This window comes from Budorcas taxicolor, chromosome 16 (genome assembly GCF_023091745.1).
Source record: "Budorcas taxicolor isolate Tak-1 chromosome 16, Takin1.1, whole genome shotgun sequence".
Taxonomy (NCBI): domain Eukaryota; kingdom Metazoa; phylum Chordata; class Mammalia; order Artiodactyla; family Bovidae; genus Budorcas; species Budorcas taxicolor.
In genome coordinates, this window is record NC_068925.1 from 47596818 (window position 1) to 47870948 (window position 274131).

At 52.2% G+C, this 274131-nt stretch overlaps 11 protein-coding genes and 1 pseudogene across 13 annotated transcripts; 7 read left to right on the plus strand and 5 right to left on the minus strand.

Moving 5' to 3' along the window:
• Positions 1 to 10160: 10160 nt before the first annotated feature.
• DNAJC11 (DnaJ heat shock protein family (Hsp40) member C11) lies at positions 10161 to 79506 on the plus strand. The gene is made up of 16 exons (XM_052653774.1): positions 10161 to 10292; positions 35638 to 35767; positions 38541 to 38614; positions 47593 to 47694; positions 63488 to 63616; positions 64553 to 64675; positions 65549 to 65622; positions 68642 to 68831; positions 69291 to 69376; positions 69704 to 69820; positions 74919 to 75074; positions 76157 to 76226; positions 76719 to 76776; positions 76906 to 77048; positions 77711 to 77840; positions 78230 to 79506. The coding sequence occupies exons 1-16, from the start codon at positions 10221 to 10223 to the stop codon at positions 78253 to 78255; spliced, it is 1680 nt and encodes a 559-aa protein (XP_052509734.1). The 5' UTR covers positions 10161 to 10220; the 3' UTR covers positions 78256 to 79506.
• A 309-nt stretch (positions 79507 to 79815) lies between these two features.
• THAP3 (THAP domain containing 3) lies at positions 79816 to 85829 on the minus strand. The gene is made up of 5 exons (XM_052653828.1): positions 85711 to 85829; positions 83099 to 83291; positions 81234 to 81296; positions 80776 to 80880; positions 79816 to 80553 (listed from the first exon to the last, which is right to left on the minus strand). The coding sequence occupies exons 1-5, from the start codon at positions 85782 to 85784 to the stop codon at positions 80269 to 80271; spliced, it is 720 nt and encodes a 239-aa protein (XP_052509788.1). The 5' UTR covers positions 85785 to 85829; the 3' UTR covers positions 79816 to 80268.
• Positions 85830 to 86723: 894 nt separating this feature from the next.
• Positions 86724 to 95027, minus strand: PHF13 (PHD finger protein 13). The gene is made up of 4 exons (XM_052653740.1): positions 94668 to 95027; positions 91954 to 92055; positions 89818 to 90352; positions 86724 to 89295 (listed from the first exon to the last, which is right to left on the minus strand). Exons 1-4 carry the CDS (start codon positions 94704 to 94706, stop codon positions 89069 to 89071), a joined length of 903 nt encoding a protein of 300 aa, XP_052509700.1. The 5' UTR covers positions 94707 to 95027; the 3' UTR covers positions 86724 to 89068.
• A 7289-nt stretch (positions 95028 to 102316) lies between these two features.
• KLHL21 (kelch like family member 21) lies at positions 102317 to 115537 on the plus strand. 2 transcript variants are annotated; one of them, XM_052653856.1, is made up of 5 exons: positions 102317 to 103407; positions 105831 to 106236; positions 110457 to 110529; positions 112027 to 112353; positions 112815 to 115537. In XM_052653856.1, the coding sequence occupies exons 1-4, from the start codon at positions 102387 to 102389 to the stop codon at positions 112318 to 112320; spliced, it is 1794 nt and encodes a 597-aa protein (XP_052509816.1). In that variant the 5' UTR covers positions 102317 to 102386; the 3' UTR covers positions 112321 to 112353; positions 112815 to 115537. The 2 variants fall into 2 exon arrangements, with proteins under 2 accessions (XP_052509816.1, XP_052509815.1); XM_052653855.1 differs by having other exon boundaries at positions 112027 to 115537.
• A 1788-nt stretch (positions 115538 to 117325) lies between these two features.
• Positions 117326 to 124842, minus strand: ZBTB48 (zinc finger and BTB domain containing 48). Of its 2 annotated transcripts, none has more exons than XM_052653854.1 (10): positions 124153 to 124842; positions 123227 to 123468; positions 120311 to 120422; positions 119634 to 119726; positions 119229 to 119315; positions 118904 to 119058; positions 118373 to 118509; positions 118136 to 118300; positions 117768 to 117856; positions 117326 to 117676 (listed from the first exon to the last, which is right to left on the minus strand). In XM_052653854.1, the coding sequence occupies exons 1-10, from the start codon at positions 124840 to 124842 to the stop codon at positions 117380 to 117382; spliced, it is 2067 nt and encodes a 688-aa protein (XP_052509814.1). In that variant the 3' UTR covers positions 117326 to 117379. The 2 variants fall into 2 exon arrangements, with proteins under 2 accessions (XP_052509814.1, XP_052509813.1); XM_052653853.1 differs by having other exon boundaries at positions 120311 to 120425.
• A 1154-nt stretch (positions 124843 to 125996) lies between these two features.
• TAS1R1 (taste 1 receptor member 1) lies at positions 125997 to 133975 on the minus strand. The gene is made up of 6 exons (XM_052654248.1): positions 133785 to 133975; positions 131919 to 132225; positions 129433 to 130194; positions 128752 to 128964; positions 128319 to 128439; positions 125997 to 126928 (listed from the first exon to the last, which is right to left on the minus strand). Exons 1-6 carry the CDS (start codon positions 133973 to 133975, stop codon positions 125997 to 125999), a joined length of 2526 nt encoding a protein of 841 aa, XP_052510208.1.
• Positions 133976 to 134937: 962 nt separating this feature from the next.
• On the plus strand, positions 134938 to 152729 carry NOL9 (nucleolar protein 9). The gene is made up of 12 exons (XM_052653728.1): positions 134938 to 135309; positions 136333 to 136552; positions 137058 to 137185; positions 139587 to 139722; positions 139845 to 139941; positions 140488 to 140585; positions 145335 to 145496; positions 145675 to 145972; positions 146330 to 146441; positions 148018 to 148195; positions 149012 to 149145; positions 149719 to 152729. Exons 1-12 carry the CDS (start codon positions 134938 to 134940, stop codon positions 149866 to 149868), a joined length of 2085 nt encoding a protein of 694 aa, XP_052509688.1. The 3' UTR covers positions 149869 to 152729.
• LOC128061909 (uncharacterized) lies at positions 138125 to 138217 on the plus strand (annotated as a pseudogene).
• Positions 152730 to 154200: 1471 nt separating the features above from the next.
• Positions 154201 to 204400, plus strand: PLEKHG5 (pleckstrin homology and RhoGEF domain containing G5). The gene is made up of 21 exons (XM_052653812.1): positions 154201 to 154267; positions 174932 to 175008; positions 193314 to 193443; positions 194901 to 195003; positions 195379 to 195439; positions 195766 to 195857; positions 196253 to 196389; positions 196656 to 196801; positions 197370 to 197588; positions 197668 to 197856; positions 198173 to 198268; positions 198984 to 199034; positions 199429 to 199578; positions 199939 to 200049; positions 200198 to 200347; positions 200435 to 200572; positions 200737 to 200856; positions 201806 to 201938; positions 202069 to 202184; positions 202276 to 202460; positions 202889 to 204400. Exons 1-21 carry the CDS (start codon positions 154201 to 154203, stop codon positions 203661 to 203663), a joined length of 3246 nt encoding a protein of 1081 aa, XP_052509772.1. The 3' UTR covers positions 203664 to 204400.
• Positions 204401 to 205128: 728 nt separating this feature from the next.
• On the plus strand, positions 205129 to 209334 carry TNFRSF25 (TNF receptor superfamily member 25). The gene is made up of 10 exons (XM_052653995.1): positions 205129 to 205179; positions 205754 to 205871; positions 206065 to 206199; positions 206618 to 206785; positions 206875 to 206953; positions 207689 to 207744; positions 207843 to 207950; positions 208156 to 208193; positions 208656 to 208836; positions 209012 to 209334. Exons 1-10 carry the CDS (start codon positions 205129 to 205131, stop codon positions 209332 to 209334), a joined length of 1257 nt encoding a protein of 418 aa, XP_052509955.1.
• Positions 209335 to 210535: 1201 nt separating this feature from the next.
• Positions 210536 to 243353, minus strand: ESPN (espin). Its single transcript, XM_052654029.1, has 14 exons — positions 243060 to 243353; positions 239380 to 239573; positions 227589 to 227775; positions 227284 to 227466; positions 226993 to 227124; positions 223799 to 224000; positions 222610 to 222881; positions 219834 to 219989; positions 219551 to 219743; positions 216982 to 217127; positions 216635 to 216898; positions 211933 to 212012; positions 211829 to 211840; positions 210536 to 210683 (listed from the first exon to the last, which is right to left on the minus strand). The coding sequence occupies exons 1-14, from the start codon at positions 243351 to 243353 to the stop codon at positions 210536 to 210538; spliced, it is 2463 nt and encodes an 820-aa protein (XP_052509989.1).
• A 6272-nt stretch (positions 243354 to 249625) lies between these two features.
• On the plus strand, positions 249626 to 250826 carry HES2 (hes family bHLH transcription factor 2). Its single transcript, XM_052654015.1, has 4 exons — positions 249626 to 249751; positions 249837 to 249932; positions 250209 to 250308; positions 250388 to 250826. The coding sequence occupies exons 1-4, from the start codon at positions 249707 to 249709 to the stop codon at positions 250642 to 250644; spliced, it is 498 nt and encodes a 165-aa protein (XP_052509975.1). The 5' UTR covers positions 249626 to 249706; the 3' UTR covers positions 250645 to 250826.
• Positions 250827 to 274131: the final 23305 nt, after the last annotated feature.

A 274131-nucleotide genomic window follows, 5' to 3' on the forward strand; every position in this document is an offset into this window, starting at 1 on the left:
GAGAGATATGGAAGCTAAGGGAGAGGAAAAATCAACCATTCAAGGACAGAAACGTCGCAATAAAGAAGGTGAGCAACACTGAAATACTAGCCAGAGTCCAGAGAGTAGGCAATTCAATACAGTCCATTCGGATTTGGGTTCAAGAAGCCACAGGAATCTCTGAGTCAAGAATCTTAAGGAAATGACGGGGATGAGAGCCTGCTTGCATAAATGAAAGAATGAGCAGAAAAGGAAGTAGAAGGTGTCCTCTCCACAGGAAGACCTAACAAAGACCTCCATCCCCAAAACAGAACTTGGTTACTCCCCTCCCAAGCCTGCCTCTTCCCTAATCTTCCTCAGCTCCATACACGGCTTTACTACCCAATAACCCAAGCCAAAATGTAGGCATAACAGGAAGCTCAGCTGGGAGCTTTGTGACGGCCTAGAGGGGTTGAATGGGAGTGGGTGAGAGGGAGGCTTAAGGAGGGAAGGGATATATGTATACAAATAGCTGATTAACTTTGTTGCACAGCAGAAACTAACACATCATAAAACAATTATACCCCAAATTTTAAAAATGCAGGCATAACACCTGTTCCTCTCTTTCCTCTTCATGCCCCAGACCCAACCTATCAGCAGTTCCTGCTGAAAGCAGCCCAAGGTGCATTCTATGCCTGGCCATCCCATTACTTAGTCTAAGTCCAAGGCCACCACCCTTTCTTCCCAGGAACACTGCAAGAAATTTTAACAGGGTAGGGGGGAGGGGGTGTTCCATTCCAGGAACCTCTAACCTGGTCTAACTCTCCTGATCTTTAGCGGGGGGAAAGCCAGACCATGTCTCTTTTGGGCTTCCCAGGTAGCACAAGTGGTTAAGAATCTGCCTGCCGATGCATGACATGCAAGAGTTGCAGGTTCCATCCTGGGTTTGGGAAGATCCCCTGGAGAAGGAAATGGCAAACCACTCCAGTATTCTTGCCTGGAGAATCCCCTGGACAGAGGAAGCTGGCGGGCTATAGTCCATGGGGTTGCAAAGAGTTGGACATGACTGAAGCAACTGAGCACACACACAATACTCACATCCCTTCCTGCTTAAAATTTTTCAGTGCTTGCCATTGTGGTCAGAATAAAAATTAATTTCTTGACCACCATCCTCCCCTCCATGAGCCCCTCCTCCACTAACAACCTCTCCATCTCTTCCAACTGCCCTCCCCTACCTGCACCAGCTTCATGCTTGCTGGCTCTGTCTCTGTCCCTGGAGCACACCAGACTTGTTCTTGTGTCCAAGACTTTGCACTAAAAGTTTCTTCCTTTAGGCTTTGCAAAGCAGGATCTTCCCTGTCATTCAGTTCAAATTTACATTCCTAGATAGATCTTTCATAACCAACCCAGCTCACGTGATCAACATGTGAGATATTACATTATCACATCAGTGTGATGTGATATTACTTAGCATCTGAAGTTACCTTGTGTCATCTCCCCTTCCCCACTCACTGGAGTGTTAATTCCACTAGAACAAATCGTTTCCCTCTTGCAAATTGCTGAAAGATCAGAGCCCATTTCTGGATATTGCCTCAAATTTAAAGATAAGCTGAATAGAACTGTGGGGTAATGTGTAGGGTGTTATAAGAGGTGAGTATAATAAGACAGATTTTATTTTCTTGGGCTCCAAAATCACTGTGGATGGTGACTGCAGTCATGAAATTAGAAGACAGCTGTTCCTTGGAAACCTATGACAAACATTGTTGCTGTTGTTCAGTCACTCAGTCATGTCCAACACTGCAACATGCCCGGCTTCCCTGCCCTTCACTATCCCTGGAATTTGCTCACTCATGTCCATTGAATCGATGATGCCATTCAACTGTCTCATCCTCTGTTGCCCCCTTCTCCTCTTGCTCTCAATCTTTCCCAACATCAGGGTTTTTTCCAATGAGTCAGCTCTTCGCGTCAGGTGGCCAAAGTATTGAAGCTTCAACTTCAGCATCAATCCTTCCAACGAATATTCAGGGTTGATTTCCTTTAGGATTTACTTGCTGTCCCTTGTTGTCCAAGGGACTCTCAAACATAGACATAGACAGCATATTCAAAAGCAAAGATGTCATTTTGCCAACAAAAGTCCATGTAGTCAAAGCTAATCTTTTTCCAGTAGTCATGTATGGATGTGAGTGTTGGACCATAAAGAAGGCTGAAGAATTGATGCCTTTGAATTGTGGTGCTGGAGAAGACTCTTGAGAGTCCTTTGGACAGCAAGGAGACCAAAACAGCCAATCCTGAAGAGAACCAACACTTTCTTTTTTTTGGAAGGACTGATGCTAAAGCTGAAGCTCCAATACTTTGGCCACCTGATGCAAAGGCCCGACTCACTGAAAAAGACCCTGATGCTGGGAAAGATTGAAGGCAGGAGGAGAAAAGAGTACCTGAAGATGAGATTGTTGGACAGCACCCCTGACTCAATGGACATGAATCTGAGCAAACTCCAGGAGACAGTGAAGGACAGGGAAGTCTGGCCTGCTGCAGTCCATGGGGTCACAGAGTCAGACAGGACTTAGCAACTGAGCGACATGAACAGTAGGACTGCCAAGCAACACTGGTGGCCAGTTAAAGTCAGATAATGACACCAAACAGGACCCTGTGGGGCTCGTGGGCATGGAGAGCCTTTCTGTTCAGCCGCCAGGACCTTCCCTGAGTTCCAAAGGTCTGATTCCAACAGTTGCTAACCAGAGAAGAGAAGGGATGCGCAGTCAAGGGAGGAATAGCCAAGAAATGGTAGTCTATCCAGCCTGGGGGTGGGGTCCTGGTTCCACCTCAAGGGATACACTTAACAATATCTTTAAGCTCTTTACAGAACTAAAATTCATTTCAGAGAACACCAGATTAACAGAACCAGAGAAACTCATCAAGAGACCACCTCTAACCAAATTAAAGGAATGCAGGCTCTGCACACACCCTAATCTTCTCAGCAACCTTACCTTGAATCATTGCTATAAAACTCCTCACCCAACGCCCCTGGGTCAGGACACACAAGTTTTCAGGGCAGGAGCCTGCTCTGTCTCCATTTGCCTGGCAAAGCAATAAGGCTACTATTTCTTTTTTGTTGTTGTTCAGTCGCTAAGTCATGTCTGACTCTTTGTGACCCCATGGACTGCAGCATGCCAAGCTTCCTTGTCTTTCACCATCTTCCAGAGTTTGCTCAAACTTATGTCCATTGAGTCGGTGATAACATCCAACCATCTCGCCCTCTGTTGGCCCCTTCTCCTGCCTTCAGTCTTTCCCAGCATCAGGGTCTTTTCCAGTGAGTCAGCTCTTCCCATCAGGTAGCCACAGTACTGGAGCTTCAGCTTTAGCATCAATCCTCACAATGAATGTACAGAGTTTATTTCCTTTAGGACTGACTGGTTTGATCTCCTTGCAGTCTAAGGGACTCTCAAGAGTCTTCTCCAGTACCTCAGTTCGAAAACACCAATTCTTTTGTGCTCAGCCTTCTTTACAGTCCAGGTCTCACATTGGTACATGATTACTAGAAAAATCACAGCTTTGACTACACAGACCTTTGTTGGCTTTCCTACTTTTTTTTCCCTACTTTTTCACTTCACCCAAAACTATCTCTGAGATTTGATTTGGCACCAGTGCATAGAGGCCAAAATTTTAGCATCAGTAAGCACCAACTTTATATCTTCCAGGACTTTCCTGGACCACTCTCAATAGCCTGGGAGGTGGGCAGAGAGGTAGATAAGAGAGACAAACTGAACTGGGAATGGATGTGGTGGACAGGGTCAAAGGCCAAAAGATAATGATATCACTAAGTGAGAGCGGAAGTTGCTCAGTCATGTCCAACTCTTTGCAACCCCACGGACTGTACAGTCCATGGAATTCTCCAGGCTAGAATACTGGAGTGGGTCGCCTTTCCCTTCTCCAGGGGATCTTCCCAACCCAAGGATCGAACTCAGGTCTCCTGCATTGGAGGCAGATTCTTTACCAGCTGAGCCACAAGGGAAGCCCAAGAATATTGGAGTGGGTAGCCTATCCCTTCTCCAGGAGATCTTCCCTACCCAGGAGTCCAATCAGGGTCTCCCACATTGCAGGCGGATTCTTTACCAACTGAGCTCTCAGGGAAGCCATGATATCACTAAGCAGCTGAGAAAACAGATTGGAATGGAACCCTAGCTGGGAACTGATGGATTAGGACAGATGAACACATAGGCACTGAGGACCTGAAGAAGCAAACAGCAGGGAAAACCAGTAAGTTCCCCCAGGCACAACAAATGGATAACACTGTAGACAGAACACCGAGTTCCCAAGACAGACGCTCTGAACCGGAGACTTTGAAGATGCCTGTGCATGCATGCTAAGTTGTTTTAGTCATGTCCGACTCTTTGAGACCCTATGGGCTGTAGCCCACCAGGCTCCTCTGTCCATAGGATTCTCTGGCAAGAATACTGGAGTGTGCTCATGCCCTCCTCCAGGGGATCTTCCTGGCCCAGGGATTGAACCTTCATCTCTTATGTCTACCTGCACTGGCAGGTGGGTTCTTTACCACTAAGGCCACCTGGGAAGCCCTGAAGATGCATACTTTAAAATATATATATATATATATATATATATATATATATATATATATTTTAAATGTTATTACTTATCTGGCTGTGCTTGGTCTTAGCTGCAGCATGCAGCATATTTAGTTGCAGCATGCAAACATTTTGTTAGTGGCATGTGGATTCTAGTTCCCTGACCAGGGATCGAACCCCCGATCCCCGAAGTGGAAGTTGGAGTCTTAGCCCTTGGACCACCAGTGAAGTTCCTGGAGATGCATACTTTGATGGGATGGTGAGGCCTAAAACTGCAGAGTCCCAAGGCCTCCTATCTGTCTGCACCCCCTGCCACCCCCACCAAGGCTGCCTCTGGGGTCAGGCTCTGCAGCCACTCAGCCACTATCTCATTCAAGCAGGTATGGCTTTTCCTCTGCCTGACTCAACCCTCCTACAATTATCATCTTGGCTAAAGAGGAAAATGACAAGTCACTTAAATGCTAAGGGGAAAGATAACATCAAGAAAATTTAATTCTTGAGTGCCCGCAGATTCTCCCTTCTTTTCCCCAGCTAAGGATTTTTTTTTCCTCCTTAACTCCTCTTAAGGAGGTTATCAGAGCTCACGAGGGGAAACGGAAAGCTGACTATGAATGGCTGGCAAGCAAGCAACAATATCCCCATCCAGGCTCAGTGACAAGAGAATAACCGAAAAAGTATAGGTGACTTTTCCTTCTGAATTATAGAGATGGGGGTGTGGATTCAGGCTGTTCACCTCATCTCTCCAGAGCATCTCAGGGAAAGGGTGCAACCAAGTGGGGCCCTGTGGGGCCCCTGGGCTGGGAGGCCTTTTAGGTCCCCTGTTTCTTGTAGGCAAGATTCCAGCTTCCATGACCTTCCTTGAATCCCAAAGGGCAGATTCAAACAGCTGCTGATCAAGAGAGGCGTACATGCTTAGTCATTCAGTCATGCCTGACTCTTTGCCACCCCATGGACTGTAGCCTGCCAGGCTCCTCTGCCCATGGGATTCTCTGGGCAAGAATACTGGAGTCGGTTACCATTTCCATCTCCAGGGGATCTTCCTGACCCAGGAATTGAACTCGTATCTCTTGTGCCTCCTAGTTTGGCCACCTGATGTGAAGACCCAACTCACTGGAAAAGCCCCTGATGCTGGGAAAGATTGAGGGCAGGAGGAGAAGGCAGTGACCCAGAGGATGAGATGGCTGGATGGCATCATCAACTCAATGGACATGAATCTGAGCAAACTCTGAGAGATGGTGAAGGACAGAGAAGCCTGGTGTGCTGCAGTCTGTGGGGTCTCAAACAGTCACGACTTAGCGACTGAACAACAACATGGCACTCGGGTTCTTTACCACTAGTGCCACCTAGGAAGCCCAATAGGGAGAGGAGCAGCCAAGAAATTGCTGGAGGCAGGATTAAAGGGACCAGAGAAGCTCATCAAGATTAGGAGACCCACCACCTGAGACCCTGCACACACCCTAATCTTGTTAGCAATCTCCCCCTAAACTCCTCACCAAACTCTCCTGGGTTGAGACACATCATTTTCCAGAGCAAGAATCTGCTGTGTCTCTCTTTGCCTGGCAAAGCGATAAAGCTATTCTTTTCCACTTCATCCAAAACTCTGAGATCTGATTTGGCCCCAGTGTACAGGGAGGCTGTACTCTTGGAGAAGGCAATGGCAACCCACTCCAGTACTCTTGCCTGGAAAATTCCATGGGCAGAGGAGCCTGGTAGGCTGCAGTCCATGAGGTCGCGAAGAGTTGGACACGACTGAATGACTTCACTTTACAGGGATGTTGAGCTTTTAGCATCAAGGGAAGGATTGTAGTGTTTCTAGCTGAGGTTGCCAGAATAAGTGAAATGTGAATTTCAGACAAACAATAAATTGTGTTTAGTATACAGGCTTTCCTGGTGGCTCAACAGTAAAAATCCGCCTGTACTGCAGGAGACTCAGGAGTCATGGGTTCAATCCCTGGGTCAGAAAGATTCCCTGGAGGAGGGTATGACAAACCACTTCAGTGTTCTTGCCAGGAAAATCCCATGGACAGAGGAACCTGGCAGGCTACAGTCCTCAGGGTCGCAATTTGTTTAGTATATGTGTATGGCCGGTGCAATACCACTGACAAGTATTCATTGTTTACCTGAAATTCAGATTTAATGAGCATCCTATATTTAACCTCACAATCCTAATCCTACATGCTAGACACAAGGCCTGGGGTCAAGTCTTTAAATAAAGGAAACTTCATGGATGGCTCAGAGAAGCCAGAGGATCTGGGGTCACTCTGAAGATGATGATGGTAGAGGTGAGTATCCTTGTGGTTACAGTTAAGATGAGAGAATACAGTAACAGTCATGAAAACTCACAACTCAGGTTGGGATTTGAATCCAGCCCAAACTCAGATTTGGGACTTGAACCCACTGTCTTTTTATTAAAATCACATACCTGCTGTAAGGACTTAATGAAGCTCAGGCTCTTTATGTCTCCATGCAGAAGGAATTCAACAAGAGGCAAAGTGATAGGTAAGAAGTGGATTTATCTAGAGAGAGATATGTTCCAGAGACAGAATGCAGTCTGTCTCAAAAGGCAAGAGTGACCCTGGGAGAAACACACTCTACAGTCAGAGCGTGGGCCACTCTCAGAAGGTGGGAGACCCCAAAATATGCAGTAGTTAGTTTTTAATAGGCTGGCTTCCCAGGTGGCTCAGTGGTAGAGAATCCACCTGCCAATGCAGGTGGATGTGGTTCAATTCCTGGGTCAGGAAGATCCCTGGGGAGGGCACAGCAACTCACTCCAGTGTTCTTACCTGGAGAATCCCACGGACAGAGGAGCCTGGCAGGCTACAGAGGGGGTTGCACAGAGTCAGACACGACTTAGTCACTGATGAGTGAGAGGATTATTCCAACTATTTGGGGGAAGGGGCAGGGATTTCCAGGAATTGAGCCACCACCTGGGTCAGGAAGATCCTCTACAGAAGGGAATGGCTACCCACTCTAGTATTCTCAACTGGAAAAGTCCATGGACAGGGGAGCCTGGTGAGCTACAGTGCATGGGGTCACAAAAAGTCTGACACGACCGAGCAACCCACACTGTTCCATCTGTCACGGCACCTGTGGGTGTGTCACTTAGCTAATGAATTACAATGAGCATAGAATGAGACTCAAGTTCCACTGGAGGGTGACTCTTCCACCATCTTGGATATAATCAGTTCTGACCAGATCTTGGTATATCCCCAACAGCAATCATTCTTTTAAAGGTTGTGTGACCTGCCCTGGTGGTTCAGTGGTTAAGATTTCACCTTCCAATTCAGGGGTTGAGGGTTCAATCTCTGATGGGGGCACTAAGATCCCACATGCCTTGGAGCCAGGAAACCAAACATAAAACAAACAGAAGCAATATTCTAACAAATTCAAGAAAGACTTTTAAAAAATTAAAAAATAAAGGTTATGCCCTCTCCTCTTCCCCATTTCAATTTTATATACATATATAATAATACACACACATAGTTATATAGTTATAAGACTATATTACATAAGTATTGACATATTACGCTTTGCAACTAAGTGACAAATTGCTTTGTGACTTTACCCAATCAAAGGAAAACTAAAGTGCAAGGCAGTGAGTTAATGTGACTGAGTTCTGTCACTTGCTCTGGCATGAGTAGTTTGTTGGATGTGTGTGTTAACTTATAAATTTGTACATCTTTCAGTTTTCATTATTTTGCCCATCAGAGATTATGGTTTTTGGAGGAGAGGAACGAGAGAGCCAATCTCCAAAGTCAATATATTCTTGAGCCCGTAGTGTATCTAAGTTTATTTCTTACTTGTCACAATCACTTTCCAAGTAACCAAGTAACACAAAATACCATGGACCCAAGAGAGGACGAAAGCACAGAGCATCCCTGAGTCACTATTTATTTTGTTTGAGTGGTGATAAAAATCAGGTCATTCTCAATCATAGCAACACTGACCTGGGCGTTCTGAGACATATGCTGTGTTCCGTTTCTGTAATTCCTAGAGGCAGTGTTTTCCAAAGCAGAGGAAAGATGGCAAAGAGCTCCTCTACCCAACTGAGCATTATAGCCCAATTAATGTCTACAAACGGGAGGAAAAAAAGGAATATCACAACATTCTAGTTTTCCCCCCAGCCTCTCGATAAGACATTCTTAAAAACCAGCAAATGTCAGCGTGCAGTTTAGCCCTAATCACTGCTCTGCAACGGAGAAAAAAGGAAAGATCATAACAAAAAAATTTCTGGACTAGCTGATGGAATATGAGTGTGTGTGAAAGAAAGCTATTGTGAGGAAACCTCACACAGCTAAAGAAATAGGTCTTAATTTACAACTCGGGCTGACAGTTTGTTCCAGACTGACTCAACACTCCAGAATAACCGGTCTCAGCACACCTAAGTGACTCATGCCAAGAGAGCCTTAAGAGGGCTGGGCAACTTGCAAGGGACTGTACACAAGCCCAGATGATGCACATATGGTCAAAAATTAGGAAGAGAAAGAAATCAATTTCTCAAATCCACAGACAGGTTTTTGGGGCTTCCCAGGAGACTGGCTTAGGAAGGGCAGCAAGGATGATTCTAAATCAATGGTTAGTTAGGGAGCAAACATTATTGAGAATTAGCGAAGAATTGGTACAAGTCGGCATGAACCAAACAGGTGACAAGACCATGGGCACTCTTGTCCACTTTCTCTTGATAACTGGATCGTTTATAAGACATTTAAATTATTTAAATGATTGAAAAGGCATCTTGAACAACGCACCATGCCACAGGCACAAGGTTGAAATCAATTCGACTCCAATGCTAAATCATAAGGTAGAAATTTACAAGAGAACAGCTCCAGGGTGGGGTCGGTAGATATATACGCCTGCCAGAAACAATTATAGTGGAAACCCAATGGCTATGAGGGGGACCTGGGTTCGATCCCTGGGTTGGGAAGATCCCCTGGAGAAGGGAAAGGTTACCCGCTCCAGTATTCTGGCCTGGAGAATTCCATGGACTATATAGTCCCCCGGGTGGCAGAGAGTCGGACACGACTGAGCGACTTTCACTTTCACAATGGCCATAGCCTCGTCATTTAAGCAGCAGAAAAATTGCCCGATGCCCCAAATATACGACAATAATAAATGAAAATGAGGAGGCCTGTCTCCTGGGCAGGGTTGTCAAGAGAAAAGTGAAAGACCACTGGAGGAACACATGCCATTCTGGAAGCTTCCTGTGCAAAGACAAATCAGTATGTGGGGCCTCCCGTAACCTCCCGTCGGAGGGGTACCGGGGTGAGAGTGGAGGTGGGGAGCTGGCCACGTAGCCCAGGTGAGGATCCGGATGTGCCCCGCACTGGATGCCTGCGGGGGAGACAGAGGGTGTCGCAAAGGTCTGTCTCCTCGGCGTCCAGATGTGACGACCCCCGGGAGTGAGCGCAAACTCGCTTTTTCTAGCCAAGGCACAGCCCCAGGGTGCCCGGGCTCGGCTTTCGGTCCCAGGACAACACGTGGAGGGACTGGGCCCGCCCTCGGCCGCGCCGGGGCGCAGGGCGCAGGCGCGCTCCTTCCGGGCTACGCGGAGGCGGTGCGACTCCAGAGCGCCAGGGGCCGCTGTGGGGCAGCTGCGCCCGCTCGCGCTATCTGGGCCGCGGACGGTCGGTCCCTCTTGTGCACGGCTTTGCCGGTTTGGCGGGGTGAAAGGTTGCGAAGATGGCGACGGCCTTGAGCGAGGAGGAGCTGGACAATGAAGACTATTACTCGTTGCTGAACGTGCGCAGGGAGGTGAGGCCTGCGGCGGGCCGCCGTCCGGACCGAGGCCGGGCCGGGTCGTTCAGGCGGGGCCAGGCTGGCAGCGACCGCCCCTTTCCCTCCTCGGGCGGCCGGACCCTGGCGGGGAGGCCGCGTGACCCCGGCTGACGTGCGCGATCGCTGGCCGGCCAGACTGTCCCCACCGCCCTGACCCTTGCGCCGGGGGTATCCTATCTGGCCTCTCCCCCAGCTCTCCGCGGCCGGTGCGCCGCGTGCACTGTGTCCCGGCAAAGCCAGAGGGCCCCGCACCCCCAGAGGGAAACAGGGTCCCGAGGTGAAGGTGGAGTGGGTAATCCAAGTTCTCCAGGACCAGTTGTCACTCTCGGCTCACACACCCGCCTAGGCCGAGGGGCTGTGTCATCGTCCCGCAGCCGGCAGGATGGGAAACGGAGTCCCAGGCGCCAAGGTCAAAGCCACCAGAGAACCTCCCCAGGGGTCTGTCCGGTCCCCAAGTCTTCCACGGGGACATCCCGCCTCTGAAGTGAGTCCAGGCTCAGAGGCACGTGTCCTGTGTCCTCCTTCTTCCTGAGCGGCTTCCAGAAATTGAAGAAAGAGTCTCCTGGACAAATAGCCTCCATTCGGAGGCCCAGGTTAGGAATAAACTCAGGAATAAGCGAGGAAGAGTTAACGCCGCCACTTGCATCCGCGTTTCCAGACGCCAAGTGCTTATCCCTCATTTCCTCACCGATTGAAAGATAACACTAGACAGCTTCACCTGGTGTCTTGGACATAGTGGGGGCCCAATTAAATTTCCTTTCTTGTTGACAAGTACATTTGAGGTCTGCGTGAAGGGCAGAGAGGCTTCCAAGGTCAGGTCATATTCATGAAGTGAACTCTCTCTCTAAACTGCTAGGTAGGGTCTTCTTCCCACCCCTGCCATAGGATCTCTGATTCTGGATCAGATTTTCCAGTGATCAGAACTAGCCTCATTTGGCTGTCCTTGGCAAAACTGGTCAGGCTGTTATGTCAGTGAGCTCAGGTCTGCCTGATGTTAATAATAGCTAATGTTCTGTGAGTGCTCACTTTGTGCAGGGCCACAGTGCTGAATGGACACTTTGTTTTATGTTATTACACTTAATTACTGTATTAGCCTTTAAGGTAGGTATTCAGAGAGTTCTTGATTGATCCCTGAGGAAACGGAAGCATAGAGAGATAAAGTAACTTGCCCAAAGCCTCACCACTAGAAATTGCAAGAGCCTAGATTCAGCCCTGGGCAGTCTGACTCTGAAGCCCCAGTTCTTGATCTCTGTGCTGTACTGCCTAGCTTACCACTCCTCAGACTCCAGAGCTGCTGGACTCTTTGGGCACTCCACATGGAAATTCCTTAAATGTGTTAGTCACTATTTACTGTGGAAACATCCAGTGAAATATTTTGGTGAATTTCAGATCTTGTTAGGCTGCAGTAGGGCCACCTAGAGATTCTTGGAACGAGTCATTGGTGAGGCTTCTTTGGCCTCTATTTCTTTCCCTTTGAATGGAGCTGTCTGGCTCGTTATTCTTTTTCTCCAGTTCTCAGAAGTAAAGTGGTAAATGAAACCAGCTTTTCTGAAATCAGCCTTTCTTACCACTCATTTATAGTTCGCCTGGGGAAAGATACTAATACCTGTTCACTGAATCTTGCATGCCAAGTCACTTCGGTCGTGTCCAACCCTTTGCAACCCTGTGAGCCATAGCCCGCCAGACTCCTCTATCCATGGGATTCTCCAGGCAAGAATACTGGAGTAGGTTGCCATACCCTCCTCCAGGGGCTCTTCCCCACCCAGAGATCAAACCCACCTCTCCTACATCTGCATTGGCAGGTGGTTCTTTACTACTAGTGCCACCTGGAAAGCCCCTGGAATCTTAGGTGGCTGCAAATGATCAAAAGGTCTAGTGTAGTAAGCTTGGCTGAAGTCCTAGGTAAACATTTGTCAGAGGTATACCTTGAAATTGCCAGAATGTTGGGACTTGTTGTTATTAGACTGATGGGTGAAAGTCAAAGAAGTATTTCTTTAAAAATTTCACTTCTCCGGAACAGTGAAGGCACCTCCCACATTTCTGGCTGTAGGTGAAAGTCCTGTGGAACAAGTCCTCTGGCTTAAGTCATTTAGTGTTGCTGCTGCTAACAAACTCAGTATAGAACACCATCCTCTGTGGTGTGATTTTCCAGGGTTCCATTAGGAAAGAAGCTCAGAAAGTGATCTCTGAACTTGATTTTAACTAAGATTTTTTTGTGAAATTAGAAATCATCCTGAAATTGAAAGACCATGATTTAGCTGAAGAATTAGAGAAGAAAATAGAAGTAATCTTTATCTTACATATGTGGTCAAAAGAAGGTAATAACCCCATTGATGTTTCAGGTCTACAGCTTGATGGCATTGAAGTGTAACTAGGAGGCAAGGTCCTCTTCCCACCAGCACCCCAGAGCACTTTCAGAAGTCTCATGTTCAGGAGGTTCGTGACTTTCTGCCAAGAATCTCAGATGGAAGCAAGCTGAACCCAAACCAGGGAACTCTAATTAATAAAGTTTTAAATGTATAAGCTTGATACATGATGATAACAAATGGAGTAATACAGAAGTATCAGAAATCTGCTTAAGAATCTCCCTTGCCATGTTTTAAACTTTAAAATGTCCCCTCTTTAAATTGTATCCCAGAGAGTGAAGCAGGCAGCTAGATAAAGCTTTGATCTTTAATAATTCCCTTTCTCTAGTGTTCCTACATTGTCTATCTGCAGAGTGGAGCAGTTATCTGCCTGCCACACATTGAGGGGAGGGAATAATTTATCATTAGGCATATTGAAACTGGATTGGCATCTCTGGTTTACATAGCCAGATGCACCAGCGGGGGCCCAAACTCTGACCTGAGATTTCTGAGATGATTTTCCAAAATTTATTTGGAGAAAGGATTCCTGAAGAATTAGTGAAATTTTCTTGATGTACATGCTTTTTATCGACATTATAATTGACACATTTTAAACCTAATTTATTCCTAAATAATTGAGTTTAACTCCTACTTTAACCAGTGTTGTAGTTGAAAGAGTTTCATTTTTGCGCATAACAGTCAGAAATGTTTATAACCTGTTGTAAGATCTCTGGTCCCAATCAGTTTTAGCCTTAAAGGAGCCAATCACCTTTTCAAGTTGTAGATACTTTTGTAAAAAAAAAACAGTCATTAAATAAAAAATAAACTCAAGTAGAAATGTCTTTTCTTGTAGCCCACATATGGAGGTCAGTGTTCTGGGATCTTCATCCTTCCAAATAGCCATGAAACTAGAAGTGCAAAGTCATCACCTAAATAGAAAGTTTTCCCAAAGTCCCTGCATGTTCATTCCTTCCCTGGTATAGGGCATCTCATCGTCTCCACAGTTTTTGGTTGTCTGGGTTACTCTGGCTGCACGTTACAGTCACAGAGTTGGGGCTGAAAAATCTGAGTTTGGATTGCAGACGAAAAGGCTAGAGCAAAAGAGAAAGGTCTACCCGTCACAGCCAAGATTGACCTTGGGGGACAGTCACCCAACCCCCAGCCAGGGTGGCAGGGTCATCTGCAGAAATTGAATGTAAAAGGGTGGTAAGCCAGTGCGCACATAGGTACCTAAAGCCCTAAGGTACTTATCTAACCTGGTGGGCAGGTGATTAGTCTTAATGAGGGATGTGAAGGTGATTCTACGAAGGTTTCCTTTAATGAGTTTTCTATTTGCTGTCTTAGGTTCAAAGTCTGATAGTCACACCAGTGAACCCGCTTGTGCTGAGCAAGTAGAGAGAGCCTTGGTTGTCCAGAAACCTGACTTAGCCCAGTGGACACATTCCTAAGGCTGCCTGTCAGTGAAGAGGAGCATAGTCCTTAAGAGCAGGGCTCTCAGGCCACTCAGGCCCCCAAGGGTGACCTTGAACACGTCATTCAACCTCAGAGTCTCCTTTACTGATGTGCAGCCAAACCATCCTGTGTTCGAATCCCAGTTTTACCCCCGGGAGGTATGTGCCTCTAGGCAGCTAGTAGTTGAACCTTTTTGCTCTCTGTTTTTTAGGGAGCTTTTCTTGAAATATAGGCTAACAGATAAAAATGTATTAATATGAAGTACTTGGTCTGAGCCAGGATGTTGTATATTGGAGCATGAGGCCATGTATAAAGTACCTGACGCATAAGTAGGTATTTGATTAATAATGTTTATTGTTGCTCCTTCCTGGATTTTTATAAACATGAGGTTTTGCTTGTTTTAAAAAGACATACATGTACATAGAAGGCTTTGGTCTGTCTCATCCAGGCTCAGTTTACTGTTGTAGTAATTTAAAAAAAACATGGTGCCAAGCATAATTTAAGATTCTGTGCTAAGCATTAGGTTCTAAATTCCCAGTGCTTTCTTCTTTCTGTTCAAATTACCAAGTTTTTTCTCTTCAGAAGAGTTATCTGAACTCTTCCCACAGGGCCATGCATTTGACTAGGGTGGCGGGACGAGTGGTCCCCAGCAGCTGGGCTAAGCTTGGGAGTGGGCTGCAGAGCCAGGGGGTGATCTAAAGAGATGGCCCTGGGTTAGAAGCAGAGTGGGACACGCAGATCAAGTTGTTGTGAGCGGTCATCTTTGAAGGGGCCAGGCAGAGAGGGCAGGGCCTGGCAGAGGTTCTGCTCCAGCGACAGGATGACAGCACCGGCGGTCAGGATGGTGACTGGTGGAGCTCTTAGGCGTCTTCCTGAGGGTGAGGAGGGGGCCGTTAGGGTACCCCTCAAGTTCTAGTGTCACCTCGTACTGTGATTAGCAAACACCACGAGGCTGAATTTTGAAATTGTTTTCTTTAATGAACCTTAAGCTAGTTACTACCTTTCTGCTTTGGGCATTTCAAACAATTGGGTCTTGAAATTTTAATGCTCTAGTTCTACATTATTGACCAAACTACCTCTCTTTTTTCTTTCGTTTTTTTCTTAAAGGGAATTCAGTTGAAAGCTTTTCTGTTTGCTGTGAGTTCTGTAAAACAATGGAGAGGAAACTAAGGGACACACAAGCCACATGTTTTGCTTGGCTACAGAATTTTAGTGTTTACTTTCGTTTTAATTTCACTCGTGTATATTATTTACACCCTACCATGTTCAAAGAGAGGATTTAAGATAGCTAACAGAGATGAGAAGACAAAATAGCAGAAATGTTTAAAAGGGGGCACCCTCCCCCCCAAAAAAAGAAAGACCACTGGGAATGTTACTGCTTTCGTGGCCCCTGGGTTGAATGGATCACATTCCTTTGCAGAAGCTCTTGTGGTCTGATGGCTGCGGCCTGCTTGGCCCCTGGGCTTTTGGAACCACTTCTGCCTGCAGTGAGTGCACAGTGTTCCCACCCGGGTTTGCTGCGGCAGAACATTCCTCAGTAGTAAAATGTCAACAGACATCAAACTATAAGAATCACGTGGGCATCGAGTGGGCAGGATGTAGCAGATGGGCACGGACCACAGGCAGTATAAGGTCAGGCGTGTAGGGGAAAAGAAGCTGAACCCTTGATGCAAGAGAGGATCTGAACTGTGAGTTTTGACCCAGGAAGGAACTTGAGCTCATTGCCCTCAGATGATGGCCTTTTTATTTGCTCTTGTGTCTCAAAGGCACCAAGTAAACATACAGATATAACCAGGAAGAGAAATGAAGACAGAGTTGTACAGTGGTAGGAAAGTCTCTCCTGAGCCCTTGGAGTGATCTTTAATCAAGAACCAGAATTTCTGCTCCTTTGGCCCGGCTCTCATGTGCTGTTGTCAGGAAGGGATTTGTCCTGGAGGATGGGATCCCCCTCAGCCCCACAAACCTTAAAGATGAGAAGAGGCCCTGCCTTCCCCGCCCCCCACCCCTTGCCCCCAGTATTTAGAGTTCCTGTTCTTACCAATTCCCTCGTCCTGTTTTTGAAGTTACAATGCCATCTTGGGGGTAAATTTTAAGTGTTTTTCCTTCTGTGTTAAGGAGAACCTATGTAAGTTTTCTAAGGTTATTCCTAATTGTTGAAACTTGGAATTGTTTGATCAACCTCCTGCCTTTCTGATGATTTGATTTTTTCTCTCTGAAGCCCACCTTCTCAAAATGAAAGGTCCTAAATAAAGTGGTGGCAGGAAGCTGACTTCGAAAATCATGAGAAATAGAATGTGTGCGTCTGACCTCCATACTCAGCAAAGGTGGGCTTTAGGGAGGGACAGTTAGGATCACTCACCTTGTACCTGGCATGTGAGGCACCTGTGAGTGTATTGAAGATGATTTGAAAAGGCCAAAGGTGAAGATGGAGTTTCAGAAGAGGTCCGTGGCTTAAAGAACAAAGCCTTTGAAGTCTAGTCCAAGTTTGACTTTGTAGCCACCTGGGCTAAGTTCCTTAACCTCTCTGAACCTGTATCTTCATCAATAAAATCCAGAGGATAATTTTACTGTCATAGTGCTGTTGGGAGAATTAATCGAGAATGCATGTAAGTACTTAGCATAGTAATGGGCACATTATTATGTAAAGTAAATGCCAGTATATTTTTATTAGTATCATGAGCATAAAAGTTAATAAGGAGTGCTCTCGCTGATTTGTAGGAGTTCTTCACAGAATTCGGATGAGTCCTTTGACAGGTTCGTATAATAAATGTCCTTCTTGTAAATGTCCGTCTACCAAAGTTTGGTTTGAGCCAGGCTACACACGAGTTCTAATTTCTGGCCAGGTTTTGGGTCAGGGATACATAATCAGGTAAATTTCTCCATCTCAGACACGTCACTTAGTTAGCCTTTTAGATATTCACTGTTTTTATCTGAAATATGGGGGTTCTGATGCCAGTCTCCAGGCATTTTATGAGTATTTGAATGTTAAAGGAGGAAATACTGGTGCTGGTACTTTGTTAGCTTTGCTCTGACTGCACCTCTGCCTTCTGGCCATTACGATTACATGTCTGTATCACCTGCCGCCTCTGTCCGGCTGCCTCCCAATTTCATGCTCCCCTGTGCATCCCAGTGAAAAGCCTCGGATGCTCTTTGATTTTTCTTCTCCGAGTAGTATTGAGTCCCTTCTCAATACTTTGACTCCCTCATTTCTATTTTCTTCAGGTCTCTCTGTTTTCACCTTTTGTCAGTTTCCGTCAAGCTGTTGGAGTTAATATTAACACACAGTACTGATCACGTTTCTCTAGCCAGAAATCTTTTGTCATGTCCTACTTTTTATTGGATAAAGGTCAAATTCTTGGCTCTGTTTTTAAAGCCCCTTACAAGCTAGATGTTGTCTATATTTTCTGCCCACTCTGTGCTGATGTTCTGTTTTCTTCCACTGCAAAGCAGGCTCCATGTGGGGTCAGGCACCGTGGTTGCCTGGCTCGCCACTGGGTCCCTAGCACTGTGTGGGCACATGACACATACCTGCCAGATGTTTGCCAAGTGAATGAGCAGGCGGGGGATGTCCGCGTTAATTTCTTGCCTACTTCCTGCCTTTTTTGCCTTAATGAGGCCAGTCTGTCAGTGTTCTGCCTCACCTGTTTCCTTGGGGCGCTTTTTTCCCCTGAAATGCCCCAGCCTGTTGTCAATACTGAAACAAACTCAGTCTACCTTTTGCATTATTTCAACCCTACTGGCTCCATGAAGTTTTCTTTCCATTCTGACAGCCCTGAACTTAGGTTTTGTTTTTTTTTTTATGTGGACCATTTTTAAAGTCTTTATTGAATTTGTTACAATATCGTTTCTATTTTAATGTGTTTTTGGGTGAAGCATGTGGGATCTTAGCTCACTGACCAGAGGTCAAACCTGCACCCCCTGCGTTGGAAGGCGAAGTCTTAACCACTGGACAATCAGGGAAGTCCCATGTCTTCATTATTGTTTAGTTAAATCCGTGTGTGGGGAGTTTTAGGGATTGGACACACACACTTAGTTTATAATCTCTTTGAGGGCAGGAATGATGTACTTCTTCTGTATCTCTTGTGGTACTTAGAGCAGAGTTGACATGCAGTTAACATGGTGGTTTGAAATGACAAAATATTTGCTAATGCCATACTCACCTTGTCCAGGTGCATTTTACTTTGTGGGATACCTGTATTGAGGAACATGTTGCAGTTTTGGTGACAGGTCATCCTAGAGGAATGTATTGGAAGCATTTGACAATTTTCAGTTTGGTAAATCTAAACTTTCCCTTAGAAAAATTGCTTAAAGTCAGGGAACAAAGGATTACAGCAAATTCATAGCTGGGGCCCTGGTTTAAGCCAAGACCTGTGGAGACACAGTTCAAGACTGGATGCTGTGTGAGAAGGGGAGGGAATGCCTTTCCCCGCAGGGCTTGTCCTTTTTCATCCGGCAGATATTGATCATCTTTCTCTTACGTTTCTTTATTGTGATGAGAAAAGGTTATGTATTTATCATCTTTTGTACTAGCACCAGTAATGGTATTTGTAGAAAGCTTCAAATGGATTAGATTTATTTTTGTACAGTTCTTTTTCCTTTTGTCAGTTAAACAGAGCTGAATTTTTACCATAGGCATTGGTTAGTTTCTCTTGAAATCCTGTTGTATTTTAAATGCTAGGATGGTCTGTATCACACTTGAGGGTGAGTCCACCTGCTTAGCAGTGTTCCGTCACTCAGTTGTGTTTGACTTTACTCTCAAAGCTCCTCTGTCCATAGGGTTTTTCCAGGCAGGAATACTGGAGTGGGCTGCCATGTTCTCCTCCAGGGGATCTTCACGACCCAGGGATCAAACCCACGCCTTCTGTGTCTCCTGCATTGACAGGCGGGTTCTTTAGCACTGAGCCACCTGGGAAGCCCCACATACATTGTCAGGGTCTATTATTGTTTGTGGATGAACCCCCATGTGCAGGAACTTATTTCCAGAGCCTCCAAAGATGTCCCTGTAAGTAAACGAAGAGTAGAAGACTGTGCTGAGCAGGGGAAGTGGCATCAGCAGAGGGTAGGGCCATGTGGGGGCAGTTTTCTGGTGTTCTGAAGCTGCAGACCATGCGGGAACCTTTACACAAGCTAGTCTCTTAGTGTGACCAGTATCTGCTCGACGACACCACGTACTCTAGCGCCCTTTCTCCTCGTGACGCGGCTCTCGCTCAGCACAAAGTACCCATGCTGTCTTGCTGTTAATTAGCTCTGAAATCTGCCTTTTCCTTTAAATTCTGTGAGCACCAAGTATCGTAAAAAAATTACAGCCTTTTATTAGCTGATGCAGTTTATTTCGATCGGATTGTCGTGGAGCATATGGGCAGTCATGAATCTCCAATTGCGGTAATTAGGCAGACTTCCCACAATCCAAAAGAACATAGTTTGTGGAGGTTTTGTTGCTGAGATACAGTAATATAGATATAGCCTGGAAGTTTGAGCTTGAAATTTATAGGCTTCAGCAATAAAAAGCCTGGTAGCTTTACTTTTTAAAATTTGTACTTATTTATTTATGGATCTTCGTTGCTGTGCAGGCTTTCTCTAGTTGTTACAAGCGGGAGGTTACTCTCTAGTTGTGGCGTACAGGCTTCTCATTGCAGTGGTTTCTCTTGTTGAGCACGGGCTCTAGAATGCACAGGCTCAGTAGTTGTGGCTCACAGGCTTAGTCACTCTGAGGCATGTGGAACCTTCCTGGACCAGGGATTGAACCTGTGTCGCCTGCATTGGCAGGCATATTCTTAACCACTGGACCACCAGGGAAGTCCAGCTTTACTTTTCTTAAAGTGAAGGTCTGAGGTATCACTAAGTTGTTGCTTGTATACTCTATCGGGTCTTCAAAGTATGGAATGAAATATCATTGTGCTAGTTAGATGTGCTGTACACCAAACATTATTGGCTCTTAACTAGGGAGGGGCTGCACTTCCTGGTCCCCTGGTGGTTGAGTGTGGTCACATGACCAGCTCTAGCCAATGGCGTGAGTGGAAGTGATGCATGTGCTGCTCAGGCTGGGGCACTTAAAGGGCAGGTGAGTGGGCGTCTTATGCTCTTCCCTCTGCCTCCATGATGGGCGGTGGTTCCAAAGGGTCTGTTTTGTCTACCTGGGACCTGAGGACATTGCCAAGCAGAGAACTAGCTGGCCTGAGATGGGCATGTAGTGTGAGGGGGAAATAAGCTTTTGGAATCTGGGGGTTCTTTGTCACTGCAGTGTCACCAACTCAGCAGATCTCAAGCTTTTTAATGTCAGGGCCTGTTTGCATTCTTAAATTATTGAGGGCCCCAAAGAGCTTTTGTTTATGTGGGTTATAGCTATCAATATTTATGAGAAAAACTTATGGATTTCAAAATAACTATGTATTGGACAATAATGAGTTTGCAGGCAGAACGAAAGATAGTACACTGAGAATCAATTGAGGTAATCTCTGAAAACTCTTGTGTTTATAGCATAAAGCTACCACCTTACAAGCTTCTAGAAAACAAAGTATACAAGTACCCATTTCACTAACCATCAGAGCAGTAGTGTCATCACACCTTATGTTACCTCAGGAAAATCCCACTGTGCTTATTGAGAGAGAAGGAGAAGGGGGCAACAGAGGATGAGACAGTTGGATGGCATCACTGATTCAATGGAGTTGAACTTAGCCAACTCCGGGAGATGGTGAGGGACAGGGGAACCTGGTGCGCTGCAGTCCATGGGGTCACAAAAAGTCAGATACGACTTGGCGACTGAATAACAATGCTTATGAGAGGATGAGGAAAAGGCAGATAACACCTGAGGATTATTATGAAAATAGTTTTGACCTGTCGACCCCCTGAAAGGGCCTCAGGAACTCCCAGGGGCCCCACACCATTCTTAAGAACCATTGACGTAGCCCGTCCAATGGATAGCCATACTGATGTCCCCACATGCTGTAGCTGACTCTGCTAATTGAAGATAGGAAATAAAAGCAGAGTGAGTGTATACTCTTTGACTGTGTGCTGTCACTTTGAATGCAGAGATGGTCTCCATCACTAGAAATTAAATAAAGTGAAAATGGAGCAGTGTCTTCCGTGCCTTAATTATCTAAGGGAAGCAAATACAATGAAATTGTTATCAGGAGACTTTTCTAAGCACAATACCACAGCAGAAATCAGAAAAGAGAGCATGGATAGGTTTGATTTTACAAAAATGAGAAACATCTCTAAAACCTTTAAAAAATTATAACCACATATAAAGACTTAAAAAGGAGTCTATATTTGATACAAAATCACATTTCCAACATATATAAGGAACTCCTGGCTTTAAAAGGGGGAAAAAGAATGAATACCCCAATAGGGAAACAATACAAAGGAAACAAGTAGAAGAAATCTGAGATGCAAATAAATGATTGGAAAAATTTTCACCCTCACTTGTAAATTAACAAATGCAGATTAAAACAAGGCTGTTTTTTGTTTGTTTGTTGTTTTGCTTTTTCTCTACCAGATTGGCAAAGTTTTTTTTTTCCTTTTTAATGATAGTATTCAGCTCTGACTGATGAAAATCTGTTAGCCCACCCGGCCGGAAGACAGGAGAATTATTCCCTGGAGAAACTGAGCCAGAAAGGCTCTGGAGCTTAGACATAGACAGTAGAGGGTGAGAGTGGCTCCCTAACAAAAGCAGGGAGACATAAATGTTTGCACCCTGCATGGTGAGGCTTCTGGCTTTTCCCCCCTTATTCCTGGGCTCTTCCCTGAAGGAACTAGCCTATAAAGAGAAAAGACTGCCAAATCAAACTTCTAGGTTCCCTCCCAGCCATTTCAGAAAGAACCTCATCAGATGACAAGACCTGTTCACACATACAGAGATTCCAAATAGCCTATTAATGTCTTACTATGAAGTGTAAATCAAGTGTCAGAGAACATCAGATGTTTGAGGGAAGCCTCCAGAGGAATTCTGAGAGATCATGCTGACAGCAAGGAGAAACTAGAAGGAAGCAGACAATGCAAGGAGTTTGGGAACTAGATTGCCTTCAGATAGTTAAGATACTGCATGTAAGAAATAACAGTAAGGTGATTCATTGAAAAGAAATACTACATAAAAAAAGAAGGAGTTCTTGGAACTTAGATAACAGAAATAAAAACCTGAAAGTTAAAGATGAGGAAATATCCACAAAAGTAAATTTTAAAAATTAGAAGACCAAATTTTTTAGGTACTAAATAAAGTAAAATGAAGGGGAAGGCATTATTAAACAATTAATATGAGAAAATTTTCTCAAAAGATGTGAGAATACAGGTAAAAAGGGCCAGTCAGATAACTAGCATAGTGGACTGGGGAGTAAAAGAACCCCATACTAAGGGAAATCATAGGTTAAAAAGGGTCCTAACAGTTTCCAAACCAGGTTGCAAAGGATTGGATTGTTTCCAACTTTTTAACTTGTAAGATACACATAAAATTTTGTGCAAATTTTTTCTTAGTCATTTTAAAGTATACAGTTCTGCAGTGTTAAATGGTTACATATTGTTATGTACCTGCCACCATTTACATCTCATACACTCTTCATTTTGCAGAACTCAAACTCTATCCCTGTTAAACAGTGACTCCTTACCTCCCCTTCCACCAGCCTCTGGCTGCCACCATTCTGCTGTATGTCTATGATTTTGACTACTTCTAGGTACCTTACATAAGTAAATGTGTACAATATTTCTCTTTCTGTGACTCGTTTATTTCACTTAGCATAATGTTCTCAAGGTTCATCCTTATTACAGCACATGTCAGGATTTCCTGCCTTTTTAAGACTGAATAATATCCATTGTCTTTATATGCCACATTTTGCTTATCGATTTATCTGTTGATGAGCATTGGGCTGCTTCCATGTTTTCAGTTCAGTTCAGTTCAGTTCAGTCGCTCAGTCGTGTCCAACTCTTTGCAACCCCATGAATCACAGCACACCAGGCCTCCCTGTCCATCACCAACTCCCGGAGTTCACTCAGACTCACATCCATCGAGTCCGTGATGCCATCCAGCCATCTCATCCTCTGTCGTCCCCTTCTCCTGACCCCAATCCCTCCCAGCATCAGAGTCTTTTCCAATGAGTCAGCTCTTCCCATGAGGTGGCCAAAGTACTGGAGCTTCACCCTTAGCATTATTCCTTCCAAAGAAATCCTAGGGTTGATCTCCTTCAGAATGGACTGGTTGGATCTCCTTGCAGTCCAAGGGACTCTCAAGAGTCTTCTCCAACACCACAGTTCAAAAGCATCAATTCTTCGGCGTTCAGCCTTCTTCACAGTCCAACTCTCACATCCATACATGACTACTGGAAAAACCATAGCCTTGACTAGACGGACTTTAGTCGGCAAAGTAATGTCTCTGCTTTTGAATATGCTATCTAGGTTGGTCATAACTTTTATTCCAAGGAGTAAGTGTCTTTTAATTTCATGGCTGCACTCCATGTTTTAGCTGTTGTGAATAATGCTGCTCTGAATATAAGTGTACAAATATCTGTTCAAAACCCTGCTTTTGGTTCTTTTGGGTATTTACCCAGAAGTGGAATTTCTGGATTGCATGGTAAATCTGTTTTTAATTTTTTTGAGGAACTGCCATACTATTTCCCATAAAAGCTCTACCATTTTACATTCCCCCTAGCAGTGCACATGGGTTCCAGTTTCTCTGCGTCTTTGCCAACACTTATTTTTTTCCTGTTATTGTTTTGTTTTGAATAATAGCCAGCCTAATGGGTTGGAGTGATGTCTCATTGTGGCTTTGACTTGTTTTTCCCTAGTGGTTAGTGATATTGAGCATCTTTTCGTATGCTTTTAGCCATTAATATATCTTCTTTGATGTATTAAGTCCTTTGACATATTTGAATCAGATTGTTTTTGTTGAGTTTTAGGAATTCTTTATATATGCTAGTTATTAATCTCTCATCATATATACTATCTACAATTATTTTCTCCGATTCTTCAGATTGTTTTTCTGCTTTCTTGATGGTATTCTTTGATTCACGAAAGTTCATAATTTTGATGAAGTCCAATTTATCTCTCTTTGCTTTCTTTTGTTGCCTGTATATTTGATGTTACATCTGAGAAATTGTCACCAAATCCAATGTCTTGAAGCTTTTGGTCTGTTTTCTTCTAAGAGTTTTAAAGTTTCAGCTCTTACGTTTAAATCTTTAATCAAGTTTGAGTGGATTAGCCGAAATTGTAGGATACAAAGTCAACATACAAAAACCAGTTGCATTAATTTTTGTATATGGTGTTAGGTAATGGTCTTCACTCTTTTCATGTGGATATTCGGTTATCCTGGTACCATTTGTTGACAAGCCTACCCCTTCCCGGTTGAGTAGTCTTGGCACACTTGTCAAAAATAATTTGATTCCTTGAGGGTTTACTTCTGGGCTCTCTGTTCTATTCTGTTGGTCTATATATCTAAGTTTTGTTTGTTTGTTTGTTTTTTATGCTATTGTAAATGGACCTGTTTTCTACAAAAACAAGACCAGGAGCTGACTGTGGCTCAGATCATGAACTCCTTATTACCAAATTCAGACTCAAATTGAAGAAAGTAGGAAAAACCGCTAGACCATTCAGGTATGACCTAAATCAAATCCCTTATGGTTATACAGTGGAAGTGAGAAATAGATTTAAGGGCCTAGATCTGATAGATAGAGTGCCTGATGAACTATGGAATGAAGTTCGTGACATTGTACAGGAGACAGGGATCAAGACCATCCCCATGGAAAAGAAATGCAAAAAAGCAAAATGGCTGTCTGGGGAGGCCTTACAAATAGCTATGAAAAGAAGAGAGGCAAAAAGCAAAGGAGAAAAGGAAAGATACAAGCATCTGAATGCAGAGTTCCAAAGAATAGCAAGAAGAGATAAGAAAGCCTTCTTCAGCGATCAATGAAAAGAAATAGAGGAAAACAACGAATGGGAAAGACATTTGTTGAAGAGAGATCTCTTCAAGAAAATTAGAGATACCAAGGGAACATTTCATGCAAAGATGGGCTCAATAAAGGACAGAAATGGTATGGACCTAACAGAAGCAGAAGATATTAAGAAGAGGTGGCAAGAATACACAGAAGAACTGTACAAAAAAAGATCTTCACAACCCAGATAATCATGATGATGTGATCACTATCTAGAGCCAGACATCCTGGAATGTGAAGTCAAGTGGGCCTTAGAAAGCATCACTATGAACAAAGCTAGTGGAGGTGATGGAATTCCAGTTGAGCTATTTCAAATCCTGAAAGATGATGCTGTGAAAGTGCTGCACTCAATATGCCAACAAATTTGGAAAACTCAGCAGTGGCCGCAGGACTGGAAAAGGTCAGTTTTCATTCCAGTCCCAAAGAAAGGCAACGCCAAAGAGTGCTCAAACTACCGCACAATTGCACACATCTCACATGCTAGTAAAGTAGTGCTCAAAATTCTCCAAGCCAGGCTTCAGCAATACGTGAACCGTGAACTTCCTGATGTTCAAGCTGGTTTTAGAAAAGGCAGAGGACCCAGAGATCAAATTGCCAACATCCGCTGGATCATGGAAAAAGCAAGAGAGTTCCAGAAAAACATCTATTTCTGCTTTCTTGACTATGCCAAAGCCTTTGACTGTGTGGATCACAATAAACTGTGGACAGTTCTGAAAGAGATGGGAATACCAGAGCACCTAACCTGCCTCTTGAGAAATCTGTATGCAGGCCAGGAAGCAACAGTTAGAACTGGACATGGAACAACAGACTGGTTCCATATAGGAAAAGGTGTACGTCAAGACTGTATATTGTCACCTTGCTTATTTAACTTATATGCAGAGTACATCATGAGAAGCGCTGGACTGGAAGAAACACAAGCTGGAATCAAGATTGCCGGGAGAAATATCAATAACCTCAGATATGCAGATGACACCACCCTTATGGCAGAAAGTGAAGAGGAGCTAAAGAGCCTCTTGATGAAAGTGAAAGAGGAGAGTGAAAAAGTTGGCTTAAAGTTCAACATTCAGAAAATGAAGATCATGGCATCTGGTCCCATCACTTCATGGGAAATAGATGGGGAAACAGTAGAAACAGTGTCAGACTTTATTTTTGGGGGCTCCAGAATCACTGCAGATGGTGACTGCAGCCATGAAATTAAAAGACACTTACTCCTTGGAAGAAAAGTTATGACCAACCTAGATAGCATATTCAAAAGCAGAGACATTACTTTGCCGACTAAGGTCTGGCTAGTCAAGGCTATGGTTGCTCCTGTGGTCATGTATGGGTGTGAGAGTTGGACTGTGAAGAAGGCTGAGCACTGAAGAATTGATGCTTTTGAACTGTGGTGTTGGAGAAGACTCTTGAGAGTCCCTTGGACTGCAAGGAGATCCAACCAGTCCATTCTGAAGGAGATCAACCCTGGGATTTCTTGGAGGGAATGAAGCTGAAGCTGAAACTCCAGTACTTTGGCCACCTCATGCGAAGAGTTGACTCATTGGAAAAGACTCTGATGCTGGGAGGGATTGGGGGCAGTAGGAGAAAGGGACGACCGAGGATGAGATGGCTGGATGGCATCATGGACTCGATGGACATGAGTCTGAGTGAACTCCGGGAGATGGTGATGAACTGGGAGTCCTGGTGTGCTGCGATTCATGGGGTCGCAAAGAGTCGGACAAGACTGAGCGACTGAACTGAACTGAACTTTCAGATGGTTTATTGTTCATGTATAGAAATGCAGCTAATTTTTATGTGTTGGCTTTGTAGCTTGCAATTTTGCTGAACTCATTTGTTAGTTCTAACAAGGTTTTTGTGTATGTGGAATTTTTATAGAGTTTTCTATATATGATTATATCATCTGTAAACAAATAATTTTACTTCTTCCTTTACAATTTGGATATTTTTTATTTCTTTTTCTTACCTAATTGCTCTGGCTAGGACGTACAGTAATACTGTGTTGAATAGAAGTGGTAAGAACAGACATTTTTCCCTTGTTCCTGAACTCAGGGGAAACACTTTCAGTCTTTCACCATTGAATATGATGTTAGCTTTGAGTTTTCTTCCTCAGTTTGTAAAAGCCTCTTTATGGCTTTTGGTTTCTTTTAGTTTCCTTCTGTTGCTAGTTTGCTGAGTGTTTTTATCACGAGAGGGTATTGAGTTTTGTCAGTGCTTGCTTTTTCTGCATCTATTGAGATGATCGTATGGGGTTTCTTTGAATATGGTGTATTGTGTTGATCAGTTTTCATACATGGAACTGTCATTTCATTCTAAGAATTAATCCTGCTTGGTTGTAATGTTTATCCTTTTAATATGCTGCTGAACTCTCCTGGTACACTGTTGAGGATTTTTACATCACTGTTCATAAAGGATTCTGGTCTGTAGGTTTTTTTTCTTTTTTGTGGGGTCTTTGTTTGGCTTTGGCATCAGGGTAATAGTGGCCTCATAGGATGAGTTTGGAAGTGTCCCCTCCTCTTCAATATTTTGGAATAGTTGAAGATTGCTATTAGGTCTTTAAATGTCTGGAAGAATTCACCAGTGAGTCCATCAGGTCCAGGGCACTTCTTTGTCAAGAGGTTTTGGTTACTAATTCAGTCTCCTTGGCTTCCTTTGTGGCTCAGCTGGTAAAGAACCTGCCTGCAATGTGGGGGATCTGGGTTCAGTCCCTTTGTTGGGAAGATCCCCTGGAGAAGGGAAAGGCTACCCACTCCAGTATTCTGGCCTGGAGAATTCCATGAATATGACTGAGCGACTTTCACTTTGAATCTCTTTATTAGTTATGGGTCCATGCAGATTTTCTCCTTCATCATGATTTGATCTTGGTAGGGTTTGTATTTCTAGTAATTTGTCCATTTCATCTGTTTTCATTTTTTTTGGTGTACAGTTATTCATAGTGCTCTTTTATGAACTATTTTCTATTTCTATAGAATGAATAGTAATAGCTCCACTTTCATTTCATAGTCTTTGGAGTCTTCTTTTTTGCCTTCAGTCTAGCCAAAGGTTTGTTGATTTTTGTAATCTTTCTGAATAACCAACTTTTATTTTATTTCTGTTGCATATCCGTTCTTTATTTCATTTATCTCTGCTCTAATCTTTATGATTTCCTTCTGCCATTTTTGATTGTAGCTTTTCTTTTTCTCTCATTTTTTCCTTTTATTTTTTAAATTTATTTTTATTGGAGTATAGTTGTTTTTGTTGTTTGTTGTTGAGTTATGTCTGACTCCTTTGCAACCCCACGGAGCGTAGCCTGCCAGGCTCCTCTGTCAATGGATTTTCCAGGCAAGAATATAGGAGTGGGTTAACATTCCTCCTCCTTACCCAGAGACGGAACCCACATCTGCTGCAAGTCTCCTGCATTGCAGGCAGATTCTTCACCGCTAAGCCACCAGGGAAGCCCATAGTTGATTTACAGTGCTGTATCCGTTTCTGCTGTACAGCAAAGTGGATCAGTCATACATACACACATATTCACCCTTTTCTTAGATTCTGTTCCCATATAGGTCATTACAGAGTATTGAATAGAGTTCCCTGTGCTCTACAGTAGGTTCTTTTTAGCTATCTATTTTACATATAGAAGTGTGTATGTTAATGGTAGAAAGTGAAGAGGAACTAAAGAGCCTCTTGATGAGGGTGAAAGGAGAATAAAAAAGCTGACTTGAAATTCCACATTCAAAAAACGAAGATCATGGTGTCTGATTCATGGCAAATAGAAGGGGGAAATCCCAGGGACGGTGGAGCCTGATGGGCTGCCGTCTGTGGGGTCACACAGAGTCGGACACGACTGAAGCGACTTAGCAGCAGCAGCAGAAATAATTTAGGAGAAGGCAGTGGCACCCCACTCCAGTACTCTTGCCTGGAAAATCCCATGGACGGAGGAGCCTGGTGGGCTGCAGTCCATGGGGTCGCTAAGAGTCTGAGATGACTGAATGACTTTACTTTCACTTTTCACTTTCATGCATTGGAGAAGGAAATGGCAACCCACTCCAGTGTTTTTGCCTGGAGAATCCCAGGGACGGGGGAGCCTGGTGGCTACCATCTATGGGGTCGCACAGAGTCAGACCCAACTGAAGCGACTTAGCAGCAGCAGCAGCAGAAGGGGGAAAAGTGGAAGCAGTGACAAATTTTATTTTCTCAGGCTCCAAAATTACTGTGAATGCCAACTGCAGTCATGAAATTAAACGAAACTTGTTCCTTGGAAGGAAAACTATGATAAACTTAGACAGCATATTAAAAAGCAGAACATCACTTTGCCGATGAAGGTCCATATAGTCAAAGCTATGGTTTTTCCAGTAGTCATGTATGGATGTGAAAGTTGGACCATAAAGAAGGCTGACTGCTGAAGAATTGATGCCTTCAAACTGGTGTTGGAGGAGACTCCCTTGGACAGCAGGGAGATCAAACCTTCAATCCTGAAGAAAACCAACTCTGAATATTCACTGAAAGGACTGATGCTGAAACTGAAGTTTATAGTTATTCTATCTTTTTGCTGCACTGAACCTTTTATTATGATTGGATGTCTTTCTTTGTGTCTTTATAACCTTTTCTGATTTCATGTCTGTATTGTCTGGTATTAATAATAGCCTTGCTCTCTTTTGGTTACTACAGTGGTTGCAAGGAATGTCTCTTTCCATCCTTCAACTCTCTACCTGTTTGTTTTGGATCTCAGTTGAGTCTCTCACTGGTAGTATACAGGTGGTCATGTGTTTTTATCTGTTCTGCTGGTCTTTGTCTTTGATTAGAGAATTTAATCTATTGATGTTTAAAGTAGTTACTTATAAGAAGGAATATTTTTGCTATTTGTTTTCTGTGCACTGTTTTTTTTGTTTTGTTTTGTCTCTTGTCCCACATTATTATCTTTTGTGTTAAACAGATTTTTTGTAGTGAAATGTTTTAATTCACCTCTCATATCCTTTCATGTATATGCTATAACTGTTTCCTTTGTGGTCACATTTAACTCCTTAGATTACATTTAACATCCTAAAGTTATAATACTCTAATTTGAACTTACTCCAGTTTAACTTGAATAACGTACCAAAACTTTTAGTTTGCAACTCTGTCCTACCTCTTTCAGTTATTGATGTCATAAAATTACATTTTTACATATTGTGTGTCTAAAAAATAAACGATTATTTTTTAGAATGCATTAGTCTCTTAAATTATGTAGAAACAAAACATGAAGTTATAAGCTGGAGTTACAATAAGATTACCTTTTAGAGTAATCTTTTTTTTTAATGTGTTAGTGTCTGAAATCATTGAGAAAACATGATATGGAGTTACAAGTCATTTTTATAATAATACTAGCTTTTATAATTGCCCATTTATTTCCTTTTCTGAGATCTTAATTTCTTCACGTGGCTTTGAGTTACTGTCTGGTGTCCTTTCATTTCACCAAGCAGGTCCAGTATCTCACAGTAAAGGTCAAGGTTCATTTTTCCACATGTGAATATTCCTTTCTTCTGTCATCATTTATTGAAAAACTATCTTTTCTGCTTTGCACACCTGACCACATATATGGGGGTCTGTTTGTGGACTCACTTCTGGTCCACTGATTTGTGTATATCTGTTCTTTTACTGGTAGCATGCTGCCTTGATTACCAGAGCAGTCTTAAAGTCCAGTATTGTGCGTCCTCCAGTTCTTCCTCAAAGTTACTTTGGTTAGTAAAACAACTGGAAAGTAAAATTTCTTCTTGCTCCATATTGTTTTTCCATATAAATTTTAGAACTGTCTTGTCCGTTTCTACCCAAAAAAAAAGCCTACTGGAATTCTGATTGGATTGCATTGAATCTGTAGGCTGCTTGGGGAAGTTTGACATCTGAATGATGCTGAATCTTCTGATACATGAAGGTAGCTTATCACGCCGTTATTTTTGGTCTTCTATCATTTCTGTCAGCGGTGCATTGTAGCTTTCAATGTATGGGTCTTGTAGTTGTTCAGTTCATCCCTAAGTAGTTCATGTTTGTCAGTGATACCAAGTTTCAGTTTTTATTATATAGAAATAAATTGATGTTTATTGATCCTGTATCCCATGACCTTGCTAAAATCACTTAGTAGGTTTTCTAATAGACTTTTTATGATTTTCTACATAGACGACATCTGCGTAAACAGAGACATTTTAACTTTTTACTATGTTTGTCTTGAATTTCTTTTTTGTGCTTTATTGCATTTTTGTATTGTACAGCATCTAATCCAACAGTTTTAACAGACCACTAAACTCTACAGGTCTCTAGGGATCTTTTCACTATGAATTTTATGATATATAAAGATGGAATTTATATTAGATTTACTTTCCATTAAAATTATAACTAGATGATTGAGATGATGAAACTTTTCAGACTTACATCATGATACATCACTTAATTTTATATACAATTTTAGGAATAAGTACATAATTTGAGGTATCATTTTTAATGTTATCACATATTTTGAAATGATATCAGCATTTTTATTTTATTCATTTTTTTGGTCATGCCAAGTGGCATGTATGATGTTAGTTCTCCAGTTAGAGGTTGAACCCATGCCCCCTGCATTGGAAGCACAGAGTCTTAACCACTGGACCGCCAGGGATGTCCTGATATGATATCAGTATTTTTATGATAGTGAAAGAGTTTATCATTTATGAAATATCGAACCAGTGACCTTAGCTATTCAGTTATGATAAAAGGCTCAATCTAACCTTTTATTGAATGTGATATTTATTAAAAATGAAACTTCTTGTTTCTATTACTTAATCAATAGCACGTTAAGCCATTTATTAATATGACTAAAGAAGGTATTGCAAACTAGGTACTCTACGCCCTTGTCTTCTAGTTTACTTTTTACAGCCAGGAAATAGCAGTCTAACCTAAAGTCAGTCAAATCTATCTAATCCTGCACTTGTAATTTTTATGAGATGGCTGGAAAGAACAATTAAAATTTGCAAAAAGAGACTAATTCATTGTGGCTCCTCAGGAAGGAACAAGCCCCTTTTACATCATCAGATAAGTAAACCTATCTGGAGAAGACATTGAATTTGCCACTGGTTAGCTGTTCTTTATTTGCTTAAAACATTGAAGCTTGGTGCAAGTGGCATCTTGGTAAGTGTGGCAAGGGATGTGTTGTATAATTAATTGACATAAGTATAGAAAGAGGCCTACGGTGGGAAAAAGAAAGGGGAACCGTAGAGATGGGAGCATTGAGGCCCCTGTCTTCCATGGAGTCTTGTTTTGTTTTGGGCCACACTGCAGGCAGGGCATGCAGGATCTTAGTTCCTTGACCAGGGATCAAACCCAAGCCCCCTGCAGTAGAAGCCCAGAGTCTTATCCACCGGCCCACCAGGGAAGTCCCTGGAGTCTTGTGTTCTTATTGAAATAGAACATCTGCATAGAAGAGTCCACATCATGGACATGCAGCTCAGTAAATTTTCACAAACATGGGCCTCTTCATGAATGAATGCTCCTGTCATCTTCCCACAAGGGCTGTAATTAGCCCAGTTTCCATATTCCTGCTGCCCAAAGGGTATCAAAGCTGAATTGTGGCATTAATGACAGCTATAGTGATTAAATTCCTCTCACGTGCAAGGCACTGTTAAGAGCTTGTACACATACTATTTACTCCTCAAAATAAGTGTGAGAGAGGAACTGTTGTCTACAGTGTGGAGAAAAGGTTTTAGAAGAGCTATAGAGAATAGGTTGTTGCCGTGTACCATAAGAAGCACTGTGGTCACTGTCTTATTTTATTCCCACACCATCCCTGAGCATGGTTGTCATCTGCTCTAGCAGGTGAGAAAGCCAAGGGTCAGAAAGCTCATTTGCCTGAAGCCTCTGTTCTTAAGGGCTTCCCTGGTGGCTCAGTGGTAAAGAATCTACCTGCTAATGTAGGAGACGCAAGTTCAGTCTCTGGGTTGGGAAGATCCCCTGGAGAAGGAAATGGCTACTCACTCCAGTATTCTTGCCTAGAGAATCCCATGGGCAAAGGAGCCTGGCGAGTACAGTCCATGGGATTGCAAGAGTCAGACTTGACTTAGCGACTCAACAACAACAACAGAAGCACTCATTACTCCTGGAATTGGAAGATATTGAAAAACGGTGGAAATTACAGAAAAATGCAGTTTGGCGTCTTCTCTTGTGACCCTGATGCCTTGATCCGTCACACCCCTGTGACTGCTTTCCTGTGTCCGGGGCCCAGAGCTCCCGTCCTTCCTCAGCATCCTCACTGTGGACCTGGTCCGATCCTCCACCTGGAGGGCTGGCTTTTCAGGCCCCTCTGGCATGTTGTCAGTGACCCAGAATTTGCTTCTGTTGCCAAAATGGTGGAGTTGCCTCCCAAAATAAAATGTTCTTTACTTGACAAATCACCTGGACAGCCTAGAAGTCCATCGACAGATGAGTGGGTAAAGAAGATGTGATAGATGTATACAATGGATTATTACTCAGCCATGGAAAGAAACAAAATTAAGTCATTTGTAGAGATGTGGATGAGCTTAAGAGACTCGTACAGAGCGAACTAAGAAAGAGGGAAAAAAATGTCATATGTTACTGCATATATATGGAATCTAGGAGAAATGGTACTGATGAACCTATTTGTAGAGCAGGAATAGAGATGCAGACAGAGAATAGACTTGTGGAAAGGGAGGAGGGGAGGAGAGGATGGTACAAATTGGGAGAGAAGCACTGACGTATATATACAATAGATAACTAGCAGGAAGCTGCTGTATAGCACTGGGAGCTTACCTCGATGATGGCTGAGAGGGGTGGGATGGGGTGTAGGTGGGAGGGAGGCTCAAGAGGAAGGGGACATATGTATATATGTATGAATATGGGAGCTGGACCATAAAGAAGGCTAAGCGATAAAGAATTGATGCTTTCAAATTGTGATACTGGAGAAAATTCTGGAGAGTCCCTTGGACTGCAAGGAGATCAGACCAGTCAATCCTAAAGGAAATCAACCCTAATATTCTTTGGAAGGACTGGTGCTGAAGCTGAAGCTCCAATGTTTTGGCCACCTGATGCGAAGAGCCATCTCACTGGAAAAGACGCTGATGCTGGGAAAGATTGAGGGCAGGAAGAGAAGAAGGGGAGCAGAGGATGAGATGGTTAGATAGCATCACCGACTGAGTGGTTGTGAATATGAGCAAACTTTGGGAGATAGAGAAGGATGAGGAAAACTGGCCTGCTGCAGTACGTGGGGTTGAAGAGAGTCCAGCAAGACATAGCAACTAAAGAACAACATAGCTGATTCATGTTGCTGTATAGCAGAAACTGACACAACATTGTAATGCAATTATATTCCAATTAAAAACAAATCTGACAAAGCTGCACATTTGGTATCACCTCTGATAGACTAAAAAGTTCCCTGAGGTTGATATAAAATCAGACATTGTACTTTCCCAGAGCACACCTGAGGGCCCAGCCAGAGAGGTGGTGCGCGAGATGGTGTGGTGTTTGTAGAGCCTCCAATGAAGACTCTTTCTGAGAAGTTCTTGGTGGCTCTGAGTCAGGCAGAGTACGAAGTGGATTTCTGTCTGCCCTCCTCCTTCCTCCCTTCTGCGTTGTTAAAACACCCAGAGCCCGCTTGTGCTGTGTGTCATCTGTGCTCTTCTAATGGCACCTTCTCCCCTCAAACTGATTACTTGTAAGATTGGAGAGGGACTTCCCTGGCGGTCCAGTGGCTGAGACTCTGTGCTCCCAGTGCAGGGGAAAGGAAAGTATTAGTCACTCAGTCGTGTCCAACTCTTTGTGATCCCATGCCAGGCTCCTCTGTCCATGGAATTCTCCAGGCAAGACTACTGGAGTGGGTAGCCATTCCCTTCTCCAGGGGATCTTCTTGACCCAGGAATTGAACCCAGGTCACAGGGCAGGGGGCCCAGGTTCAATTCCTGGTCAGGGAACTAGGTCCCACATGCCACCACAAAGATCAGAGTTCCCAGTGCTACAACTAGAGACCTGGGGCAGCCAACAAATAAATAAAAAGGAGTTGGAGAGTTGTATGTGTTCAGCCTTTGGGTGCTGTGGGTGGGGAGGCTTGTTTTTACTACAGGTAGTGAAGCATTTTTGCCTGCCTTGTGTGCCTCCTTTTAGAATTAGCGGTTGAATAGAAATGCGTTGATTTGACAATTTTATGTCTTTGATTTTTTAAGGATGAATATTCACTGAGTTTCCTTTGTCTGAAGACCGAGTAAATGCATGGCATTTCTTTCTTATGGTTTATAGCTCTTCTCCCCTTCTGAACAGTCTCTGTTGAGAGTACCTTGGCACGATCGACTTTGAATGACTTGGGTTAAAGAGCAAGCAGGTCTCTGTGACGATTCTTATTTCTGCTCAGAGCACAGAGAACCAGGGTGGAGACACATGCTTTCATTCTCTCTGATAGCGGCATTTCCCAGCAAAACACAGTTGCTTTCAATGTACATAGTTGATTGCTTTATTAACTGGGAAAAAGAGGCCTTATTGAAGTAATAAAGCATAACTTCATTATATCCTGCATGTAGACAGCAGACATGTTGGAACGTGGCTGATAGCTTCCCATTTCAAGGCTGATTCTGATCACGATAATATTTAAGTCACATTGATTGTCTTCTAATTGGATTTTTCTTCCTGCAGGCCTCTTGCGAAGAGCTGAAAGCGGCCTACCGGCGACTGTGTATGCTTTACCACCCCGACAAGCACAGAGACCCAGAGCTCAAATCGCAGGCCGAACGACTGTTTAACCTCGTTCACCAGGCTTATGAAGGTCAGTGTGGGGCTTGGCTCTGTAGAAGCACCAGTGTAGAAACAACAGTGTCTTGTAGCAGACACTCGATTTTTAAGAGGCTTGATTTGTAGAGGATAGAAAAAGAGAGTCCTTCGAGGTGCATAAAAGAAGCAGTTAGTTTAGTGCTTTTTACTGACAGGGTCCTTTGAAAGAGTAGTATTTTGCTTTGGAAATCAATATGTGTCCAGTAAATAGAAAATGAGACCACAGGTGAAGTAATAGTCCCGGATCTGAATTGCAGGGGGATACTCCAGTTTTAAATTGTTTCCTCGTTTTCTTCTAAAGGGAACTCTTAAACGTGAAAGGCTGATCTCTACAGACAAGCTTACTTTGTTCTCTCTTTTCTTTTGAGAAAATACAAAGAACATTTTTTCCATCTGAAAGTGGTTTTCTTGGTTCTGTAGCATTTAGTTAAGGCAAGGTTCTAACAAAAGGAAGAAAATGATGTTAAAAAGCATAATAGGAAATAGAATCAAGTAATTCAGATTTTTATACTTACCTCATATATTTCAGAAAGAAAATTTCATAATATATTTGCTTGTGAAATAGTAAAATCACTCATAGGTACAGTTTCTGTTTGAGAGGATGAGACAGTTCTAGTAGATTGTGGTGATGGTTATACAACATAGTGAATATATTTAACACCAGTGAATTGTGCACTTATACATGGTTTAAATGATCAGTTTTATGTTGTGTATATTATAACCACAATTTTTTAAATTAAAGTTAAAAAAATGTGATCTCACTCTTAGGATATATGCCAAGTAAAGTAAGTTATTCATTCCAGGGCCACTTGGTGATTTGCTCCTTAGTTAAACAGATCAAAAATTAGATTTTCTTTATGAAATTCAGATTTCTCATTGTGGACATAAAAGCACTTTGCTGTATTTCACTATAGGTTTACCAGAATGTTAGATGTTAATGACCAATAAAACTGAGACTGTGGCACACCGGTGTGTATAATCAGCCTGTGTCTTCACCAGATGTAACTGTTTTGGCTATTTGTCTGGTCTGAATATAGCTTGTTCCTTTTCTTGTGTTTGGTTGTTTGAATTACCCTCATAGCTGGACTGTGTTGCTTTGGAGATTTGGGGAGGAGTTAGCAGAAAAGCCTACCAGTGCTCGTGAACATGTTTAGCAGCAGGCCTGGCCCCAGTATTTGGCCTGAAGGGAGACTGAGGTGGTAAATAAATAATTCCTTCTTAAATCCTAGAGATCAGCTCAAGAAGTTTGGTTCCCAGGTTTTACAATGGTCAGCATTTCTTTCTTCCCTGTTAGATTTGAATGTGGATAGAGTCATTTACACGGGCTTCCCTCATAGCTCAGTTGGTAAATCATCTGCCTGCAATGCAGGAGACCCGGGTTTGATTCCTAGGTCACGAAGATCCCCTGGAGAAGGAAAAGGCAACCCAATCCAGTATTCTTGCCTGGAGAATCCCATGGACAGAGGAGCCTGGCAGGCTATGGTCCATGGGGTCACATGAGTCGGATGTGACTAAACCAACCAAGAGACATTTACAGGGTTTCCCTGGTAGCTCAGCTGGTAAAAAATCTGCTGCAATATAGGAGACCCCAGTTCGATTCCTGGGTTCGAAAGTTCCCCTGGAGAAGGGATAGGCTACCCACTCTAGTATTTTCGGGCTTCCCTGGTGGCTCAGACAATAAAGAATCCACTTGCAATGCAGGAGACCTGGCTTCAGTCCCTGGGTTGGGAAGATTCCCTGGAGGAGGGCATGGCAACCCATTTCAGTATTCTTGCCTGGAGAATCCCTAAGGACAGAGGAGCCTGGCAGGTTACAGTCCATAGGGTCACAAAGAGTTGGACACGACTGAGTGACTAAGCATAGCACAGCACAGTGTCATTTACATCATTTTTTAATTAGACCTAAAAATATATGGGAATTCTCAGGGGCCAGTGTAGGGGAGAGTGGGGAGATTCAAAGGTCTTGAACAGAAGTTGGCCCAGTAGAAATAGCTATACGGATGTTCAGTCAGTTAGCTACTGCCCTTTCAATTTTTTTAATGTAATATTTTAAAATGTTTGTTTATTTAATTTTTTCGCCACACCATGTAGCATGCAGGATCTTAGTTCTCCAACCAGGTATCAAACTTGGGCCCCCTGCAGTAGAAGCGTGGAGTCCTAACCACTGGACTGCCAGTAAAGTCCGTCTCATTCTTATTGAACAATCTTTTTCTGATGCACTTCAGGTGACATGGCTGACACCATATTAACAGGTGTTTGTGCTTTTTTAAATGATTTATAAATAAAGAAGAGAGGTGAAAAAAAAAAAAAAAAGACCTTACATAGTTGGTTGTAGGAGTTAGTGAAATTCTATAGGGTAAATAAGAAGACAGATTTTTCCAGTCAGAGCCTGTCCTTAGGTTTACATTAGGCTTTATTAGAAACTGGAATTTGCTGTCTCAAGCCAAGATACTCTACAGATTGTGACAGAAACTTAAGACAGTCTTTTAAAAACAACTGTCCTTTAGTGATATAGAGTCAGCACCCCTCACAAAGTAGCTTGGACGTGAAAAATGAGACATTTCCCACCTGGAGCCGCCTTTAAACACGTTCTTAGTTGGATCTGGAAGGCAAGTAGAAGGAAAGACACACCAGGAATGGCGGAGTCTCTGGGAAGATTGTGGTTGGAAGGAGAAGGACAAAGGGAGATGGGCTTGCCTGCTGCTGGTGTGGTCAGCACTAAGCGGAGGATTCGGTGCTTTGTAAACATGCTGGGTTTTTCATTTGCAGTGCTCAGTGACCCGCAGACCAGGGCGATCTACGACATCTATGGCAAGAGGGGACTGGAGATGGAAGGCTGGGAGGTAAGAGAGGTTCTGTGCCCTGTGTCCCAGGAAGGGACGCCTCAGCAACTACCGAATGATACCCCCAAAACCCCGCAACTTGCTGTGGGCCTGTGAGAATGTCTGACGATGTCAGAGTCCCCTTCTCACCTTATATTTTAGTTAAAGGGACTGAATTTTACACTTGGCTTTGCCACTTTATAGCTCTGTGAACTTGGGACCATTAGTCATCGAACTTGTCCTCTGTTTCCTAACCCGTCAGGGTTGAACTAGTCCAGTAAGTTTTAACCCCAGGGAGGGAACAGGCTGGTCGGGGTGATGGTCAGAGGGTGTCTGCAAGGGTACAGTTCTGTCTACACGTACACGTCCTTCGACACACACACTTCCTTCCACCCTCCAGGGTCCTGAGTGCCTCTCTCCAACCAAGGTCATAACTGCATGTAGGAATTATTTGGTAATATTAAGAGCTGTACATATGAACAAAACGGAAGCAGAGAAAAGTTGAGAGCTGCTGGATTACATTCTCTGTAATGATCCTTCCAGCTCTAATGAGCTGTACTGTTAGGATGTTATAGAAAGTAAAACAAAATAGATAGCAGTGTCTATGTAGTAGATAACCTGGGCCACCATGCCTTGTGAGAGCAGTCAGTGAAGTCCAGAAGTTTCCGTGTGAGGACACGAGTTCAGTCCCTACTCCAGGAAGACCCCACATGCTGCTGGGCAGCTAAGCCCATGGGCCACAACCACCAAGCCTGTGCACCTGAAGTCCGTGCTCCAGCGAGGAACCCATGCGCTGCCACTGGAGAGTGGCCCCGCCCACCACAGCCAGAGAAAGCCCGTGCGCCGCAGTGAAGGCCCATAGCAGCCTAAAAAAGAAGGTTCCGTCTTCTGTCACTCTGCCCCTGAGCAGTCTTAGAGCCTTGGGCCGGCCGCTTGATTGCTTCACGCTTCCAGGTTACTATCTGAAAAAGAATGATAGGCAGATCAAGTAGAGAAATTAATCTGAAAGCTGTAAAACTCTGTATTGCCTATAAGAACATGTAGGTGTCATTACTTAATTTCATTATAGGAACTTGGTTCTGATGCCCAAGAAATTCTGGCAGATGTTAACGTTAACTGTCGTTGAGTTACTTCTTCACTGATGTGTAACCTCTCCCTTGAAGTTCTTTTTTTGTTTGTTTGTTTGTTTGTTGAAGTTCTTTTGATCTCAAACCTGTATGCCTGTCTCTTCTAATTCTGATATGAAAACCTTCTAAAGACCTTTGCATACAGATGGGAAGAGAAGCGAAACAGGGTTTCTCCACTGCCTAACAGTGGTAGCCTACAGGCCATTTTCTACGTGCAGCTATGTTTTGGTTGTCCGCACAATGAACTGTAGTTGCTGACTTTAAAGTTTGGGAAGCTTTACATAGAAATATCTTATCTTCTCTGGAATAATCAGAAGATCTGACAACACTGTTTCTTAATTCCCCTCCAAGGCAACAGCCGATCCAGATATGAGGAGCCCTTGCTGTTTGGACTGGACTGTACCATCCAGTTTACCCCAGTCCCCACTACTCCGTATCGTGTCTAGCTCTTGACCCATCCACAGTCCCAAAGAGCTCCCAGTGAGCATTTGGTTTCTGGCTTTTGGCTCGGTGGAAGTAGCAGTGCATCGTGTCACATTAGTTCATGGTAGCAAAGTGTTAGATCTAATAGCTTACAATTTTTTCATCAAAAAAGGAAAATAGAATCCTGTTGTATTTACTGAATTTCTCCTCACACTTCATGCCCCAGTTTAAAGCTCCCTTGGGTTTTGAAGACGTGGGTTGGTTACAGTTTTTCACGGCAGCAGTTGGGGCCACTGAAAAGCCTCAGGCCTCAGGTGCGCATCCCTTCCTCAGAGTCTAGGCTTTTCATTGTCCCCAGTTAGTGGAGCAGCAGGGTGACTTCTCAGCAAAACATCATGGTTTCCTATTACAAGACCAAAGCATCTCCCCGTTAGAGACAAAGAAGCACCACATGCACTGCAGGGATTGTAAGAGCATATAGGCTGAGACTTTCCCAGTGGTCCAGTGGTTAGGACGCCACACTCCCAATGCAGGGGGCCCAGGTTCAATACCTGCTCAGGGAACTAGAGCCCACATGCTGCAATTAAGAGTTCAAATGCTGCAGCTAAGACCTGGTGCAGCCAAATAAATAAATAGTTTAAAAAAATAATATTAAAAATGTAGACGTATGTAAGGTGGTAACTGGATAAGCTTTTATGTTCTCATTTTTCAGTAGACTACTTTAAGGGAATCAAGTTCTCATCCATCAGAATTGGCTTTTTTTGCACTGATATTAATACTAAGCCTTCCCTGGGACTTCCCTGGTGATCCAGTGGTTAGGATTTTGCACTTCCAATGCAGGGGGCCCGGATTCAATCCCTACTCAGGGAACTAAGGTCCCTCATGCCATGTGGCACGGCCAAAAATAAAAATAAATACTAAGCCTTCCCTGACAATAGAAGGAAAAGACAGGAAGTTACCTCGCCTGATACATATTTACAAGAGATGTATCGGTGCCTAATGTAATAGGAAGATTGACCCCACTATTCATACTGTGAAGAAGAAGTCTCACTGAACTCAAGAGTAGTTCACAGAGCTGGCGTCACCACTCCCTCGAGGAATTCTGCAGGTGGTGGTTTGTTCAGTGCAGGGGTTCTCTCTTTTCAGTCACAGCTTCCACCTCACAGAGGAAGCTATGTTCCCCCCAGGGTGCTGTTGGTGTTTTTAGACTATTGAACTTTTTACTTGCCGACCAGTATCCATTTGCCACACATCTGTTAGTCTAAACTCACTGGTGGTCAGGAGGGTGGAGGGCACTGCTAAAGCCCCTAATGTCTAGGGCACTTTTAATCCAAAGATGTCAGAGTAGCCACCGACATGCTGGTCACTCCTGTCCCAGCAGTGGTATCATTCCCTTTCTGCCGGTGGAGGCTGGGGGTGAAATTGAGCTTTTATAGGTTGCATCAAATATTGGCTCTGTTTTCAGGCATTAGATAGGTTTGGGTCTTTTCTGTCTCTCTCTCTCTTTTTGTCTTTAACTTTTAAGAAAGTGGATCATCCTCTGGCAGCATTCCAAAAGAATAAGATGCCGCCATTCACAGCTCATAACACCAGCCACCTGAGTCCCTAAAGTTGCAGTGTTTGTGCAGATACCCGTGTTGAAAATGAAATTGGCTGCTTCTCTCAAATGGCAGAAATCCAGCTCTGAGCTGTGGAAGTGCAGTGGAAACCGTACAACCCGGAGGGTGCTTACAGACCAGCTGACATTACATTTAGAGGAGCAGCCTTGGGCCTGGATCATCCATGCTTTGGTTTTTATCTGCAGTCCTTTCCATTCATCCATATCTCACTTTTCCCTACCTATTTGACATCATCCTTACAGTGTCTAAGAAGGTTATCCTGGGGAATTGCCTCATGGTCCAGTGGCTGCGACTGAGCTCCCCATTCAGGGGCCGGGTTCAATCCCTGGTCTGGGAACTAGATCCCACCTGCCTCAGCTAAAGATCCCACATGCCTCAATGAAGATCGAAGATCTCGCTTGTCACAACAAAGACCCAGCACAGCCAAATAAATACATAGCCGTCTTTTTAAAAAGAGACAATCAGCCTGTATTACGAGGTACAATATGGTCAAGATCATGAAAAAGAAGACAGAAACTCCCACAGATCAGAGGAGACTAACGAGACGTGTGATTAAATGCAATCCTGGACCCTGAATTGGATCCTAGGACGTAACTGTGATGTTAGTGGAAAGACTTGTGAAATCCCAGAAATCTGGGTTCAGTTAATAGCCTTATACTAATGTTGGCATCCTGGACTTGACAGGTGTTTGTTCCTGGTTATGTAAGATGTTCACATTTGAAGGAGGCTGGGTAGATGAGAGCTTTCTGTACCATCTTCATAGCTTCTCTAGATTTATGTCAATGTATGGCAAAACCAATACAGTATTGTAAAGTAAAATAAGGTAAAAATAAAAATTTAAGGTTCTAAATAATTTTCTAAAATTATTCCAGAGTGAAAAGTTGTCTAACCAGAATCATAGAACAGACAGCACCTTGTGTGATTTTAATGCCCCAGGTGGCACTAGTGGTAAAGAACCCACCTGCCAATGCAAGAGATGTAAGAAACCTGAGTTCTATCCCTGGATCAGGAAGATCTCCTGGAGAAGGGAATGGCAACCTATTCCAGTATTCTTGCCAGGAAAGTCCCATGGACAGAGGAGCCTGGTGGGCTACAGTCCCTGGGGTGGCAAACAGTCGAACATGACTGAAGTGACCTAGCATGCACACACTGTAGTTTAGAAGCATTTATAGGAGGCAGCTGAAGCTTAGTGAAGTGACTCACCTGAGTTCTCCAGAAGGTTCAGGTGGTGTCGGAAAGCCAGGGTCCTTGTCCTCCTCTCACTGCACCACCTGCTTCTACTGGTCTCTGCATCCCCTCGTCTGCAGGATAAGTCATCCGACTAGCACAGGGTAGACCTAGCTGATAGGTGATCAGGGTGGACTCTGCAGGTGTACAGACTCGTGGGCTGCATGTGATACACTTCACTGATGAAAAACACTGAAAATATCTTTCCAACTGTACTTTACAATTTAACGCACTTTTGGATGCTATGTTCTGGGCGCGTGTATCTAAGGGTTACCCAAGGGAAGAAAAAGTGACTTGCAGCTGGCTTAGGCATCTTCCACTCTCCACCATGATGTTCTCTGTGTAGAGAAGGATGTAAACAGTAAAGGGCAGGGGCGTCCCTAGTGGCTCAGTGGTAAAGAATTTCCCTGCCAATGCAGAAGACACAGGTTGGATCCCTGGTCCAAGAAGGCCCCACATGCCATGGAGCCACTGAGGCTGTGTGCCGCAACTGCTGAGACTGTGCCCTAGAGCCCGTGTGCTCCGCAACAAGAGAAGCCACCGCAATGAGGAGCGAGAAGCACCCGTGCACCACCGCTGCAGGGTAACCACTGCTCTCTGCAACACGAAGACCCAATCAAAAATAAAATAAGTAAACAAATGGTTTTTGTGAAAAATAGTAAAGGGCCCCATGGGAGTCAGAATGAGATGCCCAGCCAAGGTATTTATAGCTCTAGAGTGGCCAGCCAGCTTGACTCTGCAGTTAGCTCTGATTAGGTACGAACTGTTTGCAAAACTTCTGTCAAATAGACTAGAAACAGAGTGACTTAACACCTTTGGAATATTTGCCTCTTCATTCTGTCACACAGTGTGGCAGAGAAAGTCATTTGCAAAAGTCACACAGCTGGAATTGTTGAAAATAAATCTTGTTCTGCTCTGGGCCCCATGGAGGGAGCACCCTATCAGTCCAAGATGGGGTGACTCTGGGGAAGTGAAAGAAAGTGCCATAAATAGATGTGCGTGGGCACTTCCTGGCAGTCCTGTGGCTAAGACTCCATACTTTACCTGGGGCCCAGGTTCAGTCTGTGATCCAGGAACTAAGATTACACAAGCCAAGGGGCTTGGACAAAACAAAGAAAAGATGGGCAAGGCTGAGTGTTTTTAAGCACTAGAGTTGTGAGCAAGCTGCATCAGTTCAATATCACCGAGGACGTTTTTGTGAGGTCACCAAGCAATCGTTGCTGTGCCATTTGGACTTTCAGTTCCTAGATTATTTTAATAGTGTTTTTATTTTAAAACCCCCTTTAAAAGAAACACTTGCCCCTTTTTGGTAATGAACAATTTATATGGGAGAGGAGAAAATGTTTTCATTATTTTTTTCTGCTTACTTGCTGAAAGCAGTAGTGAACAGATTTCTCAATTTTGGGGGGATAGGCCAGCTCCTGTATTTATTTTTCTGGATTGCCAAATAATAAAATCAGGTTGCACAAAGGCTGTTTTTAATGTATAATTAAAATTATACATTAACTTTAATGTATATATTTTAATTTTAATGTATATATTAATTATACATGTACATATAATTATGTGTGTGCATATATTATCTATGTACATATATACATGTGTATGTAATTTTAATATATATATTCATACATATGTGTAGGTTTTTAGGAAGATACATAAAAAATTGTTAGCCTGTGAGAAGGAGGAGTATGGGGAGGGACTGTACCTTTTTACTTCATATTTTTCTGTACCATTTTGATTTTTTGCTATAAGCAGGCATTTTTTGAATGATTTTTGAAACTTGTGATTTCCAAGATAGCTTTCTTTCACATCACCTGCCTTTGTAGGTGTTCTCTGAGCAGCCCCTCCAGTCTCCCCTGTGTTTCTCCCACTACCACAGGGTCAGGACTGTTTGACCTTTTCCTCCAGTGACCTTGGTGGTGTCTATCCTGCTCCCACTCTCAGTGTCCCTCATGGACTTGTAGCTTTTGGGGCCCTTGGGGAATCACTTGGTGCAGGTTCCTGTTTCACAGGCGTGGTACCCAAGACTCATGTGGCCCTTCCCAACCTGTTTGAAATCTCAGAGACTGTCTTGCTTTTGGATGAGCTGTACAGTAGGGAAAACCACTAGACCATTAGGGTATGACCTAAATCAAATTCCTTATGATTATACGGTGAAATAGATTCAAGGGATTAGATCTGATAGACAGTGCCTGAAAAACTATAGACGGAGGTTCATGACATTGTACAGGAGGCAGGGATCAAGACCATCACCAAGAAAAAGAAATGCAAAAAGGCAAAATGGTTGTCTGAGGAGGCCTTACAAATAGCTGTGAAAAGAAGAGAAGTGAAAGCAAAGGAGAAAAGAAAAGATATATTCATGCAGAGTTCCAAAGAATAGCAAGGAGAGATAAGAAAGCCTTCCTCAGTCAATGCAAAGAAATAGAGGAAGACAATAGAATGGGAAAGACTAGAGAGCTCTTCAAGAAAATTAGAGATACCAAGAGAACATTTCATGCAAAGATGAGCACAATAAAGGACAGAAACAGTATGGACCTAACAGAAGCAGAAGATATTAAGAAGAGGTGGCAAGAATACACAGAAGAACTATACAAAAATGATCTTCACAACCCAGATAATCATGATGGTGTGATCACTCACCTAGAGCCAGACATCCTGGAATGTGAAGTCAAGTGGTCCTTAGGCAGCATCACTACAAACAAAACTAGTGGAGGTGATGGAATTCCAGTTGAGCTATTTCAAATCCTAAAAGATGATGTTGTGAAAGTGCTGCACTCAATATGCCAGCACATTTGGAAAACTCAGCAGTAGCCACAGGACTGGAAAAGGTCAGTTTTCATTCCAATCCCAAAGAAAGGCAGTGCCAAAGAATGCTCAAACTACTGCATAATTGCACCTATCTCACAGGCTAACAAAGTAATGCTCAAAATTCTCCAAGCCAGCCTTCAACAGTATGTAAACCGTGAACTTCCTGATGTTCAAGCTGGATTTAGAAAAGGCAGAGGAAACAGAAATCAAATTGCCAACATCTATTGGATCATCAAAAAATCAAGAGATCTGTTCCAGAAAAACATCTATTTCTGCTTTCTTGACTATGCCAAAGCCTTTGAGTGTGTGTATTACAACAAACTGTGGAAAATTCTTAAAGAGATGGAAATACTAGACCACCTGACCTGCCTCCTGAGAAATCTGTATGGAGGTCAGGAAGCAACAGTTAGAACTGGACGTGGAACAACAAACAGACTGGTCCAAATTGGGAAAGGAGTACGTCAAGGCTGTATGTTGTCACCCTGCTTATTTAACTTATATGCAGAGTACATCATGAGAAACGCTGGGCTGGGTGAAGCACAAGCTGGAATCAAGATTGCCAGGAGAAATATCAGTAACCTCAGATAGGCAGATGACACCACCCTTATGTCAGAAAGTGAAGAAGAACTAAAGAGCCTCTTGATGAAAGTGAAAGAGGAGAGTAAAAAAAAGTTGGCTTAAAGCTCAACATTAAGAAAACTATGATCACGGCATCTGGTCCCATCACTTCATGGCAGATAGATGGGGAAGCAATGGAAACAGTGACAGACTTTATTTGGGGGGGGCTCCAAAATCACAGCAGATGGTGGCTGGAGCCATAAAACTCAAAGACGCTTGCTCCTTGGAAGAAAAGTTATCACCAACCTAGACAGCATATTAAAAAGTAGAGACATTACTTTGCCAACAATCTTGTCAAGGCTACTGTTTTTTCAGTAGTCGTGTGGATGTGAGAGTTGGACCAAGAAAGCTGAGGGCCGAAGAATTGATGCTATTGAACTGTGGTGTTGGAGAAGACTCTTGAGAGTCATGTGGATAGCAAGGAGATCCAACCAGTCCATCCTAAAGGAAATCAGTCCTGAATATTCATTGGAAGGACTGATGCTGAAGCTGAAACTCCAATACTTTGGCCACCTGATGCTAGGAAAGATTGAAGGTAGGAAGAGGAGGGGACGACAGAGGATGAGATGGTTGGATGGCATCAACTCAATGGACATGAGTTTGAGTAAACTCCAGGAGTTGGTGATGGACAGGGAGGCCTGGCGTGCTACAGTCCATGGGGTCGCAAAGAGTCGAACACGACTAAGCAACTGAGCTGAACTAAACTGAAGAAAGGCTGAGGTGGGATGCCTTGCCTGCTTGCAGGCCTGACATCCTTGTGTGTCCTCAAGGGCTGCCGATCGGTGCCTGAGTATTGTTTATACTCCGACAATATATAGCCAATATCTCTTTTAGTCTGCATTATGGTGAGCTCACTGGAAAATTTAAACTGTGACACTTGAGGTGACATTTTCTTAGTAAGATTCCTGCAGCCTTGGAGACAAGTGACAAAAAAAAAACCACTTCAGTCTCTGCAGCGCTGAGGGAGAGCACGGACTGGGGACTGAGCAGGTGTGAAGGTGAACCTGGCTTTACTGGGGGCCACACAGTTGGACAGGAAGGTCCCCTGGTCTCACTGAGGGCGCTCATGGTCCCGGGGGAGAGGAGCGCCAGGACACAGTTAACACTCGGCTCTATTGTGTCTTCCTCACCATCTGGGTCCTCAGCTGACTTCTCCTCTCACTTCTGCCCAAAGGTTGTGGAAAGGAGGAGAACGCCAGCTGAGATCAGAGAAGAGTTTGAGCGGCTGCAGCGCGAGAGAGAGGAGAGGCGACTGCAGCAGCGCACCAACCCCAAGGTCAGTGGCTGGTTCTGGGGGGAGCAGCGGTCTGACGTGGTCAGTGCTGTGTGCTTTTATAGTGAGGCCGTGAGAATTGGGAGGAACCGAGTGTCACTTATCAGGTCTCAGAGTGGCACCTGCCTGGAGCTCCACTAGCAGGCCTGCTGGCGATGCCTGGAGAGAAGGCAAAACAGGAGACATCCCGAGTACGGGCACAGGCCAGCTGGTGAAGACCCATCCTTATAATCATGCTGCCCGAGCCCTTGACTGTAAGAATCAGCCAGAGGCCCGTGTCAAGAGAGGACAGCCGCCTGCCCGCACACTGAGGCCCAGGGCTCCTTGCAAACCAGTTAGGATACGGAGGGCCAGAGAGCCCAGACCATGGGGCATTTCCAAACCGCAGTAAGTGGGGGCTGTGTGTGCAACACCCAGGGCAGCAGCGCCATGAACACCAGGTAACAGGCTGTTTGTGTAGCCATAGGGTGACCTCTTTTACCCATCAGTCAGGTCCCCGATGGAGGCTGAGTCATATAACCCAGGGACACGCCTGAGTCTGAGAGTTACTTTTCAGTCCAGTTATGGTCTCTCTTTCCTGTGATTCATTGGGGAGGCAGATTTTTCTGCGTGTGTACCTCGGTCCCATGACACACAGGATAACTCGGTCAGTTCACGGTGCCAGTGGTACTGAATGACTGACTGCACTTGGCTGAGGGTTCCTGCTCCACAGTGTTTAATAATAAGAGAACTTGGTAGGCGGGCTCTGTCAGTGCGGCCAGAACAGCCCGGCAGGCAGCCTGAAGATCTTCTAAAGGAAAAGAACAAATGCTGGCTTGCACGAGGGAAGCTTGATGTTAGGAGTTTCTGATCACATGCACTGTACAAAATGGACTTTTCTAAGACCCTACATCATTTAAAGGCCCACATATTCAGAAAACTCCCATCTCTACAAATCCTGTTACATTGCAGGGTGTATTCGTAAATGCCAGGGCCTCTACTTCCCAACCCTTCAGAGAGTGACAGCTTCAATAGAACAGTTACTTTGGGTCAGCCAAGACAGAGACTTGAAACACTGGCTGCACCAAGTCAGGGGCTGTAAGATGTTGAGACAGTTGAAAATCTCTGAGGTGCTCTGAACCATGCTGACAGGTTCTCTTCTTGAGGGTCCAGCCAGCACACCAGGGGGGGTCTGGGTAAATATCCGTGTTGGCAGGTGGAGATCAGGGTTGGGGAGTGGGGAGGGGTGCCTGGCATGAGCGGGCCGTTCCTATGGGGTCTTTGCTGTGCTGGCTGAAGTTCTGCTGCTTTTGGAGCAGTGAGGGGGAAAGAGTGTCACAGCAACCCACGCCTCTGTGTCCTGGGATGAGATGGTCCATCTGGGTGTGCGCGATGATCGTTTGTTGTGCTTCTATGGAGATGTGTCTCCAGGCCATATTTATGTGGAATGAGGAAGCACAGCTGTGACCATTCCACACGGGTATGCGAGATGTTGTACGATTCCCAATACTTCACTACTTCTATAAAGTGCTGCCGGATAAATAAAGATATTTCCTAACCAGAAGTACTGAGTGATAACCAGATGTTGGCTCTGCAGCATTTTGAAGAGAGGTTTCGAGCTGGATCTTTTATTTCATTTCCAAATGTTTTTCTTTGCAAGATGAGCAGTGAGGTTTAGCATGTCCTCATCCTAAAATGAGAGGGGTGATCTCTTTTGAGACGACCAGGAGGAGGACCCTTCTGATGACCAGGGAGGGCTTGCACTGGTCTGTCACCCGGATCCCACAGGGGACCGTGGCTTGTAGAGGAAGGGAGGGGCAGACTGGATTATGTTCGTAGTACTGCCTCTGAAACTGGGGTGGGTATTTCTCCATTTTCACAACAAGAGTTCACTGGGGAGGAATTTTCCAGTTGGAGTATGTACCAAGAACAGGCAAATAGATCAAGTGGGAAAAACTCGTAGGTTGGAAATACCACCTCTGACGCAGTGATGTGGGATGCAGAGCTCACCCTTTGACCTCTGTGCAGGTTTCTAGTTTGTAAAATAAGGATGCTTATCCTAACCACCATGCCAAGTTGTTAAATGATTGAAGAAATATGACATAGATGCTCTGTAAGTGCAAAGTGGTATGCATACCGAGGTTAGGTTAAGAACTTGCTTCAGTGTCTCAATCAGCACCGCTTGGAAAGCATTCGCCTCATTCAGGTGATCCATTGCCCCCAGTAGCTGGGTTTGTTGGGAGGAAATCTGTCAGTTGGGTTCTGGAAATGGCCCTCTACAGATACCACCCCCCTGCTCCCTTGGCTGAAGTGCAGTGCCTTCCATGTGGCCAGCCACCTGTGAGTCCTGCCTTGTGTGTGGGTGCTGCGGGGTGGGAAGGAGGGAGTGGGTGCTAGCTCCATTCAGCAGGTGCCTCCTTCCCTCTGGCCCTGTCGCCAGTGGGACCCAAGCTAGCGCACAGGCTCCACGTATGCCAGGGCAGCCTGGGGAGCCTCGCACTTGCCATCGGGGCTCTGGATTCGGACTCCACCCCCAGTTCTGGGCCCTGGGCCCAGGCACTTCTCCAGCTTTAGCTCCGTTTCTCCCTGTGTGAAATGAGAGGTTTGCCATGAGGCCCAGAGCATAGGGTCACATCCTCAGACCCCAAAATCCTTAGCTTCGTCACCTGATTCCTGTCTTTCAGGCTATGTGCGGTCAAATTCCTCTATCTGCATTTCCTGCTGGAAAATGCCAAGCTTAGGTTGTTGGGTCCCAGGGTCTCCAGGGCACTCCATGTTGAGGAGGGGAGGGGATTTACAATCAGACAGATGGTGAGGTTCGTCTGCATCCTTGAGGGCTGAGTGTGACTGGGGTCTGAGGGGACTACCCTGGCCTTCCTTTCTCCATCCTTAAGATCATACGATAGGCTTGTTCTCTGCCATGTTCACGTCATCTTGATTACTGTCATCCCTTTCTTTTGCTAATACCCGTAAATCTTCTCTCTCTGGACAGCAGCCAGTTCTGGGAGTCAGACTTTTCGCTGCCTTTTTAATGAACTTGTCCAGACCTCATAAGAAGCAAGACGTTAAGTCAAAGATTGTTTAGTGGGCTTCATTGTCTGACTTTGAGAGTATCATTTCCTTTCTTTTGGACCCTGTTACGTAAGAGTTTCGTGGAGATTGTTTCTGGGTTCCCTGGACCATTTGTTCTCCTTTCACTGTTACAGAGGTCGACATAAACTCCATGGTAATTTTATGTCTTCCTGATTTTAGAAGGGCCATCTTATCGGTGTGGTTTTCTATAATAGCTGAAAATCACAATTCAACTTTATCAGGAAAACAAAATGTAAAATAATGTGTCAAGGAAGACATGTAAGCCCAAAGTAGTTTCATCAAGTTTTTTTTTTAAGATGTGTTTTGGTTGCCATGCCTAATGATCATAGCCCTTGGAATGAGTCCATGGTTATAGCTTCAGTCTGTTCCATGGAAGTGACTCTGATGTCGTAAACCGAATTGACTTGGCTGACAGGATAATCATGCAGAAGAAAAGCTGTTTGAACCCATATGTTTGCTGTGCTCAGTGGCAGAAAGGGGCAATTTACCGTATGCAGAAATGGGCTGCTGTTGAAAGTGAACAAACTGGGATGGTGTCACCAAAGGAGAAGGGACCAGGTCGAAAAAGTGCTGTGATATTAAGTGGATCTTTGGTGGAGAGGCAAGGTGGCCAACTGGAGGGGTGTATAGAAAGCTCTTTTACGTGGGTCATAGCTGCATCTGCATCCTGCCAGCGAGATAGCTGATAAACCAAGTGTCAGGATTAAAGGCTACAGGGTGGGGTAGTGGGGCAGCATTGCAGTTGGGACCGAGTTTCCTTAGAAGCCCTGGTGAGTTGAGTTAAAAACTTAAAAAGCCAGCTTAAAACTCAGCATTCAGAAAACAGTGATCACCGAATCCGGTCTCATCACTTCATGGAAAATCAGTCAGTTCAGTTGCTCAGTTGTGTCCAACTCTTTGCGACCCCGTGGACTGCAGTGCACCAGGCTTCCCTGCCCATCACCAACTCCTGGAGCTTTCTCAGATTCATGTCCATCGACTCGGTGATGCCATCCAACCATTTCATCCTCTGCATATACATGTCCCCTTCTCTTCCTGCCTTCAGTCTTTCCCAGCATCAGGGTCTTTTCCAGTGAGTCAGTTCTTCACATCAAGTAGCCCAAGTATTGGAGTTTCAGCTTCAGCATCAGTCCTTCCAATGAATATTCAGGACTGATTTCTTTTAGGATGGACTGGCTGGATCTCCTTGCAGTCCAAGGGATGCTCAAGAGTCTTCTCCAACACCACAGTTCAAAAGCATCAATTCTTCAGTGCTCAGCTTTCTTTATAGTCCAACTCTCACATCCACACATGACTACTGGAAAAACCATAACTTTGACTAGATGGACCTTTGTCAGAAAAGTAATGCTTTTGCTTTTTGATATGCTGTCTAGGATGGTCATAGCTTTTCTTCCAAGGAGCAAGCATCTTTTAATTTCATGGCTGCAGTCACCATCTGCCGTGATTTTGGAGCCCAAGAAAATAAAGTCTGTCACTATTTCCATTGTTTCCCCATCTATTTACCAGGAAGTGATGGGACCAGATGCCATGATCTTCATTTTTTTAATGTTGAGATTTAAGCCACCTTTTCACTCTCCTCTTTCACCTTGATCAAGAGGTTCTTTAGTTCTTCACTTTCTGCCATAAGGGTGGTGTCATCTGCGTATCTGAAGTTATTGATATTTCTTCTGGCAATCTTGATTCCAGCTTATGCTTCATCCAGCCCAGCATTTTGCATGATGTACTCTGCATGTAAGTTAAATAAGCAGAATGGCAATATACAGCCTTGACATACTCCTTTCCCAATTGGGAACCAGTCCATTGTTCCATGTCCAGTTCTAACTGTTGCTTCTTGACCTGCATATACACTTCTCAGGAGGCCGATAAGGTGGCCCAGTCATGGAAAATAGATAGGGAGAAAATGGAAACAGTGGCAGAGTTTATTTTCTTGGGCTCCAAAATCACTGTGGACAGGGACTACAGCCATTAAATTAAAAGATGTTTGCTCCTTGGAAGAAAAGCTATGACCATCCTAGACAGCATATCAAAAAGCAAAAGCATTACTTTTCTGACAAAGGTCCATCTAGTCAAAGCTGTGGTTTTTCCAGTAGTTATGTACGGATGTGAGAGTTGGACCATAAAGGAGGCTGAGCACCGATGCTTTTGAACTGTGGTGCTGGAGAAGACTCTTGAGAGTCCTTTGGACTGCAAGGAGATCAAACCAGTCAGTCTTAAAGCAAATCAACCCTGAATATTCATTGAGAGAACTGATGCTGATGCTGAAGCTCCAGTACTTTGGCCACCTGATGCGAAGAACCAACACGCTGGAAAAGACCCTGATGATGGGAAAGGTTGAGGGCAAGAGGAGAAGGGGATGATAGAGGATGAAACAGTTGGATGGCATCATCAATTTAATGGACATGAGTTTTATAGGATACTAAAAGAGGAACTCCCCAGGTCAGTACTGGGGAGATCATTGGAGAAATAACTCCAGAAAGAATGAAGGGATGGAGCCAAAGCAAAAACAATACCCAGCTGTGGATGTGACTGGTGATAGAAGCAAGATCCAGTGCTGTAAAGAGCAGTATTGCATAGGAACCTGGAATGTCAGGTCCATGAATCAAGGCAAATTGGAAGTGGTCAAACAAGAGATGGCAAGAGTGAACGTCGACATTCTAGCAATCAGCAAACTAAAATGGACTGGAATGGGTGAATTTAACTCAAATGACCATTATATCTACTACTGCGAGCAGGAATCCCTTAGAAGAAATGGAGTAGCCATTATGGTCAACAAAAGAGTCTGAAATGCAGTACTTGGATGCAATCTCAAAAACGACAGAATGATCTCTGTTCGTTTCCAAGGCAAACCATTCAATATCACAGTAATCCAAGTCTATGCCCTAACCAGTAACGCTGAAAAAGCTGAAGTTGAGCAGTGCTATGAAGACCTACAAGACCTTTTAGAATTAACCCCCCAAAAAGATGTCCTTTTCATTATAGGGGACTGGAATGCAAAAGTAGGAAATTAAGAAACACCTGGAGAAACAGGCAAATTTGGCCTTGGAATGCAGAATGAAGCTGGGCAAAGACTAATAGAGTTTTGCCAAGAAAATGCACTGGTCATAGCAAACACCCTCTTCCAACAACACAAGAGAAGACTCTACACATGGACATCACCAGATGGTCAACACCGAAAACAGATTGATTATATTCTTTGCAGCCAAAGATGGAGAGGCTCTATACAGTCAACAAAAACAAGACCAGGAGCTGACTGTGGCTCAGATCATGAACTCCTTATTGCCAAATGCAGACTTAAATTGAAGAAAGTAGGGAAAACCACTAGACCATTCAAGTATGACCTAAATCAAATCCCTTATGATTATACAGTGGAAGTGAGAAATAGATTTAAGGGCCTAGATCTGATAGATTGAGTGCCTGATGAACTATGGAATGAAGTTCGTGACATTGTACAGGAGACAGGGATCAAGACCATCCCCATGGAAAAGAAATGCAAAAATGCAAAATGGCTGTCTGGGGAGGCCTTACAAATAGCTGTGAAAAGAAGAGAAGCGAAAAGCAAAGGGGAAAAGGAATGATATAAGCATCTGAATGCACAGTTCCAAAGAATAGCAAGAAGAGATAAGAAAGCCTTCTTCAGCGATCAATGCAAAGAAATAGAGGAAAACAACAGAATGGGAAAGACTAGAGATCTCTTCAAGAAAATTAGAGATACCAAGGGAACATATCATGCAAAGATAGGCACAATAAAGGACAGAAATGGTATGGACCTGACAGAAGCAGAAGATAATAGGAAGAGGTGGCAAGAATACACGGAAGGACTGTACAAAAAAGATCTTCTCGACCCAGATAATCACAATGGTGTGATCACTCATCTAGAGCCAGACATCCTGGAATGTGAAGTCAAGTGGGCCTTAGAAAGCATCACTATGAACAAACCTAGTGGAGGTGATGGAATTCCAGTTGAGCTATTTCAAATCCTGAAAGATGATGCCATGAAAGTGCTGCACTCAATATGCCAGCAAATTTGGAAAACTCATCAGTGGCCGCAGGACTGGACAAGTCAGTTTTCATTCCAATCCCAAAGAAAGGCAATGCAAAAGAGTGCTCAAACTACTGCACAATTGTACTCATCTCACATGCAGTAAAGTAATGCTCAAAATTCTCCAAGCCAGGTTTCAGCAATACGTGAACCGTGAACTTCCTGATGTTCAAGCTGGTTTTAGAAAAGGCAGAGGACCCAGAGATCAAATTGCCAACATCCGCTGGATCATGGAAAAAGCAAGAGAGTTCCAGAAAAACATCTATTTCTGCTTTCTTGACTATGCCAAAGCCTTTGACTGTGTGGATCACAATAAACTGTGGAAAATTCTGAAAGAGATGGGAATACCAGACCACCTGACCTGCCTCTTGAGAAATCTGTATGCAGGTCAGGAAGCAACAGTTAGAGCTGGACATAGAACAACAGACTGGTTTCAAATAGGAAAAGGAGTGTGTCAAGGCTGTATATTGTCACCCTGCTTATTTATCTTATATGCAGAGTACATCATGAGAAACGCTGGACTGGAAGAAACACAAGCTGGAATCAAGATTGCTGGGAGAAATATCAATAACCTCAGATATGCAGATAATACCACCCGTATGGCAGAAAGTGAAGAGGAACTAAAAAGCCTCTTGATGAAAGAGGAGAGTGAAAAAGTTGGCTTAAAGCTCAACATTCAGAAAACAAAGATCATGGCATCTGGTCCCATCACTTCATGGGAAATAGATGGGGAAACAGTGTCAGACTTTATTTTCTGGGGCTCCAAAATCACTGCAGAAGGTGATTGCAGCCATGAAATTAAAAGATGCTTTCTCCTTGGAAGAAAAGTTATGACCAACCTAGATAGCATATTCAGAAGCAGAGACATTACGTTGCCAACTAAGGTCCGTCTAGTCAAGGCTATGGTTTTTCCAGTGGTCGTGTATGGATGTGAGAATTGGACTCTGAAGAAGGCTGAGCACTGAAGAATTGATGCTTTTGAACTGTGGTGTTGGAGAAGACTCTTGAGAGTCCCTTTGACTGCAAGGAGATCCAACCAATCCATTCTGAAGGAGATCAGCCCTGGGATTTCTTTGGAAGGAATGATGCTAAAGCTGAAACTCCAGCACTTTGGCCACCTCATGTGAAGAGTTGACTCATTGGAAAAGACTCTGATGCTGTGAGGGATTGGGGGCAGGAGGAGAAGGGGACGACAGAGGAAGAGATGGCTGGATGGCATCACTGACTTCGATGGACGTGAGTCTGAGTGAACTCCGGGAGTTGGTGATGGACAGGGAGGCCTGGCGTGCTGTGATTCTTGGGGTCGCAAAGAGTCGGACACAACTGAGCGGCTGAACTGAACTGAACTGAAGAGATGGTGAAGGACAGAGAAGCCTGGCATGCTGTAGTCCATGAGGTCGCAAAGAGCAGGACAGAACTGGGCAACTGAACAACATCAATGAAACTAGTCAGTTAACTGATGTACATCACAATGTGTTTGCCTATTAAAAATTCAGATTATCAGGCTGCTACCTTGGAATCTGTTTTTACAAGTCCCCACCCCAGGAATTCAGATGGGTGGCTGAATATGAGGAGAATACAGAAGAATGCAGTAGTCTACAGATGAAAGAATAAAAAGGTATATTTTTTACAGTGTTTCGTTAATGGTCAAAGAACAAAGGGTGGGGATTGACTTAAGGATGGATATTTGGTCATTCAGGAGGATGGTGATCCAGTGGGGTTGTAATTTACAGATTGGAATAAGTATATACAAGTAGCAGTCAGCTACTTCCCTTTGTGTTTAGCTCATTAAGTCTTTGAATCTTAGCAGTTTGTGAATTTTATTTAGTAGCTCAAAACTTGAGAAACTAAGTAAATCAGATTCTTTTGACAACCTGTGTACTCTTATGACTGTGATCTGATTGAAAATAGTATGGAGCCATGGGGTGTGCTCCCCATGGAGTCTGTCCCCATGGCCTCTGGTTGAGGCCAGGGTGGGGGGCATGGAGTGACTGTCCCACTCTCTATATTGAAACTTTCAGCCTCAGAAAAGTCACAGAGTTCTCAGTTGAACATCTGCAGCTGCTGAGTGTCTTGCAGCAGTTTTTCAGTAGTGTTGTCATTGCATGGAAAGGTGTGTACGAGACTTGTCACTGTCATTGTCCTTTGATGCTCTGACAGCAGAGTTAGGTACCCTTGGACAAAGGTCAGCACACAGTGGTGGCCTACTACCTCTTTCTGTCCAGCTCAGGAGCTAAGAAGAGTTACTTGTTTCAATGGCTTTTAGGAAATCAAAAGAATAATATTTTTTCATACAATAAAATAATATGAAACTCAAGCTTCAGTGTCCATAAATACAGTTTTATTGTTATATAGCAAAGCTTGTTCACTTACACATTCCCTTTGGCTGTTTTGCACTATGGCATCAGAGCAGAGCATCTGCCCACAAAACCTTAAGCACTGATACCCGGCTGTTTATGGAAAAGTGTGTGACTACCCTGCTGTAGGAAAATAAGGTGAAATGTGCTCATGGCAGGGAGAAAACAAAATACTTTAAAAGTTTTGTGTTTCATACTTAATAGCAAAGATTATTTGAAAGTATTTTCCTTTGTAAACTTTTCATTTGATAAAATCTGATTTAGTACCAATTTAATAATAAAAGGATATAAACTTGCATATATTGAGTTAGTGGTTGGAAGAAGTCTAACCTAAATCTGCCTCTCATTCCTAAGTCATGTCTTCCCACTGTATGAAAAGCATATTATGTTGGAAGTGAAAATGAATTATAAGTTGCAGCCAAACCCTGTTTGACTTGTAGGGAAGTATAATTCTGGTGCTGTGACCAGTCAGTTTTCAGAAGGTCGTTTTCCTGGAAACAGAAGAAGAGCAGAAAGCATCAGGACCACTCTCTGAAGTGAGGACGTGTCCTTGCAGCCTCACAGTGACCTGATCAGTCCCTGTCTGGGGCGGCCCCTCAGACATGGCTGGCACCTGAGCCTCAGGTTCTCCTCACTTCTCCACTCCTCTGGGTCATTTTTTTTCTTTTTTGGGGGGAAGGGGCGGTCATTTTTCATAAACTTGTCAGCACCAAAGGCTGTCGAATCACAGAAGTGACTGCTCATTGGAGTTTTTTACTATTTGGGCGTTATTTAAAGAAACAACAAAATAGTTGAGAGAAAGTGATGCCTTGAGCACTGTTTTTAAACTTCTAGAGTCTGCTCTCAGAGAAGGCAATGGCACCCCACTCCAGTACTCTTGCCTGGAAAATCCCATGGATGGAGGAGCCTGGAAGGCTGCAGTCCATGGGGTCACCATAGGGTCGGACACGACTGAGCGACTTCACTTTCACTTTTCACTTTCATGCATTGGAGAAGGAAATGGCAACCCACTCCAGTGTTCTTGCCTGGAGAATCCCAGGGACAGGGGAGCCTGGTGGGCTGCTGTCTATGGGGTCACACAGAGTCGGACACAACTGAAGTGACAGCAGCAGCAGCAGCAGCAAAGTCTGCTCTATCCTCTGGTGAGTCAGTTGATTGTCAATATGGAGTTAACACAGATGTTTATCATTTCAGAGGTTTTCTTTGGGAAAGGAAAGAAAACCGTCTTTAATGTTATTCTGGAAGTTTTAGCCAATACAAACAGACAAATAGTAAAAGAGATATAAATATTGAAAGGATTTTCATTATTTGCATATGGTGTGATTGCCTGTCTTTATTTACTTATTTGGCTGCATGATGTGACATGTGGGATCTTAGTTCCCCAAGCAGGATTAAACCCATGCTCCCTGCTTTGGGAGTATGGAGTCTCAATCAGTGGACCCCCAGGAAGTCCCTGATTGCCTTTCTTTAAAGAACCAACTGAGGGACTTCCCTGGTAGTCCAGTGCTTAAGACTCCCAAGTTTGGGACTTCCCTGGTGGTCAAGTGGTTAAGACTCTGTGCTTCCAACGTAGGGGATGCGGGTTCAATCCCTGGTCAGGGAACTAAGATCCTACATGCCACGCAGCAAGGCCAAAAATAAAAAATAAAATAAAAATAATTAAAAAAAAAAAAAAAAAAGACTCCCAAGTTCCCAATGCCAGGCACCCAGGTTTGATTCCTGGTCAGGGAACTAAGATCCCACGTGCTGGAACTAAGGGTTTGTGTACCACAACTAAGACCTGGTGCAGCCAAGTAAATAACTATTTTAGAAAGAAAGAGAGGCTTCCCTGGTGGGTCAGATGGTAAAAAAAGAAAAATCTGCCTGCAATGTGGGAGACCCAGGTTCGATCCCTGGGTCAGGAAGATCCCCTGTAGAAGGGAATGGCTACCCACTGCAGTGTTCTTGCCCAGAGAATCCCATGGACAGAGGAACCTGAAAGGCTACAGTTCATGGGGTTGCAAAGAGTTGGACATGACTGAGCAACTAACACTTTCCCCTTTCACTTAGAATAAGAGAACAAACTGAAAACTCAGGAGTTGAATGAATTGGCCAGTGAGGAAACCCACATATGTAAATCAGTGGCTCATGAATCAGTGGTTCATGATCTTGCTTCCCTCCTGGCCCCAGCACAGAGCCCGAGGAGCCGGCGGGTCAGGCCAGGTGGCTCTGCTCTGCGCTCTGGTGGTTCACGTCCTTCATGGTCAGCCAGCGTCCTCACAGTGACCTGTAGGCGGGGCAACTATGCCATTCATCATCCAAACTGGGACATTTTTGAGAGTGAAAGGGATGTTTACAAGAAAGTAGCAGAAGCAGACTCATTATTCTTGGCACACATTCACATACTTTAAGTTCTCTCTCTGGTATTTTGTGTTCTGGTTACGTATTGCTGCATGACAAACCACTCCAGAATTCAGTGGCTTGTGAGAACGATTTGATCTCCTCTCACACCCGTGGGTTAATGGGACTCAGCCCGATGGTGTTTGCTTGGAGTGTGCTCGTGTGCTCACAGCCGATGGCAGCTGTATCCTGTTGAAGAAGAGGCACACGGGTGCCCCTCATAACTGCAGCTGGGGTGGCTGAGGGTGGCCTGCCATTTTTTACATACAGCCTCTCCCTGCTCTAGGTCAGGCTTCCTCCCAGTCCAGCAGCCCAGCAGTTGCAAGGTACTTGGGTTGTTACAGGGTAGCTAACTCCCCCTCAAAAGCACATCCCCAGATGAAGCTGCAGGGTCCCTTGTGACCTGGCCTTGGAGTCTGCACCATCCCGTCCACAGCATCCTCTTGGACGAAGGCAAGTTCTGGGTCCATGCAGGTCAAGAAGGGACTCTGAAGCCTGGTGTTCCCGAATGTGGGATTCTCAAGGCCACACTGTGTGTCACCGCTGTTTTTCTGAAGAATGTCTTCTCAGTGTCTTTTTTGTTTTCCTTCATAACATTGCTGACCATATTCATACAAGGAGCAAATTTATTTAGTAGATTTTGACATTTTTGGCATATTTGATTCTTCTCTGTATACTGTAATATTCTTTTTTAGTTATTTCACTTAGCATCTTTTTAAAAATTGTATAATTGATTTATAGTATTAGTTTCAAGTGTACAACATAATGACTCAAAATCTTCATAGATTGTGCTCCATTTATATTCAAGAATAATACCCTCTAGGTCCATACATGCTGCAAGTGACAAGCCTTTGTCCTTTTTTATGACTGAGTATATTCCATTGTATGTATATATACCACGTGCTCTCCATCTGTTCCTCTGTCAGTGGACACTTTAGGTTGCTTCCTTGTCTTTTGTAAATAATGCTGCTGTGATATAACTTAGGGGTACATACATCTTTTCAAATCAGTGTTTTCATTTTCTTTGGCTCTATACCCAGGAATGGGATTGCCGGATCATATGATAGCTCTGTTTTTGTTTTTTAAGGAGCCTTTCCACTGTGGCTATACTGGTTTACATTCCCACCAACGGTGTGGTAGGGTTCCCTTTTCTCTGCATCCTCACCATAATTTGTTACTGTGGTCTGTAAACTGTAGTATTCTTAATTGAGAAAATACTCTCAATTTTAAATTTCTTTGTTCCAGAACATGTAAATATTTTTCACAGGTATTGTCTTTTTGCCTCCATTCAGAATACTTTTTTTTTTGACAAATTTCTGAAATAAATTGTTTATGATCTTTTGAATGCTTCAAGTTGAGATGCCATAAAACTGTAGGCAAACCTTGTTAATTTCATCCCATTCCAGGAAAGAATATAAATTTAATTGAAAATGACAGCTCCACCAGATGATTCCTACCCAAAATTGAGATATTCCAAAATGCCATTCTATAATTTCAAAATGCAATAAACAGAGTTCTTATTTGTTCAGTTTTTCCTTCCTTGAGAGATCAGTTTCACAGTATTCTTAGTTACACAGTTTTCAATGATTGCAGTTTCTTAAATATTTTAAAGTTGCATGATTTAAGGGTTTTTCAAAAGCAGTCCTACAAAGGTTCACACTTTCCTAATACACAGATTTAACACATGCTGCAGTTCTTCTATTCAGAATAGGCTTCACAAGAAATGATCTTGTTACTCTGAATACACAAAAGTGTTTGTGTATTTTGACAACTTTAGCTTTATTTTCCATAGGCAGAATGTCACAGCTCATTTTAACAAAATTATGCATCGTGTACACTATAATTCTAAGACTATTTCTGCTCCATGGGTTTCTTGATTTAATTAAAACCCTTTACCAGGAGGCTGTACCTTCACCAAAATTGGTATTTGAGTATCACCACAAAAGCACACCATTTTACATTCAGTGTGGAGCTTGTTGACTGAGTGTAGTGACATTGACAGTAATGTCAGGTGTTCTACCTTCAGCGAATCAAAGTCATTTTTCATTTGAAATGTCTGGTTGACACTGATATAAAACTGGTGCATTAGCAGTTGTGAGCTTCTGCTGATACCAACTTACAAACAGCTATTGCTGTATCTTTCATGTGTGCCTTATGAACCTTAGCATGGAAAAGAGAGTGAAATTAACATAGAGGAACTACCTTTTGATCTAAATGAAAAGTCATTTTTCCACAGCTGTATGTAAATACCCCTGCTGCTGGCAGCCTCACTTTTGGCCGTACTTTTTAAAGAACAACTCACTATTGAAGATGCTGGTGTTTCTAAGGCAGATCTGAGGCTTTTAATTTTCATATGGCTGGAAATTGGCACTGTGGATGGTCAGTGTTGAGAAACAGTTTTTAGGGACTTCCCTGGTAACACAGTGGATAAGAATCTGCCAGCCAGTGTAGGGGACACAGGTTTGATTCCTGTTGGTGATGAAAATGGGCTTCCCTGGTAGCTCAGCTGGTAAAGAATCCACGTGCAGTGCAGGAGACCTGGGTTCAATCTCTGGGTTGGGAAGATCCCCTGGAGAAGGGAGAGGCTACCCACTCCAGTATTCTGGCCTGGAGAATTCCATGGACTATATAGTGATGGTGATGAAAATACTGTTGGTGATAACATCACTTTTTAAAAAACATCTAGGGTGATTGCTGAGCCAACCAAAACATCATGAACTGTGTTATGCCAGATAAATCCCACCTGTGACGTTTCCCATGACCACCCAGGCTCGGCAGCCTCCAGCCCCTCCTCTGCTACCTCCCTCCCACCACACTCCTCACAGGCAGATGGATACTCACTGTCACCTCCTGCGTTTCCCTCACACATTTTCATTCACAAGTCCCCTTCCCCAGGAGAAAAACACATTTCTCCTAAGCTTCTTTTAGGGTGATAGAAGTGTTCTGTATAGTGATTTTGGAGATGGTTTCACAAGTGTACACACCTGTCAAAACTGATGAAATTGCACACTTCAAACAGGAGCAATTTATATTATATGTAAATTAAACCTCAATAAAGTTTTTTTCATGCACTGCAGAGAATTTAATGAAAATGTGTATGGAGTCATGTCTTTATATGTTGGACTAAGGTAGCTGCCCATTTGAGGGACTTCCTGGTGGTCCAGTAGTTAAGAATCTACCCTGCAGTGCTGGGGACATGGGTTGGAGCTCTGGTCAGGGAACTAAGATCCCACATGCTATAGGGCAAGTAAGCCCACACACCACAATTAAAGAGCCTGCACGCTGCAACAGAGATGCTTTGTGCCACAACTAAGACCTGACAGAGCCAAATAAAGTACTTTTTTTTTAGTATCTAATTTGAAAAGTCTTATGACAGTAAAAGAAAATAATAAATATTGATTTCCTGAGTAAAGAGCATTTTTATCAGTCAGCAAAATTTTAGCTTGTTTGCTGAGAGAATAAGGGGTTCTGTTTCTCATAACTTGAGGCAGAATAATTTTTAAATCTCCCATTTGATATAATTTGGTTTGCACTTCTCTGTCTTTGAAAGTATTTTTTTATGTTTTAAAGAAATTTAAGGTACTTTGTGACATATCAGTGTTTAGAATTGAATATTAAGAGTGTTTCTCCCATGTAGCTAGTTTCTGGTTGTTTTCTGCATTTGTGGGTTAAATCCATAGATAAGCAATAGAGAGCCATGAGCAGGGCAGTTTAATTTCATTTCCCACCACTTGTCCTCGGTAAGTCACTCGCCCACTTCACGCCTGATTTTCTGACTCTAGAAGACGTTGGTGCTTGGCCGCTGTTTTTGTGAGCTGTGACATTCATGCTCTGTGGGCCAGTGGAGTCGTGAGTGCCCAGTGAATCCCGCGGCTGCTGGAGTGTGTAGTATTGTCTTTCTTCCCACAAATCCCAGGCCTGATGCTGACGGCTTGTTTTTCTGCCACAGGGGACCATCAGCGTTGGCATCGACGCCACTGACCTTTTTGATCGCTATGAGGAGGATTACGAGGATGTGTCTGGAAGTGGCTTTCCACAGATTGAAATTAACAAGATGCACATATCACAGTCTATTGAGGTAAAGCATACAGACACATCCCCCAGTGCAGGGGGGCTTGGGGGGTGGAGGGGCTTGGGTTAATGAGGTGCAGCACAACGCACAGCTGGAATGAAAGTCTGCTCAGGGTTTTCTCATCTTTATTCATGAAAGGATGCAGTTAGCCACTTGAAAAAAGAATAGTTCCCGTCACAACCTTGTTTATCCTGCTTTCCTGACCCACATGTTAGCAGCATGAGTACGGGGTTGTGGGGTAGGGTGGCACTTAGCTTCAGGGTCTCGGGGCTCTCCAGCAGGTGGTGGAGAGCCACCACCATGCTCATGGTCTAAGGAGAAGTGGGAGCCAAAGTCATGATTTCAGGAGCAAAACCAGATCTCTGGGAAATTCCAGGAATGGGTCTTAGTTTGAAGGCACATGCTCCTGTGTGCTGAGCCCTGGGGTCACTGAAGTGTCATCTCTCTGGCCGACGTTGGGACATGGCAGTGTTGGGCCATCTGCTGACGGTTACAGCAGGTGTCTGCCCCTTCAGCTTATCCACTTCTGCTCAAGTGCATCAGCCTGGAACATGAAGTCCCAACTCAGGGAAACTCTCCCCCTCCTGCGGCTTCCCATCAGTCAATGCGTCCGCAGGCAGGACTGGGGAGTCCTGGACGTCCCCATGGGTGATGTCACCATGGAGCCTGATGCTGAGGGGACACTGGAAACCAGCATCTAGCCCTACATTGCTCCTGGTTTTTTGGAATTTGCACGTTCAAGCTTTTGCAAAACCTGACCGTGGTGGCCAGGTGCCATTCAATGGCACAATGGGAGAGGGGTGCGGCAGGCCCACATCCTGCCCGCTCGAGCTGCAGACACACCTGTGCTGGCCTCACACTTAGGGCGCATTGGGCAGACTGCTGTCCTCAGCACTTCCGGTTACTTCGATTACTGTATTACTGGCTGATATCATTTCCTAGGCACCCCTGACAGCTTCAGACACAGCCATCCTCTCTGGAAGCCTCTCAACCCAGAATGGGAATGGAGGAGGTTCCATTAACTTCGCGCTCAGACGAGTCACTTCTGCAAAGGGCTGGGGAGAGGTGAGCATGCCAGCGAGGGGTCGGGTTGTCATCCACCAAGCCCACCCTCAGAATGACCTCAGTGGCCACATCAGGTGTAACAGAGTGCAGCTGTCAAGCTTGTATCAACTGACAGTCACCACTGGAAACCTGTGTCTCACATCTGAGGGGCGCTCTGAGCCTGCCGGGCAGCTCACAGTCAGGACAGAGCAACAGGATGTCCCTGGAGCTTCCAGAAATCTGGAAACTCAGCGTCTCTGTCCCTTAAACAAGCCTGCAGGCCCTTCCCTTCTCCTGCATGATTCGGAAGGTGGGTCACCTCCATCTCAGTGCGCTGGTTCGCTGCTCGGCAGTCATTAAACAGCCAGTTCTGCCAAGCAAATTGAGCCGTATCAAATTAACATTGAGGAGTTGCCTTGAAAGTCACCCAGACTAGTAATGAGGCAGCCAGGATCGGCTGGACTTCACGGCTGTGAGAGCAGAGCCGCTGGTGGGTTTCACGTCAGACCCCTGAGAGCCATCTCCAGTCACCTGTGAGACCTGCAGACGGTGAGGCAGAGCAGATGGACCCTCACAGGAGCCAGCACTGCGCGCGCAGGGCCGAACCCGCCAGCAGAGGGTGGTGTGTGGGCGGCTCCAGCTAGGGCAACGGGGACCAGGGGCCCGTGGCGCTGTCTGGGGAGGGGCTCCTTGAGGAGACTCACCTCATTGAAACCTGCCTCCTTTGGGTCTGTGCACACAGTCCTCTCCCTTTGTCAAAGATTAGAATGAGATACTAAGAATCTTCCCGCCCCTGCTTTTACAGGTGGCTTTGAATTAAATGAAGAAATTAGACCTTGGTTACTGCTGTGAGGTAAAACACTATTAATTCTTCTTCTTTTTTTTTTTGAACAGTTAGAATTTGGAGCTGGGGATCTGCAGGGGCCTTTATTTGGCCTGAAGCTGTTCCGTAATCTCACACCAAGATGGTAAGTATATCGAGATAAATGCCCTTTGGTGGTCTTTGTGGATTTAGACCAGAGCCTGTGTTTTTTTCTTGTCAGGTCATCTGGAGTTACCTTCTCTGACCTGCACAGTCACTGCGGGCAGACCCTGCCACGCTGGCACGGGGTCCAGGCGGTGTGCTTGGTGCAGAGAGCACTGGATTGGGCAGTGGGGTGGGAGGGGTCTGCCCTTGTCCCAGCCCGGGGCCAGGCCCTCCATGGTCCTCAGGTTCCTGCTCTGTGGGGAAAGGCCCCTGTCTGGTCACGTGGGCTGTGAGGCCCATGATGTGAGGCACTGGAGGCAGTGCACGCTCACAGGGAAGTGGGTCCTGTTCTGAGTCTTTATCCACTAGTGGGTCATTTCTTTGTTGCAGAGAACAGTTTCAGGTTTGGAATGGGGCTTTACCAAGCAGTGAGGCAGTGAGTGAGGCGGCCTGTCAATCTGTCTCTCTGGTAGCTTTGTGTTAGGCCAGAATATTAAACTGCCCCCACCCCAGCTTCATCTTTGCTTTTGCAGTGATGTTGCACCCCTAGGACTGTCCCTTATAGGACACACGTGTTCTTATTCCCCATTAGGGGTACCTGTGTGAGCTCAGGTAGAAGAACTGGGTGGAGGATAAACAGCTCGTTCATCTGGCTACTGAAACGCAGCTGAAGGAGTCCTGGAAAGGAGCACATGTCTGAAAAGAAAAGCAGGGCTTCCCTGGTGGCCCAGAGTTTGGGAATCTGACCACCAGTGCAGGGGACGGGTTCAATCCCTGGTCCAGGAAGATCCCACGTGCCACGGAGCAACTGAGCTCACAAGCCACACCTGCTGACGCCCGTGCTGTAGAGCCTGTGCTCCACAATAAGAGGAGCCACCGCAGTGAGAAGCCCGCACACCACAACCAGAGAGTGTGCCAAGCCGCCTCAGTCACGTCCAGCTCTTTGCAACACTGTGGGCTGTAGCCCACCAGACTCTTCTGTCCATGGGATTCCCTAGGCAAGAATACTGGAGTAGGTTACCATGCCCTCCTCCAGGGGATCTTCCCAACCCAGAGATTGTAGCATCTTTTTAAAAAAAGAAAAAATAGTATTTCATCCCCAGTCAGATGTTCATCTATGAGCCTGCCTTCAGTTCCTGGTAAAGGCAAGTGTGCCATGTGATGCACAGAATGAGTGGTGTCAATCGAGAGGGCATGGCTTCTTAACAGGTGGAGCTGGAAGCTGGTGGAGATGAGCAGAGTCCCTTGCAAAGATGAGCGGGACCTCCAGGCAGAGGGCGTAGGGTGAACCGGATACCATGGCTCGGGGACACCCCCATGGTTTCTCTGGCCTCTGCTCTGGGACTTAGACTTACTGGGTCTTGGATGGATACAGGGATTTAGGCTTTTAACCAGAATTTCCGATGGGTAGTATGTATCCATATCAGCGTTGCCCTAGCCTTGTCTGCTTAGGATTGTCACCACCCATGCTGAAGCTTTTGTCTGGAATTGAATTTCATCATGGTGCCTGGTTTATCAGACTTGGGATCATGAAGATTTATAGAAAGAATACTAGCTAATTAATCCTCTTATCTGCTATTATGGGTGCCTGAGTCCCAGGGTCAAATTATTTCCAAGTCCAAACTGGTGACTGTTGTTGGGTGTGGAATCGGCCCAGAGCCCGGCAGGCAGCCTGTGGGATGTTCTCAGTCTCCCCAGGCAGTGCCTGCCTTATTGCTGTCTCCCCAGAGTTCGTCTCTCTCTAGGACATGCTCCATAAGAACACAAAATCAGATTACTTTGATTAAGCAGAGATCTCTTTCTTTAGGTTTTGATTTTTTTTAATGTTGCTGCATGACATCTCAGGGTGACTTTTATCTGTTCTCTATCTGCTTGCCCCCCGACTCCAGATCCCACTGTGGCCAGAGCGGAATAATGGGGCCTTTGGCTGGTATGGCTGGAGTGTCAGATAAATGAGGGCAGGCTTGGGTTGGGGGCCCTGTGGAGAGCAAGGGGTTGGTTCCTCATTCGTCTGGTCTTGGGAAAAGTTTTGCGTGCACAGGAGCAAATGTCATCAGTTACTACTTGTATTATTATTTTAGTGGCAAAAGCGGGACACAGACACCCAGAGGAGAGTGAAAGTGAAAGTCTTAGTCACTCAGTTGTGTCCAGCTCTTTGCAACCCCATAGACTATAACCTGCCAGGCTCCTCCATCCATGGGATTCTCCAGGCAACAATACTGGAGTAGGTTGCCATTTCCTTCTCCAGGGGATCTTTCTGACCCAGGGATCAAACCCAGGTCTCCTGCATTTCAGGCAGACTCGACTGTCTGAGCCAGTGGGGAAGAGCTTAGGAAGGAGAAAAACTAAACAGGCATCCTTCTAGTGAGGGCTGCTCACTGGAGACCAGCTGTTTGCTCATCTTTAGTAAAGTCCTGTGAATCCCTTTGTTACTGAAATGAAATACCCCTATTTAACCAGAAGGTGGTGCTGACTCCCTTGGAAACGGAACTTCACAGGCCTTACAGAGGACAGTTTCCTAGCTTTTCAAGCAGCTTCAGTCGTGTTGTGTGGCTGTGGGTGCACATCAGCCTCACACGGCAGCTGTGAAAACTACACTGATGCCTGCCTGCTGCCCCCCAGAAAAATGACTCCATTGGTCTGGGGCGGGCTCTGGGTGACAGGCACTTAGACATGGCCTCACGTTAGCACCACTTGGCCAGCTTTTCCATGCCGAGTCTATAAGTCAGCACACCTGGGGTGGGAGCCTGCAGGTGGTTCTAACTTGCAGCAGGATTTGACCTGCTGGTTTAGGAATGCAGATACATGGGTGCCTCTGTGGTTGTGGCTGCGCTTGGAATGGGATGGGGTAGGGGGATAAGTGGACAGAGTCCCCAGATCACCCCCCTGCCCCCTTGTGGGGAGCCAGCTGGGAAGCCGTGGGAGTGATGGTAAGCAGGGGGGGTACTGGCGTAGAGGACACAGCCAAGCCTGGCAGCAAGCCCGGTGTCATCCAGGGCCCTTTCTCTGTGTATCCCCAGCTTTGTGACGACACACTGTGCCCTGCAGTTTTCGTCCCGCGGCATCCGGCCGGGCCTCACCACCGTCCTGGCCCGGAACCTGGACAAGAATACGGTGGGCTACCTGCAGTGGCGCTGGGGCGTCCAGTCAGCCATGAACACCAGCATTGTCCGGGACACCAAGACCAGCCACTTCACCGTGGCCCTGCAGGTGAGGACAGCTCGGGGGATCCTCCTCCAGTCCCTTGCCCCCCACCCCCAAGTCCACTGCCTGCAGGGCCAAAGGCAGGTTCTATCCATCCGCCCTCAGGAGCTGAAACAGGGTTGTGCTCAGGCTCCAGGGAAGCTGTGTTCCACCCATCATAAAGTGAGAGGTCTTTTCCGCCACAGGCCACAGGATCGGGGTCAGGATGCCGTGGTGGCTAGGCAGGAGCTCGAGGTAGCTGCTGCCTTGGGAGAACGCATGCTCGGGTGCAGGAGTTTTTATTTTTCCTGAGAAGTCAGAAGACTGGGTTTTTAAGTGGAATCTCCCAGTTTGTAAAGATCAGCTCCAGGTGGATTTTTACACACCCTGTGGGACAAGGCCCCTGCCCCGGACAGTGCTCAGCCGCCGGCTGGAGCAACCCCCTCAGCTCCGTCTCAGCTGCCTTTTCTCCTTCCACCTCCCCAGCTTGGAATCCCTCACTCCTTCGCACTCATCAGCTATCAGCACAAATTCCAGGATGACGACCAGACCCGCGTGAAGGGGTCCCTGAAGTGAGTGCTGGCCGGGCCAACGCGGGAGTCCACCCGGTCTGTGCCATCAGGCACCTGCTAGGGTTAATGCGCGTTTCCCTTGTGAGACCGTGGGACTTGCTATCCTGCCGTCCCACCCTGAGGAGCTTGGCGTCTAATGTCAGACTCCTCTCCAGTCATTGACCAGGGGTGTCCGTCCTGAACATCCTCCCTGCGAGTGGTGGGAGGGCGAGGGAGTCGGGGATGGGAACCTGGCCTCTGTCCTGGGTGGCGGCTGCCAGTGGTGATGGGGTTGGTGGGGGAGCAGGAGCAGGGGGCCTGGCTGGCTCACTGGTCTGCTCCTTGCAGGGCCGGCTTCTTCGGGACAGTGGTGGAGTACGGAGCAGAGAGGAAGATCTCCAGGCACAGTGTCCTCGGGGCAGCTGTCAGCGTTGGAGTCCCACAGGGTGTTTCCCTCAAAATCAAGTAGGTTGGACTCGGGTCATTCTGGCCAAGAGTTGTCTTGCACCTGGTAACTCATCTGAGCTTCACCTGCATTAAGAAAGAAAGAGCCTTTGCTTAGAATTCCATTAGAGATGCGCTCACTTCTGTCTGGGGTGTGTCAGCAAACGTCGAGTCCAGAAGCCCAACATTCGGTCAGTAAGGCCAAGTCTCTGCTTCAGAAAACTTCCTGTGCCCACCTGCCCCTACTTGCCGCCCCTTGCCTGAAAGGCCTCGCACATTCGCTCACCCACACACTGCACAGTTCACAGTGTGGCATGTACCTCATGGTCCGCAGGGCAAGCAGCATTGGGCTCTCTGCGCCATATCCTCCCACTTCGGTGGCCCAGCTGGTTGCCTCTAAACGGAGGCCTCGCTGTCAGACCCTTGGCTGCTGAGACTCACCCCACGGTGGTCTGCTCCAATCTCCTGGCTTCACCACTGTTGGGCTCTGTGATGCTCACACACTGCTCAGGGTTCCAGCTCCAGCCCGTGCATCCCTCATCCTTCCCCACAGCTCTCCTGGGGGACCTCACAGCGTCACGAATGTCGCACCTCCACTCCCAGGCTCCCCCACCCTCGGTCATGTGCGTCCTTCACAGCCTGCTGGGCCTGGAGTCCGCCCCCTCTCGGCACCTCAAGCTCTGTTTTTCCACCAGTTCTGGCCAGAAAGCCGGGAGTGAGTCTCCCAGCGAGTCTCCCGGTCTCCCAGCTTAACATCCTCTCTCCTCAGAAAGCATATCCTCAGTCTGACCGCTTCTCACAATGTCTGCGGCCACCATCTCCGGTCTGAATTACTGCTCATGTCCTCCTGACCAGTCTCCTCCCTCGGGACGCTGCTCTCCATAGACTTTTATAAATCTAAGCCAGTGTCTCACAGCTTTCTGCATAAGGCCCTCAGGGACTCCCTCAATTCAGGGCAAATTGGCCCCGTCAGAGCCCACAGGATCGAGCCCCTCACTCTCCTCTCTGCCCCCCACCCGACCCTATTCATTCTGGCCTCCAGGCTGCTTCGGGAGCGCACCAAGCCCACTCCTGCTTCTAGGCTTGGCTGGCGCCTGCTGCTCCCCAGTTCCCAGGGAGCCGCACGGCTGATTCCTTCAGTTCCCTCAGGTCTCTGCTGACGTGTCACCTGATTGCCAGAACCATCTCTCGTCACCCTATTAAAACTGGTGGCCCTCACCTTGCCCCGAGCTGTCCACTTCCCCTTTGCCTGTTTCTTATTCTCCGTTGTACCTTCTCCGTCTGACAAGCCATCCGTCCCCTTGCCAGCCCTCATTCAGAGCGCCGTAACTCAGTCCATTTTGTCTGTTCTCTGTGCTTCTGCCACCAAGGACACAGCCAGCACTGAAGAGGGACTCTGTGAGCACATGAGCGAGAAGATGAAGGCCACAGCTCGGCTATGGAGCTGAGATCAAGGCAGCTCCCCATAGCCACAGCTGGCATCAGGCACTTCTCTAACCTGAAACGTGAAGATGCTTGGGATTTAATAAAGAACATGGAGCCGGCAGATTTCTGCATGCCAGTCCCTTCTCCTCCCCCACCTCCCACATCGGGACCTCCAGTGAGGCACCGTCCTCTGTTGTAAATGGCTCCTCCCCGGCAGAGGTCACATTACACAGTCTGAACTGAATTCCTGTCCCAAGGATGCCAGCCTGCCTCTTTGTCCATAGGCTGTATTGTCCGAGTTATATTGGTAAATATAACTGGAAGGCACTTCAGTTCAGCAATAGCAGCTGCTCTTTGCTAACTTATACTGTATTTATTTGACAAATCACACTAATCTTTGAATGTTAAACCAACCTTACATTTCCTGAGGCAAATTCCACTGGATCATGACATGTGATACTTTATATATATTGCTTGATTTGCTGATGTCTTACTAAGAATTTTTGAATCTTTGTTTTTAAGGGATGCCAGTTATAATTGTCTTTTTATTATGTATTTATCAGGTTTTGGACCAAGGTATGCCAGCCTGATAAAATGAGTTAGGAATTATGCCTTCTTCTGTTTTATGAAAGCATTTGTATGAGAATGGTCTTGGTGGTTGTTTTTTCCCCTAGTTTCATAGAGTTTAGCAGTGAAATCAACCAAGCCTGAGTTTTCATTATAGGAAGACTTTTGATAGTGAGTTCAATTTCTTTCATAAATACAGGGCTTCTCCAATTTTCTCGTTCATCCCTTTTTTTCTTCCCTTCCAGCTTTCAGTTCAGTTCAGTCACTCAGTCGTGTCTGACTGTTTGCCACCCCATGAACCGCAGCACGCCAGGCCTCCCTGTCCATCACCAACTTCCGGAGTCCACTCAGACTCATGTCCATCGAGTCGGTGATTTCATCCAACCATCTCATCCTCTGTTGTCCCCTTCTCCTCCTGCCCTCAATCTTTCCCAGCATCAGGGTCTTTTCCAGTGAGTTAGCTCTTCACATCGGGTGGCCAAAGTAGCGTAGTTTCAGCTTCAACATCAGTCATTCCAATGAACACCCAGGACTGATCTTTAGGATGGACTGGTTGGATCTCCTTGAAGGCCAAGGGACTCTCAAGAGTCTTCTCCAACACCACAGTTCAAAAGCATCAATTATTCAGCACTCAGCTTTCTTTATAGTCCAACTCTCACTTCCAGTTTTCCTGAGATAAGTTGACCAAACAGTGCTTTATAAGTTTAAGGTGTATGGCATAATGATTTGACTTACATACATCATGAAATGAGTATCACAGCACATTTAGTGAACATCTACCATTTCATGTAGATACAAAATTAAAGAAATAGAAAAAAAAATTTGTTTTCCCTTGTGACGAGACCGCTCAGGATTTACCTGCTGTGTTTCATCTTGTTTTCTACATGTAAGTGCCATCACAGGTAGGGTGTAGAGGGCATCTCCATCGTTCCTCAAAGGCCCTCGGGCCCCTGTGTGGTCTCCCAGGCGTCAGCAGCCCTGGTGTGCCTTCGCTCCCTATATTTTTGCCTTTTTCCAGGATGCCACATAATTGGAGTCATCCAAGGTGAAGCCTCTGCTTCTTTCAGGAGCATCGTGCATTTGAGATAATCCACACTGTTGCAGGCATCAGCAGTGTGGTCCTCCTTGTTGCTGTTGGGTGCGGCATGGCATAGATGTGCCACGGTTTATGTGTTGTGTAAATACTTCACTTGCTTCCAACTTCAGGAAGTTACAAATTAAGCCAGTACAGACATTCATATTCAAGTTTTGTGTGAACACAAGTTCTCATTTCTCATGGGTAAATACCCTGGTGATCTGAGTCGTGTGGGAGGCTGTGTTTAACTTCACAAGAGAGTCCCAAGCCATTTTCCAAAGCAGCGGTCTCATCTTCCCTTCCCACCAGCAGCTCTGAGATTTCCAGTTCATTTTTTTTTTTTTTTTTTTAATTTCACCTGTTTTAGCAGGTGGTGTAGGTGTGTCCCGTTGTGGTCCTCTTGATTCTCTCTTATCTCCTGTCTGAGATGTTGCTTGGCTTTTCAAGTGCTCATTTGACATCCATTTTATTTTTTTTTTTAAGTGCAGTCTCTATCCGTATCTTTTGTCTGTTTCATTATTGGGTTGTTGGAGTTCTGCTTTTAGTGTTGAGCATTCTTCATCATTTCTGGAGCTGCTTTCGCTCCTGAAGGGTCTTGTCGCTGGGTACAGGGTTCAGGGTTGATGGAGTTTTATCGCGGTGCTCTCTCAGTGTTCTGCTCTCTTCTGGCTCCTCTGTTCCTGACAAGTCATTGGTCTTTTGAACCTTTATACTCTGATGTCTCTTTTGTTTATTTTCCCCCCGGTTACTCAACTTTTTTTACTCTTGTTTCTCAGCACCTGAGTGTAACTACACGTGATTTTGTTCTATGTCTGCTGCTTGGGGTTTGCTAAACTTCTTGCTTCTATAAATTGATGTATTTATTTATGTAGAATTATTAAATTTGCAACTTTTAGGCCATTAATTCGTTAAATGTTAAATATTTAATATACTTCTTCCCAGCTGCAGTGTTGCCCCAGACTCTGAGCTCTGATTCTTCGGTCCAGTAGGAGTGCATATTTCTTTGCAGTTTTAATCATCCTCTCCTCTCTGGGGCCCTAATTACTTCTGTGCTAAACCTCTGGTTTCTGAGGCTCTGCCCATTTGTCTTCAATCCTTTTGCTCTTTGTTCTTCACATTGGATCATTTCTACTAAATTCTCTTACTCTTCTCTCATCTCCAATCTGATGTTAAACCATCAATGAATATGTTATGTCTTTGAGCAGAGTTTAAATAGTTGCTTTAAAATCCTTATCTGCTGGCTCCAGCATCTGAGATCGCTCTTCATTATCTTTTTCTCATTGTATCTGGGTATGTAGCATAGTTGGTATTGTATTAAGTGTTAATTTTTGTTTCCTTTTAGAAAGCTTCCTTTTAAAATTTGGGTGAAGTCTGGCTGCAAACTTGGGCTTACCCATGTAGCAACAGTCAAAACACAGCACCAGGCATCCTTTGGGGATCTCTGGCACACTGAGAACTTGGGGCTTCCCTTTGGGGGGCCCCCCTCTTCCCAGACGCAATAGTTGCCCCAGACTCTGAACTCTAATTCTTCAGTAGGACTACAGATTTCTTTGCAGTTGTGATCATCCATTGTGGTATAGACTGAGAATTGCCTTCAGGCTAAAGGCTGTTTTTTTTAAAAAGTCCAGCAGCTCACCAGTGCCAGTTGGTGCTTCTGCCCTCGGTTGCTGTCTGGTCCCCGAGGGTGTGGGTCACATTGGTCAGGAGTTCACAGTTGATGTCTGTGGGGTGACTGGGCCAGTGGGAGCCACTCAGCCGTCACTGAGAGCTGACAGGATGTCTGGAGGAGTGGCCACCCCTGCCTCCCCGGGCCATGTTTGCTCTGCTTGGGTGAGAGTCTGCTGCTTGCGGTCGGCGGGTATCGAGCCCTTTCTTCTGCCAGACCTAGAGGCCCACTCGGGGGACGACCGTGAGGCGTGCAGACTGGGTTCCGCCTCCCCAGGTCCTGTGTGTCAAGAGGTTCTTTCCTGGGGCTGGGACACCAGCGCCGCACCCCACCGCCTTCCCTGGGAACCTGACTCACGTGGGCACTCGGCTTTGCTCTATTCCCAGGTTAAATAGGGCCAGTCAGACCTACTTCTTCCCCGTCCACCTGACAGACCAGCTGCTGCCCAGTGCCGTGTTCTATGCCACCGTGGGGCCGCTCGTGGTGTACTTCGCGCTGCACCGCCTGGTCATCAGACCCTACCTCAGGGCTCAGAAGGAGAAGTGAGTTCTCAGCACTGGCGGGTACGGGGCCGAACCGCCCTGTGCCCAGCTCCCCATCTGTGACGTGGAGAGGGTAGCAGCCACCCCACAGGGCTGTGAGGGAAACCACCTAAGCTATAGGTGGACAGTGCTCACTGCGGAGTCAGTCACATCAGGTCCTCAGTGAGCATTATAGTTGATATCAGTAGTAGTACTACTACTGTTGGCGACACTTGGGTTAGCTCCCGTCTACCCACATTTCCTACTTTCAGAAAGAATTAGAGTTAGTTTACCAAACTGTTGGGACTGTAAGCCATGACCACAGAAATGAGAAGTCTTCCTTTTTCTCATTCTAACCATTTCTTTGCCTGGCATTGAATTCAAAAAGATCAGGCTCTGAGTTCCTACAAACAAGGCCCATGTTAACTACAGTCTTGGAAGTCATCTAGATGTAATTTATTTTGCAGTTTCTTAGAGATGATCCATTAGCACAGCATTAAACCTAAGAGGAGGTTTAACTTCATTACTTTACAATGATCTCATTTAATAGATCACTGAACTTAGTTGGGGAGAGAGGAGCCCAAGGAAGGCTCTTGGGGCGCCTCCAGCCTCTGATTCATTTAAATTCGGGGTCCTAATTCCCCAGCAGACTGAAGGCTTGGAGCAGAGGATGTGCTGGGCCAAGGCTGCCAGGACACGTGTGTGCTGCCCAGGTCCCCGTGCTTTGCTGGGAGGAAAATACGTGTATTTTATCACAAGGAAGTGTGCCTTGTCCCTGCCAAGGGTGTCCTGTGGTAATGCCTGGTTGGGGGCATCTCCTGAGATTCTCACCCTCTCCCCCTTTCCTGAGATTACTGCTGCGAGGAGTCCTCCTCCCACTGAGGTCGGGGAGAGCCATCTGGGGACCACAGGACAGCTGCGCAGGCCTGGGGCAAACAGACTTGCTTGAACTTGTCTTGGAAATAGTATTTAAAGTTCTAGAACTGGTAACAGTAAGATTTACAGGCTGTTTGCAGGGTGCAGGTCCAGCCTGGGGCACCGTGGCCTCCCGTGCTGGTAACCCCACGTTCCTCACACATGGCTTGTTGTTTTCCTCGCCTCAGGGAACTGGAGAAGCAAAGGGAAAGCACAGCCACCGACATCCTGCAGAAGAAACAAGAGGCAGAAGCTGCCGTAAGTGCTGTGTCACCGGCTCCCTTCCAGGCCTCTGCCCTGTGAGGGTCTGAGCGTGGACCTGCCCATCGTGCAGAGCACAGGCCGCACCCATGTCCCATCCTTTCTCGTCCACATTTCTTAAACCGGGGCTGTGGGGGGCATGCTTCACACCCTGCAGAGTGGTCTTGGGGGGCTTGGGTCTTGGGCTTTTCTTCCCCAACAGCCTCCCTGGTCATCTAGTCTTTACGTTATTGCCTGTGGGATGCAGCGCTGGGAGCGTCTGTCTGTGCCCTGAAGAGTTGACCATTACCTTGCAAAGACATAACCAGGTTTTTTAAAAAGTGGTGGGTGTTGTCCTCTTTCTTCCTGTGATTGAATTGTTTTTCCAAGACTGCAATAGCAGCGATGTCCCGAGAAATGGACAAGCAGGACCGACAGGCACCAGGCACGTGGCCCTGACTCTGATGGAGCCTAGGGAGGCCTTGATAGTAGTGTCCTTGTCCCCTGCAGGTTCGGTTGATGCAGGAATCTGTCCGAAGAATAATCGAGGCCGAAGAGTCCAGAATGGGTGAGTAGGCCTGGCCTCTTTAAAGGACGGGGTGGGTGCTGGGTTCCCGCAGGAAACATGGCTCCTGCAGCCAGGCTGCACGGGGGTTGTCTGCCAAGGCTGCCCTGCCCTGACCAGGCCTGTCCTCAGGGCTCATCATCGTCAACGCCTGGTACGGGAAATTTGTCAATGACAAGAGCAAGAAGAGTGAGAAGGTGAAGGTGATCGACGTGACCGTGCCCCTGCAGTGTCTGGTGAAGGACTCCAAGCTCATCCTCACCGAGGCCTCTAAGGTGGGTGCTCGGGGTAGATGGGAGGGGCATCTGGGGAAGAGGGACCCTCCAAGGGGCCATGTCACTGCAGCGGAACCCAACATGCTGCCGCATTCCCTGTGCGGGGTGCGGCCCAGGACCCAGGTTACAGCCACACTGGAGCGGTTGACTTCAGCCAGCCAGCCAGCCACTCGTCTGTCCATCCATTCGTTTGTCCATCTGTCCTTCCATTTATTGCCACCTGTTTTTTGAGCCCCTACTCTGTGCCAGTTACAGCAGCAAACAAAATATACCTCCCGCCTTTGGGAGCTCACACCCTGTGCCTTGCCTGGTTCCAGAAGGAGGGGTCTGCCTGTAGTACACCGGAGGCTCGGGGGGGCCAAGGTGTGTGCCAGAGGAGAATTAAAGCACAGAGGAGCTCAGGCAGAGCGTCCTGGTCCCTGAATGGGTTCCTGGTCTTGCGTCCTCGGCAGGGCTTCCTTGAAGATGGAGAGTGTTTTAGTGTGGCAGTGGGGCAAGTCTAGGACTAAGTAGGCAGCTTGTTAAAATCCTCTTTGCTGTACTCAGGCTCCCAGGTTTGTGTCCTTCGTGGCCAGTGTCCACGCTGCCCCTCCGGGCAGATACAGATGACAGCGCCACTGGGCTTCAAACATCCATCTCCAGTGAGAATCTGTCTGTTGCAGGCTGGGCTGCCCGGCTTCTATGACCCGTGTGTGGGTGAAGAGAAGAACCTTAAAGTGCTTTACCAGTTCCGCGGGGTCCTACATCAGGTGATGGCGCTCGACAGCGAGGCACTCAGGATACCAAAGCAGTGTGAGTAGCTACCCCTGGCTGTCACTTATCCTTGCCTACAGACGGGCCTGGGGACCTCAGTGGGGGGGCGACAACTGCCTTCCTTCCATCCTTGGCCGGGGAGCCATAGGCTTGGGCATCGTGACCTACACAGACCTGGGAAATGACACCCTGAGGGAGGCGTCAGCCCTTTACCAGGTGGAATTAGTGAGCTCTTGGAAACTACAGCCGGGGTGACTAGGTATGAGGCAGACCCAGCGGCTCCTCTGTGTTCAAGAACACAATGATTTTTGGCAGCTTATCCTGTGCCCAGCTGCAGGCCCAGCCTCTGGCCAGGCCCTGGTTGATCCCCGCTAAGTGCGTGGAAACAGTTGCCTTTAGAAGCACTGATTTTGTCTTTTCTTTTACAGCTCACAGAATTGATACTGATGGATAAACTACTTGAGAACCCAGATTCAAAAGGGGCTGCAAAAGAATTTCCCCAGGAGTCAACAGATTTTGGAAGCAGGGAAAAAAACCCACAATCAGATGTTTATTTTGTATTTGCATAGAAAGTGGTACCGGCTCAATTATGTGAAGGGACACACAGATGCCCCGAGGCAACCCCACCAGGACCGGAACCGCAGCTGGGCCTGAGTCTGTTCCCAAGGATCATGTCCCCGCAGGGAAGGCCTGGCCCCCGGGGCCTCAGGGTCCCTCAGCCCGCTGAGCCACCCATAGCTCTCTGTCTGCCATGAGGTATTTATGAACACCTCGCCCTCATGCCTGTGACCGTGAGCTACCTTTCCTAAAATCCACACTGAACACAGAAAACAAAACGGAAGGAGGGAAGCCATTCCCAGGAGCAGAGTCTCTGGATCAAGTGAGCGCCTGTTGAGTCACCTTCCTGCTGAAATGTGACTGCGTGAATCTGGACAGGATGGTGTGGGTTTATAAATCTGCTTTTTACCTGAGAACGAGTGGCTTTGGGAATTAAGTCTCCTTCATCCCCTCCCAGAACTTCTCAAGTCATTCCACTGGCACCTGGCTTGGGACAGAGGATGTCACTCCGGTCCCATTAGCCACCTGTGTCCTCATGAGAAGCGCGTTGCCTCTGCCCTCCCCCACACAGCTCAGTCCAGGCGGCCCGGAGAGGTCAGAGTGGGTTCCTGCGGGCCCCTCCCTGCTCGCTGCCAGCAGGTGGCACTGCTGCTCCCACACCAGGTCAGTCCGTCTCCTCTGGGCTGCCTGTACCCATTTGGGCGTCTGCTCCCAGGAAGCCTTCACACGCCTCTTTTGCGGATGCAGAATACTTCAGGACCAGGCCCCTCCTGCCCAGCCTGGCTGGTGAACAGTCACCAGAGGAGCAGGCGCCTGGCTGGTGGGGGTTCAGGCAGCCTCCATGCAGCTCCTGTTCAATCAGGCCTTGCTTCTGACATCGGTACCGGAGAAGTCACCCACAACCCCCTTCCTCCAGTGTTTAAAGGTAGTTCAGGTCGTCCAATTCTGTAATATTTATCTCCACTTAAAAGTTCCCTGCAGGAGCTGCTGCTCTGAATGTAAATCGTGCAATAAGTGTCAACTTAGTGGAGTCTGACCTTGGCCACAGCCTGTGCCCCTCCTGGCAGGCCGTCCCTCCTGTTGTTGAACAGGGACTGAACAGGGGACACGCTCTTACCACAATAAACCTTTCCTGAAAGCCGGGGGCAGTGTCTGTATGCGTCTGTGTGTTCATTTTAGGAGCCAGCAGGCAGAGGGACTTGCCTCCTCACAGGCCTTGTCCCACCCTCTGTTCTCAGGGTTCAAACTGAGACCTGACTTGAGGCTGGGGGTATTTTCTCTGCCAGACATTTGCCTGACAATTTTTGAGTCCAGAGTTGAAATCACAGGCTAGGTTGTTTTTGTTTTGTTTCGTTTTAATTAAAGGCAACTTTTTTGGGAAGTCAAAGATGGTCACGCCCTGCTAGCCCCTCGGCAGGAAACAGGAAGTCAGTCTCCTCAGCTGTGACCATGCTCAGAACTCAAACTAGTGCTCACTCACTCTTAAACGAAGGAGGCGGCACGTGGGGTAGGAAGACACTTTATTACGTTGCTCACTCATACTGGCCGTGCAGAGAGGTACTCCTGGGACAGAGCCAGCCATCCAGGTGATGGAGGGGACATCTCGCTGCCTTAGGGTCAGCTAGCGCCCCACCTACCCCTCAAGGACATGGTCTGCCACACTGGCCCGGGGTGGTTCCAAGGACGCTCACCCAGCTTGTGCTAGAGAGGCAGCTGGGCTGTCACCTCCTGAAGGGAGAGCCACGGTGTCCTCTTCAGGGCCCCAGCCTCCTCCCCGCCTGGGGCCACCACACTCCCACCTGAGGTGGTGCTGGCCTGAGGGTCAAAGTGGGACCAAAAGGTCCACAGCCAGAGTCTGGAGACCATGGCCCCTCCTCTCAGAGGCTCAGACAACGGCCCAGCAAGCAGCTCAGCTCTGCTGCCCCAGCGGAGGCCTGGCCTGGAGTCCTGGCCGCCCCGCAAGGCGTGCACGCAGCTGGCTGCACATCCTCCGCATCACCAGCCTCTGGGCCTTCAGGCGCCTGCGGAGCTTTTCGTTCTCCTTCAGAGTCAGGAAGAGTTTTTTTTTAAGGGCGTCTAAGTCCAAAAGGGCATAGCTGTGATCGGACGGCTGTGTGGGGAGGCGCCTCTTCAGCTCTGGGGGGCTAGCTGGCTGACCAGGGACCCCAGAGGCTTCTGGTGTGTGTGGCGGGACCTGAGGACAGAGGTCAGTGAGGGACCAGAGCAGCGGCCAGGGACCTGAGGCCAAGGGGGCTCCCCTGACACCCAGAACTGCTGGGTCGCAGCTGTTCCGGGTAAAGTCTGAGGTCCAGGCTGGTGCTCTGGTTCGAGCACCAGTTTTCTTCATTCTGTTTGAAGCAAATCCCCTCAGACTGAGACCAGTCTCGTGCTGCCTTCACGCCCAGCCTGGCCTCACCTGTGCTCCTGGGCCTCCAACCTCAGGGGGCAGCTGCAGCGCTTCAGCTTCAGTGTCCATCTTCCTCCCCAGGCCACACTCCCCGGACGCCGGCTCAGGGAGGACCTGGAAAGACAGGGCGGAGCTGGCCGTTCACGGATCCTCCCCAGCTGCTACTTATCCTGCCAGGAGTCCCTTCACACTACACGGGGGTTGCCAGGGCACCAGCAGGACAGCCAGCCTCCTACACAGCCTGGGACCAAACCCTTAGAAACGAACAGGAGCCAGACTTGTGACTGGCTGCCACTGCTTGATACTGAACAGGGAGGAGGCATGGACGGCTTTGGCTTCTCCTTCTCTACAAAAACAGAATCCAAACCCCGACTTGTATGGAAAGCATGATGAGCTCCAGTGGGCCAGCCTGGCGGGAAGGCGCAGCAGCTCAGTTCGGACACTCGTGACCAGTAGGGCAGACTCACCTTTCTCTCCCCAGAGGTGGCGTCTCCACTCCGGCCGGTAGGGTCCATGTTCTCCCTCACCAGCTGCAAGAGACGCAGAGCTGCTGTGGACAGGCCCCAGGGTGGGCACAGGAGATCTGCACCAGAGGGTCCATCAGGCCTCACCTACCTCTGTCCCCATGCTCAGCCCAGCCCAGCTCTCCTCTCACCATCCACCAGTGCCCCTCCTTCTCCACAGTCCCCAAACCTTGGGTCAGAGACCCACTGAAGCCAAGCACTAGAGGCAGGACCACAAACGTCTCCCTTAGGGTTAACATGTCATCACTGACAGTGGAGCAGTTTCCTACAAATGCCATGAAAGTCATCACCCTGAACAGGGCGGGTGGAGGGTTCCTGATCCACAATGGGAGTTTCAGGTCAGTGAACTGTAATTTCCAGAGGCCCCTGGTGCCACATCCCTGCGGTCCACAGTACTGTGCTGTGCACTTTATGTGTGTTAAAACAGCAGATCTCAGGGTAAGTGTTCTTACCATGATAAAGTAAAACAAAAGGCCTTCCACATTTAAAAGAAAGAACCAACAGCTCCTCCCTTAAGCAGCTACTTTGTGCCAAGCAATGTTCCTGGACATGGGAATAGAAGCCATGGAGCAGAGCCCAGCCCTCCGGGAGCGTCCCCTGGGCAGATGCTCGGAGCTTCCAGAGAGTCTGAGGAGCAGGGGGGGACGTACGGTGGCAGGGACCTGGACTTGGCGAGGCCGCGTGAGCAGGAGGACGAGGATCGAGGGCAGAGGCCTAATGCCCCCCAGCCTGGAGCTCACGGTCCCCACTGGCTCCCTTCTCCCCACCCTGACACCAGTGTGGGTATCTGCAGGCCTTCTGTCTGCTCTGCCTCTGCTCTGCCTCGCAGGCTCCAGCCCGTGCCCCGCTCCAGCCCTCCCTCTGGGACTCACGGCACAGTAAGGGTTTGTAAAATTCACTATGGCCATCTCAGGGCTCCAGCTCCAACTGTCCTGTTGTATCATCCTGCCCCACAGACAGGTCTGCCTTGGTATCCCATTAGGAAGCCAAATTCCACGTGCACAGGGCCATCTCCTCAGGGAATCAGGGACCCCTCTAGCCCCCAGATCACCTCCTTCTCAACCCAACCGGTCTCCAAAGTTGGCCTGCTCCATCTTCTCATCATGACACCCACTTTTGGCTCAGGCCACCACGACCACCCTCACCTGCAATGCCACAGTGGCCTCTGAACCAGCCTCCAGAGGGCACCTTCCGAAGTCACGTCCCTCCCCACCAGCCTCCCCCCGAAAACCCACCTCCTGTCCAGGACTTCCCTGATTGCCCAGTGGTTAGGGCTCTGCATCTCCACTGCAGGGGGCAAGGGCTCAATACCTGGTTGGGAAACTGAGATCCCTGCATGTCAAGCCCTCCGCTCCTTTGAAGAAAACCACCGCCCATCCAGGCCTGTCACCACCTGGCCCTGCACCCTCCACAGGGCCTGAGCTGCTGCTGCTCCTGAGCACGCCCAGATCCTGCCCCCACCAAGCCTCGCTCCGCTGTCCCTGTCCCCCTCCAGCACTCCACCACCATCGTCCTCCTGTGCCCGGGACAGGAAAGTCCTCACCTCCCTCGAGCCCAAGTGAGGCCCCACAAAGTGAAGTGCAGAAATAAGCTCTTGGCCCCCTCCCCATCAGCTGCTTCCGTAGCACCTATCATGAAGTGACTTGTTTTTCAGGCAGCTTTAAACTGCAGATTTCCTAAAGCTCAGGTCCAGGCGGGGGCCCTGGGCTTTGGACCTAGGGGCCTGACAGTTTTCAGCCTCTGCTGACCGCACAGATGACACCGGTGCCCACCCCACTGCCAGGTGGGGGACCCCCACGGCCATGCACCTGTGGGGGGCCCTGGAATGCGAACACTGTAGGCACTGCGTTGTGCTTGAGGTTCTTGCGGTTCCCAAAGGCGCTGAAGCACTCGGGCCGGAAGTGCTCGGAGCAGATGACTGTGTGCTGCTTGGGCTCGAAGTCGCCCCGGCCGATGTTCAGCACCCATTCCTTCAGCAGCTCCGGGCGGCTGAACGGGAACCTGGGGGCACAGCAAGGAGGCACGAGGGACTGGCGGGGCTAAACATACACCTTCAGGGTCCCAGGGACCTTTGGCATCCTTGCCCGGCATTTTACTGGACAGCCTGGAAAACTCAATAGCCTTGTCCTGTGTTTTAACAGGACACATCCTTCCATGTCGGGAAGCTTCCATCGTGGCTGTTGACAGCACCCTTAGTAGGATACCTGAGACCATGAACGTGTCCAGAGCCTTAGAGAGGTGCTTCCAGAGCCACATCTGCCAGGCAGGCCTCCATTCCTGCTCCTGTGTGGGGAAGCAGGAGGGGAAGTGACCCCACCCTCTTGAAACCTACAATCTAGAGCAAGGAGTCAGCCAGTACACCAGACAGTCACGGACCATGCAAGAATAGAATAGGAAGTGGTTGGGGAAGGCCACCTAGGAGGCGACACTGGAGCAGAGGCTGCAGAAAGTGCGACACAGAACAGCTACACAGAAACAGAAGGAAGAGCAAGTGCAAAGGCCCTAGGGTGTGAAAAGCCAATGAGGCAGGTCTGGCTGACACAGAGCAAGAAGAGGACGCAGGCCACTGTCGGAAGGGGCTTCCTGGAAGCTCAGGCCGAGGTGGAGCTGGAGAGGATGATGAGTGGCAGATCTGGGGTGCATCATGAAAGCCAGGCAGAGAAGTTTGCCTGTGGGCTAAGAAGCAGAGGAAAGACTTTCAAGTGCTAAGATTGTGGGGGAAGGGCAGCTTGGGGCGGCGGGGGCAGGGGCCGTCAGCAGGTTGGTTTTATTAATATACATGAGATGTTAAATTTCAGGTGCCTTTTAGATGTCCACGTGCTGAAGCTGAGTGGCAGGGGGACAAGAGTTGTCTGGAGTTGTCACCATGCAGGTATCCCCATGTAAAAGGGCCATAAGCCTGGGTGAGATGGCTGCCCTGGGGAGCCAGTGTGGACAGGGATGGGGCAGCGGCATGGCCGGCACCCTGAAGTGCTCCAGCATCTGTCTGGAGTTGGAAATAAGCAGAATCTACCCAAGAAGACCGAGAAGGGACACTGTGACAAAGGAAAGGCCGAGAGGTGTCCCAGAAGCCAGGTGGTAGATGGCCTCAAGGGGCCTGTGTCACAGGCTGCAGAGAAGGGCCGCTGGGACTTGACCGAGCTAATTTGGGGCGTGGTGGGGTACAGGCGCTGGAAGACAAGACCCAGCAAAGATGCCCCAAGTCTAGTACCCATGATGGCCAAAAAACAGAGGGGCCCAAATGCCCTTCAATAGTAGAACAAGTTGGTTGGAGTAAATATACTCCTGGATCACTACACAGCAATGAAAAGGATGAACGGCTGCAGCTGCTTCGGGCCACATGAAGGACTCACAAGCACAGTGATGAGCGAAGGACAGGAAAAAGGACAGCGTGTGGCTCCATTTCGTGAGGCTCCAAAAAGGCCAAGGCAGTCCCCTCTGACAGAGGCCTTACCCTTGGGGACTGAGTGAGGGGCTGGAAGAGGGTGCATTTCCGGATCTCCTGGGGGCTTCGATGTTCTAAACTCTTGGCAGTCACACCGGGTGTTCACTTGGTTAAATTGTGTGCTTATAAATTGTGCACTTTTCCGTAGGCGTGTTACATATCAATAGACATACGTTAAAAAAGAAAACGCTTAAAGGAGAAGACGAAGTGTAGATGAACAGAGCGCAGCCTTTTGGAGTCACACTTTGAGCAGGATGGAGGAAGGCGCTGTGGCTGGAACCAGCAAGCAACACTCTACCCATCGATGTGCAAGCGGCCGCGCACTCGGCCGGGTTCCACACCTGAGGTGCGCGGGGCGCGCAGGGACAGACTCCAGAAGTCCTACCATCCTCCTGCGGCTGCAGCAAAGGTCGCGCGTCCCGGCCCCGCGCCCCCACCCGCCTGAAAGTTCTCATTCCTCCACCACGCCTTTCCTTCCCGACTAGAGACCCGGAGAGGTGAGCAGAGCGCGCAGCGCACCGCACACCTAAGGGTGGTTAGCATCGCTCATCTTGCAGCAAATACTGCACACTTAACTACGTCCCAGGCTGCACAGTCCCTGGGCCGCGGAGGGGACGCATGCCAAGTCACCGCAAGGGCGCAGCGCTGAGCGCGCACCAGGCCCGCCACCGCCTCCCCGGACCCAAGAGAGGCTGTGCTCCCGCGGGCAGGTTACTCAGCCCCTCCGACCGTCTCCCTGCGCGCCCAGGCGGCCGAGGTGGTGCCGGGCTTCTTAGACCGGGACCTCGCCACTCCCCGGGGGGCCGCCGCCCCTCCGCAAAGGGCTCGGCCGCAAGTCCTCTGGCCTCCCGGCGGTCAGGCAGCGGCTCGGGTGTCCCCAAGCCTGTCGCGCCAGGCCTGGCGCTTCCGCGGGGGCCGCGGTCATCGGCCTGGGCGAGGCGGGCCCCCGCGCTCCCCGGTGCCCCCGCCCCTCACCGGTGGAAGGTGAGCTGCTTCCTGCGATTGCTGTAGCGGTTGCAGCACTGCCGGGCCGCGCACGACTTCGGCATCTCCAGACGCCAGGCCCGGCTGCCCCAAACAAAGATGGCGGCGGCGGGGCCTGCGGGGCGCGGCAGCGACTCCGGGAGAGGCGGGGTCATGGGACGGGGAGGGGCTGACCGGTGGAGGCGGGGCGTGCAGGCGACAGGCCCTCGATAGAGGGGCGGGGCCAGTAGGAGAGGAGGGGCCTCCGGGAGGGGTGGGGCTTGCAGGGAGGCTGGTGAGTGAAGGCGGGCCTGGCTGTTCCTTAGCCAGCATCCCATGCACGCAGTGCCTGCGACCGCGTCAAAGGGTGCTTCAACGCCCGGCTCAGACCGGACATCCCCGATGCAGGTTTTACCCTAGTTATGCTGAAACGTCACCCTCACCTCTTTGCTCTGAGCCTCCAAAATCCACACCCACCCACCCAGTTCTGGACAACTGGAAACTAAAGGCAGGCTCACCGGCCACCTAAACCAGTATTTTCAAGATTTCAGTAGGTGTTGATTCATAGATTTCAGCTGCTCCAACGTCACAGAAGAAAGTACTAGTTGACCACTAGCTGGTCCCAGATTAGCTAGGCAGGCAGACACAGCTGACAGAACAGGCTCAGCCCCGTGGGACCCCCAAGTGGAAGGACAGAATGAGTACAGGGCAGATTCTAATCCCACCTGCATAAGCTTAAAGATGGCTGCAGCTTTTACCATGCAGGTTAACCACTCACTGGGATTTAAGCTAATGCACAATGTGAAGAAATTGTGAAAGCTATTCATGTCTCTTCATGCTGCGGTTTGTTTCTGGAGAATTTACTAGAAAAGTGTATTAAGGGCTGTGAGAATGTTTCATCCTGCTAAACCAAACTGACTCTTAACTTCCCAAGTCTTCACGTAACCATGATTTAGGGGGCTGGTGATGAAGGGTCAATCCTTCAGCACAGGACACAAACACCTAAAGCTAGACATGAACCTCAAAGTAGCAATATATTTATTTACAAAATATACAGTTTCACAGAAACAGCTTCGCTTTATACACATAAACTTTATAATTACACAGAACAATGTAAACGATGTTAAGTGTCTGGCCTGGCCAAAGCCGACGGGAGGGTCTTGCTTTGGGGATGACAAATTTCCCTCCCTTCTCCATCAGCCACCAACCAGGAACCCGGAGATGGGCCATACCTAATTTGCATAAAGCTGATTGCAGCTGCCCAGCTCAATCTAACAGAAAAACCGTGGTGTCCTGACTTCTTAAGACACCACCCACAGGGATAACTCTGTTATAAGAACAAAAGCAAATGAAGGAAACAGAAATCGAGATGAGTATCAAATGCCTTCCAGAGGCGTCACCAGGAACTGAGTCTTCTAAGAGCAATATGGTAATTGCCAGGACTGGCAGCTCCACCCTAAAATCACACCTATTCTTAAACACACTTGTAAAACTGTGGAGTTTTTTTTAAGAGAGAAACACTTGGAAACTTTGGCTACTGTCATGGTGAAGACACAGGACAGGCAATGTCATGGTGCAGATCTTTGGCAAATTCCTCTCCAACTTTTCCTGGACTTTTGCCCTAGTCAGAGCCAGACAGTTGTCTGGGGAGAAGGTTGTTTCTAAGCCAGCTATTTTTCTCTACAGTAGAACATCTCCCTTGGGGCTCTTCACAATAAAATGGATTTCAAAAACTATTTCTCTCTATTTTTGTGTTAATAGAAACAACAGAATTAAAAATAAAACAAAAAAGGCAGTTGGCTGGTCAAGCATGAAAGATACTAGGACAAAATATAGGCTCTGATCAGCCAATTACAGTTCAACCCTCCTGGTGCTTCAGTGAGAGAACATGGACACAAGTCCGCCTGGTGGCTCTATACATGGGGAACATGTAGAGAAGTCCCCCTGTGGGAAGACTGAGGCTCCATCTTGATGTCAATAAATATGCCTGACTTGGGCACCCTTCCCTCTTCATGCTTCATAAGAAATAATGTTTATGAAGACACACTCATCAATATACAAAAAAAACAATTTTGAGAACGAGTATTTAAACTGCTAGAGTAATGTCAGTTTCGAGGAACACAGACGTCCTCCCTCTCCCTCAAGCCTGAGACCCATCAGTGTCCCGCCACATGGCCCTCCAGTGGAGGCCTGCCGGGCTTCAAACTCCCTGGCCTCTCCAGAGCTGGCCTGCACAGGGGTCGCCTCGGTCCAGGGCCGTACTTTAGATCTAAGGAACTTTGCAAAGTTCAGTGGTACCTTCCTGGAGGCCAGCGTTACCATCTCACTCACTCACCAACTCAAACCAAAAAACTGCTTCAAAGTCCTAACTTTGCCCCGTAGAACCAGCAGGCCAGCCTGTACGAGGGGCATACTAAGAATACCCATAAGGGAGGCCTTCCTCCCCATTTTCCCTCCCCTACCCCCACTATGTGGAGAACACCCTCCCCCAGAGACTGCCTAACCTTTAATGTCGCTGCTAGAACAAAGTGAGGGGGGAGAGACAAGGAGAGAATCCAGGCACCCCCTCACTTGAAAACAGCTTGCTGGGCACCCCCAGGCCCTCCAAAGCCAACTGGAGAGGAAGGGAACCCAGGCAGAAGTCTGCCAATACTTTTGGCTATTTCGTGCAAAAAGACAGGTTTTTTTACATCGTGCAAAACAGGAAACTGAGTTATGAACACGGGCCACCATGACCCCAACCCCCTTTCCACAGAGAAGCAGCTACATAGTGTCCCCTTTAACAAACCGAAGAAAATGTGGGGCTCACTAGCAAGCTCACAACCCCTGGGTGAGGCCAGGGACTCCATCCCCAGGGGAACAGGCATCCCCTAAGGCAGGGGAGAGGGGAATCACTGAGGGAGGAGCGGCTTTGATGGTTGCTGTACAGACACTTATGGTAAAAGACGGACTGGAGAAGTTCACACGTATGGTGGTTCATAAACAGGCCGGGGAAACAACATCTCCTCGCGCCAACACAGCGGAAGCAAGAGTAACAGCCAGCACTTGTTCCGATCGGCGGGAGTTTGTCAACAATGAGAGCAAAAATGCACAACGACCACACACCCTCATGTTCGGCTGGACCAAACCCGCTGCGTTTGGGTGTGCAGTCCACCTCCACTGCAGAGACCACAGCTCCAGCAGCAGCTCTGGCCAACGAGGATTTTATTCAGTCACTGGCTATGTACAGTTTATACCTTGGACAGCTGGTCCTTTCGTGTAGGCACCTGAACGGCAGGGGTCTGCCCGCGCTGGAGCTAAGAGTCCTGTGCTCAACTAAGACCAGGGCCAGCAGGCCCACAGTCCCTTCCAACTCCTCGCCCTCCAGCAGTCAGTCCAGAAACAGCTTCCGGGAGCCCATTCGGGACCGGTTGGAACGGCGGATGTCAAACTTGGAGTCCCGGCACTTTTGGCAGACAAACACTTCCGGAACGTTGGACTTCCGGATCTTTGCACAGGACAGGTGAATCCAAGTGTGGCACTCGTTGCACTCTATCATGGGGCGGCCAGCAAATGGCTTCATGCAGAAGCATGTGACCAGGTCCCAGGAGTCGTCATCTGAAAGCAGAGAACCACGTAAGAGTGGAAAAATCTCTCACAACACCCCCAATCAGAACCCCTCCCATCAGGAAAGCCACCCTCCAAAGGGACAGAGCAGCTGAGCTACAGTGAAACCAATTTCAAGTCTCAGGGTGATACTTCCCGCTCTGAAAGTGCACACGTGCACAAAAAGCATTGAAATGTGTGGTACGAGGAATCCCCACAAGGTGGTTATTCATGAGCTATGTTATTTTCACATTTTGAGGCCTGCTCTGGAATGTTCGCTGTCTTCAGCTGTGATCACCCCTTCCTAAACATCTCGGCATCTGCCTTCTCACACCCTTTCCCCTGAAGGTGGTGGGGTATGCTCCCCTCTCCCCTTCCAAGGAAGGAACCACCGCATTGAGACTCCGCACCTCATGGCAGGCACGTGGGATCTCAGCTCCTCGACCAGGGATTGAACCCACAACCCCTGCAGAGGAAGGGGAAGGTTAGGGTCTTGAAACCCCACTCTTAGCATCCTACCTCTGGGCCACTCACCGGAATCCACCATGATGTCTTCGTCGTTTCCCGTACTGTCTTCGTCCCGGAACACCACCTGCTTGCCCTGCCGGACGATAGTCCGTTTGCCTTCAGTTTTTATTTCTTTGACCTGATCCGGTGACACCGTGGTGCAAGACCCACTGGAAGGAGTATCGGAGTCCCAGCCCGAGCAGGGGTCTCCAGCGGCCTGGGGGATATCCTGCAGAGTGGGGCTCGTGGGGGTTTCTGCATATGGGTCAGCGGCTTCCAGCTGCAGCAAGCCCCCCACGTAGCCCTCCTTCCCAGGCACGTCACTGTCCCTTCGCTTCCTCTTCTTCTTCTTCTTCAGTTTGTCAGTCTTCTTTCTGTCTAGCAGGAAGTTACTAGGCTTGGCTCGCTGCAGGAGGGTGGGCTGCAGGTGGCCAAAGCAGCGGTCAGAGACCGGCAAGGGCACGGTGGACGAGATGTCGGCAAAACTGGCATCCCAACCGTCGCTGTCGATGGTACCAGCAGTGCTGTTGGCGGGGCTGGGACTGCTCCTCAGAGGGACTTCCTGAAAGGACAGAGAAAACACGGCGCTTCTGATTATTTCAACTAGTCTCCAATACCAAGAGCTGGCCCTGAGCAGAGCTTCCCCAGGACCCTGTCCCTCAGCTCTCACCTGTGCTATTCTTTAGGAACACCGTCACTAGGATTTCGTGCGTCCTTCCAGCTACAGCATGAACCCTCAAGGGGGACCTCCAGCCCTGGGTGAACCCTCACCAAGAACTTAGTTGATACTCAATCCACTTCTGTGACAGGAGTGCCAAAGACACACCCTCAAGCTCTTGTCTTTCCTGATTTTACAATCTCCCCCAACTGTCCTCCCAAAGGATGTACATTTTAATTAAGTGAATGTAAATTAATGGTGAGGATGTTCTGATACTTTTCTTTAAAAACTTGGAGGCATCTCAAAATACTCCAAAATCCAACTATGTAATTACTGTGCCCCAAAGCAGTGAGTTCAAGTCTCTGGTCCCTTCAGGTCAATCAAGCAAACTGCTACTGTTTGTTTATGTGCAAACAGTAACAGCATTCATGTAGGCATTATCCACCTAGCTGGCAGTGGAAACAATAACCCAGTGCTGGGATCTGGCCTCCTAAAAATACTGGATTCCTTTCTCTTGAGCCTTGCACAGTATGAACCAGGCCCCTGAAGTTTGAGCACCCTGGCAGCGCTGGTCCACCTGCCCATTTCTCAGCAAGGAAAAAATGCCTTAATGTACATGGGATTCTGGCCACGAGTCCCTGAAGATTCTGTAATGACACCAACCAGGAGGCCACCCACCAGGTAGGGCAGGGTGGACTGGGCCTGACTCTTTGATCTGCTTGAACCCCAGGCTCCACCACCAATGAGCCTGTACCCAGAGTAAGGAGTTCCCTCTCTATGCCCCAGTGTCCTCATCTTTAAAATGGAAGAGAAAAAACAAATAAATACAACAGAAACAAATAGGGAATCCCCAGAAGTCCAATGATTAGAATTCAGCACTTTCACTGCTGGCCCTGGGTTGGATTCCTGCTCATGGAACTAAGATCCTACAAGGCATGTTGCACAGCCAAAATAAATAAACTACTAATGAAAAGGATGTAAGTAAAAGCTCCTACTTCATATCATTATAATGGCCCAAAATAGAGCCTAGCCAGAGTAAGCTCTCGGGGATTCCCTTGTGGCTCAGTTGGTAAAGAATCTGCCTGCAATGCAGGAGACCCCGGTTTGATTCCTGGGTTGGGAAGATCCAATGGAGAAGGGATAGACTACCCTTCTGAATACCCAGTATTCTGGCCTGAAGAATTCCATGGACTGTATAGTCCATAAGGTCGCAAAGAGTCGGACACGACTAAGTGACAGTAATCTCTCAATAAACATTGGACATTAGGAAGATATCACTTAGAGTACCTGTAAGGAAACTTTGAAAGTTTACCGAACCATTTCTAGGCAAGTCTACATTTTCCATCCATTTTAGGAACCACTTCCCAGGCTCGTCTTAAGTCTGTAAGAAAGATTTCTGCCTGACTATTATGGCTCAAGTCCTCCCATTCAATCCCTTACAGACCCACTACCTTGTCAAAAACGCTGGTTTTGCTGCCAGCAAGGTCTCTGAAGTGCTGAATTACCTCCTTTGGATAAGGGATGTAGCCTGCATAGGCCAAGACAAAGGTGCAGAATTTGTTGAAATCCTCCACGGTCCTGCGCCGCTTGTAACTGGGGGAGTACTCCTGTTAACAGCAAGAAAAGGGAGCAAGTTTGGAAGTAGACACTTACAGGTGACATCAAAGAAACAATACTAAACAGGCTGGAGCTTTCATAGTCTGCCACTCAAAACCACACTGCTAGATTTACAAATACTCTAGAAACAAGATAAGGTAAGTTTGGGTCAAGAATTAACAATTTTCAGAAGGCTGAAAGAGGAGGTATGCGATGCTATGCCAAGAATACTGGGAAACTGGTTAGGAGATAAAAGACTGTACAAAAGTCTACTTATTAGTGCTCATGTGGCATTTTCTGACATTATCTATTAAGCTTCTACAGGCCTATTGAGAGCCCTAATAATTAACTTTTTTGCCACAAATTTTCCACTTTGAAGATAAACTGCTGCAGCTGAAGTATTTTAAGTGACTTTAGAAGTGAACTACTTTTCAACCTGCAGAGCTCAGACTTGGAATCCTGGACCTGAATCTCGCCTGACCCCTCCCCAGGCAGGGCTGCAGGAGGACCCCCTCCTCCTACTCAGCTCTCTCCTCCAGAGGAGACACTTCCTGCTGGTCCCTCTGGCTCCTTCAACACCCGGGGACAAAGCACCCCCCAACCCAAAGAACAAACCAGAAACAATCCTGCTATCATTTAGAAAACCTAACTCTGTATATAATTACAGTCACTAAAAGCCGCCTGCAAGGCAGGAGGTTCAATCCCTGGGTGGGGAAGATGCCCTGGAGGAGGAGAAGGCAACCCATTCCAGTATCCTTGCCTGGAAAATCCCCTGACAGAGGAGCCTGGAGGGCTACAGTGCTGCAGGCTTAAGGACTTGGACATGACTTACAGACTGAACAACAAAACTATTTGCATACTCAAGATTAAATACTAGAAATTTTGGCTTGTGTGTCCCATCCCCATTCAATTAAGAATCGCCCTCAACTAGAATTGATTCTCTGCTGAGAAAGAGGAGCTGGGAAGAAAAAGATTATTTGCTACTAAGCAAAACAACTGTGCTTTTCTTCGGTTCATTTGACTAGCGTATTTTACTTGGGTTTTCTTTAAGCACTTTATCACCCACCTCAATCCCATCCTTAGGAGTTCAGCTAACATTTCCAGAGCCGAGGGGCCCACTTCCCACTCGGATGAAAGTAGGGGGAGGAGATGACGGGGTGGGCTCCGGCTTCTGCCCCAGTCCAACCACCCCCGCCCCCTCAGTCCAGCGCGCCCAGAAAACAGCGCGGGCGGCCTGCTGCCCGCAGGTCTCCTTCGAAGGGCTCCACTTCTTTTTATTTTCTCAACTCGGTGCTAGCAAACCGCCTCTGCCCTCAGCCCTCGGCCGCCCAGACTCGGAGAGGCGCGCAGGAAAGCGGCGAGGCAGAGTCCGCGCGGTACCCAGCGCTTCCAGCGCCGGGGAGACCCTGCCCCCACCCGCAGGGAGAACTGACCACCCTCCCTCCGGCTGGGTGGTAGGGCTGCGGCCCTCAAACTCGCGGGGAGAACTTTTATTTCGGCGGGGAATGTGCTGAAGTGGGTCAGTAGCCGGGACTCCGAGTGGATGGCGGCGGTGCCCTCGGGCCCGGGGCGGGGGACCCGCGCCGCTCCTACCGCGCCTGCCGCCCCGGCCCCGCCAACGCCGCCCGTAAGAAAAGCAGATGGCGGTGCGGCCCCCTCCCCGCCCTCCCGCGGAAGCCGCTCCTCGCAGACAAGCGGCCCCGGAAGGTGCGGGGCCCATCCCGCGGGGGAGGGGGCACGAGTAGTCGGGCAGGATTCGGGGTCCGGGACTCGCAGGCCCCGCGAGCCCCCGAGGCGGCAGAGCGGCGGACTAGCCCGCCCGGCGCCGCCTCCCCTCCCCCACCCGCCGGCGGCCGGACCCGCACCCCGGACTCCGCGAGCTTCGGGAGAGGGAGGGGACCGCGGCGGGGGCCCCGGGGGATGTGGGGCGGCCGGGAGAACCGAGGGCCGATCCCCGGAAGGAGGGGGAGCCGAGGCGGGGCGAGCCGAGCTCGGGGGAGGGGGCCCTGGAGGGGGAGGCAAACGCGCTGGGGGTGGGAGCACAGCTCAGGCCCCCGCAGGGGTGGGGACCCCGAAGGACGAGCCTCCCCCACCCTAGCCAGAGGGGGCGGGGGCCGAGCGGGAGTCAGGGGGCGGGGCGCGGGCCACCGGGCCCGGGGGGATTAGAGGAGGAGGCGGGGGCGCGCGGAGCGGAGTCCCTGTCCGAGGGGGGCCGCGAGCCCCTCTGGGAGGGGGTGGGTGATTCCTCCGGAAAGCGGGAGCGCAAGGCGGAGGCGGCTCGGACCGAGTCCCCGGGGGCGGGGAAGGGGAAGCCAGGCCGGCGAGGAGGGGCCGGGGGCGCAGACAGGTCCCCCGGCTACGCAAGGCCGGGGAGAGTGGGCGCGGTGACCACGGGGAAGGGGCGCCGGGAGGACGCGGACGCCCGCGGAAGGGACGCCGAGGATACGGGGGGCGGGGAAGGCCGGGCGCGGGCCCGAGTGGGGGGCGGGGTTGGGCGCCCGGGGGGCGACGAGAGATAGCTGGGGGAGGGGAGAACGGCGCTCGGCCGGCGGGGGTCCGCCTTCGGGAGCACCGGATCGGCCTGAGGGTGGTCAGGGGCTTTCGGGGCGCAGCTCTCACTCACCTCCGGGTGGAAAGCGGCGGCGCAGGAGTCGGAGTCCATGTTCAGGGTGGGGGGCGGCGACCGCGGACTGCAGGGGCCGGGATGCGGACGCCGGGCCACGGGGCCGCTCGGAGTCGGGGGCTCTGGCGGCCGCGCAGGGCGAAGGCGGACCCAGGAGGGGTCGCCCCGACTAGAGATGATGGGGGGGTCGGTGTGTCGCGTCCTGGACACTGTACTCTCGGGCCGGCGGCTCCACAGCCGAGCAGAGTTGTCGATGCAGGTCCTGCGACCAGCGCGACTGGAGAGGCGGGAGAGTCGCTGCGGGGGGCGGCGGCGGCGGCGGCGGCGAGCGGGAACCCGACCGGCTCCCCGACCTGACGCCCAGTTCGGCTCGTGTCTCGGGAGGGAGGGCGGGAGAGCCGCGAGGGCTGCCGGGAAATGTAGTCTGGGAGCGACGGAAAGCACCACGAGGGGGCGGGCGCGAGGCATTGTGGGAGTCATAGTCCTCGGCTCCGCCGCTGAGGCGCACAAAGGCCCTCTCGAGGACTCCAACCCCCGGAGAGCTCCGCGGCGGCTGCTCGGTCTGTGGAGACAGTGGCTCGGGGACCTGAGACCGCCGGAGCGGGGGAGGTGCGGGGACTCGCGCCGGCTCGGCGATGGGGGAGGGGCGGCGCAACCCAGAGCGCCTCGGTCTCCGCGCGGGCGGGGGGGTCAGGGGTCGCCCCCGCGGGTGGGGGCGGGGCTGACGGCCTTGGTCGTGGTGGGCGGCGGCTGCGCCTCCTGTTTCCCTTCTGGGACTTGGGTTCTGTACCCCTTGTGGAACTGGGGTCTCCACAACCGGGCGGGGACGGCGGGCTTTGACGTCGCAGCCGCCCCACGGCTGACTCCCCGCGCCTCGAACCGGGCGAAGCGAACTTGTTTTCACGGCTGTATCTTTCTGGCCGGCTCCGGGGCTCCGGGACCGCCGACCGAGTCTCCCCCGTAGCAAACACTTCGAAGTGTCGGGTTACCAGCGCATTTTAAAAAACTACACTAGTGTTGCCGGTGTTTTAAAAGTGTTTTAAATACGCTTTTTTTTTTCTCCCGTTCGCCTAACCTTCACCTCAGTCCTGTTTTTTTACTTTGCATTGAATTAGTTCCTGAATGTATTCTTCGCAGGATTACAACAGTGGGTGAGGCGAAAACCCGATAGAGATATAGAGATATTTGGCATTGACATTGACTTTGTTTACTGATATTTAATTGAGTTGGCTGTACTTAAATACTGGACCGCGGAGTATTTTACAACTTTATATGTTGAAGGTTGATTGAACACTTAGTTGAAAATTAATTGCTCTGATAAACTTGCCATGAGGAGGCCTCAAGTACTTTAATATTTTTAATAACCATTTGAAAGAGAAAAGTCTATATATGAAATGTAAATAATTCAATAACATTAGGCGGCTTCGAAGACAAACTTAAACAGGAATGACATAAAATTTTAAATTCACGTCAGAAAACTGACTTATCTACATACTAAATCAGAAAGATGATTGGAAGAACCCCTAAAAAATTAGACTATTTCCGTGGTAGTGAATGCTGCATTGATTGTCTATTGGTGTTTGGATGGTTAAGATAATTCTGATGGAAACACTTAGTGGTTAAGAGACTGATTTATCTTATAACTACTTCTCTAAGCCTTTAATACCTTAGCTATAAAATGTTTTACTTGCCTCAATAAATAGTTTACTTTTATCATTGTTGCTACTTTTAAAATATTTCACCAAGATCTTCAAAGATTGGAGAGCTCCCCAGAAGTGATGGTAAACTGAGGTGCTTTACAAAGCTAGTAGGGTAAAAACAGACATCAGATTTAGCCTGTGAAAACATTAACACCTTCTCCCAGAGTCCTCACGTTTAGGTGATTTAGCCAGATTTGCCATGTTATCTGATCTCCGTTGCCAGAGCAAAAGTCCTGAGATTTGCCAGTTTCGCCAAGAGTCATATGCACCAGAACAACTTGTTTTGCCTAAATATGAAAGGCCCAAGAAGGACATTATCCTATTGCTAGTTTAAAGGTATAAATACCAAGAAAATAATTATGAGAGGCAAAGTCCAAATGAATAGGGGAATTTTTTTTAAAAAGATCATTATTCCCTAATAGTGTAACTTTTCACATAATAAACATTAAGCCCCCCCCAATTAAGAAACTGATATAAAGAACTTACAATAATAACGGACTTGCTGACAAAAGAACCTAGAATTCAGGGATCTATATTGGACCACTCAGTCACACTAAGAAAATCCCAAACTTAGATTGTGTCATGTGACAGTGATAACTTGCTTAGGGTAGGTATCCAATAGTTATTTTGTGACTAAGTTCTTAGTATACAAAAGTGGGCTTTCCCTTGTGGCTCAGCACTAACGAATCCACCTGCCAACTCAGAAGATGTATCCTTCCCTGGTCAGAGAAGATCCCCTGGAGAGGAAATGGCAATCTACTCCACTATTCTTGCCTGGGAAATCTCATGGACAGAGGTGCCTAGCAGGCTACAATCCATGAGGTGGAAAAAGAGCTGGACACGATTTAGCAGCTAAGCAACAATACCACCATAAAGTTGACCAGTACACCTGTTATATTCTGCTTGTCTCCCTACCTGCCACTCCAGTGAAATAGAAAACTTCATGGAGGAAGACCTTCTTTATCCCTCCTTCCTTTGATTCCTGTTAGAAATTTAGCTTTTTGAAGAAGATATAGATGTTAATACCTACCATCCCTTGCCTCAAAAAAGGACTATAACACCAATAACTGACCCAAATTCAATAGCATAATATATGTAGCTGCAGGGATAATAAAGTTTCCTCTCTATGACAGGCTTAGGTTTCTTCAACATATTCAAGTTTATTTCTCAGGTATTCTGTACTATTCTTGGGCTCCAGGGGGTAAATCTAGAATTCCATGATTCATGCAAGAGCATCAGCCACAGTAGCCATATCTTTGTTTTCTGCTTAAAAAAAAAAAAGAAAAAACTGCTACTGAATACTAATTCTCAGATGATTATAGTTACTCAGGGAAGAGAGAAAAAAGCCAACATTAGCACAGGTTGTGACAAGTTTTAAAATACTAAGAATACCATGGTTTCCCAGTAAGTAACTTGAGAATGTAGTTATTTTAATTGAGTTACCAAATATAGCCTCACCTTCCTAAATCTCACTCTACACTGCATTCACTTGGGGGAAACTCAGGAATGCTTTTCTGCTGTTTTAACTCAGCCTGAATGTGGTTATACACAAAAGATATATTTTTCCAGGAATTATTTTTTGGTGCTTCATCCTTTCACAGTTTAATAGGATATTTTTATGGGTTCTTAATGGATTTTCCTACCCATAGTTTTCTGCCTTTCTCACTTCCAATTCCAGGAGAGGAAAATAAGTGAAAATTCCTCAAAATTGTGTTTTGAACTTTTAGTACCTTGCCTACTGTATGAATGTGTGTGAATAATTTTTTAATACTTATTTTTATTTGGCTTTTGTTGTTGTTCAGTTACTCAGTTGTGTCCCACTCTTTGCGACCCTATAGACTGTAGCACACCAGGCTTCCCTGTCCTTCACCATCTCCTGGAGCTTGCTCAAACTCTTGTCCATTGAGTCAGTGATGCCATCCACCCATCTCATCCTCTGTGGTCCCCTTCTGCTGTCAATCTTTCCCAGGATCAGGGCCTTTTCTAATGAGTCGGTTCTTCCATCAGGTGTCCAAAGTATTGGAGAGCTTCAGCATCAGTCGTTCTAATGAATATTCAGGATTGATTTCCTTTAGGATTAACTGGTTTGATCTTGCTGTTCAAGGGACTCTCAGGAGTCTTCTCCAACACCACAGCTCAAAAGCATCAAGACTTCGGCATTCAGCCTTCTTTATGACTCAACTCTCACATCCATACATGACTACAGGAAAAACCATAACTTTGACTAGATGGACCTTTGTTGGCAAAGTAATGTCTCTGCTTTTTAATACACTGTCTAGGTTCATCATAGCTTTTCTACCAGGTCTTAGCTGCTGCATGCAGGATCTTCTGTTGCAGCATGTGGACCCTAGTTTCCCAACGAGGGATGGAACCCAGGCCTCCAGCATTAGGAGCACCGAGGTTCAGCCCCTAACCACCAAGGAAGTCCTGGTGTGAATCATTTTAAATTATTAATAAATAATTTCTAAACTGGTCTTGTCAACTTGATAATTTGTCAATAATTTCTAAACTTGTCAACATAATGAGGGAAATTAGATGTGCATAGACGAATCAAATGGATTTCTCATGTTTTGGTTTATACAGATAAAATATAAAGATTAATAGGTAACACTATGTCCCAAACAATTTAAATGTTTTTACTTGTAGCATGTCATTTTCATATAATACTACACTTAATAATTAACAGAATACTGTAATATTCCTTAAAGGAAAAAAATTATATGTAATAAGTACAAACCACACCTTAGGCAGCCCAGAATCAGAAAAAAATCAGAATCTCTAATTGGGAAAAGGTACAATCTCTTTTTTACTTTATAAATGCTACAGTATTTATAAATACTCCTCCTGTCCCCTTCATGGATCACAGCCTTGTCATGGCAAACAGGCTTGTGTAACTCAGTCAGGCTATGAGCCTTCTTGTATGTTCTCAAAGAAAATAAAAAGGAGGTCACAGCAGCTTTTAAAATTATCTCAGTTACCTATTGTCCTGTCTGCCTAAAATCAGAATTCAAATACCAAGTAGTTTTCATTTTTTTAATGAAATGTTAATTTGGTATTTAATGAAATACATACCATTATTTGTTAAATCACATTGAATTACATTATCATAAAGTTACTTAGACCAGTTTCATGATTTTAGAAGGGGTAAACTTTTAAAACATTCATGACTGAAGTTTAGTCTTTAAATACATTTTCCCACAAACTATTGCTTGTTGATTACAGTTAACACCTTCTTCACCAGAAAGTGGTGTTTGTACCACACTAGGGTGCTGGAGAAGGAAATGGCACCCCACTCCAGTACTCTTGCCTGGAAAATCCCAGGAGCCTGGTAGGCTGCAGTCCATGGGTCTCTAGGAGCCGGGCATGACTGAGCCACTTCAGTTTCACTTTTCACTTTCATGCATTGGAGAAAGAAATGGCAACCCACTCCAGTGTTCTTGCCTGGAGGATCCCAGGGACGGGGGAGCCTGGTGGGCTGCTGTCTATGGGGTCCACAGAGTCAGACACAGCAGCAGCAGCAGGGTGTTGGATGATATTTGAGAATTTTAAACCCCCATATTAATACAGTTTGCTGACTGTATGCATCACACTATCATACTGCAGTGAATGAATTTTTCACATTCCCATTTTGAACTCAAGAGATTAATGAGCAAAAGAAAGGAACCAAGTAGCATGCTTGGGTTAGCAGGTTATTCAAAATTCCAAACACAGCTGATAAATCTAAATCTGTTCCTTTCTTTTCTAACTGCATTCCTTCATTGCCTTAGATTTATACACATCTTCAAGTGCTCTCCTGTTAGGTCTAAAATATTAATAATATACTTCTTTTCCTCAAGAACTGAACTTTTTATTTTGAACTTTAAATATTCCTTGAATACCCAGGTTATATATGTTTAATATAGGACAACAGAAAATGCAGGCAAGCAAAAAACAACAAAATAAACCCAGCCACCTAGAGAAAAATGTTACCTTCACAGTTTCTTGGTAGGCATATAAACACATATAACAAATGAGGGTCACACAGGTAATCAGATTGTTTGCTTGACATTATAACGTGAACATCGTTCCATTTTAATAGATAGCAACATCTATTCTTCAAAGTAAACCTGAAACAGTTAATCCCTGTTGTTGGGGATACAAAAAGTAGACTCAGTTCTTAACTACAGAAACATTATTGATGTAAAGATTTGATTTATACCAGGTGGATGGGTTTTGACCTAGAGGGACTGTAGTACTTTTCCCTGCAAACATCCCACTTCCTGGCTACTCAGACTTTCTTGTCACAAAGCCTGAGCAAGTAAGCTTATTGGCCCGGCTCCTGCACCCAGGAATGCTGCCGTTAATAGCTGTGTGAACAGTCCATCTATGGGCAACAGGCAGCCGGCCTGGGTACCTGAATGTTTTCTGACTTAGGGCTGTGCTTCCCATGCTGACATTCAGATCAGATACCTTCTCACGGCAAGATGGTGAGAGATTCAGGAAGAGAAAAGAAGGCCTACAGTTCACTTCTCCGAGATGGAATAAAATCAAGATGTCTTCTCCAAAGGCTGAGTCGAATGAGCTGGAATCAAGAAATGACAGTAGCTCCTGGTGTGGCCTGCCTGCCCCAGGACACACGTGGGCGGAGTGAGGCTTCCATCGGGTGTGTTTGCCAAGCTTACAGGGTGGGGTGGGGGCTACCCAGTAACAGAAACCCAGGTTTCATCTGCAACACAAAAAGCCCAATAAGGGTCTTTTCTAAAAATGAGCAAATGCATCCATTGAACTGAAGAAAAAAATGGCTTCCAAGTGAGGGAATTTTTTCGTCTGGTTTCTTTGAAAGCAAAGTCCTGGTATTGTATCTATCGGAACCAAAGTAAGGAAGATTTCTTTCTTCGTGGTCACCCCACATGTGATGGTGACATTGAAGAGGCACATCTCTGGTTTTTAAAGCAGTCCCATCTGATCTTGAGCTGAGAGCCCGGTTCCCTCTGGGTACCTGGCGCCCCTCAAATGGAAGAGGAAAAACTGTTATTTTTTCCCAGGAATTATATTCTGGTGCTTCAGCTTTTTGTTCAGTTTAATAGTATATTCTAACGAATTCTCAAGGATCTTTCCTACCCTGATTTCTGCCTTTCCTATTTCCATTACCAGGAGAGGAGGGGCTAGAAGGCCAGGGTGACCAAACACAGCCAGGGCAGGCCCCTCCCTTTCAGAAGGGAGCTCGGAGCCTGAAAGGGTCTCTATGACTCAGAATCTAAAACTGCGCCTTGTGTGCTGACGAAAGTTACTGACCGAGTTAGTCAAGTTAGAAACTCCTGCAGGAACACAGCGGAGCAGATTCCTGGCATCTGGCCCCGTGTCCCTCACGGATGCGCCAAGAAAACGTCACCTAAAGACTTTATACTTGTTCTTGCTTTAGTCTTGATTTGCAAAACATATTTCGTCGTTAGAAATCTGTCCCGAGATAGGGTTAACAAGCAACCCTTGGAACTAGTGGAATTCCAAAAAAAAAAAAAGCCATTGTACCGAGTCGCCCTGGAGCAGTTTGGGAAGTCTGGCGCGAAAGGGATGGCTTCGTTCGCCCCCACCGGGTTTTGTTCTGCAGCCGGGCCGAGTGGGTGATGGGCAGGCTCTGGAGACCCCGGATTCCAGTGCACGGCAAGGCCGCCCCCTCCGAAAGGACACTTGTCACCCGGTGTCCCAGCCTCCGGCGTCGGCGGGAGGCCGCAGGAAGCCCCGGAAGGGCGGAGAGAGGGAGCGGGCGCAGGCGGCGGTGACTCAGCCTGGAGCGCGGGGGCGGGAGCGCGCGAGAGGAAGCGAGTCAGCGCGCTCAGCCAGGCGGCGGCGGCGGAGCCAAAGGAGTTAAGTAGGCGGTGTTGGTGACGCCCCGCCCCCGCCCGGCCCGGCCCCCCGGAGGCCGCCGCGCCCGGTCCTATTTATTGCGGCGGCTCCCAGCGCTGAGTGTCTCTCCGCTGGCCCCGGCCGCGGCTTTCCTGAGTACCGCGAGCAGAGGCCCCGCGCCCCTAGTCAAGGCGCCATGGAGCGGCCGGCGCCCCTGGCCGTACTGCCCTTCTCGGACCCGGCGCACGCGCTGAGCCTGCTGCGTGGCCTGAGCCAGCTCCGCGCCGAGCGCAAGTTCCTGGACGTGACCCTGGAGGCGGCGGGCGGACGCGACTTCCCGGCGCACCGCGCTGTGCTGGCAGCCGCCAGCCCCTACTTCCGCGCCATGTTCGCTGGGCAGTTGCGCGAGAGCCGCGCCGAGCGGGTGCGCCTGCACGGCGTGCCGCCCGACATGCTGCAGCTGCTGCTCGACTTCAGCTACACGGGCCGCGTGGCGGTGAGTGGCGACAATGCCGAGCCGCTGCTGCGCGCCGCCGACCTGCTGCAGTTCCCGGCGGTGAAGGAGGCGTGCGGCGCCTTCCTGCAGCAGCAGCTCGACCTGACCAACTGCCTGGACATGCAGGACTTCGCCGAGGCCTTCAGCTGCGCGGGGCTGGCGAGCGCGGCTCAGCGCTTCATCCTGCGCCACGTGGGCGAGCTGGGCGCCGAGCAGCTGGAGCGTCTGCCCCTGGCGCGGCTGCTGCGCTACCTGCGCGACGACGGGCTCTGCGTGCCCAAGGAGGAGGCCGCCTACCAGCTGGCACTGCGCTGGGTGCGCGCCGACCCGCCGCGCCGCGCGGCGCACTGGCCGCAGCTGCTGGAGGCCGTGCGCCTGCCCTTCGTGCGCCGCTTCTACCTGCTGGCGCACGTCGAGGCCGAGCCGCTGGTGGCCCGCTGCCCGCCGTGCCTGCGCCTGCTGCGCGAGGCGCGCGACTTCCAGGCGGCGCGCTACGACCGCCACGACCGCGGGCCCTGCCCTCGGATGCGGCCGCGCCCCTCCACCGGCCTCGCCGAGATCCTCGTGCTCGTGGGCGGATGCGACCAGGACTGCGACGAACTGGTCACCGTCGACTGCTACAACCCGCAGACGGGGCAGTGGCGCTACCTGGCCGAGTTCCCCGACCACCTGGGCGGAGGCTACAGCATCGTGGCGCTGGGCAACGACATCTACGTGACGGGTGAGTGGGCATGAGGGCTGATCAGGAGGACCCTGACCTGCTCAGACCTGAACGGGGAAGCAGGCACTTTCACCTGCAAGAGAACCCAAAGTGCCTGGAACCACAGGCGGCACCTGGGTGCAGGTGAACACTCCCCCTCCCCCCGACTTGCAGGCACAGAAGTTTCTAGGGTTGGATACTTAAGGAAGAACCCCTTTGTGTTAGTGGGACAAGTACCGTCTGTGGCTCTTGCAGGGCCCGTCTGGGCAGCCCCCTCCTTGCCCAGGTGGTATCCCCATTTAGTGGCAAGACACTGGGGCAGCCTCCCTGCATGCTGCTACTAAGGCGCTTCAGTGTCCGACTCTATGCGACCCCATAGATGGCAGCCCACCAGGCTCCACAATCCCTTGGATTCTCCAGGCAAGAACACTGGAGTGGGTTGCCATTTCCTTCTCCAATCCTGCACTATGAGTGCTTCTTTTTTCTCCCTAAGGAATCTGGGGACAGGCCAGGGACTGACATCCTGTGGTACATCCTTTCTACCCCGGTAGAGGGGATTTCTCCCTCCCAGCTGAGCAGCACAGTCCCCTGACTCACTCACTTGGTCACCAGTGACAGCGTTCCATGGGGCTTGTACCTAGGCCCTGCGCTGTGGGTCACGTGGTGTTTAGGCTGCTCCCGGCCCAGCAACTGTAAACAGAGTCACATGCTAAGAGGTTTTCTTCCAATTACTTGGCCCAAACCCCAAAACACTGCCGAGTCATGCTGGGCGGGTCCCAGCCCGCCCCAGTCCTGGGCATCTCCCACATTTTTTATTAAAGATGAATCCCAGTTCAAACATGAGGCTCTCTCCATGCGTGGGTTGAGGAGGGGCGGTCTGTGCGAGGGCTATATAAGGAAAGAACCCGGCCAAGCATATGCTCAGGGCCTACAGGGAGCTGGATTGGGCAGGGAGGCCTCAGCTGGGCCGGAGCAGCGCTGTGTCCAGCCTGGCACGTTAGTTCGGGAGAAAGCCAGCTCTGAGGTACCCGCCCTTCCCTCCAGTGTCCTGGGGGCTCTGAGCTGAGAAGTTGGGCTCAGCCCAGCCTGAGGACAGGCTCGGCTGTGTGGTTGCCACTCCAGGTCCTGCCTGCGGGTGGCTGCCATTCCAGGTCCTGCCTCCCCAGGAATCTGCCAGAATGGGTCAGTTCTCAGTCTGAGGTTGGCCTTGTGTTGTTGGGGAACCAACCCCCTTCAACCCCACCCCACCCCACCCCCGACCACTGAAGTCTGGTCAGTGAACTCCCACAACTGGTCAGACGCGCCCCAACTTTGCACACCCTTCCATAAATGTCTCAGCTAATCCTTTGGGTTTGGACAGGTGGCTGGGTCATTCCCTACAGCTGCCTCTAGGGAATCTCACAGGGGCGAGGAGGCGGCTTCAGCTGCCTTTGACACAGTTCTCCTTTAGAAGGAAGAAGGGAGGCCGGGAGGACTTTACAAGGAGGCTGTCTTCTCCCTCTAAAAGCTCCGGGCTGTGAGCCGGGTAGAATGTCACGGTGGCTCTGCTCTGCCCTGTGGCCCCAGGCTTGGGACAAGGAGGGGAATCCAACCCCCAGGGTTCTTGGGGTCCCTTCACCCTGTGAGAATCCTAATGTCCTAGGTGAGCCTGGTTTAATTTATGGCAATAGCCAGTACCACTGGGCTTTGTTTGCTTTTTAGCCCTTTTTTTGGACATATAGATGGAAAAGTAGACATCATACTTGCACAGCTTGATGACTTTTTCCAAACAAAACAAGTCAGTAGCTTGCATATAAATCAAGAAATAAACCCCAGAAGTTCACTCATAGCATCACCTTCTGTCTTAAGTTTCTTGCTGGCTGAGCGCTTAGGTTTCCTCTTAACTTAGCCTGGCCCAGCCTTGGTTAGGGGATGCCTAGAATTTAATGAAGAAGTCCCCAAACACCCCACCCACATATGCTGTTTTTTTCTCTTTTTTTTGGCCAAGCACAGCATGCAGGATCTTAATTCCCCAACAAGGGATTGAACCTGTGCCCCCTGCGTTGTGAGCTCAGAGTCTTAGCCACTGGACCACCAGGGAAGTCCCTCCCACCCTCATGACTTGTGGCTCCCTGGGAAAATGGACTCCAAGACCTGGTGCTCCCATCCAGTTGAGGTGTCTGAGTGCAGGGATCCAAACTGAGGTTACTGTGTACTCAGAATTGTGGCCTCTGGGCCTCCAGTTGGCCCACAGAGGTGCAGTGGTGTTTTTATGGCATGAAGCTGGACCATCCTCCTGGGCAATGGTCAGCCTATACCTGGCTTGAGCCCCTGGCTTGGGCCTTGGTAAGAGAGGATGTGTGTTTCATCCTTACTCTCTAGGAAGTTCAGGGAGTCACGGGTGGGTGACTCACCCTGAGTCGGTGTGGGCTAATCATCTATCTGCCCATTGTCCTCCCTGGCAGGCGGATCTGATGGCTCCCGGCTCTACGACTGCGTGTGGAGGTACAACTCAAGTGTGAATGAGTGGACGGAGGTGGCGCCCATGCTGAAGGCCCGGGAGTACCACAGCTCCTCCGTGCTGGACGGGCTGTTGTACGTGGTGGCTGCGGACAGCACGGAGCGCTACGACCACACCACCGACTCCTGGGAGGCCCTGCAGCCCATGACCTACCCCATGGACAACTGTTCCACCACTGCCTGCCGGGGCCGGCTCTATGCCATCGGCTCCCTGGCCGGCAAGGAGACCATGGTCATGCAGTGCTACCACCCAGACACAGACCTGTGGTCCCTGGTGGACTGCGGCCAGCTCCCACCCTGGTCCTTTGCCCCCAAGACAGTGACTCTGAACGGACTCATGTACTTCATCAGGTGAGTCCCCAGGGGCCAAGGCCACTGGGTGCTCTTTTTTACTAGCTAAGCACAGCTTCACTGTTCTCCCATTTCACAGATGAGGAAACTGAGGCCACACTGGGCTCTGAGGCTGGATCTTTCTGACCTGGAGCTGTGGTTCTGCCCCTCATTCCTTAGAGTGGTTTCTGTGGCCTCTTGGGACCCAAGTGTGATGGATGGAGCTAGATCTTTGCAGAGAACTTTTTGAGAGTCAAAGATGCTAAATCAACTACGTCTCTTTGGCTAGACTTTGCCTGTGTATCACGCTAAGTTGCTTCAGTTGTGTCTGACTTTTTGCGACCCTGTGGGCTATAGCCCATCAGGCTTCTCTGTCTGTGGGATTCTCCGGACAAAAATACTCGAATAGGTTGCCATTTCATCCTCCAGGGGATCTTCCTGACCCAGGGATCAGACACTTGTCTCCTGCATTGGCAGGCGGGTTCTTTACCATTAGCGGCACCTGGGAAGCTGCTGCTGCTGCTGCTGCTTCAGTCATGTCCGACTCTGTGCAACCCCATAGACGGCAGCCCACCAGGCTCCCCCATACCTGGGATTCTCCAGGCAAGAACACTGGAGTGGGTTGCCATTTCCTTCTCCAATGCATGAAAGTGAAAAGTGAAAGTGAAGTCGCTCAGTTGTGTCCAACTCCTAGCAACCCCATGGACTGCAGCCTACCAGGCTCCTCCGTCCATGGGATTTTCCAGGCAAGAGTACTGGAGTGGGTTGCTATTGTCTTCTCCACCTGGGAAGCTGGGTCCCTCTAAAAACCCTAGTTGGTCTCATGTGGCCTTTACCAAAAGGAGCCACCTATCCTACCTTAGAGGGACTTTGAATCTTAATAAGAGGAGAGCTTTCTGGACACTTGAGTCTTTGGGAGGGGGAGCATGGCCTTGACAGACGGTTTGCTCATCAGCCGACTGGTGCCAGGTGTGAGGGACCAGGTGGATGGATTGACCTCGCCCCCTCTGCAGAAAGCACAACTTCTGGGTTCAGTGCGTCTCTGCAGATTCTGTCTCTTCCCTTCCTGCCCGGCCTGGCCCAGGGGGCTCATGAGTCTTGCTAAAAGAATGCTGTTCTCCCAGGATCCTGCCGCCACCCTGGACCAGGGAGGGGCCTGGTACCAAGCCGACCTGGAGCTGCCTGCAGGAACGATGACCATAGTTAGCCTGTTGGAATCCCCAGTTGGGTCGAGCTCTGGGTTACCTGCTTTAAGGGCATTTTCAAGGCTAGTCCCCCATGGCTGTCTAATAAGATGACACCGCTGTTGTCCCCCTTTCACAGGTGGCAGGGACAGAGGGGTAAGGGACTTGCTCACACCTGCAGGCTTTTATGTATATGTATGCGCTTGCATCAGGTCTTACTTGCTGCACTCAAGATCTTTAGTTGCAGCAATCAGGCATGTGGGATCTAGTTCCCTGACCAGGGACCAAACCTGGGCCCCCTGCATTAGGAGCATGGCATCTTAGCCACTGGAGCACCAGGAAAGGCCCCCTTAGACTCTAAATGGTGGCTCAGGGTTAGAACCAAGAACTTCCAACCCAGGTCCCATGTGCTGTCACCACATCCCAGCCTCCCTGGGCCCAGCTGCGGAGCTGGGCACCCGGTGGGTCAGCATGCATCGTGGGTCTTGATGATTTGTCACAGCCAGATGCCCCCTCCTGATCGGCCAGTGGACATCCAAGGAGCTGGGAGCTTCATACCTGCAGCTCACAGCTTTTGCGTGTGTGTCACATATGCACACACGTACGTGCTTGTGTGTGTTAGTCCCTCAGTTGTATCTGACTCTTTGTGACCTTATGGACTATAGCCCACCAGGCACCTCTGTCCATGAGATTCTTGAAGCGAGAATACTGGAATAGGTAGCCATGCCCTCCTCTAGGGGATCTTCCCAACCCAGGGATCGAACCTGGTTCTCCTGCATTGGGAGGCAGGTTCTTTGCCATCTGAGCCATGAGGGAGCCCTATGTGCTCGTAGGCCTGTGTATCTGCCCTCTCCCTTCCCTGACCTAGAGCCTGCCTGTAGCTTCAGACCCAGAGGGAAGGGGAAGGTGTGAATGACCATCCCTCCCTCCCCATTCCATCTGGGACTTTGAATCGGGAGCCTCCGAGGACAGGGACTGTGTGCTTCTTGGGCCACGCCCCTCTGACCAGCTGAGCCTGCCCTCCCCCAGACCTGAGGCTCGTTCCCAGTCTTCCTGGCAGAACACAGCTGGAACCCAGTGGTGTTGCTTGTCTCATGGTGGCCAGGCCTCCTTGATTCCCAGAAAGGTCAGGTCGGCTCCAAGGAAGTCCCAGAGACCCAGCCGGCTCCCAGCCCTGTTATAAAACATCACATCATCTGACCCTTCGTCCAGCTCTCCTCCCCGAGTCGTGAAAACCTCTTCAAAGTGGGGGTGGGGATGGCTATAAATATACCTTACGAGTGTGCCAGAACCTTCCTCAGAGTGCCAGGAACTTGGCCTCAGCCCCTCATGGCAGTTCCAGGCTGCGTGCCTTTGAGAACACCCTCCTACCCCCACCCCACGGTCCTAGAACAAGATATGCCCAAGGACCAGCGTGTGGGCCTAAGTCCCCAGCACCTTGGTCCTCCTGGTCGGGGTCACTGGTCAGCTGCTAAACCGCCCCACATGCGAACCTTAGGATGCCCCCACCCCAGACCCACTGTTAGCCTTCATACATGGTCACCTAGCCCATGGAGGGCCAGGTAGGCGAGCTTGACTCTGCTTATCACACCCACCCACCCCCACCAGAGTTCCCACCAAACTTGGCAAGAGTGTGAGTGGTCTGAAAAGGCAGCCTGTTTGTCCCGTAAGTGAAGAGTGGGGACCTGGCCTCACCTGAGTATGTGGGTGAGCCCGGGGGCCTAGGTCTTGTGCACTTGAGCGTTCATGCACCCTGTCCACTTTGTTGGGCAGCTCGGCCACATCACCCCTGCTCACAAGGCCCCCTGTGGGGATAGCTCCTGTCTAGAAGAGGCTGTGACAAGGAGGTGTCCCACACTGTCTGTTGCAGCTGCCATTGGCTGTGAGCAGCGACCGGCAGCCCCCTCCCCTTAGCCATGCTCCACTTTGGTCCCAGTTTCACATGGCTCCCGGGCTGGGGTATCCCAACCGCACAGAGGCAGGAGGCAAGAGCCTTGTTCAGCCTGGCGCCTTCTGACTGCAGCTTCTGTGTTCCTGCAGCTGGGGAGGGCAGCCCAGCGGGTTCCCATGTCAATTATCATCATCCCATGGGCCACAACCTAAGAATGGTTTTTACATTCTGAAGTGGTTGGAGGAAAAAACAAAAAAAATCAAAGCGAGAGTCATACTTCCTGATGTGTGAAAGTTATGTGAAATTCAAAGCTGCGTCCATAAATAAGGTTTTATGGGAAGGCAACCAGCCCCTTTGCTTATACGTCTGTGGCTGCATTTGTTCTCAGTGGCAGTGCTGGGGACCTGCCGCAGAGGCTGTCTGCTCCACAAGGCCTGAAGTGTTTACTCTCAGGCCCTTCTGCTAAGCCCTGACCTGTGACCATCATCATCAACGCTACTATTTGGGAGATAGTGTTTTTTGAGGCTGTGCCTTCACATTTGAGTGAAGTCATCATGAGTGAGTCAAACAGGATTGAAGAAACCTGAGCCCAAAGTGGGGTGCAGTGCTGGTGTCCTTGGTCCTGCGATTCTGGTCACCCTGCTGGGCACCTAGGACGTAGCAGTGAACAGGGTGTGATGGGGGCTGGCGGCGGTGGGAGGGCAGTGGCTGAGGAACAGTCCAGGGCACAGGGGGGTGGGCAGTGGGGCAGGAGCCCTGGCCTAGACTGGTCAGCCCTGGAAGGCTGTCCTGAAGAGGAGGCAGAAGTCCAAATCAGAAGAATAAGTGGAGATTGGACAGAAGGGCCATGGTCAGTTTCGGAGCTGAGGCTACCATGTGACCATAGTAGGGGGGTCAGGGTCGGCTGCATTGGTGCTGGGCTGCAGGAAAGGGTTTAAGTGTGATTGTTGGGTGTGTGGAACAAGGGTGGGTTCCAGCCTCAGAGCCGAGGTGTGGGGACCTGAAGTCCACCCCCTGAGCCAGGGGCGGGGTCCCACTGGCCAGTGGGCAGCCAAACAGCATCACAGAAGTCCCCAAAGGAGGTGGGCCTCGAGGACCCTCTAGCTCTCACACCCAGGGGCTTCCTACTCACTCTGACCTGCTTTTCCTCCTCGCCCCCTCCCCAGGGACGACTCCGCCGAAGTGGATGTGTATAACCCCACCAAGAACGAATGGGATAAGATCCCGTCAATGAATCAGGTGAGTTTGCAGACTCACCACCACTGGGAGCTTGGGCTGGTCCTGGTTCCCAACCAGTGTCAGCATAGGTGCTTTGGGGTTCAGTCCAGCTGGCAGGGGTCTATACTGGGCACTTCCCCGGTGTTGTCTCACTGCACAGCGGGCTCCTGCTGTCTTCAACTTGTGTTTGGGGGTCACCGAAACAGAGACCTTAAATAAGATCCCAGAGTCACACAGCTTAGTTCACCCGTTCAGACCAGAGTTCACTGAGTGTCTGCTGTGAGCCAGAGAACAGGCTTGGATTGAGTGTTCCACAGAGGGACTGCAAGTGCCAAGGGCCTGGGCAGGCCATGCCCGATATGTTCATGGAACAAGCCCTCAGCCTGGCATGGCTGGAGCAGAGTGAACACGGGGGCAACAGGGATGAGGTCAGACAAGGAGGTCTCTGGGGATTGACCTTGGGAGTACATTTATTGAGCACCTGCTGTGTACCCACACTTCTGCTCCCTAATGGGGTGTGACTTTCTTTGCTTGTTGAGTTTCACAGTAAGATGGAACCAGGAAGATTTGGTAGCATTTGGCCACATGGGCACTTTCCTTATTCCCAGACACACATCTATACCCACCTCTATCTCTTATTTTCTGTCTTTCTTAATACTGCTCAACCTGGGACTTCCCTGGTGGTCCAGTGGTTAAAACTCTGTGCTTCCACTGCGAGGGGCATGGGTTCAGTTCCTGGTTGGGAAACTAAGATCCTAAATGCTGTGTGGCACAACCTTCCCACAGCAAAAAAAGAATTTTCCAAACCTTCTCTCTTGATAACGCTGCATGACCAGTGTCATGATTTACAATGTCAGAGTTTATTTAACATCTTTACTGTTGCCAGTTCTAACTTTGGTTGTCCCCATAATGAGCTGCCACACATGCGTGCTCAGTTGTGTCCAACTCTTTACAACCCTGTGGACTGTAGGCTGCCAGGCTCCTCTGTCCATGGGATTCTTCAGGCAAGAATACTGGAGTGGGTTGCCATTTCCTTCTCCAGGGGATCTTCCTGACCCAGGGATTGAACTCATGTCTCTTGTATCTCCTGCACTACCAGGCAGGTTCTTTACCACTGCACCACCTGGGAAGCCCATAATGAGCTACACATACTCATTATAGCGATTTTGGGAAAGGTGGGATAGTCCAGTCTTGTGGTTCAGAGCCCAGACTCTGGATCAAGTCCCAGCTCTGCCACTGTCAGCCAAGTGTGGCTCAGTCTTCCCATCTGTAAGATGGGGAGAACGACTGTGCCCCTCTTACGGGGGTGATGCTGCTTGGAGGCCCTTGACCACCACTGGGACCAGCCATGGCATGTGACCCCTGGGCACGGAGCCCCTGTTTCCCAGCTGGGGTATAGGAAGTGCCAAGGCCACCCCTGCCAGGGGCCCCGGGAACCTTCCCCGCAGAGGGGGAGCTGTGGGGGCTCTCCCCTGCCCTGGCTGCCAGCCTCCCCTCACTGCCCACCTTGGCCCACAGGTGCACGTTGGGGGCAGCCTGGCCGTCCTCGGAGGTAAGCTCTACGTCTCTGGGGGCTACGATAACACCTTCGAACTCTCTGACGTGGTGGAGGCCTACGACCCAGAGACTCGGGCGTGGAGCGTGGTGGGCCGGCTCCCAGAGCCCACCTTCTGGCACGGCAGCGTCAGCATCTTCCGCCAGTTCATGCCCCAGACACCCCTGGGTGGGCGCGGCTTTGAGCTAGACGGTGGCAGCAGTGACATGGATGTGGGCCAGCCCCGGCCGCCACAGAACCCCGCTGAGCTGCACTAGCCCTGGCCCGGCCCGGAGAGGGCCTCAGTGCAGGTAACCTGGCACCTCAGGGGGCAGCACCCCCTTCCTTGTGCACAGGCCAGGTGGGGCCCACCGGGCGGAGTGTGGGCTCGGGGGCAGCCGAGCAAGCAAGGCTCAGGATACGATACCTGGGAGCTGCTGTGCGTTCAGGGCCTCCTGGGGCCAGGCCAATGTGCACGCTCCTGCTTCTTGGTCCAGAAAGAGCTGCCTCCCTGTCAGCAGGCCTGCTGGGACCAAGGCTGGTGTGCGTGCCCCAGCTCCTTAGTCCAGGAAGAGCTGCTTCCCTGTCAGCACGTCTCAGGCTCCAGTGAATCCCCCCCGCCCCAGGCCCCCACCTCACAGATGCAGGCACACCCCTCCTGCAGTCACCACCTGTGCCTACTTGCCCGCCTGCCTGCCCCTGCCCTGGGAGAGCAGAACCCCAGCACTTCTGGGTGCAAGCAGAGGGGAGTCTGAGAACAGCCTCTTCGCAGATCCTGCTATCCAGAACATGGAGAATCAGGCCGACGATGGCCCCAGAGAGGTTCCACACTCCATGGTCAGGGCTGGACAGCCAGCAGGCCAGCTCCACAGTGGAGGGGTCTGCCTGCCCAGCTCCTCAACCCTGCTGGGGCCTCACACCAAGACATCTGCTATGGGTGGGCCTCCTGGAAGTAAGCTCAGACCTGGCGACACAGGGCGGGGAGTGGACAGGAGCATGGCCTTGAAGGGGGCCCAGCAGGACCTGCTGGGGGTTGTCTGTCTCCAGTGGACCTGGGCTGGGGCAGGTGCTGGGGTTCCTGTCCAGCCCACCTGCCAGTGTGGCCCCACATGACTTGGGGGCCTCCAGGACCTTCGTCCCAGGCTAGTGTGGGAGAGGACTAAAGGCTGCCAAGTGCGAGGTCGTAGCTTCTCTCCGGGAGGCCCTGGGACTTTGTCACTGAAGCCCTGCCAGGCAAACAGCTGTGGATGCCCTTGCCCAGGCAGCCTGAGCAGAGGAGAGGGTTGTTTCTCAAGGAACCTGGGGTGGGGCAGACTCTGTGGTTGATCACAAGGTTTCAAATGCAGTTGGCCTTTCCTTAAAGGAAGAGAGGGCAGCTAGAAGCAAGGTCTGGGTTTGATCTTTACTCTTCCAGGGCCACTGCTGAAGTTCTCTGCAGGGGGTTGGGGGGCTGGCATGTGCTTTGTGCCCTGCAGAAGCCAGGGCTTCTCTAGGTGGGTGCCTGGAGGAGCCCCTGTGAACCCTGGAGCTGGTGTCCCTGGTTCTGAGGAGTGTGAGTGTTCCGGTGGATGCTGGTCTTGGCCCCTCCAGGTCCCCAAAGTAGCCTTTGCTTGAATTTGTCCTCCTTCCCTTCGAAAGGGGAGGGTGTTTGTTTTCTTCGTTGGGTGGATATTCATCCGTGCTCTCACCAAGGAAAACGTTTTCTCATCGTTACTTCCCAAGTGGCTCTTAACAATCCTTTTATTGGGCAGAAGCTGTGGGGGGGCCTGCCTTCCCCCTGTGAGGACCCTGGGGGAGCCATCGCTGTCAGGTCGATCGTCTTGCTCTGGAAACCCTGCTGGAGCAGCCACAGCCCAGAGCCAGCCCTTCAGATTCCCTTGGGCCCTGCCTCAGGGACCACTCCCAGGCCTCACCCCACCCAGTGTAGCTGGCACAGTGGGAAGGTACGGGGTGGGTAGTTGGCGTTTCCTGCCTTGGGCCTTGGCCAAGATAAGTGCTTGCCCTCTGCTCCTTTGGGGACCCCACCCCCTCCCAGATCACCCCTCCGGGTCTGAGTGTCCTCCCTTGTGAATTGGGGCTGGCCTGCCCCCTCCCCCTAGGGTGGTTGCAGCCCTAGACGCTCCCCCTCCACTGCCCTCACTTCACTCCCCAGGGGTTATTGTGACCTTTCTTCCAGCCCAGGTGCCTGCCTAGTGGGCTAAGCCCACCAAGAGGTGGTCTGGCTCCGTGGAGTGGCCAGCGTGGGTTCCCAGGCAGGCAAGGCTGCCCAGTGTGACTGCTCGTCTCCTGTGCGTGGCAGGGGGACAGCAAAGCTGGGGTGCTTGGGAGCCATGGAGCCCTGATTCTGTCCCAGTCACCAGTTCAGTGCCAGTCTGTGCCCTCCCAGGGGGTGTGACGTCATGCAGAGAGATGTGACACGTGACAGGTCATGGGGGTGGAGCAGGGACTCAGTTTCATGGGAAAGACTCCAGGCGCCCTTTCCAGGGCTGCCTCTGTGGAGGGCCTGGGCAGCCCACGAAGGCAGGATGGGGGTGGAAGGCAGCATGTGCCACGATCACTGGAACTCCCCCTACCACCCCAGGCAGGCGGGGCTGTTCTCTTGTGTCAAGGGTAGGAATCTCCACAGGCAGTGGCTTATGGGGATGCCTTTTGCTGGGGCTGCAGACACTCATGATTTCCTCCTAAATCAGCGTTTGTCACCCGACACGGCGTTCTGGTCAGCGCCGAGGGCCAGAGCCTGGGCCTTTGTCTGGTCTTTGCTGTGTTTTTGGTACTTCACTGTGTGACCAGCCATCCCACTCGCCGGTGGTGACTCAGATGATGGTTTGGGGGTTGGGGGGGCAGTGATGTTCACTTCCTAGAAACTCCCCAGGTCCCCACCCCCAGATCCTGCCTTGGGAAGGGGAGGCACCAGCCTCAGCAACAGCAGGCTCCCACTGGGGGTCCAAGAGTAGGGTCGACCCTTAAGTGAACCCTCCCTGCCTGCCCTCTGTGCTCCGCTGCATCACTGCACACTGACAGGCGGGGCAGGCCTGGGAGGGACTGTCTCTACGTGTTAGGTGTACATGACTTTGAGTCTGTGAGGCAAGTTAAGTTATGAGAGTTCGGTGACTAGTATTTAATGCTGACCTACTGTTATAAAGTATTCTATATTTATACGACTTCAGAGACTCTTCTGGACAAGCACACCCTCCCTCCAGGGTCCGACATCCAGTGCCAGCCCCCCAAGCGTGGGGGGCAGGTTTGCATATTTATTTGTCTGTTCGTTAGGCTTCTGTGTCTGGGATCCTGTTAAGGTTTTAGGATACCTTCAATACGTTAGCTTTTTGAAATAAAAATGTTTCCTATATGTTTGGTGTCATCGCCTCCATCCTGCTGCTGCTGGGTCTTGGAGCTTTACAGGCTGAGGCCAGGCACATGGGGCAAGGGAGCAAAGGAGCACTTGAGGAGCACATTTAATACTCATTAACGCGGCTGCCCCTGTACCCACAGGGAAGGGGGTCGAGGTTGAAGCGCCCAGGACTTGTGCTGGTGGTTTTGGGGGCAAAGCCTTTCAAGCGCTTTCTCGTCTCTGTCATTACAAGGCAGGAAGTAGTGGAAAAAGGAGGCTGAGCCCTGGAGGTGGGAGGAAGGCGGGTGGTGGAAGCCAAGAGCTGTTTCGGCCTCCTGACTCTACTTCAGGGCACTCTGCCCACTGCCTTGTGCCCCCTTCCTGAAAGTGGGGTCCCAAATGGTGGGGAGATCCCTATCTCTGCAGCAGGTAAACCCCGGGCCCTTAAAATAGAAGATCCCCCTAGAAGAGGCTGAGAAGCTTGCAACATTGCTCATGTCTGCAGAGCCCACTGAACCCAAGGAAGCAGTCAGTGCCCAGCCAGGAAGGGGGAATCTTGAGGCCAGGTCCACCTCAGTCCCCAGGCCATCTGCAGTGGCTCATGACCTGGCTGGCAGTCACTGCACTTGATTATCTTTACCTCTTTACCTGGTGGTCAAGGAGTAACAGAAAAGACGGCTGGATGGGTTCTGGTTCTAAAACAGAGTTTCCTTCCTCAAATCTAGGGTGTTCAGCACAGGATGGGGCAGGTGCCTCGGGAATCCTCCAGTGAGGTGGTGAGTGGTGGGTCATGATTGTCACTGCCGCTGACTGCACACACTGCTAAGCTAAACAGTGAGCAGAAGGGCACACTTCGGGTGAGGCAGCTGTGAACGTGTGCAGGTTCCAACACCCCCACTGAGTGGTGGGGTCCACGTTCCCTAGCCTTGAACCTGAGGAATGATGTGTGGTGACTGCCTGGACTGGCACGATGTGACGGGGTGACACTGTGGACAGGCAGCTTTGGCCTGTTGGGACGTGTGCTCTCGGCACTCAGCTACCATGCTCTGGTGGAGCCCAGGCAACCCCTGGAGGGGCACCCGGCCCACAGCCAGGGCCACCTTCTCAGGCACACACAAGTGAGCCGTCTTGAGAGCAGACCTGCCCCCCCAGCCCGTGGGCAATTCTGGGTGGTCTGTTATCCAGTCCTGGGACTGGAACAGCAGGCTCCCTCATTTAATTCTTCTCTATGAAGCATGCACTGTCACTAATTCCATTAAAAATAAGGAAATGAAGCGCTTAGTCACTTGCCCCAGGTCACAGACATCACGAAGGAGCTGGGGAGGAATAGGTGCAGGCAACTGGCCTCCTGAGCCCATGCACTTCTTCCCACGGCTGCAGAACCTGGGTGCTACCCGGGCCTCTGGCCTTCTAGGCCTGGCCTTGCCAGTGGCTCAAGCCAGCCTCCTGGACAAGCTTCTCCCCAGGGAAAGTTCCTGCCCATAGTCTCTCCACCAACCAGGATACAGAGTATGCTTAGCTGCAAGCCTGTCCTCCAGCCCGATCTGCTCAGCTGCATGATCACTGGGTCCCCGTCCTGGCCAGCCACCATCATCAGGACCCTGGCCACCCTGTTTTGACTCCAGAGGCTGAGTGATACATTCCACCCTCACTGGCTGGCGTTGCCGAAGCTATACTATAGGAACGCTACTGCTCCATCTGGTCCAGTTCTAAAACCCAGACAGGAGAAAAATTAGAGAGCCCCGAGCCAGAGGCATAGCCCCAAAGCTACCAACCCACGTTTCACCCATGGGGTCTCCTAACAACCTGGGGAAGCTGCTGGCCAAGATCTGGGGTGCACAGATCAAGCAGTGCCCCACTTCTTCTAGAGGACACGGTGGGAAAGCAGCTCCTCCTGGAGCCCAGGTTCCCGGGGAACAGACCACTGGATGGGCTGGAATGGTCGAGTCCAAAGCCCTGTGGTTTATTGGGGGCTGGGGCCAAGTGGACCGTGCACGGGTCGGGGGCTATGTGTCACAGTCTTCAGGGATGGCGGCCGTAATGATGAGCGAGGGCTCCATGACGCCCGCGCCCGCGAAGCTCTCCTCCGCACACAGTCTCTGGCCAGGGAGCTGGGAGGCCAGGCTGCCATGGGCCAGTGACTCCACGATGACCTCGGCTGAGCCCACCTCCAAGTCGGGGGGTGGCTGGAGCGCCACCACCACCATCTTCTCGTCCTCAATGACCAAGTTCCGGAGCTTGCGCTGCCTGGGATTGTAGTTCTCCACCCGGTCATGGATCTCCATGTGCCTCCGCAGGTGGGCCTAGGGGTTAGGGGGACTCAGGCTAGGTGCAGAGGGAGGAGGGTTCAGGGGCCCAAAGGGGCAGGAGGAGGCAAGCCAGCCCCCGGCGTACCTGCCGGGTGAACTTATAGCCGCATTCGGTGCACTCGAACTTCCTGACCCCCTTGTGTCTCCTCACGTGCACGCGCAGCTGCTCCACAGCTACAGGAGGGAAGGGCCGGGGTTAGAGGAGGGAGGAAGCGGGTGGGCTTAGCCCTGCCAGGTTCTCGGGCGGCACCCTGTAGTCACTACTGCCTGGGGCCCTCGGGAGCCTCCACCCACTCCCTGCTGGCAAGAGGGTGCTGCTGCCAAGGAATGTGTGACAGCCACTGCTGCGCCCGACCTCTCCCGGGGAGCCCCTCCACCTCTGACCGGGGGAAAGGGCCTAGCCCTCTCCGCCCAGGGTAGGGCAGGGCGATGGCCTAACACAGGCCCAGGTACCTTTGAAGGTCTTCCCACAGATCTGGCAGAAGTGGGGCCGGCCCTCCTGGTGGCGGCTGGCCACGTGCCTCAGCAGGGGCCCCTTCTCCGTGAAGCGCTGCTCGCAGAACTCACAGCTGAAGGGCCTCTCGCCGGTGTGGGTGCGGTTGTGCTTGTCCAGGCTGGCTGTGGGGAAAAGGAGAGGGGCTCAGCCGCCAGGCCTCAGCCCCGGGCCGGGGAGGGGCCGGCCTGCCTCACCTTGGGTGCGGAAGGTCTTGCCACAGAGGTGGCACTGGAAGGGCTTCTCGCCCGTGTGTGTGCGCAGGTGCATGTTGAGATTGGCCTTCTGGGTGAAGGCGTGGCTGCAGAACTCACAGACGTATGGCCGCTCATTCCTGTCCAGGCGGGGACACAGGCATCACCAAAAGAAGCCGTCCCCTTGGTGCCCCTGCAGCTGGGAACACACCTGATCCCAGAGCCAAGGAAACAGGCCAGGCTGAGGCCAGCCTGCCTGAGCTGTGAGAACAGACTTAGGCTGCCCGGGGAAGAGAGGGCATGAGCTCCATCCCGGGAGCCACGGGACACCAGGACTCTGCCCAGGGAGGCCCAGAGCCTTGTCCTGCCTGAAATCCCCGCCCCCAGACTGCCTGCCTGGCAAGCTGCCTCATCCCTCAGGTCCTCCCCTCCAGAAAGGCTGCAGGCTTTGGACACAGGTAGGGGCACTCTGGCCCCTGTGAGTGGCAGCAGGGCCAGGCCTAGGGAGGATGGCCCCGGGGAGGACGATCCCACCTGTGCTTGGCCTTGATGTGCATCTGCAAGCCATTCCGGCTCGAAGCCCGGTGCCCGCACTCCTCGCACACAAACAGCTTCTCCCCACGGTGCTTGAATGCCTCATGCAACTGCAGCTCCGTCCGGGACAGGAAGCACTTGGCACAGGTGGGACACTAAGGGACAGAGTGGGCAAGGCCAAAGTGAGGAGCAGAGCCGCCCTGGAGTCCCTGCCCTGGGAAACCGCACAGCCTGCCCACTCTAGACCAGCCGCACCGCCTCCCTGAGCTGGCTCCCGGCATCGCATCGGTCCCGGCCCCCATCCTTGGCGCGGCCTGGCACTTACCGCATGGGGCTTGGGGGCTCCATGCAGCTTGATCATATGACTCTGCAGGTCCTTCTTCTGCATGAACTGCTGGGAGCAGGAAGAGCACTGCAAGACAGGTCACAGTCACCTCTGAAGCCGCCAACGCCACTGGAAGCCGGGTCACCCCAGGGCTACTGGGGCAGGAACCCGGAGGCAGGACCCAGCCTGAGATGCTCAGCCTCGACCAGGTGTGAAGGTCACACCCAGGCGGAGGCTGAGGTTGTCCTCCAGTGACGGAATCCCGCCCAAAGACACAGGAGCACTGGGCAGGTAGGAAGGAGAGGCCCCGACACCATCCCACATGAAGGGCTAGGCAAGGCGGGTGGGGTGGAGATCCTGGGGCCGCCCCTCAGCCTCCAGCCTTGGGGACAGGCCGAGCCTGACCTTGTAGGGCATCTCCCCCGTGTGGGACACCATGTGCACCCGCAGCTCCATCCTCCGGCGGAACGTCTCCTGGCACACAGAGCACGTGAAGACCTGGCAGCATGAGGGGCAGGCGGGGCTGGCGTCACCAGGGGGAGGGCCTCTGCCCGGGCTGCCACTCACTGCTGACAAGGGTCTGCCCAAGGGGGTGGGGGTGCTAGGGTGGGAGAGGGCAACACATAACCTGCTTGCCTGACCGTGACCATCACTGAGTGCTGCAAGCCCAACACGCCAGGCTGGGAGTCAGACCGGGGACAAAGGCTGAATGGCCTCACCTGTGACCCCCACCCTGACTGGTGACCAGCCTCTAGGAAGCAGGGTTTAGCCCACCAGGGGGGTGGGGGGAGGTGGCCAGGTGGCCTTTCTCAGCAGTTACCCCCCTTCTCCAAACCCCAGGAACCCCAGGCAGGCAAACCCAAGATACTTCCTGCAGTGTCCCTTCTGGGCTTGTCCCTTCTGCCCTTGGTACCTGTGTCCCCACTGTCATACCAGGGAGGGGACCAATGACAACCAAGGACCCTGCGGCTCTCGAGTCTACAGTCCTGTCAGGCCAGTCCCCTGGGGGCCCCTCCCAGGTGGAAGAGAGACAGAACCCAGCGTGCACCTGCCCAGCAGGACCCCGGCTGGCCCTCAGGTACCTGTTCTGAGCGGTTCATGCAGTTCCGGGCTTCATGCTCCAGGAGGTTCTCCTTCCGGAAGTAACACTTCCCACATTTGGGACACTCAAAGGGTTTCTCCCCAGTGTGTTTCCTGCTGGGAGAAGCCACGGGGTATGGAGGCTGAGTGGACTCGCCGCCCTGCCTCACACAGGGCCCGCTCTGGCACCTCTGCTGACAGTGCTGAGCTGCCCGCGCTGACACCTGAGGCTCTCCACGTGGCTGGTGAAGCTGTGGGGTGCATCCAGAAACCCTCCTCCCTCCCGGAGACTCTGCAAGGGAGGGGACAGCTCCCTGCTGTAGGGGACACCCCAGAACCAAAGGCCACTGGGAGGCCCAGCTGCAGTGTCTCTCCAAAGGCAGAAATAACCTCTGGGCCCCGACTCCCTGGAGAAACCTCTCAGCCTGCCTGGGACTTCTGTGAGCTTGGCCTTCGAAACTATGGCCACAATCTGACACCTCGCCTGGCCTCTGGGCTACCACCCAGTGCGGCTGCACCATCCCCAGGCCACTGCCTGGGCCTCCTACCTGGTCCTGTGCTCCACGCAGGCCTCCCAACAAGTTTTCACTTTAGGAGTCAGATGGACCCTCGAGGATAACCAAATCTCATCACCTTACTCAACACTTGGAATCTGGCCCCGAGAAAGGCCTGTTGCTGCCCCTTACCTTGCTGCCTCCCTCCCACCCCAGAGCCTCTGTTCCAGCTCCCCTCCAGCCCAGAGCTGCTCCCCAGCCATCTGCAAACTTCCTCACTTCCTCTGAACCTGCTGGGTAGTCTCCTGTCTTTACTATTGCAACCTGACCCGACCCTCAACTCCCCAGGTACTCCTCCCTAGCCCTCCTATCCTTTTCTTTTTTCCCATGGCACTTCTAGCCCTTCAGCACACTGCAGAGTCTCTTATCTGGTCGTTCAGGGTCTCACCGCCCTGCTGGAAGGCAAGCTCCACTTGTTCTGTTCATGAAGGTATCTGAAGCACTTAGCCACCTGGCAGACAACTCACTGAATGAACTAAGTGAACCCTGACCTCAGAGCCCGGAATGGTGTGGGAAGAACACTGACAGCCTGCCACAGGCACTCTTCTCTCATCCCTGCTGATACACTGACTGTCCCCCACCCACAAGACCTCAGCTGGCACCTCAGCTGGCACCCCCTCCTAGTTCTTAGGTCCGTCCAGTGGCCTACAGCAGAAGATGAGGACGGGGCTGGTACCTGCACCCAAGTTTCACACTAGGGAGTGTGCAGGCAGACAGAGGTCACCCCAGGGTGACTGGCCCAAAGGCTCCACTAGCAGCAGCTGCCCCCAGAGCAGGAAGAGCAAGGGGCCTCTGTCCTCAGTTCCAACTCCATTCAGTCACCGGGGGCCTCTGAGAGTGTTGTAGTGAGAAAACATGCATGGCCCAGCCTGGCTTGGCAAGACATCTGTCTGGGGCTGAAGAGGGGCAGGAGGGGAAGGCACATCGCCTAGCTGCCCTCCATGCAGGCCCTAGGAAGAGCAAGGCCACGGGAGCAGTGCCTTCCACAAGGATGCGTGGGATGATGGGAATACTCCAATGCTCCACATCCATGCTGTGGCCTTCGTTCAGCAGCAGGGGCTGCAAGTAGCTACTGAGCACTTGAAATGAAGCTAGCATGACTTAGAAACTAAACTTATTTAATTTTAATTACTTTTAAGTTAAAATAGCTTCCTGTGGAATCTGATTACCTTTGAGAAATGGAGTATCTCCTGCCAGATCAGTAAACAAGGATGTCACAGGCACCAGTCATTGTAGCCCTCCAAGGAGAGCTAGTGAGACCTAAGGGAACTCAGAAGAATACTTGCTATCTGCAGCCATCAAAAGGCAGCCACTTCCTGAGGTGAGCCCCAACGACACTCAAGATGTGGAAAAACACAGCATACTTGTCCCAGATAGCTGAGGTGCATATCCAAGGAGTGAGTTCAGTGAGCCCAGAAGCTTACATTATTCCCATACATAAAAAAGTGCACAATTCCTTAACTTGGGATATCTCGTTTTCTTAAACAATAATCTTTTGATGTTCAGACTATATACCCTTGGTTTCAAAATTTTCTATATAACCTGGCTCCTCCCTTCGCTTCCTCAGAGCAGTTCTCTCAGGGTTACTTGAGATGCTGCTGCCTCCTGGGCTTGAAGTCCTAAAAATTCCCACTGAATAAAACATAACTCTCAACTTTTACGTTGTGATTATTTTTTAAGTCAACACCTTACTGGACACAGCAGCTTTCGACAAAGGGTCCCTAGTGCTCCGCTGACACCTGAGACTTAACCTGTCTGCAGAAACGCAGGCAGCACCCACCCTATAGATGGACATCTTAGCCCCAAGCCCACACTGCCAGGCTTCAGTAACACCTGTGGTCAGGCCTCAGCCACAGCATGGGCCCTCAGGCTGCTCTCTCCTCCTCGGGAGAAGCCTGCTGGAGGTCAAGGTCCACAGTGGGTGGAGCCTGATGTAACAGCTGCTTCAGGCTGCTTCAGTCCTGTTAGACTCTTTGCGACCCCTTGGACTGTGGCCAGCCAGGCTCCTCTGTCCATGGGGTTCTCCAGGCAATAATACTGGAGTGGGTTGCCATGCCCTTCTCCAGGCGATCTTCCATCTCTTACATCTCCTACATTGGCAGGCGGGTCCTTTACCGCTAGCACCAGCTGGGTGTCCCCAGACCTGCTCCCAGCAGAGAGCTCACAGGAGGGGGAGGAAGAAGGAAGCCATCCAATGTCAAAGTCTCACTCCCCAACGGTCAGAGGATACCAATGCCAGGCACTGTGTGGGTCTGAGATGGCACCCCAACCCCCCTACATGGGCCACAAGTGGGGAGCGCAGGCCCCCTCCCCCAACACGGGAACAGCAGATGGGAAAGGAAAATAGAAAAACAGAATGTTTACCTGTTGTGGACTTTTAGGTAATATTTGCTGAGGAACTTTTTATGACATGTGGGGCATTCAACTGGCACCGCTGTACCTTTTCTGTTCTCAGCAGGCTCGGCTGCCAGGGAACCTGCGCTCCGGGCCGGCTCGGCAGCACAGGGCTTTCTGATTACGTTTGCTTTCCTCTTGCTCGGTACAGTCTCAGTTTCAGAATCATAATCGCCATCCCCGTCGTCCTCAACTTGAACCACCACCTCCCACTAGAGCAGAAGAGGCAGCAGGAGGGGGTGAGGTCACCAAACTGAATCAGCAGGGGTTCTGGGGATGGGTCTACAGGGTGGCCAGCTCCATCCGGTTTCATCCCAAGTCCCAACCCAGGCCTATCCCCGGACGCGTCCGTTCCTTCATCAGTGCCTGTTCCCTTCAAGGTCCCAGGGCAGCAGCAACATCCCAATCCCAGGTTTGAGGGCAGGAGCTCTGTGGATAACTGGAAGTCCGCCTGGATTTCACTTCCCTGGGGAAGCACCTAATGCCGCCCACATCTGCCCCAGGAAGCTGCCAACCACAGACACAACTGGCAGGAAGGTCAGCCTGAGGCTGTGGGATGGAGCTGGCTTCCTGCATTTGGAGATATCACATCCGACTCTGCAACCCCATGGACTGTAGCCTGTCAGGCTCCTCTGTTCATGGGATTTCCCAGGCAAGAATACTGGAGTGGGTTGCCATTTCCTTCTCCAGGGGATCTTTCTGATCCAGGGATTGAACCCACATCTCCTGCCTTGACAGACAGATTCTTTACCACTGCGCCACCTGGGAAGCCCTGTATTTGGAGAAAGCCTGTTCTAAACCCACAAAACAGACTGTACCTTTGGGTCCAGATTACCCCTGCAAAGTATCAGTCCCTTCTCCCCATCTCCCCTTCTCCAACACCCTGAGCACAGTACCTCATTAGTCCCGCCCTGCAGCTGGACACCTTCAGCTTCGAAGGGCCTTGGGGGCACTTTGCAATCCTCAGGCTCCTTGTCCCCAGGGGGACAGAGCTTCAGGGCCTGCTTGAGTTTCCCACGGAGAAAGGACGGGCTCTCACTCTGAGCAGGGAGGCCAAGCCGGGGCCTCTGGGGGCTGAGACTACTGCTGACCTCCGGATCCCCGGGGATTTGACCCAGAGTCCTTGAAACTTCCTCCTTCTCCACACCCGCAGACTCCTTGAGGTGGCTGTTCACATCCCGGGGGGCAGGTTTCCCGAGCCCATTCTGGCCACTTGCTGGCTGTCCCACTGAGGCTTTGGGCTTGAAGCTCTGGCACAACTCCACAGCCTCTGGCACTCGCAACTCCCTGGCTGCCAGGAGCACCTGATCCCGGTTCCCCGAGGTGAGGGCGAGGTGGCCGGTGTAGAAAAAGTCCAGCAGGAGGCCAAAGATCTCGGCAAAGCCCGCAGGGAGGACGACACTGCCCCCTGAGCCATCCCCGTAGAGGCTCTGGAAGAAGTGGCTGCAGCAGGCAAGAACACTCCAGTGTGCCTTGAACACCAGTCCCCCCACATCCAGGGTGGCATCGCAGTACTGGCCCCGCTCCCGCTGCTTGTTGAGCTCCTGCAGAACCCTCACGCTGTGCTGGACGAATGAGCCGTCCATGGTCCCTCTGAAGGGAAGAAACACGGCAGTGACACTGACCAGTCCAACCCAGAGGCAGCAAGAGAAAGCCCCTGGAGCTGAGGCCAGGGTAAAGGGAGACAGATTCTATTCATTCACGTTTATTACAACCAGGACGTAGATCAAGGTTAGAAGGTGCAAGCTGAGGCAGGAAGGGACTGAGAGCCTCCCTGGGGGCGGGGTCCAAGCAAACAGGCCATATCGGGGGTGGGCAGAGAGTGTGGGTGACGGGGGTGCGGGAGGACTAGGTGGGGACACAGTCGCGAAAGGGTGCTGGTGGGAGGAAATCAAAAGTTTGGGAAAAGAGGCGCTGAATCAGGGCGAACTTATCACCCTGGCACAGCGAGAGGACCGGAGGCAGGGGAGGACAGTGGCTGCAGACAGGTGAGAGGAACCCACGCCGCGCCCACACGTCTCGAGCAGCCGGGCGGAAGGCGGCCGCGGTCACACTCCATCAGCAGTCTCGGCGGCCCACAGCGCCCCCTCCCTCGTCCCTTGCCCCTCAACCTCCTCACCCTGGCCCATGCTCCCTACGTCTACCCCTCCAACCCCGAGCCAGATAGCCCATACAACCTCACTGACCAACTGCCCCGGCCGTACGTGCCCGGCGAAAGTGCAGAGACGCCGCCGTCGCCGCCGCCGGACGTGACGTCAGGGCGCGCCGGCCGGGGCGGGACGCCTCGGGGGCGCAGGCCTTTACCTCCGAATCCAGCCCCTGAAGGCGGTACCACATAGATAGCAGCCAATGGGATGGAGAGAGAGGCAGGACCAGTCCAGTTCCCCCCGCCCCTCGGCATTGGGCCCGCCTCCCTGGGTTGCCTAGCAACGCCAAGCGGGCCTTTCGGTCTCTGCCCGGCTGAGAGTCCGGAGGTTCCGCCTGCGGTTAGCCGGCCGCACAGCACCCCGAGGCTTGAAGAGGCAGCGCTCTACCGCCGCCCTAGAGAGGAAGCGCTACGAAGATGCACATTTCACTTTTTTATTGGCAGCCGGCGCAGCCCGGACTGAGCCCTCCCGTGGGCTTACACTTCGCACGCCAAGGCTGAGGAGCCTCCCGGACACCCCAGGTCCTGGACGCCCCCGTTCCACCTTCGCCCCTGAGTCCGCCCCGCCAGGCTTGACCATGCCCGATCCAGTGGTCAGGTGGAACCACAGCGCCTGGTGTAGTCCTGGATGGAGGCCTGGAAGTGCTCGGTGCTGTTGAGGTCTGGGCGGCACAGAATCACGTAGCACTTGGGGAGGAAATAACCACTGAAGCCGCCACTCAAGCTGCTCAGCATCGCCAGTGCGTTGACCGCGGGCAGATACTTGCCCTGATAGACAGTGGCCATGGTGAAGAAGGCGATCCAGGACACGAAGTTGAGGAGCAGGCTGAAGGTGACACATTTGGCCTCATTGTAGTTCTCTGGCAGGTCCTTGCCTAGGTAGCTGCAGGCAAAGGCGCTGACCGAGAGGAGGCCATTGTAGGTAACAGCCAGCATGAAGCCCAGTGAGTTAGCCTCTGTGCAGCCAAGCACCACCAGTTGAGGGAAGTGCTTGTATTCCCTGGTTGGCAGCGGGGTCCACACTGCAAGCCAAATTAGGCAGATAAGCAGCTGGATGGTTGAGCTGATCATCACAAACAGGCCAGCACCATTGTTCTGGACCCATGCACGGAAGAAGGTGGGTAACCTGGCAGAAAACTTAAAGATGAAGACAAGTTGGAAGGAGCGGACCGTCAGGCAGGACAGGAAGATGGCAAAACCGAGGGAAAAGAGGCCTTGGCGCAGTAAGCACGTGGGCAGTGTGGGCTCCCCAAAGAAGCCATAGAGGCCCCAAGTCCCCCCTGCCAGGGAGCCCAGCATGAGGAAGCACAGTCGGCCCCCAGCTGACCTCACCACGGGGGTGTCTAGGTGCCAGGCAAACAGGCCAGCAGTCCCAGCCACCACCAGCAGTAGCAGCGTATTAGCTGCCACCAGTACCAAAGAGACTGGCTCATGCCACGTCAAAAACACCACAGTGCGTGGGAAGCAAGTCTGGCTTCTCTCAGGTGCCCACTCTTCTTTCCCACAAGGCCGGCATCTATAGGGGTCTGGAAGAGAAGGTGGAGAGGGTTCCTGAGAGCCAGGTGAGGACAGCAGGAAAGGGAGGCTGTACAACCCTTGCATTGGAAAAGCCCCTGATTCTGGAAAGGATTGAGGGCAGGAGGAAAGGGGGGCAACAGAAGGTGAGATGATTGGATGCCATCATCGACTCAATGGACATGGTGGTGGTAGATTATTCGCTAAGTCGTGTCCAGCTCTTGCAACCTCCATCAGCAGTCACGGCAGTCTGACCCTTCCGCCCAGCTGCAAGGGTGATCTGCAGCCTGCCAGGCTTCTTGAATCCATGAGTTTGACTAACTCCGAAAGACAGAGGAAGGCATGGACAGGGAAGCTTGGCGTGCTACAGTCCACAGGGTCACGAAGAGTCAGACACGACTTAGTGACTGCACAACAACAACCCTGCAAGGTGCTGGTGGGGTTGTAGCACAGGAGCTGGGCTCTGCCAGGCGCAGCAAGATGAGGGTAGCCCTGAGTGAGAGTCCCCAGGCCATGTGTTTCCTTAATAAGCCTGTGTTAATTACAGATCATGGAGACACTTGGGTCAGTTCTGTGTGACTCCAGATCCCAGAAGGAGTTGGCAAGCCAAGAGGTCATAGAGAGGGCCTTACCCTGTAGCTCCACCTGCACCGCCCTGAGGCTGTGTTCCAGGGCAAGCAGCCAGCCCCAAAGGGAGCCCTAAAGGAAGGGCATTTTCATCTCTCCCAGGGCTCTCTCCCTAGCCAAGTCCACCTTCTTGAGCTGCCACTCTGGTTTCTCTGAGTTGAGTTGATTCCTTCAGTATGGAAGAGATGCATTCCCACTCCCACCAAGATGGTGAAAAAAAGGCATGTGGCCCCTGGAATCCAGCTCTGGGCTGAGCCCCTTAGCTACCTCTGTCTGCCCTCTGACCTTGAACTTGCATCGCGGGATGGAAGAACTTTTTGTCCTGTCGCAGACATGCTAGTGTCTGCATTCAAGCCAAGCTGTTCAAGGCACTGGGTGTCACTGGCACAGTCAATAAATGGGATTTCATACAGATAAAATGGGAAGAAAAAAGAAAAGAAAAAACAAAGGACAATATGGGAGGGTACAAAGGGAATGAAACTCACATCTGTTTGGATAAAGATGCTGAGTTTAGGATAAAATTGTCTCTGTAGGTGCTGGGTTTGGAGCTCTCTTAAAAAGAACACAGCTAGATATGAGGCCGTCAACTGCTTGTTTCTTTCTGCTTGATCAGAACTCATGTCTGGTGGAAGGTGTCCTCCAGACTGTCCCTAACTGACAGCAAAGTGACCAGGGCCGTGGTTCTGCACACGTGTGGCCCAAGGGAGGTGCTTCCATTTGTTCTACAGGTCCTAGGAGTGCTGGTGGTTCACCCACTCATCACTGGTCACTCACCACTCTTATTGAGGAAGGTTCCCGCCTCACAGGGCACACACTCAAAGCAGCAATGGTGGAAACCTATGATCACTCTCTGGTGGCCTTCAGGACAGTCCCTGGAACACACAGACGTAGGCACCTGCAAGAAGCCATGGTGTTCTGCAGTCACGTGGAGATGCTCATGTCAAGGGACCCTCACACATGGGATGGAAAAGGGGGTCTCTGGGCATCTGCCCTCACAGCTCACTCCCAGAGCAGAGACCTTGGTCATGTGAACCAGCAGCAACTGGGCATCTGTCTTTCTGAGCCCTGGGAGCTTCCCTGGCAGGGCTGGGGAGAGCCATAGCAGACTGGTACCTGGAATCCAACCTCGTGTTCTGTGTGAGCTGTCAGCACTGCCCCCAGGCTGCCCATCAGGCAGTCACCTGGTGAGTGACCACATCCCTGTTACCTGGTTGTTGTTTCCATGCCACCGGATTTTGGTCGTATTTATGTCCAGCGACACTGAAAATGGAGAGGAGGAGCCGATGACCCTGAAGGTCCAGTTGGGGCTGCTCCAGTCCCAGGCGATTATGTCATAGTTGCTGAGGGTATTGCCATCGTCATTAAATGTCACAGCATTTTTGTGTAAAAGGAACTTCACCTTGCGGATCTGCTCCAGAAGCTGAAACAAACAGGGATAACGGAGCTGGTGCCAATGACACCGGCTGCTCCTCCTGGGTCCTTCCAGACCCAGGTGGCCCAGGAAGCAAGTGCATGGGGCCTTGCTGAACTTCTACCTGGGGCATTTCAGCCTGCCTGGGAGTTCTGGTCCCTTCCTCAACCCGCCCCCCCATCCCCCGCCCCCCAACCCCCCGCCAGGAGGCCCCTTGACCCTCCTAACCAGCCTCCTGAGTGAGAGAAGTCTTTAACAAGGCAGCCCTTTGCAGAGCTTTCAAGTCCTGGATCCGAGGCCTGGTGGGTGGGTGGAGCCGCAGCTCAGAGAAAACAAAGACGAGCCTCAGAGAAGGGATCAGCCTCTAGGGGTCAGCCTTTGCCCTCCGCCCCCAGCATTTAGGGTGGCTGAAGAGTAATCACACTGCCTACCTTAGGAAGGCAGACAGTGGGTGCCAGTGTCTGGTAAGTGCCTTACCTGCCAGGGATAGACCCGGCCCCTCGAACAGGCTCCAGAGGAGCAGCCCAGGAGCTGGTGGAGGCCATGGGCCACAGCGTAGACAGCCTGATACGCGTTGTAGGCAGAGCTCATGGAGAACTCTGCTAGCGTGGGCATCGCCTGTGCCGTGAAAGCCCAGCATTCTGTGCACAGTTGGTTGCTGGTGCACCAGGAGCCCTGGGGGCAAGGCCTGATAACTCCTTTGTCGGCCTGGACATAAGCCTCTTCAAACTCCTTCAGGCCAGGGACCTGCCTGTGCGGGATGGCCACGCCCAGCACTGTGCCGATGCCCTGGATCCCAGGCACACTGCTGATGTGAGTAGAGATGGCCCAGTCTTCTGTTGCGATCCACACCTTGGCAGTCAGTTTGGCCAGCACCACAGATTCAAAGAACACCCTGGCCAGCTGTTTGCCAGAGTAAACTACTACGACGGTGGTCCTGGCTTGGACCAGGCAGCGTATCATGCTCTGCATCCGCTCATCGCCCGGTCGGGCAGAAAAAGGCACAATGTCCCTGAAGGCAATACAGATGCCCTGCCGGGTGACCTGGTACTCCAGCTCCTGTATCCCTACCTCCCCGTAGTCACCTTCGCCACCCACGATGGAGATCCAGACCCACCCGAACCTCTGCAGCAGCAGCACCAAGATGTCCACCTGGTGTTTATCACTGGAGATGGTGCGCAGAAAAGAGGGGTAGAGCCGCCTCGCGTTGAGCACCATGCTGCTGGCTCCGTAGCTGACCTGTGGAGTTCAGTTCAAGTTCAGTGGCATCAGCCTCAACTGAGGGCCCCCCAGGGCCAGCCCTGTTCTTGGTGCAGGGACAGGGGAGCGGGAGGGGAGGGAGAAGGGGGATGGAGATGAGGTCCTGGCCTGGGTCTCAAGCAGAGCACTGCTAAGTTACCCACGGATAAGGGGGCAGGTCCCCAGAGAGAATTCTGGGAGAGGAAGGAGACTCTGGCCTGTGGACAAAGTGAACGCAACCTGCAAGCAGCGAGTGAAATGGTATATGTGTGGGGCCCTCCAGGGACTTCCACTTGGCTGGAAAGCTGGAGGGCAGATCCAGGAAGGAGAGCATGAGCCTGTGTATTCCGTCAGGGCAGGAAGCCTTAGCCCCTACTTAGCCCCTACTCGGCCCAGCTGAGGTGCTAGGGCTTTACCCCAAGGCCACAGGGAGCGCCTCAGGGTTTAGGCAGCGAAGTGACATCAAACTTGTAGGAGTGTATCTCTGATCAATGAGGAACCTGTTTAAAAAGGCTCAAGGCCAGAGTCAGAATCCCTAGGAGCTGATGGAATTATCTAGATGGGAGAGGATTGCAGTCTGTTAAAGCTGGGGCAGTGGCCATAGGGAAAGGATGGACCTGGCAGTGGTTAGGGAGCCCCATGGCAGAGCCATGGTGATGGGCTAGACGTGGAAGCAGGGAAGGGAATGCAGCGGGCACTGGCTTCCTTGGAGACAGTCACTCTGGCAGACAGGCTGGGAAGGGGATGTAGGAAGACAAGAGGCTTTTGTTATGGGGTAGGTAAGTTCATTTTGGGCCCTGGTGGCTCCATTAAGTGGAGGCACCGGGTGAGCCTCTGGAGACAAAGCTGGTTCTCAGGAGTGGAGATGGAAGGTGGAGATGGGAATTCAGCCAAGGCCTTTTGCTTGCCTGAGAAGGGGAGGGGTCTGTACTAGACAGTCACTTCCTTCTGGGAGGGTGGATGGAGGGGGGCACAGAATTCCCTAAAGGAAACCAAAAAGGAAGTGGCACAAGGGAAAGGGGGAGTCATAAATGCTGGGGGAAAGTGTCAAAATGGTCAAATGTGTTGGAGACCTAGTGGCCCTCCACCAGTCCTTCTCAGCAAGACCTTGCTGGTTCTGCCTTGGGGTGGTCACTTGACCCATCTCCAACCCCTACCCAAGCCGCAGTCATCACCTTCAAGCACTGCTCGAAGGACAGAGCCCAAGGCCATGGAGGGAGGAGTAAATGCAAAGAGAGAAGCAGGAATGGAGACTCTGCCGAGAAGTCTCCTTGGAAGGATGAGTCAGCCAGGCTGAGAGGAGAAGTGTCCGGAGGATGGAGGGGGACAGGGCAAGTGTGTCAGCAGAGGAGGAGGCCCAGGAGAGGCTGACGAGCAGAGGAGGGGAGGGACACCACACAGCTGAGCCTGAGCCTGGAGGAACGGACGGGAGGAGGATGATGGGGCAGATGTGAAGCCTGTGGGGTGATGGGACAGCAGGAGAAGAGAGACGAGCAGAGGTTTCCGAGGAGAATGGACTTTCCAGTGAGCACAGAAGCAGGGAGATCTCGGAAGCAGCACCTGGAGAAGAAGGAACTCCAGGCTAGTGACTCAAGAGCAGTGACTGCCCAGGAGGTCCTGAAGTCCAGACCCACCTTGGACACAGCAGCTCCCGCACACCCACCCCAGCCCACGCTGGACTTGCCAGGAGGGGAGATGAGCGAACTGTCAGGGCCCCAGCTTACCAGGGGCACCAGGAAGGGGCTCAGCAGGGCTGCAGTGGTAAGAGCGTGCTTGGTGATGTCAGGCCCAATCACCGCCACTATCGCAGGGGAAAAGTCGGCAGGGTCTCCCTGGATCTCCACATAGCGCCTCCTCAGTGTGCTCAGTATGCTTAGCGTGGCATACATGTTCGCTGAGTCTGAGCACACATCGTACAGCTCGTACCCCAGGGTGACATTGGGTAGCAGGACTGTGGAGTTGTTTATCTCCTCGATGCTGAACCGCATGGCCTGGAAGAGGTGGTAGCCATGGCCATTGAAGCTGTTGGACCTGTAGGGAAAGCCAGGCTGAGAGCTAAGAACCTCTGGTCTCCTGGAACCCCAGGCTTGGGGGCAGAAAGGAACCTCTGAGGTCATCTGTCCAGCCCCTACAACCATGACCTCAACATGGGCCCTGGACCACACACACAGTTCTGCTGACAGGCCTTGGGAGAGGTAGGGGACAAATTGGAAAAGTATACATACCATGCCCCCCCCCCATAAGCATATTAGGATCAAAAGGCTCCTAAGGCCTGTAGCAGAGATATCTGCTATATTAGTGTTCTCCAAAGAAACAGAACCAAGATGAGAAACATATGTATACATCTCTCTAGCTAGCTAACTATATATACACAGAGAGAGAGGGAGAGAGAGCAAACAAAAGAGAGGACTATCTTTTCCCCGGGATCTCCATCTTTTCTCTTAAGACCTTCAACTGATTAGGTGAGGCCCAACTACACTATGGAGAGCATCTGCTTTATTGATTTAAATGTTAACCACGGCTAAAACGTTAACCACATCGCAGCAACATCTAGACGTGTTTAATCAAACACCTGGGCCGCAGGCCCTAGACAAGTTAACACATGAAATTAACCACAGTACGTGCTTATACATGGTTATAAGTACCTTTCACTGGGACACTCGTGATTGTGGTGGGGGCCTGTGTTCCCCATGGCCTCTCTGGGAAACACAAACATGGGCACGCTAGGGCCATGACTCAGCCCTGCTTGAGGAATGTGCCAGCCTGCTCCATTTCCCAGCCTCCCTGCCTCTTGGGAGGATCCCCCATCATTCCTACCACTTCTGTCCTTGAGTCACTGGAAGGAAGTGCAGTACCTCCTGCCCACCACAGCCCTTCAGTCATCTGAACCTGGTTTTTCATGTAGCTCCTCCTCCCTCAAATTTCCTCTTCCCAGGCTCCCAACTGTAGCTCTTTGGGCCAGTCCTCCCATGCCAGGCTTTCTAGAATCTTCCTCCCAGGCAGGCTGTCAGGTATGCTACGTTTCGGGCCACTGAGCCATGAGACATCCTCAAGCTGGCCAAATCTAATACTATCCCCTTTATAAGAAAAGCAGTTGCTTTTTTTTTTTTTCCTACCTAGACTGTCCACTTCAGGAAGGCACCAACCTAAGTCATTCAGGCTACTGAGCATCTTCTGCTATACGTCCCTACGTCCCTCCCCCTGGAGACCTATACTTGCCATTTGAAAGACTATGGATGTGAACTGAGGAGGAGTCGGGTAGGGAAGGAGATGGAAGAGGGAAAGACGCCCTTGCTTAACCCTTGCCCTCTAGTTATATTACAAAGCCAGGAAACAAGTGACCTGGACTTGTTAACAGCCAGGATTCTTAACAGCCAGGACAAAAGAATGTGTTAAAAGTGCCAGGGAAAGGCTGGCCAGCCCTTAAAGGTGGTAGCTTGGGTTTAGGTTGGGTAGGGATTGCAGGCAGTCCAAATGGTCACTTCAGAGATAGAACCCACAAGGTCTTGCAGAGGCAGGCTGGCAGAGGACCCATAGGCACAGGGCCCCCCCACCCCAGGTGACAGTTCTGCTTACCTCCCCCCACTCACCTGTCACAGAAGGTCACCGTGGGTCTTCCTCTCGCCTCTAGAGGGGCACTGTGGAGAGGGAACATGCCTGCAAGCAGATAATCCCCAGGGAGGCTGAAGTCGGGGGAGGACGGGGTGTTGCGACAGCTGAAAGCCCAACAGCAGGAGAGGGAGAGCAGCAGGCCGACCAGGTGCACGCCCCAGAGTGACATGCTGGCCAGACAGCCCTGCGCCTGGCATGGCCACGCCACACCCTGTGACCAGGTTGGGCCGTTTAAACAGAATGGTCAGCAGTTGCCCAGATGCTTTCCAGTTTCATGCCGGTCAAAGGGGGCGGGATTAGAGCCCAGTTGTAGGGCTGTTTGCCTCTGCCTTCCGGGCCTGCGGTCCTCCTCAGGAACTGGGCAGGGTAAGGGCGCAGGTGCAAAGCAGGTGGCACCCACTGACCCTTCCTCTGGACGGTTGTGGGTTCTGTCCTTGCTCTGGTGCCTGTGGCATCACCTGGTTCAGAAAGGGATTTGAGGGGGGTCAGCTTCTCTCCCGGGGGGGGGCTTGAGGAACAGAGTGTGAAAGGTTGCTCTCAACGAGCTCCTGGTTTTATAACCGTTTACCTGGGCCTCAGTTTACCGAACGAGACAAGGCTTTGAGTTATACTTGTGATCCACCCCAATCCTCAGTCTCCTGAAATTGAAATTCTGCGTAAATTGTCCCCATTTCGCCTCCTTATACACAGTTGCTCCCTTCAGCTCAAAGACAAATGCATGCAAACGGAGGGTATGCAAATAGACCGGTTTTGTTTAAAACGTCAATCCTGGAGCTTTTTCAGTCACGGGGGAGGGGGGGGGGTGGGGGGGGCGGGGAAATCCTAGCTGGATTTCCGGAGAGTGGCCCTGGACTTGGGGTATCTGACCTTCCCTCTCCACGCAGCCGGGGTGAGGCTTTTGCATAATGTAAATGGATCTCTCGTTGGGACTGCCCGGCCAAGTGTCGCCCAGGCTGTCCCTAGGTTTCACCACCTCCAGTGGGCCTGAGCCACACAGGCGCCTGCAGAGGCCAGGGTGCGCCGCCAAGACCGCCAGCAGGGGGCGCCCGCGCCTTCCAGACCCTTGACGGGCCGCGGGGCGGAGCGTTGGGATCTCGCGAGATTCTCGAGCGACCGGCCCCGGCAGCCAGCATGGCGGACTCCTTACTGCTGCTCAAGAGGGTTCCCTCCCGCCACACGTGGCTGCGGGCTCGCAAGGCCCGGCCCCAGCTCATCCTCAGCCGCCGGCCCCGCCGCCGGCTCCGGAACCTGCGCTGGCGCAGCCGAAGACGGCTTCGGCGACGGCTGCTGCAGGCCCAGGCAGCCGGCGCGGACTGGCTGCAGGGCGGCTGTCTGGTGTCCGGCGCCGCGGCGCTCCAGAGGCTGAAGACCTCGGCCCGCAGGCGGGCCTCCAGCCCCGAGCCGGCCGAAGACCCGGTCCCGAGTGGTCCTGCGATCCTCCCCATCCCGCCAGTGCGGCCAGCTGGCTCGGGCCGCGCTGTCCTGTTGCTGCCGCTGGGGCAGGTGGGTCTCGCCGGGGGAGCCGGGCGGGTAGCGCGGGAGGGTGGGGACACAGCCCCAGGAGCTGCAGGCTGGGAGAGGCCCTTTTCCCCCTGAGGGTACTCTGGCTGCGGGTCAGGCGCATTCCTCGGGCTGTGGTGCTGGACAGAGGGTAACAAGGATCCTCCTGAGGGAATTCTAGGTCTTTGGGGCTGCTGCTGCTACTGCTGCTAAGTCGCTTCAGTCGTGTCCGACTCTGTGCGACCCCATAGACTGCAGCCCACCAGGCTCCCCTGTCCCTGAGATTCTCCAGGTAAGAACACGAGTGGGTTGCCATTTCCTTCTCCAGTGCATGAAAGTGAAAAGTGAAAGTGAAGTCGCTCAGTCGTGTCTTAGCTACCCCATTAACTGCAGCCCACCAGGCTCCTCCGTCCATGGGATTTTCCAGGCAAGAGTACTGGAGTGGGGTGCCATTGCTTTCTTCGTCTTTGGGGCTGGAAGGACTTTAATAGTAACAATAGGTTGCATTTATCGAGTGCTCAGAAATGGCAGGCTCTGTATCTGAACTCATTTAGTGCTCCATGCTCTATGGAGTCATTACCACTAGGAATGTTTAAAGAAAGAAACAGAACATAGCATAAGTAACCTGCGGGAAAGATATAAGTGGAAGCAGAGCCAGCAGTCAAACCCTTCACCTGGATGTCGGTCTGGCAGGTCCCCCGCACTGTAGCTTTGTAAGGACAGGGAGCCGTGAGAACAGCAGAACTAAGTTCAGGTGGCCCCCTTGGGTCAGTGTGCATCAGACTCTGTCCCTTTGGTTGCTCCAGGATATGATGTTAGATTAAAAGTATTCACATTTTAATCTATTAGTTTAAAATACTACATCATTACCTACAAGTTATTCTGTTACTTAGCAATTTCTCTCTCTTTTTTTTAATTCATTTCCTTTTGATAACCTGAAGAGCCAATTAAAATCTTAGAAGTTTTCTGTCATTGGTAACAGAATCTGTAACCTTATTTCTTCCTTTCATTTTTCGTTCCTTCTAGGGCTTTACTTTTAGTGGGATCTGTCGTGTGACCTGCCTCTATGGCCAGGTGCAGGTGTTTGGTTTTACCATCAGCCAAGGCCAGCCTGCCCAAAATGTCTTCTCTACTTATACCCACTCTCGCCTGACCATCAATGCTGTTCATTATTCAGTGCATGAGAAAAGCAAGAAGGAGATGAAGAGAGAAGCCCGAGTTCTGCTCAGACCTTATCTGAACCAAGGTAATGAAGAGAACTGAGTGACTTACTGAGGATATATCATAATAAGGCAAAAGCTTTTTTTTTTTTGTCCGCACCCTGCAGCATGTGGGGTCTTAGTTCCCTTGATAGAACCCATGTTCCCTACAGTGGAAGCTTGGAGTCTTAACCACTGGAGCCCCAGGGAAGACCCAAGGCAAATAATTTTTAGATGTTTACTATGGCCCCAAACTTGCACTCTTTACTATATGTATTTAAACCCTCACCAAGGTCTGGAGAGTGAAGCTATTTTTACCATTTCACAGATGAGGAAAGTCACCCAAGGCCACACAGTGTTTATGTAGCAAAGCTGGATTGACTTCTCCATCCAGGTGTGTTTCTGTCATGCAGTATGGCCTCCTGAAAAAGGCTCTCATACATAATTCCTAGTCTCAAAAGGTGTGGACTTTAGCAGAGGAGAGGAAAGTCCCGCAAGGCATAGTGTTTGATGGAGTTCTGTTTCTAAGGCAGCTTATGTCTCTCTTTACAGATGACAGATATTGTTTGATGAGCAGTTTTTCTCCTCTGTGTTCCATCGTGTTGCTGGAACGTCTGAAAACCTCCACTGTGAACTTCATAATCAGCCATCCAGGTTTATCTTACATTTTCGTACAAGAGGTAGAACCAGTTTTCATTCAGAGTTTTCCTCATTACTTTCACCAAAACAGTCAGATGACTATGTAGAATGCCCCTAGTCTTATCTGTCTGTCTTGTTGTGCTATAAGTCATACAGAATGTAACATGCGTGTACAGTAAAAAAGTCAATAGAAGGATATATTGGAAGAATTGTCCCTTCTACCCCACTTAGCTTCATTCCCCAGATAAAGTCACCGTTTTCTGTTATAGTTGATTAAATGTTTTTTGATATTTTTTAAATGGTTATCTTTATATTTTGATTCACTAACTTGAGACAGTATGAATTTTCTGTAAATTCTGAGTAATTTCAGTGTGCTTAGCACTTTCTCCCATCTCTCCCTTTCCTCATTTCCAAATTTTTGCTGCCCTTACTATTAATTTCCTGAAGTCAGATTGGTTCCTAAAATTGTCTCCCATGAGCTAATAAATTGAGCCAAATCTATAGGAACATCAGACTGGATGTGAGGTATGAGGAGGAATCAGGGAGCAGCAGCAGGTTTTTTGACCGGACTGTCTGAGTGTGCCAAGACATGGGGCTGTAGGAGGAGATTTAGGTCTGTAGCTGAAAGATGCCTCTTAGACATCCAACTGGAGATTCCTGCTGGTCTGTTGAATTGTGTGAGTCAAATTCAGAGATGAGGTTGTGTGCATGGTTGTGTGTTGAGTCGCCTCAGTTGTGTCTGAGTCTTTGTAGCCCTATGGACTAGAACCAGGCTTCTGTGTCCATGGGATTCTCCAGGCAAGAATACTGGAGTGGGTTGCCATGCCCTCCTCCAAGGGATCTTCCTGACCCAGGGATCGAACCCGTGTCTCTCATGTCTCCTGCATTGGCAGGAGGGTTCTTTACTACTGAGCCACCCAGGAAGCCCAGAGAAGAGGTTTCAAAAGTAAATTTGGGTGCTTTCAGTAGAATAGGGTTCCATCGCTTCTTGGCCTTTGGACTAAGATCAAGTGTAGTATCTGTTCTTAACAGAATAGGGTTCCAAAGTCCATGAGATGGGATAATGACACCGAGAAGTTGATGCAGGTAGAAATGAGAAGTTCAGGGTCTGAGCCTGAGGAGCAACAGAGAGACTGAGGAGTGGTGGTGCTCATGTTAAAGGAGAGCAGGTGAGTGTAATCAGGGAGCCTTTGAAGGAAGTGGGGGCGCCCGACGCTGCTGATGGTGAGATGAAGCCTGAGAAGGGAATTGCGTGCAGGCTCACCTTCTGGACAGGGTGGTTTCATGGCTTTGCTGAGCAGACCAGCCTGATCGGAATGGAATCAAGAGCTGGGGAAGGAGGAGCTCAAGGGTTCAGTGGTTAGGAATTTTGCTTTTAGAGTTTAGCTATAAAGGGAAGAAAGAGATGAAACAGGTTGGAAGAGTAAGCCTAGTCGAGAGAGTTCTGGGTTTTGTTCAGATGGATGGAAAGAACCACATGCTTGAACACAGCTTGTAGGAAAAAGCCACAGAAGAGCATGCTGATGGTGCTGTGGAGAGAGGATGGAGGGAGGGGTTCCAGTGTCTGTGGTCTGTTGGCCTTGGGAGCAGAGGCACTTCCTTGAAAGTGGCTGGAGGAAATGCCCAGGACAGGGATGGAGCAAGCGGAAGCTCTCTTCTGATTATTTCCTCTTACTGTGTGAAATGGATCCGGGTATTGCTGAGTGGGGGCATAGGGAGTAGGCAGGGGTTGGGGGTTTGGCATGGAAGGAGAAGCTAAGAAATGCGGGCAGGATGATGCATGGGCTCCCATGGTCATGTTAACTTAGTCCAGTGCAGAATCTAGCAGCCTGGCAGGGCCACAGAGGTAGACATGGAGACCCCACCTGACAGTGAGTGTTTCAGGTGCTGTGATCACACTTGTTCCTTTTTCACTTACTTTCAGATTTTTTTTTTTTCCAGCAACTTACTCAAGCACCACTATTTAGATTCCTTATGATCTGTCTTGGATAACTTCCTCTGCCCCCCATGCCCATGTGTTAGTACATTCCGGAATTATATTTTCATATAAGGCAGAGAGTAACCTTTAGATTATCTCATTTTATAAGATGTTCTTATTTTGCCCTCAGTGATTGATAGTTGAGAATCAACTGAGAGGTGAGACAAAAGGAGGGATCAGAGTTATCTTTTTTCTCCTTTGTAATGTTTATTTATCTAGCCTCACCAGGTCTTAGTTGCACCTCTCAGGATGTTTAGTTGTGGCATGTGAAGTCCCAGTTGCGGCTTGTGGGATCTAGTTCCCTAACCAGGGATCAAACCTGAGCCCTCTGCATTGGGGGTATGGAGTCTTAGCCACGGGACCACCAAGGAAGTCTCCAAAGTTATCTCTTGTAGCTCACAACTATTTGAGGCTTATTAATTTCGAACCAAAGTCAAAGAAGTACATTATATTGTTATTTTCAGGTCCGGACTTTCCAGATTAACTCTGAGTATTTTGCCTTGAGATCTGTGGGTATTAGAAGAGAGAAAAAAAAAACCGGCTTGCGTTTAACGGAGAGCGCCTTTGCAGCTGTGGAAGAGTTAGTGAGCATTTCTAGCGGTGAGTGATACAAACTGATGTAGTCTAGCGTTCATCCGCTAGAGCCTCAGAGGATTACTGTTAATGATCAGAGTCCTAAAGACGACGGCTCATGTCAGGGTCAATGTTTCTTTCCCCTCCAGAAGAAGCAGACAGCTGCCCTGTCATTCTGGTTTGTGGCTGCCAGGACATTGGAAAGTCAACATTTAATAGATACCTCATTAACCAGCTGTTAAATAGGTAAGAGTGTTTTTAATCCTGTTGTGACATATTGCCAGACTTTCAGCAGGAGGTAGGATTTTTGATTTGAGAAGCTAGATGGGAATGCATCTCAGCTCCTCTGTAGAGATGACATACAACTCTGTGCAAAGCCGCTCAGCCGAGGGAGGCCTCCTGGTTGTACCGTTTGGGGGTGCAGCTATGGCACTCCCAGGTGTACCCACCTTGCCTGTCGGGGAGCTCACAAGAGCCATCAGTTGATCTCAGAATCTGTTTTTGTCCAAACCCAGAAAGTCAGAGCAGGGATAAAGTCTGTCGTATTTAAAAAATAAAGTTTGAGGAAAGGCAGAGTTGTATCCATATAGTGAATGGACACTGTAGCCAGGCCTGCATCCCGTTTTCTCTTCACTGATATTTTCTCGATGCTGGTGTCATCTTTGGAGCATTCTGCCTGCAAGGCTGTGTGGGGTGGGGTATGCCTGTGTGTCACGTAAAATCTTTATGTTCTGATTTACCTTGGACACGGTAAATAAAATGAGTTAAGATTTCTTTCTTTTAAATTTTCAGTATATCCTGTGTTGATTATTTGGAATGTGATCTGGGGCAGACAGAATTTACTCCTCCGGGTTGCATTTCTTTGCTTAATATTACAGAACCAGTTCTAGGTATGTATTCTGCATTTCTTAAATGTCTTGGTTTTACACAGTACAAAAGTAATGATACAAGAACGTCAAAGAGTACAGAAGTATAAAATATAAAAAAATGAACACATCTCCCCATGAAACTTACGGTCTTCCCGTAAGAATTCCTCTGGTCTCAAAAAAAACCCCCTAAAAACCCAATGATACCTTTCTAGGGTTCTATTTTAATAAATGGAACTACCATCCATTTTATTTTATGTAAATTAGAAACACTTTCCTCTAATACGAGCATCTTACATAATGCTACACAATGATCTCAACCAAGAAATTGGCATGGATATAATACTATTAACCTATAGGTTTTTTTCAAAATCCATTAGTTACCCTACTAATACCCTTTTTATGTTTCAGAATCCAAATCAGAGTTCCATGCTGCTTTTTTTAATAAAAAATGTACATAACATTTTATTTATCATTTTGACTATTGATACATGTACAGTACCGTGCCATCAAATACATTCAAAGCGCTGGATAATCATTATCACTGTCTACCTCCAAAACATTTTCCTTGTCCTGGACTGAAATGCTGTGTCCATTAAATAACAGTGCATCCCCTTCCAGCCTCTGAGGACCTCTGGTGTGCTGCCTGTCCCTCCCTGTGAATCTGCCTGTTCTGGGCACCTCATCTAAGCGAAATCATGCGGTACTTGTGCTCCTGTGTCAGGCTGTTTTCACTAAGTATAAGGTTTCAAGATCTGTTCATATTGTTTGGTCGCTCAGTCATATCTGACTCTTTGCAACCCCATGGACTGCGGCACGCCTGGCTTCCCTGTCCTTCACCGTCTCCTGGAGCTTGCTCAGACTCATGTCCGTTGAGTTGTAGCATATATCAAAATTAACTCCTTATTGTGGCTGAAAATCATGCCAATGTATGTGTATCACATTTTGTCTATCTTTTTAACTGTTTTTATGTATTTATTTTTGATGGTGCTGGGTCTTCATTGCTACACGGGCTTTCTTGAGTTGCAGCAAGTGGGGGCTACTCTTTGTTGTGGTGGGCAGGCTTTTTATTTCGGTGGCTTCTCTTGTTGCGGCATACAGGCTCTAGGGTGCCAGGGCTTAGTTGCTCCACGACATGTGGAATCATCATGGATCAAACTGTCCTCTGCACTGGCAGGCAGATTCCACCACTGGACTACCAGGGAAGCCCCTGTATTGATTCTAGTTTTCTGCCTGCTGTGACTAATGGTGCCATGAACATTGGTTACAACTATCTGTTCAAGCCACCACTTTCAATTCCTTTGGATATATATATATATATATACACATACATACACACCCACGAGTGGTCATGTTTAACTTTTTGAGAAACTACCAGACTGTTCTATAGCAGCTGCACTGTTTTACGTTCCCATCAGTAATTCACAAGGGTTCTGATTTCTCTACATCTTCAACAATACTTGTTATTTTGATTATGGCCTTTCTTGTGGATGGAAGTAATCTCTTTTTGGTCTTGGTTTGCATTTCCCTAATGACTAACAGTGTTGAGCCTCTTGGAGAAATGGCTATTTTAGTCCTTTGCCCACTGTTGAATTGGGTTCTTTGTTTTTGTTGAGTTTTAGGAGTTCTGTATATATTCTGGGTGTTAATTCTTTGCTAGATATGCAATTTGCAGATACTTTGTCATTTTATTTGCTTTTGATAATATCCTTCAATGCACAAAAGTTCTTAATTTTTATGTTTTTGCCGCCTATGCTTTTTGGATCATCCATGAAGTTGTTACTAAATCTAGTCTCATAAAGATTTTCCATAATGTTTTCTTCTAGGAATTTTGCAAGTTTTACCTCTAGCACTTAGGTCTTTGATCAATTTTGAGTTAAATTTTGTGTTTGACACAAGAAAAGGGTCTCACTTCGTCCTTATGTACACAAATGTCCAGTTTTCACTATCTATTTGTTCTTTCCACAATGAATGGTCTTGACACCCATGTTGAAAATCATCTGACCACACACCCATACATCCATCCATGCTGAGTTGCTTCAGCCACGTCCGACTTTTTGTGACCCCATGGTCTGTAGCCCGCCAGGCTTCTCTGTCCATGGGATTCTCCAGGCAAGAATACTGGAGTGGGTTGCCATGCCCTTCTCTAGGGGATCTTCCCAACCCCGGGATGGAACCTGCAGTTCTATGTCTCCTGCATTGGCGGGTGGGTTCTTCACCACTAGCGCCACCTGGGAAGCACGTGCACGCAAGGATTTTTTGTGTGTGTGCTCTTTATTCCATTGGTTTACACACACATAGCCCTTAGGCCAGTACCACACTTGTATCTTCGTAAGAAGTTCAAAATTGGGAAATGTGGATCCTCCAGCTTTATTCTTTTTTCAAGATTGGTCATTTTGAGACCCTTTACAATTCCATATGAATATTAGAATAGGCTTTTTCATTTCTGGGGAAAGGGCTGTTAGAATTTTGATAGGGATTGTATTCAATCTTGTTTTTCACTTGACTGGATGGCGAGGCATGTGGGATCTTAGTTCCCCGACCTTGGGTTGAACCCACGCCCCTGCAATGGAAGCAGAATCTTCATCACTGGGCCACCAGGGAAGTCCCAAGGATTGCATTCAGTCTGTAGATGAGGTAGTATTAACATTTTCCTATCCATGAACACAGAATGTCTTTCTAATTTTTTATGTCGTCTTTAATTTCTTTAAGCAGTATTTTACCTCCTTGGTTAGATTCACTTCTAAGGATTTAATTCTTTAGTTATTGTAAATGCAATTGCTATTCTAATTCCCTTTTCAGATTGTTAGTTGCTGGTATGTAGGAACATAACTGATTTTTATGGGATTTTGTTGTTTGTTTTTGTTTTTTCTTATTTAAAAAGTTTGTTGTGTGTGTATGTGGTGTGTGTGTGGTTTTTTTAAACAACCTTTCGTTGTTGTTGTTTTTGGCCATGCAGTACAGATTGTGAGATCTTAGATTCCCCAATCAGGGATCAAAGCCAGGCTCCCAGTAGTGGAAGCGCAGAGTCCTAACCGTTGGACCGCCAGGGAATTCCTCTCTTTTAGCTGGTTTCGTTGTTCCTCTTTTTACATTTTCTCTGTTCTATTTAATTTTTTTCCCATTTCTACCATATTTTTAAAAACAAGGACACTGATAGATCATCATAAATAATACAGCCACCAAAATCAGGACAGTGACATTGCCATAGTGTAGTTACTTGGTTTTGTCCATTTTGTCTCAGTCATCTGTGTAGGCCCAGTGTGTACTTATAAATCTTGAGTCTTCTTTAATATGGAGACTGTTATCTGGCTTTTCTAATCTTCTGTGACCTTGACAGTTTGAAGAGTACATTTGTGGGTTTTCCCATGTTTAGATTTAGAAGTGACACTGTGATCTCTGTGTTGTACCAACATGCTGTCAGTTTTTCCTGTTACCAGAGACGTTAGCTTTCATCAGTTGCTTAAGATAGTGTTTTCTGATCTAACTAGGTGTGGTGTTTTCGTTTTCTTCTGGGTGTCATTGCTTCCAAAGCCCCTTGGTGGACAGTTAGGGAATATACATATACTTAAACCCATACATGTCATATATGTACATACATAATATGTGTGTGTATTTGTGCACACATATGTAAATACATATTTTCATGTCTTTGTATAGGTTTCTGTTTATTAAGAGCCATGAATTTGCACTGATCATTCTTTTCTGGTTTTTTTTTTTGGCCAATCTCTATGGCTTTTGGGATCTTGTTTCCTGACCAGGGAACCAACCCGGTCCCCTGCAGTAGAGGCACAAAGTCCTAACCACTGGACCAGCAAGGAATTGTGATCATTCCGAGTCTAATCTCACACCCAGGGTGCATCCTAGTTAACCTTCCCCCTTCCACATTTATCAGCTCCTTTTCCAATGGTGAGAACCCTGGCTGCAGTTATTCTCAGTGTATTTACATATTTGTTCATTCCCTTTGTATTTGCTCAGTCCCCAGACCATGCAGGCCACTGTCAGTTGTGGGCTGCCCCAGGTCCCCTGACAAGCTTGAGGGGCGCCTCACTGGCTCTTCCCTAGGTGGCCTCACACCAGCCACACTAACCAAGGCCCTTGTGACTGTGTTGCGACGTGGTCCTGGTCACCTGCCTGCCATGTGTGCTGGCCCTGGCCACAGTCCTGACCAGAGGGGATGGGAAGCGACTCGGGCTAGACAGACTGCTGTTGTGATGAGGGTGTGTCCTCTCAAGCTGACTGCTTGAGTTCAAGTCCCACTGATCCCTACTAGCTGTGTGACCTTGGTCAAGGTAATCTCTTTCTCAGCTTCCTCGTCTGTAAAAATCGAGAAAGTAAATACTACCTGTGTCATAGGGGTTTATGAAAACTAGAGACTCTGTGTAGCACATGTAGGACATAGTAAGTACTGTATTCCAGCAAGTGATTACTGTTGTTATTAATTATTGTGTGTAAGCCCTGTGGGGGTGTTTTTTCTGTTGACAGATGTGTCCTAAGTATCTAAAACAATGCCCAGCATGCAGTAGATGTCCGGTAGATGTTTGTTGAATGAATGGCCATATTAGGACGTAGTTGGGGTAACTGTGTATAAATGCAGGCGTGTCTCTGTTTGAAGTTGAAAGCTTAGATTTCCAAAAGTGAGAGCATAGCTATTCTAGAGGTCGGATGGGCTCAGATTTCCTGAGCAGCTTCGTCAGGGGTCATGGCTGGACCATAACCCTTGCCACCTCTTAGGTTCTCATGGATTAATGACTCTCACCTTTATCTTCTTAGGACCACCTTTCACCCACCAGAGGACGCCCCAGAAAATGGTCTATTATGGGAAAACTTCTTGTAAAAACAACTTTGAAAACTATATTGAGGTAATAAAGTATGTTTTCAGCTCCTACAAGCGAGAGTCCCCTCTTATCATCAACACCATGGGCTGGGTGGCAGGTAAGTCCATGGAGGCGCATCTGGCAGAAAGGGTTGGGTGATGGGAACGGGTGCGTGTGTGGCTTTCAGACGTCAGTGCTGAAGCCCGGTCCTTAGGAGGCTCCTCATCTCAGCCTCTCATGGGTACACATCACCGCCAAGGTGCAATGACTGGGCTCTGTCGTTTACTTTCTTGCAGACCAGGGTCTCTTGCTTCTCATTGACCTGATCCGCCTGCTGTCACCCAGCCACGTCGTCCAATTTAGCTCGGACCGGAGTAAATACATGCCGGACCTCACCCCTGACTTCGTGGACGACATGGACGGGTTGTACACAAGACGCAGGTCCAGAGTCAGAAACAGAGGTTTCCACCTGCCTGAATTTGCCGAGAGTTTGGAGTTTGCTGACGAAGAAAAAGAAAGTCCAGTTATGTCTACAGGATACAAGCTGATGTTCGTGAAGTCGGAGTTTGTGACTGGAAAAACGTCCAGGAATAGGTAAGCAGACCATCATGGCTGGAGAATTCCATTTTCTTCAGTCTGACAAGGCCTTCTGTCCTCGATTCCTTCAAAGGGGTCAGTCCCCTAAAATCTTTCCGATCTCTGTCAGAGCTACCTGTTTACAGAGAAGAGTCAGGTCTGTTCCGAATGGTTCCTTTCCCAGTGGAAATGCCCAGAATTGGCCTCCAGATCTGCTTGCCCCTCTAGGAGCTTTGACCTGAAGGATCTCCAGTGGGTTTATGGAGAGGCAAGGTCTACAGGTCCCGAGGTTGGGACGTGGGCTGTGTCAGGACAGGTGGGCCCTGTCTCGGAGCAGGAGGTAGGCCTCTCACCTTCTTCTGATTTACTTTTCAGAGAATCACATAATAGAGTCCTTCGTGAGCTGGCGGTGCTGGGTTACCTGAGCCAGTTGCAGCCCCCAGTGCCAAAGCCACTGCGTGCCTTACACGGTCTGACCCCCTATCAGGTAACCTGAGCTCTCAGGGGGATTGTCTGGCTTCCTGTGTGCCCGTCTCCCCTCTTTACACCCCTTCACTTGTGTCATCCTCAGCCCTGAGGTGTTGATGTTGCAACTGTGCCCATTTTACAGTCGGGAGCTGAGGGATCCAGTGGGAGTGGATCCACCTCCAGAGGGATTGACCCTGGTTTCCATCCTGACCAGGAATGTTCTGCCTAATACCAGAGGTGGCCCTGTGACCACACCCTGCAGCCCAGCTCCGCCCTTCTGCTGACTGGCCGTGTGTGACTCGGGCTGTGAGTGGTGGTGACAGGCCTCGTAGAATGCGTGTGCCTGGAGAGCACTCGTAACATGTTTCAGATATATTGTCACAGGTTGATTCTAGCTCTAAAGTATGTGGATCGTGGATTCCAATCTCTGAAGGACTGTTTTGGGAAGAAACCACTATAGTATTAGGGTCCCAGATGATGAAAGAATCGAATAGCATCAGGTATTATTTCTAAGTGCCCACCCTGTGCTGTGCTGCCCTCTACTCACCGAGGCCCCGTCATTGTCCCCACTTTACAGATGATGGAACTGAGGCTAGGGGCAGATTCAGCTTGCCCATAGGACATAGGAAAGTCTGGGCTGGGACTGGCTGGTGCCCAGGTGGCCTGACTCTGGACCAGAGCCCTCACTCCGCTGTATGGCCTGCGCAGTGCTGGGCGCACAGTGGGCCAGACGCTCTGTTGAGCCTGTGGGGAAGGTGCTGGTACAGACCCTGCTTACAGCTAGAAGACTGGGTGTAGGCAGGCAGGTGGAGATGCTGGGCAGAGGTCACACAGGCAGGGGCTGTGACCAGGGAGTGTGGGGTGGAGGGGCAGCGTCATGTTGCCCAAGTCCAGTGGTGAGATTGGCCCCAGGCTTCCAAGCCCTCTGCACTGAAGAACCCAAGGCAGTTGGTTTAGTGGAGTTTTTGGGTGATTTGCTCCAGTTTATACTCACTGGTGATGCTCTGTAACTGGACTTGAAACTTATCTGGCAGTAATGTAAACTGCCATTTGTTACAAATTCACATTTGTTTTTGAAGCCTAAATAAAATGTTTAACAAAATGCTTTTCTATTTTAAAAGTTTGTAGTTACCCAGAGAGTTACATGTTAAAGGTAGTCCTTTACTGTGTGCTCCAGGAAGGTGGTCCATTTTTCTTAATTCAGTAATTCCCTTAGGGGGCTTCTCCTCACTCTGTGGATTTTTACTTTCTTCCACCTGGAGACCTGTTGGTGATGAGTTTTCAGTCTCTCTCCTAACTTCCGCTCATGCGGGCATCCCCGAGTTCGCATCTCATGTGTCTCTTTAGGCAGAGTTGCAGGCGTTCAATTTAGATTTCTAGCAAGTGTTGTTGGTGTGCAGGAGCTTTGTGTAATTTTCCTCGGTTCTCAGTCTAAAGCAGTGAAACACTAAACAATTTCCATTCCGTTTAGGTATGTTTTGGTGGGCAGTTTGGCAGATAAAACTCAGATAGATGACTCATCAGCTTGTAGAAACTACTAACACAAGGAGTATTTCAAGTCAGATCACTGGATGGGGTGCGTGTGTGTCCTCCAGGTCCCTTTCAATGCCGTTGCGCTCCGGATCATCCATGCTGACGTGGCCCCCACCCACATCCTGTACGCTGTGAACGCCAGCTGGGTTGGGCTCTGCAAGATCCTGGATGACGTCAGGGGATACGCCAGCGGGCCCATCCTGCTTGCCCAGAGTCCCATCTGCGATTGTGTGGGGTTTGGTGAGTCTGAGAGGAAAATCTGAGTGTAAACCTACTGAAATTGACCCACCTGAGCAGCTATAGATTGGCGGGGCTTGACCTTGTTGCTGTCATTTGCCTGGAGTGGTCAGAGAGCTTGTCTGTCCTCTGTGAAGTGGGCCCTCGGGGGTGGGGGGCAGGAAGGAAGCGGTTCTTCTTTGCTTGTCCTGCCAGCTCCTCTAAACACAGGAGTCCTCAAGGCCTGGCCGGGCCTCCCTCTTACCTGACATGTTTGCTGCGGCTCTCAGTCCATTGTAGGCTGACCTCTGTACACGCTCTCGAGCACAGCGCCAGAGCTCCAAGCTTGTGTTACCAGTCATTTTTCTGCTTAGTTGTCTCTATGGCATCTAGGACTTCACTCCAACACTGAGGTCCTGATAGATCCATCAGCCCTTCCCTGACATTCCGCCCGCAACTCCTCCTCCTACCCTGCACTGGCTGTGAATGGTCCTTGAAAGATTCACTCTGTATTTGGGTCAGGCCCCTGTGTCCTGCTTGGCACCTCTTTGTTTCGTTCATCACAGTCCATACACCAGCCTGATGCCTCCTGGTTTCAGAGTGTCAGACTCCTCAGTCTCATCTGTTCTCCCCACGCGCAGGGGCTCGGTAGTTGAGGGGCACGGGTTTAGTTGCTCCGCAGCACATGGAATCCTCCTGGACCAGGGATGGAACCCATGTCCCCTGCATTGGCAGGTGGATTCCTTTCCGCTGTAGCACCAGGGACGTTAGAAAACTCATAAGCCATTCTGCAGTTCTGAGTGGTGGGGAGGATGATCTTGTGTGTTGTGTGTCCTCAAGGTATTTGCAGGGGGATCGACATGGAGAAGAGGCTTTACCACATCCTCACTCCCGTGCCCCCAGAGGAGCTGAGACACGTGAACTGTCTGCTGGTTGGAGCCGTGTCCATCCCACAGTGTGTTCTCAAGAGCCAGGTGTGTGCAGCCCTGGAGCTCACTGGCCATGTCCATGGCAAAGTGCGGACCTGAAGTTGGGGCGGGAGTCACAGAGCAGGTTCTTGTTTGGGAAGCTTACACTCCTTCGTAGAGATGGACAAGGCCAGGTGACATGTCCGCATGGCCTGAAGGTCTGGGGCGTGAGTCCCCATCACCTCGGGCAGGAGCCCCGGGTGGAGCCGTCATCGCAGGCGTGAGTGTGGGAGAAAAAGGACAGAGGTAGTGACCCCAGGGTGACCCTTCCTGAAGACAGTCTTCAGAGGCTTCTGTGGGAAGGTCATGGAAAGTCACATTGGCCAAGGCCATCCGTGTGGCCCCAAACCAAACGGCAGGACCTGTAGGCAGCTGAGGAGGCAGCCGGTGTCCCCCTTGTCACCTGCTGGTTCAAGAGAGAGCCCCATCTCTTGCTGCTGGATGTGTTTGGGGGGTTGAAGTGTAAGTGGGCCCTTCCAAGGAGGGGGAGCTGAGGATCTTAGGAGCGATCTAATACTGTCTTCCATCTTGGCCAGATTCTAAGTATTCCCACATGTTTTCTCTGTGTTTCCATTTCAGGGTGGGCTCGAAGGGACCATACCTTATGTCACGACAGATTATAATTTTAAGCTTCCTGGAGCATCAGAGAAGATTGGAGCAAGAGAAAGTGGGGCAACGTATAAAGAGAGGGGACATCCCAAACCTAAGTTTTATCGAAAAACATACTGATGTTCTTAATACAGGAAGGACTTTCCTCCCAGAAAGCTTGACCATCTCCAGCCTGACATCAGTGGACGATGGGGTTCTGTGACCATGAACAGAACAGCGTGCTTACGTAGCAAACTGCAGTGTCTCCTACGTAGCTCATGGATGCATTTAGAGTACGTATACTCTTTAATCGACATGACAGAGGTTTTCCCTAGTCTTCTGTTTCGTTTTCTAAAGGAATCAAGAAGCAGGGACGAGTTCGTGCACCACTGAAACAGAACATGGTCGATTCCTCATGAAGTTTTAGGGAAAAGCAGGACATCTGGTGGGATGGAAAACATAGAAGGGTACAGAGTTGCCCTGTGGTCCTTGCTTTGGGGGTGCTTCCAGCCCTGCTCACTGGATGCTCCCCAGCCTCTTCCATACACATGGGTTGAGGATTATGCTTATATTTGGTGTTAAATTTATTCAAGGTTTCATAGATAAAAGTTTGCCTCAAGAGCCCTTCAATTTTAAAAATCGGATGCTGAAAAATTTTACCCTGAAAAAATGCTCTCAAACCCAGGAAGCCTGTCCTGGGGCCTCTTTAATACTCGGTTTGTCCTGATTGACTTCTTATCTGAGATGGAAAATGCACAGTGAGCAGAGCCGGAAACCAGGCTGTTTGGACCAAGGCCCAGCGGAGCGGCTCCTGCTATTGGTTTCGGTGGTGGTGCTGGACTCCCAGGGGCTTCAGAGGAAATGGTGGGCCCTCCTTCATCTTCTCCCTGGAGTCAGCATTCTTTAACCTCCAGGGTTGGAAATGGTTTGGTAAACAGGCCGGCCAGTTCACATCACATCATGTTTGCGTTTAGGACCCTGAGATGCCTACAGAAGCAGCATTTCGTCCTGGTGCTCTGAATTCCAGCTTCTGAGCAGGACACCTCGAAAGACCACTGTTAGGATGAGGGTTTTTACTGTTTACGTCCATTTAAGGTGTTGATCATCATTGTCTTCAGCGTTCTGGGGGCCGATCCCTCATCTCGTAGAGCCCTTGTCACCCTCCAGAATCCGATTTGAAGTCTAGTTTCTCAGTTGCATCTTATTTATATCTAAGTTTAACTTGTACATACAAGTTCTATCTTGGCCTTGCAGCGACTTTTGCAGTCAATCCACCATCAACTTTTTGCCTCCTTCACAAGCTCCTATATCTTTACAGTGATGCTTAGGTCTTTAGCAGTCTTGGGAAGAATGAAGGTGGTGATCTGTCATTCACGTTTTCATTGAATCCTGTCTTGCTGGTAGGCTGTTTCCTCCTGGGCTTTAAGGTTGCCGGTCAGTCCCCATTGGTAAGGAAAACAGTGTTGCCACTAGAGGGAGCTGTCAGCCATTGGTCAGCGGCCATGCAGGGCTGGAGATGGTGGAGGAGCCCCTGGAGGCCTTTCTCAGCATCTAGAGATGCTGGAAACGGCCCTGTGGTCAGCTCCTGGGTGTGCCAGTCAGAATGGCAACCGTGCAAACATCCTGGGTGTTGGCCCATTGGATAATCAGTGTTGATGGTTCAGGCTTCTGTCATTCCCACGGTGTGTGTTGCTTCAGGATGGCCAGTGAGGGCTCTGTGGTGGAGATATGCTTGACAAAAACTCCTGGGACCTCCCTAGTGGTCCATTAGGATGCTGTGCTTCCGTGGCAGGGGGCAAGGGTTCAATCCCTGGTCGAGGAACTAAGATCCCACATGCCGAGTGGGATGTGAAAAACCAAACAACTCTTAGTCATTTCTGTGTGATTTTCAAAGCAGTACATAACTTATTTTAAGAAAATCAAAGGAATATATGACTTAGAACATGGAAACCCTCAGTCACTGATTTTGTGGTTTGTTAAAATCAGTTCTTCAGACCTGTTTTTAGGACAGGTAAACATGAAAAATTGAAAAAAATCCTCCAATTTTAGGGTTGATTAAATTTTGTGAAGAAAAGTAGTTCTGTTGTTCCCATCCATCCCCAGGTAGGTCTTGGGGACAGGAACCAGTTTGTCCTTGGAGACCCCAGTGCAGAACTAAAGACTGAGAAAGGGGAGAGGAGTAGGTGAGTTAGCCTTGGGATCAACTGGAGAGGATATGGGGGTGGAGAGGACATGTGGTGAGGCCCCAGCTGAGCCAAGGGGCACCCTCTTGCCGATACCAGGACCCCTGTGATGGGCAGGTCCTCACATTCGTGAACACTCAGGTCTCTGCCCGGAAGATGGCGTGAGGACCAGGTGACGCGGGATGGTGGTTTTTAGATTGACTGCTCATTCTTTCCCTTAGATTTGGGTGAGGCCGTGTGGCTGTTACCATAGCAGGCTGTGATGGAGATCCAGGTCCATGTCCTGACTGGGCCACCAGCTGGCAGTGTAGCTTTGAGGGGTGTTTCGCTTGAGCCTGTGACCTTTGAGACAGGCGGGTGGCGCTACTCTTGGGGTCCCCGCATGAGGAAGGCATGACATGCATCCACAGCAGGCCTAGCAGTAACTCCTGGCCTGTGGCCTGTCTCTGGCTGGGTTGTAAATCCTAGCAGACAGGAGGAAGACTGTGTTCCTCAGAGTCACTTTGGGTCGGAGCAGAAACTCAGTGTTCGCGTCTGAAAACATCTCGCCGCGGCCCCCCAGTCAGTGGCACCGTCCTTCCTGCTATGGGTCCTGCTCAGGCTCCCACCCGTCACCTGCCCCTGGGAGTTTTTCATAAGCCCCACTATTGCTTTTAAAATCATGCAGTCAGCTCACCTGTGTAGGAAACAATCCTGAAGTCACCACCGTGTTACCACTGTTAACGCCGTGACCCTGTCTCACCCAGTATTTTTCTAAATTGCACATGTGCGTTTGTATGTTTCACAAACCTGTTTGTCCAATTGTATGTATGGTTTCTATCCAGCTTTTTTCACTTATATGTGAACTTCTGTATCAATAAATATTTTTGAGAATGTAAATTTGTGTCATTTTGTTCCATATATAGATAGACCATTTTATTCCAGGAAATGGTTTGAATGCTTAGAATAAATGGCAGAAACATTGGAAGGGGGTAGTGAAACTGGGTGTCATGGCAGGGAAGAGGGGCGGCCCCCGCAAGCGCTTGCACCTTTTTCCTGTTTCGAGTGGAGTAAGCTCCAAGGGGAGTTAGCTTCATTTCTCTTTTTGGGCTCCAAGTGTTAGCCACACAGTCGTGCCTCTGCCATTCCTTTCTCCAGGGGATCTTTCCAACCCAGGATCATACCCGATCTCCTGCATTGCAGGCAAATTCTTTACCATCTGAACCATCAGGCTCAAGGATGTATGTTACATGTTACATCACTCCTGGACTATCTTTGAGACTCTCTTAGCAGGAAAAAGAATTTTGTTCCCAGAAGAGTACAAATAGAAAGGAAGCCAGCCAGCAGGCGGGGGGTCTGTGCCTGTAACTGTGTTTTCCTGAGTGAGTGCTTGGCCCCTCTGCCCTCGGCCTCAGGGTGGGGCCTGGCAGAGGCAACGAGACTTGGCTGCCAGGCTGAGCCTGAACAGTGGCTAAGATAAATATGGGGCCCATCTGTGCAGCAGAGGAGCCACGTGATGCAGGGCCTCCAGAAAGGTTTGGCCGAGTGAAAGATTTCCAAGGCTTTGCCAGGGAAAGAAGAGGACAGAGGGTGGGCCGCGGGGTGAGGGAGCAGTCTGAAAGGAGCCACACTTGGAGTTGAGGGGCAGCAGGTCCAGTCTGCAGATCCCGGGAGCTGAGTAAGCAGTCTTGGGAATCAGCTAACAGAGTCGAGCTGGGCAGACAATGTGTTGGGCTGGGAAGCCAAGGGTTGCCATGGTGACTGGCCCCGATGCTGCTGTGGCGCTCAGCAGACTGTGCCTGGGGTATTTTAATGCTTTGGAGCTGGTCACCAGGCTGTGAATGTCAGCCCGGCAGGGACAAGCCACGAACTTTCAGGCCTTCGTCCCCACCGAGGAGTCCAGCCGGGAAGGGTCTTCGTGGTGCTGCTTTCCTGAAAAGAAGGGAAGGCCCCCGCCGAGGGAGCCAGCAGTGTGAGAAGTGCGTTCCAGGGAGCACATGGGTACTTGCGGATGGAAAGTCCAAAGAGAGGAAACCGCCAGCAAGAAAACACGGTGCAAACCCCAGCCACCGAGTCTATACGTTTAAACATACAGCGCCCAGGGGACCTGAGTCTGAGGAGAGGCAGATTGGCAGGGCTGAGAGTTCAGTGGTTTTCTGTGCAGACGACTCAGCCGGTGAAATTAAGATCGGGGCTGAGTTGAGGAGAAGCCATCCAGGGTTGGGACTGCAGCCGGGCAGAGAGGGACGGAGACTGTGGGTCTAGCACGTGGCTCAAGGGCCAGGCAAGGAGCCACCACCCGAGGTCAAACATGAATTCTGTCCCGACAAAACACGGGTCTCCACCGCACAGCTGGCTCAGCCTCCATTCGGGAACCGGTGAGTATACTTTCTTCCTCTGATTCAGAAAGGAGGGTTGAAGAGGAGTGAGAAAAGGGGATTTGGTGGGTCTTGGAGGGGCTTGGTTATGACCCCTCACTTGCAGAATTTGCCTGGGCCATTTGAGAACCTTTCCGGCAGGCTGGGCGCACATTCTGTCCTAAGGGGTGATTTAATGAACTGAAAGCCTGGAAGGCAGGGTTGGCCATCAGCTCTGACTTAGGTGTAGGGAAAGGAGGCTTTCGGTTTTAGCCATCCGACCCCTGAGAGAAGAAAGAACAGGGTCCCATGTGAAGAGCTGCTCCACTGGTGGCTGCTAAGGATGGGGGCTGGGAGGGCCTGTGGTGGGGAGGCTCTCCAGCTTCCTCTTCTGGGACGTATAGGGTAGGGGAGAAAGCAGCCCCCAGACTTGCAAACCTTCAGTTTTGTGCATTAAAGTTGGGTCCCCACTGGCAGGCTCCCAACTGTAGCTTTGTAGGGCTGCGACATTCCTCCGAAACCATCGATATTTGTAGGTTCACTTCTGATGCACACCGTGACGCATTTTGGCAGTGGGGAATCAGGAAAGGTGTGTGTGGGCTCAAATAGGCTTCCAGCACCCCACCGTCAGAACCCTGGCCTGGGAAACACCCTGTTCCTGGCCAAAGAGAAAATGGCTTGAAGGTGTGTTAGCTGCTGACCTCTCAGCACTCACAGAGGAGCCCTCATTCTGACTTTTGTCTGCCCACCACCCCTCCCCCACCCCCATGGCTGGACCAAGACAGATTTCGGAAGCAGATAGTGAGTCACACAGAACTCTGAGCACCCACTCGGCCTCCCTGCAGGGCCATCCCCTCCCTGGGAAGGGTCTGCACTGCTGACATAGCCTTCCTCTAGCTCATACCCCCATGCGAAACTTACCTACCATTCTGGGGTCTCCGCTGGGGGTGGCCAGAGAGTTAAATGGACAGGTGCCTCTCACGCTAATATATGAGCCTCCAGTGACCCATGTCCAGTTCACTCAAGGTCCATCACAATCACTCACTGCAGGGGAAATTGTTTCCAGGCTTGTATGAGATGTGGGCTACAGCCCCAAATCATGGCTGCCACATGGACATCGGAGAATGGCCCACCCCTGCTGCTTCAGTTTGTTTGTGTCTTTTAAATTAATTAATAATTTTTTGGCCACACCATGAGGTTAGTGGGATCTTAGTTTCCTGATCGAACCAGGGGTTGAACCAAATCCCCGACAGTGGAAGCTTGGATTCATAACCACTGGACCTCCAGGGAAATCCCTGAGTATGTCTTTAAGCCCTTTACTGATTTGTTTTTGATATTGAAGGACAACTGGTGTGAATTCCCTGGCAGTCCAGTGACTAAGATTCTGCACTTTCACTGCTGGGGGTGTGGGTTTGATCCCTGGTTGGGGAAGTAAGATCCTGCAGGCCATGTGGTGTGGCCAAAGAAGGGGAAAAAAACACAGGACCACTAGTTATGCTTTAGCTATATTTCCAAGTTTTAAACAAGCTTTGGCGAAATATTTACTGAACTTGTATTAATTGTCGGGCATTGTGCCAGGGGCTGGGCTGGTGGTGATGAGCAAGATAAATGCCCGTCCTTTTAGAATCTAACACTGTGTGCCAAGGACAGGAAAACAGGAAACTGAAAAGCAGTTTGATGTGTATTAAACAGAGCGACGTGACTGTGGGGTAATGGATTCATACATAAGAGAGGTTCCTCTTATAACACCCATCTGGGGGATTTTTTTTAAGGAATCACATCACCGAAAGGATACAGTGGTATCAGTTGGGTGAAGACTATGCGTAGAAAGGTTTGATTTCAGGAAGAGAGAAAAGCAGGAGCTAGAAATGGCATTCTGTGCAGCATGATTCGGACACTCATTGGAAAGACTGAGAGGTGGGTGGGTTCTTGTGGGTGCTGCGTGAAGGGGGGAGTATAAAGAAATGGTGCTTGACCCAGAGAGAGAGGGTGGTCTAGCATCTTACAGAATTCCGATTTCATCCTTGGGGCGATGAGCATTTAAGCATTTTTATAATAGAGTAGGTAGCATTTTCTGACTTGCATTTTAGAAAATCCTTTTTGATAGTTTGGAGAGTGGATTTGGAGGAGTATGAGGAGGAGAATATGACAAAGAATCAGGAAGCTTCATGGTGGCTCAGATGGTAAAGAATCTGCCTGCATTGCAGGAGACCCAGGTTCAATCCCTGGGTCGGGAAGATCCCCTGGAGAAGGGAATGGCTACCCGCTCCAGTAGTCTTGCCTGGAGAATTCCATGGACAGAGGAGCCTGGCAGCCTATATAGTCCATGAGGTCACGAAGAGCTGGACACAAGTGAGCAACTAACACTTTTGCAATAATGCAAGTGAAAGGTGGTCATTCAAACCATGTAAGTCAGCATATAAATGTGAAAGGTACACATGTACACACATGCACATGCATGTGTATGCGTGTATATTTTGTTCTGCTTGTGTGTGTGTCAGTCTCTCAGTCGTGTCCATCTCCTTGCAACCCCATGGGGTGTCCATGGACACCTGTCCATGGACTTCTCCAGGCGAGAATACTGGAATGGGTTGCCATTCCCTTCTCCAGGGGATCTTCCTGACCCAGGGATGGAGCCCAGCTCTCCTGCATTGCAGGCAGACTCTTTACCATCTGAGCCACCAGATGGTAAAGGGAATATAACAGGGAAGCCCTGTTCTGCTTATACAAGTAATATATTTTCATTATAAAATTCTCAAACAGTACGTAAATAATGAAGCTATAAGTTCTGATTTTCTGTTATTTCCAATTGTATTTCAGATTTTTTTTCTCTGAATATATACACAGTGCACATATCTAAATATGCACATATATGTAAAAATGTTGACATGAAATTGAGGAAAATATGCAGTTGCTTTTTCCACTTAATACTATATTTTGGACATTAAAAACTGCAGTGTATAAAAGTCCACCTCATTCTTTTTAATGGCTTCATGATATTGATATGTATTGATATACTTAATTTTTAAACTGACTCTCTATGAGTGGACATTTGGGGTTGTTTCCAGTTTTTCACTCCTGTAAGTGATGATGTAGTGAGCATCCTTATACCTGTGGACTTCTGAAAAGAGTATCTATAGAATACATTTCTGGATGTGGAATTACTGGGTGGAAGAGGATTAGCATTTTACATTTTTGAAAAATAATTTCATTTATTGGCTGTGCTGGACATTTTGCTTTTTAATGGCTAGTCCCAGGTTGTCATCCAGAAAGCCATTTGTCCCCCAGGAGCAGAGTATTTCAGCCCTTCATGTGCTTTCTATGTCTGGTCATCATCTGTTCGGAGCCTATCCCTGGCACATGAGTGTGGGTGGCTGGATGGGGTCCCCTTACATGGCCTCAGGCACTTCTCTTCTTTGTCCACTCCCATTACTGAAATGCTGTGGCCCTTGGCTGAGGGACAAGGACAGCTGTAGGCTCTGACATCATGCCTCTGAAACTTCCACAGATGGGGGGCATCAAGGGCACTCCGTGATCCTCCTGTTGTTTAGCCACTAAGTTGAGTTTGTGAACCTCATGGACTGCAGCACACCAGGCTTCCCTGTCCTTCACTATCTCCTGGAGCTTGTTCAAACTCATGTCCACTGGGTCAGTGATGCCATCCAACCGTCTCCTCTTCTGTCACCACCTTCTCCTCCTGCCTTCAATCTTTCACAGCATCAAGGTCTTTTCCAATGAGTTGGCTCTTGGCATGAGGCGGCCAAAGTATTGGAGGTTCAGCTTCAGCACCAGTCCTTCCAATGAATATACAGGGTTGATTTCTTTTAGGATTGACTGGTTTGACCTCCTTGCTGTCCAAGGGACTCAAAGTCTTCTCCAGCACCACAGTTTGAAAGCATCAGTTCTTCGACATTCAGTCTTCTTTATGGTCCAATTCTCACATCCATTCATGACTACTGGAAAAACCAAAGCTTTGACTATATGGATCTTTGTTGGCAAAGTGATATCTCTGCTTTTTAATACACTGTCTAGGTTTTTCATAGCTTTTCTTCCAAGGAGAAAGTGTCTTTTAATTTCATGGCTGCAGTCACAGTCCACAGAGATTTTGGATCCGCAGAAAATAAAATCTGTCTCTGTTTTCACTTTGGGTGACCAACATATCCTGATTTTAAAACTAGAAGCCCTGAAACCTCCCTGCCTGGTGTCCAGTGGCTAAGGTTCTGTGCTCCCAATGCAAAGAGCCCAGGTTCCATCCCTGGTCAGAGAACTAGATCCCACATGCTGGAACTAAGAGTTCATATGCTGCAACTAAGACCCAGCACAGCCAAATAAATAAATAAAAATTACTAAAAAAGAAAACCACTGAAAGTCCTGTGTCCTGGGACTCCTCTTAGTCTGGGCAAGGTTAAGTGGACCTTGGTCACCTGAACTTCAGCACATTATATGTCCTTTCCCCAGGGCCTTTGCATTTGCTGTTTTCTCAGATGTCTGTACGACTAGCTCCTTCACATCAGGCCAGTCTCTGTTCCAACTCACCTTCCTCAGAGAGGAGTATCTTCAATAGTGTGCATACGCACTCACACACACAGATGCACACGCACACTCATGGTCAGTCCCTGTCCATTAGCAGATATTTTTCTTGTGATACAAATGAACAGGACCGAGGCAGCCCCTCTCCAGGCCCAATAGGAGGCTCTTCGAGCACCAGCATTCACTGTAAGCCATTACAGCCAGCAGTTGCCCTGCCCAGAAACTGTCTGTAGGCTGGGCCTGCATCCTTGCCTTGGGGGAAAGGAGAGGTCTCTGGCCTCCATGGACCAACAGGGAGACAAAGCCCATCCCAGGCAACCTGGGTCTCTGCAGAGATGTCCAAGGGGATGGCAACAATAGTTTCCAACCATTGGGATCAGCGTTCCAACAATGGGTTAGATATTTTGAAATCCCAGCTGTCCTGGAAGTCTGGCCAGTCTTTTCTGTGGTTGGGAGCCTGGCTCAAACGCCTTTGTTCCTTGGACAGACTTGGCCCTCCAGAGGGCCCAGCCTCTCAGACTGTCTGGCCAGGTTTGAAAGCCTGCAGTGGCCAGCGGCTGGCAGCGAGAGTGGAATGTGGCCACCCTGCCATAGCCACAGACAGCCCTGGGGCAGGCCTCCATTTCCTCCTCTCCCCCCCGCCCGCTCCCAGCTGGGAAAACCCTAGCGTACCAGCTGACAGGGCCTGGGTCTAGCTGGGGTCTCTACTCCTCCCACGAGCTGGCCAGGTCTGACCTCAGGCTGGGTGTCCTGGCCACCTTCACTGGACGAAGTTTTGAGGTATTCGGAAGTGGACCCTGTGAGCAATAGTTGGTTATGAACTCATTCAGTCAATGAGCAATCCCCTGGCACCTGCTCTGTTCCAGGCTGGCCTCAGTCCTGTGTTCAGGGGAGGTGGCTCAGACAGAAAAGAATACGCCTGCAGTGCAGGAGACCCACGTTCGATCCCTGGGTTGGGCAGATCCCGTGGAGAAGGGAATGGCAATCCACTCCAGTATTCTTGCCTGGAGAAGTCCATGGACAGAGGAGCCTGGTGGGCTACAGCCCATGGGGACACAAAGAGTCAGACATGACTAAAGGACTCAAACACACACACACACACAGCTGCTTCAAGGGGCTCTCAGTGCAGAAGGATCCAGGCTGCACCTTTCTGTATGGTCACCTGCAGTAGAGGCTGGATCAAAGAGTTGCCTGGCTGAGGTTGGGGGATGGCTCCACCAGAGAGAAGTGGGTGGGGACAGGTCCAGAAGGGTGTGAGTGGCTATGCTAGGGAGGGTGACCTTGTCCCACAGATGGTAGGGAGTGAATTTTTAATCAAAGCAGGGACATTTTCAGATTTGCTTTGTATTCATGCTATGATTTTTGGTCATTGTCCACTGACTGTGGAGGATGCTCTTCTGGACTAAGTCATTTTAATCCCCACAGCTGCCCTGTGAGTACCATCACTGGATAGATGAGGGAACTAAAGCCCAGAGAGGCTAAGTAAGTTGCCCAAGGTCACACAGCCAGCAGGAGCTGGGATCTCAGCCAGGTGCCAGGCTGCATTCTGGAGGCTGACTTGGAGGGGCAAGAATGAGACAGGGGGCCTAGACACAGTGGTGATGGCCTGAGTGGGGGCCAGGGCATTCTAGAGGCAGAGCTGAGAATGGTGTGGGCAGCTGGTCCATGGCCAGCTAGCCTGAGGGTGTGCTTGTCCCCAGGCTGCGGTGGGCAGAGGGGTGGATGAGAACAGTCAGGCCAGAGGCTGGACAGTGGCTAGACCTCCCACCCCTTCCCTCTGGGGAGTTGCCTGGGTCTGAGGGGCCTGTTGTCTGGCTGTCACCCTCCCCCACACACTCAAGAGAGCCCAGGAAGGGACCCATATCCTTGGAGGGCTGTGATCAGTGGGTCCCAGAGTCCCGAAGCAGGGTGCATCTAGGGAGGGGAAGGACCCTGGAAAGGGCCCCCCGAGCCCCCATGTTTCAGTCCAGGGTGCTGGCAGCGATGGGTAGGGAGGGCCATGAATTGACTGCACCCTGGTAGCACGTGGAGCTTGACTATTCTGACCCTGAAGGGAGCAGTGGCACAGGGTGGGGGTGGTGGTGAGGAGACTCTGCCAGCAGCCCCCGCCCATTTCCCAGCTGACCCGGGCAGGTCTCTAGGCCCTCTTGAGCCTCCCTTCCCACTCTGGATGATGGAGAGATAGAAATGCAAAGACAGCATCGCTAAGCAGCTTTGGGTCCATCTCCAGGGCTCTGGGTCCAGGACTTGGTGCACAGAGGGGTTTGGCTCGTGTCAGTGTCCCTGCTGTCTGCCCAGCTGCTGGCTGGAGAACAAGGACTGAGCTAAGGTCCCTGACCGAGTGGGAGCCTCTGCTTCTGGGGGTTAGTGTCAGAGTGCCTGGGAAAAAGATGCACAGGCTACCAGCCAGGGCCACAGGGCCCTCTTCTCTGCCTGGCCCAGGGCTTCCTGCTGGCAGGACTCTCCCCCAGCAGTGCTGACCATCCATGCACTGAGTGCTGGGACAGCCCGTCTATGGGGTATGCTGCAGGGGAGCTGCCCATGGTGCCCACCCTGGGAATGGAGTGGAAACCCACCACAATGTCCTTCCTACCTCAGTCCTGGGCTCTGCAAACCCTGTCCTGGGAGCCATCATGCCCCAACAGCTCACAAGTCTCTGTCCCAGCCCCTGGGTCCCCGAGAGTTTGAGAGAGGGCTGTGTGGGCCCAGCAGAAGTGGGGGGAGACCCACACTGGGCCAGACTCCTCCTGGTATGGTGTGTGCAGCCTGCTCTGCTGGGGGTGGGATGCAGTAGTCTTAGGCTGCGAAGAAGTGTCTGGGGAGATGGCCTGGGGCCAGGCCTCGAGGAGGCTGAAGGGCCAGGCTGGCTGGCCCTCAGCCAAGTGCCCCGGGGCTCAGCACCTTCCAAACTGAGGGACTCACAGGTGGCTGAGGCTTCAGGCCCATGTATCCAGGCTTCGTATTGGTTTACTGTTTGTCTGTGCCACCCATGCCAACCCCCTACTGTTCATCCCTCCAGCAGGTGCATGCCTGCTGCCTGGGGAGATGGTCTCCATGCCACTCCCGGCCCCGTGAGGAGCCATCCACCCGGCTGCTTTGGCCCTGGAGGGTCCTTGGCAGGGGCCTCTGGTAGGTGGGAGCAGACCCTTCTCTTCACCGGGAGCTGGAGGTCTGCTGTGTTATGTCGGGGGTGGGGACACACCTCTCGGGCTGGGGAGCGGGGGAGCGGGGGTGCTGGGGATGGCTAGTGCCAGCCCCGTGCTGTGTTATATAACGGGCCTCTGGCTGGCCGGCCAGACATAATTCCTAACAGGCTCTGCAGTCCGACCTGGGAGCACTTAAGCACGGCACAGTCCGTGAGGCCACTTCTCACGCAAGCCGCACAGCTGGCACTGGGCACCGTCCGGCAGTGTTGGCTTTGTTAGCGGCCAACCCCACCCCACCCCCTCAACTGCTGCTCCCAGACTGCTCTGGGGGTCCAGACAGGCCTCCACACACACCGGAAGGTGGAAGAAAGATGTGGTCACTTGCTCCTGGCGGGCTCCGGGGACAGCAGAGGGTCAGGGAGGACCTTGCCTGGTGAGGGGGAGGGGCAGGGCCTCATGGCAGGATGCAGGGACCACCCCCCAGGTCTTCATCCCCAGGGGGCGAGCTCTTGTTCTCTGCTTGGCCCCACGTGAGCGGGACCTTTTAGAGACAATAGTGTGCGGGAGTGGCTTCTCACCTCACTCCTTTTCACAGATGTGGAAACTGAGGCTTCAGCAAGTGTCATGCCTGGGGCTTCCCAGCCAGTGAGGCAGAGGCAGGACCCCTGGACCTGTCCACTCCTCAGGGAGTTGCCCTCAGCTTTCCTGGTGGGACAGGGTCAGCCAGGGCTGAAGAGGGAGGGGCATCTAGAGGACCCAGGGAGCCCCTGCTCTGTGAATTCAGGAAGGGAAGGTCCCCCCAGGACCAAGGTCTCTGTTGACTGTGGCTGGCTGGGAGGTGGCGGGCATGGGGGTTGACGGCCAGCTTGGGCCACCTGCTCCTCTTCCTCTTTCAGCCCCTTACTCAGCGGGCCTCCCGGGCCCCCTGCTCAGGCCCTCACGTGGCACTTCCGCTCTCAAGGAAACAGCTGCGGTTTGCCAGGGGCTTGACCCCCCTCCCCATGTCCAAGGCCGTTGCCAGGAACTGGGTGAAGCAGCCTCAGGTTTCCAACTGCCCATCCTCTGCCTGTCACAGCCCTGGTCCCTGGCCGGTGGGAGCTCTTTACAATAGGGAAAAATCTCTGGGGTCTCCCTTCTTGGGACCAAGGCTCCCCACTCCAAGGGGCAAGCCAAGTAGAGGGTATGAGCCATTGGTCTCCTGGGTCCCCCGGGATCACCCTGTCCAGAGGTCATGAGCTTCCAGGAAGAGCTAGGCAGAGAGGAGGACCTGGGACTGTGGGATGGTGGGCTTCCAGCTCAGGGCCATCTTGCCTCCCTCTGGGCGCAGGGTGCCCCTTCTATACCCTATGACTGCATCATTGAGGGCCTGGCACTGTGGCCTCGTGGTGAGAGCACAGCTCTAGAGTTCACCCCCATTTGTCCCCTGCCAGCTCTGGATGGCCCCTGGCCTCAACCATGACCTCTGACATGGACTAATAGTACAGGCCTCATGGGGCTGACATGAGGATTAAAGGAGATAATGTGTGAACTGTGCTCAGCATGGCATCAGGCCCATGGTGACTCTCATCACTCTGCCCATCTGGGGACAGAGCAGAGTACAAGACAGACATGGACTTCCCTGGGGGTCTAATGGTAAAGAATCTGCATGCCAATGCAGGAGACACAGGTTCGATCCCTGGTCGGGGCAGATCCCACAATTCATGGAGCAAATAATCCCTTGCATAACAACTATAGAGCTGGTGCTCTGGAGCCTGGGAGCTGCACTAACTGAGCCCACGTGCTGCAACTATGGAATCTCGTGCAGCCTGAACTCAGAAATAAGAGAAGCAACCACTGTGAGAAGCGTTCACACTGCAACTAGAGAGTAGCCCCTGCTTGCCACAGCTACAGAAAAGCATGAACAGCAACCAAGACCCAACACAGCCAACACACACACATATATATACACATCTATACATGTATATACACAGCCAATACACACACATGCATATATAAACAAGAAAAAAGAATCCACCTTGCAATGCAGTGGACATGGGTTTGATCCCTGGTCCAGGAAGATTCTGCATGCTTTGTGCAGGGCAACTAAGCCTGTGAACCACAGCTACGGAGCCTGCACTCTAGAGCCTGGGAGCCACCACTACTGAAGCCTGTGTGCCCTTAGAGCCTGTGCTCCGTAACAAGAGAAGCCACTACAATGAGAAGCCCAAGTATCCCAACAAGGAATAACCCCCGCTCGCCACAACTAGAGAATGAAGCAACGAAGACCCAGCGCAGCCAAAAAGAAAAGGAAAGGAAAAAAAAAAAAAAACAGACAGACATGCACACCTCACCTCCCTCAGAGGTGGTAAAGAGCCCCCTCCCCACATTTGTAAGCAGGGTTACTAGCTGTCTAGCTTCCTGGTTCCCCCAGACCCAGTAAAAGACCCAGGTGTGTCCACTTGCCTTTGACACCTGCCTTATGGTGGTGGTGGGGGGCTGGTGGGCCCCCCTGGGACACTGTGGGGGCCCATTTATTAGCCTGGGTGGGTCTTCCCAGAGCCCCCGGGTGCCTCCTGCTCTCCTGCACAGGGAGGATGGAGGCCAAGCCGGGGATGGGGGCTTCCAGCCTGGACAAGAGGAGTATGGGTGATGCTCGTGGGAACTGGGGGAGGACATCAGGCAGCAGGACTGTATGAGCCAGGACAGGGAGGTGGGAAGCAGGAGGCACATTTGAGGACAGAGAGAACCTCTCGGAGGAGTCTGTAGGTACCCCAGGGAGTGGGAGGGGCACAGCCAGGCCTCATCTCTGCAGCCCCGGGGCCTGAGCACCAGCAGCCCCCAAGCTAGGCCTCCACAGGTGGGTGCATGTTGTAGGGGGCTCCTTGGATTCACCCCAAAGCTGAGAATCAGAAGTCATCTCCCCCAGCCCCCTGGGTGTGATGTCCTTGGAGCTCACTGCTTTGAAAACACAGCCAAGTGTAGTAGCATCTCTGGGCCTAGACTCAGGGGGGTCTAGACTGGGTAACTGCTCAGGGACCACTCTGCACTCTGCAACCCCGGCTTCTGCTGGGTGGGCCCTGAGACCAGCCGCAGCTGCCAGGAAAGAATCATCTGACTCCCCCGAGCTCGGTCTGGCACCCCCATGCTGGCCACTTGCCTGTAAACACGAGCCAAGGTGCCCCCCACCTCGTGTGGGCCCAGGCTTCGTGGGAGCCAGTGATTACAGACCAAAGGGCCCGGCTGCATTTGTCTGGCCCTGGCCCTAGGCCGGAGGAGGAGGCGGGTGGGCAGGCAGGCAGGCAGGCAGGCATATGGTTTGAATTACTTGAGCTGCCTCTTGGCACCTTATCCCTCAGCTGGGGGTATGCAGGCTCCATGGATGGCTACCCCACCACCCTCCCACCCGCCACAGCCCTGGGGTGACCACCCCACCACCCAGAAAGTAGAGCCTTTGCTGTCAACTCCCCCTGCCTAGGCCTTGTGCCTCTCTGTTGCCAGGTATCTGGTTGGGCAGGAGGGAGCCATCTCTGCCCCCACTCAGGCTAGCTTCTTTGGCACCCTGGAAAGTTGGGGAGCCACAGCAGGGTCACACAGAGCGGGCTCAGCAACGTGGCGGAGGCTGGCTGGGAGGCTGAGCATGGTGCTCTTTCCCCATCCAGCCTGGATCCCCATGGGGCCACTCCTTTGCTCTCTGACCACTGAGCTTCTCCCCCAGGTGGCTGTCTGGGCCACCAAGTTGGCTTTTATAAAAATATTTACTTGGCTTCACCAGGTCTTAGTTGTAGCATATGAACTTTTAGTTGCCGCCTGTGGGATATAGTTCTCTGACCAGGAATGAACCTGGGCTTCTGCATTGGGAGCGGGGAGTCTTAGCCACTGGGCCACCAGGGAAGTCCCCCTCGAGTTGACTTTGAAGCCAGATAGTCCTATGTGCAAACTCAAGTTCCACTCCTTGTTAGCTGAGTCCCAGTTTCCTCATCTGTGCTCTGCCCCACCCAGCTCCTCCACCCCAGCCCTTCCATCTGCGCTGGCCCCCACCCCTTGTGCCCACTGGACAGGGGGCTGAGAAGCTCCGTGGTGATGCCTAAAGTCCTTTGCACCCATTCAGCCTGCCCAGGCTCCATGCACGGCGCTACCATCAGTGTAGGTGACATGGTCTGAGGAGGCAGGCAGGGGCAGGTGGGCAGGCTGGAGAAGCTTGGCCAGCTCAGCGAGGGAAGGGCCCTTGGTGAGAGCCGGAAGGGCTGATTCTGGGCCTCAGCCTGGCCCACAGCTCGTGCCTTCTGACCCTTGAAGGCCTCCCCCAGTCTTTGCTCAGGGAAGCTGGGAAACGCCTTGTGCTTCCTGGGGAGGGGGCCCAGTCAGGCTGCTGAAAACAACTCTGGGCTCATTCCATAGCACCCCATGGGTGCTTCCACTCCTCATTAAGAAATCTTGTGGGGTCCAGCTGGGGCTGGGGGCTGGGGTCAGAGGTCAGGGATTGGGGGCTGGAATTGTTCCTGGAGCAGCACATTTTTCTCTTCTGAAAACTTATCTTAGCAAAGAGATCACGGAACAATCGGACTCTTTTCCGGGCCTCTGCGGTCCACAGACGGCCAGCCCATCCCCTTGGTGGGGGCTCCGAGGGGGCCGGGAAGTTGAAATTTGTAAAATGTCTGTAGGAGGGGAAGAAAGGCGCTTTGTGTGGGGCTGGGGCCCTGGCCATTGGTCAGCTCTGAGGCCCCCGGCCACTCCCAGCATGCTCCCCTCCCCGGGGACGGCCGCACTCGCCGGGCCTGAGGCCAGCCCTAGGGTCTCTGCAAGCCCTCTTCAGTCCCTACACCCACTGTGTCCAGGCCTTGGGGACCCGGGGCCCTGGGGTTACCCAGGCTCTGAGGGCACAGGCCTGGGTAGGAAGGCCTGCCCAGACCTCAGGATGTTTCTCTACTGGAAGAAGCGGGGTGCCTACGAGCTGGAGGCCCTGCCTAGGGCCCTGGCCGAGCTGGAGCTGGGGGCTGTGGAGCGCTTCTCCTGGAGCTCCACCTTGGACATCATCGAGGACCTTAGGGGTAGGTGCAGGCCCACTTTTCCAGGAGGGCACTTGTGAGGCTTGGACACCTGGTCTACCTGGCCGCCTCCCTCTGGCCAGAGCCTATGGCACACTCACCATATATGTGCTGCTGTCAGTCACTTACTCAGCAACAGTATGGGGACCAGGCTCCTCCTGAAAGCCACTGCTGGTGGAGGAGAGGTGCTTGAGCTGGAGGATCGAGGGGGCCTTCAGGCCAGGGCGGGCAGCATGGGCCCCACAGCTAGGCTGGAAGCAGGGCAGCTGGGGCTAGGGGCAGCAGTGGCCGGTGCTGTGCTTCAGGCCTAGACTCTGCCTCCACAATCCAGGCCGGGTGGTGGGATGAGTCTTTCTGGAACATTCATGTTCAAGACCCCAGGACATGTGGCATTTCTCCTATTTTCCTCACTGTGGGTGAGGAAACAGAAGCACAGAGAGATTAAGCCCCTCAAGAGGCAGCAAGTGGGACCTTCCTGGCAGTCCAGTGATTACGACTCCGCACTTCCAATGCAGGGGCCCTGGGTTATATCCCTGGTCAGGGAACTAAGATTTCACATGAAAAAAAGATAAAGACAGCATAGGTGGTGGGGGATGCCGAGCCCGACGGACTGTTTGGTGCCAAATTGATGGGGATAATGATACCTGTGGCATTGTGGGGTTGCTGAGGGGACTACCTGGGGTGACACATGGAGCCCTTCAAACGCTGCCTGCCACAAAGCAAGGGCATGGTCCTGCCCGGCTGTTATCATGATCATTTAATTGCAGCCTGGCAGAGCGTTCAGCCTCAGGCCAGCACCTCCGATTCCGTAGGGACAATTCAGTGCCCAGGACAAAGGGAGTCCAGGTCTGGCCTGCAGAAGCCAGCAGGGCATGGCGTCTCAGGCCTCGGCCCTTTTCTCTGTTGGCTTCGTCTCAGGCCCCAGGCTCTGCCCCCTTCTCCAGGTTGCAGACCCAGAGGAGCGGGAACCTTTCCCAGCCTGGCATGGTCCATCCCTGCAGCCAGAAGGCTCAGAATGTGATGGGTGGGCCTGGGATCCGCCATGGACAGAGATCAGGTAGGGTGTGGGTTCAGCAGGCAGGGTGGTGCTGCTCCCAGAGGGGAGACTGGAGGCCTGGTGGGTGTAAATGACAGGTGTCCTGTCTGTGAGAAGCCCTGTTCGGCCAGCTGTCCTATTGGCCAAAGTGGATAGGAGGATGTGGCTGCTGGGAGAGGTGGGGTGGGCAGACTGCCCACCTGGGGCCCAGGATCATAGGCACCTGTGCAGGAGGCTGGGAGGGAAGCAGGGGGAGGCGGGAGAACTGCAGGGGAAGGCTCGGGCCAGCTGGGCAGAAAGTTTACTGTCTCTTCCAGCCCAGCCGGGCACCGTTCTAGAACCAGAGCGTGGGTTGGGGGCAGTAGCATGGGGTGCAGTCTGAGTCCTGTCCCCTTGTCCTGCTTCAACTGGCAGGTTCCTATCCACAGAGGCAGGGAAGGTGGCCAAGGTCTGGCTAGAGAACAGACAGTCCCAGACACCAGCCGAGGAGGCCCAGCAGGGGCCAGATCCCCCGCTTCTTATTGGGTCTCTGGGTCTAGTCACTGCGGAGTGCCAACCAAGCTTTGCTGCCGTTGGGCCATCCCCAGGGCTCTGGAGCAACTTCTGTGAACCACCTCCCCTTCCCCCAGCCCCTCCAGCCAGGGCCGTCTCCAGGGTCCCACGGCTAGCATTTAGAGGGGACGTGCCCCATGCCAAGGCTTCCCTTGGCTCCTGGCATCTCCATGCCCCCTCTTTGAGGCAGGGACGATTCCTGCAGTCCTCTTTGCTCTGAAAGGGTAGTCAGCGCTCAGCAGCATGCTGAGTGGTGGTGTCCAGATCCACAATGCCACAACTCCCGTCCTCTGCCTTGGAGCTGCAGGACCAGGCCCTGTTCACTGTCACAAACCCCTGCCTCGTGGCCCCAGCACATGGTGGGTGGGTCACAGCGTGTGAGCAGGCCTCATGGGTGAGCTGAGGCAGGCGAGTGGGAGAGCCGGGCACACAGCTGTCTGTGTGGGCTCTGTCCTCTGCATCCAGCCAGTGCCTGGCCTGGGCCCATCAGCGGTGGGCGGTGGGCCTCAGCTCCGGCTCAGCCCCGCGATGAGGGGGCGGTGGGAAGCTTATGCACGGAGCGTGACTGTCCTGAACTGGAATCTCACACCAGTTTCTGCAGTCCTGCTCCTGTTCCTCCCTCGGCCACTCTCAGTTCCTCCGAGGACCTTGGGGAGGAAGTCTGTGGTGGTGGACAAATGTGCAGGTGCCCACAGCAGCCTCGGCCACAGGAAGTGGCTGGCCAGCCCCAGGCTTGTGTGCAGGAACTGTGTGGACAGTTTCTGTGGCCTCAGAAAGGAATTCTGATGTATCCTCCCATGTCTTCTTACTGAGTCCAGGCATGCGAGTAGGCAGGGCAGAGGATGGGGGTCTCTATTTTCAGAAGGCGATGCCATTGTTTGTTCTGGGCTATAGTCAGGAACAGCATCAGAGGCCATGGTCCAGGTTCCTTCCTCCAGCTGTTCCCCACTTGACTGCCCTACCACACGAAGCTACATGGGGCTTTCTTTCTCAGGCCGCTATGATGCTCTGACCAGTATCTTCGGTTGGGAGAGGTGGGGGGTTCCTGAGATCAGTAGGCATTTGCTTAGGACACACCCCTTTGGCTCTTGGGCAGCTTTGGGTCAAATCTTGCCCTTCTGCAAGCTGCCCTGATGATGGGGTTCAGTTCTGGCCGAGCCCGCAGCAGCTGCCCAACCAGAGACAGGCTCCCAGGAGGGCTGGGTTTGCGTGGGAGGGGGCATTCAAGGCCACAGCTGCTTCCTGGGAGGGGCAGCCTTTGCCTGGCCAGGCTCGGGATTGGGAGCTGCTGGGTAGGAAAGCTCTGTCTCCTTGAGACAGAAGAGTTCATGGTGTCAGGGGAGACTTACAGGTAAGGGGCTCCCCTGAGGAATGACAAGTGTGATTTCTTGTACACTTGTCTCAGCCTAGAGCCAACTGGGAAAGGGAGAACTTATGTGACAATGAAGAGATCAGTTCACACGTGCTAAGCACATATCTGTGCCAGGAACCATGGGGCACCATAGGGATTGTGTGGCCTAATAGTTAAGAGTACAAACTTGGAGTTTTATGGTTCTAGGCTCAAGTCCCAGGCTCATCTCTCACAAGCTGCCTGACCTTGGGCAAGTTGCCCAATCCTCTGAGCTTCAGTTTCCTCACCTGTAAAATGGGCATGACCATCAAACCTCCCTCTTTCAATTGTTTAGAAAAGTGCTAGCCCCTAGAACTTTCATTATTTACTTTTTTTTGGCCACATGTGCACTTCGTTTCAGTGTGCTGGCTTCTCTAGTTGCAGAGCACTGGGTCCGTAGTTATGGTGCATGGGCTTAGCTGCCCCGTGGCATGTGAGATCTTCCTGGACCAGGGATTGAACACATTTCCTGAATTGGCAAGCAGATTCTTAACCACTGAACCACCAGGGAAGTTGCTTTCATTTAGATTTTTTTTACTACTCATATTTAAAAAATACAAAACAGGGAATTCCCTGGCGGTCCAGCAGTTAGGATTCTATGCTTTCACTGCTGAGGGCTAGGGTTCCCACAAGCAGTGCAGCACAGCTAAAAATAAATAAAATAAAACATATAAATAAAAAGGCAAAACAAAAACAAGCAAGTGAAATGAATTATAATAAATTTATTTAATCTAATAAATTCCAAAAACATTATCATTTCAAAATGTAATCAGTATAATCAGTATAAAAAAATCATCAATGAGATTTTTACTTTCTTTTTTTTTTTGCACTAAGGTTTCACATGCACAGCACATCTGTGTGGACAAGCCCCTTTGCACATGCTTAGTAGCTGCAATATGGCCAGTGGCTGATTTTTAGGGTTAGACCATGCTGCAGAGGGTTTGACTCTGAAATAAGACCATGTGGGATAAGCACACAGTGCCCTGTGGGTGCCCGGAAGTTAGAACTATTGCTATCGGCAGGTGTTTCTGGAGTGGTCCAGTGGGGAAGACAGGTCCAAAGTCAATTCAAAGGCCCATCCTAGGACAATGGGATTGAAGAGGGAGTAATTCATTTGGAATTTGGATGTTCTGAGATCCAGGGGCCTTCCGATGTTCTCTGTATTCGACTTGGGCCTTCGACAGTGGGCAGGGTGTCAGTAGACAGCAGACTGAGATGAGAAAGATATGGCAGGGGCAGAGGAACAGAACCAGGAAGGGCTGGGCCAGGGTCAGAAGCTCATTTCCGTCCCAGGAACCCCAGTGAGTAACAGAGGGAGGGGGTTGAGGTGAGGCGATAGGGAGTGATGGGGACTATGGAGGGTGGAAGGGTGTGTGCCCATCTCAGGCAGACACAATCGGGGCACTGGAGCCATCAGGAATATGGGTCCGGAGCTGCCAGGCTCCTCTGGTTTGTTCATGGAAGCCAGAAATCTGGATTTTTATGTGAAATTTGACTTTTTAAAGTTGGCAACCAAGTCAAATTCTTTTGAAGCACTGTGCTCAGCCAAACAAAACATGTCTGCCGGCCGGCTTCTGCCCAGGCGCCCTGTCGGCCAGTTGTGGTGGAGCCCGTGTTGGAGGAGAAGGGAAAACGGCATCGTGTGACTAAGATAGAGGGTGGGGGATGCTGGCGTGTGGGTTGGTCTGCCTGGCGGAGGGGCCCTGACTATCCCGAGGAGGCTGGAGAGCCACAGAGCCCATGGAGGCCAGAAGGCAGCTGGGCTGTTTCAGACTGAGAAAGAAAGACTCTGGCACCTTGGGATGGGCGACAAGTTCTAAGTTCCAGGTCTGCCTGGAGATGGCTAAGGGCCCGCAGCCGGAGACCCGCACAGGCTGACTCAAGTCAGAGTGGTATTCCCAGGTGGGGACCCTGAGGGGAGCGAGAGCAGGAGGTGGAGGCAGCCCCCAGGAGCTGTCCCACGGTCATAGCCTCTCAGCTCCAGGGCTGTTTCCACTGACTAGCTGCTCCTATGGGTCCCCTTGGTCTTACTCCCCATTAACAGGGACTCAGATACACAAGCAGATCTCATCTGGCTGAGTTCCCCAGACTGAGGAGGGTGCATGGGAAATTCCCCCAGAGTTGGCTGAGGCCTCCAGGTTCCTGGAAGCCCAAGTGACAAAGGGGATGTTGCTGGGTGGTGGAGAATGGCCATGCTTTCCACCCCACCCTCAAGCCAGCTACATCCTGGCAGGCAGGGCTTGGGCAGGGCCATCAGGGTCCTCCTAGGGCTGTCTCCCACCTCAGCTACCTTTGCCCCCAAGCTAGAGTCAGGACGGGCGTCCTTGGCCCTTCACACTGCTGAGGAAGCAGAGATTCCAAAAGGGATATCAGAACTGTGTGATTCTGTGAACTGAGTGAGGCGGGGCTGGCCTGAGAGTGCTGAGAGTTAGCGGGGTCCCTTCTCAGAACCCCAGGCTCACACTCACCAAGAGCAGACTGGGGGACACTGTACCATCGCTTCCCTCTCACCCTGGAAGTTTCAGGACACTGATGGATGGAGCCCTTTGTGCAGCTGTTCTTGCACACAGCCTCCTCCTCTCGACAACCCCTCATGCTGCTTTCCAAAGGGCCTTGCTGCCCACTGGGCCCCACATGAGCTCCTCAAGGTTTGTCGGGGTCACCAATGGGTCCCCAGGGCCCAGCTCAGGGCTAGACACAAGGTAGGCCCTCCAAGGACTTACTGCGTGTTTGCTGAGTGAATCCAGAGAACCCAGAAGACCTGGGATCCGTCTCTGTTCCCTCCGCCAAGAGTGTGCGAGGGAAGGGACTGGGTCTTGGTCACCCGTGAGTCCCCAAGTGTCAGTCTATGAAAGGGGGCAGACACCCTACTCCCGTTGGGGAAGGGACCAGGGTAGCCTTTGGCAGAGGGACCTGGGCCCCAGGGGAAATTTCCATACCTGGGGTTCATCTACCCAGGGCCCCCCAGCCCCACCTCCAGGTGCAGTGGGGTCTGGGCCGGCTTAGGAGCACGCTGAGTCCCTTGGGAGTCTTTGCAACCTCCCCAGGGCTCCATTCCTGTAGTTAAAAGTGTTTTGTAATGATTAAGATGCTATCCAAGTATCTCGTGATGCTATTTACATAAACTACAAGATCAGGCAAAACTAACCGAAAGAGAGTTCAGGACCATCCGCTCAGAGGGGAGAAGCTGACAGCCCCCACGAGGGAGACTTCCACATCGGGGCTGGTGATGCTCTACTTCTTAACCTGGGTGCTAGTTATTTTGCACGAATACGTTTTTGTGAAAATTTTATTGAGCTGTGTACTCATGAGAGCTGCACTTTTCTATACCTATTTATTTTACACTTTCATAACGTTTTTAAAATGCTAAACAACACCAAGATCATAGTAATAAAACAACGTTAGTTTCCAGGTCCCCTCCACTTATGGAACCCTTACCCCATCCCTGAGAGCATCTCTAAATGAGAAGAGAGGCCTCTGCTGGGGGTGGGTGGCAAAGGAAACCGGGAGCTGTCCTGACCTGCGTGCCTGTCTACAAGAAGGCATCATTTCCACTGCGATGGTACCTTTCGGACGAGGAGAAATACCAGAGCTGTCTAAAATGCCTTCATTTCCACTTTGCAGGAGATTGAGAAAATGTCTCCCGACCACATCAAAAACAGAGGTGTTTTCTTTTGAGGTGGCTGGGAGGCTTGAGCAAGTGTGGGGAGCGGAGGGATGGCGTTTAGTCACACCCACGACTTTTCAGAGAGAGGGGGAGGGTGAGCCGCGTCCTCCCGGCTGATGCCCCGCGCCGCCGGGTGCAGGCTCTGCCCAGCGGGGCGCCGGGAGGAGGGGCGCGGGGGGCGGGGCTCCGGGTCCCGCCCCGTAGGCGGGGCTACCACTCCGCTCCTCCCACCGCCCACCTGCCCCGCCCCGCCTCTCACAGCCGAGGGTCCCTCGGCCGCAGCGCTCCGGCCTCTCCCCAGGCACCCGGCCGGCGCCCGCCCCCGCCCCCGCCTCCATCGCGCTCGCCCCCCGCGCCTACCCGCAGCGCCCCCAGCCCCTCCCGCGTTCCCGGCCTCCCCACGCCTCCTCTATGGGTGAGTGCGGGGCCCCCTGCCCGGCCTGGCCCCGCCATGCAGGCCGGCTGGCCTTGCCGCCTCCGCGCCGGCTCGGGGAGGGGCGTTGGCGAGGGGCATCGCGGGCCGGTCGGGGAGTTGGTGGGGGTAGGGGGGAGATCAAGGACAGGGCAGGACCGGCTCCTTCCCCTCAGCAGGCGGGGGCTCAGCCTGCCCCCTCCTCTGGGGAAGGCCTGCTTGAGATGGGAGGTAGACGCCGGTCTCAGAATCAGGGCTGTGGGGGTCCAAACTCTGTCCCCATGTCAGGGCGCGCTTCGTCACCCCTTCCCTTGGCCCTGCAAGCTGGCCGGGGTGGGCAGCCTCTTTGCCCCCTTTCCCTGTCCCCTCTGCTGCTGCACCCCAGGAAGAGGGGCAGCTTGGAGGGGGCCAGGTTCTGGGTCAAAGATGGACAGCTGGTGAAGGGACCACCCCAGGTTCCTGCGGGGGAGACCATCCATAGAGGCTGCAATGTGGAGGGAAGGAGTAGGAAGGGATCTGGGACCCCTGGAGTCCCCCTTCCCCTCACTGTCTTGCAGGAATCCCCCAGGAACCCTGGGGCCCCAAGGTCACTGAGCCACCCCCCTTTCCCCTCCCCACCCCCCACCAGTGGGACAGAGAGAGGGAGCAGTTCATTTCCAAAGATGTTTTCTCCCCCTGGAATCTGGATAATTTCCCTAGGGAGCTGCAACAAGAAAAGGGCTCTGCACACAGATTCCTGTGCAGATAAGTTGGCATTTAAAAGAGAAAGGGACACTGCCCTCCTTTGAAGGGTGCATTGAGGAGACCGCCCCACCCCGTCCTCTGGTCGGGAGGCTCCTGGGCCCTGGGGAGCCAGGGTGCCTCTGCCTGGGGCGCACCCTCCCTGGGCCCCGCCCAACTAGTAACGCTCCTCTCCTCTCCTTTGCAGAGGACCGGAGCCTGGAAGAAGAGAAGGGACTGCTTTGCCAGAACCCTGACTGCATGGACAAGGGCCGGGCTGCTAAGGTAGGGAGGCTGGTGGGCCTGGGGGCTGCTGGGGCAGAGGGGGCAGGATGCTAACCACCCCCTCTATGCAGGCCCGGAAATCCATGGGGCCCTGGCAAGGGTGCAGCTGGCCTGGCCACAGTGTGGCCTGAGTTCAGGGGTGGGCAGGGCTGCAGGATGGCTGGTTTAGGAGGCAGAGGGGCTGACCTTGGTTCAGAAAGAGCAGAGTTTGGGGGAATTCTATGAAGGCAGCAAGAGGAGGGGTGCCTCAAAGCCCTTTCTTGCCCTGCGGTCCTTAGAGCCCTGAAGTGACAGGCACTGCTGCTCAATGTCACTGATGAGGAAGCTGAGAATCAGCAAGCAGAGACACCCCCCGACCCTGCAACCAAGGTTCCGTTCCAGTGCCCCATGGGCACTCTTCCTGGGCCACCAGGCTACTCTTCAGGCCTGGGCATGGGTCAGGGACACTATGGGACTTTGTGACAGTGACTGCAGGCCTGGGGATGAGGAAGGGAAGAGGGGGCCCACTGGTCCTGGAGTGTCAGGACTTGGGAGCTAGGAGTGGACAAAACAAGAGGGATACAGATAAAAATGATGGGGGCCTTCTGCCTGGTCTCTGCTGGGCCCTGTGCCTCATGTGCTGTTTGTGGCAGCTCTGCTGGGAAGGTGTGGGTCATTGCCCTGTTTTCCAGATGAAGATACCAAGGTTCAGAGATGTCCTGTGACCCGGCTGAGGCCCCACAGCTCAGGAGAGACTGAGCCAGGGTTGGAACCTGGGTTGGGCCCCTCCCCGCACGCATTTGAGGGACAGTAGTGGTAACTGCCGCAACTCACCTTGTCACCCCGAGCTCTGAGGACTCTTTATCTCCTCCCTCTGGCCTTCTGACAACTGTCCCGTCATTATTCTCATTTACAGTGGAGAGGTAGCGGGTCACCTGAGAACGCATCTTTAGGATGCGGGAGAGCTAAGATTCGAACCCAAAACCCTGATCTGTGTGGTGCCAGAGCCCTGTTCCTAGCCACTGTGCAGCTCAGCTCTGCAGCTGCAGAAGATTAAAGATGCCGCCCCGTTACACCCTTCCACCCGGACACAGCCGCTTACATTCTGTACAGGAAGACCATGGCTGGAAGGAACGTTGGAGGGCTGTTCTGGGGGTGGGGAGAGGAGGGGGAGGCTTCCAGTTGCCGTGGTCACCGGCAAGGGGGCGGCTGTGATGTCAGATGCAATCTGCTGGCACGGATGGTGCCTGGCATCAGGGCTCTGGTGTTGGCTGGCTGCCTCTCCCCCATATGGGGGCTCCTGGCAACAAATTGGCCCCAGCTACCCTCAGTTACATCCTGCCAGGGGACTGTGAAGCCTTGGGGCCTCTGCCTGACCCAGAGGGATGGCAAAGGGGGCAGGCCACACTGACCCAGCCTCTTCTGTGGGCAGCCACCCCTCAGGCAGGCCCATAAGCTGCCATAGGAAGGGGCAGGGGTGAGGCCTATGACATGAGAGTTGGTGTCAGGGTGCCTGAGGGCCTTCTGCAGCCTCCAGGTCTCAACTCCAGCCCAGCCGTGGGCTGCCTGCAATTCAACATGGCTGATGTTGGCATCAGCAGCAGACAGTCACCCAGCCTGCAGGAGGAGAGCCCTAGCTCTGTTGCTGGTGGCATCCGCTTTGGGACAGGTGATACACACTTGGGCCACAAGGATGCCTGAGCGATCAGAGGCAGAAGGTCTAGTCAGGGAAGACATCCTGGAGGAGGTGACCTCTGATGGGAGTGAAAAGGTGGACATGCATGCATGCTAAGTTGCTTCGGTCGTGTCCGACTCTTTGTAACCCCATGGACTGTAGCCCGCCGGGCTCCTGGTCCCCAGGAGTCCATGGGGATTCTCCTGGCAAGAATACTGGAGTGGGTTGACATTTCCTCCCTCAGAGAATCTTCCTGACCCAGGGATCAAACCTGTGTCTGTTAGGTCTCTGGCACTGACAGGTGAGTTCTTTATCACTAAGCCTGAAAATGTGGACAGGCAGAGCAGAAGCCAGGGGCAGTCCAGGAAGAGGGGACTGCCACAGGCAGAAGTGCAGAGGCAGGAAACAAGGGGCAAGAGGCAGGTCTTGCCAAGGGTAGGAGCAGGCTGGAGCAGAGGGTCAGAGGAGGCGAATGACACCCAGGTTGGTGAGAGAGACGAGCAAAGAATATCCTATTGTTGGTGATAAGAACCACCAGTGACCAAACATGTTTACGTGCCAGGCAGGTTGTCAGGTCCTCATGCTTGTTTCACTGAACTTTTGTGAGAACCTTAGAAGAAACGCATTGTTATCATTCCTATGTGAAACATAAGGAAACTGAGGCTCAGAGAGACAAAAGAACTAGCCCACGTCACACAGCATGACTGGCCAAGCATAGCCTGGAAAGAGATGGAGGGCCTCGTTCTTACTGTCCTCCCCAGCCATTCTAGGAACCGCTAGCAGGATGTGACTAGCGTTTTGAAGGAGATGACATCATTCATTCATTCACCAAATCAGCCTGAAGCACCTGGCGTGCCAGGCCCTGTTCTAGGCCTGGAGATCTCCGGGGAACAAAATTGTTCCCCTCCTGGAGCTGACCCCAGGCTCCCAGGGAGGAGGAGGGAAGTGAGGACTTGGGTTTGTCAGACTGGCCCCCCCCAGGCTGCCCTGGGGAAGCCCCATCTTTCAACCAGGCTGGACCCTTCTGCTTCCGGGCCCACTCTTGAGGTTTTTTGTGTGTGTGTTTGTTCTTTGGCTGCACTGGGTCTTCATTGCTTTGTACGGGCTTTCTCTAGTGGCAGAGAGAGGAGAGCTACTCTTTGTTGCATGGGCTTCTCATTGCAGTAGCTTCTCTCATTGCAGAGCATGGGCTCTAGGGCTCACAGGCTTCAGTAGCTGTAGCACACTGGCTCAGTAGTTATTTGCACAGGCTTAGTTGCTCCTCCACATGTGGACTCATCCTGGAGCAGGGACTGAACTCATGTCCCCTCCATTGGCAGGCGGATTCTTAGCCAATGCGCCACCAGGGAATTCTGAGGATTTTTGTTTGGTTGGTTGGTTACATCTTTGTTTTTATTTATTTTTGGGTGTGGCACGTAGGATCTTAGTTCCCCGACCAGGGATTGAACTGGTTCACCCTGCATCGGCAGCATGGCGCCTTAACCATTGGACTGCCACAGACGTCTCCACCCTTGAGGTTTTATTTGAGCCTCTCCTGGGTGCTGGGGCTTGTGAAATGGATCAGCCACTCCCTTCTGTTCCTGGAGTTCACTCTGGGGGAATGGAGATAACCAGGATGGACTTCCTGGAGGTGGCTGCTGGTGTCCAGAGAAATGAGGGCTTATTAAGATGGAAGAAAGCTGAGTGGGGATGGGGATGGATATTGGGAATGGAAAGAGTGAGTAGGGCTCAGAGGATGGGGAAAGGTAGGCAAAACTGAACAGGGAGCATCCTGAGGTCCAGGTGAGGTGTTTGAACTACCTGTCTTGGGGACCACGGAGGGAGGTGGTATCCCTACACTTCCCCAAGAGGAAGATGTGTAGAGTAGGGAACCTTCCTGGTGGTCCAGTGGCTAAGATACTGTGCTCCCAATGCTGGGATCCTAAGTTCCATCCCTGGTCAGGGAACTAGATCCCACATGCCGCAACTAGGAGTTTGCTTGCCACAGCTAAAGACCCCACATGCTGCAGTGAAGATTGAAGATCCTGTGTGTCGCAACCAAGACCTGTCACAGCCAAATAAATAAATGAATATATTTGTAAAAGATGTATGGAGTAACCCACACCTGGGAACTTCAGGGTTGCAGCCTACCCCTTTTCCAACTGCAGGACCCTGGGAAAGTCAGTCTACCTCTGAGCCTCAGTTTCCTCATCTGGAAGCTGAGGCTTCTAGAGTTGTGACAAGAATTAAGAGGGCTCAACTGTGGAGTGCTTAGCAGAGAGCGTGGCTTGCTGTGGTGTTCAAGAGGATGCTAGCTGTGATCATGGTGTATCATGTGTGCAGGGGGAGAAAAAAACCCTAGGCTCCCAGCATGCCCTCCTTTCCCTGAGATCTGAGACCACCTTGGTTCCATCCTAGACCTGATCAACCCCACCCAGCCAGACGGATGTTTACTGCACAGCTATCCTGTCCCCAGGGCAGGTGTCCTGTTGGGGACCCAGAGGAAGTGTTTGCTCCCTCCCTCCCAAAGGGCCAGGTGATGACCTGGTGGGTGTCCCCACCCTCCTGCAAGTTAACCACAGGGCAGAGTCCCTTGATCTGGGCATTCTGATGGAAATCCGTACAGGGCACCTCAGGTCACAAGGGGACACAGAGAAGGGCTGACATTGGCCTAGGGAACCGCCTTTGAGGGGATGGAAGACTTGGGGTGTTTGTCCTGGAGATGGGACCCTCAGGGCATCATCCTTAAAGGTATCAGTTCTAGCAGCCACTGTGTTCTTAGCACCTACTGCGTGCCAGGCCCTGCGTGCCAGGCCCTGCCTCAGTGCTTCTCCATGGGGACCTCATCTAGTCCTCACCCCCACTCTGTGCAGCAAGGACACGCCATCTCCATCAGAGACAGGACACTGAGAAAAAGAGAGGAGAAAATAACTTGCCTGGGTCTGTCTCAACTGGGTCTGTCTCAACCAGGTCTGTCTGTCCTCAGAGCCCACCATTTCTAACGAACTGTCAGGAGGAAAGGAGTGCCTGGTGAGTTTTCCTGCAGGGCTCCCAAGGGCCCTGGCAGGGAGGTGGACTTTGGTTCAGTATAGGTAAGAGTCTCCAACAGCTGAAGCTGTTCTCTGATACATAGGTAGTGAGCACCCCATTGCTAGAGGCAGTTTAAGCAGAGAGTGAAGATTGGATTTGATGACCTCAGACTTCCCTTCCAGCTTAACATTGGGCTGTGAGGTGGCAGGGATGAGTCGGTAGGGGTGGTGTCTGTGTCTAGGGGAAGGCTTGTCAGATGAAGACCTGTGGACACAGGGCAGAGGAAGGGGTGGGTCTGAGGTCCTTGTGGAGAAAGAGTGGGCAGGATGTGGTGAATAATGGAAGAAGGAGTCACTCTCCTGGGCAATGGTTTGGGGGCGAGAGGTGAAGGCCAGGCACCCTTGAGAATGGCCAGATTCTGGGATCTCTGGAGGTAGCTGGTTCTTAGAGATGCTGGTCAGTTGTAGATCCGGGGCAGTCCAGTGTGTGACTGGAGAATGGGGCAGGACCAGGGAAGCAGTGCAAGTGGAACTTTGGGGCTTTGGCTAAGTAATTTGGAGGGGGAAAGTGAAGGTCTGGGGTGCCCCAGAGGCCGGGACAGAGGACTCACCACATGCCACCTGGCCAAGATGAGCTGCCCTGTTGTGGACCAGCCCCAGGGAGGTCAGCGCTGCTAAGGACGGTGACTCCCATTAGGAGGGGCCTCCTGTAGTCTGGAGGGTGTCTGATGGGGGTGATCTAGAGTTGGGAAAATGCAAGTAGGTCTGAACCAGGAGGCTGGGAGTCAGGGGTTGCAGTCCTATCATGCCAGACTCCCTAGGGAAGGGGGTAGGTGTGCTTGGGGCGGGGTATCCCCAGACACTACCCCTACCTCAAGTCCTGAACGCTGAGTTATTCTGAACTCAATCTGCCAGGAACCACCGAAGGGCGGGATGGGCCCCTCTTTCAGGACCTACTAGGCGTGGGCCAGGAAAAAAGAGGGAGGCACGGAGCTAGGCGGGTCCGTTTCTCAGGCGCCGCGGAGGGCGCAGTTCAGAATCCAGCGGAAGCCAGCCTGGCTTGGGGCGATTCCCAGGGCGGGCAGGGCCTGCAGATGCCTCCTTCTGGATCCCGGGGGGCAGCATCCTGCCGCTGGCCCTGGCCGGGGTCGAAAAGGCGAACTCTTTTCTTAAAGCCCAGGTCAAAGACTGCAGGTTTTGAACTTTCTGCAAGTCTGTAAGGGCAGCCCCCTTGGGGACAGTGACAACGGCCTCCTTACCTCTGTCCGCAGCCCGGACCCTAGGTTACCCCCAAACGCCGGCCGGCCCTCCAGCCACCCCGTGGGCCACGGGGTGGGGCGCCCGGAGCTTCCCGGGAGCGCAGCCCCTCCCCGGCACAGCCGGGCGCGCCGATGGTACGTCCCGGCCCGCCCAGGTGGTAGCGCCCGCGCCGGCCTACCGTAATTCCCCTACGACCCGCGCCCCCGCCGGCGCAGAGCGGACCGAGCCCGCCCCGCGGTTCCTGTGGCCCTCGCCCTACAGGCCCCTCGGAGCTTTGGCAGTCTTGACCCGAGCCCTAGCCACTGGGGAGGAGACCCATGTCCCTAGGTGAGTCTCACGGGGAAGTTCAGAGGTGGGGTGGGTCCGGGAGCCAAGACTCCCCCTGAATTAATAGACAGAAGCCCGGGGCGGGGGGAGCAGGAGGGATATTGCGGGTAGGGGAGGGCGAGAGTCCCACACAGCCCTGGGCCTGCAGGTGGCCGTCGATGGGTGCCACTGGCTCTGCTTCCACTTACTTGAAGGTGGAATGGGCTCCAGCGCCCGCCCCCACAATGACTCTAGGGTGGGGTCGGCTGGGATAAATGGCCGTGAGGAGTCTGTAGGGCCCCAGCCCTGGTGTGAGGGCTGCTGGTGGGGCGAAAGGTTCCGAAGGGGATTTGGCGGGACTTAAATACGTGGTTTCGGCGACCTTGCCGCATCTGGGCGTCCATGACGGTCCGAGGGGAAAGTCCTCTCGATGCCGGCAGGGGGCGCGAGAGTCTGCACCTCAGGCCGCCTGGGTCTGGCCTGGTCCTCGCTGGGGAAAAGGGGAGAGAGAGAGCCAGAGGACCCATGGGTCTTCTGGAGACCCAGAGGCCAGGAGAAACCCTGGGCCGCTCTGATGAAAGACTGAGGAAATGGAGGCCCAGGGGCCTCGGACCCCTACCGATTCCTCCATTTCCTTCCCCAGGCTTGGAGGGCTCTGGAAGGATTTGTTTCACTATTCTTCTGCTCCTTTGCCAGAGTCCAGATACACATTTGAACCCAGCAGCCATCCCTAGATAGAGAATTCTAGAAAACTGGCCAGTGCCATCTTTGCACAGTAGGGAAGGGTAGGAGGTAGGTAGGTGAGCCCCAGAAGCAGGTGTGCAGCCCAGGCCTGTGCCCTCTCCCTGATTTCCTCCCAAAGAGCCTTTTGTGTGGCTCTGAAACAAGAGGTGCCTGGAGAAGTTGCAGGCTTCCTGGTTGGGGGCTGGGGCTCCAGGACACATTTCTGCAGGACCAGGGCAGGGGGCAAAGTTCATGGACCACACAGCCTCTCCTTTTCCGCCTAGTACCCACTGGTCCCAGCTGGTTGGCTCCCTGGGGAGGAAGAGGGCTCACTGGCTTCTGGACTTGGTGGTGTGGAGCTGGCCTGCGGAGAGGTTGTCTACACCCTTACCATCTTCCCAGCACAGGGCAGGTCCTTAGAGCAGGCTCTGCCTCCGGGGGGACCCCAGAACCTGAGAACAAGCGGTGAGGCCCAGGCCTAGGGGAAGGGAGGAGCCAGATGGGCCGTTTGGAGAGGAGAGCAGCCTGGCAGAGCCGGCTCCTCCCTGGCTAACATGCCCATGCATGCAGCCTCCACCCCTGGATTTCCAAGGTGCCAGATGGAGCCTCGGGGCTGGGAGCCTCTTAGGGGAGCTTAGCTTGGGTAGGGAGCCCCTGGGCAGGGGTGTCCCCCTGGCCAGAGAGTCCCAACTCCTGGTTCTAGGCCAGTCTCCTGTGGACAGAGCACAGAGCTGGCCCCAGACCTGTGACCTCCCCTCTCCCACTGCAGACCAGGCTGGGGCCCCAATCCACTGTGGGGAAGGGGAGGCCCACAGGCCTCTGCTTTTCTGGGGCTGGGGAGGTGCTGCAGGGCGGGAGTGGCAGGGGGCTCCTGCCTTGGAGACTCCATTATTCATCAGCCATGGCATCTGGTTTCTGGGTATCAGTTTCAACAAGCCAGTCCTGACTCATGAGCCTGGAGCTGGGGCTGGGCTAGGGAGGGGCCCCCTCCTCAGGGAGTCAGGGGCTGGGACCTTTTGGGCCTGCTCACGGGCTATTTCAGCTCCCTATTTAGCGAGGCGGTGGGAACCTCGAAGCCTCCCGAGGCCTCCTCCCTTCCCTGTGCAGGGCTTCTTTCTTCCTCTGCTCCACAGGTTCCGTGACCCTGCACTCTTGGCCCTGGGACAGCAGGGCCCTGGCCCTCCAAGGAGCAGCCCCAGCCCTGGATGGAGAACCCAAGCGGGAGCGTGACTCAGGGTGGCCAGAACCTGGTCACTCCGGTGACCTCTGGTGACCTGTCCTGGCCCAGTCCTGATGGTCTCCACTCAGTGCAACCTGGCTACCCCAGACTAGTGGGCTTGGGGATCTTCCCTGTCCTCAAGGGGGTGGAGCTCAAGTCCCTGCTGCCCAAACCACCACTTGGCTGGTCTTTATGTCACCACGGCTTCTCTGCTTGAGGCTCACAGGGAGTGGTCCAGTGGGCATCTGCTGTTAGAACAAGTTTTTTTACCTTTCCAAACCTCAGTGTCTTTGTCTGTTGAATGGAGATAGTAACAGTATCTTCTCCTTATGGTCTCTGAGAAGAGTGAACAGGATTTGGCATGGGCCTGGCACTTAAGTGTGCTCAGAGGTTGGCCTGGGGGGCAGCAGCAGGGGCAGGGGGCTTGGGCAACACCACCAGTCTTTGAGGTAGAAACTGACCTGCCTGGGGCCAGCAAGCCAAGGTCATGGATGCTGGAAGGGATGGAGAGAAGCCGTGGACAGGCAATGGAGAAAGCTTTGTTAACTGTTGGCCACCGGAAGGGGCATCCTGGCCAAGACCTTCCTGGCCCCAATGGCCTTCTCTGGCATGAAGCTCCTCCTTCTGTCTTCATTCGTCCATTCATCATCTTAGTCTACACTGAGTACCTGTGGTGGCCAGGACTGTTCTAAGTGCCAAAGATGAAGCATGGGCCAGACAGCCAAGACTGCTAGCCTCTGGAGAGAATATTCTAGCAGGGAAAAGTGATAATCAAGAAGTGAACAAAGAAAATAATTTCAGATCATAATATAAATAGATGCTTTGGAGAAAATGATTCAATTTAAGGGGACTGAGAGTTCTGGGGTAAGGGGGTGTTTATCTGGAGAGAAGAGTAACGGCCTCCTTGGAGAGGTAGGATTTAAATTGGGGCTCAGTGCCAGCTGTTGGGAAGATCAAGGGCACATGGTGTTCCAGAACACAGAGGAGCAGGTTCTGAGCTCAGTGAGTTGTAGGGATGAAGGAAGCCAGCATGGCAGCCCACCCTGTGGAACCGGCCAGGGGGGCAAGGTAGGAGCCAGGCCACAGTTGGGATTTTATTTTAAGCAAGATGGGAAGTCACAGGAGGGTTTGGTGGGGGGCGGAGGAGTGACATGGGCAGGCTTCAGTTTTAAAAGATTTGCCTGTGGTATGGAAAGAGGGCCACTCAGGATGTGGGAGGGGACACAGCCGTGGAAACCTCCTGACCGGGATAGACGGATAAATTGCTGCTCCTCACAAAACCTGCAGACCGTCTTCCCCCCACAGAACCAGATTGAGGGGGGGCTGTCTAGGGGATGGGGCTAATGACAGCGTGTCTCCCTCCCCCATGAGTACTGAGGAGTGCCCCAGGGAGGCCATTCCAGAACCCGAGTCAGAAGCCTGGGTGTCGGTCCTGCCTGTGGACTTCTCTGTCACTTTACCCCCAACTCGATGAGCGAGGATAACAGTGCCCGCCTCCACCTCCCGGGAGTGAGTGTGAAAGCGCTTTGACGACCTACAGTGGGGACCCTGGCACCACACCCCATTCCTGGCCTGCGTCTCTCGGGCTCTGATGAGCGCCCTCTGGCGGTAGGGCACAGGAAGCTCCCACGTGGCCTTGAGCCGGGGAGGGGTGCGGGGCGGTGGGTGCCAACCTGGAGCAGCAGGGGCTTCGTGGAAATCTGAGTTGGGCTGCCGGGTTGTCCTGACGCCTCCTCTCACTCTACTCCTGGGCGCACCCCAGAGATCACCCTGTCCGCCTCGCGCACCTGCCTTCCGCCCGCCGCCTCCACTTGTGGTCATCAGCCCCACTCTGCTTCTCTGCCTGGCCTGGGTAGTGGGAGCGGGGGTCCCCTGGGCTCAGGCTCTGAGGCGGGGGTCTCTTGGATTGCGGGCCGGCACTAAGATGACCCTCAAGAAGGCCTCTGAGCGCCGGCTGTGTGGCTGGGACTGGGAAGTGGAGTCAGATATCCTCGGGCCTGGACGGGGAGCGGGGTCCGAGGACCCCTAGGGAGATGTGATGTGTCCTTGGTCCGGTCCCCCCTCTTCTGCCACCAGCATTAAGGAAGGTCCCTTGTGGGAGGGAGAAGTTCTGCGGGCTCAGGCTCTGGGGCGGGCGTCCCCAGGACAGGAGGGAGGGGGTTAAGATGCCCTATGGCCAGGGGGACCTCCTATGCCCAGTCGTTCGCTTTGCGGGGCGGTCGGTGGGGGTCACAGCAAATTGAGGCGCCCGCGGGACTGGGCGGGGCCGGGGTTCTGCAGTCAAGGTGAGGGGGGTTGTCACCGGCGGGCCCCCCTGCCCCCAGCATCCAAGGAGGTCCCCGGGGCGGGGAACCCTCTGAGCCTGGGACCTTTGCGTGGGGGTGGGGGGTGGGGGTCAGGGCGGGGCTGCCGGCGGGAGGGTGTTCCCCGCCCCCCGGGGTCCCCGGCGCGCTCGGCGGGCGGGCGCTGCCGCACAATGGCAGGAAGCGGGGCTCCGCGCTTTGTCCGGCGGGCGGCGCAGACCGCCGCTTCCTCCGGCCGCCATGGGTACGGGACCCGGCGTCTCCGGGCGCCGCGCGGCCTCCAGGCCGAGCCCCGGGCTGCCCTCCCAAGACTCCGAGCCTGGCTGGGCAGGGGGTCGTGGCCGCAACTGGGAAGGCCAGGTACGGGCGCGGGGGGCCGGGGCGGGTGCTCTGTCGCTCCTCCGTGCGCGTCTCTAAGCGGATCCGGTACTCGGCGGCCCAGCCCCCTGCCCGGGGTGCACACCGCGGGGATGCAGCGGGGAGGAGGGGCTGGGGAGGCGATGAAGGGCTGGAAGCTTGAGATGTGTCCCCCACCCTGGCACCAAGGGGACCAAGCAGCGGAGGGGACAGCCAGACCCTGGCCTTTTGTGTCTGGGGCTGACTCCGGACACACCTGTGGGTCCCAGGCCCTGCACTGGCCACCCTCCCCTTTCCTTCCTCTGCCCAGGCCCTGCCCACACCCTTCCTACTCCTGCTTCTGAGGCCACCCTGGTGGGATTGGGAAGGCTGATTTCTCCACGCCCCATCCCTGGGCGAGTCAGCCTTGATCGTGCTACCCAAGAGGCCCAGGCCCCTCTATTATTTGTAAAGATACCGCCCATTCTCTGCCTTTGGACATGCAGTGACGCCTCCACTCTCTCCTCTTTGGCCTGAGTCCTGAGAACTTTTGGATTCGGACCCTGCTGTCTCTCCCTGGCTGGCAGGGTCGCTGCTGCCCTTAGAGAGTGGTTGTGGGGGGGATGTGGGGGCAGCAAGGAGGTGGGGAGTAGACCTTGGGTCTGAGAGAAGAGGCTCAAGAGTCTGGCTTTGGGAAGGGGCTACCCTGCTTTTGTGATGGGGAGACCCCCCCCCAACCCTGGAGGGAGTTGCGGAGACCCTGGCGTTTGGAGATGGAGGAGTGAGAAGAACAGACAGTGTGGGCTGTGCCCACCTCAGCCTCAGCTTCCCTCCCTGGGGGTTCTCAATCCGCTGAATACTCACCTGCTTCAGATCCTAGCCTGACTCTCACATCATCCTGGTGTCCCTGAGCCTGGGGGCTACTGGGAGGATGGAAGGAGGTCAGCCACCAGCTGGACTCTTGTTAAAATTAGCATTAGTATCAGTAGTAAGTTCCTCCTCCAGGGGATCCTCCCAACCAAGGAACTGAACTCTTGTCTCCTGCATTGGCAGGTGGATTCTTTACCACTGCGCCACCTGGGAAGCCCACCTATTGGTTAGTACATTCAGTTAATATTTACTTAGTGGCAATCTGTATGCTATGCAGTGGTATTGTAGGTATCATAAGTAGGAAATGGCAACTCACTCCAGTATTCTTGCCTGCAGAATTCCATGGATGGAGAAGCCTTGTGGGAGCACATTTACTGGTTAGGTTTTAAAACAAGATTGTGGCACAGAACCAAGAACTTGGACTGGAAGAGTCCCAGAGAACCACCCCCCCCCAAACCCAGCACACCCACAACCTGGCATGGCTCCTGCCATGTCACCCCCCTACCCACTGTGAGGCTAGGGCTGGTCAGCCCACAGCCCCACTGCCCAATGCCAAGCCTGGCAGCAGAAAAGTGAAGCTGTCAGGGAAATCGCTAGAGGCCTGGAAGGGGTCGGCATGGGGCACCTGTGCCAGACTGACTGCCAGGCTGGACACAGAGGGCGAGAGGGCTGCCGAGCTGGCTGTGAGCCTCCTGGGAAGAAAGGACAAGCCCTTCCTCAGATTTGTTGTCAGGAAGAGATGCTCACTGCAGGGGTTCCTGTATCCGCAAAGCCTGGCCCTCTCTCCCTTCCCTGCTACCAAGAAATGGTGTGAATGTGGTGAAAATGTGGGATCTGGAGCTACGTACCCTCGGTTCAAGTCCTGACTCCACTAGCTGTGTGACCTTAAACAAGTTGCTTAACCTCTCTGAGCCTCACTTTCCTCTTCTGTAAAATACAGACAATCCTAGCCCCTACCTCCTGGGATGAGGAACCCTCAGTACAGCCCCGGGCGCATGACAATCACATTATAAATGATCAGACATTTTCAGCTTCCTCTTCTTTCCTGTCTTTGGCAATTTTCTCTGCTGTCTAGGCCATCCTTACGCTGTCTGTCACCTTCAAAATTCCTAATTGGGGGACTTCCCTGGTGGTCTGGTAGCTGAGAACTCTGCGCTCCCAACGCAGGGGGTCCAGGTTCAATTCCTGGTCAGGGAATTAGATCCCACGTGGTACAACTAAGATTTTGCATACCACAACTAAAGATCCCATGTGCGGCAACCAAGACCTGACACAACCAAATAAATAAACAAATATTAAAAGGAAAATCCCTGGGACTTCCCTGGTGGTTCAGTGGTTAAGACTTCACCTTCCATCCCAGGGGGTGTGGGTTTGATCCCTGGTCGGGGAGCTAAGATCCTCCATGCTTTGGGCTGAAAAACCAAAACACAGAACAGAAGCAATATTGTAACCAATTCAATAAAGAAGAAGATGCCTGATCAGGCTCTCTCCAGCCCAAATCTCCAGTGGTCCTCTATCATGCTACTTAATAATCAAACCAGTACTTATTGAACGGCTAGGATGAAATCAGTCAGTGAAGCTGAAAGACCGAAACTGCCGTCCTTGCAGAGCTGATAGGGCCTGGAGGCAACAAAGTGAGACACACAGGCTGCCTGCCAGTGGAAGGTGTTACGGAGAGAAGGCGGGGGCAGGGAGTGAATGTGGAGGAATGAAACCTTAGGAGGGGAAGATGGTGACTTTTGAGTGAGGGTCTGGAGGAACGGAGGTAGCTGGTTATTTCAGTGTCTGGGAAAGTGTTTCAGGCTGAGGGATTAGCAGATGCCAAGGCTCAGAGGTGGGGCACATCTGAAGAAGCATGTCCGAGAAGGCAGGAGGAGGGACTTCCCTGGTGGTCCAGTGGCCAAGACTCTGCTCTCCCAGTGCAGGGGGCCTGGGTTCAATTCTTGGTCAGGGAACTAAGATCCTGCATGCCACAACTAAAGACCCTGAGTGCTGTGACTAAAGACCCAGCACAGGCAAATAAATAAATATATGCATGCTCAGTGGCTCAATCGTGTCTGACTCTTTCTGGCCCCGTGGACTGTAGTCTGCCAGGCTCCCCTGTCCATGGGATTTTCCAGGCAAGAGTACTGGAGTGGGTTGCCACTTCGTATTCTAGGAGATCATCCCAACCCAGGGATCAAACCTGTGTTTCTTGCATCTCCTGCATTGGCAGGTGGGTCAAGCGTCTGTCTACAATGCGGGAGACCCAGGTTCAATCCCTGGGTTGGGAAGATCCCCTGGAGAAGGAAATGGCAATCCACTCCAGTACTATTGCCTGGAAAATCCATGGACAGAAGAGCCTGGTAGGCTACAGTCCACGGGGTCGCAAAGAGTCGGACACGACTGAGTGACTTCACTTTCTTTCACTTCCTACCACTAGTGCCACCTGGGAAGCCCAATAAAAGGGAAAGCAGGAGGCCGGTGGGTGGGGGCAGTGTAAGGAGCTAGGAGAACAGGACAGGAGACCCCCGAGGTCACATGCCTTGGCAGGAGGCGGGAAGCCCTTGCAGCGTTTTGAGGAGATCCGTGTGACTCCTCTTTGAACTGGGTCCACTGCGGCTGCTCATGGAGAACAGACTGGGGTCAAGGATGGGTGTAGGGTGACCAGCTCTGGGGCCCTGTCATCCTGCCAAGAGGCGATGGGAGCTAAGCTGGCCTGGAGAGTGTGGCTGGTTTGAAACTATGGATATTAAGGGTGGAGCCTGAAGACGCGTTAGACTGCCTGGATGATGGGTAACAGAAGGATCACAGGTGACCCCAAGGTTTTTGGCCTAATATATTTTCTTGGGGCTGTCATAACAAGTCAGGGTGGCTTTAGAACAACAGAAGTTTATTCTCTCTGTTCTGAAGCCAAAAGTCCGATATTAAGACGTGGTCAGTTCGTTCTCCCTTGGAAGTTACCAGGGAGGACTCTCCCTTGCCTCCTCCAGCTTCTGGCGCCTCCTGGGGTCCCTCAGTGTCCCGTGGCTTGTAGACGCATGACTGCAGTCCCTGCCTCTGTTGTCCCATGGCTTCTTACTGTGTGTCCCCTCTCTGTGTCTGTTCCCTTCTTATAAGGATGCCAGTCATATGGTTAGTCCATACTCTATCCTGTGTGATTACAGACCCCATTATGACCTCAGCTTAACTAATGACATCTGTAATGATCCTCTTTCCATCAAGGGCACCTTCTGTGGTGCTGGGAGTTAGGACTGAACCTATCTTTTTTTTTTTTAAAAAAGAACTACTTGCTGTGCCGCCTGGCTTGTGAGATTCTAGTTCCCCAACCAGGCCTTCCCAGGTATCTCAGTGGTAAAGAATCTGCCTTCCAGTTTAGGAGATGCAGGTTCAATTCCTGGGTCAGGAATATCCCCTGGAGAAGGAATTGGCAACCCACTCCAGTATTCTTGCCTGGAGAATCCCACGGATAGAGGAGCCTTGATGGGCTACACACAGTCCTTGGGGTCACAAAGAGTCGGACATGACTTAGCAAGTAAACAACAACAACAGCAGTTCCCCAACCAGGGATTGAATCCAGGTCCATGGCTGTGATAGCACCAAGTCCTAACCACTGGACCAGGGAATACCCTGAACCTATCTCTTTGAGGGACATAATTCAGCACATAACATCAGCATAGCCAGAAGGTGTTGCCAGTAATCGAAATGGGTAGAGCCATGTGGAAAATTTCAGGAGCTCATGTGAGGACCTCTTAAGTTTGAGATGCTTGTTGGGATCCAGGAGGAGGATGGAGAAGGTGGGTCCAGAGTCTTGGGCCTGGTCCCCACAGGACAGATCACCTGGGAGCCCTCCCTAGGACAGTGGGTGTGGGTAAAATGAGGAGGGGTCCACAGAGGGGAGGGAATAGGCAAGGCATGGGTCCTGGGGGCCGAGGAAGAAACGGTTTCCAAGAGACCATGTCAAATGCTGGGCCCTGGGTGAACAAGCAAGAGGACTTCCAAGTGTGGATGTCAGCAGAGACCTTAGAAGAGCAAACTGGGGAGGGAGCAGAATTGATGGGAGAGGGTCTGAGAGAAAAAGGAAGAATTAGAAAATCTCCGGTTGCAACCATCATAGTAATAGTTTGATTTAGGCAAAAGCCATTGGTGAGGACTAAAGTCCTGGAGTGTGCAATCACTGGGGAGCAGGCTATCCCAAAGTGTCACCCCAGGACTGCCTACTCATTGGTGGTTTAGTGGCTATGTCCAACTCTTTGCGACCCCATGGACCATAGCCTGCCAGGCTCCCTAGTCCATGGGCTTTTCCAGGCAAGAATACTGGAGTGGTTTGCCATTTCCTTCTCCAGGGGATCTCCTGACCCAGGGATTGAACCTGGGTCACCTGCATTGCAGGCGGATTCTTTACCACTGAGCCACCAGAGGAGCCCTGTATCGACTCATTACAGAGAGAGAATACGCCTGTCAACCACAACTAAGACCCAAATAAGTAAACATTAAAGCAAACAAACAAGATACAGTGAGATCCCCAGATGGTCTGGCACTGGGGCACACTGAGGAAGACATAGTCCACTCTCTGTCATCCCTGCACATATGCTCATCATTAAACTATGCGAGAAGAGTTGATGCTCTTGAGCTATGGTGTTGAAGAAGACTCTTGAGAGTCCCTTGGACTGCAAGGAGATCAAACCAGTCAATCCTAAAGGAAATCAATCCTGAATATTCTTTAGAAGGACTGATGCTAAAGCTGAAGCTCCAATATTTTGGCCACTTGCTGCGAAGAGCTAACTCATTGGAAAAGACCCTGAAGCTCAGAAAGATTGAAGGCAGGAGGAGAAGGGGATGACAGAGTATGAGATGGTTGGATGGCATCACTAACTCAATGGACATGAGTTTGAGCAAGCCCCGGGAGATGGTGAAGGACAGGGAAGCCTGGTGTGCTACAGTCCATGGGGTCACAAAGAGTCGGACACAACTGAGCAACTGAACGACAGCAAACTATGCGAGACCCCCAGACAAATCCAGAAGGAAGGGCTTTCTGCAAAACTGCTGGCCTGGCTGCTTCAGTGTCCTGAAAGGCAGGGTAGAAAATGTGGGACATTCATTCATTCTTTAAAAAAATTTTTTTAAAAAAAATATATATGTATGTATATTTTATGTATTTCTTTAGCTGCACTGGTTCTTATTTGCATCCCCCAGGATATTTGATCTTCGCTGAGGCATGCGGGATCTTTAGTTTGGGCACGTGAACTCTTAGTCGTGGCATGTGGTATCTACTTCCTGACCAAGGATCGAACCCAGGCCTCCTGCATTGGGAGCTTGGAGTCTTAGCCACTGAACCACTAGGGAAGTTCCAGGGCATTTATTCTTAAAGGGATAAACAAACACAGCCAAATGTACATACATATGAGCCTTGATTGGATACCATGTGGGAAAAAGTCTGTGAAGGACATTATTTAGACACTTGTGCAAATGCCAAGGGCAACTAAAGTTGGACAGAGTATCATCACTGAGTTTCCCCGAGTGTGACACACACAAAGCTGTGTGGGATTTTGCATGAGAACATCTGTGCTCCCAGGTGGTGTCGATTTCCTCCCCAGGGGAGGGGTGTCACGAGCAGTGTGGCAAATGTGAATGACTGGCAGAGCCAGAAGGGTGTGCAGATGTCATTGTGCTGTTCTTACAACTTTCTGTAGGTTTGAATTATTTTAAAACAAAACGTTGAGGGAAAAGAAAATAAAGGGTAATGGGAGGAGAGAACAGGAACTGGTGGTTATGGATGCCCAGTTTTACAGAGTTTAGTTATAAGTGGAGGGCGAGCTGGAGCTGGAGAACCGGATTGGTTTGCCCATGGGAATGATCTGGTGAGAGGTGGGTCTCAGTGAGAGGTGGGTCTTGGTGGAAGGCTGGTCTGGGATTGGGGCAGGGTGAAGCCTCCACAGCCCAGGATGGGTGGGTGGCTGTGGTGGTTAGGGCTCATGGAATGCCTTCTGGTGGCTTCTGTATCCCTGGAAAAGTAGGCAGTGGGTCAGTGGGGCGTGAGTTTGGGATGCTTAGGGGATGGAGGAGATAGGAAAGTCATCCGTGGGGGTGGGGATGAGAGCAGACTGGAGCAAACGGGTAAATCTGAGGTCACGTCACTAAGCAACGGCCCGTGGGTCCCACATAGGCACCCAGATGCCAGCATCATTCCCTGACTCCTCCATAAGCCCCTCCACACCCTGACTTACAAATCCAGGGTGGTCAGCTGTTCGGGGGCTGCGCAGGTCATAGAATTGAGGGCAGAGGCCCTGGGCACGGAGGACGGGGAGGCAGTCTGTTTGAAGACACTGAGTTGGGCAAACTGACAGGCAGCCCCAGCTTCACTTTTTGGGGCCCTTTCTGCCTGTGTTCCAGAAGAGACCCTGGGAGCACCTGCTTCATGGTTACTTACTCGGCACTGTGTTTCTTGTGGGCGGGGCTTTGCTTTCTCTACATCCCCCAGAATGGACGCCTTGTAGGTGCTTGGGAAACACTTGATAGATAAATTAATAAGCACGAGCCCCTGTGAAATGTGGATGTTTGGACATGAGGAGCAGCCCCTGTAAGGCCAGGGGCCCTGTGTACCACAGGGGTCTGGGTCCACCCTGCCCCCATCCTTTCCCACACAGGTATGCCACCACGCCGACTGCCAGCAGCTACACCACCGGGGCCCCCTCAACCTCTGTGAGGCCTGTGACAGCAAGTTCCACAGCACCATGCATTATGATGGGCACGTCCGCTTCGACCTGCCCCCCCAAGGTGAGCACAGGGAGGGGCCAGTCCCTAGAGCCCTTGCCTGGGGGCACAGGGTCCTGGTAATTGTAGGCATCATGACAAGGCCATGAGAAAGGACACGCAACTGTGAACAATGAAACCCAAATCCACTGCTGCCCCTTTTGTTCCACAAATGGTTTTTTTGGAACATTTATTTTGTATTGAGGTATAGCTGATTAACAGGGATTCCCAGGTGGTGCTAGTGGTAAAGAACCCACCTGCTAATGCAGGAGACAGACACAGGTTTGATTCCTGGGTCGGGAAGATCCCCTGGAGGAGGCCATGGTAACCCACTTCAGTATTCTTGCCTGGAGAATCCCATGGACAGAGGAGCCTGGCAGGCTACAGTCCATGGGGTTGCAAAGGGTCGGACATGACTGAAGCAACTTAGCATGCACGCACGCATGCATAGCCGATTAACAATGTTGGGATAGTTTCAGATGAACAGGGAAGGGAAGTATACATGTCAGTATACATGTATGCTCAGTCATAAGTATACATGTATCCATTCTCCCCCAAACCCTCCTCCCTTCCAGGCTGCCACATAGCACGGAGCAGAGTTCCATGTGCTATACAGTAGATCCTTGTTGGTTATGCATTTTAAATACAGCCATGTGTACATGTCCATCCCAAACTCCCTGACTATCCTTTCCTGCCATCCTCCCCCCTGCCTGTTTTTTAATAAGAGGAAAAGTTGGGGACCGGCCCTGCTCGAGGGCTAGCCTGTCCCCTCTAGGGGCCAGGTCCTTTTCGATGAACCTGCCCCTGCCCAGGCCAGCGTGGAGAAAGTCCTTCCGTCTTTTCCTCCAGGCAGGGGATTCCTGGGCAGATCCTCCAGCCAGGCAGCCAGTGGGCAGAGGCAGTGGGAGGTGGGATGAGCAGATCAGAAGGAACTTACAGCAGGAAACAAGAAACCCCTCCTGCTAAACAGGGGTTTGCCTGGCCCACTGCCAGCTGACTGTGCTGAGGTGGCTTTGTCTCCCTCCCCAGCTGGTCAGAAGGACAAAAGGGCTGCTCCCCAGGGCCCCTGGGACTTTGGGTGTGGTCACAGTGGTGACCTGTAAGAAAGGGGAGGGGGAGGGGACACCTGCAAGAAAGAGCCATGGACTTTGGTCCCTCCCTGCAACAATCCTACAGGCAATGCTTCTTTATGCCTATTTCATAGATGGGTAAACTGAGGTGGATTTGTACTGGGCACAGGGCATCATCACCCAGGGTATCATTCCAGGGCCCTTGCATCTTTTTGAGTCTGGGGATGGATAAATGATAAGCAGTGACTGACTCCTCCTCACAGAACTGAGGGGCCCTGGCTTGTTAGGGAGGCCGGGGTCCCAGGGTCCATAGATGACTTTGGTTTCTCTGGAGACTGCCGTGTTGGAAGACTAAAGAAGGGACCGGGGACATGGAGGCAAGCACAACTCCGCTCCCACTCAACTCCACAGGCTCTGTCCTGGCTCGGAACGTGTCCACCCGGTCATGCCCCCCGCGCACCAGCCCTGCCGTGGACTTGGAGGAGGAGGAAGAGAGCTGTATGGATGGCAAGGGGTAGGTGAGGGGTTGGTGGGTGGAGCAGACACCTGGGAGCTCCCAAGGCTGGGTGTCAGGTCACAGATTTAGGGACCAGAGACCCCTCCTAGCCCTGCTGCCACCCAGATTCCTGGAGGGTGAGCCTCTAGGGCTTCTGGGAACAGACTCCATGTGTCTAGGGACCCTGGGGATAACTCCTGGATTGGCCACTAGGGAGCGCACAGCTCTTGTAAGCCCCTCCCCACCTCCACCCCTGCTTGCCTGAGCCAACCTGAGTTACCTGGCCACCTACAGTCAGCAAGGGGTGGGTCACCAGCTGGGGCCTACCCACATCCCACCCTGATGAGAGCCCACCCACGCCTCCAACCTCTGCCCTGACTGGCTTCCTTGCAGGGACCGAAAGACCACAGGTCTGAAACTCTCCAAGAAGAAAGCCAGGAGAAGACATACAGATGTAAGGAGCCCCCAGGCTGGCAGAGCATGGCCCCCCCGAGCCTCTGCCCCTCCTGGGCCCTTTCCATTCCCGAGGCTGGGCCTCTCTGCTCTGAATTCCAGGACCAGGGATGGGGCGTGGAGTGAGTGTGTCTTTCTGTCACCACCCAGCCCTGCCCGCCTTAGCCCAGGTGGGGGATGCTCCAGGAGCTCCTGCCTCCAGCAGGAGGGCTGCCGGGGGCCTCCCTGGGATAGAAAAGGACAGGGAGATCCCTGTGCTCACCAGGACCCTGGGGTGGGGAGGGGAGGGCGCTAGGGGTGCAGACGCTGAGATGCATGTCCGCTCAGGACCCAAGCAAGGAGTGCTTCACCCTGAAATTTGACCTGAACGTGGACATTGAGACGGAGATTGTACCAGCCATGAAGAAGAAGTCTCTGGGGTAGGGCTTGATGGGGCTGAGGGGAGAAGGGAGCTGGGAGGCAGTTGTGGCCTCAGCAGGTATGACTGTGTGTCTGTGTGGCGGCCTGTAAATGAGTGTGTCCTCCCCAATGGGCACCCCACTGATGTGCAGTGAGGGCCCGGGAGCCATGCTTGAATGGACATGACCCACCCCTAGGGCATGGACTGGCATGTGACAGGGTCTGCCCTGGTGTGTCAACACGAACATGTGAGAGAGAGGGTGTGTTGGCTTGTGTATACACATGTGAACCTCCTATTTGTGTGTGCATGTATGAACCTGGGTGTGATCCCCCTGGGGTCTCCCTTTTTCTTTAGGGGGAGGGGTGGGGGTTTGTGTGATGGCCCCCAACACACACACCTCCTGTCCTGGGGCAGGGAGGTGCTGCTGCCAGTATTTGAAAGGAAGGGCATTGCACTGGGCAAAGTGGACATCTATCTGGACCAGTCCAACACGCCCCTGTCCCTCACCTTTGAGGCCTACAGGTTTGGGGGACACTACCTGCGGGTAAAAGGTGAGTAGGGGAGCTGGGGCACGACTGGGTCCTCTGGGGAGGGTGTTGTTTCCCAGCTCAGGTTCCCGTTGGCCATGGCCTTGAGCAGGCTCATTACCATACAGGTGTCTCTGCTGGGCGGCAGTGCTGGGTGCTGGCAGGGCAGGGCTTTGGGGGAGGGCAGCCAGGCCTTGGTTTGGATCCTCCGGTGAGAGAGAGGACTGGGGCCTCGTCCTCCACGGGCCTGGGTTTTGAGGACCTCTACTTGTCCCACCATGCCTTGCCAGCCAAGCCAGGGGATGAGGGGAAGGTGGAGCAGGGGGTGAAGGACTCCAAGTCGCTGAGTCTGCCGATCCTGCGGCAAGCCGGAGCTGGGCCCCCGGCCCAAGAGCGTGTGGACCCCCAGAGCCGCCGGGAGAGCCTGGATATCCTGGTGAGGAGGGGCTGTGTCAGGGCTGGGGGTGGGGAGGGGCCAGAGGGGAGGTCACCTGGGCCCCTTGCTGCTCCTGCTGGGAGCTTTCCTCCCCCTTCTGTGAAATGGGGCTGTCTCGGGGCATATGGGGTGGATCTAACCCAGTGCAGGGGGATGGGCCTGGGGATTCTGAGTGTCCATGCACGAGGAGTCCGAGCATGTGTGTCCAAGCAGCCATTGTGTGGGGAGCGAAGCTGTGTGTCACTGGCTGTGTTCGTGAGCGTTCATCAGGGATCCACTTGGATGTGGGCTTCTAAGTGCACCCGAGTGTGTGTGACTCTGTGTTCTCCCATGTGCTTTATGCTGCTGGTTGGGGTTGGTGGTGGGGGGAGGTGTGGCCCAGGGGCGCCTCTCTGGACCTTCCAGCCCCCAGGTCATGTGTAGGTCTCAGGAAAGGTGGCCTCACAGGGTGGGGGAATGCAGAGACCCTCCTGCATCCCAGGCAGGTTTGAGGTCCTGGAAATGCGTGATGGGGTGGGGCCATGGAGGTCAGAGTGGACCTGCCTCTTGACTGTTGCTCCCTGGCCAGGCCCCTGGTCGCCGACGCAAGAACATGTCAGAGTTCCTAGGGGAGGCAAGCATCCCTGGGCAGGAGCCCCCCACACCCTCCAGCTGCTCTCTGCCCAGCAGTAGCAGCAGTGGCAGCAGCAGCAGCAGCAGCAGTGGCAGTGACAGCTGGAAGAACAGGGCGGCCAGTCGCTTCAGTGGCTTCTTCAGCTCAGGCCCCAGCACCAGCGCCTATGGCCGGGTATGTGGGCCTGGGTGCCCTGGGGCAGGGCAGCTGGCTGACCCCTGACCCCTGACCCTGACCACGGGTCTCCTCTCAGGAGATAGACAAGATGGAGCAGCTGGAGGGCAAGCTGCACGCCTACGGCCTCTTTGGGCTGCCCAGGCTGCCCCGGAGGCTGCGCTTTGACCATGACTCCTGGGAGGAAGAAGGTGACGAAGAGGAGGATGAGGATGACGCCGGACTTCGGCTGGAGGACAGCTGGCGGGAGCTAATTGATGGGCACGAGGTGGGTGCCGCCCGCCTGCCCACACCTCCCCCGTTCTCAGGGAAGGGGGGGCATTATCGGCCCTGCCCCACTCCACGGGGCCCTTCCTAGGGTGGCAGGATGTTCCATGGGCAGCCCTGCCAAGCTGCTGTCATCATTAACCAGCTTTGGAGGAACTCAGGCAAGGTGAAAGTGTGGTGCACTACTTGGCTGGCCCAGAACTTGGGGGGCCTCTGTGTCTCAAATGGGAAAAAAAAGGTTGCGTGCAGGACCACTCCACCTGCTCCCCTGATCTGGCCACCCTGGGGCTCCTGGAGACACCCTGCCCTCCCCACAGAAGCTGACCCGGCGGCAGTGCCACCAGCAGGAGGCGGTCTGGGAGCTCCTGCACACGGAGGCCTCATACATTAAGAAGCTGCGGGTGATCACCAACGTGAGTGTGGGACCCAGAGCCACCCTGCCTCCCTGCCCATCTCTGCCCCCACCTTGGCCTCCTCTGGGTGTCCCTGAGCAGAGTTTGGACCTTTGCAGAAGGAGCAGGTGCCAAGCAACAAAGGGGGAGGAGAGTGGGGGCAGGCCACACCCCAGCATGGAGGTGATTCCCTGGGGCCCCAGGGAATCGGGAGGGGGCTTGGGGCAAGTTTGCTGGCTTGAGCTGAGTAACACAGACCTCATCCTTTCACTCATCCACTCAACAGCTGTTTCCAAACACCTGCTGTATGCCAGGTGTCCAGCAGCCCACACCCTAGATGTGGAGACAGGATGGGTAGGCACTGGGGGTGGGGGGCCGTGTAGGGACTTTGACTGGGGGAGCATCTGTCCTGGGCTTGTGGGCTCAAGGAAGACACCCTCTGGGCAGAAACCAGAGAGCCAGGGCAGAGCTGGAGGAGAGAGTTCCAGATGTGGCAGCCAGGGCAGTGTGCCAGAGCGGCTCTCCAGGTGGAGCCTGGGTAGGGGGACCCCCAGCTGGGCCATGAACTGGGTCTTTCCTCAAAGGGTGAACCCTTTCTGTCCCAGGCTGCCTGCCTCAGGGCCTCCCAGGATGGGGAAGGGGTGAAGGGAGCCTTAGAGTCTGGGTGGGGCATCGGGACAGGGAACACCCCTCCCCCCGCCCCCGGCTCCAGACGCAGTGCTCCTTGCCCCCACAGCTTTTCCTGTGCTGCCTCCTGAACCTGCAAGAGTCGGGACTGCTGTGTGAGGTGCCGCGCGGGGCCGGGGTGGGGGCGGTCTCAGGAAGTAACGGGGAGTGCGGAGGGGCTAAAGCCAGGGAGGGGCGGGACAGGGGCGGGGCTGACTTGTGGAGTGGGTGAGGGGTGGGGCTGACTGGTGGAGTGGGTGAGGGACAGGGCCTGGCACCTGATTGTGGACTTGGGATGATGCTGAAGAAAGCTCCGGGCAGGGCTAACGGGTAGAGTGAAAGGCGGGGAAGAGGATGGGCAGGGGCGGGGCCCGGCCCTTAACGGTGGACATGGGATGGTGCTGAAGAAGGCTGGGGTCGGGGCTGACAGTGAGGGCAGGAGAGGGATGGGTAGGGGCGGGGTCTGGAATAGGGGCGGGGCCGAGCGCACCTCCACCACCAACCCCGCCCCCCAGGTGGAGGCGGACCGCCTGTTCAGCAACATCCCGGAGATCGCGCGGCTGCACCGCGGGCTGTGGGGCAGCGTGATGGCGCCGGTGCTGGAGAAGGCGCGGCGCACGCGGGCGCTGCTGCAGCCCGGGGATTTCCTCAAAGGCTTTAAGATGGTACGGGTCAGGTCGGACACATGCAGGGACACACAGGCAGGGCTGGGGCGCCAATCCCGTCTGCCCAACACCCCAGCACCCTCCCAACCGGTGGCCCGAATGACCCCTGGTGGTCAAGAGGCGTAGAATTCAGAGTCGGTCGCCGTGGTGTGAAACTCCACCTGACCGTGTGCCCTTGCTACCACCTGGCCAAGGTCGATTGCTTTCGCTGAGGCTCCGTTTCCTCGTGTGGAAAACGGGGATAATAAGTTTGCCCCCTGGTGGTCGGGGAGAGGCAATAAGTGAGGAGCGAGTGCGGGGCCCCCTCCCGCGGTGGGGGCGCGCGGTAACCGGTTCTGTGCCTGTTCCGCCCCGCGCCAGTTCGGCTCCCTCTTCAAGCCCTACATCCGATACTGCATGGAGGAGGAGGGCTGCATGGAGTACATGCGCGGCCTGCTGCGCGACAATGACCTCTTCCGAGCGTACATCACGGTGAGGGCGGGTAGGGCTCGCCGGGGGGCCAGGGCACTGCGCAATCGGCTTCCCTGGGCGGCAGGTGCCTGAGGGCCTGGCGGTAGGGCGCGGCCTGGGGGCCCGGGGCGGGGCTCGCCCTGAGTCCCGCTCCGCCTTCCCGCCACAGTGGGCCGAGAAGCACCAGCAGTGCCAGCGGCTGAAGCTGAGCGACATGCTGGCCAAGCCCCATCAGCGACTCACCAAGTACCCGCTGCTGCTCAAGTCGGTGCTAAGAAAGACCGACGAACCGCGCGCCAAGGAGGCCGTTCTCACTATGGTAACTGGGTCGCGGGCAGGGTCCCTCCCTCTGGCTGGCGGCGCCTCCTGACCCGGTCCTTGAACTGCCCTGGCCCGCCCGCCCTAGATTGGCTCGGTGGAGCGCTTCATCCATCACGTGAACGCGTGCATGCGGCAGCGCCAGGAGCGGCAGCGGCTGGCGGCCGTGGTGAGTCGCATCGACGCCTACGAGGTGGTGGAGGGCAGCAACGACGAGGTGGACAAGGTAGGTGCCTCCGTCTGTGCGGGGGTCCTTGGCCCTGCTGGGGGCGGGGAAGGGCCGCACTGGCAGATGGGGGCTATACTGGGAAACTCATCTGAGGTCTCCCAGCTGAGAGGAGGGGTCAGACCTTGACCTCTCTTGGCCCCGCCCCCAACCCCACCCCCCAGCTCCTGAAGGAATTTCTGCATCTGGACCTGACAGCTCCCATCCCTGGCGCCTCCCCTGAGGAGACACGTCAGCTGCTGCTGGAAGGGAGCCTGAGGATGAAGGAGGGGAAGGACAGCAAGGTGACTCCAGGAACCTCTCCACGCTCCGGGCCCTTGCCTCCCCCTTACCCTGTGGGGTTTGAACCACCCCTTCCTTGGGACCTCCCGGGCCCTAGTCAGTGATTCTTAGCTGCCCCGTCCCTTGGGTGGCAATTCAAGAACTAGTGCCTTTATGTGAGGAATGACTGTTTTTTCTTCTTGTTTTAAAATTATTTGTAATTGAAGGATAATCGCTTTACAATATTGTGTTGAGGGATGACTTTCTGCCTGCAGTTTACTTTTTACAAATGCAGCAGCCGGATCCCGGCCATCAGATGCCATTCTAGCCCACCTGTTGGTGCCACAGTGTGTTCCTATTGGGAGGGAGGGGCCCATTCTGTGAGCAGGCTGGGAATAGCCTAGAGTCTTGCTACGAAGCTATGAATTTTTCAAGCATTGTGTAACCCAGAGTCTGCAAATCATGATTTTTTTTGTAATTTATTTATATTTGGCTGCGCTGGGTCTGCATTGCTGCGTGAGAGCTTCCTCTAGTTGCAGGACTCCTCTCTAGTTTTGGTGCATGGGCTTCTCTTAGTTGCAGAGCGTGAGCCCTAGTTGAACAAGCTTAGTTGCTCTGTGGCATATGGGATCTTCCCCAACCAGGGATTGTACCAGTGTCCTCTGCACTGTAAGGTGGATTCTTAATCAGGGAAGTCCTGCCAATCATGATTTTAAAACCACCTTCCTTTCCCTCTTTAACGTAAACTTTTAACTGGCATAAGTCACAAGTAAGTAGCTGGATGAGAGAAAGTCATCTTGTTCTTCGTTTGAATGTTACTGTCAGTTCAGTGGGGGTGGAAGGAGACAGGTACTTGACACCAGTGCTCCCAGGGGAGGGTGTTGAAGCAGACAGGCGGAGGGTGCCTGCCTTGGCCCTGACCTCTGGCCTCCTGCTCTTCCTGCATTACCCCCCACCCCCTGCCATCGCCAGATGGATGTGTACTGCTTTCTCTTCACTGACCTGCTCTTGGTGACCAAGCCAGTGAAGAAGGCCGAGAGGACCAAGGTCATCAGGCCACCGCTGCTGGTGGACAAGATTGTGTGCCGGGAGCTTCGGGACCCAGGTGAGTTGGCCGGCTCCCAGCTCCTGGGTGGGACCTATGATGGGGGCGGGGGGGCGCTGTGATGGGCGGGACCTACAGTGGGCTGGGGTCTTGGTCCTAGCTAGCACTGATGTGAGCCCTTCCTAACCAGGCTCCTTCCTCCTCATCTACCTGAACGAGTTCCACAGTGCTGTGGGGGCCTACACGTTCCAGGCCAGTGGCCAGGCTTTGTGCCGTGGCTGGGTGGATGCCATCTACAATGCTCAGGTGAGAGCAGAGTGGTGGGCAGCCTGGCAGGGCAGCCTGGTGGGGGCTGCTGCTCACCAGCTGTGGGGCCCCTGTGCACCCCCATCTCCAGAACCAGCTGCAGCAGCTGCGTGTGCAGGAGCACCCAGGCAACCAGCAGCACCTGCAGAGCCTGGAAGAGGAGGAGGATGAGCAGGAGGAGGAGGAGGAGGAGGAAGGTGGGGAGAGTAGCACTTCGGCTGCCAGCTCCCCTACCATTCTGCGCAAAAGCAGCCACAGCCTTGACTCCCAGCACTGGTACGTTTGCCCAGGAGCGCCCAGCAAGCTGGAGCAGAGCAGGTGCTCTGCCCCAGGATTCCTGACCCCAAGGCGACTGACACAGCGGGACCCCTTTCCCTGTGCATGGCTTTATGATATGAACCCAGTGGGCATGGGGAGGGGGGGCTCTGCCTCCCACCAGCGGGGATGGCAAATGGATTTCAACGTGAGTCCCCTCTGATCTATTAGTGGTAGCTGCCCAGAGCTGAGCTGAAGATTCTTAGACTATATCTGACAGCAGATACTGTGGTCATGACAGACACCATTCCTGATACCTGTGTTTCGGGCTCACATGCTGCCTGCTTGTAGTCTGAGCCTCAGACTCAGGAGGGCAGAGGCTCTCAACTTCTGTGTCCAGTCGTCTAGGCTTCCTTTAGCTGGACTGACTCCCTTCTTGGCCCCCACAGTGCCTCGGACGGCTCTACGGAAACCCTGGCCATGGTGGTGGTAGAGCCTGGGGAGTTGCTGTCCTCTCCTGAATTCAGGGGCGACCCCTTCAGCTCCCAGTCAGACGAGACCTCTCTCAGTACCACCACCTCATCTGTCACTCCTACCAGCGAGCTGCTGCCCCTGGGCCCTGTGGATGGCCGCTCCTGCTCCATGGACTCCGCCTACGGCACCCTTTCCCCCACATCCCTGCAAGACTTTATGGCCCCAGCTCCCACAGTGGAGTCAGCACCCCGGCCCCCAGAGTTACCACCAGCCCCGTCACCCCCACCCTCGCCCCGCCTCCGCCGCCGCACTCCTGTCCAGCTGCTGCCCTGCCTGCCCCACCTGCTCAAGTCCAAATCGGAGGCCAGCCTCCTCCAGCTGCTGTCAGGGGCCACCACCCGCAGAGCGCCCCCAGCCCCGAGCCGCAGCCTGTCAGAAGTCTGCTTGGCTGCTACCATCCCTGGCACGAGGACTCGGGGCTCCTGTCAGGAAGCTGGGCCCAGCTGGTATTGCCAGGGGGCACCTGGCCCTGGCCCCCAGCTGGCAGAGCTAGAGGGTAGAGCCCACTGCCCAGGTGGGGAGCCCGAAGGACCCACCAGGAGGAGCAGAGAGCTGTCCTCGGGGGCCTCGACCAGGGTCCAGCCTGAGCCTCCCCCGGGGATCTCGGCCCAGCACAGGAAGCTGACGCTGGCCCAGCTCTACCGAATCAGGACTACCCTGCTGCTTAACTCCACCCTCACTGCCTCGTGAGTGGCCTGGCCTGGGGTGGAGGACAGGTGGCCCAGTGTGCTGGGGGCACTGTCATGGCTGGGAATAGATGGCACTTGGGCACAGGGATGGGAGAGGGAGCCTGGGACCTGCCCCAGCATCTGGCGAGGATGTGCACGGTGGGCAGTGGTGAAGAAGCCTGAGAGGGTGGCCAGAGCCCTTCCGAATACCATCAGCCAAGGAAGAACTGTCTCTCCCCTCCTCTCCACTGCAGGGAGGTCTGAGCAGAGGGAGGCCCCCAAGGGTGCCACTGACCAAGGGACAGCAGACAGCATGCCTCCTGGGGCGTGCCGGGCCCTGCTCCAGCTGCTGCCTTAATGTGCACATGGGCCAGAGTGCCCAGCCAGACACCGCCACCGTCCCCGAGGGCCCGATTTGCACTTTGCCAGACCAGATGGAAGTGGAGGAGGGCTCAGCAGAAGCCCAGGCTGCAGGACCCCCTGACAGTCACCACTGTCACTAACCTGCCTGTTTCCCCACCTCCCAACCCCCAGCCTAGGCAGAATCCTTTACCCAGTGCTCTCTGAATTCAGGACCTCCAGTCCTCTGGGCTGGACTCCAGGGCTGGGGTCCCAGGCAGCCCTTCCCTCCTCCACCATCTGGCGCCAAATGGGACGACGGTTCCCCTGCCTTTAGCCCCCTCCCCCTCTTCCCAGTCCTTGGGATGGGCTCTGTGTAAAGTTGCATATTTATTGAGCTTTTGATTCTTTTATAAAGACTTGTATATACTTCACTGGAAAGAGTCCTTTGCTTTTGGAATGCCCCCTTTCTGGACTCAGGCACACTCAGTGCTCCTCTGGGCTCCTGTCCCCTCCATCTGTGGTGGGCCACCCCTGGGCGAGACTGGGAGCACAAGGGACTTCGTGGGGCAGAAATCACCTGACCAGTACTCCCAAGGTCAGCCCTGTCCCCTGCCACAGCCATGAAGTCCACCACTAGGGCCCCCCACTAGGTGCCCTCCCCACATGGGGCCCTGGAGGGCCCTACCCCAAGCCACCCCTCTGAGCTGGTGCCAGGGTGGGGCATGGGCTCAGGCTACTGAGAGGGGCCCCTTGGACTGCCTTCCAGGGCAGGGTCATGCCCTGTGTGGGGAGGGTGGGCCTCCCACCTTGGTTCTTCTGGCCCAAGCCCTCACGGCTGAGGGTGCCTCTGAGACCTGGAGAGAAGAGATTGCCTCTCTAGGAAGAGGTAGTCTCTGGGTTGAGATAGAACCCAGGCATGGGACCTGGATGCGGCCCCTCCTTATGTGCACCTTGCCCACCGGCTGCCTCAGGTGAGCTCAGGTGAGGGCTGGGGGCTCCCTTCCCAGCAGCCCCGCCCTGGCCCCCACCCCCGAGGCGGGCTCTCAGGCGGGGCGGGCCTGAGGGCGCCGGGCTGGGCCCCACCCGCGGCGGGCGGAGCGGGGGAAGCCCGGTCGGGTCGAGGGCCCAGCGTGGCGCCCAGGGCCATGGAGCCGCGGCCGCGGCCCGGGACCTGTGCGGCGGCGGCGGCGGCGGCGGTGAGTAGGGTCGCAGGGGCATGACCTCGAGCCTTGAGCCTTGCCAGGGCCTGCCTGGGTCCCTGCGCCGGAGGAAGGGGACGCGGGGGGAGGGGAGAGCGGGGCGGCAGAGGAAGGGAACAGTGGATGGGAGGGTAGGGGAATGCATGTCTTCGATTGGGCTTTCCTGGGGACTGGGTCCCTCTTCCCACCGAGTTAGAGGTTCAGCGGGGGCGGGGCCCTTCCCCTGTGAGGAAGCACCATGTCAGGGGCCAGAGGGGTCTGGGGACCCCGGCAGAGAAAAATCAGGGTCCCCCACCTTACCGCAAGCACGGGTTGGGGTGGGGCTGCCTGGTTCCTGCCCGGTGGAGGGCAACATGCGGGGCTGGCAGGAAGCCTGTAATCAGCTCCTCCCAAGCCCCATCTGTACCCAGGGGAAGGAAGTCAGTCTCACTCCCCACCTATGGGCACCTCCTCTGCTCAAGAACCTGAGAAATGTGCTGCTCTGAGGGCAAGCGCTGGGGTGGGAGAGACTGGGCAGAGAGAGGCCCCCGCCTGGGCAGCCAGGCCGGGAGCCAGCAGCCCCTGTTCCCAGGCTCTCCTCTTCCTGCTGCTGCTGGGTGCCCGGGCCAGCACCCCCAGCCCCCGGTGTGACTGCGGCCACAGCTTCCCAAATCGGAGTCGTCTGGGCTGCTGCAAGGGCTGTCCAGCAGGTGAGGGGCTGAAGGGGTGGGAGGGACATGGGAGGAAGTGAGGGCTGACCACAGACAGGTGAGGGTTAGGTGGGGCTGGGGAGTGGAGGTAGGCAGGCTAGGGATGAGGGGAGGGGAGGCTGAAAGTGGAGCCAGAGATGGGGGGAGGGGAAGGTGGAAGCCCCCTTGACTGACCCCACACTGGGTTCCACAGGGCACTACCTGAAGGCCCCCTGCACAAAGCCTTGTGGCGCGGCCACCTGCCTCCCCTGTCCGCAGGGCACCTTTCTGGCCCGGGAAAACCACTACGAGACCCGCTGTGCCCGCTGCCAGGCCTGCGATGAGCTGGGTGAGGGGCTGCCTAGTGCTGGGGGTGGGGGGTGCTTGAGGACACGTCTGGCCAGGGTCTTTCTGAAGGAAGCGGTTGGCTCAAGCCCAGCCTTTGGGTAGGAGGCCCCTGTGCCCACCCCATGTCGCCCCACTGCACCCCACCCCACCCTATGCCACCGCATGCCATGCCATGCTGGTGCCTCCACCCTGGTCCTGCCTCAGGATGTCTTTGTGCCCTCCCATCCTGTGACCTTCCTGTCCCTGTGCCCCAGCCTCTGGTTTGTGATGATCCCCATACTTCTCTCACTTTGGGGGCAGTCCTGTCTCTGGTCTCTGCATCTCCATTCTCCAGGGGACCTGTCCCACTTCTCTGTGGGGGTCTCTGATTCTGACAGCCTCTGCTCTCCCTGGTCTCCCCAACCCCCCGTTCCCACCAGCCCCCCAGATGGCCCTGAGGAACTGCTCAGCAGTGGCAGACACCCACTGTGGCTGCAGGCCAGGCTGGTTCAGGGACTGCATGGTCAGCCAGTGCCGGCATGGTTCCCCCTTTCGCTGCCGCCCATGCACAGACTGCGGGGCCCTGCACCGGCACACACAGACACCTTGTGAGTACCCTCATTTTGGGCTCCCACACCCTACCCCATCCCCGCCTCCTCCTCTCCCATCCTGACCCACAGCATCTCCTGGACCATAGGTTCTAGCAGAGACACCCACTGTGGGACCTGCCTGCCTGGCTTCTATGAATATGGCAAGAGCTGCGTGTCCTGTCCCACGTAACTTCCTGGCTGCCCGGGGCTGGGGGAAGGGAGGCTGGGAACAGAGTGGGGGTCAAGGGGCAGGGAAGAGGGAACTCAGTTCTATGGTAGATGGGCCCCCCTTCAGACAAACTTTGAATGGTAAAGAGAAATCTGAATTTACCTTACGTCAGATAAGTAAGGGGGCATGTCTCTATTTTATGTCATACTTTCCTCTAGTAATCCTTCCGGCCCTATGTTAAGGATAGGATGTGTCACTTAGAGAGTCACATTAATGTAGTTTCAAAACTTGGGCTGAGGGTCAAGATCTCCCCCTGGTTCCTTGAGGCATCTTGAGCAAGTTACTTCACCTCTTCAATCTGTCGGCTCCCCATCTGAATGGGGGGGGGTGTTTGTAGGCTCCCCCAGGGCTATGGTTAAGGGGTGACTAGTCACTCATTTGCTCAGCAAGTTTCTTGAGTATCTACTATTTCCAGACACTGTTCCAGGTACTAGGGAAACAACAGGGAACAAAACAGGCAAATCCCAGAGTTGACATTTTAGTGCCCCTCTGTCTAGTCTGGAAGATGCTCAGTAAGCGGTGTTTGTTGCTATTGTATGAACACTGGTGACATTTCAGCAGTACTTTGGGAACATTCTTGGGTAGAGTGAGACTCTCAGGAGGCCTCCAGGGTGGAGAAGATGTTGGGTGGTCCTGAGCAGTCCTTCCTGGTGTGTACCTCACCCTCCACGCATTTCCCCCTCCCCTTGCAGGAGCACCCTTGGAAGCTGTCCTGAGCCCTGCGTGGCTGTCTGTGGCTGGAGGCAGAGTATGTGGTGAACTGGAAATGCCAGTGGGACAGCTGGGATGGGCCACAGGGAGGTCGGGGGATAGCTACCACCCGCCACCCACCAGCTGCTCTTTCAGTGTTCTGGGTGCAGATTCTCGTGGCAGGCCTGGTGGTCCCACTCCTGCTTGGTGCCACCCTGACCTACACATACCGCCGCTGCCATCCTTGCAAGGCCATAGGTCCCCGTAAGTGCATGTATGAACACACACACATTTTGAGAGGCCTGGGGTCAGGATGGGTAGCCCACAGCCCATTGGGCCTGGCTATGGTAGGTAAACTGAGGCAGACAGTGATGGGAGTGGGGTACAGAGGAACCCAAGAAGGAGCTGGGCTAACACCCAGGTTCAAGTGCCTTGCCTGATTGCTCATTAGACTCTCTGTGTCTTTCAGCAGATGACACTGCTATGGAGGTCCTGACCCCCCTACAGGTGAGATTCTCAGTAGCTAGTTAGTGTTCTGGGAGGAGCGTGAGCAAGTCTCCTGGAGCTGAGAGGTTGGGCCTTATTATAACTCGGATCCCAGGCACTGAAGAGACCTAACAAATACATATGCCAAGTTATCAGTGAATGAGAGCATCTCTGAGTAGCTTTGAGCCTACAGGGTTCAGACAGGTAAACAGTAGTGCTCAGTTCAGTAGGATGAACAGGAGGCCTCTGCCAGGGTTGGGGGAATAAGGAGAGAGCAGCAGGGGCAGGGCATTCCAGGCAGAGGACAGGGCTCCTCTCCTGGGTCACAGTGATGAGAGGGTACAGCTGCCCAGAGGTGGTGGAATGCGAGATTGTCTACTGACTGAGTCAGGGGTGCTCACTCCTGCTCAAAGACCCTGACACGGGCAAGAGCCTTGCTAAGCAAGCAAGGCTGAGCTGGGGGTGGTCTCTCTTGGCTTCCAGACTACCCATCTCTCACCCCCGGACAGCGGCCCTGCCCTTCTGGTGCCACCCAGCAGCAGTGAGAAGGTGTGCCCTGTCCAGTTGGTAGGCCACAGCTGGACCTCTGGCTCACCCCAGACCCAGGAGGCACCCTGCCTGGAGACCACATGGTCCTGGGACCAGCTGCCCAGCAGAGCTCCTGGTAAGGGATTTCAGTGGCCTGAGAGATTGACCCCTTCTCCTGAATCTGAGGTGATAAGCTGTGGTTTCCTGTAGACACTTGCCCATATCCCCTAATAGGACCTTCCTGCCCTATTTGGCCCCTGTCCCTTGCCTCTACCAGCACCCTCCATTGACTTTCTCTGGCCTGCTCGCAGGCCCGCCGCCCCCGCCGTCGCCAGCGCCCCCTTCAGGCTCGGCGGCCGCCACGCTCCAGCCTGGTCCGCAGCTCTACGACGTGATGGACGCCGTGCCCGCGCGGCGTTGGAAGGAGTTCGTGCGCACTCTCGGGCTGCGCGAGGCGGAGATCGAGGCGGTGGAGGTGGAGGTCGGCCGCTTCCGCGACCAGCAGTACGAGATGCTCAAGCGCTGGCGCCAGCAGCAGCACGCAGGCTTGGGCGCCGTCTACGCTGCCCTGGAGCGCATGGGGCTGGACGGCTGCGCAGAGGACCTGCGGAGCCGCCTACAGCGCGGCCCGTGACGCCAGGGTCCACCCGCCACTTCGGGGCTCTTGGTGGCCCTTGCAGAAGCCCTAAGTACGGTTACTTATGCGTGTAGACATTTAATGTCACTTATTAAGCCCCTGGCACGGCTCTGCGTAGCAGCGCCAGCCAGCCTCACCCTTGAGCGCCCCCAGGGGTCCAGTTAAGGCGAGGCAGCGCCAACGAGGATCAGGCGGGCGTCGAGGCTGCTCAGCTGTTTCTCGGTTTGTGTTTGGTTGAGGCCTCAGTATTAAATCTATGAAGAAGAGCTACAGCTTGGTGTTTCCGCGCGGCTGGGGTTGTTAAGTGGCCCAGACTTGGTTTCCGAAGGGCCAGAAGTCTTGCCACTCATGGCGAAGGCCAGTGTAACCCTCATCTCAAGCCTGCCCCTCCCGCTCAGCCGTGGCCCAGTTACCCCGAGGAGAGGAAGTCGCGGTGTCGGCGAGTAAGAGTGAGCATCGGCCCCGGGCGGCTGAGAGAGCTTTAATGGGGGTGCGAGATGGCGGGGATCGGGGAGGCAGTAGTTGGGAGACACAGCTTTAGGGTCCCTCGTCCTCCGCTCACTCCACCAGGGCAGTGAAAGGGTCCGGGGAGGTACGGGGCCTGGCTGGGGACGGCGCGCAGGCTTGAGGGTGGTGGGGCGCCCGGAGCGGCAACTCCGTTCCTACGACGGGCCGTTTGCAGTTTTCACCGTTTCTGGTAAACATGACTGAGAGGAAACCCTCGGCGGGGATGGGAAATGCGGCCGGGGCTGGGCCGGGCGCCGATCTGGGTCAGGAAGGGAGGAAAACCCCTTCCCCGAGCTCGGGGCCTGCCTCCGCCCAGGATGCGCCAGCGACGTGGGTTCCGGGGTGCGGGGGAGGGGGCGGCAGCCGGACGCGCTCCCCGCAGGAAAACCAAGTCATCACCCACGGAGCTTGGGAAGAGCTCTGCACACTTTGACATTCAACGAACATGCAAATATATGTAAGTAGGCATGCAAATAAGCAGCATCATTTTTGCGTCAACAGCTTGGGCACTTTTTCTGGGCGGCGGCGGCCGCGCTCCAGCGTCGCCCAGGACTGGGGATGCGGAGGCGGGGTCGGGGTCAAGGAAGGGTTTCAGCGCGGGAAGGGAGGGCGGCGCGGCTCCCAGCCTTTCCGCCTGGGCCCGGCAGGCTGGGGCGGGTTTGGGGGCACCCCCGAGCTCAAGAGGCTGCGTCTAGTACTTAGCGATGTCCCCCTTCTTCAAAATGATCTGTCGCTGCCAGGGCGCCAGCTTGCTCTCGTCGTAGCCCAGCGTCCGCAGCTTCTCCGACTGCTCTTTCTCCCGCTGCATCTCCTCTTGCTTCTGTCTCTCCTCCTCTTTCCTAGGCATGGGGTAGGGGCAGAACCCCAGGCAAGGGTGAGAGGGTGGGCCAGGCCCCACGCGGGGTCAGCCGTGGCAAGGTGTGGGTTACTAAGGGCAGGAGTTGCTGAGGACAGAGGCACTCGTTTCATAGGTTGTAGGGGCAGAAGGGGACTGGGGACAGGGATTGGGTTAGGAGGCATGTGGGTGGGATTGCTGGGGACAGAGGGGCTTGACTAGGGGCAGACTGGGGTCACTGGGGGGGGGGGTGTTGAACACATAGGAGTTGGGTGAGTGAGACAGTGGCTGGGTTATTGCTGACCGGGTGTTACTGGAAACAAGCGCTGAGACACAGTGCAGCAGAGGATGAGGAGGGGTGGTGCAGGGGAAGGCATGAAATTACTGGGGCTAGGACCTGAGTTCCTGGGACTGGGGTAGGGCTGCTGGGCAGCAGAAGGACCACATTTTTGGGAGACAGGTGCTGGGTAACTGGGAAGAGGTTATTAGAACATGGCTGGATCTGTGCTGGTGATGAGGCTAAGCTTCATCTGCATCTTTGTTCCCGTTAAGACTAAGTATGTTGGCTGTTGAGCATTTGAAATGTTGGGACTGAGATGCACTGTAGCTCAAAATGTTCATTGCATCTTGCAGACTTAGTTTTAAAAAAGAGTGTAAGACATCTCAATTTTTATCACTACTATCACTGGGTTACATAAAATATACTATTAAGTTCACTCATATCTTTATTTTTTTCACTGTGGCTGCTAGAAAATTTGTGGCTCAAATGATGCCTCTATCAGACAGCACTTGGCTAGATGACTGGGGGTAAAAACTAAAGAATTGAGGGACATACATTTTGTTAAAAAATTGAGGGACAGATGCTCTAGGTTATTGATACTGAGGCTGGGTTAACTGCAGGGCAGAGAGGCTAGGTTAATGGGAGAGGGCTGGGTAATTGGGGGTACAGATTATTACAGCATAAGAGCTAGACTTTGGGGGGCAGTGGATAAGTTACTAATGTCTGGTGGCATTATTGGGAGCAAAGATGCTGTGCAAACAGGGCTGAGTGACAAGGGGAAATGCTCATGATAGGCCTAGATGAAGAGGCCAAAGGACTGGGACTGGCTAGGGGGAAGGGACACAGGTTGGGCCCAGCCCCACACTCACCGCTTCTGCTCCCTGGAAGAAAAAAGAGATAGCGTTGGTTGGTACCACCACCTCAGGGACACAACCAAGACACCTTGCTGAGCCCCACGTCTTTCGGAGCTCACCTCTCATCTTCTAGCTTCTTCCGCAGGATGTCCCGCCTCCAGGCAGGCATGCTGGCCAACCAGGCCTCCTCCTGCTCCTCCTGCAACACAGCACAGCATGGGCTGGGAGATGGGGGCCAGTACTCCTACCCAGGGGACCTCTTTGAGTCAGGGACGACAAGTTGTAGGAAGAGACCCTTCTGTAGGGCAAATGGATGAAGACTCAGGCCCCTCTGTCCTAGAGGGGGCGCCAGAGAGTCAAGAGCTGAGTGCAGAAGTAGAAGAGCCTCAGAGGAGATTCCCCACAGGGTTGGGTGGATAGATGGCTCCAGGCCCATGATCCAGAATCTCTGGGAAGACTCATACTTGGGCCCCCATAGTTCCTGCCAGCTCAGAGAGGCTCACACTGGTTCCTGGTGCCACTGAGAAGGAACTTCTGGGCCATGCCTATCCTATTCTGAAAGAGGGGGCGACACCAGCTCAACAATTGTGTGGCTGCAATGACACCGTGTGGGAAGGATCCAACACAGACAGCTTACAGCAAAGAGTTTTATTACTTGCATGTTACAGAGAAGAAAGAGTCTGGACATGTCAAATAAACATTGCACATGTGGCTCCCCTGACCTCAGCCAAAGAGGTCGCTCTGAACTCCAGTGAAAAATGGGAGCCACAGGGCCCCAACGGGGACCCACAGTTCCCCACTCACAGGGGCTGCTGTTTCCACCTGGCTCCACACGGAGCCAGGCATTGCTGCAGAGCCAGAGGGAGACACCTGGTTGACCCTGTGCTCTGCCCTGCCGATTCCTACCAACACCCCACAATCGGCCACTAAAGGCTGAAACAGCCTGGTCCTGGACACTCTGGCTTTTCCAAGGCCATTCGTCCTGTCCTGGTTTCTTCCTGCCGCTTCTGGAGGGGATCAGACAGGCATCCACGCCCAGGTAAAGACACTTGAGGGTTAATTCCGGATCCTCTGGCTCAGATATCAAAGAGCTCTGCCTCCTTCTCCTTCCAGAAGGAGAAGCTCCGGTCGATGTACCGGCAGATGTCCTCATTGCTGAACTCGCCCATCTCAGACACCAGCTCCAGGGGGTCTTCGGAACTAGGAGGGACCGACGTTGGGGGAGGCGCGGGCGGGGGTGAAGGCGGGGGCAGCCGCGCAGGGGCCGGCGCCTCGGGCTGCCTCTCTGGCCAGTTCCCTGCCTGAGCTGTACTGGCCTCTTCCATCGGTTCCCTCTCATCCTTATCTGTCCCTTCCTTTTGCTCCTTCTCCGCCTCTTCTCCCCGTGTCGGTTCAGCCTCCAGGCTGTCTTCGAAGAACTGTCGTCTGAGGTCCTCGAATCCGTCGCTCCAGCTGCGCCGGCCGGCCTCCACTTCCTCGATCACCACGCGGTGGAAGAGACGGATGAGCTCCCACGGGTGGCTGCCCAGCCGATCGAACATCTCGTAGCACAGCAGGTGGCGGAACTTGCGCTCCTCGCGGCTCAGGCCCATTTCGAGCAGCTGGAAGTAGCCTAGCATGAAGAGGTCCAACGTGAGGCTGTCGTAGCGCCGGGGCGCGCCGCCGTCGAGGGGCGGCAGGAAGTGCTCGGGCCAGTACAAGCCGTGCGCCAGGGCCCGGCCGCGGGGCTGCCGCGCCGGCACCTGCCGTAGCAGGCTCCGCCAGTGGCCCAGCAGCTTGCCCACCACCTGCCGCTGCTTCAGCAGGCGCAGCAGCCGCTCGTCCGGGCCATCGCCCGCCGGCGGCCGGGAGACAGCAGCGGCCTCGGGGCTGGGGTCGGCGGCGGCGCCCGCAGCCACCACGCGGGGGAGGAGTCTGCGCAGGCGCATCTGGGCGTGGTGCCCGGGGCCGCGGAAGGTCCACTTGCGCCAGTGCTCCAGGAAGAGGTAGACGATGCGCTCCTTGCGCATGTCAATGTAGTCCTGGACGCCGCGCAGCTCGGTGGAGGACGTCGGCCTGCGCGCCAGCTGCTCTGGCTCTGGCAGCGCCGCCTGGCGGCCCGGCGCCTCGGGCGCATCCAGGACGCCCACGGACTCGCCCGCGGCCGGCAGGCCGTTGGCGGTGGCGGCGACGGCGGCGCTCGGCTCGCTGGAGCTGGCCGCCGCGTAGTCCTCCTCGAGGATGGGCTCACGGTCCGGCGCGCTGGCAGGCAGCGACAGCTTCTGGCGCGGGCCGCGCGGGGGCTCCGAGCCCTGGGCGCGTTGCTCATACGTGGCGCGGAGGTGCCGCACTGAGACACCGCACTCGAGGATCTCGCGCGCCACGGCCTCGCGGCACCAGCTGAGCGAATGCGAGCGGCCCAGGCAGAGCGGGCCTGGCCGCCAGGGGGCGTCAGTCAGCGGCGGCAGCGGCTGGCCCGTGTCGGCAGCCAGGAGCTCAGCCGGGTGTGCCGGCCGTCCGCCCAGCGCGGCCAGCAGCGAGGCCATGCTCTTGAGCAGCACGGAGATCTTGCTGCACCAGGCGGGCAGGCTGGCGGCGCGGCCGTGCACGCGGCGCGGGTCGACGGTGAAGCGCGGTGCCGACAGGGCGGCCGAGATGGGTAGCAGCTGCTCCAGCTCCAGCTCCAGCTGCTCCAGGCGCGCCTCCAGCTTCTGCGCCTTGTGCAGCACTTGCAGGTTCTCAATTTGCTGCTCGATGCGAAGGATGTCGGCCTCGGTCATGAGTTCCCCGAAGGGCCCGAGGATGGCGTTGTGCTCGCGGGAGTACCTCCAGCCCTCGCGGGGGTAGCAGCACGAGCTGGCGGCCGTCAGCTAAGGCGGGGAAGACAAGAGGGGAGGGGGGCACGTCTCCCTCTGGCCGGGCTCCCGCGACGGTCGCCGCCGGGGGGCGCTATTTGCATGTCCTAGGTGGTGTAATGGCTTCGCGGGGCTGCGTTTGCAGGGGCGGGCCGCGCCTGGCCGGCGGGCGATTACGCTGGGACGAAGCTTCGGCCCAGGCTGCCGCTCCAGGCGCTGGGCAGTGTCCGCTTTGGTCGCTGGCAGAGACACACAGCCGGGCGTTGGGCGCTGTTGCAGAGGCAGGGCTGGCGGATGGGGTCTCCACACCTGGTTTGGTCGCTCATTACACCACCGAAGGAGCATGCAAAAGGCGTTGAAGCTGCGACAGACGGCAGTCCTCTCCCTCCCCATCCAAGGTCTGCGACTTGAGGCCAGATCCCAGCGAGGCCACTCCTCACTCCAGACAGATGATCCCCGCTAATCAAAGTCCCCTGCAGCCAAGCCCTCCCTGTCTATGCCATCGGTTTTACTACTGAATGAGAGGCTGCTAAAGAACCTGTGGCTTCCACTCTATTCCCACCCACTCTGACTCCTCGAATAACACAATTGATAGAGCTAGGCTCGCCAGGCACTTTCTTAGAGTCTCATCTGTTCCTCATTCTACACTTTTCCAGCGGGGTGGGGGGAAGGGCTGCCATCACTTCACAGGCGTCCCAATCCATCCTGGCCAGTACAGTCCCACTTAGGAACATGTTTCCCACATACAAATATGACTGTGCCGCAACTTTGAAAGAAGCATCTATACATAAATCTGTGTTTTGGCTGGTTTCTATTATTGTTTATTTCCCTTAATTCTATATACCTGCTTCCCTAGCCAGAAGGTGAGTGCTTTAAAGGTAGATACTGTGACATGTACATGTGTGCTCCACTACTTGGCTTTTGCTTGGCACTCAATAGATACTTATTGAATAGAAGTTTAAAAAAAAATGATGCCACTTGACCACTCAATCCCCCTCCCAGGCCCCCCACTGCTCTAGGAGAAAGTCCATTTTCTTCAAAGGCAGGCCTTGGTGACCTGACCAGGACTGACATCTCCAGCTCCACCCCTCGGAGCCACCACACCCGCTCTGATTCCCAGACCTCCCTTGTCCTTCCTGCTTGCTCTTTGCTCCACTCTTTTCTCTGTCCCCTTCTTCCTAATCTTCCACGTCTACCTTAGACATCACTTTCTCCTAAGCCCACCCCAAACCCAAATATTAATAGGATGGTGGGTCTCAGGCTGCCCCAGTCCTCTGCCCTCCCCATCAGAGCACCTCCTCATTTGACCTGTTTTGTCTCCCTGGGGGCATTTATCAGGCTACTAAGGTGCTCTGTTTGGTTATTGGTTGACACCCCACCCCCACCCCCACCTTGAGAGCAGGTCCTGACATATTCACTGGGAATCCCCAATGGATACAACAGTGTGCGATAAACAAGACAGCGCCCAGGGGATGTTTGTTCAGCAGATGAAGGGCAAACTATCCTGCCAGCCAGTGATGGTGACAGATGAGAAGCCTGAGGCTGGATGAGGCAGTTCAGGAAAGGAGCCCAGGGCAATCTGACTAAGACCAAAAGTCTCTTGGCTGTTCCTGCCATCCCTAGGATGAGTCAGCCTCACCTGAGAGCTTGTCAGAAGTGAAGAAGCCCAGCCCCACCCAGAGCACCTGAACCACAATAGTCATGTTAACAAGATCACAAGCGATTTGAGGGCACTTTAGAGCTCGATAAACATTGCCTTCTCGTCAAGGGACAGGCAGTTGGGAGCTGGTGGGGGTAGTGCTGGCGGTGGAGACTGGGAACACCCCCAGGAGAGGGGTGGGTGGTGGTCCAACCTTGCTTTTTCCCAAAGGTCGTGGGAGCCGTCTGAGGCTGAAAGGGCCCGAGCATGTTGGGGGATGGTGTGGGGGAGGGGCGACGGCCCTAGGTGCAGACCCCAGGGCCCTCTGGGAAGCCCTTCTCCACCCACCTTCCGCCTCTGCTCCTCCTCCTCCTGCATCTTCAGCTGCAGCTTGCGCACCATCACCTGGCGCTTCCACTCGGGGATGGGCCGGCCCTGCTCGTCGTACGTGGGGATGAGCGCCTCCACGTCCAGCTGCACGCCCGGCGCTGGGGTGGCGGGCGGCGCCGGCGCCACGCTGCCATTGAGCAATGGCTGGGACCCCACGGCCGGCGGGGTAGGGCTCCGGGCCCGTGACGGTGCCGGCGACGCCGGCGGCAGCGGCGATTCCGGCTGCGGGGAGAAGCGGCGGGGCTGAGTGCTGGGCAAACAGGAGCGAGGGGAACCGGGGCGGGGCCGCCTGTCGCGTTTCCTACCTGGGAGGCCGGCTGCCCACTGCCAGAGAACACCGTGGTCAGCCCCTTACTCTGCGGCGTGGGCTTCAGACTCTTGCCCGCCTTGATCTCAGCCAGCAGCTCCGAATTGTCGCCCGTCGGGGACATCATGTTGAAAGACTTGGTGCCTGCGCGGAGGCAGGAGAGGAGACGCTGGCCCGGTGTGGGGCCTGCACCCCCACCGCCCCCCACCTGCCCTCTGCTGCTGCCTCCCCAAGTCAGGGCGGGCCCTGGCCTTCCCCTGGGCTCAGAGGGCAGCTCTCCAGGTCCTACCCCTCTACCCCGGCGGCTCTGGGGGACCCCAGAGGCGGGTCCTCCTTAGTTGGCAGCCTGTGCGGCCCCACCATCCTCCCGGCCCTACGCACGGGGTGTGGGGCCCCCACCTGGAGGCCCCTGGGAGTTCATGATGGCTCCTGGGCCGGCCCTGGCAACTCTAGTGAATGTCTCCGCCCAGCGTACTGACTGCCCAGCTCCAAAACACTACCTGGGGCCAGCCACCTGACCTTTGTCCCAGGTTCCCTGGCGCAGCCCTACCAGGGTGGAGTCTCCCATCTGACCCTCTCTGCATCAGCAAAGCCCAGTGACCCTTGGACTGAGTCACCTGGGGCTTCCCTGGCTCTAGACACTGGACCCTGGATCCCACAGCCTGGCCGGTCCCCTCCCACCCTCCCCACACACGCCCACAGACAGACACCCGCGCAGACACACTGGTTGCAAGCCCGGAGCACAGTTATGGCAAAGCGCAGCTCACTTCTGGCGGCCCCAGGAGAGCCGAGCCCTAGCTAAGGATATGGGATTGGGGGCACTTAGGTAGAAGGGCCAAGCGGATGACATGCAAATGCGTGGTGGGGAGTTTGCATTTTCCGAGGAGGCTGGAGGTGGCGACCGGGGTTTGAAGAGGGTTGTTTTTCGAGCGGGAGGAGGGGTCAGGACTCGGTGAGGGGGAAAAAAAGGAGACCAACAGCTTCTAGGTCCCAGGGGCTGGGGATCCCCGAGCACAGTAGTGGGAAAAACAAAAGTTCTGATGGGCGCCGGGTGCAGGCTCATTTCTTTAGGCTACACCGTCGGCCGGGCACAGAACGCGCACACGCAAGTGGGAGTAGTGGTGGTCCAGCCGGTGGCGTCCAGCACCCCTCACCTGCCAGCCCCTCGTCCTGTCCTTTCCTCGAGCCCCCAGCCCCTCCAGCCTGACTTTTCCTGAGCCTGCCCTGTGCCCCGCCCCCGCGCCTCAGCCCTGAGCCGCGCACGCAGCTACTCACTCTTCCTGTGTCTCAGGACTCTCACTTCTAGGGAAGGAGAGGAGAGAAGCGACAGCGAAGTTAGGGGAGGGAGGGGGCTGGGGGGAGGCCAGGACAGCAGGGAAAGCGGGCGGAGGGGACGGAGGGAGATGCCCAGGGAGGCCGGGGTGAGGAGGAACTTTGCGGTCCATCTGCCCCTGGCTCAGGCTGTGCTGGGGCTCCACAAGGGTGGTCTGCTCATTCTCAGCTTTGTTGGTGCCCTGAGAGTTGGGTTGGGCTGCCATGGGCCCTGGCCCCCCTCACCAGGGCCTCAGTCTTGGCATTGGTTGGGATAGGGCACCCAGCCCAGGCTCTGCTGCGAAGGGGTGTCTGGAGAAGCCCAGAGTCCGTTTTTCTTCTGTTCTTAGCTTCAGCCTTGCTCCACATTGCCAAGGGAAGACACTGACCCCAAAGCTGGAGGTGCAACTGATGGTAAACATGCTACCATGGCTCCAGTCTGAAGGGGCTGTGGCTCCATAGGTACCCAAGGTGCCCAGGCTGGCCCTACCTGGAGTCCTACTGCAGCCTCATGTCCTAGTCAGGGAGATGAAGCTTTGGATGGTGGTTTTAACCATGATCCTGGCGCTTAGTGGCTGGGTGAGGAAGGCATCTCCGCCACCCACCAAGGCTGGAATGGAAGCATCAGCACCCAGATACCACCTCCTGCGCCTGCTGGGGCCCTGACATGCAGGGGGGCCCACATTTCAGAAAAGAAGCCCAGGAATCCTGGTCATTGGTCCAGCTCTTTAAAAAGTATGATGCTCGGGGGTGTCACCAGGAAGGGGAGGGCAGGGTATGATGGACAGCTGGCCTTGTACCCCATAGTTAGGCCTGGGATGTATAATGGCTAGCTTGGGAGAACAAGAGAAAGTGGCCAAGAGTGGAAGAGACACTCCGGAGAAATATGGGGCAGGAAGAAGTCTGCCCAGCAACCCTGCCTCCTTGAAACTAATTCTACTTCTCCAAGCTTCTCTCTAGCACCAGCCTGCCACCAGAGCTGGGAGGCCTTCCCTACTGGGCCAGAGGCAGCAGGCAGGACCAAAGAGGGCAGGGGACTTAACCCAGATCACACAGCACAGTCCTGCTCTGACAAGACCTAAAGCAACTCCGAGCCTTCCCTTAGGGTCAAGTCCTCATTGGGTAGGGGCTGCAGAAAGATCAAGTAGGTAAAGAGGAAGCACTGGGACAGTGGCAGCTGGGGGAGGGGTGGTCTAGGTTTCCCTCCCCCTTCAGGGCCAGCGCTGCCCTCCACCCCTCAACCAGCCCCTACTCACTGCCAGTGGAGGAAGAAGAACGACGCTGCCCGCAGCCGGGGCCCGAGCCCTCGAAGGGCAGAGGCGGAGCAGGCGGCGGCGAGCTCAAGGCCTCGGGCGGGGGTGGGGGCGGGGGCGGTGGGGGCAGCTCCCTGGACGCTTTGGGGTCCGCGCCACAGCCGTTGTGCACGTGGTTTCCCGGGAGCAGCGCCGCCTGCGGGGGAGCCGAGGGGCCAGCGAGTGAGACGCAGGCGGCCAGGCCGGGTCCCGGGCGGCCGGCGGGCGCGGGCTGGCGGGCACGCACCTCCTCGCTGTGCGCCATGCCCGGGCGTGCGACCAGCGGCTCCCCCGGGTGGCGGCCCAGCTGGCGGTAGTAGTCCCCCGTGCTGGGCTGCTTGCTGAAGGCGCGGGGCTTGCGTCCGGAGTCCTGCCTCCGCAGCCCGTTGCGGCCGTCGCGGGGCTGCGGGAAGACAACGGGCGGAGTGAGCCCTGGGCACTCGTTCCTTACGCCTCCCGGCTCTTCACCTTCCGGGGGCTCACGGTCCCCGACCCTTCTGTTCCCAGAGCGAGGATTGGAGCGAAGGTACCGGGGGCCTCGGTGAAAGGGCAGGCCAGGTTGGCCGGACAGGGAGGGGTTCTGGGCGCGGGCCAAGGGGCGCAGGAGCCCCTACGGAGGCTAGAAGGGGCGGGCCCGGGGGCGGGGTGACCCAGCCCGAACGCCAGGGTGGGGGCGAAGCAGGGGTAGCTCCCGGCCTCCGCCGCACAGCGGCCCCCAGACGGGCCCCCGCGCGCCTCTCTTGCAGGGGTCCCAAGCTGAGGAAGCCCACTCGAGAGCCCGCGTCCTGGGCGTTCCTGTTTGCCCAGGGCCCTCGGCGGGCCGGCCCGGGACCGCGTCTGCTCCTACCTGCGACCGTGCCCGTGGCCCCCCGCTGTGCACCTGGCGGCGGGGGCGTTGTAGACCCGACACCTGCGCTACCTGATCCCTCCTCTCAGGTTACAGCCCGGCCCGCCCGCCCGACCGCGCCCTCGAGCGCCGAAGAGCTCTGTCGGCCTGACATCACCTAGAGCCTGCCAATCCCCGGCCGAACCCCCCAAACAGCCGGGAATGCCACGGGGAAGGGGCGTGGCCAACTGCTGGGCCAAACCTGGCCGCCGCGCCTACCCCGCTGGCCAGATGTGGTCTTGCCCCCGCTGCATCTCTCTCCCTCAGCTCCGCGCTGAGCACCCCAGCCTCCATCCGCCAGAGACAATTCGGACCTCACTGTGGGCACCCCCATGTTTGGCCCCCCGGAGTTCCGGGTCACGCTCGCGCTCTTCCCCTCCCGCATCTGGAAACCATCGCGGTCTGCGTAAGGGACACCTATACTCGCGCCCGAGACTCGGATTTCAGGGGCGTCGGGGCGGGTTCGGGTGACAGCGCGGGCGTCCCGCCCCGTCGCAGCCGACCCCCACAAAGCCCAGCCCGGGAAGAAAGACAGGAGGCGGAGGGGCCAAAGGCCAAGTCACCTAGCAGGGGCTGTCCTCTGCCCCACCCTCAGTCCGAGCGTCCCCGCGGTGGCCCCGGACCCTCCGAGCCCCACCCGGCCGGGCTCACGTTGCAAGGAAACGCGACACCGCAGGATTCGTTTTCTCGGCCGGCCTGTCCCCTAGGCCCCCCCTGCAGCCCGAGGCGCGGACACCGCGACCCTGCTACTGCCCGCGGGGGAAAAAGCCACGGCGGGGGGCGCGGAGCACACAAAGAGCCCTTTATGGAGCGGCCCAGCGCCTGCCTCTGGGCACGCACACACCCGGGAGGGGCACGGGACCGCGCAGTCCTGGTGCTCTGGCTCAGGGGAGCGGAGGGGAGGGAGCGCAGGCCGGGCCACCAGTCCTGCGGCTGGGGGCTGAGAGCAGAGCCCACCAGCTTGGCCGGGAAAGTCCAGTGGCCCAAGGCACCCTGCAGGCCTCTCCTGGGCCCCCTCCACCTTCTGGAGATGAAAGGGGAAGCCACTGAGGGCCTGGTCTGAGGTGGCAAGAAGTGGGTAGGAGGGTGGCCTTGCAGGGACTGTATCCTTCCCTTCCCCCACCCGGTGGTTGTGTGACCTGGGTCACCTGTGGGAGCTGATTACTGAGCTTGGCTCTGGAGAGCTTACCTTGGTCTTGAGAGAGAACTACAAGGTCAAGGCTCCCACAGGACCTTAGCAGGGGCTCTATTCTTTACCCCAGACTCAGTCACCTGGGGTCTCAGGGGCCCTCCCCTCTCAGACCAGCCTGGTTTTCTCCTCTTGGGCAGAACTCCAGGGCTCCCTCTGGGCCTCCGCGCTGCCCAGGACTCTCAGAGATGTCCACGCCAGCCCTCTGTACCTTCCCTGCTCCAAAGCCTCAGCCAGGATCCTCCAGGCCCTGCATCATGGGTCCCTGACACTCAGAGCACCCCCTGAACTCAGCCCCTTCTCACTAGCTTGCTTCTCCCCAGGGAGAGACCCCATCTTAGGATCAGCTTGTCTATTCACCTGGGAGCTGAAGCCCCAAACTGGGGAGCCAGCCTCCTTATTAACCCCTGCCTCCAGCCCCCACTGCTGAGGGTGCTGAACCCTACTGGTGCGCCCTCCTGGTGCTCCCTTCCACCCTCCTCAGATCCTCACCTTCACTACTGCCTGCCTCTCCCACCTGGAAGACACTCCCTTGGGAGCCATTCTCCCCCTGTGCCCAGAGCTGGGTACATGTAGGTCTGTGGGGAGGCAGTTTACACGTATTCTCTGCCATCTCCAAGAGCACCCTGCTCCTCTGGGCAAGATGGGGTGAGGATCCAGCTCCTGACAGGCATGGCTATCAGGGTATACGTTCCTTCATGCCTCTCCTGCTCCCCATCTCCCCAAAGGGTGGTAGCTATGTCTTCCTTGTCTCCCTGTCTCCAGCATCCAGCCCTGGGTCACCATGGAACTGAGCAGAAGTTTTGACTCCTGAACAGACCATTGGACCAGGGACCCCCATCTCTCGCTCTGTACCCACGAGATGGGCTAGCCGTTGGCCTCCACCATCCCCCATCAGCCCACACTCAGATCTGGAGGGAGGCAGGCTGTGTGTGGGGATTTCACTACCTCCTTCTTGAAGGCCTCAGTCTCCACATGTCGGAGTTTGTTCTTCGTCTGCAGGTAGATGTCAGCTGCCTGTAGCCCTTCCGGGGGCTTGGGAGCTGGGAAGCCTGGCGGGGGTGGGGGCAGCTGGGTGCCTGGGGGCGGGGGTGGTGGAGGGAATCCGGGTGGTGGCGGTGGTGCTTTGGTTTTCTCCACCTTGCCACGGGGCAGGTCTGGCTCTGGGCTCAGCATGTCCATGTAGCTCTGTATGTCTGCTGCTCTTGGGCTGGGAACCCCTGAGAGGGAGGGAAAGATGGGTTGGGGAGTTTCCAGAAAGGCTGACCCCTGGCTGGAGACCCCTCTTCTGCCTGGAAATGACCTGCCACTGGGGGAGGCTGGCTCCAGTGGAGCTTGGCATGCATGGCTCCATTGTGGGTCCACCATCACCCTGGCCCTGCCCACCCGCAGCCCTGCACTGTGCTCAGGTTGGAGGGGAGCTGGCCGAGGGTCTGGGCTCCAGGATGGGCTTACAGGGCAGAGCCACCTGGAGGGCAGAGGGGTGGCTCCTCAGGACAGATCTGGCAGGGCAGGTGGCAGGAGTCTGGACGGCCACACCCCAGCTTTGCAGGGTGACCGTCAGCTCTGCAGGCTACCACCTGGCGGCCTGAATCTGGCATCACACCTAAGCTAGGGCATGGTCAGCATGTGTGGACATACGTGCCTGGCTTCTGCCTATGTGCATTCATGTGTGTTCATGAATGTGTGTAAATCCTTCTTTGTACTTATGAATATGTTTGCATTAGACCTGGGGTCTATGAGTGTGTGCAGGTAGTATAGGTGCACATAGGTAGTATACACATAGGTGCATATGTGTATCATATTTATAGATTGTGTGTACACATGTATAAGTGTGCACTCGAGTGTGGGCAGGCACGTGTAATGTCTGGGGAACTTGTGTGAACAAGGATGAATTGTAAGTGGGGTGCATGTAGCTTCTGTGGGTGGGAGGGTACCTGTGGATGTACAGGCATGTTTGTGATGGACACACACAAGCATGAGCGTCCCCTGTCCTCACCAGAAGCAGCGTCCCCTCCTGGTGACCTGGGCAGTCTCCAGTGTCAGCCACGGGCACAGTAGGTCCAGGGATGGCCCTGAGGGCCCCCTGGGCTGGCTCTCATCTGCTCCCCCTCCCACCTCCTCCAGGCCCACTCACCATGCACAGAGCGCTGGCCCTTGACACTGGAGTGGCCAGAGGAGCAGGAGTCGTAGTTGGAGAGGGTACTGGTGGGCGAGCTGAGGTCAAAGTTCGGCGGCTGGACTGACATGGTGGTATTGGGCGAGGACATGCCTGAGTCAGGCTGCTTGGTCTCCAGGTCAGCGGATGGATCCCGGGACAGTACGCGGTGCTCCACACTCTGAGTGGGAGAGGAGGCCGTAAGGGCAATCCCGCCCCAAAGACCAGCACACTCTGGGCCAGGGTCCTGCCGTGTGACCTCGGTCAAGCCACTTGCCTTTCTGGGCTCCCTTCCTCGTCATGAGAAGGTCGCTTCTCAGGTTCTTCCAGGCTGAGATTCAAACCGAGCCCCCCAACAGCAGGACTGTGGGTTCCTGGGAAACTCCCAGCCCTGGTTGGTCTCAGCTCAGGGGTTGGGGACTGCCAGAAGAGAGGGTTGTGGGCTGGACCCCAAGCAAGGGCACCCATGCCATCAGCCTTCCCCTTTCTCATCAGCGGGCAGAGGGCCCAGGCTCCAGTGCAGCAAGGGGGCATAGGCACTGAATGGGTAAGAACATCTGAGCAGCTGGGGATAGGGGATGGGTGCAGAGCACCCACAACTTGCAGGAAAGACTGATCCCCCAGGATGGGCCAGCAACCCCCATCTCCCCCTGCTGGCCTGGAGCAAACTCCATCACCAGCCCAGTCCCAGTCTCCTCATGGAGCCTTTGGGGAAAGGTGGGGCCTGGGGTGGCCCAGCTGAGCTGGGGGAGATCAAACTGAGCTCAGCCATCCCCCACCACTGCCTCTGCCCCTGCCCATGGCCTGACCCTCCCGCCTGGGAGCAGGCTAAGGTGGGGGCTCTGCTTACGTTGCCCATGCTGGCCCTGCTGCCGGCAAGACTGCTGCTTGTTCGCTCGCTGCCTCCTGCACAGGCCTGCTACTCCCTGCCCTGAGCCCCCTCCCTGCCTGAGAAGTGTCACAGGCCCCCCGGGAATGGTAGGCAGGCCTGGCACCGGGTAACAGCTCAGCGGCCACGCTCATTGGCCCCGTAATTAGGGGCTCTGCAGGAGTGTTTGCCTTTTCTGGGCCAGTATCCTCCATGGCTTGGATCTGTCACACCACAGCTGGGCCTGCCTAGTGAGGGGACCAGCGTCTCCCCAGCCCACCTGGTTCAGCGGGGCCAGTCTCTGTTGCCTAAGCCATGAGCCATGGGGAACCATAGGAGCTGGGCTGGGGTGGCAGCCTAAAGCTGCCAGCCTTCCTTGGCTGGCAGCAGTGGGTACCCAGCAGGGGTGCCCAGCCCTGACCTGTGGATAACAGAGGTTAGGGGCAAAGGCTTTGCAGCCTGGAGGGTGATGGTTTCAAATTTCATCTCCCCCACTTACTAGCTCCATGCATGACCTTTCTGTCCCTTGTCCTTTCTGTCTGCACCTAAAACTCTTTATCTGTAAGTGGGAATAACAGTACTTCCTGCCTCATTATATTGCAACAAATATTTTAAAAGTTAGTGAAGTGCCAGTGCATGGTAGCCAGTAAATACCATATGTGTCAACTGAAAATATTAATAAACAGTGCATATTAACTGTGATTACACTGTAAAGCAGTAGCAGGGTACCTACTGCAATCAGCATTCAAGGAGTGGTTCTTGTTTGCTCATTGCCTGCAGCCAAAGCTTCCATTACGAGGCACTGTTCCCCCCACCCCCAATTTCAGATGTTTTCAGTGGAAAGGAGCCCACCCCAGTGCAGAAATGCCCTTCACATTGTGCACTTCTGCTTGTATACCCCAGTGACAGGTTGCACTACCTGAAGCATCACTACTTTCCCTGGGTGGCCCTTTCTCAGTGTGGGGTGAGTTCTTCCTCAGGACCGGAGCAGTCTCTGACCCCTGGGCCTTGCTGTGCTCTGAGGTCCCCAGAACCAGGGTGTCCCCATGTGCTCGAAGGCAGGGCATGCAGTGCTCTGGGCAAGAGGCCATTGGCCCTCTTTCCCCCAGCCTCATTTCACAGCTCCTCTCATGGCCAAGCTGTCCCTTCTGAAGATGCCTGTGAAACCAGCCCTCTTTCCTCCTCTCCTGCACCAGATGAGGCAGAGCCCTGGACTGGGAGCCACCCACACCTGAGCTCAAGTCCCAGTGGGTTAGTTCATGGCTTTGTAACCATAATAAAATAATTTAAAAAGAGTAACACAGCTTTGCAATTATGAAGTAGCCATGCAGTGAGCAAACATGGAGAATAGTGGTGAAGACCGGGATCTCCAGGTTAGGCCACTGGGTCTCCCCAAAACTCAGTTTACCCACCTGTGAAATGGGGACATTAGCATTTCCTACCTCAGAGGATGGTACGTATGTGTGTACGCACTCAGTTGTGTCCAACTATTTGCAACCCCATGGACTGCAAAGAGTCCACTGCAACCCCCGGTGGACTGTAGCCCACCAGGCTCCTCTGTTCATGAGATTTCCCAGGCAAGGATACTGGAGTAGGTTGCCATTTCCTTCTCCAGGGGATTTCGCCACTCAGGGATCAAACCCATGCCTCTTGCAATTGGCAGGCGGATTCTTTACCTCTGAGCCACCAGGGAAGTCCCTGGGGGTGGGGTGGTGAGCATTAAATGGATGTATGTGCATGTTAGTCGCTTCAGTCATATCTGACTCTTTGCGACCCCATGGACTATAGCCCCCCAGGCTCCTCTGTCCGTAGGATTCTCCAGGAAAGAATATTGGAGTAGGTTGCCATGCCCTTCTCCAGGGGATCTTCCTGACCCAGGGATCGAACCCGCAACTCTTACTTCTGCACTGGCAGGCGGGTTCTTTACCACTAGCACCACCTGCGAAGCCTGAGAGTTAAATGAGCTAATTAATACCTGAGGCAGGTGAATGCACTTTACTGTTCCCACTGTGAGTAAGTGTCGTTTATCCGAGCCTTGGGTCTCATGAGGATGAGGCTGGTCCTCTTTCCCCCGATATTTTTGCCTCCATCCCCTCACTCCCCAGTGGTCCTAGGCTGAGAGGTCATGTGGGGTAGTGGTCTAGGGCACTTATTCCTGTGACCTCGGGCAAGGGGCTTCACTTGCTTGAACCTCAGCTTCTTCCGTGGCAAAAGGGGTAACAACACGTACTCCTTAGGGAAGGTGGGGGCAGGGTAGGGGGGTGCAATGACACGGTGGATGGGGGGAACAGTGCCCTGGGCGTACCACGTTCTCCACGGTGCGCAGGTAACGGGTGCAGTGGCTGTGGCCGTTGTAGTCCGCGAGGTCGGCGGCCGTGTACCCGTCGCGGTCGCGGACGTCCAGCTCCGCGCCGTTCACTACCAGGATCTGGCAGCACTGCAGGGGCGCGCAGTGAGGACCCCTGGCCCATAGCCGGGACCTCGGCACGGGGGCAGAGCTGTGCTACGAGCGTGGCGCCAGCAGAGGGCGCCCGCCCCTCCCGCTCTCGCCTGGCCTCCGGTCCACGCCCCGGGCCCGCCCGCGCCCCGCCCTCACCTCCAGCTCCCCGTTCTCGGCGGCGTCATGCAGCGGGGTCCCGCCCCACAGGTCGGCCGCGATCTCGCCGCCGTGCAACAGGAGCCAGCTGAGCACTTTGGCGTGGCCGCGGCTGGCCGCGAAATGCATGGCCGTGGCGCCGTCCTTGTCTTTCTCCGACAGGCTCACGTCGGTGCAGCTCACCTGGAAGAGAGGGGGCGGGGCAGAGAGGGGCGGGGACTGGGCTCCAGCCCCTCCTATCCCCGCCCTCGTCCCGTACAGGCCCCGCCTCCCCGGGCCCAGCCCCGACGTGTCCCCGAGCTCACCAGCCACACGATGACCGAGATGTGGCCCATCTGCGCTGCGGCGTGCAGCGGGGTCATGCCATCGTGGGCGCTCAGGTGCGGGTCCGCGTCGCACTCCTGCACCAGGTACTGCGTCACCTCTAGGTGGCCCTCCTGGCACGCCAGGTACAGGGGCGTGGCACCGTTCTTGGTTTGGGCATTCACTCCCCTGCGGAAGACGCAGCACCCACCGTGGGCTCTCAGCGCCCACCCCCCTCCAAAGCCTCCTTCGCCCCTTGACCGCTCCCAGGGAGCCCTGGAGGGTAACTGGAGAAGACCTAGTCGCTGGGCCCGGCCCCCCGACTCCCTCTGGACACAGTCCTGTGCCAGCCTTCCTGGGTGGGGGCCCTCTGGCTTGCTCCCCACCTACCCCTCGCAGCCTCCTTTCTACAGTGCACGTCTAGTGACTGAGCTAGTCTCTGCCCTCAGTAAACAACTCACCTTTTTACCGAGGTCTACAAGGATGCTGTGATCTGGCCTCCCCCTACATTTTCAGCCACATGGACCCACTGTCACTGTGAGTCCTCGCTGTCTGACCGAGGATGCTCTTCCCATCTCTCTTGAAGACTCAGTACAGGGACTTCCCTGGTGATCCAGTGACTAAGACTACACACTCCCAAGGCAGGGGGCCCAGGGTTCCATCCTTGGTCAGGGAACTAAATCTCTTATACTGCAGCTAAGATCTGGTGCAGCCAAATAAATAAATAAACACATATTTTAAAAAAGACTCAGTACAGATCCCTCCTTCACAAGGCTTGTTCCACTACGAGAACAGGCATTTCCAGCCTCTGTGCCCCATACTGCCCTGGGTTCACTCCATGGGTCACCTGTCATGCCCAGTGGATCAAAACTTGTTTTGGCCTCTGCCGCCCCCAGAAGACTGAACTCCCAGAGGGCAGAGTGGTAATGTCACCAGATAAAACACACAAAAAATCTGAACTTTGGATGTGCTTGGTCGCTCAGTCGTGTGCAATGCTTTGTGACGCCATGAACTGTATCTTGCCGGGCTCCTCTATCCATGGAATTTTCCAAGCCAGAATACTGGAGTGGGTTGCTATTTTCTTCTCCAGGGGATCTTCCTGACCCAGGGATAGAACCTGTGTCTCCTGCATTGGCAGGTGGATTCTTTACCACTGAGCCACCAAAGACAACAAATAATTTTCTAGTGTAAGTATATGCCCACTGGGTATGTGGACATACATATTCTAAGCTGTTAATTGTTGTTTATCCAAAATTAAAATTGTCTTGTGGTTGTTGTCAGTCTGGCCACCCTACAGGTGAATGCCATCCACTGAGCATGTCCCATGTGCTGTGACACTAGCAAGCAGACTCTCAGTGAACACCCTACCTTAAGTCCTACTGTCATTCCCATTTTGCAGAGGGGCAGCTGAAGCTCAGGGGCCGTGACTTGCCAAAGGTCACACAGCTGGTAAGTGGTGAGCACACATCTGTCTGTGTGATGGAGGGCCAGGTGCACAGCAAGAACCGAGGGAGTGGAGGAGGGGCCATTTCCTGTCTTCACTCCCTCAGGCTTCCCTGGGGCCTAGCTTGCAGCTGTCACTGCCCCTCATCCCTGCTCCCAACTCCCACAGAAGGGTCTTAACTGGAGAGCCACTCTCAAGAAGTGGAGTGCTGCTGGGGAATAGGGACGCTGGCCTGGCCGCTGGCTGAGCCTCAGTTTTTCTGACTTCACAATGGGTGTGGACACCAGGGTATAGTTACCCTATATGAGCACAAGGTGGAGCCACAATCTAGGCCCAGACTCAGGAGCTCCCAGTGGGTCCAGGATGGAGGGTGGGGGAGAGTAAGAGCTAAGTCCCTCTGGGCCGGATCAGGACTCTGGGCCCCAGGAACTGCAATTTTTCATCAGACATCATACCTTCCCACCCATATGCCTCCCCCATCTATTTGCTCATGACAATCACACACTCCACCCCCACCATCTACACCCTCCCTCCCTCATCCAACTGCCAGCCTTGTATCCATTAATGAAGGCACCAGGCCACTCAGTCCTCCTCGACCCAGGCCCCCACTCCGTCATCCATGCTCTCGTCACCCACCCATGACTTGGCCCCTCCCTTTCACATAACCCCCGGACCCTCAGTTGACTTCCCCCGTCCCTAAGACCCCATCCCCATCCACTTTCCTGACCCCTGCCCACTACCCAGGCTGCCTGCAGCCCCCACCAGGTACCCAGCCCCAGCTCTCTCCATCCTCCTGATGTGGGAACTTGCTCCTCAGACACAGAACTGCCACTGGCCAGGCTGACACTCAGCCTGGGTCCCTGCCTGGCTGCCCCCCATTACCCCATGGTGGAGTGGGGGGATGAGTCCCATCCACACACCGTACCTGGAGAAGGTGCTGGCTCTCGGCCACCAGCCTCCATGCCCTGGTGCCAGTGTCCCCACCCCCACCCCCACTTGCCATTCATATACTGGTGCTTCAGGAGGAGCCTGTTTAATATTTCATGACTAACACTCCATGGCCTGAATTATTCACCACATAACCAAGGCACAAATTGTGGTGCTGGAGAAGACTCTTGAGAGTCCCCTGGACTGCAAGGAGATGAAATCAGTCAATCCTAAAAGAAATCAACCCTGAATATTCATTAGAAGGACTGATGCTGAAGCTGAAGCTCCAATCCTTTGGCCACCTGATGTGAAGAGTTGACTCACTAGAAAAGACCCTGATGCTGGGAAAGACTGAAGGCAGGAGAAGGGGATGACAGAGGATGAGATGGTGGGATGGCATCACTGACTTGATGGACATGAGTCTGAGCAAACTCCAGGAGATGGTGAAGGATAGAGAAGCCTGGTGACCTTACAGTCCATGGGGTCGCAAAGAGTCAGAAATGACTTAGTAGGGGCTGAACAACAACAACCAAGGCACAGCAAGTGTGGGGTCCTGGGGATTGGGGACTGGAGGGGCCACTGCCCAGGGCCCACTGGGCTCTCGAGGGAGGCTTGAGACAATGCACACAGCTCAGGGCGCTAGATCTGCCCGGAGCCTTGTTCTCCCTGTCCTTCCTGCTCGGCAGGCAACTCATGACCCATGGGTATCTAGCCAGCCTGAGATCTCAGAAGGTCTCAGAAGCTGGCACAGAGCAGGACCTGAGCAGGAAGGGGCAGTCCAGCCCATAGCCTCCCACCAGGCCACTGGTTGACACCCCATCTGGAGGCTCTGCTACAAAGTAAATGCTCAGTAACCCATTCCAGAGTCATAGCCCCCAGCCTGGGAGACCCCAGAACATGGGGCAGGTTCGCTGATGAGCTGGGGTGGGAAAGGGGGTCCCGGCCTTATTCCCCTCTTCTACATCAGCTCAGAGGCAAGAAGAATGGGCACCCTCACTCTCACTGAAGAAAACTACAAAAATATGGATGAAAGACTTCCTTGGTGGTCCTGGGGCTGAGACTCCAAGCTCCCAGCGCAGGGGGCTCAGGTTCAACCCCTGATCACCCTGGTCAGGGAACTAGAGCCCGCATGCCACCACTAAGAGCCAGAGCAGCCAAGTAAATATACAAATAAATACTTTTAAAAATATGGATGAGCACAAGGAATGAAATAATGAGTTTAGATGGAAAGAAGTGAATTTATGTAGTAGTATACATACAAGCTTATGTGTATGTATATGTTACATACATGGTATATACATATACATAACTAGTTTATGTTATGTAGCATATGTATAAGTTATGTATAAGGATTAACACATAACAGGGATAGCAAGTACCATCCAGTGAACAATTGCTCTGTGCTGAGCGTGGAAGGGAGCACAGTACACGTGTCCCCCATCTAGTCCGCCTAATGCCCTGATAGGGGAAGTGTTGGCATTGCTTCCTTTTTACAGAGGAGACTGAGAGCCAGGCTCACTCGAGAGGCAGAGGGGGCCGTAGTGCAAGAAGGGCCTGGCCTGTGGGCTGCTCACAAGCAGCATCTTGCATCTGCTCTCTGTTCACAAAGCCGTCCATGAAGTAAGGATAATAATCAACCCTGAGACATTCTTGAAGAGCCCTCACCAAGGCCTAGCACCTTCCATGTGTTTCAGGATCCCTCTTCCCTGTGCCTCTGGTGGGGGGCACTGTGGGCCTAGGGTATCCAGGCTCCACCAAGCATGTGTCAGGCCGGGCAGTATTTTGACCGTGGGGAGTCACTGGAGCATAGGGGTGGGGTCTTGGGGGACCCCACCTGGCTCCAGCCCTTTGAGTTCTGGCCATAGTGGCGCCATGGGTGACCAGTCCAGTCCAAGCCCCTGCCCTTTGCCCTGGCCTCCATCCTGACTTTGCAGTTTGCAGGGCTGGGAGTGTTCTTTACCTTCCCGGGCCTCAGTTTCCACATAGGACAAATCGGTATCACAGTTGTGGTCTCTTCATGCATCTTGTGAGAGACAAAGGGGAAAGCTTTGGAAAATAGCAAGTTTTCTCCCAGGGAGGCAGGTCTTGGCTTCCGGTACCTCTGCCCCAGTCTGACCTAACAACCTCCTCAGGCACCCCCAGGCCTCAACACCATCACCTCCACACTACCAGCCTCATCTGCTGTCCCCTCCCCCTCCTGAACACCTGCTCCTCTAGGTACCAACAAGCTCAGGCCAGGTCTTCTCAGCCTCCTTGGCTGTGTAGGCCCTGGATGGCCACCTGACCTCCAAATGTTGGGGTGCCCCAGAACCTCCTTTCTAAACACAGTCTGCTCCTGGTGAGGTCATCTATTTCCTGGGGCCAAAGGCCACCTGTACCTAATGCCTCTCATCTCTCCAGCTTGGACCTGGAGTACATGCGGCAACCCCCTCAGCCCATTCAACCATCCGGGCATTGAGCAGTTTCTTGAAATTCACATGCTTTTTTTTTCTTTTTAATTTTTAAAAAAATTTTGGCCATTCCCTGTGTATTGTGGGATCTTAGTTCTCCAACCAAGGATCAAACCCCACCCCCTTGGCCATGAAAGCACAGAGTCCTGACTGCTGGGAATTCACCCTTTACATGCTTCCACATGGAGCAAATTCTCCACACTCCCTCACCCCACCCTTTTGGTCCCCATTTCAGTAAAGGACACAAGGCCACCCTCCCTTGAGTCCAAGCTCTAGGAGTCTTTGGAAACCCTTGACTTCTTTTACAAGTCTAAGTTTCCCTAGCAACCATCACACAAATCAAGATGTATACTTTTCTTCCTCTTGGGAACAAAGATAATATGGACAGACTGTAACTGTTAAGTAATCCTGGATGACACAAAAGAAACATGGAATGCTTGGAAGGGTTTGCTGAAAATCTGCATCCAGGACGGGTGGCAGCTTACTGCAACTGTTGCCACGAGGAACAAGGACTGAGCTGCCCATGGAGGCAGACCCCAGTCACAGAACAGCATCTTCAGTATCCTCCCCACTGGCAATAATTTCTTCCCCCAGGGAGGTCTGGCAGAGGCTGATCTCCACCCGTTTAGATCTGGGTATGGGGTAAAGTCACTGGAACGGAAAGTCTTGGACCCTTTGGCGGGTCTAGGTCTCTTATTCTCTGATCACACCTCTGCACTTATTTGAAATGATCCACAATCAGGACCGGCCTGGGGAAGAAACGCAGCCCCGATTTAAGGAAGATTCTAGAACAAACAGTTTTACACCAACCCATCAGCAAGCCTGGAATAAGCCTTCACTGGTCTGTAATTCTCCCAGACTTCCAGGCCCTCCTGGCTCACCATGAGGACAAGTGTGACCCCTCCGGGCCACTGCCCCGGCCAGTTCTGCCTGCTGTGCTCCCACGCCAGTCTTGACAGGGCAGGCCCTCTCTCACTCCGCTCTCACCTCCCAACAGAGGCCTTCCTGGGACTCCCCTGGAAGTCCAGTAGCTAGGACTCTGCGCTCTCAAGGCAGGGGCCCTGGGTTCGATCCCTGGTCAGGGAACTAGATCCCGCATGCTACAGCTAAGAGTTTGCATGCTGCAACTAAAGATCCTGTGTGTCATGACTTAAGACCCAGTACAGCCAAATAAATAATTTAAAAAGGAAAGAGAGAGGGAAAAGCCTTCCTGGACCCCCTCATTTTAAAGAAATCTCTCAACCACTGCCTTCAAACTACCATGGTCCACTTCACAGCACTTGTGACTCTTGAATTGTCTTGGCACTTTTTTCATTCATCCCAGGGACACCCATTAGGAGGCTTCCACAGGCCAGGACGGGGCAAACAGTGAAGACAGCAGAGCTCTGGCCTTTCAAACCTGGGTCAACCAGGGCCACCAGGGCACCCAACGCACTGGTGCATGAACAGGAGCGTCTCTGTGTGTACACATGCTCTTGGTCTGCACCTTCTTTGCCCCTGGGAGTGGCCCAAGTCGGCTCCATGAAGCCATGAGGACTCACTACATCCCCAGCATTAACAGGGTGGGCACTTAGGCTACATTTGGGTGCTAGTTGCTGAGTGACTAGACATGGGGGTGAGTGAGATGGGCAGCTGGGCCTGGAGCTCTGTGATGCCTCCTCGTCTGTGGCCTCAGCTGGTGCATTTGCCCATGGGCCCCAGGAGGCCTGGAGGGAGTTCCATCTGAGGTCACAGGCAGTGAGCTGCAGGCAGGGCCGGACAAGACCCGGTGGATTCCAGGCTCCTCCCTCCTGCAGTGAGTATTAATGAAGCGTCAGGCCCTTGGGATGCAGGATGGAGAGGAAGAGATGCTCTCATTACATGGGGAGACAGATGATAAGAGGACGCGCTAAGATGCATAGAGAGTAATGCCAAGTAGTGGGGAGAGTGAGGAAAACCAGTAGGGAAGGCGTGTGTCTGTGTCCTGGGGGCATGACAGTCTGAGGAAGGCGCAGGGAGCAAAGACTTGGAGGGGGAAGGGAGCAACCCTGGGCTCTCTGGGGAAGAGAATGGGAATGACCCATTGCTGTTGTTCAGTCACTAAGTCATGTCTGACTCTTTGTGTCCCCATGGACTGTAGCCCACCAGGTCCCTCTGTCCTCCACTATCTCCCCGAGTCTGCTCAAATTCGTGTCCATTGAGCAAAACGTGATCCACTGGAGAAGGAAATGGCAACCCATTTCAGTATTCTTGAAGTGGGTTGACCTGAGCAAAGGCCAGAGGTCAGAGGGCACCGGCCTGCTGCAGGAGCAGTAAGGAAACCCAAGAGACAGAGCAGAGTTGGTGATTAGGGAGCAGCTGCAGGTGAGGCGTGGGGGGTCCAGAGTGAGGAGAGCTTCTGGGCTGCTACAGGACGTGGCCTTCCCTATCAGTGATGGAGAAGCCTGTGGCCTGACCAGGGATCTGATCTGTGGTCTCAAAGGTGGGTAAAGGTAGACAGGAAGAGGGCAGAGAGGCCACTTTGGGCCTGGGTGCCATGACAGGCTTGGATCAGGAGTTACCTGTGAGGCATGATTCCATCAGGTCCCTCCTTTCTCAGAGCCTCCCGACCTGGGTCAGTGTCCCCAGTGTGCCAGTGTGGGCTCCCCCAGGCTCCGTTGCCCAGGGAATCTCAATACATACAAGGGCAGACCAGGGAGTGGTAATTGAGAGTGAACGCACCCCACTGCCTGTGGTAGAAACAGATGCCTGTCAGGGAACAGCAGCCCCAGTCCCAAGCAAAGGCCCCCAGCCTTCTAAGGGGGAGCTGAGCCATAGGTCTGGGGCTCCCTAGTATGTGAGCAGCTGAGGCTTCTTGCTTGAGGTCAGGGCTGCCTGAACCTTCCAGCTAGACAGGGCTCTAGGAGCAGCCAGCTTCCACGAAACTCAGCACTACAGAAGGAAAACAGGCATCCCAGATGAACATGAAAGGCCCTAAAGATTGGCGCCCGGGCCAGGAGTGGGAAACTCAAGCTCCAATACTCTGGCCACCTGATGTGAACAGCCGACTCACTTCCCCGATGCTGGGAAAGATTGAAAGCAAAAGGAGAAGGGGGCGGCAGAGGATGAGATGGTTGGATGGCATCAACAACTCAGTGGACATGAGTTTGAACAAGGAGATAGTGAAGGACAGGGAAGCCTGGCAAGCTGCAGTTCATGGGGTTGCAAAGAGTCAGGCATGACTGAGCGACTGGACAACAACAGGAGGGGGAGACAGACCCAGAGAGGAGGTGCAGCTTGGTCAAGGCCACACAGGGAGCCAGTGGGACCCCGGCCGGTCATCAGCCCCTCAGAGACACCATTTCTGTATCTACAGCCCCATGAGGCAAGGGCATTTGTTTGGTTCACTGATGTGCCCTGGGCACTTGGCCCAGAGCAGATGCTCAATAAATATGAGTTGGATGAGGGGACTTCCTTGGTGGTTCAGTGGCTAGGACTAAACACAGTCCTAATGCAGGTGGGCTGGGTTCAAGCCCTGATAGGGGAACTAGATCCCACGTGCCACAACTAAGGGTTCACATGCCGCAACTAAAACCATTATGCGTACGGCAACTAAGACCTGGCATGGCCAAGTACATACATAAGTAAAAATAAATAAATATTTTTTAAAGGGATACTTAAGGACTTCAGGAAGGTCATGTACACACTGCTATATTTAAAATGGATAACCAGCAAAGACCTATTGTACAGCACATGGAACTCTGCTCAATGTTATGTGCCAGCCTGGATAGGAGCAGTGGGGTTTGGGGGAGAATGGATACATGTCTATGTATGGCTGACTCCTTTCGCTGTTCACCTGAAACTACCACAACATTGTTAATCGGCTATACCCCAATACAAAATGCTTTTGGTGTTTAAAAAAATTAAAATTAAATAAAAAATATAAGCCACTAGTTACACGAGTCTGTCTGTAAAATGGGCTGATTATAGAGCTACTGCCCAGGGTGAGGCTCAGACGGCTGCTTCGTGTCAGACCCCTGCAGGCACTCAGCAGGAGGGAGCTGGTTAGAAATCTTTGGGCAGACTGGTTTTCTGGCTCTCCATGACTGGTAGACCATGGCAGGGCCCCAGGGGGAAGACAAGGCCTGGAGCCCTGCCCGCCCCCTACTCCCCCCAGCTTTGATTCTCAGGCCTAAGCATCCCAGCAGAGCCCAGGGCTCTCTTCTTGTTACTCAAGCCCCCGGCGAGCACACGGCTGAGACAGAGTAAGCATGAGACAGTTCCTGAGCCCCAAGATGCTACCGCCAGGATGGTCAAGAGCTCTGAGGGCTACCTGGTCCTCATCCCCTCTGTGGTCCCCCTCCACCAGACACTAGTGCCCTTCGCCAGGAGAGCTGACCCTCCTGACTCCATCTCCCTCAGACCTAGGGCCTGGGACAGCTCCGGCCCAGTTCCAGCCAGCCCCCATGCCGGCCGCTTAAGAACTCTTTCCCCAGGGGGCCCAGAGGGAAGGTCCCACCCCAGCGGCCGCTGAGTCGCGGTGGCAATTCCTCTTCCTCCGGGAGGACTTGCCCAGTGGACTGGGAAAGATTGGAGGAGGGGTGGGGGGGTATGGGCCATTCCCGCACTCTCCAGTCTTTCCCAGTGCCCCTAGGCGCAGCCCATCTTTGGCCAGGCCCTCCCCTGAGGCCTTCCAGCCCTCCTGCTCCTCTGCAGCATGTCAGAGCAGCCATGGCTCACGGCTGCCCACAGCCTCCTGCCCAGGATCAAGTTTCCCACTCAGTAGCAGCTCTTCCTCCCTCACCTGCCGCCAGGGAGAGCTGAGCCCTGGTGAATAATTCACAGCGTTTCACAGCAGGCTCATGAGAGCAGAGCCCAGGTGGCCTCCCCCAGAGCCAGGCTCCCTGGGTCCCTGGACTGCACCCTGCAGCCTGCCGCAGCCTGGGCCTCTGCCCCTCCCCAGCCCCCCAACTCTTGCCCTGGGGTCCCCAGCCTTGGGGAGCAGGAGTCTCTACCTCTGAGTAAGGAGTGGGTGCCAGGCCCCAAGTCCTCCAGCCAGCAGGCCCCACCTCAATTTCTAGCCCTCTCCCCCTACCTGAGCCCAGCCCAACAGTCACAGAAAAGTACCTCCTTATCAGCCAAGCCACACATCACTGTGGGAACACAGCCCCAGGCCTCTGTCCACTTCCTTGAGATTCACTGGGGGCTGGTGGCTCATCGGTCCAGGCCATCTGGCCAGAGAGAGGGTGCCAGGGCCCAATCACAGCCAGCCTCACTGCATGGCCTGGGAGGGCTCAGGGTCCCTCAGGCCCAGAGTCTGCCAGGGTGCCCCCAGCATAGCCTGAGCCTTGCTAAGGCTGCAACCCCAGCCCGTGGAGGCTTGTCCTAAGCCCCAGACTTCTCCATGAGGATGGGCCCAGGGGCCAGCCTAGGGCTTCACCGCCACCTCCATCAGTTCTTCCGGGGTGTGGGCCCAGAGGTCCTCAGTGCACACCACTGGAGCTAAGTTGGCACTGCCATCAAACTGGCTTCCTGGGACCCACCGTGTGCGATGGGGGAGGCTGGCAGGTGTGAGAGGATGACCACAGCCTGTCTCTCCCCTCTCGGGACCTCCGTGTTGGGTGAGGGGGTGGGGTGAGAACCACCGAGGTGGGGACAGACACAGGTGCAGCACTCCAGTCCTTACCTGGGAGTCTATCAGGGAGTCTGGGACCAGCCCCCAGGGGTGCTGACGGCTGCAGGGTGGGAGCCAACACCCGAGGGTGCCTGGGGCACTCCTCCTTGAAATCCCACTGATTTTGATGTGACCCAGACCCTGGGTTGTCTGGAGGAGGAGGGTTCACTCCAAAGTGGTACCCAGTGGCTTCTGGTGGGGATGGCTGTGAGACCTTTGCCCCGCAAGGTGCACCTGCTGGTCTCCCATTAACCAAACCAGGCACCCTTGCTTAGCAAGAACAAGCCAGGCCCAGCCATCCTGGGCCCAGCCTGGAGGCTTTCAGCTACTCCACCTGCACACCATGTGCCTCTGCCCGAGGGGCTGCCCACTGGAGCCACCCTGCCACCCGGCTGTGGAGCCAGCCTGGCCTCCTGCCTGCTCCCTGGTGGGCAGTGGCCACCCCACCCCCTCACCCTCAGGGATGAGGACAGGCCGTCCCACCTTGTAGCTCTCAACCTGAGGCTGGGTCCTTTGTCTCCACTTATTTCCCAGGTGTCCCCTTGAACTGACAAAAGTCACCAGTCAGAGCTCCCACCTCAGGTCCCAGGGTCACTGGTGTCCCACTCCCTCTGGGTCTGGGTGGTATCCTCCCCCGGGACCCCTGCTTCCCTCCAGGTACACCTAAGACCTGGCTCCCTCCTCCCCAGGAACTCCATGACTCCCAGGATCTATACTGAACCCCATTCTTCTGCACCCCCACCCCACCCTGGGGTGCACCTAGCCTATGGCTCAGCTGCTTTCTCTGATCAGCCGCTTGCCCAGCGCCTCAGGGGGTTTGAGAGCCATACCCCCCTGGTTAGTGGGAATGAGCTACTGGCCACAGGGGAGGACAAGCTGCTCTGTGATAGGCCAGGAGGCAGGGCGAGGGTCTGGGCAAGGGGCTACCTCCCTTCACTCTGGATAGCAGCCGTGGCTCCTCCTTCTTGACTAGAGTCTAGGAGCTGCCCCTATGCCCCATTTAGATCAGTCTTGCAAATTAACCCAGGCCAGAGCTAGAGGGACACCTGCTGCAGGCTGGTAAGGATCCTGGGGAGGGGAACTTGTCTGTATGGCCATCTCCAGAGCTGGGGTGGGCTGGGGAGGATCTGCCTGCGGGGCTTGAGGCTTGTGGCTGTGGGCAGCCCACCAGGAGGGGACAATTATCAGCTTGCGTAGGCGCGGTCTCTGGCCAGGCCCCTGGCCATGGGATGGCCCAGAAGCAGTCATTCCCCTGGGATGCTGGAGAGGGAGACAACCTCAGGTATCCCCCAGAGCCCCCGCCAGCCCACCCAGAGCCCCCTGGATAAGAGGGTCCTTACTCAGAGTGGGACCTGATGAGAAGTCTCAGGGAGGGGAAGTCTCCTTTGGCGGCGGCATAGTGAACAGGCAGGGCGCCTGTGTCTGTGGCCATGGTGGGGTTCCCACCGCCGTGACGCAGCAGCCAGTTCACCACCTCGGGGTGGCCAAAGCGGGCAGCCAGATGCAGGACTGTGGCACCAGAATTGTCTCTGTCCTGTGGGAGGAGACCTCGTTAGTCCTGAGCCTGGTCCTGCCTCACTCAGACCACTTCCTGCATCCCACCAGCCACCAGGGCCCCTCTGTCCTCCGGCGCCTGACTGGCCCCCTCTGAATCTCAGTCCTCAGGGAAGCACCACGTCTTGCATGCTGGGCTCTCAGGACATGGCACCTGTCACTGTCCCAGCAGGAGCACCTGTCTGTCACCCAGATGCTCAGGGAATACCCAAAGGAGTCACTGGGTCAGGAAGCGTGGCTACTGGGCCTGCTCTCAGAGTGAGGAGGTACTCCTGCACCTAACCCTGCCCCTTCCCTCATCCCCCCTCGCCCTCCTCCTCCCCAAGTATCCCATAAAAAGAGGCCTCAGGGTTGATGTACCTCCAACACCCCAACCTCAGTGCAGAGAGCCGCCCACCCCAGCAGACTCCCTGCTCCCAGCCCCCAGGGAACAGGCTGTGTCCCTGTGGAGGAGGAAGCCTCTGGCTATTGGTGGGCAGGACCCAGGCAGTTAGCCAGTGGTGGTAGGTGTGGGCTAGAGGCAGCCCTGGGGAAGGGCTTGAACAAGATCCCCTCCCAGGCACTCCAAAGGAGACAGCCCAATGCCCTGGGCCCAGGAGTGCTGACAGCATCTTCTGTGAACATCCAGGTGTGTGTGTCTGTCATGGGAGGCGGTATGTGACCTGCAGGCCAAGGCGGGGAGACACGGAGAACCCAGGAGTCTGGACTCAGAGGCTCAGAGTTTTGGACAGTGGGCACTGGGTCTGGAACAGAACGAGCTCCCAGCACCAAGCACGTGGGATGCTGGAGAGGTAGAAAGGGAGCCCGGCAGGGGCACGGGGAGTGGGGTGGGGCAGCGGTGGAGGCAGGCACTGTGGGAACAGGTGTGGCTGAGGCTTCGGGAACTGGAGAGACCCTGAGCTTAAAGAAGGTGCATCTCAGTTACGGGAGAACTGCTGAGGCTCCTCCAAGTGAAGAAGTGTTTGTTGCTTTAGTTGTGTCCAACTCTTTGCAACCCCATGGACTGTAGCCCGCCAGGTCCCTCTGTTCATGGGATTCTCCAGGCAAGAATACTGGAGTGGGTTGTTAGTCCCTTCTCCAGGGGATCTTCCTGACCCAGGTCTGCTATACTGCAGGCAGAATTTTTTACTATCTGAGCCACCAGGGAAGCCTCTAAGAAATGCAGGAAGTGAGGGGGCAAAGGAACAGGGCCCAGGGGCACGGTGGGGAGGTCACAGTCAGACTCTGGGGTTGGGGACAAACAGACTGGCTGATGGGCTAGAACACAGGCAGAGGAAGGGGAGGCAGAGAAACAGCCCACAGGAGGCAGAGGACGATGCTGAGAGGCCTCTGTGTGCGGAATGCCCACGGAGGACCAGAAGACTGGTTTAGTCTGTCCTCCTGAGCCCAGCAGCTTCCCTCATGGCTCAAACAGTACTAACACTCTGCCTGCAATGCAGGAGACCTGGGTTTGATCCCTGGGAGGGGAAGATCCCCTCGAGAAGGAAATAGCAACCCCGCTCTAGTATTCTTGTCTGGAGAATCCCATGGACAGAGGAGCCTGGAGGGCTACAGTGCATGCAACCACGGGGTTGCAAAGAGTCAGACGCAACTGAATAACTAACACACTTCCTGAGCCCAGCGGACAAAACTGGCTAGCAGTGACCTGGATAGGCCCACAGTGAAATATGCCCTGCACTCCAGCTCTTGAGAAAAACCCTCCTTCCCATTGGGCCTGGGGACAGTGGGCCTGAGAGTCCAGGGGATCCTGATGGCTCTGGGCCCCTGGGTGGGGGTGGAGAGGGAGGCCCCAGGAAGGAGAGGATCACAGGCCTGTGACCTGTCCCCAAGGTCTCAACAGCTCCAGAGGCCCCAGAAGCCTCACGTGCTGTGGCCTGCACCCTAAAGCTGCTTATCTCCCCAGGCTGAGCAGGGCCCAGGATCGAGGTCATCCTCCCGTACATACACACTTCCGCCCCCAGCACCCAAGCTGGCTGGGGCTAGAGGGCGGGGGACTTGATAAGCTGGGCACAAGGCCACCTGCTCCTCTACCTCCTCTCCAGTGGCTGGGGAGGCTTCCGGTCAAAGCTGGACACCGGAATCGGGGAGGCGTGCCACCTCCCCAAAGGGTGGGGAGGCGCCACACGCCAGGAACTCCTGATAGCAGAGCTGGCCGGGAGATAAGGGGCCTGGTCATCTTCCAGGAAGGGTGGGATGGGGGGCCTTGCCATCCTGAGGCTAAAAGGTGGGGGGAATGGGGCCTGGCTATCCCTACGGCACAGCCAGTCAGCTCAGAGTCGCCCCTGCTTCCTCTACTACAGCCAGTTAACATAGTGGTCTCTTGCTAAGAGGAAAATGAGTTCTGTCCCTCCATCCTTGGCTTTCCCCTGCAACCATAGGATCCTGCAAATTCTGAACCCAGCCTACAATCCTACAGGACCTGGCCCTGCTGGCTCCTCCCTGCCTCATCCCACTTCAGACATGCTCACCTCTTTGCTGTCCCGTCTCAGGACAGAATGTGTCCCCCTCAGGGCTTTGTACTTCCTGCTCCTTGTGCTCGGAATTCTCAGGTCATCACCTGGCCACTTCTTCCCCATCAGCCAAAACTTCCTTCCGAGGTCACCCCTCGGAGGGGCCTTCTCTGACCACCTTGCCCAAGCAGCTCCCCGATGCTCCCCCTACATGGCCTAGCAGTACCTGGTGGTACCTGGCTTACTCTCTAACCTGTGTGTTTGCTGTTCAGTGTCCTGATGGACTGGCAGTTCCAGGGGATCGGGAGCACACCTGGACCCCAGGCCTAGACCCTGCTGGATGCTCTTGTTTCTGCCAGGACTGAGCAGGAAAGCTACACACCAGACCTGAGCTGCTTCCTTTACGTCCCACTCAGGAGAGGCCAGACTGGCTGATACCAGCCCTGTGGCCACTGAGTGAGACCAGGTGGGGTCTCAGGGCAGGAAGACTCAGGCTAAGCTGAAGAAGCTGGGAAGTGGGAAGGTGCTGATGTCCTGGGATCCGCTCAGATCCTGGGAAGGACCCCATTTACCAACTCCCCCCCTCCTTAGGGAAACATGCAACTCAACCAGAGGTAGGCTGCAAGATTTTGTGCACCACCCTTCCCAGACCTGATCCTGAAGGACATGGGCTTCTGCCTCCAGGCCCTTTGTTCCCCCCGCCCACTCTCCAGGACTCCCTGGATCAGTGCGTTTCCCACACCCTCACCTTAAATGCTATCCTGGTCGAGCCCAACTCCATTCTGGTTTATCACCTGGTAATCTTCTAGGTGGTGGCCAGGGCTTGCCAGAGCATCTGCTCGGGTACTCTCAACCCAGGAGCCCACCCTGCCCCAAGTCCTTTGGAGGGAACTCCAAATCAGGCTTGGCTCCGCGGTGCCCCAAACCATCCATCCTTGAGCCACGAGGGCTCCAGGCCAGAACTCCTTCCTGGGGAGGAAGCCCCCTCGGGGGCCCAGTGAGCGGCGCAAACTCACATGCACTCCGCAGCCTCCCTGTGAGAGCAGCCACTGCAGGCAGGCGAGGTGACCAGTGGCGGCGGCGTCGTGGGCCGGCGTGGCGCCGTTGCGCGCGCGGGCAGCAGCGGGCAGACCGGCCTCCTCCACCAGGAAGCGCAGACAGTGCAACTTGCCGGCTCGGGCAGCGTGGTGCACCGGCAGCGCGTCCAGCGGGTCGCGCAGCGAGGGCTCCAGCAGGCGGGCGGCGTGCAGGGACCGCAGCACGTCCAGGTCGCCCTGGCGCGCCGCCTGCAGCGCCTGCTCCAGGGCCATGGTGCCGCCTGCGGCGCCGCGACCTGGGCTCAGCGCGTCCCTCGAGACGCCATACAGGGAGAGCCGGCGGCCGGGCCGTCTGGGCCTGCGGGTCGGGAGGCGGAGCGGCTGCCGGCCCGGCCTCTGTCCCGCGTTGCCTCGCCGGCTCAGCTCGGCCTCCGCCGCGCTCTGGGGCAGGGGGCACCCGCGGCGCCCGGCTTAAGGCTCAGGCCTGCCCCCGCCCCCGCCCCGCCCCGCCCCCGACTCCGCCTCCGCTCCGAGCGCCCGACTGCGGCCACAGGGGCGGTGCGCCCAGGGACTTCTCTCCTAATTTATTATACCTCCGGTCAGAACCGAGAACCCAGAGGGTGATCAGACCGGGTTCGAATTCGAGAGCCGTCCAGAGCGTCCAGACGAACTCATTCATCAATCCCGTGCCAGATGGAGGCGCTGGGGACACAAGCCAGCAAACAGTGACCGTGTGATCAGAAAAGGAAAACGGGGAGCTAGGGAGTGAGTTGTGGAGGCCACGTGGGCAGCCGGGGAAGGGCCATCTGGGAAGGGGCGGTGGGCTGGGCTTTATTCGAAGGCGCACAGAGGAAAGCCCCAGGCGTGAGAGACTTGGGGAGCAAGGGCCATGCACCAGGAACCGGCCTAAAAAGTCCTTAAGGAGTTTTGGGTCTATGCCTTGGAGGGTGGGACGGGTGCTGGGTCCTCAGCCTTTCTGGGTCCCCCAGACCCTGATAACTGTCCTCAGATTTCAGATTTCCCAAGGAAGGGTGAGAAAGAAGGGGAAAAAGATGAAGGCCTGGCGTACTCTGGTTTCCAGTCCTAGAGACCCTGGGCTCAGAGACCCTGGGCTCAGAGAGCGCCCAGATCTACCCTCTGGGGTGGGGGAGTCAACTGTGAGCTTGGGGCCCTGAGGCTGCCAAATAAAGAGAGACAGAGAAGCAGGCTGCAAGGGCTGGGGAGAGGGAGGGGGCGGGCACAGGGGAGGCACTCCAGAGCAGTCACCCGGGGAGCAGGCCTGGGACTCCTCTGCAAGGGTGCAGGATGGCTCTGGGAGGGCAGTGGGCCAGGAGAGCACAGGTACACCAATCTGCCCACCTGCTTGGCCAGAAGCCCTTCGTGGGAGCTGGAGGGAGGCCCTGCGGGCTGGACAGGAGAAAGAACTGCTGGAAGACGGGGCTGTGTAGCTGTGAGAACTCAGTCAGCACACCCGGCGACCTTGAAACATCCAGTGTCCTTCCTCCCGATGGGACTGACCCTTCCTCACCACCTCCCCACTGGAGCCCTGCGAGTGCTCTGCCAGGGGCTGTTTTACCCAATGGCTAGTGGGACAGGCACAGGATGGTGCTGGAAATGCCTAGAGTGAAGGGGCCTCCAGGAAGAGGTGTGTGTGTATGTGTGTGTTTTAGTTGCTCAGTTGTGTTCAACTCTTTGTGACCCCATGGATTGCACCACGCCAGGCTTCCCTGTCCATCACCAACTCCCAAAGCTTGCTCAAACTCACGTCCATTGAGTTGATGATGCCATCCAACCATCTCATCCTCAGTTGTCCCTTTCTCCTACTGCCTTCAATCTTTCCCAGCATCAGGATCTTTTCCAGTGAGTCAGTTCTTCTCATCAGGTGGCCAAAGTATTGGAGCTTCAGCTTCAGCATCAGTCCTCCTAATGAATATTCAGGACTGATTTCCTTCAAAATGGACTGGTTGGATCTCTTTGCAGTCCAAGGGATTCTCAAGAGTCTTCTCCAACACCACAGTTCAAAAGCATCAGTTCTTCGGTGCTCAGTTTTCTTTATGGTCCAACTCTCACATCTGTACATGACTACTGGAAAAGCCATAGCTTTGACTCGACAGACCTTTGTCGACAAAGTAATGCCTGCTTTTTAATAAACAGTAGGTGTGCAATTACCTGGGGCTACCACTAGGTGGCGCCACATGCAGTGGACTTTGAGTGTCATGAGCTTAGTCGCTCAGTCCTGTCCAACTCTTTGCGATCCCATGGACTGTAGCGCACCAGGCTCCTCTGTCCATGGGGACTCTCCAGGCAAGAATACTGGAGTGTGTTTCCATGCCCTCTTCGGGGGCATATTCCCAACCCAGGGATCAAACCCAGGTCTCTTGCCTTGCAGGCGGATTCTTTACCATCTGAGCCACATGGTACCCTCCTAAACTGGATCTTCTGGGCCTCAGTGGCCATCTGGGTTTCTAGCCACTACCACCACACCAGACCCACTTCACTCCCCCATGGGACCTGTGACTGCTGGGGTCTAGGACCCTTACCCAGTGGTTTTCAGACCAGGGGAGGGAGGAGCCTTAGCCTGGCAGCGTCAGCGATTCAGTTGGCACTTGGTGCCTGCTAGAGCAGCCCTCCTATAGCCTACACAGTGGCAAGTGTACCCTGAGTGTTAGGGGTACTTTGAGGACAAAGAACTAAAGTGGATTCTCTTTTCTGGGGGGTGTACACCACACGGCATGCAGGATCTTCCCCAACCAGGGAACGAACTCATGCCCCCTGCATTGAGAACACAGAGTCTTAACGACTAGATCACCAGTGAAGCCTGTAAAATAGCTTATCTTGAAGGTCCCTCCCTGTGCTTTCTCCATTAAAAAAAAAAAATCCCTGCAATTCTTATCCTTCCTTCCAAGTGGCCCCCCATTCCTGGACATTCTCATCTATCACATGGTTTTGTCATTCTGGGGATCAGATCACAGTGATGTGCTGCTGTTATGGCACTGGTCAAGGCAGAAGAGCTGTCCCTCCCACTGCCCATAAGGACTCCTCCATAGGAGTCACCTGTGAGCACCCATCCTCGCTGACCATCTTCTCAGACTCCTTTCTGAGGATGCCACTCAAAGTCAAGCTGAGATACAGGCCTTCTCTGTCCTTTCTGGGCTGCACTGTGTCCACTGGATCCTCCCAAGCATCCCTAGAGAGCCCATAACCAGCAAGAACACATTTTTGGAAGACCTAACACTTATCAGGCATCATGCCAAGCTTCATATGCATATTTAATCCCACAGGGATGCTATGAGAAAGGCACAACACTACGCCCATTTTACAGCTGAGAAAACTGAGGCACATGGAGATTCTTTTTGTTTTGCTTATTGTTTTGGATTTTAACTTAATTATAATTTTTAAATTTATATTTGGCTGCAGCAGGTCTTTGTTGTGGCACACAGACTTTCTCCAGTTGTGGTGCACTGGCTTCTCATTGCCATGGCTTCTCTGGTTGCAGAGCACAGGCTTTAGGATCATGGGCTTCAGTGGACATGGCACACGGGCCTGCCTGCTCCATGGCATGCAGGGTCTTCCCAGACCAGGGATCGAACCCATATCCCCTATGTTGGCAGATGGATTCTCATCCACTGGACCACCAGTCCTTGCTTTTTATTTTATCTTGCTCGAGGTGACACAAACAGTAAGGGGGAAAGCTCAGAGGCAGATGCTCCTGTGCCCTTCCTTCTTCCCTCTGCCCCTGAAGTTCCCTCCGCCCAGAGCACCTCCAGTGTCCCCCAGATATCAGTCCTTCCAGTGTCCCTCCAGATATCAGTTTAGGGGCTCCCTCCCCCACCTGGAGATTCTTCTGCTGGGATCAGGCATCTGCCCATCCCAGTTACTTGGAAAACAGCTGTTCAGACCCCTCTCCCCACTCAAGGGCAGGGACTCAGGTGAAATGTGTCCCCACTGTACCCTAGAGTGGTCTCAGCTTCCTTAAAGACTGCATCCCCGAATTCTGTCCACTGGGTTATCTTACCTAAGTTCCCTTGCTTATAAATGACTCCTTCCTCCAGATAAACCAGCAAATCCCCCAGAACTCTTCTGATGAAGGGAACAGCCATGGGGGACTAGAGGAGGGACTTTAAAATCTGGGGTAGGGACTTCCCTGGTGGTCCAGTGGTTAAGAATCTTGCTGCCAAGGTAGGGGACACAGGTTTGATCCCTAGTCCAGTAAGATCCCACATGCTGCATAGCAACTGAGCCCATGTGCCTGCCACAATTACTGAGCCTGTGGTCTAGAGCCCAGGAGTTGAAGCTGCAGAGCCCACGTGCCACAACTACCGAAGCCTGCAGATTCTAGAGCCTGTGCTCCGCTATGAGAGAAGCCATGGTAATGAGAAGCCCATGTACCCCAACTAGAGAGTAGCCTCCACTTGCCACAACCAGAGAAAGCTCACACAGCCATGAAGATCCAGTGCAGCCAAAAATAAATAAACAAACACAATTAAAAAGAAAAGGTTAGAAAACAAACAAAACAAAACTAGGGTGACTGGAATTTCCTCGCAGTCCAGTGATTAGGGCTCTGTGCTTCCACTTCAGGAAGAATGGATTCGATCCTAGGTTGGAGATCTAAGATCCTGCAGCTGCAGGACATAAATAAATAAATAAATAGTTACCGTGAAAGTCGCTCAGTCGTGTACGACTATTTATGATCCCATGGACTGGAGTGGGTAGCCTTTCCCTTCTCCAAGGGATCTTCTCAACCCAGGGATTGAAACCAGGTCTCCCACATTGCAGGTGGATTCTTCACCAGCTGAGCCACATGGGAAGCCCAAACAAATAAAATTTGGGGGTAAATGAAAAGGGAGTTTTCTCCCCCACCCTTTAGGCTTCAAAATGGTGGTCCACAGACACGGACAGGGCTGTTCTAGGAAGAACCTTCTTCCCCAGGAGTCAGGTTCAGGGTCTCTCAGCCAGGATGCAGATGTTGGTGCGGGGAGGGGGGCTGTTGGTACAAAGAGGAATGTGCCAGGTGTGTGGCCCAGGTGTGGTAGGTGGGGATCAGTGAGGGATCCATGAGGTCCTTTTCTTTGAGCCCCTAAAGAATCATTAATGACCTGGGAGGAGACCTGCTCATAGGAGCTCTGAGCTCAACGACTGGAGGAGACAGTGGCTTAGGCATCCCCAGGCCCTACTTTGCTAACTATGCCGATTTACTCTAACAGCCAGGACAGTCATGGGGTGTAAAGGAGGTGAGAACCAAACGGCCCTTAGGGTATAGCATGTATTCCACACGTGGTAGTCAGTCAGGTCTGGGCAGCACGAGCTCCCCCACTCGCCAGGTTGCTCGTCCTTTTCCTGAATGGCCCGCTGCCCTCTCAAGCCCTGCGGGGGGAGCACGCGGCCTGGGAACTTCGGCCAAACGTCGAAGATGGGGCTCAGAGATGGGGGTTTGGTTGGTGGAGGGGATGGGCCCCCTCCAGCACCCGGGACAGCGCCGGTCGGCTCCACCCTGTGGTTCCTCCTCTCGGCCGGGGTCCGTGGGTCCAGCCCGCCCTCCTCCCGTGGGTCGGCCTGGCGGTCCGCCGTGATGACCGTTGCGCGGCCAGCCGGTTGAGGGCGGGCAGCCTCGAGCAGATGGGCGGGGGACGCCCAGCCAGTTTGCAGCAGCAACGGCCACGCGGCGCGGAGGCGGGCCCCGGGGCCGCTGGGGCCCGGGCGGGCAGGGAGAGACTGCGCCGAGGACCGCCCCGCCCCGCCCGTCACGTGAGCTCCGACTGTCCCGCGGGTGGGAGCCCGGAGGTGGAGCCAGTGAAATGAAAATGAGCTCTGAGTGCTCCTGGGTTGCCTCGTCTTCTCTGGGCCTCAGTTTCCCTATGCAAAACCGAGGACGAGGGTGTGGGGGCAGGTGGTCCCTAAGTCGGTGAGGGCCGGAGGACTCTACGGAGCCGCAGGGGGCTTGGTCCTGCCTGGCCAGTTTCCAGCCGTTGGAGCCGAAGCAAGTTGAGATCTCTTTCCGGGCCTCGGTCTCCCCTTCTAGCCCCGCAGGCCAACTGGTGGGGCGAGTCCCTCCCCGTAGTAGAAACCTGAGCTGAGTAGTAACTCCCTGACGCCGACGACTTGAGGGTCCCGCAGCCCCGGGTCCCCTGCCCAGGCCCAGGGCGGGGCTCAGAGGAGCCGCTGATCTCGAACGAGGGAAGGGCAGCGCTGGACAAGGAAGGGCAAGGGCCTGGCCCCAACCTCTTCCCTCCAGCCCACACACACCCCCGCAGGTGCTCTGGGAGGAAGGCGCCCCAGGCCCGCGCCCCAGGCCCGCGGCCCCGGCCCGCGCCCCCGCCGCAGATGGGACGCCAAGGCCTGGAGCGGGATCCCGGGGGCTCCGCCGTCCCCCCTCCCGCCCCCACCTCGCGCAGGAACAAAGGCGGAGGTGGGACCCACAGGCGGCCTGACTCCGCGGGGCGGGGCGGGGCGGGGCGGGCCCGCTGTCTCGTTAAAGCCGGGCTGCGGGCGTGGCGCGCGCACCACTGGCTCCCGCTTGGGTCGTGCACCGGACCTCCCTAAGGGCCTCGGTCTCCTTTCGGTGTCTGCGCGCTCTCGCGCAGGTCTCCACAGGCCGGCCCCACAGCGGCGCCGCTTTCCCGCCGAGCATGGGGCTGCCTCGGAGGGCAGGGGACCCGGCGGAGCTGCGCAAGGTAGGAGCCAGGGGACTGGCGACTGGGGGCAGAGCGGCGGGGGCGGGGGCCTGGACGTAACCGCGGCCTACACGCCCGCCTGCAGAGCCTGAAGCCGCTGCTGGAGAAGCGGCGCCGCGCACGCATCAACGAGAGCCTGAGCCAGCTCAAGGGGCTCATTCTGCCGCTGCTGGGCAGGGAGGTAAGTGCTGGGGCCTCGGGGCCCTGCCAGGCGCACTGGGGCTGGGGGTAGGGGGTCCCTGGGCGCGGGGCGAGGAGGCCGAGCGGGCAGAGATCCTCTTGCCCCAGGAGCCGATAAGGGGCCAACGCGTGGCGCGCAAGCCTCGGGGAGGCCACCCACCGCCGGCCACGGCGTGCGGAGCACCCAGCTCCTGGGAGCGCAGTGCTCAAGGCAGGCTGCGGGAGGTCTGTCTTGTTTGTACGTTTCTCTGTCCCTTTCCTTCGTGGCCCGGCGCAGAGCTCCCGCTATTCTAAGCTGGAGAAAGCGGACATCCTGGAAATGACCGTGCGCTTCCTGCAGGAGTTGCCTGCGTCCTCCGGCCCGACGGCGGCGCCCAGTGAGTGACCCCACCCCGTCCCTGCCCGGCCCCACGGCCAGCGCTCCAGCCCGCGCCTGACGCCGCTCTCCGTCCGCAGCACCCTCCGACAGCTACCGCGAGGGCTACCGAGCCTGCCTGGCGCGCCTGGCTCGCGTGCTACCCACCTGCCGCGTCCTGGAGCCTGCCGTGAGCGCTCGCCTGCTGGAACACCTGCGCCGGAGGGCGGCCAGCGCCACCTCCGACGGCGGGCGCTCTGGTGACCCTTGTAGCCCGCCAGCGCCTTCCCCGCCGCCCGCCCCCGCGCCCTCACCACCCGAACCTCCCCGGAACCCGGGTCTCTGGAGGCCCTGGTAGCCCCCACGGCCGTTCTACGGACCCTGCTGACTGCGTGGGACCAGGGGCGCTGGACAAACTCAGGGAGCTCTTGGAGGCGGCTCCCGTTCCCACCACGAGGGACCAGCCTGGTACTTAGAACCGGGGCAGATCCGGATGTCTGTGATCTGTGCTTGGAGACTGAAGTCCACGGGGACTCAGGAAATAAGGGGAGAGATTCAGCCACAGCTTGGGACGTCTGGGCTGGAAAAAGCCTCCTGCCTCAGCAGGTGGAAGGGCTCGGGAGCTGGGCCAGTCACAGCTGCCCCCGAAGCCCACACACCTGCCCCAGTGCTGGCAGCAGCCCAGGGGCTGGGCCAGGAGCTCACCTGAGCCAGGTGCAGCCATCTGCTCCGACTGGTCACTGCTCTCCCAGCCCTGCATGAGTCTGCCTCCTCGCCAACTCATCCTGGGAACCTCTGGGCAGGCGGCAGCAGCGGCCTGAAGGGCTCTGCAGGTGGGGGAGCCTTGACCTCCACTCCTGGCTTCCTGCCTAAAGCTTCCAGTTAATTATAGGGACAGGATGCCGCCAGGGCTGTGTGCCTAGAGGTGGGCGCTTCCTTAGGTAGGCTCGGGAAGGATTTATTCCCTCAAGCACTAAGTTAGCACCTGTGTACCGCACACCAAGTCCGGTGGTCTTGGGATGTGAAGAGGGATACTACAAGAGTGAGGATGCCCTGTGGCATGGAGGAAGCTTGCTGCCTTGAAGGGCCGGGCCTGGGGCCCAGCACAGAGCCAGTGCTGATGCGGTTAGCCTGAGGCAGCAGAAACTCAGAGGATGACATGGCAGGTTGAGGAACCAGAGTCCACTTTTCTCATTTTCTCTTTTGAACTGCTCTCTGCTACTGTCATGACAGATAAGTGGAAGCAACTTGTTCTTAAGACTTCTGGCTTCCCCATGAAAGCCAGAGAGACTTTGAAGGTCCAGAGGGGAGGGGGTGCTGTGGATCCCAGCAGTGGGTGTCAGGTGATCACCTGTTTCTCCCCAACTCAGTCATGTTCCCAGCATCTCCTGGGGCTTCATGGAGCATTTATGGGAGATGGGAAGTCCTCACTCCCCGTCCCCAGTCCCCAGTCCAACAAGCCTGTGTGAGGGACTGGGGCACTGGGGGAAGAAGACAGAGCTGATGGGAGGGGTCATTAAACTGACCTATATGCCACATAAATCCGTGATGACCTAGGCACTGACTCCAGTGGCAGGTTTTGGGGAGGCTGTGGGCATCATTGAAGAAGTCAATGTTAAGACAAGAGGGTGAACTTCTGGCAAGGTTGGCCATCCTACCACCTGTCTGGGCCAGCTGGCTGGACAGTATGCTCCTGGAGGGCAGGGCTGGGGCCGAGTGTACCTCTTTGTCCCCAGGGAACTTGGCACGTGGTGGGTGCTCAATAAACATCGTGAGCTAATAAACAGGCGATGTGACTGGTCCATGCTCTATGGAACCCCGACAGCCTGGTTTTTGACTCCCGCCCTCTGGATCCCTAACATCCCTTTGAAAAGCTGCTGCACCAGAGCCCATACTCCCCAGGACAAGTGTGGGGGAGGGAGTGGAGAGGAGGGAGGGCAGTCCCTGGGAACACAAGCCTGCATGCCTGAGCGCCCAGGAGCAAGTGGAGGGGGGCAGGTAATCCACAAGCCCACGTCCACTTCGTGAGTTCAGGTTTCCTCCTTGAGTCAAAGACTTCCATCCCTCGGGCACACCCTGGGCAGGCTCCTTGACCCTTTAAATAAGAACTTTCAATAGGGGTTTAAACTTGGTAAGAACTGACCCACTAGAGGCCACTGCTTTCTTCTGAGCCCATCTGTATCCCCAACTCTGTGACTGTCATTGACCTGGCCCCAATCAAGCCATAAGACAGGTGGTCAGGGGGCAGGTGTGTTTAGGCTAGTGACTCACAGGATCAGGCATTCTGGGGTTCTGAGGCCAGTCAAACCTTGGCAAGGGGATGAGGCATGCCCAGGCGAGTGAGGTTCTGCGCCCGAGGTGAGAAGCTGGTTTCCCAGCAGGGACATGCAGGAGCTGCCTAGAAGGTCTCAGCTGGCCCTCCAAGCTGGGCTTGTGAAATAGGGACACCAACAGCTCTCCTCCACAAGGCACCTGCTGGCGCCTCCCTCAGGCAACTCCCCAGGTATTCCCAGGGCCCTGTCTCGTGGTCAAAGGTGAGCCCTGGGCAGAGCAGGCTCCTAAGGTGTGGGAGGGAGGTGGCCTCACTCAGGACCATTGAATGACCCTTACAAGGCTCACAGGGTGCCTAGCAGACAGCTCTTGCAACATTCTCTCTGCTCTGGTCCTGTGACTGAGTCTAGCTGCGTCTGGTTATCATGCTTGGTTGGAGAAAAGGCTCCCATGTCTCGAAAACCAGTGGGTGAAATGGTCCAATGACCTAATGATGGCGGGAGCACTGAGCTGTCAAGGAGACTCAGGCTGGGGCCAGGTCACACCCAGCCTGCTGGCACCAGTTACTTTGGAGAAGGCAGGTGTGGTTTCCATGAGTGAGAGAAAAGAGCAGGTTACCAAGGAGGACTCCTTTAATAAACATTTACAAATGGCTCTGCTCTGCCTGGGAAGCCCAGATTCCAAGGCTGAGTCTTCCATGGGTTTATCTGGAATAAGATCGGAATGAACATAGCCTGTGGGGACCGTCTGGAAAAATCTGCGCCTTTGAAGAGTCCTCCCCAGAGTGCTTTGGGGTGACCACTCTGGAGATGGGTTAGCACAGAGGGGGCTGTCCCCGCAGTATGCGGACAGCCACCTCACTCATCAATAAGCAGTCATATTTACTTTTTTATTTTATTTATTTATATATTTTTTATTATTTATATATATTTATATATTTGATTTATATATTTAAATATTTATTTATTTGGTTGTGCTTGGTCTTGTGGCATTCGGGATCTTCAGTCTTCATTGTGGCATTCAGGATCTTCAACAGCTCAGTTGTGGCATGGGAGATCTAGTTCCCTGACCAGGGATCAAACCCAGGACCCCTGCACTGGAGTCTAAACCACTGGACCACCGGGGAAATACTTACTTTTAAAATACACACCAGGTTGCTATCGCTGGCCCAGTGAACTAACTCACCCAGTGGTGTTATTTCCCTTGGTTTTACTTCTTGTCTGGCCCCCTGCCAGTGTGGCCGTGTCTCTGGGGTGCCTGTGCCTGTGTGTGTGTGTCCCTGAGCAGCCAGGTGGCCGCCCTGCAGAGAGCTGCCTGGGCATGCAAGGAAGGGGAGAAGGCAGCCACCCACTGAGGGTTCCCGGTGAGCAACTGGTTTCACTTTGGGTGTTGAGAGGCCCTGGCAAAGCCCCAGGCTCTTAAAGCAGCTATAATAAAACTCAATGGTTTCAGGAGCGTGAGAAAGGCACTAGAGGGCACGCCCTAGATGCACATGTGGTGTCTTGTTACAGAAGGCCCATTGGAGGGCAGTAGGGAGCAAGGGCTGGTGTCTGGTCACAGGACGACGCTTTGTGAGCCCAGGGTACCCTGGTCTGGGGCTATGGAAGGAAGAGTTTCAGCTGATTATGCGCCCACTGCTGGTTCTGTTTGGAGGGCAGGCAGGAGAGTCCTATGTCTTGGTGCTCAGTACATTAAAAATGTCTGGGAAGGACTTCCCTAATGATCCAGTGGTTAAGACTCCATGCTCCCAGTGCAGGGGCCTGGGTTCAATCCCTGGTAGGGGAACTAGATCCCACATGACTCAATGAAGACCTGGAGCAGCAGCCCCCCAACCCCAAAAAATCCCCAAACAAAAACCAAACCAAAAACCTTGGGGAACATAGGACAAAGTACTTAAAGAAAACCATTTTGGACTCCAGGAATCAGAGACAAATCCAGGTTTTATGGGGACTACATTTTTGAGGCCCTCTGTAAGAAAACATGTAAAATTATGAGTAAAGATTTAGGGTGGAAATGAATATTCAGAACGAAAAATCAGTTGCATCAAGCTAGTGCTGCTTGCAGACTCCTGTCCTGTCCCTTTATGTTTCTCTTTAAGCAATTTACCAACCTGCTTCCGCAGGAATGCTTCCTGGTGACACCCCTCTCCCCCACCCCCACCCCTCCCCTCTACTCCTAAAACATTCTGCTACCTGTCCTTGCTTGTGGGCAGACCCAAGCTTAAGCCTCATCAGCCGCATGGTAATTCCATTTCTGCCCAGAATGTATCCTGGGTCTCCTGCAATGACAGTAATAAGATAAATACTTTCTCTTTGCTTCCTCCATTTGTTTTAGGCTATAAATTACAAGGTATAAAGTGGAAGTGTTAGTCACTCAGTAGTGTCCAACTCTTTGCAACCCATGGACTGCCAGGCTCCTCTGTCCATGGAATTCTCCAGGCAAGAATACTGGAGTGGGTAGCCATGCCTTTCTCCAGGGGAACTTCCCGACCCAGAGACTGAACCTGGGTTTCCTGCATTGCCAGTGGATTCTTTACAAGGTATAGATTCACACAAACATTTACATCATTCAATTTCCCCCGCCCCCTTTGCACCACCTGGGAAGCTGGTGAAATGTAGATTCCTGGGTCCCATGTCCAGGGGTTCTGATTTTCTGTGTTTGAGTCAACAGATTCACACCTTTCACTTGACACAGGGTTAATTTGACTGAGGGGGAATTCCCTGGGAGGTCCAGTGGTTAGAATTCAGCACTTTCAGGGCTGGGGCCAGGGGTTCTATCTCTGGTCAGGGAACTAAAATCATAAACAGTGCAGGAACCATCTAGATATTTATAAGTAAAGTGTGCATGCATAAAAATGGACAAATTGTAGTTGCACAACCTGATTCATTATGATAAAATAGATATACTCATGAAAAGTGAAAAAGTGAAAGTGTTGGTCACTCAGTCACATCCTATTCTTTGTGACCCCATGGACTGTAGCCCACCAGGCTCCTCTGTCCATGGGATTTCACAGGCAAGAATACTGGAGTGGGTAGCCTTTCACTTCTTTAAGGGATCCTCCCAACCCAGGAACTGAACCCAGGTCTCAATCTGAGCCACCAGGGAAGCCCATACTCATGGAAACCACTCCCTAGATCGAGACACACAACATCAGCAGCCCTCCAAAAGTCTTCCTGCTTGAGCAAAGAGGCCACACCCTAGTAACCGGGGATGCTGGGGGCTGGTCTGGGGGGAATGGGAAGTTAGCCCATTCAGTGGGCACAGAGTTCTCCTTCTGCAAGATAAGAATTCTGGAGATGGATAGTGGTGATGGTTGCCCAATAGTGTGAATGGACTTAATACCTCTGAACTGCACACAGAAAAATGGTTGAGATACTAAATCTTATGTGGATTTTACCACCAATACATTGAAAGATACCATATCTGAGACATCCTCAGTGGTCCAGTGGTTAAAGCGCTGCCTTCCAATGCAGGGGGTGCAAGTTTGATCCCTAGTTGGGGAACGAAGGTCCCACATGCTGTGGGGTCCAGCCAAAATTTTTTTTTTTCTAAAGATGCCACATTTGGAATTGGGGCAGCTACTCAACTGAGTCCTTCAGGCTCCATCTGGTTTTCACCGTGACCAGTCTGGTCAATTAAATGAAGCTGTGACGCATCTCTTAGGTTTTTAAGTGTGGCAATAATTCTTGCCACTCTGGGAATCTAGGTTGTTTTGATTTACTATCTTGGTTGTGGGTTGTTTGGAAGTTTGCACTTTTTTTCAAACCGTGTTAGTAATCCAGTGACAACTTTAGCAACTTATGAATATATGTACTGTTAATTTGATATATGCTATTAATAATTATCCATCCATTCCAAAATGAGCATGCTTTTAAAAAATGATACCTAAAATGGTGATGGACAGGGATGCCTGGCGTGCTGCAATTCATGGGGTCGCAAAGAGTCGGACACGACTGAGCGACTGAACTGAACTGAAATGAATGATAGATGTATGTGATAGTGCTTTACTTCTAAACAAAGAATGACATAGAAAGGATTAAATTAATAGACATCTATTTTTCCACTATGCTTTCATTAATTTTTATCATATGTGTTTTCTCTACCTTTGTTTTCTCTTTGATTCCTGCTAAAAGCATATTCTAAGGGATTTGATTTAGGTCCTACCTGAATGGTCTCGTGGTTTTTCCTACTTTCTTCAGTTTAAGTCTCAGTTTTGCAATACAGAGATGATGATCTGAGTCACAGTCAGCTCCTGGTCTTGTTTTTGCTAACTGTATAGAGTTTCTCCATCTTCGGCTACAAATAATATAATCAATCCGATTTTGGTATTGACCATCTGGTGATGTCCATGTGTAGAGTCATCTCTTGTGTTATTGGAAGAGGGTGTGTGCTATGACCAGTGCATTCTCTTGGTAAAACTATTAGCCTTTGCCCTGCTTAATGCTGTACTCCAAAGCCAAACTTGTCTGTTACTCCAGGTATCTCTTGACTTCCTACTTTTGCATTCCAGTCCCCTTTGATGAAAAGGACATCTTTTTTTGGCTGTTAGTTCTAGAAGATCTTGTAGGTCTTCATAGAACCATTCAACTTCAGCTTTTTCAGCATTAGTGATTAGGGCATAGAATTGGCTTACTCTGATATTGAATGCTTTGCCTTGGAAACCAGCAGAGATTATTCTGTCATTTTTGAAATTGCACCCAAGTACTGCATTTTGGACTCTTTTCTTGATGAGGGCTACCTCATTTCTTCTAAGGAATTCTTGCCCATCAGTCAGTTCAGTTCAGTCGCTCAGTCGTGTCTGACTCTTTGCGACCCCATGAATCACAGCATGCCAGGTCTCCCAGTCCATCACCAACTCCTGGAGTTCACTCAGACTCACATCCATCGAGTCAGTGATGCCATCCAGCCATCTCATCCTCGGTCGTCCCCTTCTTCTCATGCCCCCAATCCCTCCCAGCATCAGAGTCCTTTCCAATGAGTCAACTCTTCGCATGAGGTGACCAAAGTACTGGAGTTTCAGCTTTAGCATCATTCCTTCCAAAGAAATCCCAGGGTTGATCTCCTTCAGAATGGACTGGTTGGATCTCCTTGCAGTCCAAGGGACTCTCAAGAGTCTTCTCCAACACCACAGTTCAAAAGCATCAATTCTTCGGCGCTCAGCCTTCTTCACAGTCCAAATCTCACATCCATACATGACCACTGGAAAAACCATAGCCTTGACTAGACGGACCTTAGTCGGCAAAGTAATGTCTCTGCTTTTGAATATGCTATCTAGGTTGGTCATAACTTTTCTTCCAAGGAGTAAGCATCTTTTAATTTCATGGCTGCAGTCACCATCTGCAGTGATTTTGGAGCCCAAAAAATAAAGTCTGACACTGTTTCCACCGTTTCCCCATCTCTTTCCCATGAAGTGATGGGACCGGATGCCATGATTTTCATGCCCATAGTAGTAGATATAATGGTATGTTCATCTGAATTAAATTCACCCATTTCTGTCCATTTTAATTCACTGATTCCTAAAATGTTGATGTTCACTCTTGCCGCCTCCTGTTTGACCACTTCAAATTTACCTTCATTCATGGACCTAACATTCCAGGTTCCTATGCAATATTACTGTTTACATCATCAGACTTTACTTCCATCACCAGTCACATCTACAACTGGGCATTGTTTTGCTTTGGCTCAGCCTCTTCATTCTTTCTGGAGCCTTTTCTCCACTCTTCTCCAGTAGCATATTTGGCACCAACTGACCCAGGGAGTTCATCTTTCAGTGTCATATCTTTTTGCCTTTTCATACTTTTGATGGAGTTCTCAAGGCAAAAATAGTGAAGTGGGTTGCCATTCCCTTCACCAGTGGATCACATTTTGTCAGAACTCTCCACCATGATCCATCCACCTTGGGTGGCCCTACACGACATGGCTCATGGTTTCATAGAATTAGGCAAATCTGTGATCCAAGTGATCAGTCTGGTTAGTTTTCTGTGGTTTTCATCCTGTCTACCCTCTGATGGATAAGGATAAGGGGCTTATGGAAGCTACCTGATGGGAGAGACTGGCTGTGGGGGAATCTGGGTTTTGCTCTGATAGGGGTTTGTGACATTGTACAGGAGGCAGTGATAAAAAAAACCATCCCCAAGAAGAAGAAATGCAAAAAGGCAAAATGGTTGTCTAAAGAGGCCTTACAAATAGCTGAGAAAAGAAGAGAAGCAAAAGGCAATGGAGATAAGGAAAAATATATTCATCTGAATGCAGAATTACAAAGAATAAAAAAAAAAAGAATTACAAAGAATAGCAAGGAGAGATAAGAAAGCCCTCTTCAGTGATCAATGCAAAGAAATAGAGGAAAACAATAGAATGGGAAACACTAGAGATCTCTTCAAGAAAATTAGAGATACCAAGGGAACATTTCATGCAAAGATGGGCTTGATAAAGGACAGAAATGGTATGGACCTAACAGAAGCAGAAGATATTAAGAAGAGGTGGCAAGAATACAGAGGAAAACTATACAAAAAAGATCTTAATGACCCAGATAACCACAATGGGGTGATCAGTCACTTAGAGCCAGACATCCTGGAGTGTGAAGATAAGTGGGCCTTAGGAAGCATCACAATGAACAAAGCTATGGAGGTGATGAAATTCCAGCTGAGCTATTTCAAAATCAAAAGATGATGCTATTAAAGTGCTGCACTCAACATGCCAACAAATTTGGAAAACTCAGCAGTGGCCACAGGACTGGAAAAACTCAGTTTTTCATTCCAATACGAAAGGCAAAGCCAAAGAATATTCAAACTACCACACAATTGCACTCATCTCACATGCTAGCAAAGTAATGCTCAAAATTCTCCAAGCCAGGCTTCAACAGTACGTGAACCGAGAACTTCCAGATGTTCAAACTGGATTTAGAAAAGGCAGAGGAACCAGAGATCAAATTGCCAATAGCTGTTGGATCATCAAAAAAGCAACAGAATTCCAGAAAATCATCTGCTTTTGCTTCATTGACTACGCTAAAGCCTTTGACTGTATGGATCACAACAAAATGTGGAAAATTCTGAAAGAGATGGGAATACCAGACAACCTGACCTGCCTCCTGAGAAATCTGTATGCAGGTCAAGAAGCAACAGTTAGAACTGGATATGGAACAACAGACTGGTTCCAAATTGAGAAAGGAGTACCTCAAGGCTGTATATCGTCACCTTGCTAATTTAACTTGTATGCCAAGTACAGATTTCTCAAGTTTATTGTGATCCACACAAAGGCTTTGGCATAGTCAATAAAGCAGAAATAGATGTTTTTCTGGAACTCTCTTGCTTTTTCCATGATCCAGCGGATGTTGGCAATTTGATCTCTAGTTCCTCTGCCTTTTTTATCTTTTTTTCCCTCTGCCTTTTTTAAAACCAGCTTGAACATCAGGAAGTTCACGGTTCACGTATTGCTGAAGCCTGGCTTGGAGAATTTTGTGCATTACTTTACTAGCCTGTGAGATGAGTGCAACTGTGCGGTCGTTTGAGCATTCTTTGGCATTGCCTTTCTTTGGGATTGGAATGAAAACTGAACTTTTCCAGTCCTGTGGCCACTGCTGAGTTTTCCAAATTTGCTGGCATATTAAGTGCGGCACTTTCACAGCATCATCTTTCAGGATTTGAAATAGCTCCACTGGAATTCCATCACCTCCACTAGCTTTGTTCATAGTGATGCTTTCTAAGGCCCACTTGACTTCACATTCCAGGATGTCCGGCTTTAGATGAGTGATCACACCATCGTGATTATCCGGGTTGTGAAGATACTTTTTGTACAGTTCTTTTGTGTATTCTTGCCACCTCTTCTTAATATCTTCTGCTTCTGTTAGGTCCATACCATTTCTGTCCTTTATCGAGCCCATCTTTGCATGAAATGTTCCCTTGGTATCTCTAATTTTCTTGAAGAGATCTCTAGTCTTTCCCATTCTGTTGTTTTCCTCTATTTCTTTGCATTGATCGCTGAAGAAGACTTTCTTATCTCTTCTTGCTATTCTTTGGAACTCTGCATTCAGATGCTTATATCTTTCCTTTTCTCCTTGGCTTTTCGCTTCTCTTCTTTTCACAGCTATTTGTAAGGCCTCCCCAGACAGCCATTTTGCTTTTTTGTATTTCTTTTCCATGAGGATGGTCTTGATCCCTGTCTCCTGTACAATGTCACGAACCTCAATCTGTATGCAGGCCAGGAAGCAACAGTTAGAACTGGACATGGAACAACAGACTGGTTCCAAATAGGAAAAGGAGTATGTCAAGGCTGTATATTGTCACCCTGCTTATTTAACTTCTATGCAGAGTACATCATGAGAAACGCTGGACTGGAAGAAACACAAGCTGGAATCAAGATTGCCGGGAGAAATATCAAGAACCTCAGATATGCAGATGACACCACCCTTATGGCAGAAAGTGAAGAGGAACTAAAAAGCCTCTTGATGAAAGTGAAAGAGGAGAGTGAAAAAGTTGGCTTAAAGCTCAACATTCAGAAAACGAAGATCACGGCATCTGGTACCATCACTTCATGGGAAATAGATGGAGAAACAGTGGAAACAGTGTCAGACTTTATTGTTTTGGGCTCCAGAATCACTGCAGATGGTGACTGCAGCCATGAAATTAAAAGATGCTTACTCCTTGGAAGAAAAGTTATGACCAACCTAGATAGCATATTCAAAAACAGAGACATTACTTTGCCGACTAAGGTCTGTCTAGTCAAGGCTATGGTTTTTCCAGTGGTCGTGTATGGATGTGAGATTTGGACTGTGAAGAAGGCTGAGCGCCGAAGAATTGATGCTTTTGAACTGTGGTGTTGGAGAAGACTCTTGAGAGTCCCTTGGACTGCAAGGAGATCCAACCAGTCCATTCTGAAGGAGATCAGCCCTGGGATTTCTTTGGAAGGAATGATGCTAAAGCTGAAACTCCAGTACTTTGGTCACCTCATGTGAAGAGTTGACTCATTGGAAAAGACTTTGATGCTGGGAGGGATTGGGGGCAGGAGGAGAAGGGGACGACCGAGGATGAGATGGCTGGATGACATCACTGACTTGATGGACGCGAGTCTGAGTGAACTCAGGGAGTTGGTGATGGACTGGGAGGCCTGGCATGCTGCGATTCATGGGGTCGCAAAGAGTCAGACACGACTGAGCGACTGAACCGAACTGAACTGATGCTGCGTACCTCATGCAAAATGCTGGACTGGAGGAAGCACAAGCTGGAATCAAAAAGCTGGGAGAAATATCAATAACCTCAGATATGCAGATGACATCACTCTTATGGCAGAAAGGAAGAGGAACTAAAGAGCCTCTTGATGAAAGTGAAAGAGGCAAGTGAAAAAGCTGGCTTAAAGCTCAACATTCAAAAAACGAAGATCATGGCATCTGGTCCCATCACTTCATTGGAAATAGATGGGGAAACAATGGAAACAGTGAGAGACTTTATTTTCTTGGGCTCCAAAATCACTGCAGATAGTGACTGTGCCCATGAGATTAAAAGATGCTTGCTCCTTGGAAGAAAAACTATGACCACCCTAGACAGCATATTAAAAGGCAGAGACATCACTTTACCAACAAAGGTCTGTCTAGTCAAAGCTAAGATTTTTCCAGTAGTCATGTATGGATGTGAGAGTTGGACCATAAAGAAAGTTGAGCACTGAAGAACTGATGCTTTTGAACTGTGTTGTTGGAGAAGACTCTTGAGAGTCCCTTGGACTGTAAGGAGATCCAACCAGTCAATCTTAAAGGGAATCAGTCCTGAATATTCATTAGGAGGACTGATGCTGAAGCTGAAGCTCCAGTACTTTGGCCACCTGATACAAACAGCCGGCTCACTGGAGAAGACCCTGATGCTGGGAAAGATTGAAGGCAGGAGGAGAAGGGGATGTGATGTGATGTGATGGTTGGATGGCATCATTAACTTGATGGACATGAGTTGGAGCAAGCTCTGAGAGTTGGTGATGGACAGGAAAGCCTGGCGTGGTGCAGTACATGGGGTTGCAAAGTGCTGGACACAAATAAGCGACTGAATTGAGCTGAAAAGCATATCCTACTGAGGTTTTTGTTTTTTTTTTCTTTTTCTACTCAGTTCTTTATTTTCCCAACCTTGTTTTTTTTTATTATTTTTGTCTGTGTCGGGTCTCTGTTGCTGTGTGGGCTTTATCTAATTGCAGCAAGCAGGGGCTACTCTTCATTTTGGCTCATTGGCTTCTCACTGCCGATGGTTTCTCTTGTTGCAGAGCTTGGGCTCTAGTGTGTGGGCTCAGTATGTGTCACATAGACTTAGTTGCTCTGCAGCTTGTGGGATATTCCTGAGCCAGAAATAGAACCCTTGTCCCCTGCTTTGGTAGGTGGATTCTTAACCACTGGACCACCAGGGAAATCCTCAAGTTCGTTAATATGACTTTTCTATGTCTAATTCAGATATAGAAAGCTGTAGGATCCTATAATATGGATGGAACAATGAGAATAAAACTAACATAGATGGTTCACTGGTCTATATTCTTATAATTCACATGATGTAATACTGTTTCCCTATAGGTCCGGTTGTTGTTGTTGTTTTTCAGTTGCTAAGTGGTGTCTGACTCTGCGATTCCATGGACTGCAACACACCAGGCTTCTCTGTCCTTCACTGTCTCCCAGACTTTGCTCAGGTCCACATCCATTGAGTTGGTGATGGTACCTAACCTAACCGTCTCTTCCTCTGTCATCCCGTTCTCCTTTTGTCCTCAATCTTTCCCAGCATCAGGGTCTTTTCCAATGAGTCAACTCTTCGCGTCAGGTGGCCAAAGTATTGGAGCTTCAGCTTCAGCATCAGTCCTTCCAGTGAATATTTAGGATTGATTTTCTTTAGGATTGACTGGTTTGAATTCATTGCAGTCCAAGGGACTCTCAAGAATCTTCTCCAGCACCAGTTTGAAAGCATCAATTCTTCGGTGCTCAGCGTAGGTCAGATGCAATTATCTAAACTCCAGGAAATTGCTGACTTAGAGGTTTACACTTCATCTACCCTACTGTGTAGGATAGGTCTCGGAATTCATGCGGAGGCTGTGCTAGATATCAAGTCTCTATATTCCAGTCTTACTTTTGGGGACCAGAGAAATGACCACAATGTCCACACACTCAGTGGATCCATTGTGAGCCACACAGGACCAGGAGTCCATTTGTTACATGGCCTTCACCATGTCCCCACTCTCAGGGGGACATGTGACAACATTTGAGAGCTCCAAGGATCAGTGTGAACTCAGACTCTGTGTCCAATGGTCCTGGAAATGTTTGCACACTCACCCCTGGGGTATAGTTATCTAAATAAGTGTCATACACTCCTACGAGGAAGGTTGGGGGAATCATTACTCTATATGTAGGCCTGCTTTCAGTCACAAGATCCTGGAAACCCAGGCTTCCTTCAACCAGTGAATTCTAGGTTCAAGAGTTGTCTCAGGGATGGAAGACCCACAAGGAATCATTACTTCAAAAAATTTGTTTTATGGAAGTATAGTTGATGTACAATGTTGTGTCAGTTTCTGCTGTACAGCAGCGTGATTCAGCTGTACACACATATATATATGTTCTTTTTCGTATTCTTTTCCATTATGATTTATTATAGGATATTGAATATAGTTCCTTGTACTCTACAGTAGGTCCTAGTTGTCTATCCATTCTATATATACTAGTGTGCATCTGCTAATCCCAAATTCCCAATCCATCCCTCTCCCACCCCCTCCTCCTTGGCAACCTGCAGTCTCTTCTCTATGTCTGTGAGTCTGTTTCTATTTCACAGATAAGCTCTTTTCTGCCATATTTTAATGAAAGCATCACTTTTCCCCTTAACATATATTTGATTGAAGTAGAGTTGACTTATAATGTTTCAGGTCAGGATCAAATAGTATAATAGTGGGTTGAATAGTAGCCCCTCTAAAAATTCACATCTACCTAGAAACTCAGAGTATGACCTTGTTTGGAAATAGGGTTTTTGCTGATGTAATTAAGTGAAGATGAGGTCACATTGGATTGTTGTTGTTGCTGTTCAGTTGCTAAGTCATGTCCAACTCTTTGCGACCCCATGGACTGCAGAGCACCAGGCCTCCCTGTCCCTCATCAACTCCCAGAGTTTGCCCAAGTTCGTATCCACTGAATCAGTTATGCTTTCCAACAATCCAATGTGTACCATACTGGATTAGGTGCAGTCTAAATTCAGTGACTGATGTCCTTATAAGAGAAGAGGAACATAGGGACGCAGAGAGAAGATGGCCATGTGAAGATGGAGGCAGGGATTGGAGGGATGTGGCCACAAGCCAAGGAACATCTAGCGTCAACAGAAGCTGGAAGAAGCAAGAAAGGATTCCTCCCTAGAGCCTTCAGAGGGCACACCCCTGCTGACACCTTGATTTAGAGCTTCTGGCCTCAGAATTGTGAGATAAAGTGTTTCTATTGTTTTAAGCCATCTAGTTTGTGGTACTTTGTTATGGTAGCCCCAGGGAACAATACACTTGATATGCCTTTCCAGTTGTGTGTGTGTGTGCTCAGTTGCATACTACTCTTTGTGACCCCATGGACTGTAGCCCGCCAGGCTCTTCTGTCCATGGAATCCTCCAGGAAAGAATACTGGAGTGGTTTGCCATGCCCTTCTCCAGGAGATCTTCCCAATCCAGGGATCAAATCTAGGTCTTCTGCATTGCAGGCAAATTCTTTACCATCTGAGCCACCAGGGAAGCCTCTAAGAAATACACACTACTATATATAAAATAAACAACAAGGACATATTATATAGCATAGAGAACTGTTTTAATATCTTGTAATAACCTATAATGGAAAATAATCTGAATATATGTGTGTGTGTGTGTGTGTGTGCGCTTAGTCACTCATTCATGCCTGACTGTAGCCCATTAAGCTTCTCCATGGGATTTTTCAGGAAAGAATATTAGAGTGGGTTGCCATTTCCTTCTTCAAGGAATATTGAATATTCCCAACCCAGGGATCAAACCCGCACCTCTTGAGTTTCCTGCATTGGAGGCAGACCCTTTACCTGCTGAGCCATCAGGGAAGCCCCATGTGTATGTGTATATGTATATATAACTGAATCACTTTGCTATACATCTAAAACTAACACAACATTGTTAATCAGCTATACTTCAATAAAACAAAAAATAAACGAGAGAATTATATTATAAAGTGATATATTCATACAATGGAATATTAGCCATATATTTAAAAGTACATACAATATGGATTCCATTTGAAAGTCCAAAACTCAGTTGTTTTTGAATCTTTTTGACCCCATTGGCCATACAGTCCATTGAATTCTCCAGGCCAGAATACTAGAGCGGGTAGCCTTTCGCTTCTCCAGCAGATCTTCCTGATCCAGGAATCAAACTGGGGTCTCCTGCATTGCAAGCGGCTCCTTTTCCAGATGAGCTACCAGGGAATCCCCAAAGATCTACCAGAGATTCCATTTATACAGAGTTAACAAACAGGTAACACTAGTCTATGATGCTAGAGGTCGAATGGTGGAACTTTAGTAAGGAGGCAAAGACTGGAAAGGTGTGAACCTGTTCTGGCAATGTTTTGTTTAATAACTTGGGAATGTGGAAATTAATGGGAAACCTCATGAAGATGGAGTCAGGAGGCCAGAAGGGGGAACTCTTAGGCAGTACCACTCACCATCAACTCCAGGAAGAACTGCCATTTACGGACCCCAACGGAAGAATTATCAAAAAGAGACATCAATCACAGATCCCAACAGAAAAAGATGAATATTGCATCTCTGACAAGAAATCAACTAACTGAGAAACTGCCAATGAGACACTCTGAACTGTCACTTTCCTCCAACATACTTTCACTCAGAACAAGCCCTCCCACCTTCCTCCTTTTTCCTCTGTAATGTAACACTCCTCTCCTCTGTTTATTGGTCTTTTGTTATAAAGCTATGGCTTTTGTTATTTAAAAAAACCTATGGCTTTTGTTATAGCTTGCCTGTCCTGAATCACAAATCTCTGCTACTCCTGAATAGACCCATTTTTGCTGCTAAAAAATAACTTTTATTTTTAAGGTCAGCAGAAGCCAGTTATATGTATTTGTTCACTTTATGAAAATTTGTCAAAAGTACACCTAAAATGTGCACATTTATGAACACAAGTCATACTTTGATAAAAGTTTAAAATACTAGACTAGGGAATTCCCTGGTGGTCCAGTGGTCAGTACACCCTTTCACTGCCAAGGGACTGGGTTCAATCCCAGTTTGGGGAACTAAGATCCCCTCAATAAGGGATAAACCATAAACCACCACCAAAAACACAAGACTAACACGTGTCGTTTTCTTATGTGTTTTTCTCCAGTTATCTTCAGCTGCAGTGTTGTAGGCACAGAAGAGGTGCTAAGTTGGATTTAACCAGGGCTGCGGTTTTATCAAGCAAGAAGTCCAAAGAAGCCAGAGAGGGACAAGGGGGCTGTGGGTGGATTCACAGGAAGGCTAGAATGACTGGCGTTGCAACAGGAGCAGGTGAGAATGTAACCAAAAGTGGGGACTGGCTGTTCGCCACTCAAGTGCCAATAAAGAAGCCACATTGGTGGAAAGAAAAGTTTGCTTTGTTTCGGATGCCTGCAAACTGTGTGTTGGGGGAGGGTTCTCCAGTTCAAAGGTTGCCTCCCCTCCCACTGACAATCAGTGTGTAAGAGCTTTTATAGGTTAGAGGGGGCTACATGCAGAAACAGCACAGTCAGCTCTGATAGTCCTTTTTTTAATAGTCATCTTGAAATTGGTCACTAGTGGTCAGTGTCATCTTGATTGTTTCAAGCACAGTTTACCTTGAGTTCCAAATGCGGTCAATTTGTCCTCATTTCTTTGAGACCAGTTCTCGGAACTACGGCAGCTTCTGTCATGGCTACACTCTGGTCATCCTGTAGTCAACATCTTCCACCTGGTGGGGCTTTCAGTCTCTGCAAGACAGCTCATAGGATATGGCTCGGAATATTATCTAGGGCCCTTGAGAAGGAACTAAAGGTCCTTGATTATGTTTAATGACTAAGCTATTTTATTTAGTCCTGTTGGACTATTTCAGAAAAGGCAATGGCACCCCACTCCAGTACTCTTGCCCGGAAAATCCCACAGACGGAGGAGCCTGGAACGCTGCAGTCCATGGAGTCGCTGAGGGTTGGACACAACTGAGTGACTTCACTTTCACTTTTCACTTTCATGCATTGGAGAAGGAAATGGCAGCCCACTCCAGTGTTCTTGCCTGGAGAATCCCAGGGACGGGGGAGCCTGGTGGGCTGCCGTCTCTGGGGTCGCACAGAGTCAGACACGACTGAAGTGACTTAGCAGCAGCAGCAGCAGCATTGGACTATTTTCCTTCCTTTCCGCATTTTGTCACTTCTCTGATTACATCTACACTTTGGCTAAAGTTTGTCCACAGACAAAAGTCAGACAGAGGACACGGTGGGGGCAAGGACCATAGAGTCCCACCCCGTGTCAAGAAGGGAAGAGAGAAGGTGCGGGAGTTGAGGCCAGGGCGGAGGTGGTTGGGCTGGAGGAGTGAAGGATTACTGGAGCTGGGAGTGGAGAGCTTAGAAGGAAGATGGTGGTGGAGTCAGACAGAATGATGTCTGAGACTGAAATTTCAGAGGAGTTGTCCTCACTGGTAAAGCTAAGGTCAGGGTGAGATCTTGAGAATGCAGAGCTGAGGCGATGTGGAGGGAAGTCAGGCAGTGGGGGAAGGTTCTCACCATGGATTAGCAATCACCTGCGCCACATGGGGAGTGGGCTTAGAGAGAGTGATGGTATTCCTGGAGGAATGAGAGGCTATGACAGCTTTGTGATCAGAAGGCTGCAACAAGGAAAGGTAAGGGAGTGCATATTCTGAAGACATTAAAGTTCAAAGAAAATGGTCTGGAAGCACTGATGAGGAAGGACACGACATCTGAGAAATTCTGAATTAGAAATGTCAAGAATCCTTGTATTCACACAGGGAATACTGTATAGCAGCAAACTTGGGCAGCCTGCTGCTTCGGGAAACACTGATGCCGCAGCCAGTGATCGCCTGCCCAGAGGAGGGGTGCCTATGCCTGGGGAAGAGCAGGAGGAGACTTCCGGAGGGCTGGTGATGCTGTCTGTCTTGATCTGGGGAGTGGCTTCCATGAGTTTATGTATTTTATTACAATGAATCAAGCTGTGCAATTAGAATTTATGCATTTGTCTGCTTGTACGCATTGCTTATAAATATCCAGATGGTACTGTGCGGTGTCAGGTATGATGGTAAAAAGCCTGGCACACAGCCAGGTACATACTGGATGCTCAGTAAGTATTTGCTGGGTGCATGAGAATAATGATAGTTAATTAGTTATAATGTCAACCATCATGGACTGAGCTCTTCCTGTGGACTAGGCACTTCCCTCAATGATTTATTGCTTTACTTTTTAATATTTATTTATTTGCTTTTGGCAATGTCAGGTCTTAGTTTGTGTCACATGAGATCTTCCTTGTGGCACGTGTGCTTCTCTCTAGTGCAGGGGCCCCTGAGCGCTTGGGCTCACTAGTCACAGCACATGGGCTTGGTTGCTCTGCAGCTTGTGGGATCTTATTTCCCTGACCAAGGACTGAACTTGTGTACCCTGCATTGCAAGACGGATCACCACCAGTAGAGAAGTCCAGTAGTAAAGTCCTGACCCCGTCAATGATTTACATGTAACTCACTTAATCCTCATAAAAACTCTATTAGGCTATCTATATCTATAGCCATATCTATTTCATCCCTATGTATATATCATTATCCTCATTTTGTGGATGAGGAAACTCAAGCACAGAGGGGTCAAGAAACTTGCCCAAGGCCACACAGCAAGGATAGTCCCTTGGACTGCAAGTAGATCAAACCAGTCAATACTAAAGGAAATCAACCCTGAATATTCATTGGAAGGACTGATGCTGAAGCTGCAGCTCCAATACTTCACCTGATGCAAAGAGCCGACTCATTGGAAAAGTCCCTGATGCTGGGAAAGATGAAAGGCAAAAGGAGAAGGGGGAGGCAGAGGATGAGATGGTTGGTTGGCATCACTAACTCAATGGATATGAATCTGAAGAAACTCCAGAAGACAGCGGAGGACAAGGGAGCCTGGTGTGCTGCAGTCCATGGGGTCACAGAGTCAGATGCAATTTAGGACTGAACAACAACAACAGAGCAAGGAGGTGTCAGGAGCTGAGTTCATGCCCTGGGACCTCAGATCCCTTCATCTTAATCTCTTTGCCAAATAAGGCAGCCACCCCACTATCAGTTATGACCCCCCCAAGGGCATCCCCTAACATCGAATCCTTCTGTGTTTACTGTACTGCTAAGGAAAAGAGCAGCCCAGGTCCCTGAGTGACCTGGACACTTTGACGTGGAGCTTCCCCCAGATCAGGCAGCAGCTTGCTTGGAAATCGGTCTTTCCCTGGGGATCCTGCGAAGAACAGGGTCATTTTAGACACACACCCCCAGTTTTGGCATCTGCCAGGTGGGGCTGGCTGACGCGCAACATCATCCCTCTTCACAGTGCCACATTGACAGGAAACTCAATTTAAGCATCTCTTGAAAATAAGGGCCCTTTGGCTCTTCAAACAGCAATTGATTTTTTTTTTTTTTGCTGTGTCAGGTCTTTTGGTGCTGCACACAGGATCTTCACTGAGTCATGTGGGATCTTTCCTTGCGGGGCATGGACTCTCTAGTTGTGGCACGTGGGCTCCGGGACAAGTGGGCTTAATTGCTTGATGACATGTGGGATCTTAGTTTCCAGACCAGGGATTGAACCTGTATCCCGTACTTAACACCGGACCACCCGGGAAGTCTGAATCAGCAATTACTTAATGAATGAAACAAACATTTTTCTCCAGGTCACTTCAGAAGCAAGTAAGAATACTCTAGTTTTTTTTTTTTTTTCTTTTTTGCTATCATATGTGTGAGACTAGCAGAGTGACTCTGACTTTGGGTGGCTTTTGCTGTAATCATGGGGTTCCCCATAAAAATCTGGACATGGGAAAGTTTATTCTGATTTTTAGCAAGCACTAGCTGTGGGCTGAAGCCTGACAGTGTAAGGATGAAGTATGTGGGAACTCACTCAGCCCCCAGGTGCCGCTCCAGAGCTCCTAATTCAGAGACCAGGCGCCTGGCTGGCTTGCCAGGCCGAAGGCGTCTGAAGGTCTCTCTCTAACCTATTAACGTGCAGGCACCAGGGCACGGCTATAATGCTAGATTTAAAGCTTGACCTACTTAAGGTCCAAGAGATGATTTCTAAATGTTTCATTTGGAAAATGAATCTACATCTATCCTTAACTCATGGTGTTTTTAAATTTAAACATTTTTTTTTTCCTCTGTGTTTTTCTTTTCCATGTAATGACTCGTCTTCTTGGCTTGACTTCTCAGATTAGGGGTCCTGCTTTCAAATGCTTCCTTTATTAGTTTTAGGATTCGCTGGTAGCTCAGCTGGTAAAGAATCTGCCTGCAGTGCAGGAGATCTCGGTTCGATTCCTGGGTAGGGAAGATGCGCTGGAGAAGGGATAGCCTACCCTTTCCAGTATTCTTGGGCTTCCCTGGTGGCTCAGCTGGTAAAGAATGTGCCTGCAATTTGTGGTCCTTGGTCCAGTTCCTTGGTTGGGAAGGTCCCCTGGAGAAGGGAATGGGCTACCCACTCCAGTATTCTGGCCTGGAGAATTCCATGGACTGTAAAGTCCATGGGGGTCACAAAGAGTCGGACACGACTGAGCGACTTTCACTTTCTTATTAGTTTTAGGTTTCCTTGGAGGGTTCATTCTGGGGTCAGAGTCCCAGGGCTTCATGCTCAATTTTAAAGGTGTTAGGAATGTGTTGCACATGGGGTCGTGGGGTCTGCTCGCTAGACAGCCTCTGCAGTTCCCTTTGAGAGTCAGTCCTCCCTTTGTGAACCAGGGCTGTAGGGGTGTTGGGATAGGGGGTTGCACTTCTCTGTTTCCATATTTCCTCCTGGCAACAGGAGGGTTGTGTCCACTCACTTCAGTAAACAAGCACAGTCACGAAGCATCCAGCATCTCTTAAGAAAGACAAGTCTTTTTTTTTTTGACTGTGCCAGGTGGCATGTGGGATATTAACTCCCTGACCAGGAACTGAACCCAGGGCCCCCTGCAGTGGAAGTGCAGAGTCTTAACCACTGGACTACCAGAGAAGTCCCCAAGAAACCCAAATTTTTAGTAAAACAGCTCAATACTACCAACATTAAAAGAAACAGAGAAAGGACTTCCCTAGTGGTCCAGTGGTTAGGGCTCTGTGCTTCCACTGCAGAGGGCCTGAGTTTGATCCCTGGTCTGGGAACTAATATCCCACAGGATGCGGATGTGAGGCACAGCCAAATAAATAAATATAAAAGGAATAGACATGCTGTGTGAGTGGGGGTTGGGAGGGCAGGCCCCCCTCTCCCAGTAGCATCCTCTGCCCAGTGCCCAGGAGGACAAGCAGTGCCTGGAGAATCCTGTAGTGTCCTTCTCTAGTATGAAGCCCAGCTTGAATGAAGGGGACCCTAGTGAGAGGGCTCTGTCCCAAGGCCGGGATCTGAATCTGTCTGGTCAAACGACCCTGGGTCCAGGAATTCAGGACAGCCTGGTTCCTGGGCTGGTTCACACCACTTGTGTGCTGCCCCTTCTCTGTGCCAGGTGCTCTTCCAAGTGGTTTTTTAAAAAAAGTTAATTTAATTTTCGGTTGCACTGGGTCTTTGTTGCTGTGCTTGGGCTTTGTCTAGCTGTTGCAGTGCTTGGCCTCCTCTTGTTGTGGAGCACAGCCTCTAGGTGCGTGGGCTTTGGTAGTTGTAGCCCACAGGCTTAGTTGCCCCACAGCATATGGAATCTTTCCGGACCAGGGACTGAACCTATGTCCCCTGCATTGGCAGGTGGATTCTTAACCACTGGACCACCAGGGAAGTCCCTAGTCAATTTAAAAAATAATATTCAGGTTTCTTTGTTGTTATTCAGTTGCTAAGTCATGTCTGACTCTTTGCAACCCCATGGACGGCAGCACGCCAGGCTTCCCTGACCATCACCAACTCTCGGAGCTTGCTCAAACTCATGTCCATTGAGTTAGTGATGCCATCCAACCATCTCATTCTCTGTCATTCCCTTCTCTGCCTGCCTTCGATCTTTCCCAGCATCAGGGTCTTTTCCAATGAGTCAGTTCTTTGCTTCATGTGGCCAGAGTATTGGAGTTTCAGTTTCAGCATCAGTTCTTCCAATGAATATTCAGGACTGATTTCCAGAATGAGAGGGAAATAAAGTTCATTAGAGTGGGAGATGCTGTTAGAACATCGGGCCAGCTCAAGGGAGAACTGACATTGAACAGGGGTCCTTAGTCCACTTTTATACCCAGGGTACAAGGAATGGGATAGGGGTTTTGTGGGTCATTCGCTGATTGGATGAGGCATGTATACTGGGTGGGGGAAGAGTAGGGCAAATACCTTCTCCCTATGGGGTAGGAGGGGAGACACATTATATACTGTTCCATTAATAGTTACAACATGGGAGAGGGAAGGACAACAAGGGTCTGGTTTTTCTGTTCCTGCATTCCAACACCCTCCTTGGTTTTATCTGCTCTTTTGTCCTTGGGTCACCACACTAACCAGGGACTGAACCTGGACAACTGCAGTGAAAGCCCAGAATCCTAACCGTTAGCGCCTGTGTGTGCTCAGTCGCTTCAGTTGTATTTCTTTGTGACCCCATGACTGTAGCTCACCAGGGTCCACTGTCCACGGGATTCTCCAGGCAAGAATACTGGAGTGGTTTGCCATGTCCTTCTCCAGGGGATCTTCCCAATTCAGGGACGGAATCCATGTCTCTTACGTCTCCTGCATTGTTGGTGGATTCTTTACCTAACCACTAGGCCTCCAGGGAATTCTCCCTTATTTTCAACCTAAGTAATTATTTTCAGCTAATTTTCAAAGAGATTATACCAATTTATATTCCACCATTGGTGTATGTGAATTCCTGTTGCTTCATATTCATTAGTCTATAGTGACATGCTGCTGCTGCTGCTATGTCGCTTCAGTCGTGTCCGACTCTGTGCGACCCCTTAGATGGCAGCCCACCAGGCTTCCCTGTCCCTGGGATTCTCCAGGCAAGAACATTGGAGTGGGTTGCCATTTCCTTCTCCAATGCATGAAAGTGAAAAGTGAAAGTGAAGTCCCTCAGTCGTGTCCAACTCTTAGCGACCCCATGGACTGCAGCCTACCAGGCTCCTCTGTCCATGGGATTTTCCGGGCAAGAGTACTGGAGTGGGGTGCCATTGCCTTCTCCGAAACTTTGAGGGAAAGGACTAGCGGGTAAGGCCTAAAGAGAGGCCTCATCTGTTTTTATTAAGGCCTCTCTTTAGGCCTTACCCCTTAGTCCTTTCCCTCAAAGTTTACAAGTGTCAAGTTTATATCTTTCCAAAAAATTTTGAATAAATTTTTACATGATGCTTTTCATTACAATTTGTAGAAAATATTTCTGGTCCGAAGAAAGTGTGTGCAAATTAAGTAACTGCTGCTGTTAAATATGATGCTGTTAGCACACCTCTCTTGATTTATTCTTATAATATTTATTGCTTATTACGTGCT

Excerpts from the sequence above, each read along its gene's own strand:
- DNAJC11 (XM_052653774.1), top strand. The coding sequence starts at position 10,221 with ATGGCGACGGCCTTGAGCGAGGAGGAGCTGGACAATGAAGACTATTAC. Across the intron at positions 64,676-65,548 it reads CTGCAAAGGGCTGGGGAGAG|TTAGAATTTGGAGCTGGGGA; the intron begins GTGAGCATGCCA and ends TTTTTTGAACAG. Across the intron at positions 77,049-77,710 it reads TCCTCACCGAGGCCTCTAAG|GCTGGGCTGCCCGGCTTCTA; the intron begins GTGGGTGCTCGG and ends TGTCTGTTGCAG.
- THAP3 (XM_052653828.1), bottom strand. The coding sequence starts at position 85,784 with ATGCCGAAGTCGTGCGCGGCCCGGCAGTGCTGCAACCGCTACAGCAAT. Across the intron at positions 81,297-83,098 it reads CATTCCAGGGCCCCCCACAG|CTGGTGAGGGAGAACATGGA; the intron begins GTGCATGGCCGT and ends CGTCTCTTGCAG. Across the intron at positions 80,881-81,233 it reads CCACCTCTGGGGAGAGAAAG|GTCCTCCCTGAGCCGGCGTC; the intron begins GTGAGTCTGCCC and ends CTGTCTTTCCAG.
- PHF13 (XM_052653740.1), bottom strand. The coding sequence starts at position 94,706 with ATGGACTCCGACTCCTGCGCCGCCGCTTTCCACCCGGAG. Across the intron at positions 92,056-94,667 it reads CCGCCGCTTTCCACCCGGAG|GAGTACTCCCCCAGTTACAA; the intron begins GTGAGTGAGAGC and ends TGCTGTTAACAG. Across the intron at positions 89,296-89,817 it reads AGACATCATGGTGGATTCCG|ATGACGACTCCTGGGACCTG; the intron begins GTGAGTGGCCCA and ends CTCTGCTTTCAG.
- KLHL21 (XM_052653855.1), top strand. The coding sequence starts at position 102,387 with ATGGAGCGGCCGGCGCCCCTGGCCGTACTGCCCTTCTCGGACCCGGCG. Across the intron at positions 106,237-110,456 it reads GGACTCATGTACTTCATCAG|GGACGACTCCGCCGAAGTGG; the intron begins GTGAGTCCCCAG and ends CCCCCTCCCCAG. Across the intron at positions 110,530-112,026 it reads AGATCCCGTCAATGAATCAG|GTGCACGTTGGGGGCAGCCT; the intron begins GTGAGTTTGCAG and ends CTTGGCCCACAG.
- ZBTB48 (XM_052653853.1), bottom strand. The coding sequence starts at position 124,842 with ATGGACGGCTCATTCGTCCAGCACAGCGTGAGGGTTCTGCAGGAGCTC. Across the intron at positions 123,469-124,152 it reads TGCAGGGCGGGACTAATGAG|TGGGAGGTGGTGGTTCAAGT; the intron begins GTACTGTGCTCA and ends CTTCTGCTCTAG. Across the intron at positions 118,301-118,372 it reads CAAGACCTTCCGCACCCAAG|CCAGCCTGGACAAGCACAAC; the intron begins GTGAGGCAGGCC and ends TTTTCCCCACAG.
- TAS1R1 (XM_052654248.1), bottom strand. The coding sequence starts at position 133,975 with ATGTCACTCTGGGGCGTGCACCTGGTCGGCCTGCTGCTCTCCCTCTCC. Across the intron at positions 130,195-131,918 it reads GCCCCTTCCTGGTGCCCCTG|GTCAGCTACGGAGCCAGCAG; the intron begins GTAAGCTGGGGC and ends TGAACTCCACAG. Across the intron at positions 126,929-128,318 it reads AACCTTCCTCAATAAGAGTG|ACCCCTATAGATGCCGGCCT; the intron begins GTGAGTGACCAG and ends CTTCTCTTCCAG.
- NOL9 (XM_052653728.1), top strand. The coding sequence starts at position 134,938 with ATGGCGGACTCCTTACTGCTGCTCAAGAGGGTTCCCTCCCGCCACACG. Across the intron at positions 145,973-146,329 it reads GGAAAAACGTCCAGGAATAG|AGAATCACATAATAGAGTCC; the intron begins GTAAGCAGACCA and ends TTTACTTTTCAG. Across the intron at positions 146,442-148,017 it reads ACGGTCTGACCCCCTATCAG|GTCCCTTTCAATGCCGTTGC; the intron begins GTAACCTGAGCT and ends TGTGTCCTCCAG.
- PLEKHG5 (XM_052653812.1), top strand. The coding sequence starts at position 154,201 with ATGAATTCTGTCCCGACAAAACACGGGTCTCCACCGCACAGCTGGCTC. Across the intron at positions 175,009-193,313 it reads ACAAGGGCCGGGCTGCTAAG|GTATGCCACCACGCCGACTG; the intron begins GTAGGGAGGCTG and ends TTTCCCACACAG. Across the intron at positions 195,440-195,765 it reads CCAGGAGAAGACATACAGAT|GACCCAAGCAAGGAGTGCTT; the intron begins GTAAGGAGCCCC and ends ATGTCCGCTCAG.
- TNFRSF25 (XM_052653995.1), top strand. The coding sequence starts at position 205,129 with ATGGAGCCGCGGCCGCGGCCCGGGACCTGTGCGGCGGCGGCGGCGGCG. Across the intron at positions 206,200-206,617 it reads CCAGGCCTGCGATGAGCTGG|CCCCCCAGATGGCCCTGAGG; the intron begins GTGAGGGGCTGC and ends CGTTCCCACCAG. Across the intron at positions 208,194-208,655 it reads AGGTCCTGACCCCCCTACAG|ACTACCCATCTCTCACCCCC; the intron begins GTGAGATTCTCA and ends CTTGGCTTCCAG.
- ESPN (XM_052654029.1), bottom strand. The coding sequence starts at position 243,353 with ATGGCCCTGGAGCAGGCGCTGCAGGCGGCGCGCCAGGGCGACCTGGAC. Across the intron at positions 224,001-226,992 it reads TGCGCACCGTGGAGAACGTG|AGTGTGGAGCACCGCGTACT; the intron begins GTACGCCCAGGG and ends TCTCCCACTCAG. Across the intron at positions 219,744-219,833 it reads GCATGGCGCACAGCGAGGAG|GCGGCGCTGCTCCCGGGAAA; the intron begins GTGCGTGCCCGC and ends GCTCCCCCGCAG.
- HES2 (XM_052654015.1), top strand. The coding sequence starts at position 249,707 with ATGGGGCTGCCTCGGAGGGCAGGGGACCCGGCGGAGCTGCGCAAG. Across the intron at positions 249,752-249,836 it reads ACCCGGCGGAGCTGCGCAAG|AGCCTGAAGCCGCTGCTGGA; the intron begins GTAGGAGCCAGG and ends GCCCGCCTGCAG. Across the intron at positions 249,933-250,208 it reads TGCCGCTGCTGGGCAGGGAG|AGCTCCCGCTATTCTAAGCT; the intron begins GTAAGTGCTGGG and ends GGCCCGGCGCAG.